The sequence below is a fragment of the Melospiza georgiana genome, chromosome 27, assembly GCF_028018845.1.
Source record: "Melospiza georgiana isolate bMelGeo1 chromosome 27, bMelGeo1.pri, whole genome shotgun sequence".
Classification (NCBI taxonomy): Eukaryota; Metazoa; Chordata; class Aves; order Passeriformes; family Passerellidae; genus Melospiza; species Melospiza georgiana.
In genome coordinates, this window is record NC_080456.1 from 3,263,390 (window position 1) to 3,500,484 (window position 237,095).

Here is a 237,095-nt window from a genome sequence, read left to right on the forward strand (position 1 = left end):
AAATTAGAGGATAGAATTCTATTTTCTATATTTCTATTTCCTATTTTCTATTTTCTATTTTCTATTTTCTATTTATTTTCTATTTTCTCTATTTCCTATTTTCTGTTTTCTTTCCTACTTTCCTATTTTTTATTTTTATTTTCCTCATTTCCATCCATTATCATCACAGTGGAATTCTGTTGGCTGCCACCAAGGAAAGGAAGGAAAACATTCTCTCATACCTTCTGAGAAGGTATTTTAGGCAATCTACATTTTATTTTTCGTTTGTATTTCCTCCTGAAATTCCACCCTCTAGAAATTCTATCCTCTAGAAATTCCATTGTCACTGCAATGGTCACGTTTGTGCTCTTGAGCAAAATTCAGAGAAGGCTCCTGGGGTCGGAGAAAATGGCCCTGAAGCAGTTCAAGGTGTTGCACAAGCGGGCTGTGATGTGAGCCTGCAAACAGCATTTTCCCTGCGGAATTTGAGGATCACATGGGTTTGTTGCACAGCCCACAGTGAAATCCTGCCTGCACTTGCACTTGGCCTGCTGCAGAAAATACTTGGGGTCAAGAAAAACTTGTTTTGTGTTTGTGAGAGCCAGGGCATCCAGAGGTGCCACACTCTGGGGTGGGACATCAGCAGCTGAAGGTAAAATGAGGATGTGGAGAAAGAGCTGGTGCCGTGAGAGGGAGAAATTCACAGGGAAAATCCTCCTCTGCTTCTGAAGAACAAACATTTTCACCATGGAACAGCTCCCTGGAGGTTTTGGGGGCTGTGGGTCCCAAGGCAGAGCTGAAGGGATCCAGGCTGCCATTCCCTTGGAGTGCCATGTCCTTGGAATGCCATGTCCTTGGAGTGCCATGTCCTTGGAGTGCCATTCCCATGGAGTGCCATTCCCTTGGAGTGCCATGTCCTTGGAGTGCCATTCCCTTGGAGTGCCATGTCCTTGGAATGCCATGTCCTTGGAGTGCCATTCCCTTGGAGTGCCATGTCCTTGGAATGCCATTCCCTTGGAGTGCCATGTCCTTGGAATGCCATGTCCTTGGAGTGCCATGTCCTTGGGATGCCATGTCCTTGGAGTGCCATGTCCTTGGAGTGCCATTCCCTTGGAGTGCCATTCCCTTGGAGTGCCATGTCCTTGGAGTGCCATTCCCTTGGAGTGCCATGTCCTTGGAGTGCCATGTCCTTGGAGTGCCATGTCCTTGGGATGCCATTCCCTTGGAGTGCCATGTCCTTGGAGTGCCATGTCCTTGGGATGCCATGTCCTTGGGAGTGTCATGTCCTTGGAGTGCCAATTCCTTGGAGTGCCATTCCCTTGGAATGCCATGTCCTTGGAGTGCCATGTCCTTGGAGTGCCATGTCCTTGGAGTGCCATGTCCTTGGGAGTGCCATGTCCTTGGAGTGCCATGTCCTTGGAGTTCCATGTCCTTGGAGAGCCATGTCCTTGGAGTGCCATGTCCTTGGAGTGCCATTCCCTTGGAGTGCCATTCCCATGGAGTGCCATGTCCTTGGAGTGCCATGTCCTTGGAGTGCCATTCCCTTGGAGTGCCATTCCCTTGGAGTGCCATGTTCTTGGAGTGCCATGTCCTTGGAGTGCCATTCCCTTGGAGTGCCATGTCCTTGGAGTGCCATGTCCTTGGAGTGCCAGCTCCCTGCCATGCCTTTGGAGTGCCATCCCCTTGTAGTGCCATCCCCTTGGAATACCATTCCCTTGGAGTGCCATGTCCTTGGAGTGCCGTTCCCTTGGAGTGCCATGTCCTTGGAGTGCCATGTCCTTGGAGTACCATTCCCTTGGAGTGCCATTCCCTTGGAGTGCCATGTCCTTGGAGTGCCAGCTCCCTGCCATCCCTTTGGAGTGCCATCCCCTTGTAGTGCCATCCCCTTGGAATACCATTCCCTTGGGATGCCATGTCCCTGGAGTGCCAGCTCCCTGCCATCCCCTTGGAGTGCCATGTCCTTGGTGTGCCATTCCTTTGGCGTGTCAGCTCCCTGCCATTCCCTTTGAGTGCCATTCCCTTGGGATGCCATTCCCTTGGAGTTCCAGCTCCTTCCCAGTGCCCTGGGAGGTGGCAGAGGTGCCCCAGCCACGTGTTTGCCATGGCTGGGTGTCAGAACTCAGCACTTCCCTCTGGGTGTCCAGAGCTGCCAGGACCCTGCCAGGGGGCTCAGAGACCCTGGCACACAGCCCAGAACCTGTGGGTTTGACTTTAACCCGTGGAGCAAATTACCAGCTTTGTATGAGGACCTGAAAGCCAGAGAAGTTTAGGTGATGTAATAATAAAATTATCACAGGGTGAAAATGTAGATTTTGGGGTTTTTAGAATAGGGGTTTTGGGGACAAGATGGAGAGACTTGGGCGCGCCCAGCCTTCTTCTTCTTCTCTACCTCCATCTTCTGCAGTGATGGTGGCACTTTGGGATTGGTTTAGAGTAGAAATTCACTGTTTAACGTAAGTGATAAGTATTGGAAAGTAATTGTAAACATGTTATATGTAGTTTGTAGTATAAAGAGATAAAAACGCCCCGGGAGCAGTCAGGGTCTGTCCTGCTGGATGGACCTCGGCAGGGCAGGAGAAAAATTTTTATAGATAAGAAACAATAAAGAACCTTGAGACAGAGAACTGAAGAGCTCTGACTCATTCTTCGAACACACGGGCCAAAACAGAGACTGTTCACATGTCTCAGGGCTGCAATAAACTGCAACCATATCCGAGAGCTGGGAAGAGAGGAAGAGCCTCCAGCTGTGCCCAGCTGTGCCAACCTGAACTGGCCCCATCCCTGGGCAGTTTTCCCCTCCCATTTTCAATCTTGGCCCCATCCCTGGGCAGTTTTCCCCTCCCATTTTCAATCTCGAGGCCCCTGGTGCTGCAGGAACATCCAAGCTCACCTTTCCCCTCCTTTCCCCCTGGGAAAATGGCCTGGGCTGTGATTTCCAGCAGGCATTCTTTGAGAGAACCAGTCCAACCACCTGCCCCATGCACTCTGGAATAAAGTCACTTCAGTAAGAAATGCATGAAGCTGCAGGCTGGGGGCTTGCCTAGCAATGAATTCCCTGATTTTCAGCCTGCCTGGCTTTGGAAGTGGCTCAGGATATTGTGGATAATTTTGTAAAGCTCTTCTACCCACAAAGAGTGCAAAATTTTAGCTGCAGTATGTGCCTCAGTGTTTCCTAGCCTTGTTCTAGTGAAGCATTTTGTGTTGTGAAATGTTAAATGTTAAAGGTTAGCTGGGTTTAGATTTTCTCCCTGCAGCTCTTTGTTTTATATGTCACATCTGTGGGATCTGTTTTTACTGTGCTCAGCTGGGGAAGGTCACAAGTTTTTATTATAATGGTTAAAAAAAAAGCATTTTAATATGGCCATGGTGAGTGAGAAGTAACATCTGTGTTAGGATTGGGGCTCTTTTCATCAGTAAATCAAAGAGGAATTGGCAGAGGAGGTTGTGAGCATCATCTCCACTCTGCAGACAGGGAAAGGGCTCCTGGAGAGGCAGTGAAATCAGGCTGGGAATTGGGTCCTGTCCCTGTGTGACCCTCAGCCAAGGTCCCAGTGAAAGAATGAGCCCTGAGCCCTCCCTGCCTGATTTCTGTCTCCTTTTGCCAGCTTAGTTGTAGGAAAGACATTCTGTGCTGTTCTGGTGAGCCAGCAAAGGCCTCCTGATGATAAGGAAAGCCCCGGATCTCTCCTGAGGAAGACACCAAGGTTGTCACCATGGAGATGTGATGAAGGATGGAAAGTTGGAAGATACAGACTCCAGAATGATGTGGCTCCTTGGTCACCCACTGAGAGCTTTTTTGTAACCAATGGGCAGTGATTGTGTACGTTGAGTGAATGTAAATATCTTGAAAAAGCACAAAAGCAACATGTTGCTGTAATAAATCTCTCTTGCACCCTTCGGATGGAGTCGTGGTACTTTGTGCTGTGTTGGGCTTTCTAACAACACTTAATTTGCTAAAGAGCAAATTTAATGTTAATCTGCTAAAGAGCAAAACAACATTTAATTTGCAGGACAGGGGTGCAGAACTGCCTGGGATGGGGTGCAGCTCATCTAATTTAACTCTGCCCTCATCACTCAGGTTGTCTTTGTAGCCAAGAGGAGGAAAGCAGCCCCTCCAGGCAGCAGCTCCTCACAGAGAGGATGTGATAACCACCCCTGGAGCATCCTGTCCATCCAGAGCACTGCAGAGCACACAGCTGCTCTGGGGAAGGCAGACAAATCCTGTCCTGAGGAGCAAATGCATAGGGATGAGCCCAGATGACACAATTTAAATATTAAAACGAGCTTTGATTTGGTTTTTGTGTTCAGACACGTCTGAGTCAGCCCCAGACAGGAGCAGGAGCCTTCCTGTGAACACATTTTATCTGGGAATTACCTCGTGCTGGTCACTCTGCTTTGCTGCAGGAATACTTGCAGTTAATGCTGGCTTTTACTGGAAGAGGATCTGGCAAATCCCATCAAGTTTTGCTCCAAGAGTCAAATATTTTGAGTTTATCTGGGGTGAGATGATTTGTGGAAGAGCTAAGGATGTATGAAAGGATCCCTGTGTGTCACCAAATCCGAAGTTTTGTGATGAGTAAGTGGCTCTGCTGGGAGCTGCGAGCCAAAATAGAATCCCAGGCTGGTTTGGGATGAAAGGGACCTTAAAAATAATCTCATCCCACCCCCTTCCACTATCCCAGGCTGCTCCAGCCTGGCCTTGGATGCTTCCAGGGATGGGGCAGCCACACCACCCTCACAGGGAGGAATTTCTTCTGAATATCCAATCTAAATCTGCTCTCTTTTGCCAAGAGGGAAAACAAACTGAGTCCTTTTGGTGCTGGGTCTGACCTGAGTTGTTCCCAGTGTGAAGGAGGCTGTTCCTCCCTGGGATAAATGCTCCATGGATTTGGAGGTGGAAGAGAGGAGTCAAAAGAGAAGCAAATTACAGGAGATGCTCTGAGCTTAATAAGGCGAAGGACTGTGAGGTGCAAAAGATGTTTATGTTCCTGATAACCCTCGGAAAATAGGGAAAAAGCAGGAGGTAACTGAGTTATCCTGTCAAATGAGCTTTGTGGTGTTTCCTTGCTGCTGCTTTGCAGCCTGCCCTGCAGAGCTCCACGCAGCATCAGGGTCCAAGCTGGCTGAATTCTGGGTGCCAATCTGGATGATTATTGAGAGGCTCTGCATGCAGACTCTTCCCAGGGCAGTGTGAGGGTTCTGGGGGTCACAGGGCAGGGATGGAGCTGCAGCTGTTTGGGGTTAATCAGTCACAGGGCAGGGATGGAGCTGCAGCTCTTTGGGGTTAATCAGTCACAGGGCAGGGATGGAGCTGCAGCAATTTGGGGATCTGGGTCCCAGGGTCCCAGCAGCCACGCCGGGGTTAATCAGCCCCGCTGCCTCCCAGCAGTAATTGCTGTTTGCACAGCACTCTGCAAATATGAAAGCGGTGCTGAAATGCAAATGAGAAATGGGCAGGCTCCCAGGCTGCCTCGGGAGCCTGCCCTCTCTGCTAATGAGGCAGGCTGGCATTTGGGGTGAGTGGAAAATACGGTGATGGGTCAAATGTGTGACAGTGGGGTCTGTCTGGATGGGCTCATCCCCTCAAAGGCAGCTGAGCTCCCAAAACCCCCAAAACTCATCCCCTCAAAGGCAGCTGAGCTCCCAAAACCCCCAAAACTCATCCCCTCTAAGGCAGCTGAGCTCCCAAAACCCCCAAAACTCATCCCCTCAAAGGCAGCTGAGCTCAGAAAGCTCAGAGGGGAGGAACATGCAGCACTCTGCGATCCTGATTCACAGAGGGCCCTAAAAGCCCTGCAAACAGTGGTTAATTCATGTGAGCTCTTGTGCCATGAGGTTTTTGTTTTTTCACCCTTGGTGCCGACATCCATTTAATTTTGGGGACGTGCACAGCTCAGTCACTGAGCCAGGGATTTACTGGGCATGCCCTTCTCAGCAATAATAAACTCCATCCTTAGCTCCTTGGGATTGTTTGAAATTGCAGAGCAGCACAGACAGTGCAAGAGGATGACTAAAAAAGATCCAAATTTGTATATTATTATTATCATTCCTTTCTCCTATGAAAATTGTAATCACAGCAAATCAAAATTTGCTTAATCCCTGTGAGTTCTTGTGCCATGAGGGTTGCACAGTTTGGGTTTTCACCCTTGGTGCCAACATTCATTTAATTCTGGGACGTGCACAGCTCAGTCACTGACCCAGAGATTTACTGGACATGAACCATGTGCTTTTCAGAAATAATAAACTCCATCTTCAGCTCCTTGGGATTGTTTGAAATTGCACAGAGAGTGCAAGAGGATGACTAAAAAAGATCCAAAATTTGTATATTATTATCATTATTCCTTTCTCCTATGAAAACTGTAATCGCAGCAAATTAAAATACATGAGGTAGTGTTCTCTTCCTTGGAAAAGAAGATAGCTGCTTTCATATTTCATGTGCACAGAATAATATTTTTAATTTAGCTGTTGCAGAACCCTGAAAATTTACCCTGCTTGGCACTGGCTTCCTAACATGCAGGAGTTTAGGCTGCTGCATCATTTGGAAGCAGATTACTCTTTAACACAATGCATTTTAAGATTAATAATTTCAGAAGTTTCTGGGCATCCATTCAAGAGAACAGCTCCTTGGAACAATGTCTGGTTTTGTTAGGTTATTGCACAAAATCAGCATTGCATGCAGATATTGCTGTCTCTCAGTGTCACCCTGAAGGATTTTATTCAGCTCCTGAAGTGATACTACAAAATGAGCATAATTTCACCATGTGAAACCAACCAGCAGGAAGGAGGAATTATATGCAATGCTAGCAGGAAACAAAGGCTGGAACATGGTGGTAAAATAACTTTTTGAAAGTTCAGAAAAGGAAAATTGCATCATAAAGAAAATCGAGCTTAATAAATTACCAGTCCTGTGGGAATTGTCTTGTACTCTGGGAAGTAATTCTGGGTATTTCATCTCATCAGGATGATGGATGGGCTGGCTCTGCCTGAGGGAGCGTGTTTAAGCACAAGGTAAGCACTAAAGATGAAAGCTCTGTGTTTCTGCAGCTGCCCTGTGTGAAATTGGCTTCTCTGAGGAAGGAGCAGAAATCAGGGTGGTTCCAAAGGAAGCTGGGCCAGTGAAACAGAGCAGCTTCATTTTGTTCCATCAGAGAGCGAGATTATCCCTGGAGAAGTCCTTGCCTTGTGCCAAACCAGCTCAGCTACCTCAGGCACTTGATTGTGGCTTCAAATTGGGATCCAGGAGCTCCCCAGCTCTCCAGAGCTGCCAGCAGCCTTTGGGTCCACATAAAACCCCCAGCCATGGAGAAGGAGCTTTTTTATTTTATTTTATTTTTGATTTTTGATTGCTGAGTCCCTTTCCTGCAGCACCAGGCGGCTCTGGAAGGTCATTCAGGCCCAGGGCTCAGGATGAGCAGGTGATTTACACCTGCCTGCCTTCCTCTGGGGGTGACTCACAGGCTGGAGAGTTTCAGCCCAGTTTCTATTTTAAGTTGCTCCACCTTGTTGGTTCCTCCTGAGAGGGGCTGGATCTCGTAGCTGATATCACTGACATCTCCAGAGATAATCTGTGGCTGTCAGCAGGGTAAAAAACCCCAAACCTGGGCTGCAGCAAATGGATAAAGGCTGAGCAGGGCCCAGTTCCTGGGGGACAGCAACTCCATTTCCCCAATTCCCATCTTTTTTGGGGGTGTTCTCATGATGCACTCCTGATTTATTGTCTCTTTTCAATTTTAAAGAGTCAAAATGTTTCAATTTTAATTAGATTCTTATGACTTTTCAGCCAGAAGAGGAATCACATGCAGGTGCTGTGACCCTACAAATGCTGCTGTGGGTTCAGAGATAAATTTGCAGCCACAGCAAGCCTGAATATGGATTTAATTTTGTACATTTTCCCTGGATTTTTGCACTGGCACTGGGTGTGCTGTGCAGGAGAGGGAGCTTTCACTTGTGGACGTCACATCCCTGGTTGTGATGGATTCCTTTGGTTTTGTGAGTGTGTGGGGTTTGTTGCATTACAGAGCTTGTTTGGGGAGATAATCCACTTATCAGGCCAAGAACACCTTCTCTCCCTAGCAAACAACAAATTAGTTCTTCCCTTTCTGAGAGAGATAAAAAGGGATATCCCAACCCAGGGGAGCAGGGCCATGGCATGGGGCTGGCAGGATCAGAAACAAAAGGAGAGGAAGGAAAAAGAAAAACACATTTGTTGAGGAATGGCTGCAAAATCTGAGCGATTTACTGCAGCAACTCATTCATCAGGGGAATTTGGCCTTGCCTCACTCTAATCTAAATTGAATCTAATTTAGATTCCAAGCAAGGGATGGGAATCCTTTCCTGAACCAAAACAAGCCTTGCCACCTCCTACCTATTCATTACTCATTCCTTAATTTGTTTGGGTTTGTTATGTAGGACACTCGGGAAGAATAGCTTAAAGCTGTGAGTGTTGCTGGATCTGGTGCTATAATCTCTGCTTTGCTGCACATGGGGTTGGTTTTTGGTGCAGTTTTGATGCTGGGTTGGTTCCATACCCCTGCTTGGGGCCCCCAGGAAGTGGGGTGTGAAAATTTTCCTTTTATTCCTGAACTGCATGGGAGAGAGCACTGCGGCTTGAACAGTTTCTGGTTTTTCATGAAAAATGAAGAACCATCCATGCAGAACCACCCAGCAGAGCCATCAGGCAGAGCCTTTCTGGAAGGAGGGGCTGTTGGATGGTTCTCCCCACCTTTGGGGTGTCCTGCCTTGTGACCTACTTTCAGCTCTTGCTTTATAAGTCAATAAACACAAATCTTGGCCTCCCAGTCTGTGCATGTCTGGGAATGGCATCATCCCTTCCTCGGGGCCTGCCAGGGCTGCCAGCACCTGCACTGGGGCTCAGCGCAGTGAATAATCCTCATTCAGGACTCTTACTGCTTAAAATATGTGCCACAGTTTGTTGTGAGCCTGTTTTCTGGGGAAATATGAGATTTAGGCATTTTTGGGCATTGATCCCAACAGCTTCTGCAACCTGGAGCAAGTGAGGCCTGCCTTGGAGCACAAACCAGACCATGGTGCTGCCTCCTAATTTTTGAATTCCATCCCTGATTCTTTGCATCTCTGTGTCTTCCCTCCCTCCCTCCTGGAAATCCATCTCAGTTCTGAGGTGTTTGTCCCCCTGGGAATGCTCAGCTGCCTGCAGGGATCTCTGTGGCCCCGTGGGGATGTGCTCCATGGTCTGGTCACTGTCTGGGTGCCATAAATCCTGTCACACCCACAGACATCATTCCCATCAGACTAATTTGTCTGCTGCTGACTCCGGGCAGAACCTTGGGCTGTGCAGGTTGTTAAACCCCAAGGATAAAGGTGTGGATTGCAAATTCAAGACTTGGGGAAAACCCTGCCTGCAAGCAGTGAGGGAGGAATGGGAGTGGGGAAAACGAGCAGCGCAACAGGGGTGTGAGAGTGGCTTGGATTTGGGGGTATCTGGAGAAGTTGCTGGGAAAAAAAAAAAGCAAATTATCAATTTCCCTGCAGAAACTGAGGGGAAATGTTGATCATCCCCACTGATAATGTTGAACATCCCCCCATTTGCTGGAAAAAAAGCAAATTATCAATTTCCCTGACAGAAAATGCTGAACACCCCAGCTGGAGTAGGTTGTGTGTGTGCAATGGGGTTTGTGCCATCTCTGCCCTGCTGCTCCTCTCTGTGCCCTCTTCCAGAGCTGTTTGCCAGCTCCCTCCTCACAGACAGCATTCCCAGAGAGGCAGATGGGTGATGCAGCTCTGGCAGCTGGTGATGGGGCAGGATTTGGGGATTGCTGCTTCCTCCCCACTTCCTCCAGCTCCCAAACAAGAACCTCCAGCACGTGTGAGCAAAGCTGGTTTGACCTCATTAGAGGCAACCAAACACCTCCTGTCCCAAAAAGCTTTTCTTGTTGCCCAGGTGATGTTGAGGTCTGCTGTTCCAGCCTCCAGGCACTTCTCCTGAGCAGGAATTCTGTCTTCTCCCACAGCCTGCTTTAGTCACATCTCTCCCTCCTGTTTCTCCCTTCTGGAGTTTCCTCCCAGCTCTTGGATGAAGTTTGGCACATTCAATCTGGTGGCACTGCGGTTGGGAGCTGAAAGGAATTTGCATTTTGGTTTTCAGGGAGATTTTTCAGGCGTGCAGAGCCACCCCATGAAATATGAGTTGGTGGAATCAAAACTGAATTATATTTTTAATAATTACATTCAAGGAATCAGCATAAATTATTAATTTTTTTAAGAAGGTGGTTTTAATTAGCTCTAAAGCAGCTGGAGATAATGAATTGTGAGCTAGCAATGTTATCCTGCATTTCCATGGTTCAATCTGAGATCTGCTGGGCCAGGCAGGGCTGGGGTTTGGGTCGGACCCTTCCAAGTGAGCTGAGCTCTGCTTTTATTTCTGGGACAGAGTTTCCATGGGGTCAGGAAATGCTGCCAGAGTGAGCAGATCCCTTTGGTGGCAATGTCAATATTTGGAGCAAAACCAGGACAGGACAAGGAGGCAGCTTCTGAGGCAGCATTTTGGCTTTGAGACTAAAATAACCCACAGGAGGATCTATATTCTGCTGTAAATGCTCCTGGCTGCTGTAGGTCTTCCTGAAAAACCTCAGCCTGTGTTTGGAGTCATGCCATGGATTCCCCGATTTACTGAAAAACCTCAGCCTGTGTTTGGAATTGTGCCATCAGTTCCCAGATTTCTCTGAAAAACCTCAGCCTGTCATAGGAATCATGCCACGGATTCCCAGGTTTCCCTGAAAAACCTCAGCCTGCGTTTGGAGTCCTGCCATGGATTCCCAGATTTGGGGTCGTTCTTGCTCCATTCCGTGCTGAGTCTGAGCCATGGGAGGTTTTTCAAGCTTCCTGATGAGCACTTTTTTGCTGGAAAACACTAAATTAGCAGGTCGTGGAGCCAGTTTATAGGGAATTGTGGCTATTTGCATATTTAATAACCTGCAGATCATGAAGTGCAGGTGATTTGATGCCTCAAGAAGGAAAAATGCTTGGGAAGAGGACAAAAAACACAATGAAACATGCTGCCAAAGGAAAGCTGATTTTAGTGCTGGAACCCAGTGGGTCAAAGACTCTCTGAAGTTAAAAAACACAAAAGTTTCAGTGCTCTAAAGCACTGAAGTGTTTATAGAGCCAGTTTATAGAGAATTGCAGCTATTTTCATATTTAATAACTTGCAGATCATGAAATGCAGGTGATTTGATGCCTCAAGAAGGAAAAATGCTTGGGAAGAGGGGGAAAAAAAATACTGCCAAAGGAAAGCTGATTTTAGTGCTGAAACCCAGTGGGTCACAGGCTCTCTGAAGTTAAAAACACACAAGTTTTCAGCGCTCTAAAGCACTGGAATGCTCCCTGCTCTGTGCTGGCTCCTGTCTGCCCCAGGAGGGTGTTATGAGGTGGGGAAGAGCCCATAAAGCTCTGCCTAGAAAGGGAAATGAGGTGAGGAGGTTTTGCTGAGCAAGGGGAAGGAGGGAAGGAGAAAGACTGGCATTGCCAAAGCAGCCCTGGCGTGCTCATGGGGCAGCAATGAAGGAATGGGGGTCACTGTGGGGGCGGAGGTGCCATAAACTGGTCATTACAGCAGGAAACGGGAAGTGCAGGGCCCTCACCCCTGGGTTTAATGCGTGGCCTTGAGCAAATCACCTCACCTGGGTTTACCCCTGCTCCTGGCAGGGAGGGTTTGACACTCTGTGGGTTCAGGAGATCAAGGATTTTATTATTTTATGGGTAGATGTACATCCTGTGCCCACAGAAGCCAGAAGGAGGTGCAGCACTGACCCTCCTTGTCTGCGTTGTCTTCATAGCTCAAATTCAATATTTATAGACCCTGGAGTAGCTGGGAAAGGAAAATCATCCTTAATACTCTTAATACTTAATACTCTTTATCCCAGCTGAGGAGCTCTCTGGCGTTTTAGAGGAAGCACATTCCTCTGTAAATTGAGATGAGCTTCCAGCTTTTCTGGAGGATGTGTGAAGTTTTATTGCTGCTGCCTCATCCAGAAATGGCTCCATCCTTGTGCCTTCAGAGCGTGCACTAATGTGCTTTATTGCCTGAGCTCTCAGACAAACAGAAATATTTATTTGTGAGCTGCTGCCCTGAGGTGCTGGGAAAGGGTGGTGATGCCTGTGGTGCGGAAGAAAATAAAGCTTCTTTTAGAACACCTCGTTTCTTGGAAAGTGATGTGTCCGTTCCTGGTCTGATTTGCATCAGGATGGGAGGGAGGAGGAAGAGGAAGGGTTTTTGTGCAGGGGCAGGGAGTTGCCCTGTGTGGTGGAGCAGATGGACAAGGTTTCATGCAGGAGATGAGAACCAGATCCTTGCCAGACAAACAGATCTCGCTCAGAGCAGCTGGCTGAGCACTCCTCTTTGGGCTCTCTTTATGGTTCATTGCTTGCCTCTTTTTGGAATGAAATTCCTGGCATAAAGCCGATGTATTTTATAGAAAAAGGAGGGTTTTTTTCTCTCCCTTCCAAAGGCTTTGCTCAAAACACATTTGTGACAAAAAGTGACACCCCCCTGCTGCAGACATCTTTTATGGAAAATCCTTTCCTTAGGATTTTTCCTCCTGAGAGGCTGAGAAGCCTCAGGAACAAAATGCAAACAATGGTTATCTGCTGCTGTGGAATGCAACAGGTGCATCTGGGATTGGTCTCATGGGGTTGTTTCTAATTAATGGCCAATCACAGTCAGCTGCCTCAGACAGAGAGCCCGAGCCACAAACCTTTGTTATCATTCTTTGCTATACTATTCTTAGCCAGCCTTCTGATGAAATCCTTTCTTCTATCCTTTTAGTATAGTTTTAATATAATATATATCATAAAATAATAAATCAGCCTTCTGAAACATGGAGTGAGATCCTCATCTCTTCCCTCATCCTCAGACCCCTGTGAGCACCGTCACACCACACCCCTGAGGGTTCTGGGCTCTGCATCCCTGTGCAGAAAAGCCTGATAACAGAAAATATTATATTTTATGGGGTTTTCCAATGAAAACTGTTCTTCCAGCCACCTTTGTAATTGAGGATTGCTTGCACAGAGTGAAGAAAGGTGAATTAGGTGCCGTGGATGGGCTGCGAGCATCCTGAGTGCAGGGATGGCCAGAATTCAATAATTCCTGTCCTGCTGTGTGCAAGAGGTTATACAGAAACTTCTATGAGCAGAGAGGAGTTTAGGAGGATCCACGTTTACCCCTGAAAGAATTTCCTACAAAGGTCATTGACACAGAAACCAAGAAAGAAAGAAAGATAAATAAGAAAAACCTGAACTTAAAAAGTCTGTCTATTCCATAAGCACTTTGTTTGTCTTGCCTGACCAATGAGTAAACGAAAGAATTTTTTAAGAATGTATAAAAAGCATCCTTGCTGTAATAAAAACAGGTTTGAAACCATCTGAAAATGGAGTGTAGCTTTGTGTTGTCCCCATCTCAACTGTGACACTGCTGGGCTGTGTGTGTAGTGCCATTGGAATGGGAATGGCTGTGCTTAGTGGGTCACACCAGTGATCTCTCACCTCCTTCTCGTGATCTTTCACCTCCTTCTCCTGGGTTTTTGTGGCCCAGGATGCTCCCAAGTCACCCACTTGGGTATAAAAGCTTTTATCAGCGTGAAGGGATTTCATTGTGCTCTGACACCGTCAGTGTGGCTCCCTACAGAAATAAGGAAATAGGGAAATAATTTGAATAAAACAAATAAGGAAGAAAAAGAGATTAGAGCCCAAATGGTTTCCATTCTGATAATTCACAGAATCAAAGAATCACTAGGTTGGAAGAGACCTTTAAGATTCAAATGTATTCATTAGAATAAAGAAAATAGGAAAGCAGCAGATAAAATTTCACTGCTCTCTCAGGACAGCAAAAACAAAACCTGTTTTTATCCCTATTAGTAGGAATTTTTTCTCATAATAAAATCCTTCTGGGAGTATGGTGCTGATATTCTGCATTTCTCTCTGTGTGTGAGGGTGAGCAGGACTGACCCTCCTAGTGTCCCTTTGTCCTGGAGCACCTCCATCACCAGAAGGAAACCCTGTTTTTCCAAAGTCCCACCCAAAAAGGCATTTTTGGTGTTAGTTTTGGGGCAGGGCAGACAATCACAGCACCACGAGGGTCAGGAACTCTCCTGGATCCCTTAACTCATCCCCCACACATTGGCACCAATTCTTAGTCCTGGCCTAAAGAGCAGCTGGAGCTGCTGCCCTGGTTTCAGCTGCTCTTGGAGCAGCAGCTTTGGTTGTAAGAGCCTAAATGAGAGATGCAGGACTCCAGGGGCTCTCCAAAATGCAGTTTATTGCATCCAAAATGCAGTTTATTCCATCCAAGAGGTTACAGCAGTCCAGAGTTGTGGGTGACAGAGCTGTGCCCGCAGCTGTCAACTCCAGCTGCAGGCAGGCCTGGAGACCCTTTGGTTTTGGTTACAATGCATTCTATACTTTTCTTTTGGTTACAAATGCATTATATACTTTCCTTTGGTTACAATGCATTCTATACTTTTCTTTGCTGAGCATCTCAATACAGCAGAACCAATCTATACCTTAACTATTATCTCTAGCCCATCATAACTGCTGTAATTACCATATTCATGTTACTGTTCTCCAATCACTAAAAGTCAGTACATTACAGTTTAAGCTAAAAATTTTTTTTCAGTTTTCTTGCAGTGGAAAATTCTGAGACCTTTTTTCTACTTGCAACTTTGCTGCCATGTTTGCCTGTGCTCTCTTTCTGCTTGGTAAAAACATCTTCTTGTTCGAGGTAGGTTTATCCTTTACTCTAAATCATAAAAACACCTTCTAACTAACATACCCTTTGCCTCCTTGGTTATCCAGTAAGACTGGCTCAGCAATTCTTTTCTTCTATATCAAAACTTGCTTCCATCTCTATTCCTTCATCAGACTCTGCATTTAAAAATCTTTCTGCTAAGCACACAAATCTGTGAGACTTTCTTGTCAAACCTTCATGCTTCCCAACACTCGGTGACCTGCAGAGAATTCCCTGTGAGCTGCCTCTGCTCTGGGGATGCTCTGCTGGAGGATTTGAGTTATTCCTGAGAAAACCATTCCTGCAGGAGGCAGAGGAGGAGCCCGGAGCGAGGCAAGCACGTGGAGAGGGGCAGGGCTGGTGTTGGATGCCAGGGTTCAGCTGGAGAGCAATTTCTGCATCCCTCCTGCTTTTATTGTGCCGTGGAAATGCAATCCTGGAGGTTGCTCAGAGATGATGATGATGATGATGATGATGATGATGATGATGATGATGATGATGATGATGATGCATCACTCAAGCCCTTTATGGCCAGATGCTTTCAGGATGTGTCAGAGCTGCTCTGTTGAAGACATTTCTTGGCTTTGCTAAACCAAGAACTCAAATCTTTGGCTTGAAAGGGGAGAATTTGCATTTGCTCGCCACATATTAATTACTGCAGCTGATTAGGTGCCGTGTGACACTTTAATGTAGATTTGCATCCCAAATTTGGTTGTTTAAAAAAAAAATTATGCATTTCTGTAGCATTTCACAGCAGGTGTGATGCAGACACCTCAGCTGCTTGTAGATAAACTGAAGAGAGTTTTCCTAGAGAAGTAATTTCCAGCTGAGGATCTCACTCACTGAATCCTGGATTTAGAAAGGCTGCGGTGCGCGTTTAGCCGGGGGTTTAGGAAGGTTTTGTGGGTGCTGGGACTCTCTGAGGTGAATAACGAGCGCAGTGCCCGCGGGAGGAGGCAGGGACAGCCCGGGCTGGGTCCGGCCCCGGGGGCACAGCGCTATCTGCCGGGAACGGGGAGCGCTGCTGCAGCATCACACCCCGCCGGGTCGGGTCCTCTTCTGACCCAGACATGGGGCAGTGAGAGATTTCTAAATAAAAAAAATTAAATATTTTTATTCCATTTCCAGTGTCATGTGAAGGGTGAGACAGTACAGATGTTATAATTCACTCCATCGCAATCAGAAATCAACTGTTTTCTAATTACAATATACAATAATGTGTGATGCTCTCCAGCATCACACACTGCCATATTAGGTCCTTTTCTGACCCAGACATGGGCCAATTGAGAGATTTTTAAATTTAAATTTAAAGAGATTTTTAAAAAATTAAATTTTTTTATTCCATTTTCAGTGTCATCGTAAGGGTGAGACAATACAGATGTTATCATTCACTCCATCACAACCAGAAACCAAGTATTTCCAATATTTCCAAACCAACTAATTATAAAATACAGTATTGTATTTTAATTACACTATAGGTGGGTTTTGGCCTATCAGCTTTTTGCTACAGTATTCTGTAAGTTCCTTAAAGCCAATCTTCTAAAATTACCCCTTGTGGGACTTACTACAGTACATCTTTTATTCTACAGTACCTATTCCATCCTATTCTATTCTATTCTATTCTATTCTATTCTATTCTATTCTATTCTATTCTATTCTATTCTATTCTATTCCATTCCATTCCATTCCATTCCCTTCTATTCCATTCCATTCTATTCCATTCTATTTTATTCAATTCTATTATTCTATTCTATTATTCTATTCTATTCTATTCTATTCTATTCTATTCTATTCTATTCTATTCTATTCTAATCCATCCTATTTCATTCCCTTCTATTCCATTCCATCCTATTCCATTCTATTCTATTCCATTCCATCCTATTCCATTTTATTCCATTTTATTCCATTCCATTCCATTCCATTCCATTCCATTCCATTCCATTCCATTCCACTACAGTTCATCTTCTACCTAGTTCTATTTCTCTAAAGTATCCAGTCTTATTTGCAAGGCCACCCTTTGAAACTTTTTTCCTATCTCCATTTCTCTCTGAACAATATTGTGGAAACCACTAAAATAAGAAAAAGTTCTAGCAGAACAGCCAGCCAGGAGGAGGTGCCTGCTTGGACATTGAAGCGCCAGCAAGGAATCTCCTTTGGAAAATTGGTGTTTTGGGGAAAGAAAATGAAATTTTACAGATTCAAAGCTTTCAGCAGCTTTGAGTATGACCAGGGAGATGTTCTTCACTGGCACAAAACAAAAGACCTTTCAATTCTGTTGTATTTAAGCTGGAAAACTGTTTCCTCCTTCCTCCTCCTTTCTCCTCCTTCCTCCTCCTTCTCTTGTCCATTTATTACAAATGTGTTTGTTGTTTTAGGTGAAAGAGGCTGACTGTATGCTTACGAGAAGGACAAAGCTGGGAACCCCCAGATGGAGGGTGCAAAACACAGCCAAAATCCCCAAAAGTTTCTGTTTCACAATGGGGAACTTGATTGTGCGAAGCAATCAAATGGACATTAGGCCAAAAATCTCCATTGCAGAGTCTCCTGGTGCTTTAAGGGATGTGAGGACGATTTATGTCCATGTTTGCTGACAGCTGGGAGCAGATTCAGCTTTATTTCCTTTATTCATGTTCAAGGAAAAAGCAGCAGCCAAGGTAAGGGAGCAACAATTGCTGAACAAGCTTTCCTCCACAAAAAACACAACCCTCACCCAGAGCTGAAATAATTGATGCACTTGTGTGTTTTACAAGCAGTGAGAATCCCCAAATTAAAAGAGCAGATGGCAATGAATACGCGTGGCAACCTGACACACTAATGGGTTCCATCCAGGGCTGAGGAGAGGCCTAAAAGCAAACCTGAAAGTGCCACCTCATTAGGCTGGGATGGCTGGAGCAGCACACACAAAGCCTTCCCTCTGTGCCTGATTTTCTTGGCATCCACTCCCAGAAATCGATGCCCAAAAGCACCTGGAGCCACACCAGGACTTTGAATTTCCAGGACGTATACAGTCACACCCCTCTAAATATAGCCTGGGTTAAAGGTCTGGGGTGGGGGTAAAAAAAAATAAATTGTTGATTGAATTGCTGACCACAACGTGCCAGGAAGGGGCAGGAATGTGCTCTGTGGTTGTGGACACAGAAAGGGGAATTTTCAGCCTTTAGAATGTGGCTGCTGCTCCAAGGAATCCCTGACCCTGCCAGGCCCCCGTGCATGTGCAGCTCTGCCTGGGTGAGGCTGCTCCTTGTTTCAGAAAGCATTTCCCTGGCTCTGGAAGGCTGGGAATGCTCTGGGAATGCCTGGGAGTGCTCTGGGAATGCTCTCAGACAGGGCAGGCTGAAATCCTGCCCCTCTGGCTCTGAGTCCTTCTGGAATAGCAGCCCCAGAGCCAAGGATAAATAGAGGAGGCTGAGGAGGGGAGGATGGCACAGGAGCTGTGACCTGTGGGAGAGCAGTAAATCAAGCACAAGCTCGATCTGTGTCTCACAGAGAGAGGTCCTGCAGGGTGTGTGTGACAGAAATCACAGATTTGCTCGGGATGGAGCAGAGCTTTGGGGAATTGTGGGGGTGTTCACACTCTGTTACACTCCACGGGGAGGTAGATGGGCAAAAAAATCTCCAAAAAAACCAGTACAATGCTGCTTTTTTTCCTGCCTCTGCCAAGGTTGGGAATCGAAGTGTTGGAAATGGAATTTCATGTTCAGACTGAGATGTTTATTATTTCTTTTCTATATCACAGGCTTACAAGTCCTGAATTCTACAGCATTCTCCCAACAAGCTGCAAAATGGCTCTCTATCTTTCTCTACAAGGCTTTTTAAGGCCAAACTATCCAATTAAGAAATGGCACCCAAATTATTTCCCCTTTTAACCCAAAGCTCTCAGCATCCAGGGCTCCAATGAACAACACAAATGCAGGTGTGATTTTTGTGTGGAGAGCAGGTTGAGCAGCAGAGGCACTCTGGGGACCTGCAAATAAAGGCATTAATGAGGATCTAATGGGAAGGGGCTGGGTGCACCTGGAAACTGCAGATCAATCCTCAGCATCAGCTGGGGATGAAGGCACAGAGGTGCGTGAAGAGCAAAGCTGGAGCTGCCTCCAGTTTGGAACATTCAGAGGATCCAGGTGCCGGCAGGAACACGGGGAGCTCATTTTAAACCTCGAGTGTGAACAGAGAAAACTGAATGAGCCTTTCTAACCCCCCCCAGGCACCCTGGGGAAGGAACAGAGAGAGAGAGAGCAGCCCTGCCTTGCTGGGATTTGTGCAGCACGGATGTTGGAGCGCGTGGGAAGGGCGCCTACATCCATTACATCCACCATCTCTAAACTGGCACTCGTTATCCTGCAGGCTCCTCTGCACAGCCCTGCTCTTCCATCCTGGCTGGGTGAGGAGCACCAAGGAGCTCCTTCTTCCCCAGTTTGAGCCTCGGGGGTGGCAGGGCTGGCTGTGGGAGCCCTGCAGGGCTCTGGGAGCAGCTGCCGCCGTGCTGGCTCTGCTGTGTGCCCCAGGCTGGTGTGCTGGGGATGGCAGAGCAGCCCAGACACGCAGGGCTCGTTCCCACTGCCCTGTCCCAGCCCCAGGGACCGCGACAGTGAGGGATTAGTGGGGGCAGGGTGCTGGAATTATTTTTATCTCCTCGCCTTGTTGTGCCTGTGCACAAGTGCCAGCCTTTTCAGCCTTTTTCTTTTTTTTTTTTCTCTCTTTTTTTTTTTTTTTTTCTCCTGTGAAGCATTAACTGGGTGGGTTGCCATAGCAACCCCTGCATGATAAGTTGGGCTGCTTCTTGCAGAGATTCCTCCCTCAACAGTCGAGATTTCTCTTTCTCTGAGCGTTGCATCCCCTTATCCGTGTCCCCTAGAGTGGCAGTGCCCTCTGTGGTGCCCCAAGGGCCACCCCTGACCCCCAGGGATGGAGACAGGGCAGGAGGGAGCAGCTTGTGCATCATCCTGGTGTGGGAGAGGTTTGGGAGGATCTCTGCTCTCCATCCCTTGTGCAGGGCTCAAAATTGAAACAGCTTTGAGTGTGAAATCCTGATTATTTACAAGTTTTCCTGAAGAGGGCAGGGAGGTGTTTGCTGCTTGTCCCAAGCAGGCACAGGGTGGCACTGGAGTGGTTCCAGATTGTAGCAAGAGTGAAATGATCTTATCCTTTCATTCAGACAGAACCCAGAGAGGTTTGCTTTGAACACAAAACCAGCACAGCTTGTGGCAGGTTAAGAATCTGGGTGGATTTAGTGCAAATCACCTTGGGTCTTGTCTGTGGTAGGTTTGAGGTGAAGAATAAACTTCTCCAGAGCTGGGGAAGAGGGTGTGACCTCCCTGACCTGTGACTTTTCATTTCAAAATCCACCCAAACCCAAGGCCAGTTTCACCAGAGGTTTTCCCCACCTCAGGGCCCCGTTTCCCTCCTTTAAACAGCAGCTACAAGGCTGGTCTGGGATGGAGTCATTGAGGTTGGTACATGAGTGATTCTGAGGGAAAGCTCATGACTTTTTCAGGATGTTTGTTTGCCAATGTCATTGGATTGTTTGGCAGGCAGGCTCTGGGGTTAGAGGAGCAAAGGTTTCTGCTTCTACCTGAGGAGCAGCAGGGGCTGGGGGTCAGTCAGAGGCTCTGACTGAGTCAGTGTGGTCGAGCTGCTGCTTCCTCTTAATCCTCTTGGCCCCTGAGTCTCCTCGCTGGCAGGATTGTCTGTAATAGATGTAATTGGAGCGGCAGCAGCACAAACAGTGCAGCCCTGCTGATCCCTGCTCTGCGTCCTGCCAGGGCACCTGGTGCCTGGGAATAGCTCTGATTTCCATGGAGCTCTGTGGAGCAGGTGGCTGCCAGAGGACAGGCAGAGCCAGGGATGTTCTCCAGCAGCTCCTGGGGCTATAAAAAACCCGTCCCCATCACTCATCTGCTGTGCATGGCATGGATTGTTCCAGAAGGGGTAGGAGCAAATCCTTGTGGCTCAACCTGCCCTTCCCTTTGTGCTGTTGTGGTGATAACAGGGGGCAATGGGACAAAAGAAATGGCTCGGTGTCCTTCATGCAGCTCTGGGTATCACGTTTGCTGTGATGCCTTAAAATCAGATTTTAAGGTTAAAATCAGATTTTAAGGTTTCTGTATCCATGATGGATGATTTCTAAGGGGGGGATGGAACGCTGGCATCAGCACCCTGCGAGCTGTAGGTCTCCCTGGCCACACCTCGTTACATTAAATAGATTTATTTTCTTCTGCTGGGCTGCTGGAAGAGTGCACAGGAGCCCAAAGAAGCCTGTGAGCATCAGGGACGGTGAGAACAACCTGACAGCCAGCATGTGGCTTTGGCCGGTCCCTGCTGGGATACCTCAGGCTGCAAAGATTTGGGGAATCCCATCGGGGGTGGGCTGGAGCAGGGCACAGCAGCCTGTGCAGGCAGCAGGAGCAGCAGGAGCAGCAGGAGGGTGTCCCTGGCTGGGAATGGCTCAGAGCAGCCACTGGAGCCTCTCTCTGGGCAGGGTGACGTGCAGGCAGCTGCTCTGCGTGGCCGCTGGCAGCTGATGAATGCAGCCTGCTGACACAAACACAATTAGGTGATGTCTAGGAAAAGCCTTGGCTCTGTTCTGTGCCTGCTCCGCTCCAGCAGTGCAGGGAGCTGATCTCACGTGTGTGCCCCGCACCAGAGGGGTGTGCCCAGCTGAGAGCCCCAGCACAGCTGGAGCTGATGTTTCTGCTGCCTGCAAACACCTCTGGGTGGCTCTGGCCACCTGCACGCTGAGTTTTGGCACCGCCAGCCACTCCTGTGCCGTCCTCAGGTTTAACTCAATCAATTGTGCTGTGTGTGGAGCTGCAGGTGCTTTAAAAGGAGCACGTGCAACAAAAGCTTCATTTCCTCCTCTCTGCCCACTGTGACCTTCAAAGCTGGAGCAGCCCTCCAGGGCACGGTGGCCCTTGTCCAAGGAGAGAAAGCCCAGCCTGCTGCAGGCATTAAATTCCCTGGAATCAGGCAGGAACATGAGGCAAGAGGATTTCCCAGTATTTCCAACTGTGACCTTCAGAGCTGTGCAAATGTTAGTATTAAACTTATTAGCAGCAGAGGCCTTTCTGTGACCCCGCAGGGACAACTCCCCCCATTCCCCCCCGCCCCTTGGCTTTTTTTGGAGGCAGGACAGTGATGCTGATCTGTAGAGACAGGACAAGGAGCGAGGGGTACAAATGGAAAGAGGGGAAATTCAGATTTTGGGAAGAAATGCTTTGCTGTGACACGGTGACAGGGCATCCAGGGAGGTCGTGGACGTGCTCCAAGGTTGGATGTGGCTTGGTGGGAGTTGTCCCCACACATGGCAGGGGGTGGGACTGAGCTTTGAGCTCCATTCCAAAGCCTTAACGCTCCGTGCTGATGTGATATCCTCTGTGCGATGCCTCCAGCCGAGCTGGGCGCTGCGACCACCGGAGCCCGGGGCTGCTTGCGCTGAGCCGGGAGGGGCCGGGGGAGGCGGCCGCGCATGTGCCGGCCGTGCCCCCCGCCCGGGCTGCTCCAGCGTCCTCGGCATCCTCCCAGGCATCCTCCTAAGCATCCTCCCAGGCATCCTCCCCGCCGGGCGCTGCGCTCCGCAGCCCGCGCAACAAAAGCGCCGCGGCCGCGCCCCGCGGAGCCGCTCCCGGCGCGGGGCACCTGCTGCTGCTGCTGCTGCTGCTGCTGCTGCTGCTGCTGCTGCTGGTGATGATGATGATGATGATGATCCAACGCTGCTGCTGATCCAGCGCTGCTCCCGCTCCGCTCCGCCCGCGCCCTGCGCAGCGCCGGCCGCGCCCGCGGAGCCGCGGAGCTGTCCGGGCTCGGGCTCCGTGCAAGCTCCGGGCTCGGGCTCTGTTCAGGCTCCGGGCCAGGGCTCGGGCTCTGTCCGTGGTGCTGCCGCCCCCGCGGCCGAGCGCAGCCCCCGGACCGCGCCCGCCCGGCCGCTCCCCGCCCGGCATCCTGTTGCTCCGGGAGCGCGGCGAGCGGGGGAAGAGCATCCGAGAGCATCAGAGAACATCCGAGAGCATCTAAGAGCATCCAAGAGCATCTGAGAGGACCCTACCGAGGAGCCTGAGCGCCGGCCCCGCGCCGAACAATGGCTGCGCTGCCGCGGCTGCTCTGCGCGGCCGCGCTCGCCCTGCTGCTCTGGGGTAGGTGCTGCCGCTCCCTCTCCCACCCAGCGCCGCTGGAAAGAAGGGAGGATGCTCGCTCCCAGCCTGCCCTCCGAGCGCGGCTTTTGTTGTCGGGAGAAGGGGATTAGGCTCGTGCGGAGTTGCTGTGGGTGTGAGGGAGTGAAAACACCTCCGTGTCGAGCACAAAGCATGTGCTGGTCCCTCGCTGCTTGCTGTCTGTCCGGGGTTTGCAGCGCGATTTGACATCGGGTTGCCTCGGGGAGGGCGTGCAGCCCATTAAGAGGTGCTTTAGTGCCGTTTCCCGTGCAGTCTGTGTAAACTGGAGTTAATCAATCGATTGCAGTCGCAGTTTGATTCCTGCCGCGAGAAGGGGTTGGGTGGTTTTGCCACATTCGATGTGCGTGTGCCTCCAGCCCTGTGTGTGGGTGCCTGTCTGTGTGCACAGATCTCGTTTCTCAGAGCAAAGCAGGATCCAGGAGCTTTTCCTTATTTCTCCCTGGAAGCTGCTGCTGTGCGTGGAGCTGGTAGTACGGGGGAATTGGAACCAGGCTGCTTCCAGGAATAGTCCCGGGATAGATAATATGCTGCTTGAGAGAGTGGGTTAATGGTGCCTCAGAGGCTGGGGAGGAGGGAGCAGCCAGCAAAGTCAGCGTCTGGGCTCTGGAGACAGCCTTGGACAGACAGAGCCCGGGATTGTTTAGCCCGGGGGACAAATGTCAGCAGGGATTTGCTCGGAGATGCGGTGCTGAAACGATCCCTTCCTGCTCCAGCGTGTGGCTTCACATGCAACCATTTCTGTCCTCTTTGCAAGAGCAGCACTCGAGAGTTGCCAGCCTTAGCACAGCTCTGATTGGAAGCGTTTTGAGCAGGAATGAATGCCTGGGAAATCAATAACTCCTCCTGCTGCCAAATTCACTCCTGTCCAAGCCCCTTGGTTCCCAGTGGTGCCCATGAACAGGAAGGGTGCTGGACCCTCCCAGTTTGGCTGAATTAAAGCCTCCAGACCTCCCAACTTAGCACAAAGAGCGAGCTGTTCCTCCACTCTGGAATTCTGGGCTCCCCCTCATCCCAGACTGTAATTGCTGCTCTAACAGGGGCATGCCCAGCATGCATGGGAGGCAATGAACAATGCCTTTAAAGTGGCATTAATTACCAGGGAAAGATGAAAGTTGTGGCAAAGCAGATGCTGGAGAGGTGAATCTGTCTGAAGTGATCACCCTCTGTTAATTATTATGAATTATTGATATCTCAGGAGAAGGAAGCTTGGTAAAATTTAACATTTGAAACTTAATCTGTTATCAGACAGCGCTAGCAATAAATCAAGCCATTTTCCATTAGGGACATTAATGCCAAGATGTGAATAACTGATGCTTCTCTAATTCTGTCCTGACGCCTCTTTCTCTGCTGCTCCTCTCCCCCAGCTGGATTTTGCTCCTCGGTGTGTGTGGAAGTCCCATCTGAGACTGAGGCTGTCCAAGGCACGGACATGAAGCTGCTCTGCATCTCCTGCATGAAGAGGGAAGAGGTGACAGCCAGCACGGTGGTGGAATGGTACTACAGGCCCAACGGGGGGAAGGATGAGCCTGTATGTGTGACTGGAGTGCTTTCTCTTTCTTTCCTTGCTTATCCCATTTCCACACCTGGGCACAGCACAAACTCCTGGCAGGAAAAGCTGCAATCAGTTGTTGAGGTCAAATATTTGGGTTGTAGATTAATCAGTGCCCATTCCCTCAATACCTCAAGCCCAGTACCTGAGGATGTCAAATATGACTGACCCTTGGCACCCTTGTCTGAATCTGTTCTGAATCTCAAAGCTGTTTTCTTGGAGGTGAAGTTAATTAAAATAAATCTGCAGGGCAGGATTTACTTATTTTTCGCCTCAGAGAAAGCAGTGTTATCCCAACTGTGGGAGGATCTCCGGGAGCTGCTTTGGATCCCTGTCAGGAAAAGGTAAAATTGATTTTCAGAGTGAATCAAAATGGAAATTGGACAGATGAGAAGCAGCTGGAATTCAAGAGAGAATGGTGAAATGGAGAACTAGATAAAGGCTGAGTGCACATTTCTTTCTAGCTATTTTATCTGAGTCTGAAGCATTAAATCAGTGGCTGTGGTTGAGCAGGATGACAATATTCTCCTTCTGTCTGAGAACTAAAGGGACCAGGCTAAGGAATGAGGTGGGAATTCACTCCCAGTGCCCCAGGGGATCCATTTGCCAGTGGCAACCCAAAGAACACCAACCACAGGTCATGGTGGGACTGTGGTCAGCCAGAATGTCACACTGCCACATCGGTCCTGCAGCACTTCCATTTCAGCTGGATACCCCAGGACTTCCCAAAAAGAGCTGCTGGTGTTCGCTGTGGGTGCTCTGTGGCTCTTTCCTCAGGGGATCTGACATGCAGTGACTCTCAGACACATTGCTGGGCATGAAGAATCCCAGTGTTCTGTCCCATTGCTGATTTTTTTTGTCCATGTGCATCTGTGTTTTGCTGTGACTTCGTTTTTCTCCCTCTCTGATGGGGATATTGAATTCCTGATCACTCGTTTTCCTGTCTTTTGTAAAGTCACCTGATACTTTGAGGCAAAGGATGATGGAATATGAATAGCTGCTGTTACCAAGGGAGCTCAGAACATCCCTGAGTGTAGCTGGAGGGGGATGCTGCCCCTGGCTTGTGGTGTGATGCTGTCCAAGGCAGAGATTAACCAGCAGAGCCCTTTATTTCCTTACAGATCTATCTATATTTATATATGTATATATTCCTCACAGATCTATCTATCTATCTATCTATCTATCTATCTATCTATCTATCTATCTATCTATCTATCTTCCTCACAGATCTATATATCTCTTTATATTTATTCCCTCATAGATTTTGAGGAATATATACATATATTTATATGTATATATTCCTCATAGATCTATATATCTCTTTATATTTATTTCCTCACAGATCTATCTATCTATCTATCTATCTATCTATCTATCTATCTATCTATCTATTCCTCACATACATATATATAATATATAATATATAATATATAATATATAATATATAATATATAATATATAATATATAATATATAATATATAATATATAATATATAATATATAATATATAATATATAATATAAAATATATAATATAAAATATATAATATAAAATATATAATATATTATATATTATATATATAACATATATATTATATATAATATATATTTTATATATTATATATATTATATACATTATATACATTATATATATATTATATATATTCCTCAAACATCTATATATCCATTTAAATTCCTTTCCTCACAGATATGTATATATATATTCCTCACATATCTATATATCAATTTATTTCCTATTTCCTCATAGATCTATCTATATTTATATATATATATTCCTCACAGATCTATAAATCCGTTTATTCCCTCATAGATCTATCTATATTTATCTATCTATGTTCCTCACATATCTATATGTCCCTTTATGTTTATTCCCTCACAGATCTACGAGTACAGGAAAACCAACCACGAGTTCCCGAGCCGCTTCAGCGGGCGGATCCAGTGGAACGGCAGCAAAGACATGCAGGACGTGTCCATCACCGTGGTGAACGTCACCCTCAACGACTCGGGCATCTACACCTGCAACATCACCCGCGAGTTCGAGTTCGAGATCCACCGGCCGCTCTTCCAGAGCTCCAGGGTCATCCACCTCACTGTGGTGGAGGAGGGTAGGAGGCTGTTTTGTGCTCTTACTGACCAAGGTGATCCACCTCGCCGTGGTGGGAGTGGGTAGGAGGGTGTTTTGTGCTGTCTCTGGTCAGGGTCATCCACCTCACCATGGTGGAGGAGAGTAGGAGGGTGTTTTGGGCAGTCTTGGTCAGTGTGACCCACCTCACCATGGTGCAGGAGGGTAGGAAGGTGTTTTGTGCTCTTACTGACCAAGGTGATCCACCTCACTGTGGTGCAGGAGAGTGTTTTGTGCTCTTACTGGTCAGGGTGATCCCCCTCACCGTGGTGGAAGTGGGTAGGAAGGTGTTTTGTGCTGTCCCTGGTCAGGATGATCTACTCACCATGGTGGAGAAGGGTAAGAGGCTGTTTTGTGCAGTCACTGACCAAGGTGATCCACCTCACCGTGGTGTAGGAGGGTGTTTTGTGCTTTTACGGACCAAGGTGATCCACCTAACCATGGTGGAAGAGAGTAGGAAGCGGTTTTGTGCTCTTACTGACCAAGGTGATCCACCTCACCGTGGTGGAGGAGGGTAGGAGGCTGTTTTGTGTTGTTCCTGGTCAGGGTGATCCACCTCACCGTGGTGGAGAAGGATAGGAGGGTGTTTTATGTTTTGTTCTCCCCTGGCCAAGATGATCTATTGGAATAATTACCAATATTGTAGACAGGGCGTGCCTGAGCTTGTCTGGCCCTGCTGCTGAACCAAACAGCGGCACTGCGGTGTTTCACCCCACAGACACTTTTGGCTGTGGGATGTGTGGTGTTTCACCCCACAGACACTTTGGGCCGTCTGGGTGTGTGGTGTTTCACCCCACAGACACTTTGGGCTGGCTGGGTGTGTGGTGTTTCACCCCACAGACACTTTGGGCTGGCTGGGTGTGTGGTGTTTCACCCCACAGACACTTTGGGCTGTGGGTGTGTGGTGTTTCACCCCACAGACACTTTTGGCTGGCTGGGTGCTGCAGCTGGGCCCATGGGGACAAGTCCAGGCCTGCAGGAGCTCTGGTGGTGCTGGGATGGAGCTGCCCCCCATAACAGGGGCTGCTCCTCAGGTTTCCCTCTGTGGAGAAGCTTTGAGGGGATGGTGAAGGAAAGGAGTCGGTTCTGATGGAGGGTTTGGATGCAGAGCTTTATTCTGGCCCACAGGCCTTTGAATGCAGCACCAGCTCCAACAGAACTCCCTGAACCGTGTGGTTGCTGTTCCCGTCCAGGATGACCCACCTCACCATGGTGGATGAGGGTAGGAGGGTGTTTTGTGCTCTCAGTGGCCAGGATGACCCACCTCACCGTGGTGGATGAGGGTAGGAGTGTGTTTCGTGTTGTCACTGGCCGTGGGTGTTGTCACCATGGTGGATAGAGTTTGTCACTGCGCCGCAGGAGAGGACTCTGAGTTTGGCATTGACAAACGCAGCTCAGGAGGAAAAACCTGTGCCTTGTTTGCTGGCTGGAGGCTGTTTGTGGGCACAGGCTGGTTGTGTGTGAGCGTCAGAAGGCACGGTGGGCCTGGCACAGTGGGCACAGCTGGGCACAGCTGAGCAGGCTCCAGCAGAGGTTTCCAGCTCCTCTGATGGCAGCTCTGGATGTTACAGCGATGCCTTTCCCAGGGAGCTGCAGCGATTCCTTGCTGCCGCCCCCTCCCTCCTGGAACAGCAACTGGCTCTCCATTTTGATGCCAGTCTCCTCCTTCTCCTCCTTCCCTCTGTGGTGCTCCTGAGTCTCTCTGCTCCTCTGGGTGTTGCTGGGTTCAGTGCTGCATGTTACAGACAGTACAGGGGCTTCTGCTGCTCTCTCCAGAGAGGGCCGGGAGCTTTCAGCCCTTTTGTCTGCCCTTTCCCCTCCCTTTCCCCCTGAAGCACCTCGGTGCTTTGATCCTTTACAAATCACTGGTGGCACAACAGAGCCGAGTAACACCAGTGAGGAACAGAGCGTGAGGATGAGATAGGTGAGCAATCCCTGAGGATGAGATAGGTGAGCAATCCCTGAGGATGTGGGGGTGGCACAGGCAGGGCTGTGCATGTTGGATCCCTCTGCCATCCCTGCCTCTTGCAGGTCCCTCCCTTTTGCCCCCTCACAGCACCTGGAGATTCTGGCAAGGAGGGTCAGGAAGGATGGCAGAAAGGTGGGAAATGTCCATGGAACTGCATGGCAATGATCAGGGGTTATTTCATTTTATTCACAGCTGGAGAAGACTTCACCTCTGTCATCTCAGAAATCATGATGTATATTCTGCTGGTGTTCCTCACGCTGTGGCTGCTGATTGAGATGATCTATTGCTACAGGAAGGTGTCCAAGGCAGAGGAGGCTGCCCAGGAAAACGCGTAAGTGTGGAACCCCTGGAGGTGAGATCAGCTCTGCAGGAGCTCCTCACACGTCCCAGAGCTCTCAGATGTGCATAGACCGGTGCTAGCACAGGACAATCAGATCTAAAATTGGTGATTTTTTCTTCCTGATGAATGAATAAATTGTGTAATACTAATTCCTTCTGCCTCACCTCCTCTACTGTAAAACTCCAAGGAGCTGGTTCTGTACCAGCAGGAACCTGGGCCTGTAGTGTGTCCACAACATGGGACAGGCCCTGTGTAGTTTGCCAGAAATCCTCAATAAGGTCTGTGGCAATATGACATGAAATGAATGACACTTGCACTCTGAGATGTCCAAGGCAAAACAGGGGATAGTTTATTTGCAACTATAGAATTTTTGCAACTATAGAACTATATTTATAGAATTCCAAAAGTGACCATGGATTAGAGGATGAAATTGCCACCTCTCCAACCTCACTGGTCAAACCAGCAATCAATTCTCTCCTCCTCCAGAAAAGAATGCAAAGCAATCATTTACATAAAAAGTGCGTGAGAAACTCCATTACAAAAATGTAAACATCAGAAGGCTTAGAAGAACTTTAGAAGAACAGGGCAACAAAGGTCAAAGGAGTGAGTAGTGATTCAAACATGCTGGAAGGCTGCAGGAAGATGAACTTTGCTGTGCCATGGGCTGGTTGGTGTTTGCTCTGCCCAAAGCCCTTGCAGTGTTTAGGAGCACCAGCACTGTGCCCCTTGCACCACACACCTGGCAGGGAGTGAGCACTATTCCAGGTTTGGGCCATGTGGAGATGCTCTCCTGGAAGGTCTGGTTTCATCCTGGCCCATTCCCATCTTTCCACACACTTGGCTGGGATTGGAGCACTCTTTGTACCAAGGAAGGCAGGCTGTGTAGGATTTTGGAGCAGGGAAGACTCAGTGTTTGCTCCTGCCTGTGCCCAGGAGTTTCCCTCTGTGAGCATCCACAGGTGATGTTGTTACCTCAGAGATGCTTCCAGGCACTCAGCAAAGGTGAGTTTACCCAAGCTGGCCTTTACACTGTGTGCTTTCCTCCTTCCCCCCACCTACAGGACAGACTACCTTGCAATTCCATCGGAAAACAAGGAGAACTGTGCTGTGCCTGTGGAGGAGTAGCAGAGGGGAGGCAGCGCAGTGAGCGGCACCAAGGTGGGTCATGGACAAGCGGTCACTCCCTGTGTCTGTCCACCCCTCAGCTTCCTTGTGGTGGGGCTGGAGGCTCCTGGAGCGTGGCTGTGCTCCCCTGGAGCCTCCCCAGAAACCTCAGAAGCCACACAGGTGTCTTTAGGTGTGCTTGTATTGCTTGAAACCCAAACCAGCACAGGCCACGATGTATTTATGCCTCCTTTATCTTTTGCTGTGGAGTTGGGAATCTTCACTTCACTTTCCCCTGCACAAGGGCAGCTGTAAGGGCTCTGTCTCCAAAGAAAACACGTGCTAGGAAGGAATTTTGTTGGGATCTTTAGCTGGTCAGAGTGACCCTGAGAAAAGCTCGAAAGTCTCTTTTCCCAGCCTGGTGCTTGAAGAAGGAGTCAGGGCTCTTCAGTTCTCGGTCTCAGAGTTGTTTATTGTTCCTTATCTATAAAAAACTTTCTCCTGCCCTGCCGAGGTCCATCCAGCAGGACAGTTCCAGGTACTCTGCCTGCCCCCAGGGCAGTGTTATGTCTTTATGCTAAAAACTACCTGTACAATGTTTACAATCACTTCCCAATACCTATCACCTATGTTAGACAGTGAGCTTCTTCTCTAAACCAATCCAAAAGTGCCACCATCACAGCAGAAGATGGAGGCCAAGAAGAAGAAGGAGAAAGGCTGGACACACCCAGATTCCTTCATCTTGCCTCCTGAACTCCATACCAAAAACCCCAAAAAATCAATTTTTCACCCATGATAACTTCACTAATATTCTATCTAAATTGTTGTGGCTTGCTGATCTTCCTACAACGTTGGTAATTTGCTCCATGAGTCATAATCAAGCCCACGGGAGCATTTTGGGCTCTGTGCCGGGGTCTCTGAGCCCCCTGGCAGGGTCTGGGCTGCTCAGGACAGCCAGAGGGATGTCCTGGGTCCTGACAGAATTTGTGTGCTACAGATTAAAATCTGGATCTTTTACCCTCTCGTTCGCCTCCGGTCAGCTCCTGTGCTAACTCCACCCTCACCCCTGTGAGCTCCAAGAGGAATTGTCTCCCTTGCAGGGGCTCTGAAGGCAGAAGGACCACGCCACACCAGCCAGCTTTGAGGGGAGCTCTGCGCTGTCAAAGGAGGAGCAGGGGGAAGTGTAAATTCTCTCCCATTTGGACTCTGTACAGCCTTGACTTTGGTCCTGTGACCCACCTGAGCTGCCAGCCCACTGCTGAAGGACTCCTCTGTGGAAGCATGCTGAGCAAATGGGCGTGGGCAGCACGGCTCCTCCCCGACTCTCAGTCCCCCCATCACCTCAATGGCTTTGTAAATGTCACCTGTCACTCCTTAGCTGCTCTCACCACCACCTTTATTTGCTAAATGTGCTACTTCTCCACTGCAGAGGTTAAGGGTATGTACGGCACGCTGCTCTGAGCTGCAGGAGTGTGAACAAGGATCTCTTAGGGGGTTATTCCACCACACACTGTGGCCCAAGCGGTTTTCTTGGTGTTAAAACAGGGAGAATTTAATGAATTAATGGAGTCACTCTGAATTTAGAATTTAGGCTGTCCATGCACAAGCAGAGTAGGGTGAGGACTGTAACGCACTAAACTTGGAAATGTATAATAGGGAGAACAGGTCTCTGTCATGTTCACACTTTGGAGGAAATTGAGAATACAGAGCACGAAGTATTCCTGCTTTGGGAAGCAGGATGGTGTAAATATAAGAAACCCCTGTGTCCCTGTCATTTATCAAAGTGTCAAAGCCCTCATTCCACCTGCCCGGCACAGCAGGAGGAACCTGACACACCTGGCAAGGCAGCAGGACAAGGTACTGATCCACCTTTTCCCGGGAAACCCCAAAAAGGAAGGCAGCCCCATGCTGGTAGGCAGGAGAAATAAATAGGATGCAAAGCCCTCACAGCTGAGTAAAATGGTTGTAGTTTTGTAACTGTGATGGTTCTCTGGTGCTGTAGCAGCACCGTCTAGAGGGATAGACAGAAAACAGCGACTTTTCCCACTAATCCTAATTCCCTCTTGAGGTAATTAATCACCAGTATAAATAGTCTGGATTAATCCTAAATGATCTTCTGGTGCCCAGGCATCACCCTGCAAATTCCATCTTTCCTATGTAAACTTACCTTTTCTGAGGGTTAAGCAGAATAAAAATTGTTTTCTGCCCTTCAGTGCAGCTCAGTCGAGCTCAACAGCTGGGATTGGAAGGGAGGAAAAGGCAGAACCATTGGCCAGGGTGGAATGGTGCTGTAAAACCAGGTGGGGAAGGTTTGGGTTTGTTGCATGGCAGAGCTGTGACATCCCTGCTGCAGTGGAGCCTGTGCTGCTTTGTTGACAACCGAGTTGACAAATTCTGCTCCATTTGTGAAGTGGCTCCAAGTGCTCGTGACTCCAGGCATGCTCCCCACCCACCCACGGGATCCCCTCTGCTTTGCCCTGCTGCTTTTTATGTGCTGGCTAAAAATCACAGGAGTTACCCCATTTGTAAGGCAGGCTCGGGCCAATTTCCAACTGGAACTTGTTCAAAACCCTTTTATTAGAGTGGGTGTCAACTTTAGCCAACTACTCCAGTGCAATCTTGGTAGTAGGATTGCTCCCAAACCCGGAGCCAAGCCTGGCAAGGGGAGCACATTTTTTAGATGAAGCACAATCACAGCCTGGGCACCAGTTCCAAAATCCTGATATCCAAAAGGAACATCCAAAAGGGATATCCAAAAAGGACATCCAAAAGGAACACCCAAAAGGGATATCCAAAAAGGACATCCAAAAGGAACACCCAAAAGGGATATCCAGGAATATTCAGCTAGATGCCATCTTTTTCCCTATCCCAGTTTGCCTGGCAGAACCCTGAACTCAACAGAGGAGGGACTGAGTTGTAACTCTGGGGTTTCCAGCACTGCCCATGGCTCTGAGCCCATTTTAGGTGAATTTCAGGACACAACTCCAGCTCTGCTCCTCAGTCCCTGTGAGCCACAGACAACCCTCTGGTGTCATACTGTTAAATCAAAGCAGGAGTGAACCCAAGAACTTCTTGAGAGCTACCTCAGGTGGTAAAGAAGGGCCGTCCCTTTGTCCTGCACCTCCCTGAGTCCCACAGGCATCTTCTGGATGCTTTTTTTTTGGACAAATCTTTCACTTTTCCAGTTCCTGCAGACAGAGGTGACATTGCCACGTGGTGTTCCAAGCAGGAGGAAACGGGGTGCAAAGTTCTGCGCAAGAATCTCGCAGGGAAAAAGGAATAATAATTTTAAAATTGGTGATTCTTCAAGACCTGGAAGAGATGGTCCTGACAAAGACTTTGTGTGTGATGGAATGAGCAAGGAGACTCTGGAACAGGCAGGACAATAAAAAGAACCAAGAGCCACGCTGGTTGTTGGATAGATTTTTTAATTGATACCGTACTTCCATGGTACTAACTACTTACACAGAGTTTGGCTGCAGAGCCTGTACAATTCCTACATTCCAGCATGTTCCAGTATCGCTTTGAACCGCGGGTTGGTTTTTGTTTTCGTTTCTTTTTATGGTTTTTTTTTTTTGTTTTTGTTTTGCGCACAGCGCAAAGTTTCTGACAGTCGGGACAAGTCCTAAAACAAACCCACAGTCCTTCCCCCACCCACCCCAGAGTCACCTCAGCCAGCAGCCCCCTGCTTCTGGAGGGCATTCCAGCAGGGATGCAGTGCCTGTGGTGGTTGTAGGAGCTGCTCCTGTGCTGTGCTGAGGAGAGCAGAGCCTCGTTCATCATCCCAGGAACTACAGGAGCAGGGTGGGAGGACAAAACCCAGGTGGGGGGAACAAAACCCAGGTAGGGAGAACAAAACCCAGGAGGGGAGAACGCGCCCCAGGGTTTTAGCAGCTTTCTCCAGCCCTGGAGCACTGGTGGGAGATGAAATCCCACAGGAATGGTGACGTCCCAGGCTGCCCCTGGGAGGTTGTGGTGCTGCCACTGCTCTGCTGCTCTTCCCTCCCTCCACATCCAGCCCAGAGCCAGGTTGGTGCCTCCATCCCTGCTCTCCCAGGGCCATTTCCCAGGAGGTGGGGATGTGGAGATGGGGATGGCGTGCATGGCACGGGCTCCACCTCCCTGCTGGATGGAGCTGTATCAGCTGCTCCCCCAAATCCCAATTCCACTGGGCAGCTCCACATCGGGGTTCATTCCCTACCTACTCTCAGGGTTTGGGGTCAGGGAAGGTGGCCTTGAACGTTAGCAATGGAATTGGCCTAAATGAGTGAGGTAACAGAAACGGCCAGAGGAGGAACCTCCCCGAGCCATGTGCAAATATAACTCCTTCAGCAGAAGGAAGTCCTTTTCCCTACTGAAAAAAAAATAATTAAAATAAAATAAAATAAAACACATTCACTTGAAGAGCATACAGACTGCAGGAGGGGAAGGCAGGCAGGGACAGCACCAGGTCAGACCATCTATGACACAGGTAATGATTGTCCAGCAGCAGAGGTGGGAGGGGACAGGGAGAAGCCAGAGCAAGCACTGCAAAACGTGTGGGAGAGGAGGAGGGCATGGCATGCCATGGATCCATGCTAAGAGAAGCCCATGCTGGCTGCCAAGATCAGGGAATGGCCTCGATCACAGTCACCCAAGACACGAGAGTGTTTGGCCAGTGTGCACATGTGGGAAAAGAGAGGATTTATGGCACAGAGAGACTCGTGCTGGAGAGACTGCAGAGCACAGAGATCACAGCGTGTCTGGTGGGGAACAGACTGAAAATCAGCACAGGAGCCACCCTGCCAGTGTTCTGTGAGCCACAGTGCTCAGAGAGCACAGGAACCACTCTGGCAGTGTTCTGTGAGCCACTGTGATTCTGTGAATCACCCTGGCACAGGTGTTCTGTGAGCCACAGAGCTCAGGGAGCACAGGAATCACCCTGGTACAGATGTTCTGTGAGCCACAGAACATATCCAGTGGGGAACAGACTGAAAATCAGCACAGGAGCCACCCTGGCACAGATGTTTTGTGAGCTCAGAGAGCACAGGAACCACTCTGGCAGTGTTCTGTGAACTCAGAGAGCACAGGAACCACCCTGGTACAGCATTCAGTGAGCCACAGAGCTCCAACCATGTCCAGTGGAGAACAGGCTGAAAATCAGCACAGGAACCACCCTGCCATAGGTGTTTTGTGAGCCACAGAGATCAAAGCATGTCCAGTGGAGAAATGGCTGGAAAATCAGCACAGGAATCACCCTGGTACAAGTGTTGTGTGAGCCACAGAAACCAGAGAACACAGGAGCTACCCTGGCACAGGTGCCCTGTGAGCCACAGAGCTCCAACCATGTCCAGTGGGGGAATAGACAGAAAATCAGCACAGGAACCACCCTGGCACAGGTGCCCTGTGAGCCATTTCCCTCAGGAGCTTTTGTCCCAGAGTCTCTGTACTGAGCTGTGTTTTAAGCAAGCCCCTGCCAGGTATTTTAAGTGGTGCTGAGGCTGAAAGGACAAATCCAGAGCCCAGGGGGCTGTGCCATGGGCTGTGTCGGTGAGATCCGTGGGCAGAGCCCCTTGGAGCTGAGCAGGCAGTGCACAAAGCACTCATCTGCCAAGAGCTGGGGGTGGCAGCAGCTGCCTGGGCACACAGGACAGAGCTGCCCCCCTGAGCCAGGCACTGCTGCTTTCAACAGTGATTTTAAGATTGATTTTCTGTGGAATGTGGAAGCAGACAGTTCCAGCTGTACATCAGGAGTTTGTTTCTGTGCTCCCGGGGAGAACAGCTGCTGCAGCACACCAGAGCAAACACCAAAGGTCTCCAGTACCCTGAGGCAAAGCGTCTCCAGCCACTTGCTGGAGAAGAAATTTCCACCTTGTTTCATAAAGGTAAGAACAGACTCTTATGTCACTGCCAGGACAGTGCTGAGGAGCCAAGGAGGCTGAAAATCTGTCCTTATCTACACCCAGGTGAGCTGCTGAAGCTGTCTGATAAGGACAAGGATTAGCATTCCAGGATTAGCATTCCTAGAGGGGAATACATGCCCTGTTATCTCAGCGGCAGCTTTGTGCCTTCAGGGCTCCAAACCCAGCAAAGCCTTGTGCTCTGAGACCTTTCCTCTGCCAGCCCAGGGTCACACAGCACTGGAGACATTTCCTGCGCCTAAAGTTTCTGGTTTAGAACTATCCAGCAGCCAGAGGTGTAAATGCAGCCTCTGTGTCACACGGGCAGCTCAGGGGACAGCAAAGGCTTGTGTCTCTCCTCTCCTCTCCCAAAGGACTCCAGCGAGGCAGGGAGGGCTCAGACACAAGCCAGGATCAGTCAGTTTGAGCTCACAGCACAGTTTGGTGACTGAGGAGTGCCTGGAGTGCAGAGCACCCAAAACCTCATTATCCTGTCAACCCGCAGCAACTCCTTCCACTGCAAATGCCTCTCTGCCTTTTATTTTCCCATACTCACTCTCTGCCCCTGCCTTGGGCAGCTCCACCTGGAATCACCTGGTGTTTGGTCCCTCAGAGGCTGCACAGGCAGAAACCTCTGGTATCCGCTCAGGAAATGCCTGGTTGCACTGATCCAGGGCTCAAATCCAGCTGCCAGAGCTCTAAGATAAGCTGAGATAAGGTGTGTATTTATCAGGGGTGAGGCTGTGCCAAGGTTTGTGTCACAAACTGGTGGATCAGAGCCTCCTTCTCCCCCTTCTCCCAACAGGAAGAATCTTCCTTAGCAGGAATTAGGCTACAAGCTGTTGGCATTGCTTGTGATGCTTGGCTGGGGAAATGCCTTTTGAAAAATGAAAATAATTTAAAAATTCCCTGTTTTGGTGGTTGTTCAGCTCCTGCAAATCAAACCGAAAGCATCTTCCTTAGCAGGAATTAGCCTACAAGCTGTTGGCATTGCTTGTGCATGCCTGGCTGGGGAAATGCCTTTTAAAAAATGAAAATAATTTAAAAATTCCCTGTTTTGGTGGTTGTTCAGCTCCTGCAAACCAAACCCAACAGCTGTGCAGGTGGAAGGGTCAGGCTGGGAGGGGAAATGCACCTGGAAAGAATGCAGGGGGGTTTGTGGTGGGTGAGCAGGGGGAGAAGCCAAACCCTGCCTGGTGTGAGAGCTGGGGCAGCAGCACCCTCTGTAACATCACCCAGGCCTCTCACTCCTAGAAAGTGTCACTGATCCCTCCAGGAAACGGAATCCAGAATTGGCTCCAGCAGGAATGGACCTGGGAGTTAATGTCAGCTGGGACTGCTCAGGGGCAGCTGATTCCTGTCCCAGCTCTCCAGAGGAACTGAAAACTCCAAGGTTTTCTCTAAACCCTCACCCTCAGTGCTTTAAGACCTTGCTTTTCCCCTTTTATCACTACTGTGAGAGACTAAGAGGCAAAACAAGATTGTGAATCCCATCCAACTCCAAGGCGGCCAAGTGGGAAAAAGAAATAACTGGAAAAAAACTAAAATCCCTAAAGCCCCAAAGAGAAACCTCCCTCAGTGTGAAGGGCAGGTTCTGCTTGGTGCCCTTGTGCTCCCACTGAAGGATTTCACATTGCTGAGTGCCAGGATAGGTGACAAACAATTTTAAAAAAAAACATTTTAATGTGCAAGTAGGACAAATATCAGTGTTGGGATTGCTACAGCTGCCTGGCCTGATTAACAGAGCTTTAAACAGTGATTTTAAACAGTGATTTTAAACAGTGATTTTAATTAGTTCTGTCTCTGGGGCCCAGCCTGAGGGGTCATCCTGAGCCTGCAGTGGAAATCTGCACAGGAGGAAGGATTTAGGGTGAGAAAAAGGATTCCTTGCCTCCCTAACAGAGAGAATGTGAGCAGCAAACACTGATCAGCAGCATCTATCTCTGATTTCTCTGTCTCCAGGTGGAGGAGACCCCCCATTCCAGGTTCCCCTTTCAGTGTGCTCTCTCCTGGATCCCAGGGCTTCCTCTGTGCCTCCTGCTTGGGGCTTGGAATTCAATTCCAGCAGAGGGAAATCGCAGCAGCAGGGGGATCCTGTGTGCTTGGTAATTGTGGGAGTGGGGAAAGGGGAAAGGGGGACTCTGGGGCAGTCTGGCAAGTCACAGTGGGGAAAGTGAGCCCCAGGAATCCCTCCCCAGGCCCTAGCACCTCAATTCCATGGTACAGCAGCCATTTCAGCAGCCTCCCTGGGAGAGAAGCCAGAGAGCAGTACAGTAGTCAGCAGCATTAAATTAAATAAATAGTCATAAATAGCCATTACTGTCTGGTTTTCCCCAGCTGGAGCTTGCTGTCACAATGTCTGAAATGTCCTTTTGATGGGCTGGCTCCATCCATGCTCCTGCACATGGGATCTGGTGTGGGGCATGGGGAGGAATCAGCAGGTTACTCCTGCATCCATTGGGAAGGGGGAGCTTGGAGGGTTTTCCTCAGGCTGCACTGAGGATATTCTGTGCTACAGAAGGGTGTGAGACCAATTATTCATCCTGGAGGAGTCACACCTGCACCATCTCCACACTGGGGATGTGCAGCTGCCTCCCTCCTGCCACTCAGAAGGTGGAAAAATCACATTCCCCTCATCCACTTGGCTGGGGAAGAGGCCAAATGCTTTACGAAACCCTCCAAGAAGCAGCCTCACCCCCACTGCAGTCCCTGTGGAGTTTGTGCATTGCACACACAGCCAAGCTGCCCCTCTTCCCCACCTGGCTGCTAATGGAGTCTGGAATTCTCCCCCAGAAGAGCACAAAATGAACATTTGGCTGGCTTCGAGTGCAGCTCCAGCACCTGGCTGCCCTCCAGGGCTGGTGTGTGTGCCTCACAGCCAGCTCTGCCCTGCCACCCTCTGATGGACCCTTTTTCCTGCCCTCCCTTGCTCCCTGTGGCCCTTCCTGACCTCTCCTGGGTTTTTGGAAGCCTTGTTGCTCCACAGATGCAGCCACATAAATGTGCACAGTGATGGCTGTTGCTGCATAGATACAATTATGTGAATTTATCCCAGGCAAGGAAAGGAAGCTGTTGTTTTTTCCCCCTTTTTTCCAGATTTAACAAGATTTAACAAGACAAGGGCTGGGTGAACAAACAGGAGAGAGATTTGCTGAGCTGGGTGGTGGGAGTGTGTGCAAATCCATCCTAATTTTGGTTTTGTGTTTAAATCTGGGTGGTGATTCCAGCGCCGATGCAGACCTGCAGCACAGGGGTGGCAGAGCACAGGTAAAGGGGACACTGTCACACTGTCACACTCACCTGGGGGGCAGGAGCAGCACAGGGGGGTTGTGGAAGGGATTGCAGCTCTGTGCTCTGCTCTCTGAGCCAGCCTGACAGCAAATTCCAAAATCCTGCCGGGGGGATCTGCCCTCCAGAGAGCCACAGCAGCTCCCCATGCTCTCCAAAGCAGCTTTGCCAGCACTGGCAGCAGTGCCAACCCTGTGTGCCAGCAGGTGAGGGGGTGACAGTGTCCCCTTGGGGGACAGCAGAGCAAAGCAGGGAGCTCCATGCACAGGGAGGGGATGGGGGGCACTCACACTGATGCTTCCCTTTGAGACAACAGAAACAGAACAGACAGACAGACAGACAGACAGCAATATTACAGAGGAGCAGTGCACGGGCTCAGGGAGCAGAGCTGGGCACTGCCCTAAGCACACCCCAGTGCTGGGAGAGCACAGCCCTCCCTCACACACACACCCCACACTCCCAGAGCCCCTCCAGTTCAGCCAGTGTTGGAGGTCACTCCTTCCCCTCTTTAGGCTTTTTTTTTTTCTTGGTTTTTTTTCTTTTTTTGTTTTTCTCTTAAAATCTGTATATAATATATATATTTATATCTGTATATATATATATATATTTATATATATATTTATATATCCTATTTACACATATTGCACACCGTCCTCTGGCCTCCTGCATTCCTGCCTGTCAATGGAAACGTTTCCTTTTCTCCTCTGGATCTGACCCGAAGTCCCTGGACCCGATTCCATTCTGGAGGTTTATTAGAGAATCCTTCATCTGCAAAAGAAGAGATTTCTCCACTGTGGTGCCACCCTGGAGGAGACAACTCCTTGTTTTCCTTTTTTTTTCCTTTTTTTCCAAGTATTGATACCATAATTGTGATTTTGAGAGTGGGAGTCAGGCCCATTTAAAACCCCAAACTGAGGGGAGAGAATCAGGGGCTGGAACTGAGAATATGGAGCACCATTTTCCAGAAGGGGTGAGCAGAACTAAGAGGTTAAGAATAAACTCCTGTGTGACCACCAAGACAGTGCTGAGGAGCCAAAGAGGCTCAAATTTGTCCTTATCTACATCCAGGTGAGCTGCTGGAACTGTCTGATAAGGACATGGATCAGCATTCCCTAAATTCTCTCTCAGGGGAAAGCAGCTCAGATTTAGGGACTTGTGAGGGAACAGCTCTCATTTCTGGCCTGTGTTTTCAGCAGCCCTGTGTGCTTTTTAGGGAGCACACCCTGATATTCCTGGGCTTATGAGGAAGCAGCTCTCAGCAGCCCTGTGTGCTTTTTAGGAAGCAAACCCTGAAATTCCTGGATTTATAACAAAGCTGCTCTCAGCAGCCCTGTATGCTTTTTAGGGAAGACACCCAAAAATTTCCAGAATTATGAGGGAGCAGCTCTCATTTCTGGCTGTGTTTTCAGCAGCCCTGTGTGTTTTTTAGGGATCATACCCTGAAATTCCTGGATTTATAAGGAAGATGCTCTCAGCAGCCCTGTGTGCTTTTTAGGGAGCACACCCTGAAATTCCTGGACTCACGCTATGAAATTTTTGTCCCCTTCCTCCCTGAAAGCTGCATGCAAATACAGGGTTCAGCTCAAACCAGTTTGTTCTCCAAACTGGGATGACAGATTAGATACCAGAAGTGCCCACGTGAGGTTTTTGGCCCTGTAGGGTTCTCACCCTGGTGTGCATGGACCTCTCTGATGGGACAGAGCAGCCCCTGACAGCCCTGTGGCACCCACCAGCAGCAGGAGATGGGTCTAAAGGAGCTGGCACACCTGAGGGGCTGTGGGGGAAGCAGGAGGTGCTGAAGGATGGCGAGCAGCACTGGGAGGACACAGGGACACCCTGGGCACAGCCCTGCCTGCAGCTGGGCAGTCTCACCTGGTCCAGGAGCATCACGGAGGATTTGATGATCTCGCGCCATTTCTGCAGCTCGGAGTCGTGGTACTTCTGCTGGGACTCCAGCAACTGGGCCCACTCTGTCTGAGACTGGGGTAACCTGCCACAGAAACACAGGCAAGGCTCAGAAAATCACACTTTGTACAGAGATTTGTCTTTCACACAATCACAGAATCACCAGGTTGGAAGAGACCTTCAAGATCATCGAGTCCAACCCAGCCCCAACCCCTCAACTAAACCCTGGCACCCAGTGCCACATCCAGGCTTGTTTTATACTTTTGAATTTATCTTTTTTGGTTTTATCTTTCTCTGTTGCTCTTGATGCTTTTTAGACTACTACAATGTAAGTACAGAATTTACACCCAGGGATGGGGACTCCACCACCTCCCCGGGCAGAACATTCCAGAACTTTATCACCCTTTTTATAAAAAACTTTTTCCTGATATCCAGCCTGTATTTCCCTTGGTGCAGCTCGAGGCTGTGTGCTCTGGTTGTGTCAGTGCTGCTGCAGACAGAGCCCAGCCCCAGCTGAGCACAGGCACCTTTCAGGAGCTGTGAGAGTGATGGGGGCAGCCCTGAGTCTCCTTTTCTCCAGGCTGAGCACCCCCAGCTCCCTCAGGGGTTCCTCACAGGGTTTGTGTTCCCAGCCCCTCTGGATGTGCAGGTATAGATATAACATATAGATATGGATATATAAGATAACTTGAATGCAGCTCTTCCATCAGTCTCAAATTTATCTACCAGACAACATCACTGTCCAGCTCCTCCTGGGTCCATTCAGGGCTTGCAGAGGGACAATGAACTCAAAGTGTGACCCAATACAGCCCTTGCACATCTCACTGTGCAACCAGGATGTAATACTATTAAATACCTAAATACTAATACTAATACTTAAATACTAATAAATACTAAACTACTGTAGTAGTCTAAAAATCACCAAGAGCACCAGAGAAAGATAAAATCAAAAAAGATAAAATCAAAAGCATCTATAAAGTATCTGTGTGGAAATAGCAGGGTTGCTATGGGGAAGATAGTAATTCCCTTTCCTAAGGAGGAGAAATGGCACAAATAGGGCAAGAAATTCCAACACGGGAAAATGCACATGGTGGGAATGCACACAGGGGAAATGCACATGGTGGGAATGCACACAGGGGAAATGCACATGGTGGGAATGCACACAGGGGAATGCACACAGGGAAATGCACACAGGGGAAATGCACATGGTGGGAATGCACACAGGGGAAATGCACACAGGGGGAATGCACACAGGGGGAATGCACACAGGGGGAATGCACACAGGGGAAATGCACACAGGGATGGAAATGCACACAGGGGGAATGCACACAGGGGAAATGCACACAGGGGAAATGCACACAGGGGAAATGCACACAGGGATGGAAATGCACACAGGGGAAATGCACACAGGGGAAATGCACACGGGGAATGCACACAGGGGGAATGCACACAGGGGGAATGCACACAGGGGGAATGCACACAGGGGGAAATGCACACAGGGGAAATGCACACAGGGGAAATGCACACAGGGATGGAAATGCACACAGGGATGGAAATGCACACAGGGGAAATGCACACAGGGGAATGCACATGGTGGGAATGCACACGGGGAAATGCACACAGGGGAAATGCACACAGGGAAATGCACACAGGGGGAATGCACACAGGGAAATGCACACAGGGGGAATTGCACACAGGGGAATGCACGCAGGGGAAATTGCACACAGGGAAATGCACACAGGGATGGGAATGCACACAGGGGGAATGCACACAGGGGAATGCACACAGGGGGAAATGCACACAGGGGAATGCACACAGGGGAATGCACACGGGGGGAAAGCACACTTCAGCTTCACCTGTTTCGCACAAAAGTGAGAGCCCAGAGCTCTGGTGTGACAGCAAAGCCTCTGACACCCCCAAACCCCAAGGGGAGCCCCAGCAGGGGTGGCTGTACCTCTCCTGCAGCCTCAGGCCCTGCCACGCCGTCAGCGTCTGCGTGGTGTACTCCAACATCCAGAGCTTGTAGAACAGCATCATGTTGAGAATGACCAGCAGCACCAGACTGCAAAAAAAGCAAGGAAAAAGGCACTTCAGGAGCATCTCACAGCCCACTGCCTGCCAGGAGCACCTGGGACAGACACCCAGCCCTGAGGAAGGTGTCTGAGCTCAGTCCATGCTGTGGGTGGGGATTTAATCTGAGTGAGCAGCCCAAACTTCACCTTGTGGAAGAAATGTGTGAGCCAGGAGGACAGACAGACAGACAGAACAGGCTGGGTGAGTGGATGTGCTGAATGCAGAGAAAGGGAGGGAGATGGGAGAGTAAAGAGGTAAAAAAAGAGAGAGACAGTACCTGAAACAGATCCTAATGGGAGCAGGGAAGAGAAAAGACGGAGCAGCTGCAGGTTAGAAACAGAGAGACACAAACTGGGCTGGGAGGGGGAGGCTCAGACAGCGCAGGGGGAAGGAGCAGAGGGGAGAGAAGGAAGGACAGACAGGGATCCGTGAGCCTGCACTGGCTGGTGAAGCTCCCTCAGCACAGCTGAGCTCCTGGGGACAGCAGGTGGCTGTGCAGGCACTGACACACTCACAGTGCTCACATCCAGCATTCCCAGTGAGGCACTGACACACTCACAGTGCTCACATCCAGCATTCCTCATTGCAGTGAGGCACTGACACACGCACAGTGCTCACATCCAGCATTCCCCATCCTCAGTGAGGCACTGACACACTCACACTGCTCACATCCAGCATTCCTCATTGCAGTGAGGCACTGACACACGCACAGTGCTCACATCCAGCATTCCCCATCCTCAGTGAGGCACTGACACACTCACAGTGCTCACATCCAGCATTCCCCATCCTCAGTACGGCACTGACACACTCACACTGCTCACATCCAGCCTTCCCCATCCTCAGTACGGCACTGACACACTCACACTGCTCACATCCAGCCTTCCCCATCCTCAGTGAGGCACTGGCACACTCACAGTGCTCACATCCAGCATTCCCCATTGCAGTGAGGCACTGACACACTCACAGTGCTCACATCCAGCATTCCCCATTGCAGTGAGGCACTGACACACTCACAGTGCTCACATCCAGCCTTCCCCATCCTCAGTGAGGCACTGACACACTCACAGTGCTCACATCCAGCCTTCCCCATCCCCAGAGCAGGCACTGACACTCACAGTGCTCACATCCAGCCTTCCTCACTCCCAGTGAGGCACTGGCACACACGTAGTTTTCACATCCTCCCTTCCCCATTCCTAGTGCAGGCACTGACACACACACAGTGCTCACATCCAGCATTCCCCATTCCACTGACACGCACACACTGTCCCCATCACATTTTCTGAAAAATCCCTTTGCCAAGATTTTTCTCCTGAGAAGAAAAAGCTTTCTTTTAGTTTTGTTTAAGGCATTTTTGATATAAGATATATTTTATAAATATAATATTTTAAAATATAATATTTTATATCCCAGTCAGGCACTGACACACACACAGTGCCCATATCCAGCCTTCCCAGAGCAGGCACTGACACACACACACACACAGTCGAAAATCCCTTTGCCAGGACTTTTCTCCTGAGAAGGAAAAGCTTTCTTTTAATTTTATTTAAAGCATTTTCTTTTAATATATTTTATAAATATAGTATTTTAAAATATAATATTTTATATAATGAAATAATAAATCAGCCTTCTGAAACATGGAGTCAAGATTCTCATCTCTTCCCTCATCCTGGGACTCCTGCAAACTCCACCACAACACACAGAATGTTCACATCCAGACTTCTCCCTTCCCAGTGCAGGCACTGACAGACACACACACTGTTGCCCTGATATTTTCTGAAAAATCCCTTTGCTAAGATTTTTCTCCTGAGAAGCTGAGAAGCCTCAGAGGAAAAGAAAAACAATGATTATCTGCTGCTGTGGAATGCAACAGGTGCATCTGGGATTTGTCTCATGTGGTTGTTTTTAATTAATGGCCAATCACAGTTCAAGTCGCTTGGATTCTCTGAGAGTCAGGAGCTTTTGTTATCATTCTTTTTCTTTTCTATTCCTTGCTAGCCTTCTGATGAAATCCTTTATTCTGTTATTTTAGTATAGTTTTAATATATCATTTTCTTTTAATATAATATATATCACAAAATAATAAACCAGCCTTCTGAAACATGGAGTCAAAATTCTCATCTCTTCCCTCGTCCTGGGACCCCTGCAAACTCCACCACAACACACAGAGTGTTCACATCCTCCCTTCCCCATTCCCACCCCAGCACTGGGAGCACCCCCAGCCATGCCCTGCCCAGCTCCTCTCACCCCATTTCTGCTCCTGCCCAGGAAGAGATTCCCAAATGCCAGCCCGGTGCCTGGCTCTGCATAGTGCAGTTATTTTGCTGGAAGAATGGCCCACTATGACCAGTCCAGTCAGGAGGATGGCAGTGGGCCAGAGGAATATTCTGGAAACACCACAGAGGGCTCTGTGACCCAAGTGAAGCTGGCAGGAGCCTGGCACAAAGCCTGGGTACCTCTGTGCTGTGTTCTCATCATGGCAGCACCTTACCCCACCTCATTTACCACTGGCTGCAAACCTCTGCATCTGTGTCCCCTCTGGGAGCAGGGAACACAGAAAGGAGCTCAACTTGAGCTCCATTTCAGCCCTGAATTCCCAGCTTCTCCCACCTCTCTGAAAGGCAGGTGGAGTTTAAGGAAAAGCTGAGCCCAAGTCAGGAAAGCTGAGCCCAAGTCAGAAAAGCCTGGATCACTGCTTTAGGCCCCACAGCACCTGCCCAGGGAGCACTGCAGCACCAAATGAAGCCTGCTGTGAGCCCGAGGGCAAAGGAACAATAAAAACAGTTAGTTTGGGTATTAAATTGAGTTACAGGGACGTGAGGAGCCCATTCCCAGCTCACTTGGAGAGCACATCCCAGTCCAAGCCCACCAACCCTGAAAGGTGCGGCAGGAAAGACCCAAAGCAAACAATTCCTGCTGCTGAGCTGATGAAATCACTCCACTCCCTCGTACTTCAGCTGCTTCTTTACTTATTGTGCAGAAATCATCTCTCAAGGGTCCAGCTGCTTTCTGGCTGTGCTTCTCATCAAAATCACTGCCCAGCACCAGACATGAAAAGGTTTTACCTGACCAGATGTGACAGAATCCTCACAGACACTGAGCCCAGTGACTCCCAGAGAGCTCTGCACAATGTCCCTCATAGCAGCTGGTGTGTCAGCAATTAAATCACTTGTTTTAAATTACCCACACACACACACACACACAGAGTTTCTATGTGTCAGTAAAAATCATCCCTGATGTAAAAATAAATAAATAAAATGTAAAAGATGTAATAATAAATAAGATGTAAAAATAAATAAATAATAAGATGTAAAAATAATAATAATGAGATAATAATAATAATAATAATAATAATAATAATAATAATAATAATAATAATAATAATAATAATAATAAGTAAAAATAATAATAATAAGATGTAAAAATAAATAAATAAAATGCTTATACTTGTTGGGTTTCTTCTCTTGTAGGTATTGATTTCTCTCCTTGCACAGCTGCCTCTGTCCCAGACAGGTCCCAGCCCTGCCTTTAGGACTCCCAGATCAGAGTTTGGCTAAAACAAGGGCAAAACTCAGGGGAAAGGAGAGGAGGGAGCACAGAACTCCAGGAGCACAGATAAACAAAAGCTGTTTAATGTTGGCTGGGGAGGAGAGCAGAAAAAAATCCTCACTTACACAAAGCTGATGACAAGGAGCAGCTTGGAGACACTCTGCAGGTGGAAGCCACTGGGGCTCTCCTCAGGGATGTGCCGCGTCTGAGTGGAACCTGAGGAGACGGGGATGCATTTGGGATGGGAAACAGGCAAGGGAACCCCTGATCCTCTACCCACCCCAACAACCCCAACACTCCCCTCTGTGAGCAAACCCCTGCCTGTGCCCTGCTCACCTGCCACGTGCTTGATTCGATGGGCGACCTCCTCATCCGTGGGGGTGGTCACGGGGCTGAGCACCTCCTCCAGGTGTGGCACCCTCAGGTGGGCGTGGGCGCGTTTCCGCCGCCGCACCGTGGATTGCTTGCTCACCTTCTCTTTGGGGGATTGTCTGTGCACCTCAGCCAGGTACGTGCTCTCTGTTTTGGTCAGCTCGCTCTCTGCAGCACCAGGGGGAGCATTTGGGAGAGAGAGAAAGGGTTAACCCATCTGCTGTGATGCCCTAGGATTTTAGATTTATATTTTTCACATATTTGCAGTTCTTTAGTGTGTAACTCCACAACCAGTGTGAGCTGGCTCTCCCATTCAGGGCAGACACAAGAATTCCTCTCCAGGCCTGGCAATCAAGGACACTTGATCTGTTTTGGTCAGCTCGCTCTCTGCAGCACCAAGAGGGAGAATTTGGGAGAGAGAGAAAGGGTTTAACCCCTCTGCTGTGATGCCTTAGAATTTCAGCTTTCAGAATTTTCACATATTTGTAATCCTGCAGTTCTTTAGTGTGTAACTCCACATCCAGTATGAGTTGCTGCTCTCCCATTCAGGGCAGACACAACAATTCCTCTCCAGGCCTGGCAATCAAGGACGCTTGATCTGTTTTGGTCAGCTCACTCTCTGCAGCATCAACGGGGAGCATTTCATAGAGAGAGAAAGGTTTAACCCATCTGCTGAGATGCCTTAGGAGTTTAGCTTTAATATTTTCCATCTATTTGTAACTCTGTAGTTCTTTAGTGTGGAACTCCACACACAGTGGGAGCTGCTGCTCTCCCATTTTGGGCAGACACAAAAATTCCTCTCCTGCCAATGAAGGACACTTGATCTGTTTTGGTCAGCTCGCTCTCTGCAGCACCAGGGGGAGCATTTGGATGAGAGAGAAAGGTTTAACCCCTCTGCTGTGATGCCTTATAATTTTAGATTTAATATTTTCCATCTATTTGTAATCCTGCAGTTCTTTAGTGTTTAACTCTAAACTCCACACACCGTGGGAGCTGCTGCTTCCCCATTCTGGGCAGACACAACAATTCCTCTCCAGGCCTGGCAATCAAGGACACCTCACTGCCTCAGGGCCCAGAGATGGAAACAAAAGGGAGTTGGGGGCAGCAAACTTGGGGTAAATGGCTTCATCAGCTGAAGCTGGAATTGGCAGATTCACCCCCAAAATGCAAATGGACCAAACTTATAAAAGTGTGAAACCCATGACCCATTGTCCATTTTTGGGTGGGTTTTGTCTGCCCTAGATGTACCTGAAGGCCCTTCAATAAATAGAACTGCTTTTCAGTCTCTTAATTTTGCTTGGCCACTGTTTTTAAGTACCCCCAAAAAAGGCATCAGCTGGGCCAAAGCAGCTGGCAGAGCCTGCGAGATTTGTGCTCCACATTCCTCGCACCTTTTACCAACATCTGCCCCCAAACTGCCTGCCAGGGATCAGGATTTGCTGCCTTGATTAATTCCAGCAGGTCATTTATTCCAAGCTGTGGTAGCCCTTTTTGTAAACCACCCCAAGGCTGGCTCAGGCTGCCCACTCCCAGGGAAACCTGAGTGCCACTGTCAGCGCCACTCTTACCCAAGTGACGGAAATAATCCTCCAGGCCGCTCCAAAAGTTCTTCTCAATGAAGGATTTCACCAGCCCCCACGGCTGCTTCCTGTAGCGCAATTCTGTGGAAACCCTGTGAGGAGGAGCAGGAACAGGTCACTCATTCCCCTGGTGCTGATGTCAATTCCCAATCTTTGTCAGTGTAAATCCAGGAAATAATCATGCACACTGTTATCTCTGGAATGCTCTCAGCCCTTCATGCTTCCAGAGGAGAAGCACTGCTGGAAAAATCCTTCCAAAGGCAGGAAGAGCCTCTCCCAAGAGCACTCCAGGGCCATTTGGCAGACATTTGGATTATAATTAGTGAAATCACAGGGATATAGCTTTGCCCAGTACCCAGTTCCTCTGTTTGGTCCCTGGAAGTTCATCCTGTGCTTATCACAGTCTGAAAATGATAACAGGCTCTGCAAACCTCTGCATCCAAGAGAGAGGCAAGAAAAATCTGTAAATCCTCTCCCTGATGCAGCTGTAACTCCTCTGCACTGATGTCAACCCAGCAGGTGAAAATCCTGCCCCTTCTCTTGGTGACAGGAATGTCCCAACAACAGGACAAGGAGGATGTGACAAAATCCTCACAGAAACTGAGCCCAGTGACTCTCAGAGAGCTCTGCACATTGTCCCTCACAGCAGCTGGTGTGTCAGCAATTAAATCACTTGTTTTAAATTAGCCACACACAGAGTTTCTATGTGTCATTAAAAATCTGTAAACTGTAAAAAAAATCACCCCTGAAGTGAAAAAATAAAAATAAAAAAAAAAAAATTAAAAATAAAAAAAATAAAACACTTGTTGGGTTTCTTCTCTTGTAGGTATTGAGTCCTCTCTTCTTGCACAGCTGCCTCTGTCCTGATTGTCACTGTCCCATACAGGTTCCAGACATGCCTTTAGGATTCCCAAATCAGAGTTTGGCTAAGCAAGGGCAAAACCCAGGGGAAAGGAGAGAAGGGAGCACAGAACTCCAGGAGATAAACCAAAGGTGTTTAAGGCTGGCTGGGAAAGACAGCATTAAAAAATTAAAAAAAAAAAAAGAAGAAACAAACAAAGAAATTTTGTTTATTTTAATCTCTCTAACACCCAAACCCCCTCCCACAGGCGCTTTTTGCTCATCATTCCCTCCCAGGAGAGGTACCTGAGCCGGCTTTTGTTTCTGGCGACGCGAGTCAAGGTGTAGCGGTTGATGGTGTAGAAATAATCGTGGTAGGGGACGTCGTGGGTCAGCACCTCGGCATCGATGACATAGCACTCGCTCTCCTGGCTGGCCTTGTACATCGTCTGCAGGGAAAGAGCAGGGAACGTGCTGGGTGCCCAGGCTGGGGGAGCTCTCAGAAGGCTAAGCTATTTTTTTTATTTATTTATATATTTATTTATAATATATAAATCATATATATATATATATATAAAAAATAAAATAATATATTTATTATTTTATTACCATATTGTATTAGAGAATTATTTTAAGATACTATATTATATTGAAGAAGGCTAACTTATTATTTTAAGATACTATATTAAAGAATTACTATATTATATTGAAGAAGGCTAATTTATTATTTTAAGTTACTCTATTATATTAAGGAATTATTTTAAGATACCATATTATATTAAAGAAGGCTAATTTAGGATTTTAAGATACTCTATTATATTAAAGAATTATTTTAAGATACTATATTAAAGAAGGGTAATCTATTATTTTAAGACACTATATTAAAGAATTACTATATTCATTAAAGAAGGCTAATTTATTATTTTAAGATGCTATATTATATTATATTATATTATATTATATTATATTATGCTAATTTATTATTTTAAGATACTATATCATATTAAAGAATTATTTTAAGATATCATATTATATTGTAGAAAGCTAATTTATTATTTTAAGATACTATATTATATTAAAGATGGTTAATTTATTATTCTAAGATACTATATTAAAGAATTAATATATTATATTAAAGAAGGCTAATTTATTATTTTAAGATACTATATTATATTAAAGAATTATTCTAAGATACTATATTATATTTTAGAAGGATAATTTATTATTTTAAGATACTATATTAAATAATTACTATATTATATTAAAGACTATTTTATTCTTTTACGATACTCTATTATATTAAGGAATTATTCTAAGTTACTATATTATATTTTAGAAGGCTAATTTATTATTTTAAGATACTATACTAAAGAATTACTATATTATATTTTAGAAGGCTAATTTATTATTTTAAGATACTATATTATATTAGAGAATTCTTTTAAGATACTATATTAAATTGAAGAAGGCTAATTTATTATTTTAAGATACTCTATTATATTAAGGAATTATTTTAAGTTACCATTTTATATTAAAGAAGGTTAATTTAGTATTTTAAGATACTCTATTATATTAAAGAATTATTCTAAGATACTATATTATATTTTAGAAGGCTAATTTATTATTTTAAGATACTATATTAAAGAATTACTATATTATATTTTAGAAGGCTAATTTATTATTTTAAGATACTATACTATATTAAAGAATTATTTTAAGATACTATATTATATTAAAGATGGCAAATTTATTATTTTAAGACACAGCTGGACTGTGATTGGCCATTAAGTCAAAACAATTCACATGAAACCAACCAAACAATGACCAGCTGGTAAACAATGTCCAAACCACATTCCAAAGCAGCAAAACACAGGAGAAGCAAATCAGATATTGTTGTTTTCATTTCTCTCTGAGAGTTCTCAGCTTCCCAGGAGAACAATCCTGGGCAAGGGGATTTTTCCAGACAATGTGACAGTGACACGCAGGGCAGCTCTGCTCCAGTGTCTCTCACCTGAGTCTCAGTGACTGTGGCAGTTTTGGGGGCCAGAGGGTTGGTGAGGGTGATGGTGTACAGGATCACTCTGGTCTGATTGCCGTTTTCCTCCTTCTTCCAGGGGTGAAAGATGATGTCTGAGAGGAGAAAACAACATTCCAGTCAAGGGGTTGGGGAGGGATCTCTGGTCAGTCCCTGGGGAAAGGCACAGCCATATAACCAAGCTGGGGATGGGATTTCCTTCCCCTTGGGGAGCCTGGCTGCTCTAGAGCTCAGCTGAGTGTGAAACCAAGGGCTCCTGTGCTAAATGTGAGTATTTTCCCTTCTTTCAAGTGCAGGGAAAGGGGAGAGGCTGGGGATTTATCTCCTTCAGCAAACCTACAGTTACAGGGAAAGGACTATGACATGCCAAGGGATTCTCTGCAGTTTTGCCATGTCAGGTGTGCAGCTATTCCCTCACACTGTTAAGCTTTGAACAGAAGATCAGGCCTTAGGTGATGGTAAAAAACAAGAAAATCAGCTTTTTCCATAAAAAAACTGTTCCAGCTGTTAGAAAATGAAACCAGGTGGGCACACAGGTCCTGCCTGCCCTTGGTTACCACCAACATGGGACAGCGTGGCCAATTGGACAAAATCTGCTCAGAATGTCACCCAAGCAGACAAAACTGTAGCTCCAGGGCAGAGCCCTTCCCCTGCAGCCCCTTGGCAGGTCCAGCAGCAGCAGCTCCCCAGTGTTTTGCAGAAGCAAACAAACTCCACAATTTTGTGAAAGTTGTAAAACCGGTGTGTTTATTACAGCGCTGGACACATGTGGAGATTCCTCTCTCCAAAAGACATGGGTGCCTCTGGGAACTCCAGATCCTTTTTTATCCCCCTCTCAAATACACACGCATGCAATTTCACAATTGGGTTCATATCTGTATTTCACATAGGTTCATACATATTCATTTTACAAATTTTGTATGACATTTGCCTTTGCCACTAATTCTTCTTTATCAGAAAGAATTCCTAGGTCAGGTTGACCTGATCTCTGTTTCCCCTCCTTATCTCTCTCCTTCACTGAAGCAGTTTCTCTGAGCAAAAGCTTTTTACCAAGAACAGGCAGACTAAACAGCTGTGCTCTCAAGCTACAGACTTAACTCAAAGATGTACATTTCACCTAAATCAAAATGGAAAATTCTGGAAAAAATTTCCAAAACTCTGGAAAATTTCCGCTCTGTCTCACCAGAGAAGCGGCGCTGCTCCATGAAGTCCCTCTGGAACTGGGAGTCAGTGAAGAGCAGGTCGTAGAGCTTGTCCACGCTGAAGTTGAACACCTCGTTCACGTACTGGCGGCCGTTCAGGTCCTCATAAAAGGCTTGGACCTCCCCTGTGGGCAAAAAGAGCTTCAAGGTCCAGCCATGACCCTCCAGGGTGATGGAAACTGTGTTTCCACAGCACCAGGAGCTCAGTGTTTCAGAAGGAACCTAAAGGAGGGACCTCAACTGCTGCCTCAGGTTTTTGGATTTTCTATTTTTCACATTCTGTGCTGCTTTAGTGTGTGGGTCTGGGTTCACATCAGGGGATGCTGAGCTCTGTGCACAGAGCAGGGAGACAAAACAATTCCTGCTCCAGCTGGGCACCAAGGACAAATGATCCAAATCTCAGCCCAGGAGCACAAACACCGTGGGCTGGAGAGAGAAAAACAAGCAGGGTGGGACTGCCTGGGCTAAAGCTGGAATGGGACAATGAACTGCAAGGTGCAAATGGAGCAGAACTGATCCCAGGGAGAGACCCCGGGAGCGCTCGTGCATTTTGGGACCATTTTGGTTCATCTTGGGTTCATTTTGGGACCATTTTGGGTCATCTTGGGTTCATTTTGGGACCATTTTGGTTCATCCTGGGTTCATTTTGGGACCATTTTGGTTCACCTTGGGTGCAGCCCTGGCTGGGCTCTTGTGCTGCCCAAGGTGCATCAATGGAGGCCTTTTAATAAATCCCTGCTTTATTCTTTAACTGTCCAGCCCCTATTCTAGGCCAGCCTTCACAAGCAACACAACCATTTTCCTGTACTGATCCCAGGGCAAGAAGTTGGGACACGAAAAGGGATCATTAATTACATAGGGAAGGGATAATTCATCATTTTAGGCACATCCTAAAATTTTTAGGCTCATCCTGAAATTTTTAGGCACATTCACTTTCTGCAGCCCACAATGGGAATTCTTTGCATCTCCAGGGTCCAGGAAAAGATTTCAGCAGTCACCACTCCATTCCCTCACAGGAGGGATGGGATAAGGCTGGGAGGAGCCCTGGTGGAGTGGCCTTTCCCCATTACCTTCATCATGGGTGTCTGAGGAGTCACTGAGCTCTGTGGGAATGTCCTCGTTGTCATTGAAGTCCAGGGAGGGGGAGTTCACAGGGCCAATGATGTCGATTTTCTCTCCCATGATGTTGGCAATGCCAAGGTCCTTCTCCACAGGACTCTCTGCCACTGCCTCCTCCTCCTCTGGGAGCACTCCATCGAACTGCAGCAAGGACAGGGCACAACAAGGCAAGATCAGCACCTGGAAATGGGCTTTGTTTCAAAAAACCTCACATCTGCGAGCCAATCTCTGAATATTTGCCCTTGACATATCTGTAAATTAAATAGAGAGAGGAGGACAATTGCTATACAGTGTTTGTAAAACCTCCTCTCAAAAAATCAGTGTTCAAGGTTTGAGCACCACCAGGATTTTTGTTCAGACAAGCACAATATTGTCCAACACTGGTTTTGGCTAAAAGAACCTAAAAGAAGTAATATCTAAACAAGGTCTGCTCTGCCATAATTCCAGGAGGGTACACACTATTTACTGAAGGCAGGGAAGAAATTATAACCCTTTTACGCCCAAAACTTTTCATCCAGAAGTATAGAAAGAAAAATGCTCTTGCTGCTGAGAGTCCCAGTGACAAAATCACTGCCCAAGGACTGAAATCAGCAGCAGTGCAAGAGCTGGAGGATGAAAAAACCTCATATGACCCACGGGGTGCTGAATTTCAGGGAAAACAAATCCCTGCTGCCAGGGGAGGGAGAACACTCACCGAGGCTGGGGCTTCACTGCTGCCCGTGGAGGTCAGGGTGCTGGCAGTGACAGATTTCTTTGGCAGCTGAGGGCTGGCTTCGGGCTTGGCCTCCATGCTGCTCTTGGAGGAGCTGTCGTTGACTTCATTCTCCTCCACGGGGATTTCTTCGCAGTAGCTGGGACGCCACAGAGAACACAGGTTTTTATGGTTACCCCTCTCACAACAGCTACAGCTGCACACACAGAGCAAGTGAGAATGTTTCTATGAGGTCTCCAGGCTGTCCAGAGGCAGGAATGGCTCAGTGCAGGGGAGAGCAAGCCCCAGTTTTTTTGGGTGTTTATACAGGGATTGACAAGCATCAGCATTTTCTGGCCATGCAACACTGCCTGGCCTTGTGACCAGGGTGCTTTGGAATTTCTAGAATTGCTCAGCTGGCCCAGCAGGCATTGCACTCCCTCCCAGTGGTGCCTTAAGTTTTAGCTTTTCTATTTTTCAGATTCTTAATGTGCAGTTCTGAGCTTCATATTAAGTGTTGGTGAGCTCTCTGCACAGAGCAGGGAGACAAAACAATTCCAATTCCTTCTCTAGGAATTGAGAAGCAATTGTTGACAATTGACCAATTGTCCTTGGTTCCCTTGTCCTTGGGGACCAAGAACAATCAATACAAGGCCCAGGAGCACAAACAACACGGACTGAAGAGAGAAAAACAAGGAGGAGACTTGATAACCTAAAGCTGGAATGGGACAATGAACTGCAAGATGCAAATGGAGCAGAACTTAGAGAAGTGAGAGACCCCGTGAGCGCTCGTGCATTTTGGGATCATTTGGGCTCATCCTGGGTTCATTTTGGGGCCATTTTGGGTTCATCTTGGGTTCATTGTGTGATCATTTTGGGTTCACCTTGTGTTCATTTTGGCACCGTTTTGGTTCATTTTGTGACCATTTTGGTTCATCTTGGGTTCATTTTGTGACCATTTGGGTTCATCTTGGGTTCATTTTGGGACAATTTTGGTCCATCTTGGGTTCATTTTGTGACCATTTCGGTTCATCTTGGGTTCATTTTGGGACCATTTTGGTCCATCTTGGGTTCATTTTGGGACCATTTTGGTCCATCTTGGGTGCAGCCCTGGCTGGGCTCTTGTGCTGCCCAAGGTGCATCCATTGAGGAGATCCTTTTAATAAATCCCTGCTTTATTCTTTAACTCTGTTCTAGGCCATCCTTCAGAAGGCATCACCAGCTTCCATGAGGAACCCTCCACCTCCAGGTTTTTAGGCTTCACACATTCCAGAGCCACAGCTTGGCCAGGTCCCAGATGTGGCAGCACAGGCAGCTTTTGGGGCATGCAGCACCCCCTGCTCCCCTGGGACCCCCCGTGCTCCCCCCAGAGCGCTCAGCCCTCCCCTCTCACCCCATGGTGTTGAAGTCATCATCAGGAGGCACGTAGTCTTCGTCGTCGCTGGTCAGCCCCAGCTCGTTGCCGTAGCACTGGTGGACAAAGTGCCAGAGCTCCTTGGGGCACAGGGGCTGCAACAGGGACACAAAAATATCACCAATGTGCAGCCAAAAATGCCAAAACACACAGAAATTATCTGGAATTGTCACTGCCAGGAGGACAGTGAGAGATTCTGAGCCTTTAGGTGAGAGCCTTTCTGTGGGCTCAGCTCTGTGAAATTCCATTTTATGGAGTTTATTATTATTAATATTTAATTTATATTAGTTAATTTTATATATACTTGCATATTTATATTCATACTTTGTATATTTATATTTATATTTATATTTTTATTTATAGCTGCATTTTATCTATATTTATATTTAATTTCCATATTTATATATAATTCTATATGTATATAAATATATGAATATGCAAAATATAAATATGATAACAACGGTATTGACATATTTATAAATATGTAATTTTCATATATTACAGTAATAATTTTAAATATCAATTACTTATTTGTTTATATTTAAATGTTACTTTTAAAAGAATGTATTCTTAATATGTTATATAAATATATGTAATTATGATTTTGTTATAAATATAATATCCCATAATAAATATTATAAATATCCCATCATAAATATATATTATTATAAATATTATAAATATTTTAAATTATACAGTTATAGATAATGTTACATATAATTTTACATAGTATATGTAATGTATAAAATATATGTAGAATATATTTTATATACAATATATATAATATATAATCTTATATATATACTATTCAAAAATAAATATGCAATTATATATGTATATCTGTGTAATATATATGTAATATATGCAATATTCAATGTTTGATTATGTTATTATTAAAATATGGATGAGATTTCCCAATAACAGGGCTGGAATGTCCTAAAGGAAGCTCTAACCCTGCATTTCCCTCCACTGATCCTTTCCCATCTCTTCTGCTGTGCCTCCATTCAATGTCTGCTGCTCCATCAAACCCCAAGATTTTATGAGGTTTTTTTCCCCCCTCTCTTCAACTTTTTGTTAAATTAAAGCTGCCTGAAGAATCCCAGCTGCAGGGAAAATTATCTAAAACAATCTATTAAAAAATAACCCAAATTATCTACGGCAACGAAGAAAAACATTTCCTGCTGCAGTTTGGAATCAAAAGGAGTTGGTGTCACCAGACACTCCTGTAAAAAGTTAAAAAAAAAAAAAAAAAAAGTAAAAAAAAGAAAATAATTATCCTGACCATTGAAAAAAGCCCAGCTTTTAGGGATGCAGGTCAGTGATCAGCATGACTGTGACACGAGGCTCTGAAAAATGGGGCTTGTGATTTAAACTTGTGATTTAAAGACGTGCTACAGGGATGAAAGGGGATTTTTACCCCTAAAAACTTATGACCAACAACAAAGATTTCTTGGTAATGAGGGGAAACAAACCCAGTGAACTTTTTCTGAGTTGCTGGCTTGAATTTTTTCCCATAGTAACTGCACGGGATAAGGCAGGAATTTTTTAATCTAGTTCCTCACAGCAGCAACCAAAAATATGGAGGGGGAAAAAAAACCTCTAATGAGGAATTTTCATCCAGAGAAATCTGCCTGCTTCTCCTCCTTCCCACACACAATAACTCACACCCATGTCTTATCAGGAAAACTGCACTCAGCTTTTTCTCCCCTTTTCCTGCATCCCACATTTGGAAAAAAGAGCTCTGGAAGTGTTTCCTGTGTTTATCAGCCCCTCTCTCAGTTCCCTGTTGCCTTGACCTCGACAGCAAGGGCACTGAATTCCATTTGGAGCTCCAAAAGCTGCTCAGGTTACAACCACAGGCAAGGTGATCCTTTCTGCCCCTAAATCCTACTCTGAATTTTGGGACAGGGTATTCCTGGTGCCTCCTTCCTCCAGCAGGGCCTGAATTCCAGCCAGGACACCCCAAAATGCTGGAAATCAGGGCCAGAAATCCCCTCCACGCTGTGGAACAGATATTCAAATTAAATCAAGGATTTGCAGGGTCTCTGGCACAGCAGGAACAGATTTATTTTAAAATCCAACCCACTGAGCCCTCACCCAGTGCACCCTGCACCCACACCTGCTCTCACTTGGATTTGGGATGCCCTGAACACTCATTTTCTGTCCTGCTTTCTTGAGGGCTGCTCCACTGTGGAATTACAAACTTTAAAAAAAAATAAAATTCCTTCTGGAGACCCTGATTCCTCAGCAGAGGCAGAGTGGAACCTACTGTGTGATTTACCCCAGAAAATGGGTGATTTCCCCCAGAAAATAGGTGGTTTATTCCAGAAAATGGGTGTTTAACCCCAGAAAAAAAAATTCCCTGCACAAAGGAGCCTGCTCTGACTAAACAATTGCCCTCACTTGGATTTGGGAAGCCCTGAACACTCATTTTATGTCCTATCTGGACCTCCACAATCTTGGAGCACAGATTTACTGAGAGCTCTGCCTGCACACTGAGTTATTCCTGCTGCTTTCTTGAGGGCTGCTCCACTGTGGAATTACAGACTTCCAAAAAAAACCCAAAATTCCCTCCCGAGACCCTGAGTCCTCAGCAGAGGCAGAGTGGCACCTACTGTGTGATTCACCCACCCCAGAAAATCAGTGATTTATCCCAGAAAATGGGTAATTAACATTAGAAAACAGGTGATTTACCTCAGAAAATGGGTGATTTCCCCCAGAAAATTGGTGATTTACCTCAGAAAATGGGTGATTAACCCCAGAAAAAAATTCCCTGCAAAAAGAGGGAATTGCCTCTGCAGTTATGAGCCTGCTCTGCCTAAACATTTGTGTTTAATGTCCCTACTGCCCAAAACCACTTGTGTTTAATGTCCTTACTGCCCAAAACCGCTTTTATTTGCTGTCCCTTCTGCCCAAACACTTGTGTTTGCTGTCTCTGGGTGTTTTTTCTGCCAGAAGTGATGCTCCTGCCCACATCCATCCCCACCCTTCCATCCATCCCTCTGTACCTTGTCAAGCAGAGCGTTCTGCCAGAGTCTGAACATCATCATGTACGTCCTGTCCCGGGCCCCAAAGGAGGTAAAAAAGTGCTGGATGGGGAGAGAGAGAGAGAAAACTCAGCTCAGAAAAAGCCAAAAAACAGGTGAAGAACACAATAAAGCTGTTTGGGGTCACTTTCCAGCTGGAGTGAGCTCGTGGAGAGGCTCTCACCAGGGAGTGAGCACTGAAACAGCTCTGTGAGAGATGTGCTGCTGTAAAACTTGGATATTTCACCTGGCCCCACACCTGAGCTCCAGCTCAGCACAATCCCTGCTCCCAATCCTTTTCCCAGCTTGGAAAAACCCCCGACACACCCTTCTAAGTGCCCTGCCAGCCTCATCCATGTGGGATTTACCTTTTCAGTGTCAGTGCAAACTTGGATGGCATTGGGAATGAGCCGGGCTGTCTTCTCCTTGGTCATGGAGCAGATGTCCTTCAAGCGAACTGTCAGCTGCAGCAGGCAGGGAACAACACCAGGAAAGGGAGAAAATCATGAGAAAAGCAGCAGAAAAACCCTTCCAAAGTCAGTGTGAGCAGATCCCCGGGGTTAACAGCAGTGGGAGAGCATCGCCAGGGAGGGAAAAAGAGCAGGAAAGGGGGAAATTCAAGAGAAAGGTAGAAGAAAAACCTCACCAGTGTCTCCCAGGCAGGGAAAAACACCAGGAAAGGGAAATTCAAGAGAAAGGCAGAAGAAAAACCTCACCAGTGTCTCCCAGGCAGGGAAAAACACCAGGAAATGAAGAGAATAATGAGAAAGGCAGAAGAAAAGCCAATGTGGGCACAGCCCCAAGGCTGCCAGCAGCGGGAAAGCTTCACCAGGCATGGAAAACCACCAGGAAAGGGGGAAATTCAAGAGACAGGCAGCAGAAAAGCCTCACCAGTGTCTCCCAGGCAGGGCAAAACACCAGGAAAGGGAGAAATTAATGAGAAAGGCAGCAAAAAAGCCTTTCCAAGGCCAATGTGGGCACAACCCCATGGTTGGCAGCACTAGGAGAGCCTCACAAGTGTCTCCCAGTGTCCTGGTTTGAAAAGGAAGTGAGGTTTTGGGAGCTGTGGTCAAACCAATGGGTGCTCAGATTTGAATATGGGCACCTGGTGTGATCACTGAGGACATGGATACATCTCTGAGAACACAGGGGGTTAAAAGCAGAGAAAAACAGGCAGGGAAAAACACCAGGAAAGGGAGAAAATCATGAGAAAAGCAGCAGGAGAGCCCTTCCAAAGCCAATCTGAGCCCTGGGATTGGCAGCAGTGGGAGAGCCTCATCAGGGAGGGAAAAACACCAGGAAAGGGAGAAAATCATGAGAATGGCTTTGGAAGGGCTGTTCCTGCTGCCTATGGAGCAGAACCCCAGGGTTGGCAGCAGTGGGAGAACCTCAACAACACAAGGAAAGGGGGAAATTCATGAGAAAGGCAGCAGAAGAGCCCTTCCAAAGCCAATGTGAGCCCAAGGGTTGGCAGCAGTGGGAGAGCCTCACCAGGCAGGGAACAACACCAGGAGAGGGAGAAATTCAAGACAAAGGCAGCAGGAACGACCCTTCCAAAGCCAATGTGAGCACAGCCCCGGGGTTAACAGCAGTGGGACAATCTCACCAGTGTCTCCCAGGCAGGGAAAAACACCAGGAAAGGGAGAAATTTATGAATAAGGCAGCAGAAGAGCCCTTCCAAAGCCAATGTGAGCCCGAGGGTTGGCAGCAGTGGGAGAGCCTCACCAGGCATGGAAAAACACGAGGAAAGGGGGAAATTTGTGAGAAAAGCAGCAAGAACAGCCCTTCCAAAGCAACTGGGGGCACAGCCCACAGTGGGAGAGCCTCACCAGGCAGGAAACAACACCAGGAAAGGGGGAAAGTGATGAGCAAGCAGCAGAGGAGCCTCACCAGTGTCTCCCAGCGGAAGATGTTGCTGTAGAAGCAGATCCAGTTCTCGGAGAGGTAGAGGCGGCCCTGCAGGAGAATGTCCCTCTGGAGGGCACATGAGTAATCTGGGGGAGGACAGCACGTGGTCAGAGAGGAGCAGAAAACCACAAGATGCCACTGATACCTTAGGATTTTTGTCTTTGTGTTTTTCAGATCATGAGCTGCATCAGTGCATGAGTCTAAACCACATATAAATTCCATATAAACTCCATATAAATTCCATATAAACTCCATATAAACTCCATATAAATTCCATATAAACTCCATATAAATTTTCACATTTTGGTCAGAAAAAATAATTCCTCTGGGCATGAAATTCAAGGACACCCAACAGCCTCAGGCCCCAAAAAGCACAAATAAAAGTGAACTGGGGAGGAGAGAAAACTGGGGGAATATGATCTCATTACATGAAGCTCTAATTGGACAATTAACCCCTGATATGCAAATAGACCAAACTTGTAATTGTGTGAAAAACTCATGACCATACCTGAAGGCCCTTCATTAAATAAAACCACTTCATTGATATATTTAATATGTTTATGGATATATATATTAACATATATAAATATATATGATATATATAAAAATGTATATATATTTTATAAAACATAATTATATATATATTATATATTATATATTATATATTATATATTATATATTATATATTATATATTATATATTATATATCAATTATAAATCCATGTTTTCATATATCATATCCATGTTTATATATAATACATGAATACATATGATATATTATATTTCATTTATTTATTTAATCCATGTAGACATGGAAATGAAGTTCCAGGACCGCTCTGTCTCCTTTTTGGACATCAACCCCTGGTGTTTGTGGATGAATTTAAGAATGAAAACCTATATCATGAAATATATGAATATATGAAAATATATATTAACAAATCGAAATATATATGTTATATATAAAAATATATATTCATGTTTTCATATATAATATCCATGTTTATTTATATATTATATATTATATATTACATATTACATATAATATATAATATATAATATATAATATATAATATATAATATATAATATATAATATATAATATATAATATATAATATATAATATATTATATATTATATATTATGTATTATATATTATATAGTATATATTATATAGTATATAGTATATAGTATATAGTATATAGTATATAGTATATAGTATATGGTATATAGTATATGGTATATAGTATATATTATATTATATAGTATATATTATATAGTATTTATTTAATCCATATAGACATGGAAATAAAGTTACAGGACTGCTCTGTCACCTTTTTGGACATAAACCCCAGGTGATTGTGGATGAATTTAAGAATGAAAACCTGGCTGGGTTTTTGCTGTTCCCCTCCCCAGAGCCCCCTGGGGCTGCCCTTACCCACGATGAGGCGCTCGGTGTCCGGGAGCTGCTTGAAGAGTTTCCTGAAATCCTCATTGCGCTGCTTGTACGTGGGGCTCAGCACCTGCAGGGAAAAAGGGGCTGTGAGGACAAAGGGCAGCTGGGACATGGGCTGGGGACAACAGGGACACCTCAGGGACAGCAGGAGAAGGGGGGCAGAGGCACCGAGGAGCTCCCATCACAGCCCAGAGATGGGAGGGCTCGGGCTTTATGCAGGGAGGGAGAGGAAGAGGAGAACGTGGCTTGGGAGAGCAATCCGGGCTGGAAAGGGAAAAATCCTGGAAAGGCTGCAGCCCTGCCTGGAGAGGAATTCTGTGTGCCTGCAGAGTTCTCTGTGCCTGTACAGGAGTTCTCTGTGCCTGCAGAGTTCTCTGTCCCTGCACAGAGTTCCCTGTCCCTGCATGCTGTCCAAGGTAGGGCGTGTGCTCTGCTTGCAGCACTCACCTGCCAAACACCAGCAATGGGGCAGCTACCCCAGGAAAATGGGGATTTGCCCCAGAAAATGGGGGATTCAGAACATAAAATGAGGAATTCAGCACAGAAAAGAGGTGATTTACCCCCAAAAATGAGGGATTCCGCACAGAAAATGGGGGATTAACTCCAGAAAACAGGGGATTCACCACGGAAAACAGGGCAGTCACCACAGAAAACAGGGCATTCACCACAGAAAACAGGATTCAGCACAGAAAATAGATTTACCCCAGAAAATGGCTGATTTAGCACGGAAAATGGAGGATTTACCCCAGAAAAGGCGTGATTCAACCCAGAAAATGGGGGTTTCGCCCTAGAAAATGAGGGTTTGCCTCAGAAAATGGGTTATTCAGCCCTGCCAGGTTATTCAGAGGAGCTTGAGCAAGCACTGGCACCAAGAGCTCAGGATTCCCACCCCTCTCCCCACCAAACACAGCCACGTGCTGGGACAGTGAGAACACTTCACTCCAAAAGGGCTCTCTCAAATATCCCAGGCACTGAACCCTGCCCTGCCCCTGCTCTGTGTCCTGGCCTCAGGGAGGGCTCAGGGACCACAGGGCTGGAGGGACATCAGGGTTTATGGTGTGACAGCCCACAGCTCCTCCACCCTGTGCCAGCTGCTCCCCACAGCCACAACCCCTTCAAATCCACATCTCCAGAGGATCTGCAACGCTCCTTTTCCCACAAATGCAGAGAAGGAGCCACATTTTCCTTCTTTATCCAACAATCCAGAGGCACTGATCTACCAGGGCAGAAATGTGGGAGTGTTCCAGCACTGAAGGGCCCCAAAATTCTGAGATTAGAGAAGGCAATTTCTGCTTAAGGATGGTGGTGGAGCCACAGGGGTGGGAGGAATACAGAGTTTATTTAGAATCAGCCTCACAGCTCTGCCAAAAGCTGTCAGATTGCAGCAGATTTGATGTTGGTTGTCAAATCACAGACAACCCCTCGCCCCCAAAAGCGTTCCCTGTTCCTCACAGCAGCTCAAAACTAGAAACAGAATATTCCAACAGGAGCAGAGGGCCCAGAGGAAGGGATCTCACTCTGAGCAAAACCTGCCAACCAGCTGATGACAGAAACATCAATTGTACTTCCCAAACTCCCAGTCTGAACATCTGGAAAAGATCTTGGTGTGAGATGGGCTCCAGCAAGAGCCCAAGGCCAAGATTTCCAGGAACAAGCAGAGAGGATGGGGATGGAGTGGGGAAAGGGGATTGAAATCCCTGCAGGGCTGAGCCTGGGGCTCAGCAGGAGCTCAAATCTGTCCTGGGAGAGGCTCTGCTCTGCCAGGGCACAGCCAGCTCAGTCCAGACACTCACAGCTGGGATTCCATCAGGTCCAGGGCTGGCATTTCCTCCAGAGAAGTCCACAAGTCCCTCCAGGTCCCACCAGGGCAGCTCTTGGTCCAGGCAAAGATCCCAGAGGGAGCCACACTCCAGCAGGGAATCCATCAGCTCCTTCCCCCAGCCCTGCTCAGCTGCCCAGCTCCACTGCAACTCTGCTCTTCCTGCTCCCTCTGCTCCTTCTTTATGTCCAAAGCTCAGAGAGGTGCAGCCTGGCAGGAGTCCAGGTGGGTTTAGGTGCCTTTCTCTGCTCTCCTGCCCACATCCAGCTTGTCCAAAGCCCAGAGAGGTGCAGCCTGAGGAGTCCAAGTGGGTTTAGGCACCCTCCCCTGCTCTCCTGCCCACATCCAGCTCTTCCAAACACAGAGAGGTGCAGCCTGGCAGGAGTTTAGGTCAATTTAGGTGCCTTTCTCTGCTCTCCTGCCCACATCCAAAGCTCAGAAATGCAGCCTGGCAGGAGTTCAGGTCAGTTTAGGTGCTTTCCCTTGCTCTCCTGCCCACATACAGCTCATCCAAAGCCCAGAGGAGCAGTCTGGCAGGAGTTCAGGTGGGTTTAGGTGCCTTCCCCTGCTCTCCTGCCCACATCCAGGTAATCCAAAGCCCAGAGGAGCAGTCTGGCAGGAGTCCAGGTGGGTTTAGGTGCCTTCCCTTGCTCTCCTGCCCACATCCAGCTTGTCCGAAGCCCAGAAGTGCAGCCTGGAAGGAGTTCAGGTGGAGTTCAGGTGGGTTTAGGTGCCTTCACCTGCTCTCCTGCTCATATCCAGGTAATCCAAAGCACAGAGAGGTGCAGCCTGGCAGGAGTCCAGGTAGGTTTAGGTGCCTTCCCCTGCTCTCCTGCCCACATCCAAAGCCCAGAAGTGCAGCTTGGTAGGAGTCCAGGTGGGTTTAGGTGCCTTCCCCTGCTCTCCTGCCCACATCCAGCTCATCCCAGGCGGCCCCTGATGATCCCAGCCAGGATTTCCCCTCCAGAGCACTTTTCCCAAAGAGGCTCATGGGGGTGATTGTGCTGCTGGGCACTCGCTGTGCTCTCCTGCTGCAGCCTCAGCAGTTCCTCGCTATGGGCATCCCCTGCAGGAGCCCTGGCAGGTGTGAGCAGGGCAGCACAAGCCCCCAAATGTCCAGCGGTGCCAGACCCGACCCCACACAGCTCCGGCCCCGACTCACGCGGCTCCAACAGCTCCAGCTCAGCTCTCCCCTCTGTGCAGCAGAAAAAGCAGCAATTCTGCCTCCTCAGTGCCTCAGGCTCTGCTCTCAAAGGCAGCCTCAGTCTCTGTGCTTCTCATGGAAGGGGCGGGCAGGGAAGATCCCAAAATGCCTCCCCATGGCTGCAGTGAGTGGAGCTGGGAACGCCGGCGGCCAATGCCCGGCAGTAACCCGGCCCTGCCTCCCAGCAGATGTTTCCTGTCATGGAAAGTTGCTGGACAGAGTGTGCTGGAGGCTGAGGGGAGCCTGGGACGTGGGCTGCTGTCCCACTCCCTGCACATGGGCCCCTGTCCCTCTCCCTGCAGGTCTCAGTGCCCTCCCAAACACAGGGGGGCTCCTGAGATCTGCCCACGCTGGCTGGGACAGCAAATACCCCTGATATTCTCAGATTTAGAAAAAGAAATAAACTCTGTATTCCTGAAAAAGACAATTGGCTGGGGAAGCGTTTGGAACACAAACCCTGTGAGGAACAACTGAGGGAGAAAAGGAGACTCAGGAGACTCGGCCTTGTTGAGCCTGCAGACACCCCTGGGTGATGAGTGCTGTTCACAGGGCTGAGATGGATGGATGGATGGATGGATGGATGGATGGATGGATGGATGGATGGATGGATGGATGGATGGATGGATGGATGGGGCACCTGAGCTGCTCTCCACATGTGAGGAGCAATATTTGTGTTTCCTGGGCCCCACTGAGCTCAGTGGTAAGGGCACAGCTTGAGTGCTGTGCCCAGCTCTGGGCCCTCAGCTTGGGAAGGGCCTTGGGACACTGAGCACATCCAGAGGGGCTGGGAACACAAACCCTGTGAGGAACCCCTGAGGGAGCTGGGGGTGCTCAGCCTGGAGAAAAGGAGACTCAGGGCTGCCCTCATCACTCTCACAGCTCCTGAAAGGTGCCTGTGCTCAGCTGGGGCTGGGCTCTGTCTGCAGCAGCACTGACACAACCAGAGCACACAGCCTCCAGCTGAGCCAGGGGAAATACAGGCTGGATAGCAGGGAAAAGTGTTTTACAGAAAGGGTGATAAAGTTCTGGAATGTTCTGCCCGGGGAGGTGGTGGAGTCCCCATCCCTGGGTGTGTTTAACAAAGCCTGGATCCAGGGTTTGGTTGAGGGTTTGGGGCTGGGTTGGACTCAATGATCTTTAGGGTCTCTTCCAACCTGGTGATTCTGTGACTTTTCTGAATTCTGTAGTTCCGTGGTTCTGTGTCTGTTCACTGCTCAGGTCAGTTACAGGAAGAAGAAAAATATTCAGGCATGTGATAGATAAAAATAAAGGATGTGGCTGGGAGGAAGCAGCCATGGGAGGCCCACAGAGGCAGAATCTGAGGGGCTGCACCACTCCTGGGTGCATCTCTGAACCCACTCCTCTCCCCAAAAATGGGACTTTCTAGGATTCATTAATAAGTCAGGTCAGTTTGGAAATGAAGGGCTGAGTGAAGTCCCTGCAGGCCCAAAAAAGCCCCATTCTGTAGCCAGTGAATGACAAAGAATTTGCAGCCACCTGCACTGCTTTACTGGATGCTTTACTGAGTTTCATTTGGCTGGAAACTCCAAAAGGAACTGAATAAAATAAAATAAAAATCCACCCCCAGCCCTCTGTCTGTGCAGAGATGTGCCAGCAGTGATGGGAAGAACTGAGCTGGAGCTGGAGGCAGCAAACATTAAAACATTAACTGCACTGCAAACACAGAGATGGGACAGGATGGCACTGCCCAGGTGAGGGAACTGCTCCCTGAGGAACGGGGACACAAGGGTCACTCCCTGTGGTGACATCTCCCTGTGGTGACATCTCCTCATTCCACACAAACAAATCCTCCATGGAAACTTCCAGCAAACACTGCTGGGGAAATGGACAGGGCAGAGAACACAAAACCTGAGGAATGTTGAGTCTTGGACAGCACAGAAAATAGAGAGATGGCACAAGGGACAGAAAAGAGGGAGCAGAGGTGGCACAAAAATCAGGGAGTAGAGATGGCACAAGGGACAGAAAATGGAGCAGAAATGGCACAATGAACAGAAAACAGGGAGAGAGATGGCACAAGGGACAGAGGAAAGGGAGCAGAGATGGCACAAGGCACAGAAAAGAGAGAGCAGAGATGGCACAGGAACAGAAATTGGAGCAGAGATGGCACAAGGAACAGAAAACAGAGAGAGATGGCACAAGGAACAGAAAACAGAGCAGAGGTAGCACAAGGAACAGAGGAGAAGGGGAAGGAAAAGCTCATCCAATTCTCATGACTGATGGGCTTTCTGTGGTTTACATTGCTTCTGGAAAACTGCTGGAATAAACAGAACAGGGTCTGGGAGAGTTTAGACCCCACTGACAGCAGGGCTGGTGTGAAAAACCAGCAAAGAAAGTCCAACAGCATCTCCTCTGAACCCATTCTCAGATTTTCCATCTTTTTCTCCTTTTAAAAGTGATTGAAAAGCAGAGGAAGATGCTTCAAAGTAATCACTGGGATCTGGGCTGGAAAACAGATCTGCGTTCATCATCACAGGAGCTGGCACTAAATGTTTACTGCTAATTTAGTGCCTCTACAAGCCAGCAACTGGTAATCCACACATTGAAAGTGATGGAAAACCTGACAGGATAAAAAGCACCTAAAAGGCAGGGAGTTAACACTGCTCCAGAAATACTCTGATGAAATGGTTACTGGGAGAGTTAACCATCATGAAATGGTTACTGGGAATTCAAAGATGATTGTGTTGATTTACAGAGAAAAGGGCTCTTCAACACTCTGCTCACACATCAGGCCTGGATTTCTGCATTAAACTCCATTCCCATGATTGCTGCTGCTCACCTGCCACCCCTGGAAAGGTTTTCCTGATGTTCTCCCCAAAATGAGGCAGAATTCCCCGTTGCCTTTACAAGAATTTTTTTTTTGTTTTGTTTTACTCTTTCCAGCAGCTGAGTCTCCCCTGTGGCACCCACGAGGTCTCCAAGAACAGACAGAGCCCTGTGAGCCCAGCCAGGGCTGATTCCTTATCAGCCTTGTGATGCCTGGGTACTCTCCAGAAGCTCAAGAGCTGCTCAGAGTTCCCCACAAAGGCCCTTTAGAGCCTCACAATCCACGTCAGATCCTCCCAGCTCCTCCTGCACAGGCTCTCCCTGCATTCCCCTAAAGGAAAACTCTGCCCCCTCCCCTTTACCTGTCTCCTCAAGGGCATTTTGAGGTTATTTTTGAGGCACTGAGCTCCTGCCAGGCTGAGGGCTGCCTGGCAAATTTGTGTGCTGAATTTATGTGCAGAAATTTGTTGGCGGAGCTGCAGGATCAGGGCTCCTGTCCCACTCCCTGCAATCCTCAGGGCAGACTTTGCTCCCCCAAACACAGGTGGGAAGGGCTGGGCTCTATTCATCTGCCCACACTGGCTGGGACAGCAAATATTCCTGATACTCCAATATTTAGGAACACCTAAAAGAGACAATTGGTGTCTTTTCACTGCTCAGTTAAAGGAAGAAGAAAAATATTCAGGCAATCCTCAGTGCAGACTTTGCTCTCCCAAAGACAGGGGGGAAAGTGTGGGCTCTATTCAGTGTGGGATCTATTGACCTGTCCACACTGACTGGAACAGCAAATATTCCTGATATTCTAATATTTAGGAACACCTAAAAGAGTCAATTGGTGTCTTTTCACTGCTCAGTTAAAGGAAGAAGAAAAATATTCAGGCATGTGAGAGATAAAAGAATTCAGAGCAAGGCAGACCTTGGGATGTAAATGCCAAAGTGAAAACTTCATGGGTTTAAATCTCACCTCTTCCCTGCTGTCAGCTGAGTTTTCTCTAACTTTTCAAGTTCACCTTATTCATTCTCTTTTCCAGAGCATCCTCTGGATTCTCCTGGTGCTAAATTAAAATCAAACCTTGCTGTGGAGCAGCAGAAATGCTGCAGGATATTCAGACACAAACTCCAGTTTGGGAACAGGGAGTAGAAGGGCTCACAGCCCAAGTGAGGCAGAATGAGGCAGGAAAACCAAGGCAGAATTGCCAGGCTCAGAATATCAGGCTCAGTGACACCAAAATGGGGCCCTTTGCCCAAAACCCAGAGAAAATATGGAGAGAAGGAGAGAGATTTTATCCCTGGCAGCAAAATATCCCCAGTTTGTCTCTCATTTTAATGGCATTTGCTGGGTGACGAGTGGCTTCTCCCAAATGTGGAGTTACTGACACCCCCCAGACAGAGCAGCTCCTCCTTGGGCTCCTCAGGGAAGCCAAACACAAATTTCCACCTCTCAGAGCCCCTCAGGGGTACAGGGTAAGCACATCTCTGTTTCAGCAAACAAAACCACAAAGGAAAATTAGCGTTAAGGCCTGAGGTCTATTTTATGAATTATTTTTAAAATAATAAATGAATTAACAATAATTCAGCATGCAGACACTACAATGGTTAAACCACAACTGACCAACAGATTTTCCCCCCTAAAAACCACAATATTTCCAAACCAAAATCTCCATGTACACAATTCCTCACTAAAGGCTTGAGAATCACCTCAGGGATTTTTCCTTTCTCCTGAGCTTCTGTTCTTCCACCACAAGGACAAGAACACAAAGCAACCCCCAAAACTCTGAGTGCATTTATTCCCAAACAATAAATATTCTCACTCTCACAGAGCACCTGCACCAGTTTTTATGTGTCCTCTGCAAAGCCAAGCAGAGAAAGCACAACCAGAGAGAGGGGCAGCTCTGCCAGACCAACCCATGAGCTCATTTCAGCCCTTCCCTCCCACTTCTCCACAGGGCAGGGATGGCAATCCCAAAAAAAGCACTGCTGGGATCCACAGAACACACAAGGCAGGAGAAGTTGGTGGCATTTAAGGAAAAAAAAACCACAAAAAAAATAGAGAAAAAGGAATCCAGGAGAGGGGAAAGGGAAGGTTCCAACTGGCAAAGAGGAATGCAGTGTTCCAGAGACAAAAAGACCAGTTAAAAGCAGCAAAAAAAAATGAAGAAAACTGGTGGTGCCCTGCAGATCTTTGAGGTCCATTTGTTCTTTTTGGGATTGTTTTTTGGGTTGGGTTTGCACAGTGCCTGGCACACAGAACAGTGTGGAGGGGTTTGTGTAAAATAAGAGTGGGGCAAAGGAAATTGTGAGATTTCATGAAGAGGGAGATTCCACTGGTTCATTGCTAGAGCTGCCCTCAGAAGGGAGAGAAATGGAGGAACCAGAACGGTCCAAATGGCAGAAAAATCCTGCCTGGAAGGAGCTGCCAAACTCTATCAAGGAGATGCATTAGCAAATTTTTAACAGAAATAACACTGCCAAGTAGGACTGACTGACTCCCTGCACTCTGTGCCTCATCCATATTTTCACACTGCTGCTTTTATCTGGCCAGAATGTCTCTGCTAACTAGAAAATGGGTTTGTTTTGTTTTGTTTACAAAGGAAAATAACGGGGTGGGGTGGGGAAAACCACAAAAAAACGCAGCCAGTGCTTACTCTCCGGATGTACTGTCTCTCATGCTGAAAATATATGGAGGAAAAACAAGAGAACAGAAAGATAAGATAGAGAGGACATGAAAAACACAAGAGACCCACAGAAGCAGAGCACAGCAAAGCATCATGCAGCAGGGAGTGGAGCTCAGCAGCTACAGGCAGAAGCAGTAAGAGCCAAAATCACCTCCAGCCTGGTGACAGAGCCAGGGTTTGGCAGCAGCCAGCTCAGACTGAGGCATCTGCTCACAGCCCTTATCTGCCACTCCTCCGCCTCTTCTTGGTTTGTATTTTATTCTTTAAATAAAATCTTTTTATTCTTTTCTTCGCTGCCTCTGTCCCTCTCTGCCTCTGGGGTCTCCTCCTGCGATGCTGCTCAGGATCCTGACTCTGCCTCTCCACCTTGCCCAAATCCCACATTCTGCTGGCCCCATCCTGCTCTGGAGGCTGCAGCAGGGCAGGAACTGTGGCTGGCCATGGGTGGCTGCTGCATTTACCTATGGTTACTGCAGAGGGTACTTCTCCAGCAGTTTGGCCTACCCCAGTTTGTATTCTATTCTTAAAATAAAATCTTATTCTTTTATTCACTGCCTCTGTCCCTCTCACATTTGCCTATGGCTACTGCAGAGGGTACTTCTCCACCAGTTTGGCCCACCCTGGTTTGTATTTCATTCTTAAAATAAAATCTTTTTATTCTTTTCTTCGCTGCCTCTGTCCCTCTCTGCCTCTGGGGTCTCCTCCTGCGATGCTGCTCACACCCAGCAGGATCCTGACTCTGCCTCTCCACCTTGCCCAAATTCAGCCCAAATCCCACATTCTGCTGCCCCCATCCTGCTCTGGAGGCTGCAGCAGGGCAGGAATTGTGGCTGGCCATGGGTGGCTGCTGCATTTACCTATGGCTACTGCAGAGGGTACTTCTCCACCAGTTTGGCCCACCCTGGTTTGTATTCTATTCTTAAAATAAAATCTTATTCTTTTATTCACTGCCTCTGTCCCTCTCACATTTGCCTATGGCTACTTCAGAGGGTACTTCTCCACCAGTTTGGCCCACCTTGCTTGGTTTGTATTTTATCCTTAAAATAAAATCTTTTTATTCCTTTATTCACTGCCTCTGTCCCTCTCTCACATTTGCCTACGGCTACTGCAGAGGGTACTTCTCCACCAGTTTGGCCCACCCTGGTTTGTATTTCATTCTTAAAATAAAATCTTTTTATTCTTTTCTTCGCTGCCTCTGTCCCTCTCTGCCTCTGGGGTCTCCTCCTGCAATGCTGCTCAGGATCCTGACTCTGCCTCTCCACCTTGCCCAAATTCAGCCCAAATCCCACATTCTGCTGCCCCCATCCTGCTCTGGAGGCTGCAGCAGGGCAGGAACTGTGGCTGCCCATGGGTGGCTGCTGCATTTGCCCATGGTTACTGCAGAGGGTGGGGGCCCCACCGTGCAAAGGTGACACCGGCTTTGTGCCCCTCGTGCTGGCAGAAGGAAAAAACACCAAGGCAGAAGCAAAGGGTGGTTGGTGTTTCTCTGGGGTTGGTAGAAAATAATTCCTCTGTGGCCTCCAGACCACCCTGAGAGATGCAAAGGGTTTGCAGGGTGGCAGCTGTGATGGTGTTCACAGGGGTCTGAGGATGAGGGAAGAGATGAGGATCTGACTCCATGTTTCAGAAGGCTGATTTATTATTTTATGATATATATTATATTAAAACTATACTAAAAGAATAGAAGAAAGGATTTAATAAGAAGGCTGGCTAAGAATAGAAAAAGAAGAATGATAACAAAGGTTTGTGGCTCGGCTCTCTGTTCGAGCCAGCTAACTGTGACTGGCCATTAATTAGAAACAACCACACGAGACCAATCCCAGATGCACCTGTTGCATTCCACAGCAGCAGATAATCAATGTTTACATTTTGTTCCTGAGGCCTGTCAGCCTCTCAGGAGGAAAAATCCTAAGGAAAAAATTTTTTCATAAAATGTGTCTGTGACAGCAGCTCTGTTTGTCACCACGTGTCACCACACCCTGCACTGGGACACCAGAGCTGCAGGATGTGGGGAGCATCACCAGAGTGACCAAAAGAACAAAGCTTCTGCTCTCTGTCTCTGGCATCCCTTCCCTGAGGATGCCAGCCCTCCTTTGCCAGTGCTGAGCCATTTCCAGCTCCTCCCTCTGGAAATGGTCAGGGTGCCCCAGTGCCACTGCAAAGCCCCTTTGCACCTTCCCCCCTCCCACCCAGAGCCACCCAGGGACAAGAGAAACAGGAGTACTTACATTATACCAACTCTGGCTTTTCTGTAAGGACAAAATAAAAGAGAAGCATTAGTTAGCACAGAGATCTTAGGATCAAAAAGAAAGAGGGACAGAGAAAGCAGGTCCAATCTGGTTTGGATCATTAGTGAAGTGAAAGTGGGATTAAACAGAAGATTTCAATGGGTTTCACAGTGTGGTGTGACACAGTTATCCCCAGTTACAGGAGCAAGGGACAAGTCCAGCAGCAGGAGTCTGGAACAGGAGACAGTTCAGGCCAAGGTGTGCATGTCCACATGCACACACACACAGACATGCTGTCACCTTGTCTGCAACCTGCAGCGCCAGCCAGCAACAGAGGAGCTCATCATCATCATCATCACATCATCACCATCATCATTATCACCATCACAACACCATCATCATTATCATCATCACATCACCATCATCATTGTCATCATCACATCATCACCATCATCATTATCACCATCACCACATCATCATCATCATCATCATTATCATCACCACATCACCATCATCATCATCTCTTTAGGGTTTTCATTCTTCCATTGGCCCGCTGGTCAAACGCACATTGAGCCCTCCAAGCAGTGCCAAGGGCAAGGACACAGCTTTGCCCACAAAAGGCAAATGTCCCAAGGGTATTTTGAATTTTAAAAGGGACACACACACACACACACACAGAGCCAGGAAAAGTGCTGTAGAAAATCGCTAGAGAAGCTAGGCAAGGAAAAAAAAAAGATAGATTTTTTTTTTCAGCATTTCAGCCACAGTGTTTTGCATCATCTGCACATGGGATTTTTAAATTTTTTTTCCCCCATCCTTATCATGGCGTTTCAGATGGTTGGAGAGGACAGGCCACACAGTCACATTGGAGCACATAAAAGAGCTGGCTCAGCTTGGAAAGCCACGCTTGGCAATTTCCAGCTGGAGGTGAGATTTATCTGCACTGGGAGAAGAAGGAATGAGCTTCCCACTGCAGCCAGGCTGGCTTTCCAAGGGCAGGACACTGAGCTCCTTCAGGACACAGGAATCCCCCTTTTTTGGGGGGATTTCCCTCATGGCAGTGAATCCTGGGGGCACCAGAGCCTTCCCCATGAGGGTGGGCAGCTCCAGCTGTGCTGTCCCCTCTCCCAAACCCTTCAGTGGACAACACACAAGGACAGCAGCAATATTTCACTGCCTTTCCTCCTCTGGAGCCACCTTGCTGCTGACCTTGGAGAATTTTCCAGGCTGGAATAGGAGGGGAAACGTTCTGTGCTGTGCCTGGCCACAGAGAAACCTCACTGAGAATTCCCTGGAATATTCATTCACAGGGACAGAGGCACTGCCTGCCCACCAAGGACACACAGGGTGTTCTGCCACAGGGAAGAAGCGTTGATGAAATCAGAGTGGAACAGATTTCTGTGAAGAGACAAGGGCAGCTCTGTTCCCACCCTGGATCTGCCTGCTCCAAGCTCCCTGTGTGCCACAGAACCTCACTGCATCCCATTTCTGAAGCACCCATTGCAGAGCTCTCTCGTGAAAAGCCCCACAGTCACACAGCACACAAGCTAAAATACAAAAATCTGACATTAAAAAGAGGAACACGCTCTTTTTTTCCCCCAAAATCCTGCAGAAAGGAGATGAGCTGAGGGGCTGAACACAGAGCATGGCTCATATCCCATTCCAAGCAGAGGAATTTCCTCCTGCTTCCCACTCTTCTCCATACTTGGCCACACCTGATCCATTCATAAAGGACTGGGTTGAAGTCATCCCTCTCTGCAAGTAGGACGTGGAAAAAAAAAAAAAAAAAGCCTTATGCAACCCAGTCTGGACTAAAAACAGCAGCAGGGTAATTAATCTGAGCCATGCACACAGCACCTTGTCCTCAGGAGCACAGCCCCTGAGGTGGAGTTGATTTTCCTGCAGATTTGTTTTGCCATCTGTCTGCATTAACGAGCAAAAGGCAGTAACTCAGAAATTCCTGGGAAAAAAAAAAAACTCATAATCGAACCATAATTGGCACACACAGAGCAGAGGCACTGCTGCCACTCTGCCTGCTAAATCAGGGTGCCCATGCTGTGGTGTCAGCACAGCCCAACAGGATTTCAGTCCTCTCTGCTGCATTCATTGCGGGAACTATTTTATTTTTCTTTTCCCTCCTCAAATTTGAATTCCATTTTCCCTCAATCAAGGGTCTTCTATAAAGGAGCTCTGCAGGTTCTTCTTTAAGCTCTTCCACACAAAAAAATTATACTGAGATCCATAATTATGGATGATTGCTGATTATACTGATACTCCATTATACTGATGTCCATAATTTTACCAACATCCTTAAATATACCAACACTCAAACCTCAGCTTTTCCTCCACCAAGACTTGTCCAAAATCCAAACAACCTCAGCCCTTAAATCTCTCCTTAAATCTCTCTTCTAATTTATCTTTTGTTTTTAAAGCTCACTGAGAGGGAGATGCAAACTGTGAAAATCAACAGACAGTAAAATGGAGAGGGGGAGAGGAAAAAAGAAAGAAAAAGGAAAAACATATTCTTACTTTGAGCAGGTTAAGTCTGTCATACTGGAAAAAGAAACCATAAGCATTAGAACTGAAAAGAGAAAATAAATCAGTAACAGGAGGAGGGGGCTGCACACAGAACAGACAGGGAGAAGATGGGACAGGTTTGCAGAGATGATGCTACAGGAGCACAGAGCAGAGCTCGTGGTTACAGGGGGGCTGTAACCAGGAAGAGCTTGGGAGGAATGTGAAAAATGGGCTATTTTCTCTAAGCCTTTAATTACTGCCTCGAAATAGTCGCGATTTAGTGACCTGACACCTGCATGCAGTGCTAGGGAAGGTCACAGCTCTGCAGGGCACACAGGGCACACACCAAACTGCACCCTGAGCACCTCACACAGAGCTCCTGCCTCTCAGCAGCACTGGCACACCAGCGGAGCACTCCAGGGCTTAAAACCTCCTGTAGAGCACTCCCTCTGACAATCCCAGGGCTCAAAATCTCCTGTAGAGCACTCCCTCTGACAATCCCAGTGCTCAAAATTCCTGGTGGAGCACGCCTTGTAACAATTCCAGAGTTCAAAACTCCTGGTGGAGAACCCCCTGTGACAATTCCAGTGTTTAAAATCCCTGACGGAGCATCTCTTCTGACAATTCCAGTGCTCAAAACTCCTGCTGGAGCACTCCCTGTGAGAAATCCAGTGCTAAAAATCTCCTGTAGAGCACTCCCTGTGACAATTCCAGGGTTTAAAACCCCTGCAGGAGCACTCCCTGGGACAATTCCAGTGCTTAAAACTGGTGGAGAACTGCAGTGCTCAAATCCCCCTGCTGGAGAACTCCCTGTGACAATTCCAGTGCTCAAAAACTCCTGCTGGAGCACTCCCTGTGACAATTTCAGTGTTTAAAACCCCTGATGGAGCATCTCCTCTGCAAATTCCAGTGTTTAAATCTTCTGGTGGAGCACTGCAGTGTTTAAATCTCCTGTTGGAGCACTCCCTGTGACAATTCCAGCGTTTAAAACCCCTGCTGGAGCACTTCCTCTGACTATTCCATCATTTAAATCTCCTGGTGGAGCACTCCCTGTGACAAATCCAATGTTTAAAACCCTTGATGGAGCACTGCCTTTCACTATCCCAACATTTAAATCTCCTGCTGGAGCACTCCCTGTGACAATTCCAGCATTTGAATCTCCTGCTGGAGCACTCCCTGTGACAATTTCAGTGTTTAAAACCCCTGATGGAGCATCTCCTCTGCAAATTCCAGTGTTTAAAACTCCTGGTGGATCATTCTCTGTGACAATTCCAGTGCTCAATACCCTTGGTGGAGCACTCCTTGTGATAATTCCAGTGTTTAAAACTCCTGGTGGATCACTCTGTGACAATTCTCGTGCTTTAAACTCCTGATGGAGCACTCAAGTGCTTAAAACTCCTGATGGAGCATCTCCTCTACAAATTCCAGTGTTTAAAACTCCTGGTGGAGCACTGCAGTGTTTAAATCTCCTGGTGGAGCACTCCCTGTGACAAATGCAGTGTTTAAAACCCTTGATGGAGCACTGCCTTTCACTATTCCAACATTTAAATCTCCTGGTGGAGCACTCCCTGTGACAATTCCAGTGCTCAAAACTCCTGCTGGAGCACTCCAGCATTTAAATCTCCTGCTGGAGCACTCCCTGTGACAATTCCAGCGTTTGAATCTCCTGCTGGAGCACTCCCTGCGACAATTCCAGCGTTTGAATCTCCTGCTGGAGCACTCCCTCTGACGGCAGCGCTGCAGCACGACAGAACAGCACACACAAAAGAGGGCAGGGAGCTCAAGCAGCGATTGTACCAACACAGCAGCAAACTCATGGGCTCGAGCTGCTCCACCTCATTAGGCAGACAGGCTGGGAAAGCAAACCATCCTTCCCGCAGGAGATGGGTGGGGAGAGGAGAAGAGGCCGAGAAAGGAGAGTTTGGAATCTTCGCCCTCTCTTTTTTTTGTTCCTAACCTCTCCCTGTGTGAGCAGACAACAGAATTGTCTGTGTGGGGTGGAGCAGGGGGTTAATGCCTGAAAATTCTTCATTTGTGCCAGAGGAAGCACACAACAGGCTGCACACTCGATGATGCTCGTGGCTCCAACTCAGAATATTCTGTGTGAGCAGGGCAGGAGGCTTTGGTGGGCTGCTGACGGTCCTGCCTGGGATCCCCTTCCCCTCCAAACTCATCTGGGCTGCACTTCCCTCACTTTCTCCATCTGCCTCACACTGGTTGGGTTTTTCCCTCTCAGAAAAGCAGGGGCTGGCTGCTGGCACCTCAGAGCACACACATTTTATAAACATCTCTCTGTCCAAGTTTGTTCCCACCAATCCCTGTCCCCAAACCTCTGCACCTGCAGCTCAGCACAGCCTGTCCTGCCCACACTCACCTGCCAGGATTCTGCCACTCCACACCTTGCACACCTCACCTTGAGGCTTTAGCCCCCCAGTGCTCCCCTGCACTTATCCCAGCTACAGAGACCAAGCACAAGACAATCTGTCTAAAATAAAACACACCAAGAAGCTCCCAGCAGGCAGCAGCAAGTCATGCAAGGTCAGGCTGGTCACAAGGACCATGACCAAGGGATGACAGTGAGCCAGCACTGCTCTCTGAGAACTTGCCTAGAAGGAAACCTGAGGCATCCACTGGGGAAAGGCCAAGACAAGGATTCTGAGGATTTTTGTGAAGCCATTCTGTGGATTTTTGTGAAGCCATCCAAGCCATTCTGCTGCCACAAAGTGGAAATGCCACTTTCTCCAACAACACCCCACCTGTGCTTCTGATTTTTCCACTCTTCTGAGGGCAGCACAGAGGTGTGAGATCAAATCCCAAACGATCTTATCTCCAATTCAAGCACCCACAGGGGGATCTTCCACTTCTCACCTCTCAGAGCGAGCCCATGAATTCTCACAATTCATTTGGGACAGGTTCTGCTCTACCAGGTTCAAGCTGGGTTCACCTGAAATCACTGATCTTTAATATTCACATCACACAGCAGAGCTTGCCAGGGCAGTAAGCTGAGATCACTGGCCACAAAAATGCAATTTATCATGGAAAGCAGGGAAGAAGTCACGGAGAACAACTCTGGTTTCTGAAAGCACGGAACAACTCTTGTTTCTGAAATCATGGAAGGAGAAGGGAAGAGAAGGGAAGGTGGCTCTGTTCAGCTCCAGAGGATTTCTCCCTGGCAAAAACAGCAGCTCACTTCAAGGGAGAGGGGAAAGCAGAACTGAAAGGTTGAAATGGTTTGGGATGTGATAATGTTCATCACAGGGATGTGATGAAGAGGCCAGTTCTCAGTCTGTGTGAGCAAACACAGAGATGCCAGTGATGCCAGTGAACCCAGCTTCCAGCTACAGGCACGGGGCTGAGCTCTTGCTGGCATTCTCCCAGGCACAGCAGGAGAATGCCTGGCTGGGGTCAGCACTCAGCACCACAGGGAGGGTTCCTGAGTGGTGAGACAGCTCTACAGTGGGGGGGACAGGAGAGAAAAAAGAAGGCTTACTTTGGAGAGGCGCTTGTGTGACTTAATCGGAGAGAAAGCATGCAGGAATGAAAAGAGAGAAATTAGGGAGAAAAGAAAAAATTACCTGGCAGATCAAGAGAAGGAAAACCCACACACCCAACAGAGAGCACGGCACCCTCTTGGAAAACACCAGGAATGAATTAAAGTTCAGCTTAGCAGTCACTGTGTTGGTAAAATTCTCACTCCCATGATTTTAATTTTGAGGGCCAGGGTGACACGACTCCTCTCTGTGGTTCCCTGTCATTAAGATTTTCTAAGCTTTTTAACGTAGACATTCCTGTAGTGAACTTTCTCACACACTTTCTGTAAATAATTCATGGTTTTGCATTCTTTTATAGAAGAAGAGAAAGTTGATGGACTGTTAGTTTGACCAGCGTCATTGCAGAGGTGGCACTGTCACCCTCCCATCTACTGTCACTGTTAGAAAACTATAAATGTTAGAGTTGGAAAATAAACTTCTTTTTTCCTTCACCTTGAGAACAGCGGTGTGAGTTTGTGTTTTCTCGTGTCCTGTAGCGACAGCTCCCCTTCCCAAGGATCCCATTTCCCTGTGAGCACCCCCAGTGTGGCTCCAGGGTGCCCTGCATCCTCCTGCCTCCCACCCATGGCTTCCTTTGGGAACTCAGTGCTGGCAACCCCGTGCTGAGGGTGTCACCAGCCCTGGGACGGGGTTTGTAGGTCACTGCGTGCACAGGAAGCCAGGCTGACCTCAAGGGCAACCTCAGAACGCCAATGATTCAGCTTGAAAAACCCTTTTCCCCCCTCTTTTGAACTCACAGACTGCCCCAGAGTGGTGAGAGATGAGAATGTGGGCCACTGAGTGCTGTTCCCTCTGCTGAGTGGCCACGAAGGGGAGGGGATGAGGATTTCTGGTCTGTGACACAGTCCAGCAATAAATCAGGCAAAGATCAAACAATTCACTTTATACAAACCATCAGAGTTCTGCCTGGGAAATTATTCAGGCTGAAACATCTCCCTTCAAAAATCTGGGCAAACACAAGTGCTCCTGACAGCTGACACATCACTGATCTTGGGTCATAATCAAAGGTTTATTTGGCACCCCAGGCTCTTGTGTGTGTTTTACCAGGTCCCACTGCTCACACAAAAACCTAGAGCCAAACCTGAAACACTCTTTCCCTACACAGTAAAGACAAAGCTGTTTCTAACACCATCCAAAGACACAAAACCTTCCTGGGGAAAATATCAGCGACCCTGGGCAAGCCAGCCATAACACTGCAGCCATGGGAGGGATGGGCAGAGGGTGGGAAAAGTGATTCTGTGCAATTTGAACTGATCTCAGAGGGCTTGGATAGGACTGGGAAAATGCACAGGCCCTTCACAGGGGAAACCTGATTGATTTCATGATCCAGGTGAAAAAAAAAAGCAATTGCAACAGCTGATTTTCAAGGTGTGCTGAAAACCCCTGGTGGAGGAGTATTCCCACAGAACCTCCCAAGGAACAGGACCTCAAGAGAAAGGACCTAGAGAAAGGACCTTTCCTGGAGAGAAAGCTCCTAGAGAAAACAGGACCTAGAGAAAACAGGACCTAGAGAAAACAGGACGTAGGGAAAGGACCATTCCTAGAGAAAGGACCTACAGAAAGGACTTAGAGAAAACAGGACTTGGAGAGAAAGGACCTGGAGAAAGGACCTTTCCTGGAGAGAAAGGACTTAGAGAAAACAAGACCTAGAGAAAACAGGACCTAGAGAAAGGATCTTTTCTCAAGAGAAAGGACCTAGAGAAAGGACCTTTCCTCGAGAGAAAGGACCCAGAGAAAACAGGACCTAGAGAAAAGACCATTCCTAGAGAAAGGACCTAGAGAAAGCACCTTTCCTTTCTCAGCTTGAGAGAAAGGACCTAGAGAAAGGACCTTTCCTTGAGAGAAAGGACCTAGAGCAAACAGGACCTAGAGAACGCTGTAGCCTCACAGCTGTGCTCAGCCTGACCCAGGTGAAGGACTCTGAGTTAGCAGAACCCTCAGAAACCCCACGTGTGAAGAGGGAGGCAACCAGCCAGAGAAGAAGGCGGCAGAGGACAAAGCCAGCGCGGCTGATCCCGGCACCGCGTCCCCGCGCCCAGGCTCACCTTGGAGTTCTTGGCCCCGCTGCGGCCTGACTGTGAGGAGCAGCTCCTCTGGACGCCCTGCTCCGGCGTGGACGGCGACTTGTCCGAGGAGTGGTCGGAGCCCTTCTCCACCATGGCGTCCCCCTGGGCGTCCTGCGGCGTGGGCGAGCGCGAGCGTTTGCGCAGGATCGGGGAGCAGGCGGGCGTGCTGCGGTTGGAGTTACTGGCGGTGCTGTGGGGAACAGGGAGGGCAAGGAGCACGGTTAGAGCATGGCCACGCTGAAACAGCCCGGGCTGGGCAGCAGCCACAGCGCAGAGCTGCTTCCTGAGCTGCCAGAGCAGCACTCCCCGCGCCCCCCGTGGGTTTGGGCACTTCTCCTTTAGCAGAGGAACTGCTGGCAGTGCCTTTGTCCGACCACCCTCCAACCCCTCAGAGCACAGAGCAGTGCCCACCAGAAGGAACGCGTTGGCTCCTGGAGTTTCTAACGATCTGAGCTTAGAGAAATCAAATGTGCACTGAAGAACGAGAGAAGTGTCAGCGTGTGCTCAAATACAGCCCCGCTCTGCCCCTCCTTTGTTAGCGCAGCTCTTCTCAACAGGATGCACGAAAATGGGGTCACACCTTTCACAAAACACCCCATCAAAGAGCATCACAAACCCCTGGGCTCTGGGAGGGGAGTTGTGATGACATTCAATGCAGCATTTCCTGTGCAGAGCCATCCTTTCCCACACCAGTTAGAGCTGGGCATGGAAACGGTTTGCTGTGACCCAAAAGCGTTTGTGATTACAAAATAATTAAAAATTAAGTTCCTTTTTCACAATGGGAAAAGCAAGGCCTTTCAGGGTTTTACAGAAATTATGAGGGGAATGGAACTTCTCATTCTCTTTCCTCAGCAAATGTCCCAGTAATGTACAAACTAACACAGAACAGGAAAACTCAGATTTCCTCACTGCTCCTTCTCTTTTGATGCCTCTCCTTCCTGCCAGACTCTTCAGAATCCCACACACTACTCCCATTTTTCCCTCCGTCACTCATTTCCTTCAGGAGCCAAATCTATTTCTGACCAGGCCAGACATCCTCGAGGCTTTTCCAGCTGTGCTGCCCCAGCCAGCAGGTCACAGAGGAGCCTGGTGCGGGGATTGCATCTGTACAAACTTCTTCAGGAGCCTGATTTCTCATGGGCAACACCAAACACCTGACAGCACAGGCAGCAGGGAAAGGATGGAGGAATTACAGCTGCGAGGGACTGAATTAAAGAAGTTGTTAGACTCTTAAGGGCTATGATTAAAGCCAAACTGCACACAGCAATCACAATAATGCACAGCAACGTGCTCCAAATGGATCATTTCCTCCCTGAAAACCTAGAGGAGCTGAACACATGCCTGAGGTTTCATTAATTGCCAGATAAAAACCATATCCATCTCTCCTTACCTCTGAAGATGCCAAAACCATTTTACAAGCATTAGTTAGATACAAGCAGCCGGTGTAACACACTCCCCGGGTTTGGCTTGGTTTGGTTTTGGATGAACTGCGCTTGTAAATTCTCCTTTATTTGCTCACTGCTTGTGTCAATGCACAAGTGATGAAATTTTCCCTGAGCAGCCTGCAGGAAGCACCCAGCCAAGCTGCTTATGCAAACAGGGCCAGAATCAGATTTCCTGGGAGCTGGCACGGGGCAGGAACAGCAGCATGGAGCGTCCCAGGAGCCCCTGGGAAGATGTTTTCATCCCTACAAAGTGTGGAATTTCATTTCAGGCTTGAAATGAAAAAGGGTGTGCAAAATGTTCTGTGGGCAGGAAGGTGGATTAAGTTAAACTCTGCTCTGTTACCTATTTCTACTCAGTAGGATGAGAAATACAGAGCAATGAAAACCTGCTCAAATATCACCCAAACCCCAAGGCAGCTCCAGTGCAAAACAATCCCCTTTGGCTTGGGGCTCTTCACCAGGAGCAACTGAACATTCTCAAGGGAAATATTGTCACATCCTCTTGTCCTGTGCCGTCCCTTTCCCTGGACAAGGCACAGGAATATTGAATGCTAAACCAGTGCAGCAATAACAATATTCAAGATATATATAAATACACACACACACACACATATATATATGTGTATATATATATACATATATATATATATACACATATATATATATACACACACACATATATATAAAATAGCAATATTCAAGATTTAATCCCCCCCCCAAATAATAACTGCAGGAAAACACAAATCAAAAAATGATCTGGACCATTCTCCCAGCAGCTCTGCCTGCCACATTTCAGGTATAACATGAAGTAAAATTATCAGGGATTTCTTATTTTACTGAAGTACTAAAAAGCATCAGGTTCCTTCACAGATTTTCAGCTGATCCAGTCAAAGTGATGTTTCACCTGGTCTGTGCTCCTGCTCAACTCAATTTTAGCAGCCCAGCAGAGCTAGATTGGTGGCTCCAAGTTCATCAGCAGCAGTCCCAGGGATGGAATTGGTTCTGAACTGATGGAACTGGTTCTGAATTGCCATTTTTACAGACTGCAGAAAAGGTAGATTTCTAATTGAAACCTCTGAATTCTGAAGCTGTGTTGGTCCTGCTTGTTATTGAGGCGACACTGGTTGTGTGAGAGGTCCCCAAAAACACAAGACAAGAATCTGAAGCCACTGTCCCCATCACTGGCTAAACCTGTGTGAACACATGGGCTATTTTTTCCTCTACAAAACCTGAGTTTACCACACACAACCCCTTTCTCATTTTCACTTCGTGCAAGTTCAGTTTCACTTTGAGCCTGAGTTTAGAGCAGCTCTGTCAAGACCAAAAAAAAGCCAAACTCAGTCTCCAGCCTCTGTTTGCTTTCAGTTTGCACTTGGGAGATTTTGCTGCTGCTCAATGCTGCTCAGAATGAGCAGCTCAAAACCAGGGTACAGCTGCCATAGCGTGCAGGTGAAACTCAAAAAATGCTGCAAAGTTTGGTGCTATTTTTGTCTTTTTTTTGGTCTTGCAAAGCTCCTCAAGGTGGGTTTTTGGTCACAGCCCAGCGCTACAGCTGCACAGGAGCAGCACCAGCTCAGATGTTTTAGATCATTCAGATGCATTCAGATCATTGCTTAGAGCTGGCAATTTTATTTTTGCCCAGCTCGCACACTGCCATAGCCACAATTTTTGGTGCCAGCTCTGCCAAGCACAACCTTGGGCAGATTCTGTCTTTCAAGCTCATTTAAAAAGTTAAATCCATCCACAAATATCATGTTAGGTGTGTGTGGATTCTCACCTTTGCAGAAATAGGAGGGAAAAATAACATCAAGGGCTCCTTCTTTGGCTCTCCCCGCAGTCAGTGGCACAAATATCAAACCCAGGAGGGCTGAATTTCCCTCCTGCTTTCTGATAACTGGGAAAAGCTGAATATTTCTCACATTAAGGACTCGTTTCAAGCTCATTTTTTAGTTTAAAAAATTAAATCCATCCACAAACATTATGTTAGGTGTGTGTGGATTCTCACTTCTGTAGAAATAGGGTGGGGGGGGAAATAGCACCAAGGGCTCCTTCTCTGGCTCTCCTTGCACAAATATCAAGCCCAGGAGGGCAGAATTTCCTGATAATTCAGGATATTCTGATAAAAAGCTGAATATTTCTCACATGAAGGACTGCACAGACAGAGAAAATGATAACTCTGTTAGCTGATGCCAGCGAGGATGGGCATGGAGAGCACAGGGCTGCCCCTGCCCTGAGCCCCTCAGAGCTGTCCCTGCTCCTGCTCCCTCCCTGCAGTTTGAATTCCCCTCCTATTTTCTGATAACTGGGAAAAGCTGAATATTTCTGACATGAAGGACTCGTTTCAAGCTCATTTTTTAGTTTAAAAAATTAAATCCATCCACATCTATTGTGCTCGGTGTGTGTGGATTCTCACCTCTGCCAAAATAGGGGGGATAATAACACCAAGGGCTCATTCTTCGGCTCTCCCTGCAGTCAGTGGCACAAATATCAAACCCAGGAGGGCTCCTATATTCTGATAACTGGGAAAAGCTGAATATTTCTCACATGAGGGGCTGCACAGACAGAGAAAATGATGGGTCTTTTGGCTGATGCCAGCGAGGATGGGCACGGAGAGCATGGGGCTGCCCCTGCCCCGAGCCCCACAGGGCTCTCCGTGCTCCTTCCCTGGAGTTTGAATTTCCCTCCTATTTTCCGATAACTGAGAAAAGCTGAATATTTCTCACACGAAGGACTCATTTCAAACTCATTTTTTAGTTTAAAAAATTAAATCCATCCACAAATATCATCTTGTGTGTGTGTGGATTCTCACTTCTGTAGAAATAGGAGGAGGGAAAAAACACCAAGGGCTCCTTCTTTGGCTCTCCCTGCAGTCAGTGGCACAAATACCAAAGCCAGGAGGGCTGAATTTCCCGGTAATTGGGAAAAGCTGAATATTTCTGACATGAGGGACTGCACAAACAGATAAAATGATGAATCTATTGGCTGATGCCAGCGAGGACGGGCACGGAGAGCACAGGGCTGCCCCTGCCCCGAGCCCCACAGGGCTCTCCGTGCTCCTGCTCCTTCCAGTTTGAATCCAGCCCAAGCCCAGCCATGACGAACGCTTTCTGCAGTTGCCATGGCGACCGAGGCCTGCAATTGAACCAGCAATCCACGCCTGAAATGCCAAAACGGCCCTGACCCACTTTGAAATAAAAATAATTGTAATAAATAACGCTTTAGAGACCTAATTGCCCAGAGTGCATTCAGGGCCTCACGTCCCCCTGCAGAGTGGCCTTCAGTGGGTGAGACAGATTAAGTGAGGGACAGAACACAAACAAGCCCACCTAAGCAGCAGCCCCTTTGCTCTGAGGTGAAAACCTCTGCACAGAGCATTGGAAAGCACAGGAGGCTGGGTTTGTCTCCTTGCTTTATGTCCTTGCTGTCCCTAAAGGAAAAACCTCACCAAAATACCATCAGCAAGCGTGGGGCGGGTGGGAAGGGGCCAAACTCTGCTCAGATGTTGAGGAAAAGCATCAATATCTGCAGCCTGCCAGTATCTTGGAACTGGAGAGGGGGTTTTAGCAGAAATTGTAGTGGTAGGACAAGGAGTAATAAAGTCAGACTGAAAGAGGGGAAATTTAGGTTGGATAAATGAAGAAATTGTTCCCTGTGAAGGTGGGGAGGCCCTGGCAGAGGTGCCCAGAGAAGCTGGGGCTGCTCCATCCCTGGAATTCCAAGGCTTTGTCTCCTTGCTTTATGTCCTTGCTGTCCCTAAAGGAAAAACCTCACCAAAATACCATCAGCAAGCGTGGAGTGGGTGGGAAGGGGCCAAACTCTGCTCAGATGTTGAGGAAAAGCATCAATATCTGCAGCCTGCCAGCATCTTGGAGCTGGAGAGCAGAAATTGTAGTGGTGGGACAAGGAGTAACAGATTAAGACTGAAAGAGGGGAAATTTAGGTTGAAATTGTTCCCTGTGAGGGTGGGGAGGCCCTGGAAGAGGTGCCCACAGAAGCTGGGGCTGCTCCATCCCTGGAATTCCAAGATGAAGCTTGGAACACCCTGGGACAGTGGAAGGCGTCCCTGCCCATGGGACAGATGATGTTTAAGGGCCTTTCCAACCCAAACCATTCTGGGATTCTACAAGTTTTCCTTTAGCTGATGGAAAAGAACATTTGGCAATGCATGGACCAGCTCCTGAGACACCAGGGGAGGCACAGAAAGGCCAAATTTCTCCTCCAACAGAATATTCCCTGTAAGGGGCTGAACCAGCTGATGAACAGAGCTTCACCAAGCAGTCACTTTTGGAAAGGTATTCCACAAGTTAAGCCTGGTGTTCTTAAAATCATAAAGGAACTCTTTATAATGTTTTCATTGAGAACTCCACGAGAAACCTGCCTTTGCTGCAGCCTGGTAAATGAATCCTGCATGAATGACACCCAAGCATCCTGGAGTGACACCAAAGTCTGAAATCTCAGCCGTCCCTGGGACTGACACAAGCAGTTCCTTCCCAAATGTGCCCCCAGAGCCAGCAGCCAGCTCCAGAGGGCATTGTCACACACCTGTGACACAGCTCAGCACAGCAAATCCCTCTGCCTCTGCCACTTGCAGGATGTGAACCAGAATTCAGCCACAAGTAGGAGAAGGACCAAAGAGTTTTGCAACTAGAGAAGCTGAGCTAAAGAAGCCTCAGGTACTCCTTTGGCCCTGCCACTTGCAGGATGTGAATTAGAATTCAGACAGAAGTAGGAAAAACACCCAAAGAATTTTGCAACTAGAGCAGCTCAGCTAAAGAAGCCTCAGGTACTCAGCTGTGGCCACCAGCAGCTTCTCAGGGGCAGAAGAACACCACCCACACCATTCCCTGCAGTGCATTTCTCAGCCCCTTGGATTTCCTCAAGCAAGTCCTGATCTGGAAAGCTTAAAGGCCTCCAAGTCTTCTTCCCTCAGCTCTCCCAAGCATTTGCTTTCCAAGAGTCATCCTGCAATTACTCACTTTTCCCTGCAGAACCGACCTGGTAAGGAGCTCTGCCAGGCCCAGAATTGGGGTTTGTGCTGCAATTTGAGCTCAGCTCTGCAAGCGCTGAGCAATATGTCCCCAACCCAGCAGAAATGCACAGATTGAAGCACATATTGAACTCTCTGTGTCTGAAATCCACGGGCTGTGCAAAGCCAAGCCTGTGCCTGCACTTTCCTCAGCGAGACCAGAGGAGATCCTTGAGGGCAGCACAGAATTGTGCTGGTAGTCTGGAAAAGAGCAGAAAGGTCAAGAAGGCACCTCAGGCCTGGCTGTGGCACTGAAAAGAGTTAATTCTCCTCAGAAAGAACTATTAGAGGGGTTAATTAGACGCCTACAGAGATACTTTTCTGCCATCCAGTCTGATATCAGTGGAAAACGAGGAGATTCAGCAGCTCATTATGCAGTCTCCCAAACAGCAAGCAGATGGTAACAACTTTTGATCACCAACCTACACTCCCTTCAAATTGATCATCCAAGAATGAAAACCTGCACAGATCCTGGAGCAATTCCCTGGGCCCGCCACTGCTCTACAAGCAATAACAAAATGTTATATTTCTATTACATCTCCCAGCAAGAGAGACAAAAGAGAAAGCAATAAGTCAAAAAAGCAATGACACCTGCAGGGCTGTGCAGAAACAGGAGTGTTTCATGACAAGTGCTTTGAAAAGAATATAAAAATAGTCTGCCTTCTGCGTGTTTTTGAGCAGGAAAGTCCAGCTTTGTTTAAGATTTATTCCGTCTGTTTTGCCATTTCACAGAATGCTGTCCTCCCGTGACATCCAATCACATGTTTACATATTCATGAAATAAAATTAATGCAATTATTATGCCTCAGAGGATTAGCAAATCACTGCAAGCATTAGGGAGGAATTTGCCTTCTGCCCAGAGCCAGCAGTGCGAGGATGGGCAGATGCATTATTAACCACGGCATTGTCCCTGTGGATCACCCGATCCTGGTTACCACTGGAGACAGACAGACCCACGGACAAACGGCCTCATCTCTCACAGAAACCCCCCCTCAGCCAGCTTGGAAGAAACCTCTCCCTTCCTGCTTGGGGTGGCTGCAAAAATCCCGAGGAAAAGTTGGAAAATGTTCCTGAAATGCAACAAGAGAGGTCTGAATAATAAATCCAATAATGCACCAGTCACAGCTTGGAAAGGGTCATTAATGAGCAGGGTTACAAATCACACCCTAAACCCTCCCTCAGTCCCAAATTATTGTAATTCCACTTGCTCCAAAGCCACATCAAACAAAGTGTGATGGATAATACAAATCTGGGAGGCAGTGAAGGAGAAACAGCACAAAGTAAGAATTTCACATCCCTCTGAAGGTGACAGACACAGCCCCAGCACTGTCACCTGCAGGTCACCCACTCACTTCCCAAGGAGGAACAGATCCAGGCTTTGTTTTCCTCCCCTCCCCACCACAGAGTCAGCAGCTCCTGTAATTAACAGCAAGAACTCCAGTGTCTGATGCTTCCATCAACATCTCCAAGGCTGGAACTTGGGGCAGAACAGAGCTCGCAAGCCTTGTTTAAGAAATAAACAAAACATCAACAGACACTGTTCAACCATCTTTGATGTGAGGAAAGTTTTGAAAACCTGACAGCTCAAAGGATAAAAATAAAAATTAAAACAAATCCAAACTGGTTATTTTAATCCTTGTCGTTTCCAAGCTAACATCAGAATCTTTCAGCGCTTTGGGGATATGCAATGCTGCTGTCATCTGTGCTTTATTCCCCGGGAGAGTGAGATAAAGCAACAGAGCTGGGGCTGAGCACCCAGGCCCACTTTGGGGTGGGGATGTAGGTGTGATACAACTCCCAGAAGAGCTCAGGTGCTTTTTTTCCCTGCTGTAACTCCAGCAAGGCTTGATGGGCTTTATCCCCAGCCCAGCCTTGTGCAGGGCTCACAAAGCCCCGAGGAAGGCTCTGAGGAAGGCTGGCAGCGGGGGCGGCAGGGACATTGTGCAGCAGGAGACAAAGCTGCAGCTCTGCATCGTCCCACTCACTCCCACGGCTCGTCAGCACAGCCCTCACAAGTTAATGGATGGGAGACGTTGTGATCTTCAAAGCCGCTTCCCTTTGTTCAGCCCTTGATGTTTCCTCCCGTTACCTTTCTGAAAATAACAAAACAACAACTTCCGATTGATCCCTCTTGTGCAGCGTCCCCCCTGCTCTGCTCCAGCCCTGAGGCACAACCAGAGAGGGCCAGAGCCCCTCGGTGCAAGAGCCACAGAGTGCCCTTTGTCCTGAGGACCTGGCTCAACCTGGTGCCCTCCCTTTAACAGATCCTCTCCAGCTTCATCCAGGTGTTTATTAGTTGGGGATTCCATCCAGCTCCTTATCACATGGGGGTTTCACCCAGCTCCTTATCACATGGGGGTTTCACCCAGCTCTTTATCACATGGGGGTTCCATACATTTGTTTATCACATCGGGGTTTTACCCAGCTCTTTATCACATGGGGGTGTCACCCAGCTCTTTATCAGATGGGGGCTCCATCCAGCTCTTTATCACATGGGGGTTTCATCCAGCTCCTTATCAGATGGGGGTTTCTCCCAGTTCTTTATCAGTTGGGGATTTCATCCAGCCTCTTATCTCATGGGGGGTTCATTCAGCTCTTTATCGCATGGGGGTTTCACCCAGCTCTTTATCAGATGGGGGCTCCATCCACCTGTTTATCAGATAGGGGTTCTATCCAGCTCTTTATCACATGGGGGCTTCTCCAAGAGAATGTTGGGGGTTCCAAGTTATGGCGGCTCCATCCAGCTCCTTATCACAGGGGGGTCTCACCCAGCTCCTTATCACATGGGGATCTCACCCAGCTCCTTATCACATGGGGGTCTCACCCAGCTCTTTATCACACAGGGTTTCACTCAGCTCTTTATGAGCTAGAGGCTTCTCCAAGAGAATGTTGGGGGTTCTGAGTTATTGCGCTGCTGTAAATGTAAATACATCCCCAAGATTTGAAGTTCCCATCCTACTGAGTCAAAATCACAAGCTGCATCCTAAATCTATCTAATCTAGCCTCTCCTGCAGATGCATGTGATTTAATGGAGCAAGGGAACAGGAATAGATTCTCTTTTCTGAAGCAGCATTTCCATGATGCACAGGACAATGCCAGCCACCAGCAGTCTAAGGAAAAGCTATTTTTTCAGGGCTTTCAGCAGATTCTCCCTGTCCATGAACACACACAGTGCAATGAATCCTCGCTTCCTACTCTTCTCCCTTGCCAAAAAAATATTAAAAAAAAAAACAAAGCCACCTGTATAGACTCTGGAGCAGAGCCTGAAAAAGCGGCACAAACCAAACCCTGCCTCTCCCCATCAGTGCAAACACACAAACACGGCGAGAGGAAGGCAGAGCGGAACCACGAGCCCTTGTAGAGGCAGGAGAGAGCACATGGGCAAACAAACCCAACCATGTTCCCGCAGCAGCAGCAGCAGCTCCGTGACGCACCCAGCCCCGACCCCTCCTGCCTCCCCCTTTCCCGGACCCAGATGTTACGGCAGGAATGAGTGTCCCTATGGGAATGGGGGATGGGGACAGTGGGAATGGGGGATGGGGGGGACACAGCAGGGGAAATGAGGAGGGGCGAGGGGAATGAAAGCTGGGGGGGAAAATAATAAAGAAGAAAGAAAAGAAAAGGAAAAAAAAATAGAACCCAAACAATCAGATTTGCCCATTGTTCGGAACAATCGAAAAGGCTGTTTTAGCAATTCCGCCCTGCAGGAGAGGCAGGGCACGTGCGTGGGGGGCACAGAACAAGGAGAGGGAGAATAAAATAAAATAAAATGAAAACTAAAAAGGGATCGGCCCGCGGAAAGGAAGAGAAACGAAGCATCTCTGCACCATGATGTCACGCCGCCTGCTCTCCAGCCCCCCGAACGCAGAGGAGCAGCAGCAGCAGCAGCAGCAGCAACCAACATGGACTCCGGCTTTAATCTGCCCGGAGAGCGCCTGTGTGCGATGGAGGAGCCGCCAGCGCCGAGCCCTGCGTGTGACACACGTGTGACAGCGACAGCACTGACCTGGCAGCCATTGGGGAGCGTGGAGCGGCTCGGCAGCAGCGGCGGCAGCGGCAGCAGCGGCAGCTAGGCGGAATTCAGTGGGGATCGCCCGGCACTCATGGGGTTCATTCATTCATTCATGCACTGTGCGGCCGGCCGGGAGGGTACTCACCTCCTGCAGCATGGCACGGCCCTGCCCGGGCTCTCAGGGGCCCCGCGGCGCTGCCCCGGCCCCGGCCGTGCCCATGCCCGTCCCCCCGCTGATGCTGCCCGGTGCGGCCGCACACGCTCCGCGCACACGCCTGCGCAGCGCTTTACATAATGCGCCCACCCCTGCCCGCCCCGAGCGCATCAGCCCGGCAAAGGGACCCCCAAAGGGTGGGGAAAACGGTACGAGTTACAGATCCGACAGGTTGGAGATGTTGTGTTTGTCTTCATTTTACATAATGCCCCCACCCCTGCCCGCCCCGAGCGCATCAGCCCGGCAAAGGGACCCCCAAAGGCTGGAAAAACGGTACGAGTTACAGATCCGACAGGTTAGAAATGTTGTGTTTGTCCTCCCAGTTTTACAGAATGTGCCCACCCCAGTCTGCCCCGCTCGCATCACCCCGGCAAAGAGACCCCCAAAGGGTGGGGAAAACGCTACGAGTTAAAGATCCGACAGGTTGTGTTTGGCCTCCTCGTTTGACATAATGAGTCCACGTCTGCCTGCCCCAATCGCATCACCCCGGCAGAGACCCCCCAAACACTTTTCGAGGATTTAAACAAAGCTACGAGTTAAAATCCGGCAGGTTGGAAATGTGTTTGTCCTCCTCGTTTTACACAGTGTGTCTACCCCTGCCTGCCCCACTCGCATCATCTCAGCAAAGAGACCCCCAAAGGCTTTAAAAAGGCTGGAAAAAAACTCTACGAGTTAAAGATCCGACAGGCTGGAAATGTTGTGTTTGTCCTTATTTTACAGAATGCGCCCACTCCTGCCCGCCCCACTCGCATCTCCCCTGCCAAAGAGATCCTCAAAGGCTTTTTGAGGTTTTAAACACTACGAGTTAAAATCTGACAGGTTGGAAATGTCTGTCCTCCCTCATTTTACAGAATGTGCACACCCCGATTGCATCACCCCCTCCAAAGAGACCCCCAAAAGCTTTTCAAGGATTTAAACAAGGAGTTAAAGATCTGACAGGTTGGAAATGTTGTGTTTGTCCTCCTCTTTTACAGAATGTGCCCATCTCGTTTACATCGCCCGCGCCACAGAGACCCCAAAACGCTTTTCGAGGATTTAAACACTACGAGTTAAAAATCGGTTGGAAATGTTGTGTTTGTCCTCATTTTCCATAGTGTGCCTACCCAGTTTACATCTCCCCCTTCAAAGAGACCCCCAAACGCTTTACAAAGGCTTGAAAAAACACTAGGAGTTAAAAATCCGACGGGTTGAAAATGCTGTATTTGTCCTCCCCGCTTTACATATTCTGCTCACCCCACTCACATCACCCCCTCTAAAGACACCCCCAAAAGCTTTTCAAGGATTTAAACACTATGAGTTAAAGATCTGACAGGTTGGAAATGTATTTATCCTCCCCACCTCTCTCCCTGCACACTCCACTCCTATCTCCCCCGATGAACCCCAAAAAAGCCCGACCCTAAACGCTTTCCAAAACCCCGGGAGTTCAAATCCCACAGGTTGGAAACATTGTGTTTTGTCCTCCCTGCCTCACACGCGCTGCTGGGAGAAAGTTTCAAAGCGTGTAAGCAAGAACAGGCAGGAAAATTAAACCCTAATTAAGCGGCCACGTGGATTATCTGAGCTGAATTAAACAACGCTCATTCAGAGTTAAGGTGACCTCAACTCAATTTAGCCGGCTCCGTCTAGGAAGCTAATTTGGTTTCTTGGTTTTTTTTTTTTTTTTGTTTCTTTTGCAGTGCTTATCCATGTGTAAACAGGCCTGGGATTTTTAAAGCAACATAATCCAGCAAAGTTTACAGTTTTTTTTAGCATTAGGACGCTGTATCCCTCCAAACCTGCTTGGGGACACCTTTATTTCAGAATTTGGAGATGGACTTTAATACAATACAATAAATAAGGGACAATAAGTCCCTCTTAGTACAATAAAAATTAAGATTATGGATTATGAGTGCAAAGCAATCACCCAGCTTGCATTTGCCTCCCAGGCCTTGTGTGTGCAAGGAAATAGAGTAGAACAGAGCTGGAGCTGCACTGACACCCCTGATTTGAGCACAAGTGTCCTTGTGTAGAATTACACTGAATTATTGGACTCAGGGTGCTGTGAATGACCCTCACTGCCAGCACAAGGAGCTGTTCCTTCAATGCTGTCAATACTGATTACTCTGCCCTTTGCTGCTCTTGTTGTATTTTGCTCTTTCCATACCCAGGGTTGAGCATTTTCTCTTTTCCTGACAGTCAGTCCCAGCTTTTGGGTGCTAATTCCCAGAAGGAATGATGGATAATCAACCCCCAAAGGCTGATTATCCATCCTTCCACTGTCATCAACAGCAGTGGGAGCAGGAGCTGCTCCAGCAGCCTCAGATCAGTGCCATTCAAAGGCTACACAGGATTTTAAACTGAAAACAGCACCACCATCCACGCCTCTGTCTGGATACCACAACACTACCATCACCTTCATATTACTCACAGATTACACCTAGGTGCACATGAATCCACTGTTCTAATAACTTTGTTGCATCCATCAGCCTGAGGTCAGTTTTGTTGTTCCCAATGCTTCCAAAAGTTTGCCAGCTGGAGAATTAGTAATTTATTTCAAGGAAATGATGTTTTAAATTGAAATTTTCCCACTCCCTGTGCCCAAGGATGTGACTCCCACTGACACACCGTGTGGAGGATTGTATCCAGGGTCAGGGAGTGGATAATCTGGATAAACCCAGACAAGAGCAACCAGCACTAAAGGCACTGAATCCTTCCAGCACAGCCTGGAGGCCAAGGAATGGCTGAAATTTAAATGCTCACCTGGAATCCAGGTTTGATCCCACTGGGTACCAGCTGGAAATGCTGAAAATTGGAGCTGGATGAATCCTGACCAGACAAGAGAAACCTATTTTGGGAAGCAAACAGAACTAACCACTGTAACTAATTCAAGGCTCAATTACCCATCTGTGGTGAGCATTATTATGCAAGGGTTTGTGTTCTCCCAAACACTGTTCTGTACCTCCAACCAGAATCAATTCAAGCCTCACACTTTGCATTTGACAGCACTTGGAATGAGATATCTGAATGGTATATCCAAAAATGGAATTTTGTTTTACAGCCTATGGATCTTTCAGTGTTTTTTTTTTTTTTTCTCTTCCAGAAAGTGAGAAAATAATTAAAAACATAATTCTTAGCCTCCACAAATCTTGATACGTTTAGTCTGGATGAATTTTAAGGTTTGAACAGATGCTATTTTTCAATAGCATGTAACATGAGTTACACTGACCCAAATGCTGAGATAAATTCAATATAATGGCTGCTTCAGATCTGGAGCACACAAAGGTTTAAAGCAGGTCCTGGAGTGGCAGGACAGACATGAGGTGAAGCCTCACCCTCCCTTCAGACTGTCAGGAGAGAAATGATCCAAACAAAAGTCCTGCTCCCAAAAGAACTGTAAGAGCAGTGGTAAAACTGCAAGATTTATTTAGAGAAAAGCTTCTTAGGCTTATCTGGTATGGTGTGCAAGGGGCAAAGTTATGGGGAATTTGGAAAACCACAGAGCACCTCGAAAGCTTTACAAACTTGGTCAGATGTGCAAAGCTTCGCCCCAAACTCTTGGAAGGACAAGGAGTTTTTACATTTCTGCACTGAAGACAGCTCATGTCATGGTGATAAAAGTTGGATGAAACTGCACTGAGAGAGGAGCTTTAGGAGCCTTTAAGGAAGCTCGGGGCTGTGACCATGTCATGCTCAGCAGGCAGATGCTCACATTGTCCTTCACACATGAAATAAAGTCCTTGTCCTGAGTCTTGAACAGCAGGCTTGTGCAAGCGAGCCCAGCTGGCATAAAATGCATTCTTGCAGCTCTTGAACAAGACAGGAATTTGCAGTTTCATGTCCAGAAGAGTTTCCTTAGAGGCTCCTAAAGCTCCTCTCTCAGTGCAGTTTCATCCAGCTTTTGTCACCATGAAAATGAGCTGTCTTCAGTGCCAGGGATGGTGCTGCAGAAATGTAAAAGCTCTTTGTCCTTCCAAGAGTTCGGGGTGAAACTTTAGCTTGTAAAGCTTTCGAGGTGCTGTGTGGTTTTCCAAATTCCAAATTCCCCATAACTTTGCCCCTTGCACACCACAGCTCTGCCAAGCCCTGCAGGAGCACCAGAGCCACATCTGGGCATCCCTGCCTCCGCTTTCCTGGGTCGGGCTGTTCAGTGGCCAGGCAGGCAGCACCTTCTCCTTGCCCACACTGGGCCTGCACGCCTGCAGGGCTGCTGTGCTGCTGTAACACAAGCACTCTCATGCATATTGCATCTCCCAGCCGAGGAAATGAGGCACTGGCTGGGTAATTAAAGCCCAGGGCTGGTGACAGATCCACAGCAGGGCCGGGATGTCCAGGCCTGCAGAGCATCAGGTGGGGCTGGGATCAGCTCTCCAGAGCAATCCTACCCTCCCTGTAAGGCACACCAGCAGCCAAGGACAAAAAGAGGCCTTGAAAATCTGTCTGCGGAACAATGAGCACCTGGGTGGGTAAACACGCAGGGTTTCTCATTTCCACCCGTGTAATTCTTTGCCCACCTTTAATATGATCTGGTTTGAAAAGTTAAAGCCACTGGGAGAGCTCTTCCCCAGCATTCTCTGCTGGTCAGCTGAGTTCAGAACAGAACCAGGGGCACACACTTGTGTTTTATTTCCAGCCCTGCCTTTGAAAAAGACGCAACAAAAATGTCAAGAAACATTGAAGGAAAACCTGTCCTGAAGGAAAACTCAGTGCAATAACCTCGAGATGTGCAAACAGGATTAGCACTGGTGGGAAACTGGGTGGTAATTGGCATTTTGCACGTTTAATTTGCTGGTTTGTTATTCTCCCTCTTCAGGAATGAATGAGTGGACTCTTGATGGTAATTCTTTGCCCACCTTTAATATGATCTGGTTTGAAAAGTTAAAGCCACTGGGAGAGCTCTTCCCCAACATCTCTGCTCATCAGCTGAGCTCAGAACAGAACCAGGGGGACACACCTGCATTGTGTCTCCAGCCTTGTCTTCGAAAAAAAAAACCAGCAGAAATGTCAAGAAACATTGAGGGAAAACATGCCCTGAGGGCAACAACCTCAGATGTGCAAGCAGGATTAGCACTGGTGGGAAACTGCGTAATTAGCGTTTTGCACACGTTTAATTTGCTGGTTTGCTATTCACCCTCTTCAGGAATGAATGGGGGGACTCCCGACGGCACCGCTCGGGACAGGGGGGATTCTCTGGCTGGGGTTTTGCTCCTGTTTGACAATTCCTGCTCAGCCCACGGGTGCTGCTCCTCAAACCCCACAGGATTCCCAGCCTGTGACCGTGTTCACAGGGGCCTGGGGATGAGGGAAGAGACAAGGAGCTGACTCCATGTTTCAGAAGGCTGATTTATTATTTTATGATATATATTACATTAAAACTATACTAAAAGAATAGAAGAAAGGATTTCATCACAAGGCTGGCTAAGAATAGAATAAGAAGGAATGATAACAAAGGCTTGTGGCTTGGACTCTCTGTCTGAGCCAGCTGACTGTGATTGGCCATTAATTAGAAACAACCAACATGGGCCAATCAAAGATCTACTTGTTGCATTCCACAGCAGCAGATAATCAACGTGGACATTTTGATCCTGAGGCCTCTCAGCTTCTCAGGAGGAAAAATCCTAAAGGAAAGATTTTTCCTAAAAGATGTCTGTGACACCACCCTGCCAAACAACAGGAAGCACTCTCCCTTTCTCCTTGTGGAAAATGGGCTCCTAGACAGGTGCCAGACCAAGCAAAGCTCTTTCTGAGCTGGCAGTAGCATTTTCACAGAGTCCATGGATTCCTGGAGCAGTGGGGGCTGGAGGAGGCAGGGAATCATGTGCTCACAGGCATGGGGAGGAAGAGGGGGAGGAGGAGAACAAGGGGAGAGAGAGAACAAAGTGTCAACATCTTAACTGGGACACACAAAGAGCCAGTTCTTAGTAAGAACTTAATCCAGGATTAACAAGAGGTCAGCTACCTCTGCAAGGAGACTGCACTAAGAGGAGCTAATTAGCTCTCCTTAATTGCACAAAAGGAACCACGCAGAATTAAAGGTACTCACCAGCGGCAGGTCCCACCTCACCCAGGACACACAGCCCTGCCTGCTGTCCCCAACACCGGGCTCAGGGAATCGGCACAACCAGAACATGGATCAGCACACGGAGAGGTGCAGGGATGGATGGGAGGGGAAAGGCTGTGGGGAGGTTCAGCTCCAACAAGGGCTGGAGTGAGAGCTGGACAAGCCTTTGTAGCACGGCCAGAGTCTGTTCCTCATCAGCCAAGTGTGACCGCGCTCACAGGGGTCTGAGGATGAGGGAAGGGACAAGGATCTGACTCCATGTTTCAGAAGGCTGATTTATTATTTTATGATATATATTATACTAAAACTACACTAAAAGAATAGAAGAAAGGATTTCATCAGAAGGCTGGCTAAGAATAGAAAAAGAAAGAATGATAACAAAGGTTTGTGGCTTGGACAGAGAGTCTGAACCAGCTGACTGTGATTGGCCATTAATTAGAAACAACCCCATGAGACCAATCACAGATGCATCTGTTGCATTCCACAGCAGCAGATAACCATTGTTTACATTTTGTTCCTGAGGCCTCCCAGCTTCTCAGGAGGAAAAATCTTAAGGAAAGGATTTTTCATAAAATGTGTCTGTGACAGCCAAGGGCTGCCCCAAATCCCCGAGGAATCACAGCCATCAGCTCACAAACAGGAGGATGCTCAATGCAGTTCTGGCCTTCCTTAAATCAGTGTCATCTCTGAAAATGAGGAGGAAGAGGAGCACAAGGCAAACCAGTTTTTCCCTGTGGGTTGAGGCCAAGATAATCCCATCCCAGCACAGAGAGGCGCTGCAGGGTAGATGTGAGGGGAAATGGAGAGCACCCAGCACCAGGGACAGGCAGCACATCCCACCCGGGAGCCGCCAGTTTGGAATGATGCGCTGGGAAAGGCTGGCTGAGCTTCTCACCCCCAGATCCCCTCTCTGGGGTTTCTAACCATGCACCGCTGACACACCTGGAGCTCCTCTGCTTGGCACTAAATCCATCTGGTTTTTCCCGGGGAGCCATTGCATGTTCTGTCCTCCTGCATCTTTCACCCCCGCAGCCCTTGCTCTGCTCTGACAGATAATGGACCCAGCAGTGCGCTGGAAAATGAAGATTACCAGGCACATCAATAACCCAGCAGATGTCTCTGAGAAGGAGCACTAATAAAAGGAACTCCTGTATTTATTTGGGTGACAGCACTGTGCTGAGGGCTGGGGAGATCAGGCAGGCAGGGCCTGAGTGCACCCCAGCAGGAGCAGCTCCCCTTTTCAGGCAGGATGAAGGGAAAAGCAAAACAGCTTTTCAGAGAAGGCTGCCCTAAACACAAGGAAAAATAACAGAAACAGGAGCTCAGCCTAATTACAGGTCCCTGTGAAATCATCACAGTAGTGCCTCTGTTATCTATCTTTTTTTCTTCCCTCAGGACAGAGTCAAATGTTTTGCCACTGTACTTCCAGTGTTCCACTGATTTCCTTAACTCTGCTGGGCCCTTTCTTCCAGATTCCTGAAATCTGCTGGGCTCACCCCAAAACTGACCAAAAACCCTGCAAAGCTGCTCAGTGCAGCCCCTGCCCCCATGACCACAGAATAAATAAGGTGGAGAATAAGGCTGTCCTACCCACAGAGAAAAAGGCCAGAAACAGGAGCTCAGCCTAATTATAGGTCTCTGTGAAATCATCACAGTACTGCCTCCATTATTTATCTTTCTTTTGTTTCATTAGTAAAGAGTTAAATGTTCTGCCACTCTGCTTCCAATGTCACTGCAGCCAGGAGGGACCAGCAGCACCAAAATTTCACCTCAAACCCAACCCAAGCAAACGATTTCTTGGGATGCCACTGGGAATATTCTCCACCTTAAGTTCTTCCCCAGCTTTTTCCTCCAAATCCCTTCCACCCTGACATTCTCTCATCAGCCCATCTCCATTCCATCCCTGCTTCCTTTTTCCCTTTTACCGAGGAGCTGCCTGCCCTCCCAGCACATACACACACACAAAGGAAGGATTCCCCCCCTGCCTGGGAGGTGAAAAACAAAAATAATCACAGTACTCCCTCCATTACTTATCCTCCTTTCCTTCCATTACCACAGAGTTAAATCTTTTGCCACTGTGCTCCCGGTGTCACTGCAGCGAGAATGGAGCAGCAGCACCAAAATTTCACCTCAAACCCAACACAAACAAAAGAGTTCTTGGGATGCCACAGGGAATGTGAGACAGCCACCCCCTGTGTGCTCCCAGGAACTGAGCAGCAGCCCCAGTCGTGCTGCTCCTGTGCAGGCTCAGCTTTCCCTGACATCTGCTAAAGCTTCAATAGCTGCCGTTGGGGAGAGCAGAATGAGCATCCACAGAGCTGTGCCAGGGGCTGGCCTGCAGCAGCCTCCTGGTACAGGCAGGCCCCATCCAGCACCCAGCACCCCTCTGCTCCCTCTTCCCTGTTGGACTCAGCTGGAAGAGCTCACAGCTCGTTCAGAAAGAGAAGGGAAATTGTCCCAGTTGTCCTGAAATGGTCCATGGGCCAATCTCTTTCTCCAGCGCTGGCTGGTGCAGTGAGTGCTCCTGCATTGTGATGTTCTGTTGCGGATATTCCAGCTTCTCCATCCCTCCCAGCTGTTCCAGTCTGGTTATCCAGACAGATCCCAGCCTCCTGCAGCCTCCTGCCTCAGTCTCTGCCTTCAGACCTGCCCTGTGCCGCCTCTGATTTCCAACCCCAATCCAACTGGATTCACCCCTGCTCCTACTGACTGCCTTAACTTCTCTTGGCCCTTTCTTCCAGATTCCTGAAATCTGCTGGGCTCACCCCAAAACTGACCAAAAACCCTGCAGAGCTGCTCAGTGCAGGCCCTGCCCCCAGAATAAATAATGTGGAGAATAAGGCTGCCCGACCCACAGAGAAAAAGGCCAGAAACCGGAGCTCAGCCTAATTACAGATCCTGTGAAATCATCACAGTACTGCCTCCATTATTTATCTTTTCTTCCCTCAGCACAGACTTAAATATTTTGCCACTGGACTTCCAGTGTCACCGCAGGGGCAGCCAGGAGGGACCAGCAGCACCAAACCTTCAAATTTCACCTCAAATTTCACCTCAAACACAAACATGTTCTTGAGATGCTACTGGGAATATTCTCCACCTTAAGTTCTTCCCCAGCTTTTTCCCCCAAATCCCTTCCTCCCAGACTGACATTCATCCATCAGCCCATCTCCATCCCAGCCCCGCATCCTTTTCCCCAAAGAGCTGCCTGCCCTCCCTGCACACACACACACACATAAAGGAAGGATTCCCCGCCTGCCTGGAGGTGAAACCCGAGGATTTCAGGGATTCCAGGGCCACCTGTCAGCGCATGGCCCTTGCCGGGAGGCACCCTCGGTTCTTCCCCGCTGCCCTGCGAGCTCCCCGGGGGCAGCCGCACGGAACCGCCCGGGCACCTCGCTGCTGCTGCTGCTGCTGCTGCTGCTGCTGCTCCGGGGCATCTCAGGGCCGCCAAAGGAGTCGACAAAAAGATTCCCCGCTCTGATAAGGGCTCGGCATGGCTGGAACAAAGCCGCCTTTGCAGGGCGCTGCCCGGCTCTGGCATCCCAGCCTGGCGCTGCCCGCTGGGGGGAAAAGCTCCCGCTGCGGCTTTAAGGATGTCCCGCATCAGCCGGTTAACCCTGGCTGCGCCTCGCTGCCTTCACCGCGGAGAAAATGCAAATTTCTGCTCAGATTTCTGCTCTTCTCGTGCCCTTCCCCATCGGTGCTGCCGCCCTGGTACCGCAGCCCTGGCACCCCGAGCAGAGCTTTAGTAAATGCTCTACTATATATATATATATATATATATATATATATATATATATATCTATATCTATATCTATATATATATATATATATATATATATATATATATATATATATGTATGTATATATATATATGTATATATATATATATAAAATTAATATATTAATATATATTAATATATTAAAATATTTAATTAATATAAATTAATTATTATATGTGCTGCTGTCCAGCCCTGGCACCCCGAGCAGAGCTTTATTAAATGCTCTATTTTATATATATATATATTTAAAATATATATGTAATTTTAATATATATAATTAATATATTAATCAATATATTAATATATAATAGTATATTCATTAATAGATATTAATATTTAATTCGTATATATTAATTATTATATGTGCTGCTGTCCAGCCCTGGCACCCCAAGCAGAGCTTTATTAAATGCTCTAAATATATATAGATTTTATATATATATATATATATATATAAAAATCTATCTATATATATATATTTAGATTAATATATATTAAATATTAATATATTTTACATTAATATATATTTATATATATTATATATAATATAATATAATATAATATAATATAACATATAATATAACATTATATAATATAATTAATATATTATATATTATATATTATATAATATATATGATATATAGTATATAATATATAGTATATAATATATAACATATAATATATAACATATATAACATATAATATATAACATATAATATATATTATTTATATTCTATATAAAATTTATTATTATATACTAAATATATATAATTTAATTTATATATATTTTTTTTTAAAAAATATATATAATATTAAATATGTAACGCCCTGCAAACCACCAGGGAGCATTTCTGTGACAACAAAGGAGCACAGCAGTCAGCGTGGACATAACATCCCAATTACCTCGAAATTCCACTTCCCCACTCCCACAAAGCTCTGGCTTTTCACCCCCAGGGGCTGCACACCCTCCTAAAGCTCATCAGGCAACACAAAGCATCGATTTCCCTGCTAGAGCAGCAGGCAGCAACAGGAAATGTTTAGAATAAATAGAAATATTTGCCTTCAACACCGGGCATTTCCAAATACAAGCTCTGGGAAAGGCCATTTCTGCACGGAGGTTCTACAATGCAGAAGGTAACAATGTGACTCATCTTGAAAGTGTGTATAAACACACTTAAAAAACCTGTCTGGGGAAAAATAAACAGAGGCTGTGCCTGATTCCCGGCTGGGAAAAGCAGGAAAGCAGCCCTGCTGCTGTCCTTGGCTTTGTACCTACTCCAGGCAGGTGCAGCAGAGGAAACAAAACCACAGCCAGCAATTTAAAGAATTTAGAAAGCAAGAAAGCAGCACAGATGGACAGGGAAAGAGCAGAAAGCAAATGAAAAATGTTGCTGCAACATGATGGAGGAGCAGGGAGGACGGATGTGACTGGGAGCTGATCAATCAGCCCTCATGGAATGATGAAATATTTGCTCTGTGTGATCAGTTAATCCCAAGCAGGAACACGTTTGGAAGGGCGGCATAGAACCAGAGAGATTTTCTTACAGAGCAAAGAGTTCAAAGGAAAGCAACAAAAACATCCCGGCACTCATGAGGCTCGCTTGTGAAAACAAACTTGAAGGGTAAACAAAGTGGAGTGGTCAACAAATATTTGAAGAATGTAAATATTGGAGAGAAAGAGAAGCTGTATTAAAAGGTTTGGGGTTGTTTTTTTTTTCTTTTGAACAATGAGCAAAGGAATGACATGAAACTGTGGGAAAGAATCAAGGCTGAAGTCAAATCCTCACAGCCGGGAGCAGGAGAGGAGTGGAATAAACCCGTTCACTTGTCACAGTTATAAACAGCAATAGGTAACAGTTAATAAACACAAACCAGGCCCACAGATACACAGAATATCCTGAGCTGGAAGGAACCCACAAGGATTATTGAAGATTGGCAGGAGCATGGATCAATACCTCAATAATATCACACTTCTTTCAGTCTCTAGCTCTGCTTTCCATTATTTCCATTTTTTTAAAGAGGCAGCAGCCCAGTTTGCAGCAATGCAGGACTCCAAATTGCAAAATTAGGACTGGTTCAGTGTTACAGTTTCAAGGATTGCTTTATCTTGCTGCATTTTTCTGCCCAAAACTTCCAAGACACACTCAAACATCCTTGGGATTTGGAGTACCATGTAGGAAACCTTGCAAAGTAAAATCTAAATAATCCTAATCTGGGCTGTGATACTTGAAAGAACAGATGCCCTCAGGATAACTGTGGTATCTCCAAATATGAGCAAGGCACAGGTTGGTTTGGGACAATGATAAAGATTCAGGTTGGTTTGGAACAACTATAAGGATTCAGAATGTTTTTGGACAATTACATGGATTCAGCTTGTTTTGGAACAATTATAAGGATTCAGGTTGTTTTGGGACAATTATAAGGGTTCAGGTTGTTTTGGGACAATGATAAGGATTCAGGTTGTTTTGGGACAATTGCAAGGATCCAGGTTGTTTTGGGACAATTATAAGGGTTCAGGTTGTTTTGGGACAATTATAAGGGTTCAGGTTGTTTTGGGACAATTGCAAGGATCCAGGTTGTTTTGGGACAATTATAAGTGTTATCATTTCAAGGATTGCTTTAACTTGCTGCATTTTTGTGCCCAAAACTTCCAAGACACACACAGATCTCCTTGGGATTTGGAGTTCCATGTGGGAAATCTTACAAAGTGACATCCAAATCACCCTGACTTCCTAATCTGTCCTTGAAAGAACAGATGCCCTCAGGATAACTGTGGTATCTTCAAATATGAGCAATGCACAGGTTGTTTTGGGACAATGATAAAGATTCAGGTTGGTTTGGGACAATTACAAGGATTCAGATTGGTTTGGGACAATTAAAAGGATTCAGGTTAGTTTGGAACAATTACAAGGATTCAGGTTGGTTTGGAACAATTACAAGGATTCAGGTGGTTTTGGGACAATTATAAGGAGTCAGATTGTTTTGGGACAATTATAAGGGTTCAGTTTGTGGCTCTGGCAAGTCCCCTGTGAGAGGTGCAGGGTACAGGGATGGATGTTTGCATTCCTCATCCTGCTCTTCCTTCAGCAGAGTTTGCTCTCTTTAGACAATTGTTTGAGCTATAATATTTTTTTGCTCTCCTAAGCTAAGCTTCCTGTAGGGAATTAATACACAGCTATTAATAAACAATTAAAAGAAAAAACACCTTTCATCTCTGTATGCCTGATCTGCAAACCAGGACTAATTCCACTTCCTTTCTTCTACCCTTTGTCCATCTTGATTATTTAGGATGGAATCTCTTCCTCCAAACTGGAGGTGGAGCATGAAAATCTCCCAGCACAGTAAATCTCTGTTTTCAAGAGCCTCTTTTGCTGTAAAACAACACAATTTTAGAAACAGCTCTATTTCCCAGACCAGTTGTGCTATCAGCTGCCTTTAAAACAGAAAAGAATCCGCGGGGAACTTGTTCTTCCTGCTGGAAAAATAATACAGCAGGCATTTGAAGCAGTGCTGCAGCTTTAGTGCCCTGGAGCAGGCACTGAATATTGCTCAGTTCTGCGAGCCCTGGCCTCCAGACACATCCTTCTTTCATGGCCTACAGCTAAGCTTGGCTTTGCCTCCCAAACCTCATTCCCAAAATGTGCATCAGGTTGTGCATCACATTCCTCCAGCAGCTGACAGCTCTGAAAAAACCCAAATTCCAGCTCTGAGGGCTGCACGGCCTCACAAGCACAGGGCGCTCCTTCCACATCCCCACAGCTGATTTATTTCTGGTGCTGTGGGGTCAGAAACGCACCAAAATTACAGCTCTGCCTCTCTCTGAAACTCCTCTGTTCCATGCAAACCTTCAACTCACAGCACCTCCCGTGTCCTCACTGCATTGGGGCTGAGGCTTTGCCAATGATCTCTGCAGTGCTCAGGCCTGGCCACCTCCCTCTGCCCTTCAAACACAGCCTGATTTGCTCAGCATCTCATTAAGGGAATGACTCTAATTAGAGGGAGCTGTTCTTCAACGAAGCAAGTTGTGTGTTCCCCCTCCAGCTAATTTGTTCTAATTTTATGTGCATAGCTGGACATTTCTTCTGTTACCAAATCCTTGCTGCTCCTCAAAATACACCTAATTTCCCCCCAAAGTCCTTTTCATTCCACTCATTTTCTCCTCCGTTTTTCTCCTTGCAATTCCAAGGGCTGAAATTAGCTGTGGTCCAAAACCACTTTCTGCCAAACCGGGTATTCTGAGTGGTTTGAAAATTATTCAAAATATATATATCCCCAAATATATGAATCTCCAAAAAAAAAAATATCCCCAAATTCCTTTTTCTCTGCTGCTCTCCCACACGCATGGAGTGGCTGTGACATTGTCAAAGGACAGTGACAGCATTTTGCATCTTTTTTTAGTTGGGAAAAAAGCAGAGCATCTGCCCTCAGATCACTTGGCTGTGACCACAGAGATCATTCCATCCTGGAAAAATGGTTACAGGGGAATAAACCACGGCAAAATGTAAAATATAATCAAGAGCACAGGCCTAAATCTGGCCAAAAGGGAAACTTTAGGAAAGGAGAAGCTCAGAGAACATTCCAGCATCTTGTATTCAGCACATGGCTCTGCAAGGGCACCCAGAAGGGAAAGGAATTCTGTGCAGCATTTTGGGTTTGGTGTCTCCATTTCCTGAGATTGGATATTCCATCCTCGGGTATATTATATCAACTTCTACAATTTACTTCAAACAGGCTCAAAATCCTGAAATTAGCAGTTACCAGTCATAATAAGAATCAATTAAAATAATAATAATGGCATTAAGATGCATTTTCTAACCAGGGCCTAAACACAGAGGAGTTCTGGGCAAGGTTCAAGCAAAAACACAGCAGCTCCTCAAACAGCCAAAGTTTAAACTGTTTAAAATAGAGAGAAATCTGGAATTTCAGCTGGAAAAAGCAGAAGAGGCCTTAACCAGGACACACTGATTTGTCAGGGAAGCGCCACAAGGGTTTTGATGGCAATTTTTGCCTCTTCCAGGCCTTGCCCCTGCCCACTTGCTGAGCAGAAATGCAGCAGAAATTCCAGCAATGCGAGTGCTTCTCATCAGTCCAGCACAACTATCAACACACAGGGGGTGAATCAGACACTTAAAAACGTGGGACACTGTCCAGCAGCTCCTTCCAGCTCTTGTCCCATGAAAATCTCTGCTCCAGGCAAAAGAAGAGGAAGAGGATTCTGATTTCTGTTCAATAGCTTCTTCTACCACTTGTCCCTTGAAAATCTCTGCTCAGGCAAAGGGAAAAGGAAGAGGAGATTGATTTTTGTCCAACAGCTCCTTCTCAAAATGTGGGAATAAAAAAAATCTCTGCTCCAGGAAGGGGGAGAAGGAAAGGGAGACTGATTTCTGTCCAGTATCTTCTTCCAGCACTTGTCCCATGAAAATCTCTGCTCAGGCAAAGGGAGAAGCAAGGGGAGGTTGATTTCTGTCCAACAGCTCCTTCCAGAACTTATCCCATGAAAATCTCTGCTCCAGGAAGGGGGAGAAGGAAGAGGACACTGATTTCTGTTCACCAGCTTCTTCCCAAAATGTGGGAATGAAAATCTCTGCTCAGGCAAAGGGAGAAGGAAGAGGAGAACTGGTATCTGTCCAACATCTTCTTCCAGCACTTGTCCCATGAAAATCTCTGCTCCAGGCAAAAGGAAAAGGAAGAGGAGACTGATTTCTCCCCAACAGCTCTTTCCAGAACTTATCCCATGATTATCTCTGTTCCAGGCACAGGGAGAAGGAAAGGGAGACTGATTCCTGTCCAACATCTTCTCCTAGCACTTGTCCCATGATAATCTCTGTTCCAGGCACAGGGAGAAGGAAAGGGAGACTGATTCCTGTCCAACATCTTCTCCTAGCACTTGTCCCATGATAATCTCTGTTCCAGGCACAGGGAGAAGGAAGGAGAGGCTGATTTCCCTCATTTTGCAAGCAGGGAAAGTGGGGTAGAGGCACCATGAGGATGAAAATGGTCAATGACAGATCCAGGCACAATCTTGTGACCCCCAGCTCCCACAGGCAGCACCTTCCTTCCCTTTGGAAGGGACTGAGCTCACACACAGCACCCAGCAGCCCCAGCTCCATGTTTTATCTCTTCCTGACTGAATTTTACACATTTTCAGGCTTTTCAGTGAGGAAAAGAGCCCCTGGAACAGCCACACTGCTGCCTCACTCCTTCAGCTGCAGGCCCTGAGTGAGCAAAGGCTCAGAACTGCAGAGCCACTCCAGTTTGCCCTTCACTTGACATTTCTGAGGGCTGGAGACACAGAGCAAGGTGATCCTGCCATCTGATAAGAGGGGAAGGCAATTTCCCAGCAAAACAAACGATTGGGATTCAATTAGCCAAAATAATCTGCAGCCCAAGGAGAGATGTGGGGGAGAGATTCTGGGTGCTGCAGCAAACTCTGCAAAGTGCAGCTTCCTCATGGCCCCAGTCAGAACCGCTCTGTCTGCCTGTCCTCAGAGAGGTCCCAATCTGCACATATATATTAAAAGACAAAATTACCCATGTTTATCCAAATTTAAATCAGAACTTGATGCCAAGAACCGACCACATAAGAAACAAAAATATTAAAGGGATGCTTTTGCCAGTGTATCATCACACAGCAAACCCAGCCTGAGATCAGGGGTTTGAAAATGCCTTGGTTGTATTTCAAATGGTTTTCTTCCACGGTAATTTCAGACTTTTGCTAAAATAAAAGTTGTGTTTCACAGCCTGTTGCCACTGCAGGTATTAATCCAGCGTGGACAAAAACTGGTGCTGGGCTGATCCTGCTTCTATTTCTGCCCCACGAGCACAGCCTGGCCAAGGGAATTGTGTGCAAAGTTTTTCCTTGGCTTTACTGCACTCGGATTAGGCTCCTCACTGCTTCCTAGGGCTTCCCACCATGGAAAAGGGCAGAAAAAATAACACCAAATCTGGATAAATTAACACAAAGCCTGTTAATTACCCCTCAGTTACCGCATGCCACAGAGCCATCTACAGAATAAACCTGCCAAGGCTGCTCCAAGCTGTCCTTCCAGGCACCTGGCATGACATCTTGCTGGAAAAGGATAAAAAACCTTAATTTATGGCCAGCCAGAAGGTTCAGGACGTGTGGCCAGGCCAGAATGTTCTGGATGCAGGGGAAGATGAGCGCCCTGTTAATGAGGTTTGCTCTTCCTGCCGCAGCCAAGGGGAACATCCCGATTCCTCAGATCCATTTGCAGAATTCATAAGGAGCTAAGGCCTCTCCTTTTCCCAAAAAACCATATTTATATGTATGTGGGTCAGCTCTGGTGGTTTTTACTGAGGGATTATCAGCATCTATTTCTTCCCCCTGAATAAAAGGCACAAAGGGTGATGTAGGAGCAGAAGAATCGATGAAGACAGGAAAGACTGAAAACGCAACATTTGGACCTGTAAAGTGAAGGTCAAACAGCACAATGGGCACAGCAGCACAATTATGTAACTTTCACAGAACTATTTCGTGAAGCTTCTCCAGAAATTGAGGAAGAATTGATTTGGAAATCCAATTTCATTTGGGATCATTTGCGGTGCCACAGGACCAAGCTCACCGCACACAGCAGCTCCGCAGCTTCAGCACCAAACTGGGAGTGATTTAAGCAGCTTCATCATTTCCTGGGTAATCACGGAGCCACGAATCCCAGACACCCACGTTTGTCACCCCTGTGTGTCACAGCGCCGTGAGGACAGAACCTTCCCTGCCGCTCATTTACATCTCAAAGGAGCGGAGCTGGGTGGGATGAGTGTGACAGCTCAGGAACCCCTCCCTCCCCTCTCCCACACCCTGAGACACGGATTTCCAGATTTCCAGAGGATGGGAAGGGCAGGGGCAGCCTGCTGGAGGTACCAAGGGGCTCCTGCAGCCTGCAGAAGGCAGAACTGAAACTGCCTGAAGTGACTCTTCACTGCTCCCTGACATCAAACTGCTCATGGGACGAGTGTGACAGCTCAGGAACCCCTCCTTCTCCTTTTGCACACCCTGAGACACTGATTTCCAGATTTCCAGATTTCCAGAGGATGGGAAGGGCAGGGGCAGCCTGGTGGGGTCACCAAGGGGCTCCTGCAGCCGCAGCATCCACAAGGCAGAACTGAAACTGCCTCAAGTCAATCTTCACTGCTCCCTGACATCAAACAATTTCTAATTTTAGCTCTGCTGTTCTGTAACCCTACCTAGTTCCCATCCCACCCCCACAACTACATAATAGATCCTTCCCTCAGATAAGGAGGGTGTTGGAACATTGAGAGTTTTGTTGGGTTTTTTTTTTTTTTTTCCCTCACCCACAGGCACTAGCAGGAAAATGAATTACAGATTTATTTTTAGTGGAGCCTTTGGCCCTTCCTTCTTTTCTCTGTAGGTTCCAGATTGCAGGTTCTGCAGCTCAGGACTATTCCAAGCAGCACAGCAGCACAAGCAATGCAGAGGGAACCACAAAAGAAGGAAAATCAGACGAGCAGAGTTTTACTCAGTATCCCATTTATGGGACATCAATTCAGCTACCAGCTTGTTTTTGTCCCTGCAACGCTCTTCTGGCATTAGATTTCCATTTTTCATCAAAGATCTAAATTAGTTTCCATCTCTGCTGGATCATGAACTCCCCAAGAAGGAAGAGCAGGGCAGGCAGCACAGCCTGGGATGGAAGGGGAGGGAAAGGCTGCTGTGGATTTTTGGCTTTCTGAGGTTGAAAGCTCCAGGCCTGGCTGATTCCAGTCCCCGAGGAGCTGTGAGATAACACTGATGTCAGCCCGGAGGCAAAAGCTCTCTCTCGCAACACCAGGTCACAATATAAAGATGAAAACAGCATTAAAACACAAAAAAATGACCAATTAAACCACGACAGCAGGCTGTGATGAGGCAAATCGCTGCTGTCATCTGTCCTGCCAGCATCCTCGGGGGCTGCAGCATCACTGCTGCCACCGGGGCGCTGTGACAGCACCAATGGTGCCACTGCCACTCTGTGATGTCACCCGGCCCCCCTGGCTGTCCCCAGCTGTGCTGCAGAGCCCCGGGGCCACCAGATGGCCATGAGATCATTGGGGCAGGGTGAGGTGGCTGCTGCAGGAAATGCAGGGGGTGCTGAGAGAGAGGAGCAGTGCAGGAAATGCAGGGTGTGCTGAGAGAGAGGAGCAGTGCAGGAAATGCAGGGTGTGCTGTGGGAGCAGCAGTGCAGGAAATGCAGGGTATAGTGAGAGGGAGCAGCAGTGCAGGAAATGCAGGGTGTGGTGAGAGGGAGCAGCAGTGCAGGAAATGCAGGGTGTGCTGAGAGGGAGCAGCAGTGCAGGAAATGCAGGGCATGCTGTGAGGGAGCAGCAGTGCAGGAAATGAAGGAGCAGCAGTGCAAGAAATGCAGGGTGTGCTGTGGGAGCAGCAGTGCAGGAAATGCAGGGCATGGTGAGAGGGAGCAGCAGTGCAGGAAATGAGGGATCAGCAGTGCAGGAAATGCAGGCCATGCAGTGAGGGAGCAGCATGGGGACATGCAGGGGATGCAGCGGGGCCGTGGCACTGCAGAGCTGCTCCATCCCAGCGTTCCCAGCAGCATCTCCAGCACATGCTTTGCTCTCCTGCCACTGCACTGAGCCATTATGCAACTCCAGGACAGCCCCAGGGTCCCCTGCTGTCCCCGCAGTGGGATTTGGGGTGACCCCACAGCACGGGAGGGATGCAGGGCCTGAAATCCGGGAAAGGCTGCGCTGTTCCTGAGGGTCAGGGCAGGCTGTGCCGCTGGCAGCCTTCTGTCCCTCCCTGGTACAGACAGACAGACAGACAGACATCATGTGTCTCTCTGAGGAAATCTGGGTTAACCCCAGCACTGCTGCTCCTGCACCAAGGACCTGAGGGTTTGTTTGCAGCCCGTGCACTGGATGGCCTGCAAACAAGTATTTGCTTTATATAAATACAAACCCTATAAGCTCATTTTTAAATGCATTTGCTTTATATAAATCTCAACTCCATAAGCTCATTTTGTATCAAGGCTGTCCAGCCCACATTGAACACCCCAAGCAGGTTCAGAGAGCCCTGCATTCATTCTGTGCTCCTCCAATGCATCCAGCAGGGACAAACACACAGATCTAGGCAAAGCAGGGCCTGAAACAACACCCCTAACTCACCCTCCTGTGCTGGATATTCCAGCACAACCAAATAAACAGAATATCCTAGGGGGAACGGAGTGACAGCTGCAGAAATCCAGAATGCTGTATAATTAAATAAGGGAAACAATCAGAATATTGAATTTTGGGACTGAGATAGAGGAGGACTCAGGGCTTGCGTAGCACCTGCCAGGTGATTCGTCCAATCCATCCAGCAGGGACAAACACACAGATTTGGGCAAAGCAGGGCCTGAAATACCATCCCTAACTCACCCTCGTGCACTGGACATTGCAGCACAACCAAATAAACAGAATATCCTAAGGGGAACGGAGTGACAGCTGCAGAGATGCAGAACGCTGTATAATTAAATGAGGGAAACAATCAGAATATTGAATTTTGGGACTGAGATAGAGGAGGATGCAGGGCTTGGGTAGCACCTATCAGGTGATTCCTCCAATCCATCCAGCAGGGACAAACACCCAGATTTGGGCAAAGCAGGGCCTGAAATACCATCCCTAACTCACTCTCGTGCATTGGACATTGCAGCACAACCAAATAAACAGAATATCCTAAGGGGAATGGAGTGACAGCTGCAGAGATGCAGAATGCTGTATAATTAAATGAGGGAAACAATCAGAATATTGAATTTTGGGACTGGATGCTGAGGAGGCAAGGCTTGGGCAGCACCTGCCAGGTGATTCCTCCAATCCATCCAGCAGGGACAAACACCCAGATCTGGGCAAAGCAGGGCCTGAAATACCATCCCTAACTCACAATCCTTTGCTGGATATTGCAGCACAACCAAATAATATCCTAGGGGGAACAGTGACAGCTGCAGAGATGCAGAATGCTGTATAATTAAATAAGGGAAACCATCAGAATATTGAATTTCGGGACTGGATGCTGAGGAGGCAGGGCTTGGGCAGCACCTGCCAGGTGACTCCAGGAGAGCTGGGGGGCCCTGCTCGGGATCTTTATGGAGAACAGAGGGGCCCAGGAGCGCCCAGAGCCCCCGAGGAGCGCAGAGGGAAGAGCGGCACGTCCTGCAGCCCGGCCAGCACTCCCCAGCGCTGTGAGCTGCTCACGGCCCCGGCAGGGCTCCGGAGCCTCCCCCCGGCCCGCAGCCCGCACAGCACCGGGATGCTCCGGCGGGAGCTGCCGGGACGAACTGGGACGGACTGGGATGAACTGGGACGAACTGGGATGAACTGGGATGAACTGGGAGCGACACCGCGATGCCGCTGCCGGGTGTGCGGGGGTGCAGCGGGGCCGTGGCACTGCAGAGCCGCTCCATCGCAGCGCTCCCAGCATCTCCAGCACATGCTTTGCTCTCCTGCCGCTCCGCCGAGCTATTATGCAACTCCTCAGCCCAACTGCACAGCGCACAAGGCAGCGGATCGCTGCGAGAAAGGGACTTGTTTTTTCATCCAAAAAAAACCCCCCCAACCGTATAATGTTTTCAAATGTTAATATCTGTATCATTTGTTCAGCATGTGCGACACACAGCCATGTACACACAGGGAAAATTCAAAGGCTCTCAGGGTAATTAAATAAAAGACAGAATTAGAGAAATTAGGAAAAGAGATGACCTATTGAGTCATGCCTGGCTCGGGTCTGTCCCCTGGGGCCCAGTACAAGATGCTTCCTAGTGCTATACTGTGGTGCTTTTATTTTTTATACAGAAAAAAAAAAAAAAAAAAAAGAAAAGAGAGATAAAATTAAAATAGCAACAATAAGTAAAATAACATGCAAAATAACTTTGCTGTTTTCTCACACTTTACAGGCGAGGATCTCAAAGCACAACATTCATCCTGATGCAAACTAGCACACTTGAGAAGGAGGCTGTTATTCTATGATTACTTCCTTTTTCATTACAGAAAAAAAAAAAAAAAAGGATTAAGGAAAAGAACCAGGCCTTCCCATTGCCCTTGTCATCCAATTCAACCCAAATTACGAAGTCACATTCCTCTGTTCACCATGGAACCGTTCCCATCTGATAAAGTTCTGCTTAAATCAATTTCATCATCATAATTCAAAGCCTATTTATTCCAACTAAGTGGTTTTGACATACTGGAAATTTAAAATAGTTTTGATATTCTCGGGATCCTATGGTGGTAAGCCTTTGGTGGTCAAGTTTATATTATATTTTATATAGAGATATATATTGTATCCTCTATTTTATATATATATATATATAGAGAGAGAGAGAGAGAGAGACAGAGTGAGTAGAGGATACAATTTTTTATATATTATATATATAAAATTGTGTATATATATATATATATAATTTATACATAATAAATATTTGTAAAATTTATATAATAGACATTTATATATATATATAATTATATATGTATAAAAAATTGTGTCCTCTACTACATATACATACATATATATTTATATATATATATAAATAGATATGTATGTAATAGAGGATACAATTATATATTATATATATATATAATTGTAGGTATATACATAATTATATATTTTATATATATACATATATACATACATATACACTTATATTTTTTTTTCTACCTACCCCTGAAAAATACAAACTTGACCAACAAAATATCTTCCTGGGAACGTTTCAGACACACACACACACACACACACACACACAGAGATTTGTCAATTGCCTTTCACCCACACAATGTTTTCTTTCACTGCCCACTTAGCCAAACCTGGTGAGTTTCTCCCCAAAACACCCAGGAATGATGAAAGAATTATGGAGCCCTCGGGTACCTTGCCGGCAGCTCCGGGCTGCCTGGAACTCTGCTATCGATGTCCTCACAGCACCACGGCAGCGAGGAGCATCCCCAAAATCCGCTGCTTAGAGGACAAGCCGAGCAGGAGCCATTCCACGCACGCAGCATCCAAAACACTTTTTTATCCCCCCACCTTCCTTCGGCACGATGTCCCCTTGGTTATTTCCCTGCGTGAGCCGGGTGAGGCGGCTCGGCCAGCGGAGCAGCGATGGGGACGCGGCCGGAGCGCTCCGGGCATGGCAGCGGATGCGGAGCTGCCGGACAGCAGCGGCCCAGCGCCGCATCCATCAGCGGAGCCTCCGCCGTGCCTCCTCCCCGCAGCCAGATCCCCCCGGCCTTGCCGCAGCGGAACTTGGCCGATCTCATCCCTTTTTCCCCCATTTCGGGGAGAAAAGGGGAGACCACAGCGCGGGGACCACAGCGCGGGGGACCGCAGCATCCCTCCCCAGCCCTTCTCCGCACCGCGCGCTTACCAGGCGAGCTTGAACCCTTTCATTAGTACAGCCACGATAATCCGCTGCCCGCGTCCTTGTGTGCCCACTGAGAGCTCCAGAGGTGCCAGCACATATTGGAGCAGCCCCGGGCGGCGAGCGTCCCGCGGGGAGCGCCGAGCGCCATGCGCCGAGCCGGGGCACGGCCGCCCCCCGCGCCCCCGGAGCCGCGGCGAGGCGCGCACGGCTCCCGCAGCAGCGGCGGCAGCGCCGGGGGCTGGGGCTGAGCCGGCCCGCGCCGCGCTGAGCATGTGCAGCAGCCGCGGGACCGCAGCATGCCACGGCACGGCCCGGCCCCCGGAGCCCGCACACGGCCCGCAGCCCCGCCCGGCACCGGGGGTCCGCTGGGGACAGCCCCCAGGCACGGCAGGGACAGTGAGGGGCCGATGGGGACAGCCCCCAGGCACGGCAGGGACAGTGAGGGGATGCTGGGGACAGCCCCCAGGCACGGCAGGGACAGTGAGGGGCCGATGGGGACAGCCCCCAGGCACGGCAGGGACAGTGAGGGGATGCTGGGGACAGCCCCCAGGCACGGCAGGGACAGTGAGGGGCCGATGGGGACAGCCCCCAGGCACGGCAGGGACAGCGGGGCCCGATAGGGACAGCCCCCAGGCACGGCAGGGACAGTGAGGGGCCGATGGGGACAGCCCCCAGGCACGGCAGGGACAGTGAGGGGATGCTGGGGACAGCCCCCAGGCACGGCAGGGACAGCGGGGGTCTGATGGGGACAGCCCCCAGGCACGGCAGGGACAGCGCCTGCCACAGCGCTTTGGACAGCCTTGCACGCCGGCAGGGATGGGGCATCTGCAGCTTCTCTCTTCTGGGGTCTCATGCCCCTCGCAGTAAAGAATATTTCTGATTATCTAACCTAAACCTCCTCTCCATCAGTGCAAAGCCATCCCTCCTGCACTCCATGCCCTTCACAGTAAATATTTCCTATTATCTAACCCTATCTACCCCTCCTCTCCATCCCACGCCCCTCACAGTAAATATTTCCTATTATCTAACCCTCCTCTCAGTGCGAACCCATCCCTTCTGTTACTCCATACCCCTCACAGTAAAGAACATTTCTGATTATCCAATCTACCCCTCCTCTGTGTCAGTGTGAAGCCATCCCATGCCCCTCACAGTAAATATTTCCTAAAATCTAAACCTCCTCTCTGTCAGTGCAAATCCATTCCCCCTGCACTCCATGCCCCTCACAGTAAAGAACATTTCTGATTATCCAATCTACCCCTCCTCTGTGTCAGTGTGAAGCCATTCCCCTTGCCCTATCATTCCATGCTCCTCCTAATAAAGAATATTTCTGATTATCCAATCTAACCCTACTCTCCATCACTGTGAAGCCATCTCCCACTTCACTCCATGCCCCTCACAGTAAATATTTCCTAATATCTAAACCTCCGCTCCATCAGTGCAAACCCATGCCCCCTGCACTCCATGCCCCTCACAGTAAAGAATATTTCTGATTATCCAATCTACCCCCCCCGTCAGTGTGAAGCCATCCCCCCTTGCGTTGTCACTCCAAGCCCCTCACTGTAAAGAATATTTCCTCTTATCTAACCTAAACCTCCTCTCCATCAGAGCAAAGCCAACCCCCTTGCCCTGTCACTCCATGCCCCTCACAGTAAAGAACATTTCTGATTATCCAATCTACCCCTCCTCTGTGTCACTCAGAAGCCATCCCCCTGTCACTCCATGCTCTCACAAAGCCCCTCTCCCTCTCCCTTGCAGCCTCCCCTCAGCCCTGCCCATGCTCCCCGTTTGTGAAATCAGTTTCTGGGGCCAGCAAGCCCAGGAGGGAGTTCTGAAGGCTGCTCACACACATGGGCTGCGCTCCCTTGGCCTTTTTCTGCAGCAAGGGCTTGATTTGCTTTTCCCTTCCAGCACAAGGTGTTCTCCATGCAGGGGAGCTGCAGGAAGAGCCCCAGGGCTCTCCCCGCTCTGCCAGAGCTGCAATATTTGGTCATTGATGCTCCTGGGGGGATTTGCCAAACCCCCACTGCAATTCCTGACTATCCCAGAGCAGGGGTGAGCTCATTGCTCAGGCCAAAAAAGAGAAATCCAGCCCTGCTGGGACACGTCACCTGAATTTCAATTTGTACCCATTTCTCCTTGTCCTGTCACCACAAAGATCCCCTGACAAAGATCCCCTCTGCATCTTCCTCAAGGGAAGAGAGTCAGTCCTACCCCTGAGGCTCACCTGAGGGCTGTGGAAACTAAAGGGAAACTGAATTTACTAATGGAAAACTGAATTTCCAAATGGAAAACTGAATTTCTTAATGGAAAAGCAAAATTTCTAATGGAGAACTGAATTTCCTGAAGAAGAACGGAATTTCCTGATGAAGAACTGAATTTCCTAATGGAAAACTGAACTTCCTAATGTAAAACTGAATTTCCTAATGGAGAACTGAATTTTCTAATGGAAGACTGAATTTCATAATGGAAATCCAAACTTCCTAATGGAAGACTGAATTTCCAAATGGAAACCTGAATTTCCTGATGGAGAACTGAATTTCTTAATGGAAAACTGAATTTCTTAATAGAGAACTGAATTTCCTAATGGAAAACCAAACTTTCTAATGGAAAACCAAAATTCCTAATGGAGAACTGAATTTCCTAATGCAAAACTGAATTTCCAAATGGAAGACTGAATTTACTAATGCAAATCCAAACTTCCTAATGGAAAACCAAAATTCCTAAAGGAAAACCAAGCTTCCTAATGGAAAGCCAAATATGCTAATGGAAAACTGAACTTCCTAATGGAAAACTGAACTTCCTAATGGAAAACCAAATTTCCTAATGGAAAACCAAACTCTTCACTGAGGCAGGGGCCAAGTGGCTGCTCTGGAGCTGATCCAGGGGATCCCACCTGGCAGCTGTGGCACAGCAGAGCCTTTGTTGCACCCTCTGTTATCAGGGCAGAGGCAGAGCCCCTGCACCCCATACCCACAGGGCAAGGCCTGAAGGGAAAAATGCCAAAAATTCCATTTCCACCCCCATTTCCTGCAATGCACGTTGATTTTCCCTGGAATTCTTGTTTATCTCACAGGATGCAAGCACACTGCACGCAGCAGGAGGTGGGGAGTGGGGCAGTGTATCTCAAATAATTTATAATTTCATTATTTATCCATAAATTTCTGTAAAAAGTGAAGCCTGGGATGGCCATCCACGCTTTTATTCCACACAGCTCTGAAGGGGTTTGGTCCTGAGATAGGAACAATCTGGATTATAAATCCTGCAGGAATTCAGCAGGTTTAGGGGTGGCAGAGGAAAGAGAGCAGGCAGCTGTGCGTAAATAAATATTCTGCTGTCTTGAAGGGCTTTAAATGATATTTTGTCCTTTTTTTTGCACTCACAGCCCCATCCCCATGGATGCAGGTAATTATGAGTGGACTGGCATGAAAACCTTGATGTGTAAAATCACCACTCTTGTTCTGTTCACTGCTCAGGGGGTGCTTGGGGCAGTTCCGGAGCTCTGTCCTGGCTTGCAAATCTTTCTTTTGACATTTTATGAGGAAATTCTGGGATTCTGATGCCCACATCCCCTTTGTAAAGGGACAAACGTGGTTCTTTGCTCTCCTACTGTACCTGATAACAACAAAGAGATTTTTATTTTCTGGTCCTCCCAAACCCTGAAGAGATGAAGAACAGCAAAATTCCAGATCTGAATTCAGCAGAAAACCACTTTTTGAGGGCTTGGATCATTCCAGGATGGGTGAAATGAAACTTCAGCATCTTGGGCTGAAGTCTGAGAAATTGGGGGAGTAACCCTGAAATGGGGAGAGCCCCAGGGCAGGTGGGGACACCCCAAATCCCTGCTTTGGGAATTTGCTCCAACAACAACTTCGCAATACATTTTTGTGCATATTTCTAGACAAAAAGCATAAAGTCAGGCACAGTCCTTTCCTCATGACAAACAGCATGGAAAAATACCTTCAAATCTCATCCTACATAATCCCAGACCCAGCCCCACTTAGGTCACACCTAGAGCAGCCTGGGCCCTGCATTGGGCCGGGCTTTGGCCTTTGGCCTTGGCTTTGGGCCAGGCTTTGGCCTTTGGGCTCAGCTTTGGGCCAGGCTCTGGGCCGGGCTCTGGCCCTGCATTGGGCTGGGCTTTGGCCTTTGGGCTCGGCTTTGGGTCGGGCTCTGGGCCCTGCATTGGGCCGAGCTTTGGGCTGGGCTTTGGCCTTTGGGCTCGGCTTTGGGCCGGGCTCTGGGCCCTGCATTGGGCCGGGCTTTGGCCTTTGGGCTCAGCTTTGGGCCGGGCTCTGGGCCCTGCATTGGGCCAGGCTTTGGCCTTGGGCTCAGCTTTGGGCCGGGCTCTGGGCCGGGCTTTGGCCTTTGGGCTCAGCTTTGGGCCGGGCTCTGGGCCCTGCATTGGGCCGGGCTTTGGGCTCTGGACTCGGCTTTGGGCCGGGCTCTGGGCCCTGCATTGGGCCGGACTCTGGGCTGGGCTTTGGCATTTGGGCTCGGCTTTGGGCCCATGCTCTGGGCCCTGCATTGGGCCGGACTCTGGGCTGGGCTTTGGGCTCTGGGCCGGCCTTTGCTCCGGGAGCAGCTTTGCAGCTGTGGCCTGCAGGTTGCCAAGGAGGGAGGCGAATCACAAACGCTGTAAAATGGGTCAGGAGACCTGCAAGGCTGGCAAATCTAGGACAGCCTAGTGCTGCAGAGTCACATGTTTGCAAATCAAAGCTCAGGCAAGAAAGGTATTAAGAGATAAGCAGTCATGCACTTTTTTTCTTTCTTTTTTTTTTTTTTTTTTTTTAATCCAAATAATGTGAGGGGTGGGGAATTGATCAAAGGAAGGAGATGGCTGGGGAGGTGTTTGTTTAAATGTCTGGCTGGCCAAAAAATCCTCCCAGCAGAGGGACTGGGGTCAGGTATTCCCAACCCCAATCCCAAATTCTGCCAGAATGGACAAATCCTTCACTTTCCCCCTAATCCTCTGCATTTAACTATTCTAATGGGGAAAAATAAAATTAAAAAAGTATTAAAATTGAAATAAGGCAAGGCAAAGGCAGCTGTAGGTATGAGGAGGGATAGGTTATGCACAGCCACCTCCTCAGAGCTAAGAATACCTATCAGTCACATGAAAAATGAATTCCAGATTAATTATCTACCTACTGCATCCCACTAAAGGGGAAAAGGAAAAAAAAAAATCAGTCAGAGATGTGGCTGGAGGGGTCCAAATTCATTTCTGGCCCCTGTTTTGGAAAGGGAAGCCCTAAAAATCCCTTTTTCTCACTGCTCTGTGCAACTGCAGGTTGTAATTCTGGAAATGGTTGTAAAAAGCATCATTGGTATATTGTCCTCATCTGTGTAAATGTCAATTTAAGTGGCAAATATCTTTCATGATCATGTTTTGCATTTAAAAGAGCTTTCCCAAGCTCTTTGGTATTTGGGGAAAAATTCTTTTTCCATAGGAAAAATTAAAAATAGGCATAAAAGGGTAAACACCGGGTTTCCTTAGAGTTTGTTTTGATGTTTTTTGTAAATAAACATAATAGCTGAGCTCAACAGCAGCTCTGAAGGATGTGCAGGTGCCCTCACAGAGCCAAAACCACAAATTTTCACCATTTTCACCCTTCCTGCAGGATGTTAGACCAAAAGCTCATTTTCCCCTCCAGCCCTAAAGCTGTAAATCCAATAATTTTATCAGAATGCTATTTGGATTATTGGGGGTGGGAATCTCATTTTTAAAATTTATTATTATTTTTATTTTTATTTATAATTATTTATTATATATTTATATATATAAATATATAATATATTTTATATGTGTATATATTATTTCTTTATATTATATTATATTATATTATATTATATTATATTATATTATATTATATTATATTATATTATATTATATTATATTATATTATATTATATTATATTATATTATATTATATTATATTATATATTAATTATTTATTATTTATTATATTTCCTCAGCACAAATAATAAATAATAATAAGACAAGTTCATGTGGTTTTGTTGTCCTGCCTCATCCCTGTCCTTTCTCCCAGGAACAAAATTCTCACAAACTTCAAAAAGAATTAAGATAATTTAGATCCTGGCCTGGTGCCAGTAACATTTTGAGTATTCCTGGTCCAGATGAAGAATTCCATGAATAAAACCTCCCTTGGGGTTCCAGCCCCAGTGAGGAGGGGGAAGTCAAGCAGCAGAACACACACACACAAACACTAAAAACAGCAACAAAGCCCAAACCAGGCAGAACTTTCTCAAAACTGAAGGAAAACTCGGGAGATCAGGAGCAGAAGAAAAAAATAATAAAAAGAGGGTTGGATAAAACGACAGGATGTTTTCCTGACCTGTGAGCACAAACTATCATTGATTTGAAAAGTTAGGTCTGGAATACACAAAACCAGAGTTAATTTTTGTTTTCCTGGCCTCCTACTTGGATGAAAGAAATACTGATGGTGCTGTCAGGATAAACAGGGCTGGACCAAGGGACAGGTAGGCAGAAAAAAAAAAAAGGCAATTTTTGCACAGGATATTGCCCAGGCAGGGCCTGGGAGGAAGCTGGAAGCACAGAGGCAACCACAGAAAGTAAAAGTTGAATATTTAGCACTGGTTTATTCACACACAGCTGGTTTGTCCTTCTCTGAGCAACCCCAGCCAAGGGCTGCCTGCTGAAAGCCAAGGAAATCAGCTCTGAAAACCTCTGAGATGCTGCAAAAAGGAAATCATCGCTAGAAACCTCTGAGATGCTACAAAAAGGAAATCAGCTCTAGAAACCTCTGAGATGCTGCAAAAAGGAAATCAGCTCTGAAAACCTCTGAGAGGCTGCAAAAAGGAAATCAGCTCTAGAAACCTCTGAGATGCTGCAAAAAGGAAATCAGCTCTGAAAACCTCTGAGAGGCTGCAAAAAGGAAATCAGCTCTAGAAACCTCTGAGATGCTGCAAAAAGGAAATCAGCTCTAGAAACCTCTGAGATGCTGCAAAAAGGAAATCAGCTCTGAAAACCTCTGAGACGCTGCAAAAAGGAAATCAGCTCTAGAAACCTCTGAGATTTTGCAAAAAGGCACCTTAGATGCCTTCACTCAGCACCCCCTTCCAGCTCAGGACAGGACACATTTCACCCAGAATGGAACGAGCAAATCTGCTGAAAAATCTCTCACAACCTCCTAAAATCCAGAGGATTTTCCAATCTCCATTTCACTGGGACGTGACCTCTTCTTTCTCAACAAGCTCCACATTCACCTGCTATTTTTTCTCTTCCTTCTCCAAGAGTTTAATTTGCTTTTCCCAGGCACTCAGCAAGGAGCAGGGATGGAGCAATGCAGGGGTTTCACTTTTGGGAGGACAAGCACAGCTGGAGATGACACAGCCCCGTGTCCCTGTCCCACAGCAGCTTTCCAAGCCACCAACAGCTCTGAGAAGCCTCAAAATGAAGATGAATAATGGATTAAAACTGAATTTCTCCCTTTTTTGGGGGGGAGGAACACACCATTCTGTGGCATGGCAGGAAATGCCAGTTCTTGAGCCAGACTGTGTGGTATTTCCTTCCTTCCTCAGGATGAAGGAGGAATTGAGAATCTCACTTCACGTTCTTAGAAGGCTAAAATATATTATATTATATTATATTATATTATATTATATTATATTATATTATATTATATTATATTATATTATATTATATTATATTATATTACATTATATTACATTATATTACATTATATTACATTATATTACATTACATTACATTACATTACATTACATTATATTAATGCTGTACTAAAACTATATTAAAGAAAAGAGAAAGGATACAGACAGAAAGTTACAAAGAATGAGAATGAAAATTCCTGACTCTTCCAGAGCTCTGACACAGCTTGGCTGTGATTGGTCATTAAGTAAAAACAATTCACATGAAACCAATCAAACAAGCGCCTGTAGATAAACCACATTCTAAACCACATTCCAAAACAACAAAGCACAGGAGAAGCAATCAGATAATTGTTGTTTTCATTTTTCTCTGAGGCTTCTCAGCTTCCCAGGAGAAAAAATCCTGGCAAAGGGATTTTTCAGAAAATGTGACGGTGACAAGCCGGGAAGGTGCCTCAGCAGAAAAGGAAGGACACAATGGAGAGGTGGGTGACACCAAAGGTGACACAATGGAAGGGTGACACCAATGGAAGGGTGACACAATGGAGAGGTGGGTGACACTAATGGAAGGGTGACATCAAATGAAGGGTGACACCAATGGAATGGTGACATCAGTGGAGAGGTGGGTGACACCAATGAAATGGTGACACAATGGAGAGGTGGGTGACATCAATGGAAGGGTGACACCAATGGAAGGGTGACACAATGGAAGGGTGACACAATGGAGAGGTGGTGACATCAATGAAATGGTGACATGAATGGAAGGGTGACACAATGGAGAGATGGGTGACACCAATGGAAGGGTGACATCAAATGAAGGGTGACACCAATGGAATGGTGACACAATGGAAGGGTGACACAATGGAGAGGTGGGTGACATCAATATAGGGTGACACCAATGGAAGGGTGACATAATGGAGAGGTGGGTGACACCAATGGAAGGGTGACACAATGGAGAGGTGGGTGACATCAAAGGAATGGTGACACAATGGAGAGGTGGGTGACATCAATGGAAGGGTGACACCAATGGAAGGGTGACATCAATGAAAAGGTGACACCAACGGAGAGGTGGGTGACACCAAGGGAAGGGTGACACCAATGGAAGGGTGACATCAATGGAGAGGTGGGTGACACCAATGAAAAGGTGACACAATGGAGAGGTGGATGACATCAGTGGAAGGGTGACACCAATGGAAGGGTGGCATCAATGGAGAGGTGGGTGACACCAATGAAAAGGTGACACAGTGGAGAGGTGGGTGACACCAATGGAAGGGTGACACAATGGAGAGGTGGGTGACACCAATGGAAGGGTGACATCAAATGAAGGGTGACATCAATGGAAGGGTGACACCAATGGAATGGTGACACAATGGAATGGTGACACAATGGAGAGGTGGGTGACACCAATGGAAGGGTGACACAGTGAAGAGGAGGGTGACACCAATGGAAGGGTGACACCAATGGAAAGGTGGCATCAATGGAGAAGTGGGTGACACCAATGGAATGGTGACACAATGGAGAGGTGGGTGACATCAATGGAAGGGTGACACCAATGGAAGGGTGACACAATGGAGAAGTAGGTGACACCAATGGAAGGGTGACACCAACAGAATGGTGACACAATGGAACGGTGACACAATGGAGAGGTGGGTGACACCAATGGAAGGGTGACACAGTGAAGAGGAGGGTGACAGCAGTGGAAGGGTGACACCAATGGAAAGGTGGCATCAATGGAGAAGTGGGTGACACCAATGGAAGGGTGACACAGTGAAGAGGTGGGTGACACCAACAGAATGGTGACACAATGGAGAGGTGGGTGACACAATGGAAGGATGACATCAATGGGGAGGTGGGTGACACAATGGAATGGTGACACAATGGAATGGTGACACAGTGGAGAGATGGTGACACAGTGGAATGGTGACACAGTGGGCAGCAGCTGTGACAGAACATCCCAGCCCGTGGCCACTGCTGGAGCATTCCAGCAGGAGGAAACAAATCTCTTCAACCTCCCCAGAAACTCCTCCAGACCGAGCTCAGTAGAAATTAAACAAAATTAACAACATCCCTGCAATGCTCCAAACTGCTCACAGGGTTAGCTGGCTCAAAGTCAGCAAAGAAAATGGAATTTGGGGGTTTTAAATAAAGAATTGGGGACTAAATATCAGCACTTGCCAAGGTTAAGTTCAAATAAACCTGTGCACATTCCAGGAATGTCTACATAACTAATTCCCAATTGCATCTGTTTTAGAAAGTTCAAACCCATTCAGTTTTCCATTTCTCCAAAAAGATAATTAGATTTTTTTCAGTACATTCATGCTAAGATGGTGCTGTAACACTCTAGGTCACATTTCCCTTTCATTAAAACCAAAATCTCCCAAAAACAGGTACAGAGAAAAGCAATTTTCAAATGATTCTGTTGTTCCTGTCATGGAAAATGTCTGTTTTTCAAGCCAGAGATAAAACTGAGTTCCCCAAAACGCCACCACAACTCTAACTGAAATGCCACACACCCTTCAGCACCCTCAATGATTTTTTTTTTTTCAGCTTGAAGAGGGTTTGCAGCAGTTGAGGTTTCAGCAAATATGAGAATGAGGACGAGTTCCCCTTTCTAAAGCAACATTTATCCAGAAGCACATCACACAATTTATTGCTAAACACTTCAAAAAACTCAAAAGCTGCATCAAGGAGCAACCCAGTCCTGAGGTACAACCTTCCTCAGCATCATAGGGAAGGGGAATTGGAAAGGATGGGGAGTTACAGCTGGAATAAATGTGACAGGGAAAGCTCAGCCGGGATTCCAGCTGAGACATGAGCCCTGCAATGTGTGAGCAGCACCCCTGAGATCAGTGAGGGCTTTAACAGGGAATTCTGCACCCAGGAAGGAGCTTCTCCCTGGAATACAGCCATGCTGGAGGAGCCAGAGCAGCCTCAAAAGCAGATTTTGAACTATTAATGCCCTTCCCCACTCCCTGCAAGCCAAGGCTCCCTCCAGCCATGCTGAACTTCATTCCTCTGTCAGATAAAACCTCAAACACGTTTGGCAGACACATCTCCTGCACTTTAACCCTGGTCCTTTTGGTGGCCAGGAGGACAAACCTTGGCTCTAAATGTACCCAGTGATGCCAGCCTGGTGCTCCCACCTCAAACCCATCTGCATCCACCCAGTTCCACCCTTAGATTGCCAGCCCATGCTGAATTTCATCCTTTTGTGAGATAAAACCTCAAACACATTTAGCAGACACATCCCTGCACTTTAACCCTGCTCTGATCCCAAGGAGGGTCCTTTTGGTGGCCAGGAGAACAAATCTTGGCTCAAAGGCACCCAGTGGTGCCAGCCTGGTGCTCCCAACAATTCCAACCTCCCAAACCCAGCTGGATCCACCCAGTTCCACTCCCAGATTGCCAGCCAGGCTGAATTTCATCTTTTTGTGAGATAAAGCCTCAAGCACATTTAGCAAACACAGCCCCTGCACTTTAACCCTAAGGAGGGTTCTTTTTGGTGGCCAGCAGAACAAACCTTGCCTCTAAAGGCACCCAGTGGTGCCAGCCTGGTGCTCCCAGCCATTCCCACCTTAAACCGATCTGGATCCACCCATTTCCACTCCCAGACTGCCAGCCCACAGGGAAGCAGAACCCGCAGAACCATGTGAAAGGCACAGGCAACAGAGAAGCCTCACAGAAAAGGGTGGATGCATCCACACGCTCGAATTACTGTCTCGCTTTTGACACTCCCCCGACATCCTTTCCAAAAAGAAAATTGAAGAGGCTGCCAGAAGGAATTTCTCCTCACACAGCCGTCCCCGGGAGTGGAAAGCTGCCCCTAAAGCACCATCTAGTGTCACTCCCTCATCCAGCAGCATCCCTGCTCCCACCGCAGATGCCACGGAGGGACCACGAGCCCCCAAATCCCCTCCCTCCCACCCCGAGCTCTGCGTCCAGCACCAGCCCTGCAGCCTTTCCTCCAACCTCACGACTGTAAGGGCTCCAACCCCATCCCAGGGTGATTCCCTGCAGCAGGGAGGGTGGGCAGGGGGCAGGACAAGGTGCAGAGACAGAGTAAGAAGGTGCCAAGCGAAACCACTTACGCACAGTGAGGCCGGCAGCATTTCCATCCTACCTTTGCTGTCGCCATATCAGACGTCTCCATGCTTTCTGCTTGGCCTAGCAGCGAACAGGGGCATCAGGGGAGCAGGGAGGGAGGGGAGAGAAAGGGAAAGTCAAAAGAGGATGAAGAACAACAGGCAAACAACCTGGCAGGAGGATGAGAACAACGGAAGTCGCTGAGGGGTTAGTGCGGAGATTCTGCCCCACCAGAGAAGGGCAGGAAAAGATTCTCAAGGGGTGACCCCGGGTTAGGAACTCGTTTGGAGCCTGGCACAAGGACTGAGTCACTGCCATGCCCTCAACTCCTTCCCCATGCCACCACCCAAGGGTCCAGCAGGAGGGACAGAGGGGATCCTGCTGCTCCTCCTCCTGCTGCTCCCAGCTTCCCTTCCAGGCTGAGCTCCTGCAGGGAGCTGGGGAAAATCCAGCTTTTAGTGAGCAGGGAACAACCCAGGCTGCACTGAGCTGGGGAACAACGCAGCCTGCAGGGAGAAGGGAACAACCCAGGCTGCAGTGAGCAGGGGAAGAACCCAGCCTGCAGGGAGAAGGGGATAACTCAGCTTTCAGTGAGCTGGGGAAGAATCCAGCACCCAGGGAGCCAGGGAACAACCCAACTTGCAGGGAGAAGGGAATAACCCAGCTTCCAGGGAGAAAGGGAACAACCCAGCCTGCACTGAGCTGGGGCACCACCGAGTCTGCACTGAGCCAGGGAACAACCCAGCTTGCAGGGAGAAGGGAATAACCCGGCTCCCAGTGAGCAGAAACAACCCAGCCTCCGGCCAGCTGAGAAACAACCCAGCTCCCAGTGAGCAGGGGAAGAACCCAGCCTGCACTGAGCAGGGAACAACCCAGTCTGCAAGGAGAAGGGAATAACCCAGCTTGCAGTGAGCAGGGAATAACCCAGTCTGCAGTGAGCAGGGAACAACCCAGTCTGCAGTGAGCAGGGAATAACCCAGCTTGCAGTGAGCTATAGCCCAGCCTGCAGTGAGCCAGGGGAACAACCCAGCCTGCAGTGAGCAGGGAATAACCCAGCTTGCAGCCAGCTGGGGAGTAACCCAGCTTCCAGTGAGCAGGGAATAACCCAGCTTCTATCCAGCTGGGGAAGAACCCAGCCTGCAGTGAGCCAGGGGCACAGCCCAGCTGCAGCAGCTGCTCATCCTCCCTCTCTGCAAGAAGGGAGAGTCACCCAGCCCAGCCCAGCCACCCCGAGTGGGCATTCCAGGAGTCAGGAGGACAGGAGGGAAGCAGGTGGGTTCTGGGCAGTGCACAGGTACAGCAGGAGTGCTCAGACACGAGGGGGATGATGTGGGCAGGGAAGAGAAGAGTGAGGGGGGGGCAGGCAGGCAGGTGAAGCAGCGATGGTGCGGAGCAGCCGTACCAGAGAGCACAGTGCAGGACGCGGGGTGCAGGCTGCTCACTGCACCCCCCGAGCTCACTCACCTCACACAACACCCCCACACGAGCGGGCCTGACCCAGTAACCCTTTGGTGCACGCTGAGCTGGGGCTGGAGGCACCAAAGCCCCGGGAAAGCTGCGCTGGGTGCCAGCATCGGGAGGCATCCGTAGCTGCGTGTGCCCGCCCGGATTGGCGGAGCACGCTGACTTCACGCCACCCCAGCCATCCCCCTGCTTCTCCTCCTGGCCTACTTTGCTCCAGGAAACCAGCCTGGGGCCTGTGAGGCAGCCCAGCAGCTCCCAGAGCAGAGCAGCGGGCAGGCAGAGCCGAGGGAGGCAGGGAAACGCTGCAGAGCTCAGGCACATCAAAGCCCCTGAGAGCATCACTGCTCAAAGCGCTGCCTGACAGCGCTGCCTCAAAGTGCTTATTCATCCCCCGGTGCTCAGGCACGCAGCAGGAGCACGCAGAGACCCACAAACGGATTTATGGCAGGGTTTGGGCACGCTGAGGGCTTGAACGCACCAAGGGGCAGCTCAGCCTCTGCAAAACCAGCACTGAGCATTGCTGCTGCCCTGGGCGCAGGCACTGTCACACCCAGGGAGTTTGGTATGTTCAGTATCTGACAGCCCTGGCAGGCCCACGGGGGTTTGTATATTCAATATTTAACTTACAGCCATGGCAGACCCACGGGGATTTCATATATTCAGTATTTTACAGCTGTGGCAGATCCGTGGGGGTTTGGTATATTCAATATTTAACTTACAGCCCTGGCAGACCCACAAGGGTTTATTATATTCTATATTTTACAGCCCTGGTAGACCCATAGGGGTTTAATATATTCAATATATTACAACTGTGGCAGACCCATGGGGGTTTATTATATTCAGTATTTTACAGCCACAGCAGACCCACGCAGGTTTAGTATATTCAATATTTAATTTACAGCCCTAGCAGACCCAGGGGGGTTTAGTACATTCAATATTTAACCTACAGCCTTGGCATACCCACGAGTGTTTAGTATATTCAATGTTTTCCAGCTAGGGCAGACCCATGGGGGTTTAATAAATTCACTGTTTTACAGCCCTGGTAAACCCATGGGGGTTTATTATATTCTATATTTTACAGCCCTGGTAGACCCATAGGGGTTTAATATACTCAATATCTGACAGCCCTGGCAGACCCCTGGGAGTTTAATATATTCAATATTTTACAGCCCTGGCAAACCCATGGGGGTTTATTATATTCAATATTTTAAGCCATGGCAGACCCACGAGGGTTTGTTATATTCCATATTTTACAGCCCTGGCAGACCCCTGGGAGTTGAGTATATTCAATATTTCACAGCTGTAGCAGACTCATGGGGATTTAGTATATTCCATATCTACAGCCATGGCAGACCCACAGGGGTTTGGTATATTCAACAGTTAACTTACAGCCCTGGCAGACCCACGACTGTTTAGTATATTCAATATTTTACAGCTGTGGCAGACTCATGGGTGTTTAGTATAATCTATATTTTACAGCTGTATCAGACCCATGGGGGTTTATTATATTCAGTATTTTACAGCCCTGACAGACCGACGATTGTTTAGTATATTCAATATTTTTCAGCCCTGGTAGACCCATGGGGGTTTAATATATTCAATATTTTACTTACAGTCATGGCAGATCCACAGGGATTTGGTATATTCAATAGTTTACAGCTGTGGCAGACTCATGGGTGTTTAGTATAATCTATATCTTACAGCTGTGGCAGACCCATGGGGGTTTATTATATTCAGTATTTTACAGCCCTGGCAGACCCACAGGGGATTTGGTATATTCAATATTTTACAGCTGTGGCAGACCCATGGGGGTTCATTATATTTACAGCCCTGGCAGACTGAGGGGGGTTTGGAATATTCAATATTTAACTTACAGCCCTGGCAGACCCACAAGGGTTTATTATATTCCATATTTGCCAGCCCTGGCAGACCCGCAGGATTTTAGTGCATTCAGTATTCGACAGCCCTGGCACCAGCCTGTGCTGGAGGACAATGGCACAGATGTCACCCTCCTGCAGAGGGTGCAGCAGGCTGGGGACAGGCAGGAGCCCTCAGCACCAAGGCACCCCCAGGAAGGGCCATGAGCACAGAGAGGGCTCCTCTCGGAGCCTGGGCACTCACAAAATGTGGGTTTTGCCCTGTGTTTGTGCTGCCATGCGTTCATGCATGCCTGCACAGACCCACGCTGGCACACTGCTCCTTTGTGCTCAGAACACACAAAAGCTCCGGGAGAGAGGAGCCCTGGATGGGAACTGGGAAGGAATTCATCCCTGGCAGTGCCCAAGGCTGGGCTGGATGGGGCTTGGAGCACCCTGGCATGGTGGGAGGGGTCCCTGCCATGGGACTGGGTGGGTGGAAGGTCCCTTCCATCCCAAACCATTCCGCGATTCCATGGAATACTGTCGCAGACATCTTTTATGAAAAATCCTTTTCTTAAGATTTTTCCTCCTGAGAAGCTGAGAGGCCTCAGGAACAAAATGCAAACAATGGTTATCTGCTGCTGTGGAATGCAACAGGTGCATCTGTGATTGGTCTCATGTGGTTGTTTCTAATTAATGGCCAATCACAGTCAGCTGGCTTGGACTCTCTGTCCCAGTCACAAACCTTTGTTATCATTCCTTTCTATTCTTAGCTTAGCTACCCTTCTGATGAAATCCTTTATTCTATTCTTTTATTATAGTTTTAATATAATATATATCATAAAGTAATAAATCAGCCTTCTGAAACATGGAGTCAGATCCTCATCTCTTCCCTCATCCTCAGACCCCTGTGAACGCTGTCCCAAAATTCAGCCTGGTCAGGGACACAAAGCCCCTCCTCTGAACGCTGATTTCAGCCTCCTAAAGCCTCCAGTGCAGACACAGAGATCCACAAACAGCAAATCCACACCCCCTGCTCCCCAACCCCTCCTTCATGAAGCCACAGACGCCCCTCAATGACATTTCTCTTTCTGTGATTTTCTCCAATGACATTTCTCTTTCTGTGATTTTCTCCAAGTTCACAACAGCGTGGGAAGGGGTAAAAAAAGCACTACAGCTTCATGAAGGGCTTTCAGCAAATCCTGAGGTAAAGAATCGTAATTTTGCAATTCAGAAAAAGCTGAATTTCCACATTTCAGCCTCTCTACAGCAGAGGCTCCCTGTGGCTGCAGCAGCTCCTGAACTTAAAGCAAACAGGAAACATCTCCTGAGGAAGTGCAGCCTTAGGAAGGGAACTGCCCACTGTGAAATGCCTGAGCTCCGGGGAGGAATTCCAGGCTCCATAAATATCCACAGCCACGGCCCGTTAGCCCGGGGTTCCTAATTGCCTCCAAAAGGATTCCTTAGCAATTAGAGAACGTTGCTTTTTGTCAGCATTACCCTTCCCACAGGCACAGCCCACAGCCAGCAGGGCATCCTCTGTATGGCTCCAGAGCAGCCTCGCCTCTCAAAGACTCCCAGGGACTAAAAAATTCCCTTTTTCTATTTACAGAATTCCAGGCTCCATAAATATCCACAGCCACGGTCCTGTTAGCCCGGGCTTCCAGCTCCTCCAAAAGGATTCCTTAGCAATTAGAGAACATTGCTTTTTGTCAGCATTACCCTTCCCACAGCCACAGCTGGGCATCCTCTGTATGGCTCCACATTCCCCAGAGCAGCCTCACCTCTCAAAGACTCCCAGAGACTAAAAAATTCCATTTTTCTATTTACAGAATTCCAGGCTCCATAAATATCCACAGCCGCGGCCCTGTTAGCCCGGGCTTCCAGCACCTCCAAAAGGATTCCTTAAAAATTAGAGAACACTGCTTTTTGTCAGCATTACCCTTCCCACAGCCACAGCTGGGCATCCTCTGTGTGGCTCCACATCCCTCAAAGACTCCCAGGGACTAAAAAATTCCCTTTTTCTATTTATAGAATAAGAGCCTCACCTCTCAAAGACTCCTAGGGACTAAAAAAACTCCCTTTTTCAAGTGCCCAGCAGTGCAAACAAAGGGCTGAGCAGGCTCAGATTAATTTGCCAGGAAAGGTGCGTGAGCTGCAGGCATGAATTCAATGTGCTGCCAGTGAGGCACCACTCCAGCCACGCTGTGATTCTCCCATATGGCAAAAAAAAAACAGAAAAAAAGAAAAGAAAAGGAGTTAGGGAAGCACCAAAAAAAACCCCTGTTTGGGTCTGTGAAATGCATGCAAACAAAACCTGTTAGCGACAGAACCAGTGGGAGGGGAAATTAGAAACTAATCAGGAAATGTTACGGGGAGAGAGGAAGGACTGCTAGAGAAAACGTAAGGAGGAGAGAGTTTAATTGGAGTGCCAAGGAGGAGAGAGTTTAATTGGCGTATGCACCTTGGTTACAGGTGTACAGATCCCCAGGAAAATGAGGCAGGTGGGCACAGTCCCGAGTCCTCCCCGAAGGCAGCGGCGACGGGCAGCGATGCGCAGATGCCATCACAGCATCTGCCAGCCAGGGCACTCCTCCATTTCCCTGGGAAAAAGCCCTGCAGGGACTCCCTCAGTGCTGCAGCAGCTGGGAAGTCACATGAGGCTTCATTTCCAGCAAAAAAAAAAAAAAAAAAAAAAAAAATGCATTTCTCTCTCTGCAGGCATGACGGGAGCTGTAGTTCGTGGCCAGGGCAGGGAGAGCCCGAGAGCCATTTCTGAGCCTCTGCCCCTGAGCTGGGCTCCTGGAGGGCACAGAAAGGTGGAACAGCACCACAGCACCTTGGTGATTCCTACTTGCAATATTCCTACCTTTTTTCCTGATTCCTACTTGGAATATTCCTACCTTTTTCTGATCCCTACCTTTTTCTGATCCCTACCTTTTTCTGATCCTTACTCGGAATATTCCCACCTTTTTCTGATTCCTACCTTTTTCTGATTCCTACTTGGATTATTCCTACCTTTATCTGATTCCTACCTTTTCCAGATTCCTACTTGGATTATTCCTACCTTTATCTGATTCCTACTTGCAATATCCCCAGCTTTTTTCTGATTGATACTTGGAATATTCCCACCTTTTTCTGATTCCTATTTGGAATATTTCTACCTTTTTCTGATTCCTACCTTTTCCTGATTCCTACTTGCAGTATTCCCATATTTTTCTGATTCCTGCTTGGAATATTCCCACATTTTTCTGATTCCTTATTGGAATATTCCTACTTTTTTTTCTGATTCCTATTTGGAATATTTCCACCGTTTTCTGACTCCTACTTTTTTTCTGATTCCTACTTGGAATCAGAGAATGGAGAAAACTAGCCCTCCATCAAAAGGAGAAAAATAATTCCCTTATTTTTTTTTAAATAATTTAAAACATATAATGTTAGATATATTATTTAAAATAATAAAAGAGAGACTTGGGGACAGGAAGAATATTTGTATCAGGAGAAAGAGGGGCAGCACCAGGAAGGCGGAGAGGCTGGGATGATTCAGGTTGTAACTGCTGCTTTCTTGAGCAATATTAGAATTTTTAAATCCTGCTTTCACGCTGTGCTTTGGCTCTTTGCCTCCCCTCATTGTCCTGCCTGTTTGAACTCAGCCTTCCTTTTGCCTGGGGTGGTGCAAGAACCTCTCCCAGGCTGGGAAAGGCTCAGTCACTGCAAATCTGGGTAACAGAGAACTCTGACTCATGGCACACCACAGAGAGAAATCCCCATTCTCCTTTTCTGGGCAATTCAAAGGAAAGGCATTTCTTAATTTCCTAATTTTTGTCTCCATTGCCAAGAACGTGCAGCCACTGTGAGCAGGCAGCAAGAGGTCACTGCATTGAGCAGAAATCTTGGTTGGTTTTGTTCTCTGAGACAAAGAGATCCTGAATTATGTCGTGGTCTGAATTAATTCCCATCACACCACAGCCCAACACCTGAACACGAGGAGATTTCCACTCAGCATCATGTTAAACATGCAGACTCCCCAGATCAGAGTGCTTTTAAATGCCTAAATAAAACCTTCAGACCTGTTGGAACCAAAGCCTTTCCAAGCTAAATCTTTATATTCAGTCCAACAACCTGGATGGGCTGGCCCTGCCTGAGGATCATCCATGGAGACCCTGGAGAAACCAAACCTCCTGTTCCCCTCTGGATCTGTGGGGTAGCTCCTGCAATATCCTATAAACAAATAACCTCCAGTTACAGATAAACTGGTGAAGAATGCACATTATGATATTTTTTTGGCTTTAGGAATAAAAGCCATTAGAGGGATGACTGCAGAGGAGGGGAAAGATCCTGAACCCTTCATTTCTGAAACCTGAGACAGGAGAAATCAGCTAAAGAACACAACCTGAGGCTGCAGGGAGGCATTTCAGAGCAGCACTGAAAGCCTTCCCCTGCAGGTCCAGGGGCTCTCCCAGTGCCAGTGGCATCAACAACAGGGCAGAACCAAGGCTGGCAGCAGGAACAGAGGGCAGAGGATGCCCCGGACCCACAGAGCCACCCAGCATCACCCCTGGTTCCTCAGGATGGGCGGCAGGTGCTGCACAAAGCCTGAACTCACATACAGAACCCTAAACCTGGAGCAAAGAGTAAAGAAATCACCAACTCCTACAGAGCTGGAAGCTTTGCCAGACCCCCAAACAGGCCCCTAATCCCACAGGAATGGCACTGAAAGAGCAGGAAGGGGGTCAGCAGAGCCAGCACTCAGCAGCCAAAGGTTTGGGGCAGGGCTCACTGGGGGAATGGAAAGCAGGGAGAAGAAAAGTATGAGGTTAAATATTAGGGTGAGGTATTGGGGGGAAAGAATTGGGGGGAAAGTATTGGGGGGAAAGTATTGGGGGGAAAGAATTGGGGGGAAAGAATTGGGGGGAAAGAATTGGGGGGAAAGAATTGGGGGGAAAGTATTGGGGGGAAAGTATTTATTAGGGGAAAGTATTGGGGGAAAGTATTGGGGGAAAGAATTGGGGGGAAAGAATTGGGGGGAAGTATTGGGGGGAAGTATTGGGGGGAAAGTATTGGGGGGAAAGTATTGGGGGAAAGTATTAGGGGAAAGTATTGGGGGAAAGTATTGGGGGAAAGTATTGGGGGAAAGTATTAGGGGAAAAGAATTGGGGGAAAGTATTGGGGGAAAGTATTAGGGGAGAGTATTGGGGGAAAGTATTGGGGGAAAGTATTGGAGGAGAGTATTAGGGGAGAGTATTAGGGGAGAGTATTAGGGGAGAGTATTAGGGGAGAGTATTAGGGGAGAGTATTAGGGGAGAGTATTAGGGGAGAGTATTGGGGGAAAGTTGGAGGAGAAGAGGGGAAGAAGCAGAGGGGCTGGTGCCATCCCAGCCTGACCTTGCTGCACACACCAAGATGCACAACACGAACACTCAGCACAGGCCAGGGGAGCGGAGGGGCAGGCAGAGAAGCAGAAGAAGAAAAGGCAGAGGTCAGCGAGCACTCACACGGTTACAGTCATCGGCAGCAGGGGGGGATCTGTCCCAGGCCAGTCCCAGCAGCCTGAGGGAGCCTCCCTGCAGCAGCAGGGCAGGAAAACACGGCTGCAGCCAAAGAGGATAAAACCCCAGCTGGGTTACACACGCACAGTGGGGCAGGGGGAAAAGCAGCACAGGGCCGTGACCTCCGAGTCCAGCGTGGAAGGAAGGATGCAGGGCTGCAGGGGACAGCCCTGGGGTGGCTCTGGGGCTTGCTGTGCCCGCTGCAGCCTGGCCCAGAGGAAGCAGCAGTGACGAGGCTGATGAGAGGGCAGAGCTGAGCAGGGAGCTGCTGGAGCTGCTCTGCTCTCAGATTTCTCCCATCACAGGCAATTCCATTTTAAAGGAGCAGCTGCCCGGGAGACTTTTTTGCCAGATGCAAGATGCTGCTGTGGGGTAAGGTGCAGAAAGCTGAGAGAATGAATTCTCTGTTCAGCTGAGAGTTTGATGATGATGGTTACTGGAATTAAATCCTCAAGGGCAGAACTGACCCAGCAGACTGCCCACTACCACTATCCCACATTTTCCCCAAATCTCCTGTAACAGGGCAGAAGATACCTGAAAGATGTGTGAAAAGTGTGGATGTTCAGCTCAGAATGAAGCTAGGGGATGCCTTATAGATATAAAATGCATAAAATGATATTCCAAGCCCCTCTGGGATAGTTGGTACCTCTCCTCTTTGCTGACTATGAAATGTGAAGATGCGCTCATTTCCTTTTGCCAGATGCAGTGCTGCTGTGGGGTGAGGTGCAGAAAGCTGAGAGAATGAATTCTATGTTGAAACAAGGAGAGTTTGATGATAATGGTTACTGGAGAGAGTTTGATGATAATGGTTACTGGAATTAATTCTCAAGGGCAGAATTTACCTGCCCACTATCAGTGTCCCAGCTTTCCCCAAATCTCCTGAAATGGGAAAAAACACCTGGTGAAAAGTGTCCATGTTCAGCTCAGAAGGAAGCCAGGAGATGCCTTGGAGAGGTAAAATCCACAAAAGGATGTTCCACACTCCACTCATTTCCCTGTGCCAGATGCAAGATGCTGCTGTGGGGTGAGGTGCAGGAAGCTGAGAGAATGAATTCTATGTTGAAACAAGGAGAGTTTGATGATAATGGTTACTGGAATTAAATCCTCAAGGGCAGAACTGACCCAGCAGACTGCCCACTACCACTATCCCACATTTTCCCCAAATCTCCTGTAACAGGGCAGAAGACACCTGAAAGATGTGTGAGAAGTGTGGATGTTCAGCTCAGAATGAAGCTAGGGGATGCCTCATAGATATAAAATGCATAAAAGGATGTTCCAAGCCCCTCTGGGATGGTTGGTACCTCTCCTCTTTGCTGACTATGAAATTTGAAGATGCACTCATTTCCTTTTGCCAGATGCAGTGCTGCTGTGGGGTGAGGTGCAGAAAGCTGAGAGAATGAATTCTATGTTGAAACAAGGAGAGTTTGATGATAATGGTTACTGGAGAGAGTTTGATGATAATGGTTACTGGAATTAATTCTCAAGGGCAGAATTTACCCGCCCACTATCAGTGTCCCAGCTTTCCCCAAATCTCCTGAAATGGGAAAAAACACCTGGTGAAAAGTGTCCATGTTCAGCTCAGAAGGAAGCCAGGAGATGCCTTGGAGAGGTAAAATCCACAAAAGGATGTTCCACACTCCACTCATTTCCTTTTGCCAGATGCGGTGCTGCTGTGGGGTGAGGTGCAGAAAGCTGAGAGAATGAATTCTATGTTGAAACAAGGAGAGTTTGATGATAATGGTTACTGGAATTAAATTCTCAAGGGCAGAACTGACCCAGCAGACTGCCCACTACCACTGTCCCAGCTTTCCCCAAATCTCCTGAAATGGGAAAACACCTGGTGAAAAGTGTGGATGTTCAGCTTAGGAGGAAGCCAAGGGACACCTTGCAGAGGTAAAATCCATAAAAGGGTACTCCAAGCTCTCAAATAGTTGGTACCTCTCCTTTTTGATTGCTGATTATGAAATGTGAGGACGCGCTCATTTCCTTGTGCCAGATGCAGTGCTGCTGTGGGATGAGGTGCAGAAAGTGGAGAGAATGAATTCTATGTTGAAACAAAGAAAGTTGGACTGTAATGGTTACTGGAATGACATTCTCAAGGGCAGAATTAACCCAGCAGAGTGCCCACTACCACTATCCCACATTTTCCCCAAATCTCCTGAAATGGCAGAAAACAACTGGTGAAAAGTGTGGATGCTCAGCTCAGAAGGAAGGCAGGGGGCACCTTGCAGAGATAAATTCCATAAAAGGACGTTCCACACTCCTCTGGAATCGTTGGTACCTCTCCTTTTTCACTGCTGACTATGAAATGTGAAGATCCGCTCATTTCCCAAGGTAACCATTGCAAATCTTTTCATTTTCCAAAGATTTACAGCGCTGAGAGCACAGAACAGGCCATGACGAGGGATGTGTGTGCGCTGACTGCAAAGCCAGGAGAGAATTGCTTTGTTCAGCTCTCCTTCACCAAACCACTGCAAAACACCTCAAATTCCCAGCTCAGACCAGTGGAATTTTTCCGTCCCTACAGAGAATGAAGAAGAAATGCCCTGCAGTGAGCAGCTGCCTTCAGAAAGAGCTGATGGCTGTGAGATGCGAAGGGCTCTGTGAGGACAGCAGCATTCCAGCTGGAGGAAGCAATTCCCACCGATCCTGTGAGGACAGCAGCATTCCAGCTGGAGGAAGCAATTCCCGCTCATCCTGTGAGGACAGCAGCATTCCAGCTGAAAGAAGCAATTCCCACCGATCCTGTGAGGACAGCAGCATTCCAGCTGGAGGAAGCAATTCCCAAATCCCCTCCCAGCACTCACACCCTGCCCCATCCCCAAGGAAGCTGAGGCAGCACCACTGAGCCTCAAGAGCAATTTCTCCTCCAGCTGCCAAGGCAGGAGGATCAGCATCCCCTGTGCCTTCAGGCAGGGCTGTGACCAGCCAAAATCCAGATTATTGTGGGCCCAGATCCTCCAAAAATTCAAGAGGGAAGAACAAAAGGAAATATTTGTAAAAGATTTAGAGATTTGTAAAAAACAAATCTTTTTTGTCGCTATAGGACACCAAAGAACACAAGCTCACACTGCTGCTCTCAAGGTGAAGGAAAAAAGGGAAGTTTATTTTCTGACTCCAACATTTATAGTTTTCCAAAAGTGACAGCGGATTGGAGGGTGACAGTGCCACCTCTCCAATGACACTGGACAAACCAACTGCCCATCAACTTTATCCTCTTCCATAAAGGAATGCAAAACAATCAGTTATTTACAGGAAGTGTGTGAAAAAGTTCACTACAAGAATGTCAGCATCAGAAGGCTTAGAAAAATCTTTAAAAACCAGGGTGACACCTTTTTCTGCTCTCCAATTTATTTTTGTGGGTTTTGTCTCACTTATCCCTGCAGTATTTCTCCTCACCTGTGCATTCATCCTTTCCCTGCCCACTGCACATCAAAGGAGTCACTACAAACTCAGAGTCTTGCCCCATCTCATCCCCAAGATTAAGAGAAGCTTGAAATCTCTGAGATTTCATTAAAAACAGAAGCAGGTTAAAGCTGTAGCAACCCAAGGGGCTCCTACCTTGAGACACCCTTTCCACTCCACTGCTCTGAGCTAAAAAATCTCTGTAGAAAGGGAAAAGATGGCACTGACTCCTCACAGACAGCAGCTCCATCTGCTAACTCAACTCTCCAGCACAAGAAGGGACATTGGGGTCCAGCTGGGATGTCTGACATCACATTTTAGAGTTTTATTAAGTAGATACACATTTTAACCTCCCAGGAAGTTTTCTGAAATGGGAAATTCCCCTTTTAAACTGGATTTTGGCTGCAAATAAGCCAAGGGATGTGTTCTATCATGTGCATTCTCACATTTTATTTGTCTTCTCTGTTGGTCAGACCCACAGATGCAGCTCTGTTTGTGTAAGATCACTTTTCACTTCCCCTTAAGCAGCTCCCCGAACATCCCCTGGGAAATTCTACACCCAAATAATATCAACAGCAAATGATTCACAAGGGGAAAATGTTAGAAAATAAAAAGGGTTCCTGGAGAGCTGCACCCCATTTTAACTGAACATCACCTTTGTGGCACTGCAGCCACCCCACACAGGCGGAACAAGGGACAAATTCACTTTTTTTTTGTGCAGAGGAACACTCATGGCATGAGTCACATCTTGCTTTGTGATGCCAGCCCTGCTGCAATGTTCCCAGCCTGAAGGAAGGTGGGTTTGTGTGACAGGCACACAAAGAGGGGCTGCCCACACTCTGCTTTGTCTCAGGGAACCCCGCACTCCTTTCCAGCGTCATTCACCCTGCTATCATCACTAATACAGCAAAATTCCCAAATCCTTTGGGTTTGGGCACATGCTGTAAGATTGGAAGGACAGTTCTGAGCCCCTGAAGACATCCCACGGAGGGATTTGATCCTGGAGTTAATCCAGTTTAACAAGGCATCCCTGCGAGATGAGGTGGGCAGCTCTGACCTCAATTTACAGCCAAATCTGCAATGCAAACCCTTCCCTGCAGAAACAGAATTAGAAGATCTTAAAAAATCTTTAAAAAACCAGGGTGACACCTTTTTGTGCTCTCCAATTTATTGGCTCCACAAGCGGGGGTTTGCCTCACTTATCCCTGCACTGTTTCTCCTCACCTGTGCATTTATCCTTTCCCTGCACACTGCACATCAAACCCGCCCTTCTAGTTCAAAAAAACCCAAAACCCTCCCTTCTATGCCCAAACACCCCAAAACCCTCCCTTCTATGCCCAAAAACCCCTCCCTTCTATGCCCAGCAAAGCCAATAACCCTCCCTTCTATGCCCAACAAACCCAAAACCCCTCCCTTCTGTGCCCAACAAACCCCCAAATCCTCTGTGCCCAACAAACCCCAAAATCCTCTGTGCCCAACAAACCCTCCCTTCTGTGCCCAACAAACCCCCAAATCCTCTGTGCCCAACAAACCCTCCCTTCTGTGCCCAACAAACCCAAAACCCTCCCTTCTGTGCCCAACAAACCCCAAAATCCTCTGTGCCCAACAAACCCCAAAATCCTCTGTGCCCAGCAAACCCTCCCTTCTGTGCATCCCTGACAGGCTGGGACCAGTTAAGTTCTGTGAGACTCCCCCGATGTTCAGTTTTCCAGCAGAACTGCAGTTTCGGTGCTGCAAAAGGAGCCCACAAAGGCTTTGTCTCCCTTTGCTGGCGCTGCCCTCGGTCAGGCCAACAATTGGAGCATTTTCAGGCCATCTCGGGGAGCCCCAGAACGGGCTCCTTCTCTCTGCTCCAAGGATCCAGGCATCCCTGGTGGGTCTGCCAGGCCTCCCCTGCACCCAGAGACAGGCACAGCACAGCAGGTCTGAGCCCAGCTGGGCTAAACCAGCCCACAAGAGTCAGAACCTGTCCAGAAAAAAATCAGAAATTTCAATAAAAACACCCAAAAAAGAACAGCGGTGGCATCTGAGGAGCAGAGTGGTGTTTTCATTCACTGACTTTGCCAGGTTCACAAAGCGAGGGGAGCAGAGCTGACCTTAAGCTGCTCCTGTCAGCCAGAGGTGAGAGGGGCTAAAAAGGGACATAATCTAAATATTAACCATCTTTCTTACAATTAAAAAACCTTCCAGCAGTCTGGTTGAACTCTCTATTTAATATTAAGTCAAACTGGCTCAGAGTTTGGAGCTGGATTCAAATCCCAGTGATTGAATTCCATTCAATTCCAAGGGATTGCAAAAGCACCAGGGCTCAGATCAAGGAGCTGTGGGAGCTCCAAGTCCTGGCCAGGAGAGTTTTAAAAACCTCCCTGAGGATGAAGATCCATCAGTGAGGGGTAAGTCAGGGATCTGAGTGGATCAGGATCATTCCTGCCAAGGATCTTTGCAGGAAAAGGGCTCAGAATGCTGTGACAGAGGGAGAAAGATGCAGAATAAATAAACCCTAGCAACATTAACAATATTAAATTTATCCACTTTCAAACTTTGCCCTCCTTTCTGCACTCCCCACAACTTCCTGGGAAAATTCAAGCAGCCAACAGAATTTCTTCAACTTCTCTCTGTGGCAAACTTTCCCCTGATTCCCTTGAAAGCTGCCTGGTGAATTTTGATCCATTATTGGAGAAATCTTTATGAGATTGCTCAGAGCAGCAGCAAGCCCTGCAGCCCTGGAACTGCAGAACTGGGAGCTGCACAGATTAGGGAACTAAAATGAGATGCAGGATATGTCAGAGATCTTTGTTAAAGTTAACTTCTCCATTTCCTCCTTGAGATATGATCTCTGTGTAAATCATCTGGATTTACAGCAGTGTAAATGTAAACAATTTTGATTTATTTGGGGTTTTTTTGTGCAAATAGTTTTTTTATTATCTCTTATAAACTGCCACTCAGTTCCCTCTCCTCCATTTCCAGCCTTGCTTTCCATGCTCTCCCCTCTTTAACAGTTTCTCTCCTCTTTAGGCTCAGTCTAAAGATTATTTTTTCCTCTGGTTCAGTAGGTTAATTTTTAATTAAAACACACTTTGCCTCCTTAAACCTGATGGGTGCCTCAGACAAAGAACAAGTCCTTGGTTCAAGCAGAGACAGGCTCATGAATTTGGGGTTAATTTGGTGGAAATTCAAGGTAATTTATGCACAATTTTGTCTCCTTTCAGTGATTCTGGGGTCGCTTATGTGCACACATCTCACCCAAATCTGTGCCTCAATCCCAGCCTTACCCACCCTGGAATTATTTTAACTCAAGCACAATTATTTGAACCCTCTGCCTGAATTTGAACTTTTTTTTTTTGAGAAGCGTTTCAGCATGCGAGCAGCTCAGACTTAATTCCCCACCTCTGTTTTCCTGGGAGGTAAAAGAGGAATTCTCCTCTTTTATTTCATAAATAGTGATAAATAATTTTCATAAATAGCGACACAAGTGACTCACTCAGGCAATCAGCAAAGAACCGAGCCCTAAATTCACCCCAAACCTCTTTCCAGCACATCCCACTAAATTCTTCCAGCTAAAAACACCCATAAAGGACATTATTAGCCCAAAATCAATGACATTATTAGCCCAAAATCAAGGACATTATTAGCCCAATAAAGGAGATTATTACGCCAAAATTAAGGACACTATTATCACAATAAAGGACATTATTACCCCAAAATTAAGGACATTATTATCCCAATAAATGACATTATTACCCCAAAATCAAGGACATTACTATCCCAATAAAGGAGATTATTACCCCAAAATTAAGGACATTATTACCCCAAAATAAAGGACATTTTTATCCCAATAAAGGACATTATTACCCCAAAATCAAGGACATTACTATCCCAATAAAGGAGATTATTACCCCAAAAATCAAGGATATTATTATCCCAATAAATGACATTATTACCCCAAAATTAAGGACATTACTATCCCAATAAAGGAGATTATTACCCCAAAAATCAAGGACATTATTATCCCAATAAACTACATTATTACCCCAAAATCAAGGACATTATTAACCCAATAAATGACGTTATTACTCCAAAATAAAGGACATTTTTATCCCAATAAAGGACATTATTACCCCAAAATCAAGGACATTATTACCCCAAAGTAAAGGACATTTTTATCCCAATAAAGGAGATTATTAGCCCAAAATAAAGAACATTACTAGCCCAAAATAAAGAACATTATTAGCCCCAAAAATGAAGTGTGGCTCCCTGTCAGCAGGCAGAGCCAGCACTCACACGGATTTGCAGAGGGACAGTTTTTTCCTCAGGGAGGAGACGCAGGGGTGGCACACGTGCCTGGCCGCCGTGCCGCAGGACGCTGTGCCAGGGCAGGGCTGCTGCACCATGGCAGCCTGTGCCAGCCCCGCAGGCAGCAGCAGCAGCACAGCACCCACGGCTCCGAGGAAGGGTGGCAGAGAGCCCCAGGCGCAGCCAGAGCAGGGCAGGAGGTTCCACCTGCTCCTCACAGCTCCAGGAGCTGCCGTGGGGATCCCTGGCTGAGGGGGGAGCTGCTGCCTGGGAGGGTTCCGGCCATGCTCAGCTGCGTGTCCTTCCTTCCTTCATCTCACAACCAGCTCAGCAGCTCTTTGCTTCAGGCTGGGGCTGCTCCTTTCAGCAGGTGCAGCTCGTTCCCTGCTCGGAGCACCCCGGGCTCCTCCTGCTCCTGCCCATCGCTCTCTGGGATGCCAGGGCAGCGTGCCAAGGCAAGGGGCACCTTCCAGGGCACAGCACCTGCTCCCTGGCCTCCCTTCTGCTCACATCCTCCAGCTCTGGTGAAATCCTGGGTGGGGGAACCCCAAACATCCCCAGAACACCTGTGGGTTTGATTATGAGCAAATTACCAACCTTAGATGAAGATCAGCAAGGCACAACAGTTTAGGCAGAATGATAGTGAAGTTATCACAGGGTGGAAAAGTAGATTTTGGGGTTTTTAGAATGGGGGTTCAGGAGGTAAGATGGAGGGATCTGGGTGTGTCCAGACATCTTGTATGTAAATCCTTTCCTTGGGATTTTTCCTCCTGAGAAGCTGGGAGGCCTCAGGAACAAAATGCAAACAATGGTTATCTGCTGCTGTGGAATGCAACAGGTGCATCTGGGATTGGTCTCATGTGGTTGTTTCTAATTAATGGCCAATCACAGTCAGCTGTGGACAGAGAGCCGAGTCACAAACCTTTGTTATCATTCCTTCTTTCTCTATTCTTAGCCAGCCTTCTGATGAAATCCTTTCTTCTATTCTTTTAGTATAGTTTTAATATATATCGTAATAAATCAAGCCTTCTGAAACATGGAGTGAGATCCTCATCTCTTCCCTCATCCTCAGACCCCTGTGAGCACAGTCACATCCACCCTTTTTCCTTCTTCTTCTTGGCCTCCATCTTCTGCTGTGATGGTGGCACTTTGGGATTGGTTTAGAGTAGAAGCTCACTGTCTAACACAGGTGATGGGTTTGGGAAGTTATGGTAAATATTGTACAGGGAGTTTTTAGTATAAAGACATAACACTGCCCCGGGGGCAGGCAGAGTGCCTGGACGGACCTCAGCAGGACAAGAGAAACATTTTTATAGATAAGGAACAATAAACAACCTTGAGATCGAGAAATGAAGAGCCCTGACTCCTCCTTCAAGCGCCAGGCTGGGAAAAGAGACTTTAAACATCTCTTGGGGTCACTCTGACAAGCTGTGGGATTCCAGCTGAAATGGAATTTCAGACGCCCTCAGAACCCCCTGCTCTGCTGTCCCACTCCATTTCCTGGCTGGAAGCACTCACCTGTCAGTCAATTAGGGATGTTTTGTTAATTAGTCCAGGCCCCACAGCCATGGGGAAGATGGATAATTGGAGGAGGAGGTGAGCTACAACTCCCAAGTGCTGATTCTGAGCGAAAACCCCTCGTGGGATGTGGAATTTTAATATGGGATATTAATTGGCTCCTTAGGGTCAAGTGAGTCAACTCCTGCTGTTTCAGGGGCTGGATGCATTTTCCCACTTTCAAGCTGATGAAAAATGCAGCTTTTTAAACACTTCTAAACCAAAATAAATCACATTTCGTCTTAGATAACTCTGAGAAGTGCAAGGAAAATAAATCAGTGATAACTCATGGCTCAGCACAAGAAAACTCAGCAGATTCAGGCTCAAAACTTGACCTAGAAGATGCAGCAAAACTCCTCATCATGTGGCTCTGAGCAAAGCAACACCCATAAATCACGCACCCAAAGAAACACCAAAAATCAGTTTTCAACAGCTTTTGTGCCAATGCTGCAATTTGAAAGTGTCATTAATCAACCCAAATTAAAGTTTCTCCTGGAACTTCGCTGCAGTTCTTGCCCAGGTGCTGCACACAAGTTAACCCAGCTTAAACGTGAAATTCAGGATTGCCACAATTTAACAAAAGTGAGCAAATCAACCAAGCTCAGAGGTGTCTTTGCTGAGCAAAGGATCCACCCAGGAAACTCCATTTGTGGGTTTTTAAGGCTCAGAGGTGCTCACTGCCAGCACACAGCACCTCTAATGAAGCTGCTACAACAGCTGGAGTTTGGGGAATGAGCCCCAAAAGAAAATTGTGGTTATTTCAGGGGCTGCATGCATTGTGCCATGTTCAAGGGGACGAAAAATGCAGCTTTTTAGACAGAAATTCTGGCTGGATGCATTCCCCCATGTTCAAAGTGATGAAAAATGCAGCTCTTTGGACAGAAATTCTGGTTGGATGCATTGCCCCACATTGAAGGCGATGAAAAATCATCAGCTTTTTAGACAAAAATTCTGTCTGGATTCATTGTCCTGTGTTCAAGGTGATGAAAAATCAGCTTTTTAGATAGAAATTCTTGCTGGATTCATTGTCCCACATTGAAGGTGATGAAAAATACACCTTTTTAGACATTGATAAGACCAATTTAAGCCCCATTTTTTGCTAACCAGCTGTGAGAAACACAAGGACACACAGGTGAGGTTTCAGGGGGTGCTCTGGCACGGACTCACCTGTCCTCGCGCACGGAGGGGCTCAGGAACCGCGCGGAGTCATCGTCGTGGCTGCTCTGCTGGCTGCTCTGCTGGCTGCTGCAACACAAACGGGCTCCGTCAGGGCTGGGCAGGCTCCGGGGACACCCAGAGCCCATCCTGGTGTCACCGAGCTCCTAGGGACACCCAGATCCCATCCTGGAACACCTGGGGACACCCAGATCCCATCCTGGAACACCTGGGGACACCCAGAGCCCATCCTGGTGCCACCGAGCTCCTGGGGACACCCAGAGCCCATCCTGGAACACCTGGGGACACCCAGAGCCCATCCTGGTGCCACCGAGCTCCTGGGGACACCCAGAGCCCATCCTGGAACACCTGGGGACACCCAGAGCCCATCCTGGTGTCACTGAGCTCCTGGGACACCCAGCTCCAATCCTGGTGTCACAGAATTCTTGGGGACACCCAGCTTCCATCCTGGTGTCACCAAACACCTGGGGACACCCAGAGCCCATCCTGGTGTCACCAACCTCCTGGGGACTCCCAGAGCCCATCCTGGAACACCTGGGGACACCCAGCTCCCATCCTGGTGTCACCAAACACTTGGGGACACCCAGCTCCCATCCTGGTGTCACAGAGCTCCTGGGGACAACCAGATCCCATCCTGGTGCCACCGAGCTCCTGGGGACACCCAGCTCCCATCCAGATTGAGCAAAACAGATCTGTGTGACCTAGTCTGGAACACTCAGCTTCAATCCAGATCACAGAAAACAGATCTGTCTGACCTCCTTTGGAACACTCAGTTTAAATGCAGATTGAGTAAAATACAGAAAGAACTGGGTAACCTCTTCTAAAACAGCCTAAATTCAGATGGAGGAAAACAGATATGACCTCCTCTGGAACACTCAGTTTCCATCCAGATCTCAAAAAACAGCTTTGGGAGCTCTGGAACACTCAGTTTAAATCCAGATCATAGAAAACAGATCTCTCTGACCTCCTTTGGAATACTCAATTTAAATTCAGATCAAGGAAAACACAGACAGAGCTGGGTAACCTCCTGGAAAACACAGTTTAAATCCAGATTGAGGAAAATATCTTTGTGACCTCTGGAACACTCAGTTTAAATCCAGATTGAGGAAAACAGATCTGTCTGACCTCCTTTGGAACATTCAACTTCAATCCAGATCAAAAAATACATCTTCGTGACCTCTGGAACACTCAGCTGTAAATCCAGATCTCACAAAACAGCTTTGGGACCTTTGGAACACTAAACTTAAATCCAGATCATAGAAAACAGATCTGTCTGACCTCCTTTGGAACACTAATCTTAAATTCAGATTGAGGAGAACATCTTTGTGACCTCTGGAACACTCAGCTTTGATCCAGATCACAAAAAACAGCTTTGAGACCTCTGGAACACTCAGTTTTAAATCCAGATTGAGGAAAACATCCAGCTTTGAGACCTCTGGAACACAAATTCAGATAGAGGAAAGCACAGACAGAGCTGTTCCACCTCCTTTGGAACACTCAGCTGTAAACCAAGATTACAGAAAACATCTTTATAACCTCTGGAACGCTCAGCTGTAAATCCAGATTACAGAAAACATCTGGGATGTTTTCTGAAAACCTGTGGCCTCTGGAACACTCAATTTTAAATCTACATCAAGGAAAACACAGACAGAGCTGGGTAACTCCTCTGCAACACTCAGCTGTAAACCCAATTTACAGAAAACATCTTTGTGACCTCTGGAGCACTGAGCTGTAAATCCAGATCCCAGAAAACGTCTTTGTGACCTCTGGAACACTCAATCTTAAATCCAGATTGATGAAAACACAAACAGAGCAGGGTAACTCCCCTGAAACACTCAGCTGTAAACCCAGATCCCAGGAAACATCTTTATAACCTCTGGAACACTCCATCTTAAATCCAGATCCCAGAAAACATCTTTGTGACCTCTGGAGCACTCAATTTTAAATCCAGGTCCCAGAAAACATCCTTGAGACCTCTGGAACACTCAGTGCAAACCCAGATCCCAGAAAACACAAGGTTCACGCTCCGCATTTGGGGTTGAAAGGAGGAACCAACAGGAAGATTTGAGTTTAAATCTGATTCACAACCAGTACAACCCCAATAACTCCCAATAAATCTCAATAAATCCCCCAAAAAAAAAATTCACAAAACTCCCAACAAATCCCAATAAATCTTAATAAATCCCAACAAATTCCCAAAAACCCCAATGAATCTCAATAAATCTCTGAGGGTTTGGAGTCTCAATCCCACTGCGTGACACTTCCCTGAAATATAAAAATGACCTTGCACATCACCTGGACAGCATTTCCTATAGCCAAACTCTCCAACACCAAGCTGCTGGGCGTTCATACCCTCCCCAGTCCCAGGTAGAAGTAGAAAAGATCAGTAAAAAAAACCAACTTTTGACTGAATTTCTGGCCAGCCTTGCAAGCCGAGCCCACAAGATGTCACTGTCCCCCCTGGAACGGGCGTTTTGTGGGCGATAATTGAATTTCCTGCACAATTTGTGCAGCTGGGTAAGAACAGTGCATCCCTAAAAGCAAATAAAGCTTTTTCTTGCGTTTCTGAGCTGTAGATCAATAGCTGGGTAAGAACAAGACATTCCTAAAAGCAAATAATTTTTATTTTTTTTTTTTACATTTCTGAGTTTCATTGTGGCCCAGTGGGCTGGGGAAGAGCAGAGGGGGAACCACATTTACCTTCCTCTGCCAAAGAATTCCCCTGTTTGATCAGAGGAAGCATTGCAGGGATTATTTCTATTTTTAAATTTCTTCTTTCTGCATAGAAAATCCTCTCACCAAAATTTCCCATTTCAGTTCAGGTGGAGCAGATGGACCCAAAGCAGAATTCACCCAAGGAGAATTCCCAGACTGTCCCAGGCCAGCAGTGCTGGGAGCAGCTAATAAAGCAAATAAAGCAAATAAAGCTTTTTCTTGCATTTCTGAGCTGTAGATCAACAGCTGGGTAAGAACAAGACATTCCTAAAAGCAAATAAAGCTTTTTCTTGAATTTCTCAGCTTCACTGTGGCCCAGAGGACTGAGGAAGAGCAGAGAGGGAACCACATTTAAATTTTTCTCTCAAAGAATTTCCCTTTTTGATCAGAGGAAGCAGTGCAGAGATAATTTCTCTGATTTCTTCTTTCTGCACAGGAAAACCTCCCCAGCAAAATTTCCCATTTCAGTTCAGGTGGACCCGAACTCACCCAAGGAGAATTCCCAGACTGTCCCAGGCCAGCAGTGCTGGGAGCAGCAAATAAAGCAAATAAAGCAAATAAAGCTTTTTCTTGCACTTCTGAGCTGTAAATCAACAGCTGGGTAAGAAAAATGCATTTCTAAAAGCAAATAATTATTTTTTTTGCATTTTTGAGTGTCATTATGGAGAGCAGAGAGGGAACCACATTTACCTTCCTCTGCCTGAGGAATTCCCCCTTTTTTTTGATCAGAGGAAGCGTTGCAGAGATTATTTCTCTAATTTTTTCTTTCTGCACAGAAAATCTGCGCAGAAAAATCTCCAATTTCAGTTCAGATGGAGCCAAACTCACCCGGAGAGAATTCTCAGACTGTCCCCAGCCAGCACCACGTGCAAACTCCCTTTGGGACAGCTCAACTGAACCTTAGACCTCTCCTCCTCCTCCTCATCCACCCCACAAAGTTCACATTCCAAATGAAGGTTTAAAATTTAACAGAAGCCAGGCATTGCAGCTCATTGAAATTCAACACCTCAGCTCCAGATTGTGAGCAATTAAAAACTCAACAGAAAAAAAACCAAAAAAAAACCAAAAAAAACCCCCCACTTTTTACCCACCTGTCCCTTTCAGCATTATCTGTGCCTTGCAGAAAGCTTTGGGATTTTTTTAACACAACATAAAATTATTTCAACTTTCTGGTTATTAGGCAGTGAAGCTGTTAAATTCACTAAAATGCTCAGAGCCTGTTGTTTTGTGATGTTTTTCAGTCCACTGGAGGATAACCTGCTATTAAGTGTTCCTTTGGAAGCGTGTGATGACAATTTAAAATACGGGATAATGACAGGAGACGAAAGGAAGGTGGGATTTGTTCTGAGGAATAGCAAGGAAAGAAGTGCTCAGACAGAATTTTGTATCCACGGAGAAAGTAAAAAAAGCTGGATAAAACTGTCAGGAAATCAGCAAAACTGATCCTCTCATTCCTAAGCTCAGCAGTGATAAACCTGAATTTGGAAAATATTTAAGCTTAAATTTGGAAAAGGTTTAAACTTGAGTTTGGAGAAGGTTTAAACCTGAATTTGGAAAAGCTTTAAACCTGAATTTGGACAAGGTTTAAACCTGAATTTGGAAAAGGTTTAAACCTGAATTTGGAAAAGGTTTAAATCTTCATTCCTAAGCTCAGCAGTGATAAAACTGAATTTGGACAAGGTTTAAACTTGAATTTGGAGAAGGTTTAAACTTGAACTTGATAAAGGTTTAAACCTGAATTTGGACAAGGTTTAAAGTTGAATTTGGAAAAGGTTTAAATCTTCATTCCTAAGCTCAGCAGTGATAAACTTGAATTTGGAAAAGGAGCTCAGGGTGTTCCTTTTGTTCCTATAATTTCTAAGACAATAAAAATACCTTCAGCTTTGTGCCCTGTGGTTTTTCCTTAATTCTCATGCCAACTCGTTAATTATTAGTTTAGAAAATGAAGAAAAATCCTCCACACAGATTAACCAGGCCTTCTAACAGTTAAATCTTTGAAGGTTCTGCTTCCAGCACTCCTCCACCAAGCAATTTACCCAGTACAAAAATCCCATTTTTCTACTGACTAAACCCAGGTGTTCCGATCCCACACACTTTGTTTGAAGCAAATTCGAATTTTGCTGCTGTTGCCTTAAATATTTCAATATTTCTCTCGCACTTGGGAAGTTCTGAGCCATACACCAGATTTTGTACTATTAATATTCACTTTAAAAGGCAGAAAAGTCTCATTTTGTTCCGAGATTTCAGTCTCTGAAGGATGAGGCAGAGCCAGGATCTCTGATTTTATGCATGAACAGCAGAAGATATTTATCAGGATTTCACAAGGTTCAGTCACTCGGGTCGATGTCTGCACACCAAGAACCTTCTGGAACTCCTGTGCCCTCCAGGTGTGGGTGAGGAACCCACTGTGCTTTTCTGCCTCCAGGGTTTTTTTGGTAGAATTTTAATCCAAGGATTTTTTATTTATTTTTCCACAGTGAAGGATGAGTGGGATAAGGGAAGAAATAGGATAGAAAGAGCTGGAAAATGGGATCAGTGAAAGAGTTTGGGGCATTATCCAAAAAAAAAAAAAAAAAAAGTCCCAGCTTTTAGTGAGAATTCCAGGTCTGAACCCGGCTGAGAATTTTATATTATATTTATATTTAAATTTTATATTTGTTTAATTAACCCGTTTATTTGTAAGGCTTTGGGTATTATGTATAGATAAAAGGGCTCTGTAATCACCTGTAAATTGCGGTGTGCATTTGGGAGCTATCCCACAATAAACAAACACTTTGTAACTTTAAACTTTTAGTTAGAGAGTTTTGGGATATTGGTACCAGATCAATATCCATGTTGGGAATGGGATGTACCAAAGTTAGGAACATGTATTTGTATTTTGGGTATTCAATACTTGTGTAGATAAAAGGGCTCTGTAATCACCTGTAAATTGCGGTGTGCATTTGGGAGCTATCCCACAATAAACACACAATTTCTAACTCCAAACTGTTAAAGAGTTTTTGGATATTGGTACTAGATCAATATCCATATTGGGAATGGGATGTACCAAAGTGATGAATATTTGTATTTTGGGTATTCAGTACCTGTATGGATAAAAGGACTCTGTAATCACCTGTGAATTGTGGTGTGCATTTGGGAGCTATCCCACAATAAACAAACAATTTCTAACTCCAAACTATTAAAGAGTTTTTATCCCTCACAGTTGGGTATCAGTACTAGATCAATATCCATGTTTTTAATAAATCACTCGCTGATTTTAATAAACCACTAGATCAATATCCGTATTTCTGATAAATCACTTGCAAAGGGTTACAAGGGGCAGCGTGGCCGAGTCCTCTCCACTCCCCTCATTCATTTCACAAAGAAAAACATCAACACATCAACCCCAACCTCCCAGCGGGCCCGACGAGCCCTTTCACCAACATCTTATTTACACACCAACAGCAGAGTGTTCTTCTGTTTCCTCCAGCTGGAAACAGAACCACGGAGATAAGGAAAATGGGAATTAATTGTTAAATTCCGCAGGCAGGGCAGGATCTGGATGGCCCAATGGCAAATATTTGCTGACCAGATAAGATCAACAGCATTTCAGTCCCGGGCTGTTTGTAAATCATTCCTATTTAATGCTATTGGGTGACTGGTCACCCTAAAGCACACAAATACTGGAAGGCAAATATTTGGAAATAAAACCACAAAGTGCCACGCAAAGGCAGTGAGGTTCAGCCAAAAAAAAAAAAGAAAAAAACACCCAAAACAAACAAACAAACAAACACCCTCTCCCCCCCCCAAAAAAAAACACAAAAAAAAAAACCCCAAACAAAACAAAAAAACACCCCAAAACTAAAAACAAAACAAAACTTCCCCCCCCAAAATTAAAATAAATTAATAAAACAGGGCTGGTGGAATTCTGGCACAGACTACCAGAAACAAATGGCAGAAAATCTGCAGTCCCAACAAAAAGCACATCAGCACCCTCAGGAGACCGGGAGGCAGCAGATAAGAAAGAAAAAAAAAATAAAAAAAATCACTTTTTTGGGAGCACTTTAGGCCTCATTTGAACCTGCAGGTTCAAAAAGGAAAAAGTTCCATTAATGCTGAGTTGCTACCAAGCCATCATTTGTGTGTTTGTCATTTGAATTTCAGATTCAAAGAGTCACCACATAGATACTCCTAAAGAACCCCATAGATATCCCTGGATCATTTTTCCATAATGGAAGAGGATCTAAAACCATCATTTTACAGGTTTTTTTTGGTTTTTTTGCTTATCACAATCAGCAGTTTCTTAGGGAAAAATAAAATCACATCACTCAGGATTTTTCCTCTAGAAGATACCACAATATTTTCCACACACGTTGAAGCGAGAAAAAGGGGAATGACCATTAAAAATGAATGGAATGACCAAAAAAAAAAAAAAAAATTAAAATCACATCACTCAGGTTTGTGCTCATGGGTTTTCCAGAGCCACCAAAAGCAGGGAAAAGCAGCTGAGACCATGAACCACTTGTCTTCCCAAAATCCTCAGTTAACAGCTCCAGCTACAAGCAAAAATGGGGGGGGAAAAGGCATTTTCCACTTCCACGACGAAATCCCGGTGCAGCCATCAGTTCTGCACACAAATGAGATTTTTTTTACGGGAATTTCAGCAGAAATGAGCGAGCCCAGAGCACGCCCACTTCCCAATTCTCAGAGAGGAGCAGCCCCAGTTCCCCCCCTCCTAAGCAGGGCTGGAAAGGGGAAGTTCAGCAAAAACCGAGAAGTGCCAAATTTGGAGCTGCTCATTCTGCAGCTTCTCGGAACAGAGTGACCAAAACCACCCAGGGCTGCCCAGAGCTCCCCAAACACCCCAGAAATCTCCTCCATGATGTTCCCAAATACTTCTCCATGATATTCCCAAAGACTTGGATCACTTTTCCATAATTGAAGGGGATCTATAACCTTAATCTTGCATTTATTTTGTTTTTTTTTTTTTTTACTTTTCACCATCAGCAGTTCCTTAGGGGAAAAAAGAATAAATCACATCACTCAGGATTTTTCCTCTAGAAAATACCACAATGTTTCCCACACGTGCTGAAGTCAGAAAAATGGGGAATGACCATTAATTTATTCCCAGAAATCCTCAGAGTGAATTTCAGTTTAATTAAGGAAGGGCTACTTGAAATGAAAGGCTCGTTTACCTTTATAAGCCAATTCAAAATATCCAAGCCACCAATTTGTAAATAACTTTAGCTCAAGTTCCAACAAATCAATTCACTGTTAACTAATTGATATCACTAGAGGGGTTAAGAAAAAGTTTTTTTTTAAGGAAAAAAGGGGAATTTTTTACCTCAGAACGTGAAGGGAAGCAGCCTCAGAGCCCGGTGCTGAGCAGTGCTGGAGCCTCCCCTCATTTGTTCCACGCTTTGAGATAAGTTATCAGGATTTCATCTGAAAAACCTCCACATTTGCGTAGTTGGCAGCTCCAGAAACCTCCAGCTCCTCAGCACAGACACTTTGCTGAGCTGGGATGCAATTCTTCTCATAACACACTTCATTTTTAATGGGTTAGAGGCACTTTAGGACTTGGACAAGCCTTTCCTTTTGGGTGAATCCACAGTCAGAGTTTCCAGCAAAAACCAAACCTGAGGAAATTCACCTACACAAGTGTCAAGAACTGCCGCACCACAAAATCCACAAGTTTTGCATTTTCTGCAGCACCAACATTTCACCCTTAACCAGCCCCGCTCTTAGGCCAAAGGGAGAGCTGCCCTTAAATCGAAGCCTCAATGATCAACTCAGCAATTCTTGCCCCAAAAATCACGTGCAGGTCCTGAAATTACAGGCAAGGCCGGCTTGGAGAGGTAAATAATAAATTCTAGCTGATCCACTGCCTTATGGCCACATCAATAATGCATGCAGGCTGCATGCACAGCAAAATGCCACCAGATTGAAGAGAGAAACATCAGCATGTCCTGATAAATAATAAAAATAAAAAATATTGTGCAGCTGCGTGCAGGGTTTGTGGTTTATAAAGGTAAATAACTTCATTACCTGGCTGGGAAATGATGGGAGGGGAGGCGCTGTCTGCATCCCTCATAAAAAAAAAAAAAATCTTATTTATCATCTGTAGAGCAACCTTGAGGTTTGGGCCATCATTCTTTGAGCAAGGACAGGTTCCAGGGACAGCCCTGCCCCCAGGAATTGCCTTCCTGCTCTCTCACCCTGAACACCAGGGGCAGGAAAGGCTCCCCCAGCCCTCCCTGGGGTTGTGTGGAAGGAAAAGAACATTCTCCCTCCTGCTCTGGCAGCTCTAGGAGACCCTGCAGGGAAACAAAGCGAAATTAATTATCCAGGCTGTTAAAAACTAAGCAGCACGTGGGAGTCTCTAGGTGAGAAAAACAGATTTGGCCTGTCACTGTCACATTTTCTAAAAAACCCCTGTGCCAGGACTGAAAAGCCTGAAAAAGAAAAGAAATGTAAACAGAAATGTAAACAATAATTATCTGAGCGTTTGGAATGTGGTCTGGAGGTTGCTCACCAACAGCTGCATCTTTGATTGGTTCCATGTGAATTATTTTTAATTAATGACCAATCCCAGCCCAGCTGTGTCATGACTCTGGTCAGTCGCGACATTTTATTATCCTTCTGGATGTTTCCTTTCTCTTTTTTTTAGTAGAACAAAGCTCACAGTTACCTAGGCTGTTAAAAACTAACCAGCACATGTCTCTTTCTGTTTCTTTATTAAAACCGAGCTCACAGTTACCTAGGCTGTTAAAAACTAACCAGAACGTGGGAGTTTCCGGGTGAGAAAAGCAGACCTGGAGCACTGGAGATCTGAAATGGTTTGTTTATTCGCTGCATGCTAATGGTCACAGAGCTCTTGCAGAGCAAGGAGCAGCTTGGCTGCAGCACAGCCTGATCCCTGCCAGATTTGCTGGGAAAACCCTGCCACCAACCAGGCACCTGCCCAGGGGACAGAAATAAAAGTACCAGGCTCCAAAAATGAAATTCCAGCAGTGTTGAATTTGCTGGGTCCCCAGGACGAGGGGGGAAATGAGTGAATCTGACTCCATGTTCTTAAAAGGATATTGTTATATTAATTATATTATATTATATTATATTATATTATATTATATTATATTATATTATATTATATTATATTATATTATATTATATTATATTATATTATATTATATTATATTGTATTATATTACATTGTATTATATTACATTGTATTATATTACATTGTATTACACTATATTATATTACATTGTATTGTATTACATTGTACTGTATTGTATTACATCATATTACATAGTATTATATTGTATTATATTGTATTATATTGTATTATATTGTATTATATTGTATTATATTGTATTATATTATATTATATTATATTATATTATATTATATTATATTACATTGTATTATATTACATTGTATTATATTACATTGTATTATATTATATTACACTGTATTATATTACACTGTATTATATTACATTGTATTACATTGTATTATATTAGATTGTATTACATTATATTGTATTATATTATATTACATTACATTGTATTGTATTATGCTATACTAAAACTATACTAAAGAATAGAGAAAGGATACAGACAGAAGGTTTAACAAGATTGATAATAAAAACTCGTGACTGCTTCCAGAGTCCCAACACAGTTTGGCTGTGATTGGTCATTAAATCAAAACAATTCACGTGAAACCAATCAAACAAGCAGCTGTTGGATAAACAATGTCCAAACACATTCCAAAGCAGCAAAACACAGGAGAAGCAAATCAGATAATTGTTGTTTTCATTTTTCTCTGGGGTTTCTCAGCTTCCCAGGAGAAGAAATCCTGGTGAAGGGATTTTTCAGAAAATGTGACCCAGCAGCTTGATGGCAACTCAGCCAGAGAAATGGAGCGACTGGGAGCAAACTGTGTTTATTTCTGTTTGTCTCTCCAGCGGGGGGCACAGCCCGATGGCTGCTGCCTTCACCAGGTGAGATTTGGGGATTTGCACACTCACGGGGTGCCTGCACTCCCAGCACACACTGGGGACACCTGGGACACCGGGCAGGCCAAGCTCTGTCACTGAGCAGCAGGTGAACGATGACATGAAAGCTTGGGGAGTGATCTGCTGCACAAACCCCTCAGCTGCTGCCATAGGACACAAAATAAAACAATGCAGACACTGGAGCTTTAAGGGAAGAAGAAGGGACAGTTTATTTTCTTACTCTAATATTTATAAACTCTTAAAAGTGATAGTGGATTGGAGGATGAAAATGCTACTTCCTCAATGACACTGGGCAAACTAACAGTCTAATAATTTTTTCTTCTTCCAGAAAAGAGTGTAAAACAATAATTATTTACATAAAAGTGTGTGAGAAGCTTCATTACCAGACTGTAAACATCAGAAGGCTTGGAAGAGCTCAGAAGAACGGGGTGACACAGCACAGCTGTCCCTGCTGCCCTCAAACATCAGACGGCACAAAGGTGACACTGGGAGCATCTGTCACCAGCAGCAGGGGCACAGCAGGACAGAGCAGGTGCTCTGTGTGACCCTGATAAAGCAGCAAACAGGCAATTTCTGTTTTGTAGCAAAACAGCTTCTTGTCCTGCAAAAGTTACATTTTACTCAGGGCACAGCAAAGTTTACCCCAGGTCTGTCAAATGAATGCCAGAAACCCCTCAAGGTTTATCACCTTTTCCATGGCCAGCTCCCCACAGGTTCTGCTTCTAAAAAATGTGTATTTTATGATTGGCTTTTTGCAAATATTCAAATGAATGTTATATGTGTTATGTTAGAAAGCGATGCTGTGTTAATTTTCTTAAGTAGTGTGTTAAATATGGTTTTAGGTTATAACATAATGTTAAAATAGAAACTATTAAATAAGATACGTTTTTTAAAAGAGAGGAATGAGGTACTTGAAGTGAGATAGCAGCCACAGGACACCTAAATCTTTCAGAAAAAGAGAATTTGTTGCTCCATTATGAGAAGGAATGAACTTCTTCCTGCCTTGCCCAGCCCTGAAGAGCTGTCAGGATTCTTAGGAAGAAGCTGACACTGCCCAGACAGAATCCTGTGTTTGAATGGAATTTATACATCATGGATGAGGTGTATGAATATGCAATAGGTTGTTGCTTTTAAGGGTTAATCCTCTGTTAAGGTGGGTCCTTTTTTGGGCTTATTTTGCCCAGAAGGAGGTACCTGGCCTGTCCATAACTCTTTGTTTTTATTGTCTCATATTGCCCTAATCATAATTGCCCAAATTATTATTATTACTCTAATTATATTTCTATTTTTATAACCATTTCATTACTATTAAATCTCTAAAATCCCCAAACCGAGTGATCGGCGTTTTCCCCACGCTCCCCTGTGCTGTTGGCTCTGCTGTGGTGGGAGAGCCCAGGGCTCATCCCTGCACTCTGCCAGCTCAAGGCTCAGCCCTGTGACCAAACCTGGGCTAGGGAGGGAAAATTCCATTTGCAAACGCCCTGTTTGCCGTGGCAGAAAGGATGGATCCGGAGCCTGCTGCAGGTGAAGAAAGGAGGTGCCAGGCTGGTTTTGTTGTGCTAATGCCACCTAAGCCGTCCCCCACTCCGCCTCCCTTCCAGTCACTGCTTGGGAAACGTCACCCAAAAATCCCTTGGGGATGAATAAGCAGGAAATTGTCAGCGTGGCAACATTTGTAAACGAGAAATCTACAAGGAAACTTAGCTCTTTCTTCCACCTTCACACCAAAATAAACAGCTTGGCCTGCCTGAAACTCATTCACAATGAAAAAATTCAAATTAAGTCCTTCAGCTGGAGGATTGGATCCTTCATCGTCTGAACCTGTGACCATAACTTCAATATTCTGACACTTCAGCACGTGCCTCGTGCATTATCTTTCACATTTTGTGCGCTGTGCCTGAATCTCTGCTTGCACCACAGAAATATTTCCTAAATCAGAAGCATTTCCCAAATCAGAAATATTTTCTAAATCAGAAATGTTTCCCAAATCAAAAGTATTTCCTAAATCAGAAATATTTCCTAAATCAGAAATGTTTCCCAAATCAAAAGTATTTCCCAAATCAGAAATATTTCCTAAACCAAGAGATGGTTTTCAATGTTAACTTGCTGAGAGGGATTATCAGCTCCTCAATGGCATGAATTCATTGATGAAAGTTCTTTAAAAATTAATAAGCTGGCAGACTGACCTTGCTAAAGGGACCTGATGAAAGAAGAATTTATCAGATGATCAGAGTGGATATTCAAAGCTCTGCCCTGAGAACACTCAACACCACAGCAGTGAGTCAGTGTGGTTCGGTGGGTGCAGAAATGCCAAAGTTTTCTCTTTTTCTGGAAGTTCAGCACACCCTTTAAAAACAACCCCACAGATCAGCTGCACAGGAGCTGCAAACAGTGGGAGAAAACTTGGCCCACACCAAGCCTGATTTATAAATTTATATAAATTTCTTGGAGAAAACTTTAAAGTGTCTTGTGGGTTTGGGGCCTTCAGGAAAGGCAGATTGTTAAAGGAGGAGTTATGTAGTTAGAGGAAGAGTTAATTCCAGTGGATGTAGATTGTAAAGAGTTAATTCCAGTGCATGCAATTGTTAAAGAAGAGTTAATTCCAGTGCATGTAGATTGTTAAAGAAGAGTTAATTCCAGTGCATGCAGATTGTAAAGAAAGAGTTCATTGCAGTGCAGGTAGGTGTTAAAGAAGTTAATTCCAGCGCATGTAGATGTTAAAGAAGAGTTAATTCCAGTGGATGTAGATTGTTAAAGAAGAGTTAATTCCAGTTCATGCAGATTGTTAAAGAAGAGTTAATTCCAGTGGATGTAGAATGTGAAGAGTTAATTTCAGTGGATGTAGATGTTAAAGAAGAGTTAATTCCAGAGCATGTAGACTGTTAAAGAAGAGTTAATTCCCCAGCATGTGGGGTGCCCTGCAGAGGGTTGCATAAGGCGCAGCTTTATCTCCTGTGGCCACACAATTACAATGCCTGGGCACTCATTCCCGGTGCTGACAGGCTCCTGGAGGCCTTTGGGAGTGATTTGTGTCCTTTCCAGCCAAAGGACTGTGTGACTTTCAGGTCAGGAGAGCTGCCAGGGGCTGAGCCCAGCCACCCTGACACACAGACCCACTGGGCTGCTGGTGTGTCCCTCCTGTGCCCCCTTTGTACTGAGCTGAGGATGGCAAGGGAAGTCTCAATGGCAGGAATGAGCATCACCCAAAAACACTGGCAGGGCTTGGCAGCATCACTGCCACACCTGTGAAAATCGGAAATATTTCCTAAACCAAGAGATGGTTTTCAATGTTAACTTGCTGAGAGGGTGTCACAGTTTGGCGTGAAAATATATGATCCCTGGTGTGAGGTGTGACCAGGAATAGAGCAAAGCAATCCCAAAAAACTCACTTCCTTTTCAAACCAGGACACTGGGATTATCAGCTCCTCAATGGCATGCACTCATTGATGAAAGTCCTTTAAAAATTAATAAGTTACACCAGAGAGGTCACTCCTGTCTTTCAGGTCTCCTCAGGACACCTCAGTGAGGTTAAAACTTCTCACCCACTGGCTCTGTGTCACCTGGAGCAAGGACAGAGCCTTGTCCTGCCATTCCCAAACATCTCCCAGGCCTTTTCCTCCCACACCTGTGAAAATCAGAGATATTTCCTAAACCAAGGGATGGTTTTCAACGTTAACCTGCTGAGAGGGATTATCAGCTCCTCAATGGCACGCACTCATTGATGAAAGTCCTTTAAAAATTAATAAGCAGAGAGGTCACTCCTCTCTCTCAGGTCTCCTCAGGACACCTCAGTGGGGTTAAATCTTCTCACCCACCGGCTCAGTGTCACCTGGAGCAAGGACAGAGCCTTGTCCTGCCATTCCCAAACAGCTCCCAGGCCTTTTCCTATTTTCCTCCCACACCTGTGAAAATCATAAATACTTCCTAAACCAAGAGGAACTTGCTGAGATGGATTATCAGCTCCTCAATGGCACACATTCATTGATGAAAAGTCCTTTAAAAACTAATAAGCTACAGCATGGAGGTCACTCCTCTCAGGTCTCCTCAGGACACCTCAGTGGGGTTAAATAGGACACCTCAGTGGGGTTAAATCTTCTCACCCACTGGCTCAGTGTCACCTGGAGCAAGGACAGAGCCTTGTCCTGCCATTCCCAAACAGCTCCCAGTCCTTTTCCTCTGGCACCAGCGCATCCAACCAACACCACGCCACGCTGCAGCCAACAGGCGAGGACAAAGCGCGGGGAGGAGCCGCATCCAGGGCACCGCCAGACCCTTCCAGGCTATTTTGGGCAGCATCCCCTGGGCCTGAGAGGGAGGGGAGCGGGCACAGGACCTACCTGCTCTCACTGCACTCCTTCTTCTCTCGGACGCGCAGCCACTTCCGAAGGAGGAAGCGCTTGCGGCGCGGGGAGGCGCTGGGAGTGGAGCAGTTGGACCAGGGGGTGTCCTCGTCACTGGACGGGGTGATCTCAATGGAGGGGAGCTGCAGGTATTCCTTGCTGGAGGAAGGCGACTCCGGGCACCTGCCGGCCTCCAGGCTCTGCTCCTGCACGTTCTTCATCCTCCTCATCTTGAAGCGCCTCCTGCGCAGGGTCGGGGTGGACGAGCTGGACCAGGCGCAGCCGCCCTCCAGCACCTGCTGCTGCTCGGGGACCCGCAGCGCCGGGAGCTGCAGCGTCTCTGTCATGTTGGCAGCTGGCATCGGGCGCCCTTTCCTCCTTCTGCTCCCACCCCCAGGCGCTCGGAGCTGTGATCTCGGCGTAAACCACACCGCAAAGCCACAAACTCGCCTTCCTCCTTCCTCCTCCTCCTCCTCCTGCTGCTGCTGCCCTCCCTCTCAAGCAGGAAACCTCATGTTCTTCACGTGCTCTCGCCGCGCACCCAGCGCGCTGGCCGGGGCGCACTCATGTCACAAGTTTCGAGTTTCTTTTCTCCTTCTCCGCTCTACAAAAAGTCCCTCCCTTGCCCTGCCCGCTCTCCCTCTCTCCGAGCAGGCCCGGCCCTGCCACAAGGCTTGGCCGGCTTCCAGCGCCCTCCCCGGCCCCCTTTCGCCTTGGAGGAAAAATCTCGGGGGAAACTCGGCTGCGGTTTCTTCTCGAGAGACGAGGCAAGCATGGAGAGGAGCGGCGTGGAGCTGTGGGGAGGGCAGAGAGAGAGAAACAGAGGGGAGGGGAGGAACAAGGCTCGATAAAAATCCGGGAAGAAGGAGCGGCAGGAGCAGCTTGCGCTGTGTGAGCAGCGGCTGAGACGGGCAGCGGAGCCCGCTCCCGATCCCGGCACACCCGGGGTTTGTGTTACCGAGGGCCGCAAACCCTCGGGGGAAAAGGGGAAGGAGAGGGAAGAGCCTCCCGGAGGAGCCAACTGGGCTGGGTTGTCCCTTTTTGTCCCCTTTTTGTCCCCTTTTTGTCCCCTTTTTGTCCCACCTTCCTGCTCAGCCAGCCCACCCCGAGAGGGGTCAGCGAGCGAGCTTGGACTTTCAGCCTCCTTTCACAATAATTTCTGTTTTTTTTCTTTTTTTCTTTCCTCTCTTTGTTTTGTTTGTTTTAGGGTTTTTTTTATTTTTGTTATTTATTTGGAGTTTTTTGTTGTTTTGAGGGGTTTTGTTTTGCTTTTGGTGGGTTTTTGGTTTTTTTGGGGTTTTTTGTCATTTTGGTTTGGTTTTGGTTTGGTTTCTTTTTTTGAGTTTGTTTGTTTGGGTTTTTGATTTTTTGAATATTTTGTTTGTTTGAGTTTTTGATTTTTTTTTTTTGGTTTTGATTTTTTTGATTTTTTTTTTTGTTTGCTTGGATTTTTAATTTGTTTGTTTGTTTGGGTTTTTGATTTTTTGGGAGGGTTTGAATTTTTGTTTGTTTGTTTTGATTTTTTGATAATTTTTTTGTTTGTTTGTTTGGGTTTTTGATTTTTTTTTTTTTTTTTTTTGTCCCCATTGACTGCTCACAGAGAAGCCGAAGAAGGAGGAGGAGGGGGATTGAGGAACAGCCAAAAAAGCAGCAGCACAGCAGCAGCAGGTGGCAGCAAAACTGGTCGGGATTTCAGCTCAGTTTCACACGAGTGGAAACTGATTTAAAAGAGTTTTTGGGGTGATGCTGCTTCCAAAATGCCCTTTGGGGATGGAGGGGACGAGGTGCAGGACAGCACACAGGCCACACACGCCGAGCAGCAGCCAAAGGACACGGCTTGCAAAATTCCGGTGACGAAATCAAATCAGGGAAAATGTTGTGACACGATTCTCCATCAGTATCCTCTGAATTTCCCTGTCTGAGGCTCTATTTCCATGTTAAAAAATAAGATATAAATTAAATCCTCTAAGGCAGTGACTAAAACTCAGCTGCGTGAATTTCGAGCGTGTTCTCTCTCAAAAAAAAAACCCCACAAAAACATCTCTAAATCAACCTGACACAGCTTCAGCTTTCATTGTTCCAACAGCCTGAACCTTTAAAAATATTAGCTTCAGGTTAGAAAATATTTGTCAACCCAAATGAAAATAGTTATTCTTGCCTTGGTTTTGTTTGAAAATAAACTTCACAGGAACCCTGAACATCAGAAAGTGCCATCTAGGACAGAGCCAATGTGTCAGGAAAGGAAAATTTAGAGCAGCAGGAACAAGGGGAAGGAACCATTTCAATCAAATGACAGAGCGGTTTAAATGCTCAAGTGCTAAATTTAATTTCTGCTCTGTCCTTTTTGCTCCGCTCATTCTGTAAGTTAATAGCCTGACAGCTCTTCAGATGGATTTCTGGAGAATCTGTCACCTTGGTATCCATGCACCAGGTGCACACACACAAACAGAATGCCTTCACAAGCACCCACTCAAAAAGGGAAACTCAGATAAAAGTGGTTTCTTGTTTTCTTTTGAAGTCCAAGAAACAAAAAATCTACAGTTCAGACAAAATGCCAGCATTACAAATATTGCCATTTTGTCTGGATGGGCAGCTTTGCATCTTCCCTGATCCCTTTTCTCCCACGCCTTGCCACGATTTCTACCTCGTCACCAGAGTCTGAAGCATTCCTGGCTACCCCGTAATTCCAAAAATTACATTTCAGCTTCATCCCATGGCCTCTGGCCACCAAACCCCCGCAGCATCACTGCTGAATTTCAACAGGAGAATGTGAACATTGCCAGAGGGTGAAGGGGAGGGCAGGAGCAGCCCTTTGGAGGTTGCCATGAGGGTTTGATCCGGGCATTAATGAGTTTGACCTCCCGTGGGATCTCTCATCAAGAGCCTCGTTTAATTGCAGCAACGAGAACAAACGGGGGCCAGAGCTCGAGCTCCGGAGTGATCCTTCACACAGTGGGCATTGCAAACCCCCAGAGTGCTCACAGCAATTGTCTAATTAATCCACAGGAGACTCATCCTGGCCCAGAGCAGCTTTGGGAACTGTGGAGAGCCTGGTTCAAGCATGGCTTAAAGAAAGAGGCCATGAAGGTATACAGCTGATGGGAAAGTAAAGGGCAGCTGTAAAGCAGCAGTTCCCAGGCTTGATTTTGTAATTAACTAGGTTCTCAGGCACCTTTTCTATAAACAGCAGGATTCTCAGACAGTCTTCTCATAACAGTCCTTGGCTGCTCTGGGAACAGATATGAAGGTTTTGAGAACAGATATGAAGGTTTTGAGAACTTTTCATATCACAGTGAGAACACTAATTTTGGTTTCAATAAACAAGCACGGGTATTGTAAACAAAAGGAGGGGTTAGAGTTTTCTCTGTAACCTATCGTGAGCTCGGATTTTGCAATATGCATGAAGTTAATTAACACTATTATAAAGGGTGACTGATTTGATCAATAAATCGGAGTCGATGCTGATCAACAACAAGATGGGTCGTCTCCCTTCGCTTTCAACAGGGAACCACGTTGTTACCTGAGCAAAAGCTGCTGCTGTCACCAGGCTGATTTTCCACCTGATCCCCACCAAACTCCAGTGCAGCTCACTTGGACTAAATTCCTTTTCTCATCATCTTTGCACATGAAATCATTCTGTACCCAGGGAGTTCCTCTCACCAGCGCTGCCCCTTTAACTCCGAGCCCTGCAGGGATTAATGCCCAGCCCTCCTTTGCATTCCCAGCACAATTTTATCCCAGAGGAGATGCCGGGCACCTGCCTGATGCCATGGGAAAAGAGAGAAGCTTTGCCATGGAGCCAGCTCCAACACCTGACCCAGAGTGAGAGATTCCAGCCTATTTCTGTCCCGGCACCCTCTCCCCGGCCTCGCTTCGTGGCTATTCCTGCAGTTCAATGTTGGGTTTATTCCAGAAATAATGGAGTGTTTGGAATAAATGCTTGTCGATGCTCCAGGTTGATCAACAGATATTTCTCCTCCTCAGATACTCTGGGTGCTGCAGGGCCCTCAGGAAAGGGCTTGCAAATGAAGCAATTAGGAAAGAAAAATGCTGTAAAAATATTGAAATCCCCTCCCTGAAGGAGGAACACGAGCCCAGGTTCTTTGCAGGCCTTTCCATGAGGGATTTCCCTTGGGTTCAAGGGATGCAGAATGGGAGATGAATACAGAGGAGCAGCTTGCACTGAGAGTATGCGGTAAAAAACCAATTTTATTAATTAAAAACAGATATTTTCAAGCACAGGAAATACATTTCAGCTTCTTCAGAAGTTGAACTGAGTCAGTCAGACCACATCTGGCTGCAGAGGCTCTGCCAGGCCAGGCAGGGACAGTGGAGCCCTCCCAGCCTGGGAAGAACTCAAGCAGAATTCCCCTTTTTTCCCATAGTTAAACACCATCTTTAAATTATTTCCTTCTCTGTCACACAGCTGGGAGTGGCAGGTTCAGCATGAGGAACCTGCAGCTCAGGCATGACCCTGCTCAGCCAAAATTCTGATTTTCCAAAGTTCGAAAACATACAGAGAATTTTTTTTTATTGGTTTGTTGGGTTTAGGTATTTGTTTGGGGTTTGTTGGTTTGGTTTTTTGTGGAGTTTTTTCTGTGTTTTTTGTTTGTTTGTTTGTTTGTTTGGGTTTTTGTGGAGCTTTCTGTTTTTGTTTGTTTGTTTGGGGTTTTGTGGGGTTTTTCTGGTTTTTGTTTGTTTGGGTTTTTAGTGGTGGTGGTGGTTGGGGGATGTTTTTGTGAAAATTCTGGAGTGATTTTGTGATTTTTAAATGAAAGCCCGATACATTTACCCACATTTACTTTCACATTCTAACCCCCTTCTGCAAGAACACGTGCTATATTTGGAGCTGGATCTCACTTCAGCCCCATTTTGCTCTTTGCACATTAAATTAGATGAGTTCTGTTATAGTTTGAGAACCTGCTGCAAGCAGCTCATGTTGAATAAATTCTGATTTCAGTTCCCTCCAGCTCTGCCACTCAGAGGGTGCCTCCCCTGCCAGCAGTTGCTGTCCTGTCACAGACATCTTTTATGAAAAATCCTTTTCTTAAGATTTTTCCTCCCGAGAAGCTGGGAGGCCTCAGGAACAAAATGCAAACAATGGTTATCTGCTGCTGTGGAATGCAACAGGTGCATCTGGGATTGGTCTCGTGTGGTTGCTTCTAATTAATGGCCAATCACAGGCAGCTGGCTTGGACAGAGAGTCCAAGCCAAAAACCTTTGTTATCATTCTTTATTATTCTATTCTTATCTAGCCTTCTGATGAAACCTTTCCTTCTATTCTTTTAGTATAGTTTAAATGTAATATATATAATAAAATAATAAATGAAGCCTTCTGAAGCATGGAGTCAGATCCTCATCCCTTCCCTCAGTGTGAGACCCCAGTGAACACGGTCACACTGTCCCCTGAGCAGGCGCAGCCCTTTGCTTTGGGCTGGTGACACCTGAGCCCTGCTCTGTTCCCAGGCTGATGGCACAAAATTCCCAGGCAGGAAATGCCAACAACAAGAGAGGTTCTCACATTCCTCTTCCCCATTCCTCCATTCCAGCTGGGGCTCATGCTTGCCTCAGTTTTTCCCTCTTTGCTGCAATATTTCACTTAAAACTCCAGTCAGTGGGAAAATCAGCTTTGGATAAATTCTATCAATGCTTTCTCATATAGAACTTGAATTTATCTGGCTTTTGGCCTCTGAATTAAAAGCAGGTGTGCACATCACAGTGCCCACAAGTGCCAAGTGTATCATAGGAGGGCAGCCATGCCAAAAAATTGGGAGCAGCAGCTCTGAGCTCCTGCTGGGATCACAGCCCTGCCACCCCCAACCTTGTGGGTGTCCATCTGTGTCCGATCTCTGCTCTGAGAGCCACAACTTGATGAACATTTATTCCACCACATATTGGCCCCTGCCCGTTTTAACAATACTTGAAAAGATGGAATTAAGGCCTTTCTCAGGGGTTAATTTCTAGAGATATTCTGTATTTATAAGGCATTAATTAGAGATTGGTATCTCTTTGTGCCTTCCCTTTCACAAGACACAATTCCCACGTCAGCCACAGCCACTGAAGGCTCCCAGCCATGAATTTTTTGCTACCAGAGCAGCACCTCGAGCAGGCACCTCAGCTCTGCCCCTCACACACAGCAGCAGCCCCCAGGTGCTCCAGACACCCCCAAATCCCAGGAGCTGTCAGATGTGATTCCAGCAGCTCGGCACACGCAGCATTTCCCCAGCATTAGGGCAGAGCTCTCACAGCTCATTCCTGTTCTCTCTCCAAATTCAAGGGGACAGCGGAGCCAAAGATAGCAAACCATCCAAATTAAATCAATGCCGTGGCTTGGCAGTGATAATCCATCAGCAGGGCGCAGGTTTCAGAACCTGCTTGACAGTCTGAGGTCTCTTTATATTTTAGGAGTGCAGGGAATGATTTGGCACTGCCTGATCGCTCTGATCAAGGGATTCTGAGCAGGGAAAGCTCATTTCTCCTCCTAGACCTAATGAGGGGATCAGGGATTAATTAAACTCAGTCCATCACAGGTTTAATTAAGCTCAGTCCATCACAGGACAGAGGGTGATCCCTCAGAGTGAATTTCCATTGGAGCCTGGGATGTGGTGTGTGCTGTGTGAAGGAATTCCATGGAATTCCTCTCCCTGGCCTGATGATCACAGCACACCACTGAGCACAAAAGGACAAGCCTGGGAGTGCAAAAGGCTCTGAACATTGAATTTCCCCTCTGCAGACAAAATCCCTGCTCCTCCAGCCCAGCCTAGCCCAGACAGGAATAGCCAGCTCAGGGTGTTTGCTGCCATTCAGCACCTGGACCAAACAAATACTTCCCAAATTTAAAAAAATGGAAGATTTTGTTACTGAACACCCTCCAGGCCAGGGATTGAGGCTCTCACAAGATCAGTAATTTCTCATTCAGGGGAGATTCAGGGAATTATTTGTACAAAGCAGCCAGCCTGGAAAAGCTCGCCCTGATCAGCACAGCTGAGAGTGGAATTTCAATCCCTGCAGGCCATAAAGAGCATGGGATAATCTGCTCCCCATCCCAGCCCTGGAAAAGCTCAGAACAAAAGCCTTTGGGATTGTCCCTTTGGGATGGCCTGGCTCCAATTCACATCCTTGTCAGGCCAGGGCTGGGCCTTGTTCCTGGCTGTGCCTGCCCTGCTGCTGCCCTGGCTAGTGCAGGAAATGCAGATCCTGGAAATGGAGATCCTGGAAACCCCAGATCCAGGAAATTCAGATCCTGGAAATGCAGATCCAGAAAATTCAGATCCAGGAAATTCAGATCCAGGAAATTCAGATCCAGGGAACCCAGATCCTGGAAATGCAGATCCAGGAAATTCAGATCCAAGGAACCCAGATCCAGGAAATTCAGATCCAGGAAATTCAGATCCAGGAAATTCAGATCCAAGGAACCCAGATCCAGGAAATTCAGATCCTGGAAATGCAGATCCAGGAAATTCAGATCCAGGAAACACAGGGCTAAGAAATTCAGATCCAGGAAATGCAGATCCAAGGAACCCAGATCCAGGAAATGCAAATCCAGGAAACTGAGATCTAGGAAATTCAGATCCTGGAAACCCAGGTCCAGGAAATGCAGATTTAGGAAACCCAGATCCAGGAAACCCAGAGCAAGGAAATGCAGCTCTAGGAAATTCAGATCCAAGGAACCCGAATCCAGGAAATTCAGATCCAGGAAATTCAAATCTAGGAAATGCAGATCCAGAAAATCTAGATCTAAGAAATTCAGATCCCAGAGACTCAGATCCAGGAAATCTAGATCTAGGAAACGCAGAGTCAGGAGATCCAGATCCAGGAAATTCAGATCCAGGAAATTCAGATTCAGGAAACCCAGGGCCCGACAGCTGAGCTGAAGAGAACAAATCACTGCTGCCTCTGCGTCATGGTTTTCTACCAACAGCATGGTTGGAAGTGTTCCGGAGTGTTTCTGTTTTCTGTCTTATGTTTAAGACAAAAAAAAAAAATCCTGAAAGGAGTGGCATCATCTTCCTTAGTGGAATTTCAAGAGAAGAACACACCTTTGTTCAAAAATATCAAAAAATTTCAAGAACTCATCTTTGTCCTGCAGAGATATCAGGGAAGGGAATGTCTGCCAGGGAAAGATTTCAGTTTCATTCTGCAAGAGGCCAAATGGAAACATCAGAATTATCTCTGAACTCCTCAGACAGACAGAAAAGGTTCTTTCCTATGATAAGGAAACTCATTTCATAGTAAATATATGTGGATTTATAAATACAATAAATACAATTCCTGTCCATCACCTCAAATGCAGCACAGCCTGTGCCTCCAGTCGGGCAAATGCCTGAGGACAGCTGTCAGTGCTCCTCTCCATCTCCTAAAATCCATTAAAAAATTCCTTGTGGACAACTGGAAACCCTTCTCCTCCAGCTGCCCGTGCCATTCACAGCCCTAATCCTGCACTCGTGGTGTGCCATGGAGCCATCCCAGGGCAGCTGCCTCCCCAGCAGCCGCTCAGTGCTCACATCTCTGAAAAATCACAGCAGAATTCTCTCTCTCAGTGCGTGTGACATGCCCCAAAACGTGCTTGATGCATGAAATATGAAAATATAAAAAATTATAAAAATATAAAAATTATGAAAAATTAAATTATATAATATATAATATAATATTACGTGGAAAGATGAAATGTGAAATTATGAAAATATGAAAAAATTAGTATATGAAATTATGAAACGATGAAAATATATTATGAAATTATGAAATTATGGAAAATGAAATATGAAATTACAAAACTGTGACATTATGAAATTATGAAATTATGAAATTATGAAAATATGATACTATGAAACGATGGAAATATGGAAAATGATATATGAAATTATTAAATTGTGACATTATGAAATATGAATATATGGCATTATGAAAATATGAGACTATGAAATTATGAAAATATGGAGAATGAAATATGAATATGCGAAATTATGACAATATGAAAATATGAGAAAATGAAATTATGAATTTATGAAAATATGGAAAATGAAATAAGAAATTACAAAATTTTGACATTATGAAATTATGAAAATACGACTATACGAAATTATGAAACTACGAGACTATGAAATGATGAAAATTTGGAGAATGAAGTATGAAATTACAAAATTGTGACATTATGAAATTATGAAATATGAAAAATGACAATACGAAACTATGAAACTATGAAACTATGAGACTATGAAAATATGAAAATATGAAAATGTGATATTATGAAATATGAGAATATGAGAATCTGAAACTATGAAAATATGACAATATGAAAAAATTAGGTATGATGAGAAAATTCATCCCCATGGTTCTGGTTTGTATATAAATGATTTATAAAAATATAAAATATTTTTATAACATTTTATGTTATAAAATTTACCAGTCTATATAAGGCATTCCCCCACCTGCAGCATCTATTTAGGGATAATGAATAACAATCCCCAGCCAGGCTGAGGTTACCCTAAATGAGCATGGGAAAGCTCTGCCACAAAATAAATCCCACATTTATTCTGTGCAGTCAGAACTCACTGAACTGAATTCCTGGGGCAGGGATTTCAACCTGCAGGTGTGAAACACCAGAAAAACACAGTAAATATTCAGAATATCTTAAAAAACAAGCACAAAACCATCACCTCCCTCTGGCTGCGTCTCCCAGCAGAGATTTCCCTTTGTTTTGCTTTGCCAAGGGTGCCCGGGGTGGGTTCCCCTGCTGGCACAGGGTGTGAATAATTTTAATAAACACACAGAGCTTCAGTGCTGGAGCTGCTCTCAGATCCCAGAACTGCTGGGGATGGTGGTTAACAGGATGGAATAGCACAGGTTGTGAATAATTTCAAAAAATTTCAGAACTTCAGTGCTGGAGCCTCTCTCACCCAGATCCCAGAACTGCTGGGGATGGTGGTTAACAGGATGGAATAGCACAGGTTGTGAATAATCTCAATAAACACACACAGAGCTTCAGTGCTGGAGCTGCTCTCAGATCCCAGAACTGCTGGTGTCGCAGACATTTTTTCCACAGAAATCCTTTTTTTCAGATTTCTGTGTCTTCTGGAAGGCAGAGGCCTCAGAAGAGAATGTAAACAATTATTATCAGCTGCTGTGGGATGCAACAGGGGCACCTTGATTGGTTCATGTTCCCATGTTTATAATTAAGGGCCAATCACAAGTGCAAGCCAGGCACCGAGTCCCTGGACACAACTTTGTTATGGATTCTTTCTTTCTATTCTTAGCCTAGCAGCAGCTCTGCAAACTTCTCTCTCTTTATTCTATTTAGTATAGTTATAATGTATTATATATTATATATCAATAAATCCAGCCTTCTGATCTAGAAGCAAGATTCTCGTCTCTCTCTCACCACCAGCGACCCGCTCAGGACGCTGTAATATGCTGGGGATGGTGGTTAACAGGATGGAATAGCACAGGTTGTGAATAATCTCAATAAACACACAAAGAACTTCAGTGCCGGAGCTGCTCTCAGATCCCAGAACTGCTGGGGATGGTGGTTAACAGGATGGAATAGCACAGGTTGGGAATAATTTCAATAAATTTCAGAACTTCAGTGCTGGAGCCTCTCTCATCCAGATCCCAGAACTGCTGGGGATGGTGGTTAACAGAATAAAATAGCTTGGAGATGTCAGGTTGTGTCACCAGAAATCTGCTTTTATTTCCCAAAAAAATTATCATTTTATGTGTGGGGAAAACAAGGTCAAACTCTGCAGGGAATCTTGAACAAGGCCAGAGTCAGGAGCTCTGGAATTCCAAATATACAAACTCCACTAATAACCATCACCCCAAAGGATTTTCTTTTCCCCTCTTCTTCCCTTTTAACACACAAGTAGCAACAGAAGCCAACCGGTGATGCTTCTCCAGCTGTTTGGGGTTTTAAATCACACTAAAAAAATCACAATTCCTGTTTTTATACACCAAGATTTGTGCCCAGGAATGATGTTTTGTTTGAGCAGCACCAAGAGGTTTTGCCTGTCAGGGAACACCACACATCATCTGCAAATGACCTCAGCAATTCAGGTTTGTAACCAGTGCCATTTCTGAGGTGAACTACCCCAAAATATCTTTATTTTTCCTTAAAGCCAGGCAGATGAGGCTTGGTTATACTCTAGCTGAGAGCCTGGATATCAGAGTTCCTGCATTTTACTCTTTTGTCCTTCAGAGAAAGCCATTTCTCATTTTATCTCAATTTCCTTCCAGCTAACACTGAGATTAAGCACTGCCTGATGTACTGGAACTGTGCAAGTTTAATTTAAGAAAGAACAAAAAGCACGTGGTGATCTCAAAGCCTCTCAAAATGTTCAGTCCAGGAGACTTCCAGAGTTTGGGAGCTGAACATTCCATGTCCTGTCTCCAAATTCAGAGCAAAGCCAGCACCCATTTCAAGGTGGAAAACAGAAAATAGAGAATTCCATTTCACCATGGAAAACAAAAAATAAAGAATTAAATTTCAAGGTGGAAACCAGAAAATAGAGAATTCCTTTTCAAGGTGGAAAACAGAAAATAGAGAATTCCATTTCACCATGGAAAACAAAAAATAAAGAATTAAATTTCAAGGTGGAAACCAGAAAATAGAGAATTCTTTTTCAAGGTGGAAAACAGAAAATAGAGAATTCCATTTCAAGGTGGAAAACAGAAAACAAAGAATTCCTTATTGCTTCTCCTCCCTGCTCAGAGCTCAGGCAGACTCTGGGATCCAGCTGCCTGTGAGCTGGAAAATCTCTTTTGCTGGAAATGAATAATTCATGTGTCTGACAATCTCCCTGCCCTTTTTTTTTTCCTTTATCAAATTTGGGTGGGGAGTGCCACCAGTGTTTGCTGAGCTTTAATTCTCAGAATTCTCCAGTTCCGTCGTGCACACCATGGCAGTTTCTCTCCTGCCCTGTCTGAACCGTAACTCAATTTGCAGGGAACAGGAAAATATTCTCAAGTTCAACACCAATCTGGTTACTTCAATATTGCACCTCTGCTGCTTTTGTCTCTGTTTTGGTTTTTTTTACTTATAGCTCCTACCAAATTTCATGGCACTGCTCTGTGTTTGCTGTGATTTCCAGGCATGGGAAAGTTCCCAGAAAACCACAAATTTCTGCTCAAATTTCATCTTAAACCAAGAGCCATGACGAAGGCCATGTGGTGCAATTTTGTGTGACACTGTGTGAAGAGAGGAGAAGCTGATAATCTCAGAAATAATCCAAATTAATAATCCATTTGAACTTGTTTTATTTAAGAGTTTATTGTGTTGGGGGTTTTATTTTTGAACTTCTACATAAATAGAATTTATATATATTATATTATATTATATTATATTATATTATATTATATTATATTATATTATATTATATTATATTATATTATATTATATTATATTATATCATATCATATCATATCATATAAAATATAATATAATATAATATAATATAATATAATATAATATAATATAATATAATATAATATAATATAATATAATATAATATAATATAATATAATATAATATAATATAATGTAATGTAGTGTAGTGTAACGTAATAGAATAGAATAGAATAGAATAGAATAGAATAGAATAGAATAGAATAGAATAGAATATATAAAATAGAATTTATATATATTTATAAAACATGTAATATTATGTTTATATTTATATCTTTTCGGGTTTCAACTAATAATTCACAAGGAGAGGATATCCCAGGTTCAAATTCCAGCTCCAGCCAGGGCAGGTGTAGGAGAAAAACCCAATTCCAAAATTGAGAGTTGGAAGGCAGGCAGGGTTGAAATCTCTGAACCACAAATTGAGGTTTTTTTGAAGTTCTGGCTCCAAGTTACAAAATTATTCAAAATTATCTGAGTGAATAACCTGAGCAGGGATGAATACCGAGCTCCTTGCAGGATCTTTTCATTAGTTATAAATAAATCTGCCGTTTTCATTTTTTGCCTCTCTGCTCTCTCACTCCCACTTCTTCCCAGGCAGCCACTCTGAGATCTGAGCCAACAATGACATTTACAGGATTATTCTCTCAAACATCATCTTCCTCTGCCTCTCGTGGCTTTGCCTGGGGCTGAGCTGCACAATGAGACCTTGGCAAGGTTGTGATGGAAAAGCAGAAATGAAACAGAAAGAAAAGCCCCATAAGTGGAAGCTCAGTGAAGCATCAGATAAACGTCTTTTTTTTTTCTTTTTTACACATTGGAATCTGGCAATTACCTGGCACATCAGTGTGAATAGCATCCAGTAATTAAATCTGATCACAGAGCTGATCTGAGCGCCTGATTTGGGTCTGAAATAACCAAAGGGATTTATAATTAGGCGTAGTTACAGCGCTGCTGAGAGCAGGGTGACTCCCAACTGCTTCAAGGTAAAACTTCCGTCTTTAAATATTAATTTTTGTACCAAGAAAGCAGCAGATCTGTTCACTTTGGGGGGAATCTGTTGATTTTCTTTCTCTTCCGCTTCCAAGAGAATAATCCAAAATTTCATCCCTAAAAGGCTGGACCTGTTGCATCTTTGATCTTCACAAAAAATGTGAAATTATCTCTGCAATCACCTCTGGGAGTTATCCCTGGGTTTACCCATGCTGAAATCACCTCAGGACCTTCAAGCATTTCCTTGGACCATACAAAGAATTTTTATCAGAATCCAGGGAGAGTTTTCAGATGGTGAATTAAGCTTCCCCCTCCATTACAGCACAGCTAATTAATAATTCATTAAATGGTAAAAGAAATGAATAATTTCACCAGTTTTTACCTAAACTGGGGCGTGGAGGGGAAAGATTTGTGTGTGCTCACAGACTTGGCTCCTGCACACTCAGATAATCCCCGAATTTTACAGAACTTTCACCAAATTTCAGTGAAATTTCCACTTCTAGGTTTTTCCACGCCAAGTTTTTGGTGTTAGGACAGAACTCCCTGAATTTTACAGAACTTTCACCAAATTTCAGTGAAATTTCCACTTCCACACCAAGTTTTGGGGATTGTCCTGGTGTTAGGACAGAATTCCCTGAATTTCACAGAACTTTCACCAAATTTCAGTGAAATTTCCACTTCCACACCAAGTCTGTGGGATTGTCCTGGTGTTAGGACAGAACTCCCTGAATTTCACAGAATTTTCACCAAATTTCAGTGAAATTTCCACTTCCACACCAAGTCTGTGGGATTATCCTAGTTTTAGGACAGAATTTGATCCCAGCTGGAACCAAACCAGCGATCAAACCAATTCCTAATTGCTCTTACAAGGTCCTTGTGCTCAGGGCAGTTGTTATAAGATTTTTCCAAGCTTAGCAATGGGCAGATAAATTAAATATACAACGAGCTGCGTGCCTGAGACACGAAAATGCATCCCCAGGCAGCTTAGATGCCAACAATCTGTGTGTTTATCCCAAATTGAGAGCACCTAATGAGGAGGCAGATGGAGGAGCAGGCTGAGCCTCTCCCCCTGGAGAAGTGAGGATTCAGCAGCATCTGCTGCAGGCATGCAGAAGGTTCCTGTCACACAAATAAAAACAATCAGCATCTGTCAGCCCCGAATCTCTGCAGCTCAGGGAGCTGAGGGTCTCAGCTCCAGCAGATCCAGATGTTCTCTGAGGGAGGGAAACGCACCCAGCACTGCCTGGCATGGGGAATCTGCAGAAATCAGGGAATCCCCAGGCCAATTTTATCACATCAAACTCAGAGGCAGCTGCAGGGATTGGGTATTTATTGTAGATATTGGATATTTATTACAGAGATTGGATATTTATTGCAGGGATGGAATATTTATTGTAGGAGTTGGGTAATTGTTGTAAGAATTGAGTCTTTCTGGCAGAAATTTTGTATTTATTGCAGGGATTGGGTATTTATTGTAGGTATTGGATATTTATTGCAGGAATTATGTGTTTATTGCAGGACTTGGATATTTATTGCAGGGATTGGGTATTTATTGCAGGAATTGGATGTTTACTGAGGACAGCCTGGCAGGAACACAATTCCTCAGGAGGTGCATCCACAAATCCTTTTCTCTAATGGACCTACACCAAAGATTAAGGCCAGAAGAACAGAAAACCACAAATTCCTCGAAGGACAATTCCCTTCCCAGCACCACCCCAGGAGCGCTGTCAGAGGCAGCAGACAAAAAATTTCACATTTTGCGACTTAAAAAATTCACATTTATAACAACCCTGGGCCTGATCTGCTGGAATTTCAGGGGTTTGCTCTGGAGTTTCAGCGAGCTCAGAAAGCAACTGCAGCACCAGCTGCAGGAACAGCTGCAGGAACAGCTGCAGCACCAATTGCAGCACCAATTGCAGCACCAGCTGCTCCTCCACCAGGGCAGCCTGGCAGGAACACAATTCCCCAGCAGCTGCTTCCACAAATCATTTTCTCTCACCAACCTACACCGAATATTAAGACCAGAAGAATAGAAAACCATGAATTGCTTGTCTCAAAGGACGTTTAAAAAAAAAAAAAAAACACCAGAACACTCTTAAGTAAGGGCATCAGCAGAGGGAGGAAATAAATGGAGAGGTGAAATTAGAGCACAGCCCTGCAGTGTTCCCTCTCAGTGTGGCACAAAATGCCTGGAAATGCCTGACCTGCCCCATTCCCTTGGATATCTCAAATTCTCAAATTCAGGTTTGTTTTTTTGGCTAGGCAGTTTGGATATCTCAAATTCAGGTTTGATTTTTGGCCAGGCACAGTTTGGAAATCTCAAATTCCGGTTTTATTTCAGCTGGGCACAGTTTGGATATCTCAATTTCAGGTTTTCTTTCAGTGGGAAGAAGGAGCTCATGTGACACAGGGAAGATTGCAGACAGGGTTTTGGGGGAGCAAACAGGAATTCCACACATCCTTTCTCACTAGAGTGACTAGGTGTGTAAAAATTGAAGGGGTTTCTTCCCACCTCCCTGGAGTTATCAGTGGGGCTGCAGCAGAAATTTGGCTTCCACATGAAAGGAATGAGAGATTTGTCTGTACAAACTGTGGGTCTGCTGATAAATAAATTTGGGTACTGAGAGATGAAAGGAGCAATGGGAAGAATCATGAACTCCATAGGAATTTCACAGATTGACACAAGGAAAAGAAAAACGAGGGTGCACATTGGAATATAATATATAATATATAATATATAATATATAATATATAATATATAATATATAATATATAATATATAATATATAATATATAATATATAATATAGTATATAGTATATAGTATATAGTATATAGTATATAGTATATAGTATATACTATATACTATATACTATATACTATATACTATATACTATATACTATATACTATATACTATATATAATATATGATATATAATATATTATATATCATATCTTAGATATATAATATATAATATATATTATATATAATATATAATATATAATATATAATATATAATATATTATATATTATATATTATATATTATATATTATATATTATATATTATATATTATATATTATATATTATATATTACATTGTATATTAGATTATGTATATTATATAATATAATGTATTATTATATATTTTATGTTATATGACATATTAGATAAATATATATTATATATGATTATATATATGATATATGATATATGATATATGATATGTGATATATTATATATTATATATTATATATATTGTATATATTATATATTATATTATGTATATTATATATATATATGTCCTCCTAGAATATTCACTGCCACTAAATGAAGTTTATGCCACCATCTCAAAGATCTTTATGGCAACACACATGGCACAGCTAAAATCTTGAATTTTATTTTTTTCCCCTTTTTTGAGCTGTGACTTTCAGAGTTTGAGCTTTATTAATCCAGGCAGTCCCTCGGGATTTTTTTTCCCCCACCACAATTCCAGATTAATAGGGCAGGGAACTGTTCCATCATGTGTGCCAGCCACACTTGGGGGTACCAGGCATCACTCCAGCCTTGCTGGAAAACATCACAGCCCATCCCTCCCGAGATGTTGCCATAGAAACCTCAAATTATAATTATGTCTATAGGGGAACAGGGGAAAAAAAAAGGTTTTTTAAAGGTATGGATGAAGCAGCTCCATGGAAACCAGCGCTGGCTGTCAGAGGAGATGAACGAGGGGGCTGCTGTGGGAAGAGGAGCATCAGCTCAGTCTGCAAAGTGCCAGCCCTGCCAGCCAGGAGAGCTGGCACTGCCTGCCCTGGGCTGGCACGGGGGCTGGTGGTACAGGAGATCCTGGAATGCAGGTTTGGCCAGTGATGGCAGTGGCCACATGGCTAAAATACCCTACAAACCAAAATACCATAGCCAAAATACCCCATAAATACCTGTACATGACTAAAATACCCCCCAAACCAAAATACCATAGCCAAAATTCCCCATAAATACCTGTACATGGCTAAAATACCCCCAAACCAAAATACCATGGCCAAAATACCCCATAAATACCTGCACATGGCTAAAATACCCCGTAAACACATGTCCAAGTGGCCAAAATACCCCACAAACCAAAATATAATAATAATAATAATAATAATAATAATAATAATAATAATAATAATAATAATAATAATAATAGTAGTAACAACAATAATTCTTTTTATTGTATTGTATATTGCATATAATGTATATGATATATAATGTGCAATATATATTTGTATGTTATATAATATAACATATCATATTGTATTATATTTATATAATATACTTATGTATTATATATTATTAAATATTATATATATATTATATATAACTTTATATGTTTATATATAATATAATGTAATATTTATATATTATATAAATGAAATATTTATACATTAGTGTTTATTGTTATAGTATTATATTTCTATATACATGTTATATATTAATATAGAACAATATATACATTAATATATATTAATATAGAATATTTATATTATACATTATGATTATTATTTATTATTATTGTATTCTATTTCTATAAATTTATTTATATCCATTATTTATTATTTATCATCCCTCCTTTAAAGTGACATTACAAATACAGGCTCTGGAACAGAAACCTTCTGGAAATTCCCATTTGCTGCACAAAGCAGAAGATTAAACCCCAACCCTGTATTTTTTTTTTAATTTTATTATTCTATTATTTTATTTTGTATTTTAATTTTATTTTTATTTGTATTTTAATTTTTATTTTTGAATTGTGCCAAGATTCAGCCACCCTCACCACCCCAGGCTGGTGCTGCTGCCCCAGCTGGCTCAGCGCACTCTGAGGTGAACATATGCTGCTCTCTCATGGTGAAATAAGCATTTAAACACATCAGGAGCCTCCAGCAAATGAGTCAAATCCAATCCTTAATCAGCACTTGCTACACCACTAACCCCAGACAAATTATTTAATGTTGTTTATTGGAATTATCACAGCAGCTGGTGTCTGCAGCTCCCTCCCAGCCAGGGCCTGCTGCATCCTTTATTATTATAATTATTATTAATAATAATAATATTTAATTATTCATGAAGCTTTGATGAGGGTCAGGAAAGCACAGAAAGCACTCAAACAGATATGGGAGTGCCTGAAAATCCTTCCAGAAACAAAGAAATAGAGATATTTTACAGCATTTGTCTGCTTTGTCACTAAGGAATATTTTGTGTGGTTATAAAAGGTACTGAGTTACAGACATGTTATAATTCCAGTTTTTCTTCCCATTCTTTTTCTACTTTTCACTCTTTTCTCCCCATTCTTTTTCCCTTTTTCACTCTTTTCCGTCTTTTATATTTCCCTGTAAAGAGTTCTGTGTCCAAACACTGATTTGGGGATTCACACCACCCAGCCAGTCCCAGCTTCACTCATGAGGATTTGATGAGGGTCAGGAAATCATAGAAAACAAGCAAACAGATACGGGAGTGCCTGGAAATCCTTCAAGGGGCAAAATAAATTAAAAAAAAAAAAAAAAAAAAAAGAAAGAAAAAAAAAAGGAGACCTTTTACAGCATTTATCACTAAGGAACATTTTCTATGGTTATAAAAGGTACTGAGTTAGACATGTTATAATTCAAGTTTTTCTCCCCATTCTTTTTCTATTTTCCACTCTTTCCTCCCCATGCTTTTCCCCTTTTCCACTCTTTTCTCTCTTTTATATTCTCCTGGAAAGAGTTCTGTGTTCAAACACTGATTGGGGGATTCACACCAGTCCTGCAGCTCCCCACAAACAAACCTTGCTTTTCTTGGCCTGGGATTTTTGGCCAAACAGCCAGGAGGGGTTTCAGAGCAAAGCTGGCAAACATTCCCAGCTCTTGGGCCGTTGTGCTTCTCTCCTTGACCCCACTACAGGAGTTAAAGAAACATTTTCCCTGCTGGGATGTTTCACATTCTCCAACTCTGCTGAACTTTGCTCACCAAGCCCTTTTCCCGTTTTCCTTGTAAAACTCAAAGCCATGAAACTTTAAACAGAGAAGAATTCAAACAGATTTAAACAGAGAAGAATTTAAGACAATTAAAGCATTTCTTTCTCTCCCCCAATCCTCAGCAGGATATTCCTTTCCCAAGCATTTACACTCATCTACTCCTAAAAAATTTATTTTGTCAACATAAATGTAAATCTTCACGAAGATAAAATTCAGTGTGTGGGACAAAGCTGAGCGCTGGAGGGGACCTGACACAAAGTGCTGTTCCAATATTCCTTTGGAAGGAAATACGGATACAAAATCCATTTTTCCTCCCCCTCTCAAAAGCGCAGGGTTCGTATTCCACAGCTTCATCTCCCAGCCAGTGCTTTGACAGCTCAGACACCCAATTCCATCAGGAAATCCCCTCTTTTATTGCAAATGTATCAGTTTGTTACCCATGTTCCTTGGGCTAGCACTGCAATTCCAAATATTTGATAATTTATTTGCACAATTACAATTAAATGGCATTTTCATCACGGAGGTGGCAGCTCAGAGCCAGAAATAGGGGATATTGTCCTCAGGTTTGCAGTGACAATGAGAATCCCAGCCCAGGCAGAGCAGCCACCCCTCAGGGCTGCGTTTCCAGCCCTGAATGACCCTGACAGACTGTGGAGTGTTTATTTGTTCTGCTCCAAATCCATCTTCCCCGCACTGCCACGTTGTGTTAGCTCCTCATTTCCCTCCTTCAATCACTTCATTATTCCCATTTCTCTCTGCTGCTGATACATGAACTTGCATCTTCTGTAAAACCTGAGCTCTCCCCTTTTAATGAGAACCTTTGCCTTTTTTTACTTTTCCTACTCTACTCTTTTTATTTTAGTTCATTCCATAATCATTAATTCCTTTTTTTACTTTATTTTTTTTTTATTGCCTCATTCCTTAATCCAAAACACTCAGGGAGGTGTAGGAGTTCCTGACTTCATTTTCTCCTCACATCAGAGGAAGCTGATCTACACTTTTCCAGTAAAACACAACAATCAGCTGAATTAACCCCTCGAAGAAAAAAAAATAAATAAATATAAATCATCTCAGAACTCAGCCTGGGGGCCAAGGGTGCTGGAGAAAGGAACAACACACAATAATGATCAGCAAGCTTTGCACAGCTCTCCCAGCAAACACACAGATGGCACACAGACACTCAAATGCTGCACACACATTTCATGACATTTTGGAAGCAGCACATTTGGGTTTGAATATCCCAAGCTGTTACTCAGAGCAGCTTCTTTCTTTTTTTTTCTTTTTTCTTTTTTCTTTTTTTTTTTTTTTTTTTTGTCACCAACAAAATTCTGCCTCGTTTATTTCCATATTCCAACGCACCCACAGCGCAGATCTTTGAGCATGCTTGTAGTAAAACTATTAACATGGATTTGGATGTTGCTGTGATCACTTTGCTTCTCCCTCTTAAGCTGGAGGGAGCCTGAAGCCAATGGAAAAAGAAAAGCAATGTGTAAACCCATTAGGAGGAAACCTAAAGGATCAGACCCCTTCAGAAACTCTTCTTATTCCTGGAAATTCTCTCTAAAGTGACTTTGAGGTGCCTCTGCCAGGTTGTTAAAGCTCTGTAGGAACAGCCCCAGCAGCCCTGAGCTTTCTCTGCCCACCTGTCCTGGATTGCCAAGCACATTGTGTTCTATTTGTCATCTGCATGGCAGCTGTCTGCTGTTCAGTGGGCAGTTTTCCTTATCTCTTCCACATCCACTCCTCCCTCTGATAACAGCTATTGAATGTCCCTGCATGGCTGATAAGAACTGCAGTATCCCATTGGGAGATGTGAGCCCAGAGGGAGGAGCCAAGCATTCCTGCCTGGATATAATCTGGAGGTTCTGGAACACCAGCCAAGCATTCCTGCCTGGATATAATCTGGAGATTCTGGAACACCAGCCAAGCATTCCTGCCTGGATATAATCTGGAGGTTCTGAAAGACCAGCCAAGCATTCCTACCTGGATATAATCTGGAGATTCTGAAACACCAGCCAAGCATTCCTGCCTGGATATAATCTGGAGATTCTGGAACACCAGCACGGCTTCTCCACAGGATTCCCCAGAGGAACAGCAGCTGCCTCTGCCCCTGGATCTTCAGAGGCAGAGACTGCACCTTTCTCCAGGATCCCTGCTCCAGCAGAACCAGCCCTGACACTGCAGGAGGGCTGAGCCACAATTCCAATGGCACTGCTGCCAACACCCTGACCCACAGGGTGTCAGGTTGGGTTCTGACTCTGTCAATGCTGTTCTAATTTACTGCATTGTTTATTTTATGCTTTTATTTTCTTCCCTATTAAAGAACTGTTATTTCCTGCTCCCATTTTTGTTGCCTGAGAGCCCCTTAATTTAAAATTTATAGCAATTTGAGGGGGATGTTTCACATTTTCCATTTCAAGGGAGACTCCTGCCTTCCTTAGCAGGCACCTGGCTTTCCAAACCAAGACACCACCACAGAGAGGATTTTTGCCATCCTCATTCTTCCCAGCCCCTACAGAAATGAAGATGCCCCAATTCCCCTCCTAAAATCAGATTCAAACCGTCCCTGGCAGTTCTGCAGCCAGCACAATCCCACTCCATGGCACTCATACATCAGATTTATGACTGCTGAAATATGCTAATTAAATAAAAGCCATCTCTCAGGTTTTATATTCAGTGGGGTTTTACTGAGGAAGCAGAGCTGGCCGTCCACCAGCTGCCACAGCAGCAACGGATAGGACACAGAGATGTGAATTTCTGGGTTTTATCAACCAATTTTATTCCAAAAAGAGCCCAGCAGCACCTGCTCTAAGCCCAGAGCTGTGCAAAATCATCCATTCAGTCACCAACACTCATTTTGTGAAGGGAATAACCCAGGAGATGCTGGACCCCAAAATGCAGCTGTAAACTCCAGCTGGGCCCTCCTGCAGAGTTTGTGCCAGAAATCAGAGACTCGGTGCTGCCACACCCCAAACAGCCCCTTTAGCCACAAATCCCACAGTTTATATAAAGTTTTGTAAAAAAAAAAAAAAAAAAAAGAAAAGAAAAGAAAACACTCCCTTGTAGGCAGGGAGTGCCAAGAATCAGACACTCAGTTACTGCCATACCCCAAAGAGTCCCTTCAGCCACAAGTCACATTTATTTAAAGTTTTATCACATCTCAAAAAAGCAGAAGGAACCATTCCCTCGTGGGCAGGGTTTACAGGTTTTGGCCTCCAGCAAATCTCACCCTTCAGGAAGGGGGGATGTCTCCAGAGAGAGCAGAGCATTAGTAAGCAGAACATCTCAGCTCTAATTACACTTGGCATTCAAACAATATTTTAAACCCAGAATAATTTTGTTTAGGCCTTCACTGATTAATAGGGGAAATAAAAGACATCAATGCTGTGCCCAGCTCTGGGCCCTCAGTTTGGGAAGGACCTTGGGACACTGAGCACATCCAGAGGGGCTGGGAACACAAACCCTGAGAGGAACCCCTGAGGGAGCTGGGGGTGCTCAGCCTGGAGAAAAGGAGACTCAGGGCTGCCCCCATCACTCTCACAGCTCCTGAAAGGTGCCTGTGCTCAGCTGGGGCTGGGCTCTGTCTGCAGCAGCACTGACACAGCCAGAGCACACAGCCTCGAGCTGTGCCAAGGGAAATACAGGCTGGATAGCAGGAAAAAGTTCTTTACAGAAAGAGTGATAAAGTTCTGGAATGTTCTGCCTGGGGAGGTGGTGGAGTCCCCATCCCTGGGTGTGTTTAACAAAGCCTGGATGTGGCACTGGGTGCCAGGGTTTGGGTGAGGTGTTGGGGCTGGGTTGGACTCAATGATCTTGAGGGTCTCTTCCAACCTGGTCATTCCATGATTCTGTGATTCTGTAAATTCTGTGATAAACATCACAGAAGGATGACAGGCTGGCATCAGAGCAGAGCTGAACTCCTTCCATCCCTGCTCTCCAGGAATTCCTCATAAATGGGGCAAGGGAAGCTGCAAAAGCCCAGCCTGGAGAGCTCGGCTGCCTCTGGAGCACAACCAACCTCAACAGCCCCTGCAGGGGCTCTCAGAAAGAAACCAAAGATGAAAACCAAGGTGCATTCAGAAATAAACACAGCAGCTCTGGGTCAGGAATGGGTTTCAGGGGCCTGGAATTTGAGCCATGGTACTGAACAACACCAGCTTTGGCAAAAGCCTCTCCAATTTTGTGTTTTAATCATCCAGTAGGTTTCTTGCCTTGTCCTTACAGTGCCAGTCAAAATCTTTCTGTGTTTAAACTGAGTGCTCAGTGTTTAAACAGACCTTGATCCATCTCCCCTTTCACATCCCAACTGAAGATTTGAATGCTGGTAGTTGCCATTTCAACAAGTCTGAGATACAATCAGCTTAGGAACAGCACTTTGAACTATTTTTAAATTATTTCTGCCTTCAGTTGCAATGCCTGCAGGAAGCAATAAGCCATATAAAGATATCCCTTATCTTAAAAAGATCCAGATAGCCCAACGTATAGGATATAGGATATAGGATATAGGATATAGGGTATAGGATATCCCTTATCTGGCTCCCACACTTTGCTCTTCACACCCCATAAAGCACTGCTGGGAATCCACCTGGCTGCTGGGTTCACTTTCAATTTTGGGCACTGCCAGGAATCCACCAGGCTGCTGGGGTCACTCTGGATTTCTCGAATTGCCAGGAATTCACCTTGATGCTGGGCTCACTCAATTTCAGGAATTGCCAGGAATTTACCTGGCTGCTGGGTTTCCTCTGGAATTCAGGAATTGCCAGGAATTCTCCTGGCTGCTGGGCTTATTCTGGATTTCAGGAATTGCCAGGAATCCACCTGGCTGCTGGATTCACTCTCAATTTTGGGAATTGCCAGGAATCCCCTTGGCTGCTGAGTTCATTCTGGATTTCAGGAATTGCCAGGAATCCACCTATCTGTTCAGCTCACTCTGGATTTCAGGCACTGCCAGGAATTCACCTTGATGCTGGGTTCACTTTCAACTTTGGGAATTGCCAGGAATTCACCTGGCTGCTGGGTTCACTCTGGATTTTGGGATTTGCCAGGATTCCTCCTGGCTGCTGGGTTCATTTTCAATTTTGGGCACTGCCAGGAATCCACCTTGATGCTGGGCTCACTCTGGGTTTCAGGAATTGCCAGGAATCCACCTGGTTGTTCAGTTCACTCTCAATTTCAGGAGCTGCCAGCCACAGGGACAATGAATGGCAGGATTTGGCCACATGAAAGCACAGCCTGGCAGAGGCAGAGGAGCCCTGCCGGGAGCACATTAAAAACAAATCACTGCAGGAGCAGCTCCATTGATTCCTGCAGAGATGCTCAGAGCTGGGGGAGCTGGGCTTTGTGTCCCCCAGCTGCACTCCAGATAAGCTGTGCTCTGCCACGAGTGTGCTCCCCTGGAGAAACACCACAGCCTGCCGTGTAAACTGCTAACGAGATCAAAAAGCCCATTTTTATCTCAGATGGGCTGCTCCACGGGGAATTCCTCATGTTCATCCTCCCCATCACGCATCCAGGGGTGTCACCAGCACCAGGACGGCGCCAGGTGTGTGACAAGGAGCTCCTGTCCAGGACAGGGGGTGACATTTCAAATATTGGCTGCTCCTGAGAGCAAAGACACATTAGGAGATAAAAGGCTTATCTACACAAATAGTAAACATCCAGCTGGCCTGAGCTGCTTACCCCAGCCCCGGGGTTGGCAGGGCTTGGAGAGGGAGCACAAAGGGCCCTGAGATCTCTGAGGGTTTGGACAGGGAGCATAAAGTCACTCCTGAGATCTCTGAGGGCTTGGAAAAGGAGCAAAAAGACCCCTGAGCCCTGTAAGGATTTGGAAAAGGAGCACAAATCGCCCTGGGATTGCTGAGAGTTTGGACAAGGAAAACAAAGTCACCCTGAACTCTGTGAGAGTTTGGCAAAGGAGCACAAAGTGCCCTGAACTCTCTGAGGGTTTGGACAGGGAGCATAAAGTCACTCCTAGACTCTCTGAGGGTTTGGAGAGGGAGCACAAAGATCCCTGAACTCTGTGAGGGTTTGGAAAAGGAGCACAAATTGCCCTGGGATCTCTGAGGGCTTGGAGAGGGAGCATAAAGTGCCCTGGGATTGCTGAGAGTTTGGAAAAGGAGCACAAAGACCCCTGAGCCCTGTGAGGGTTTGGAAAAGGAGAATCAAGTCAGCCTGAGATCTCTGAGGGTTTGGAAAGGAGCACAAAGTCACCCTGAACTCTCTGAGTTTTAAAAGGAGCACAAAGTCACTCCTGAGATCTCTGAGAGTTTGGAAAGGAGCACAAAGACCCCTGAGCTCTCTGAGGGCTCCTTGGCTCAGGGGCTGCACTGGGTGCAGAGCATTTCCAGATCTGAGGTGCCACAGACGGCTCAAAGTCAGACAAAAACCATGATGGAAGGTGATCTGCCAGGGCAGAGGCTGGAACATCCCCAGAACATTCCCAGCCCAGAGCAGCAATGCCTTTGGAGCTCAGAGCTTCGGGGACACGGCCTTGTGCTGCTCCCGCCCAGAGCTGAGGAGTGGGACATCAGCTCCACTCCCTCTGCACCCCAAGGTCTCATTAAAATAAAATTACAGCTCCTGCCAGACTGCCAGGGCAGCCCAGAGCCTCTGTCTTTAACCTTCCCTTCCTTGTGGCACAGGGGAGAGTTCTTTCAACACTTAGGCTGCTCTAAAAGTAAATAATTAAGATTTTCCCCTTCTCTATCCAGCCTAGATCCCCAAAGCTTTCCCTGGCAAAGGCAAGGAAGAGCAGATGCTCAGGTCAGGTGAGATTAAAGGCAAATGTCCCATATTGGCACATTTGTGGTTCCCCTATACTGTACAAGAAGAGGTAGAGACTGAAATAAAAGTTAAGGAAAAAGGATCTCAGATTTGATAACTGGTTCTGCTGCTAAAAGTGACAAGAAATTGGCCAAAACGTGGCAGGACCAAAGAACTTGGCTTCAAAAATTACCTTGGTCTGAGGAATGGGTTCCACTCTATTGCCAGCCATTCATAAGGCTCAGAAACCAAAATGTGAAATCCTAATTATTCATTGGGCACCCCAGAGGCAGGAAAAGTTAAATATTAAATGGGAAAGAATAATGGGGAAGGGAAAAGAATAATGAGAAAGGAAAGGAAAGGAAAGGAAAGGAAAGGAAAGGAAAGGAAAGGAAAGGAAAGGAAAGGAAAGGAAAGGAAAGGAAAGGAAAGGAAAGGAAAGGAAAGGAAAGGAAAGGAAAGGAAAGGAAAGGAAAGGAAAGGAAAGGAAAGGAAAGGAAAGGAAAGGAAAGGAAAGGAAAGGAAAGGAAAGGAAAGGAAAGGAAAGGAAAGGAAAAGGAAAGGGCCAAGGAGAAATTGATAAATTAGGTTAGAATAAAAAGTTCCTTTGTGTGCATCTGAGCTGGGTGACTCATGAGATAAAACATCACCCAGCCAATGGAGCTGTTTGAAGAGGTCTCCAGGGAGGAAAGCAAGGGAAATGGAATAAAAATGAACCAAGGCAATGATGTGGATGTTTCTTTCAGTCACAACACAGCCCAAGTGGAGGGTGGGGAGTGGGTGAGGTGTGTGGGTTGAGACACAAACAAGCATTAAAGACATTTTGTTCAACCTGGATCCTGATAAAAGTTTGCAATTCCCAGCCTGGTGATCTGAAACAGATTATTCTGTGAGCATTTCCCAGCACAAAGGGTGGGACTGGCTGTGGAAAGGAGCAATTATTCCCTGATTTTCATCAGGGCTGCACCAGCCCCAGCACAGCCATGGAAAACAGCAAACACTCACATGGGTGGGACGAAGGAGCTGCTGATTTTCTCCATCCTGCTTTCCCAAGTTTTCCAGCTGTCCTGTTTCCTGCAGAGCTTTTTCTAGCCCAGGGTCCTGCAGTCCTAAGTGTGATCACAGACCTGCCTTGGCCATGAAACCAGGTCCTGACGGCTTCTCTCCTGCCTGCTTTGGCTCAGGGGTTTGGAGCACGCTGCTGTCACCAAGCTTTTCATTTTTATCTCTGCTAATCCCACTAATCTCCCGCTCTTCAGTTAAATTAGGCCCTCAGCAGTTACCAGTATTTCTGCCCTGAAGATTCAGAATGGGGTTACAGCAAATCCAATTTCTGTTCCCTCTTAAGTGAAATGTCAGAACTTTCACTAAAGCAGGTAACAATTACTAAATTAGTTTTTTTGTGAAGCACCCCACAAGAAAAATCCCATGAGAATCCACAAAAAGAAGGGCAAATACCCCAAAGAGAGCAGACTCTGGACACCTTAACATGAAATTACCCAAATTAAATGCTCTCTCCACCGATTTCCTCACCTGTAAAAGGAGGAAAGCATCAAAAATCATCAGGACTGGAAGTTCTAGGACAAAGCAGCACCACCGAAAGGCAATGCTGATCCAGGCCTAGCAGAGCTGTCATTTCCCTCCCCAGAATTTCAGGTTTCAGGACTAAAACTGGTAACAAAAAGTGGGTTTGCACCTGGCAGGTAAATGCAGAACAAGCAGGTTCCAAGGGTGAGGAAAGGTGTGAGGAAAGGTTTCAGAGGAAGGACAGTGAGGGGACAGGAGCTAAAACTGAGCAGAGGAAGGGAACAGGCAGCAGAGCAGGGAGTAAAAATAGCCTGGGTGAGTTTCTCATTTTGTTTGCCATTAACACATTACTGAAGAAGAAATCACCTTGGATAAATGTGTTTCTTATTCTCACAGAGCTGCATCCAACAAAAGGAGTTTCCAGAGCAGCCCACGGCTCCAGCCTGATTCTTCCTCTGCCTGGAGTATTTACTGGGTATAAAGTTCCTATTTTGTATTTACTGGGCATGAAGTTGCTATTTTGTATTTACTGAGCATAAAGTTCCTATTTTTGGCTTCACAAGAGCCCTGAGCATCTAATTTCCAGCCCTGAGAGTCTGCCTGAATTCTAACAAAACCACATTTTCAATTCTCCCAGTCATAGCTCCAAGGCCACAATCCCTGACACAAATTCTCACAAAGATTTTGTGTCACAAAATCAGACTTTGTGTGACTGTTTCAGGTTGCAAGACAAGATGTATTCTATTACCATCTGTATGGCAGTTATCTTTTGTCAAGTGGGCAGTTCTCCTTATCTCTTCTGCACCCACTTTTCCCTCTGGGGGACACCTGCTGATAACAGCTATTGAATGTCCCTGCATGGCTGATAAGAAATACAGCATCCCATTGGGAGATGTGAGCCCAGAGGGAGGAGCCAAGCATTGCTACCTGGATGTAATCTGGAGGTTCTGGAACACCAGCCAAGCATTCCTGCCTGGATATAATCTGGAGATTCTGGAACACCAGCCAAGCATTCCTGCCTGGATATAATCTGGAGGTTCTGGAACACCAGCCAAGCATTCCTGCCTGGATATAATCTGGAGATTCTGGAACACCAGCACGGCTTCTCCACAGGATCCCCAGAGGAACAGCAGCTGCCTCTTCTTCCACTGGATCTTCAGAGGAGAGACTGCACCTTTCTCCAGGATCCCTGCTCCAGCAGAACCAGCCCTGACACTGCAGGAGGGCTGAGCTACAATTCCAATGGCACTGCTGCCAACACCCTGACCCACAGGGTGTCAGGTTGGGCTCTGACTCTGGCAGTGTTGGTTTAATTTACTGCATTGTTTATTTTATCCTTTTATTTTCTTCCCTATTAAAGAACTGTTATTTCCTGCTCCCATATTTTTGCCTGAGAGGTCCTTAATTTAAAATTTATAGCAATTAAAGAAAGAGTCACGAATTTTCATTATTATCTTTTTAACCTTCTGTAAGTATCCTTTCTGTATTCTTTAGTATAGTATAGCATTCTTTAATATAATATAGTATCATCAAATAGTAAATTAGCCTTCTAAGAACATGGAGTCAGATTCACCATTCTTTCTTTTGTCAGGGCATTCCCAGCAAATACAATAACCCATCACTTAATTGAACTGGAGCCCTCCCTTGCAATAATTAATTGTGCCAGGGAAGTTTCTGGAAAGTGCAATCCAAGCCCCCAGCTGGTGCCTTGCAGGTGGGTGCAATAACCATTCCTCAGCCAGCTCCCTCCCTTCCTGGTGCTTGCAAATGCCCTGCCAGCAAATCCTGGAGCTGAGAGCTCATTAATCACTGGGGTACAAAAGGAATATTAACCCAGCCTGCTCCCTCCTGGGACTGAGCCTCGGGCAAGCTCTCAGTCATTAGCTGGGCTCTGCAGCTCCACCTCACCCACAGCAGCACACAGAGCGGCTCCTTGATTAATCTTTTATTTCAACACAGATTATCTGGTAATGTTTGAGGCTATTTGTCCATTTTCCCTGCCAGGGAGTTAATTAAAATTGTAACAAAGAGCAGCACGCAGTTCCTGGAGTGAGTTTTTCCTGTGGTGTCATCGCAGAACCTAAGGCATCGATGATGCCAAGTCCCTCCTTCCTGACCCTCCAGATTCTCACTAGAACGACTTCAAATTTTTTTAATTCAAGTATTTTATTTTGTTTTATTACTCTCTCTTGTGAGAGAGTAATAAAATAAAAGTAGTTCTTTATCCAAGTCCCTCCTTCCTGACCCCTCAGATTCTTACAAGAGCTATTTTAAATTTTCTATTTGAAGTATTTTATTTATTTTATTTTATTTCTCTCTCTTGTGAGAGCAGTCCTTATTCAAGTCCTTCCTTCCTAACCCCTCAGATTCTCACAAGAGCTACTTCAAATTTTCTATTTGAAGTATTTTATTTTATTTTACTTATTTTCTTACTCTCTTGTGAGAGTAGCTCTTTATCCAAGTCCCTCCTTCATGACTCCCAGACTCTCACGGGCTATTTCAAATTTTCTATTTGAAGTATTTTATTTTATTTTATTTTATTTTATTTTATTTTATTTTATTTTATTTTATTTTATTTTATTTTATTTCCCTTGTGAGAGCAGCTCTTTATCCAAGTCCCTCCTTCCTGACCCTCCAGATTCTCACAAGGAAATTCAAATTTTATTTTATTTCTCTCTCTTGTGAGAGTAGCTCCATGACCCCCCAGATTCTCACAAGAGATACTCCAAATTTTCTATTTGAACTGTTTTATTTTATTTTATTGCTCTCTCCTGTGAGAGCAGCTCTTTATTCCTGGACAGAGGATTGGGCTGGAGCAACCTGTAGACCCAAGCTGGCAGGGTCTGCGCTGACCCCTGGACCTGTCTGCAAGCAGAGGGTGTTGTTCCATCAAAAGGGGATCACCTTCAGCCAGCCACACCATTGTTTTCCAGTTGTTCAGTAACTGAGGGATCTCAAAGCTTGCTTTCATTTCAATCTCACTTATAGTTTCCATATTCTCAAAATCTTTTGCCAGGCAATGATATTGATAAGGCTTTCCTGTTTCATCTCCCCAACATCCCCCCCCTCATTGCTGCCTTCCCCATCCTGTGCAATTACTGTCACAGCTCAGAGCGGACCTGAGAGAAGAGAGGGGTGGAGAGGATGAGAGGGTGAGAGAGTAAAGGGGTAAGAGAGCAAGGTTCCCATTCCAATACAATAAATTATCTTCTGTGTTGAATATTCTGATTCTCACTAACCAATCTAGTACAAGATACAAATGCTACAGCATTTACATACAGCCCATAAGAATCATTACATTACCATCCTGTGTTACATTTTAAACCCTAAAATCTCCTCTTTGGGCCCCTTCTGCCAAGCTGCAGGGTCTGCTCTGACCCTTGGGCCTGTCTGCAAGCAGAGGGTGTTGTTCCATCAAAAGGGGATCACCTTCAGCCAGCCACACCATTGTTTTCCAGTTGTTCAGTGACTGAGGGATCTCAAAGCTTGCTTTCATTTCAACCTCACAGTTTCCATATTCTCAAAATCTTTTACCAGGCAATCATATTGATAAGGCTTTCCTGTTTCATCTTCCCTAACACTCCCCCCCTCATTGCTGCCTTCCCCATCCCGTGCAATTACTGGGAGCCGAGGCTGTCACATCAGCTGAGCCTTTCCTGGCTGGATTGGCTCCCTGCTTGCTGCAGGGCCAGGAGGGCAGCGAGGCTCTGCAGCCCCGGGCTCCCTGCCCTTTCCACTGTGCCATGTGTCACAGCGATGAGTGTCACAGCACAGCAGCCTGCCCTCCCTCATTAGCGTCTCCCGGCAGACACGAGGGCTGGGGGTTGTCGTCGTTATCTCCAAACAGAAATTCCAGCCCTTCCTCCTCCTCTGGTGGGTGAGGAATGCCGTGTTTGGCTCTCACAATTATAAGGTAAATATTATGGATATGTTAAAAAATGTTTTATACGTTTGTAGTTATGTTTCACCCCTCCTTGTGTTGTTATCAGTTAGGACATCAAAGACACTGGGCAGCAAAGAAGGAGTCAATTACCAGACTCTGAGAGAGGCTAAAGGGTTAAAAGGCAAAATATCCATTGTGTGGGTGAGCACAGTGTGGAAAAAATCCTTTGCTCCCGGCGCTGTAATATTTTCTCTGTTCAGAATAGTCTCCTGTTGTATTTTTTGATCAGGTTTATTAAAAACCTTTTTAAATGTTTTGAAAGTGAGCAGCATTTATCACACTCCCAAAATAGCAGGCGCAGGACACGACCACAGCAGGTTTGCTTCACAAGGAGGAGGTGGTGGAAAAACTCAGGGCAACAGCTCAGAATTGGGGGGGGTGGGTCATGGAAAAGCCTAAAACACCAGAGCACAAATGTAAATCCCAGCATGGGCAGCCCCATCTATCCCTCCTGCCTCTTCTGGGAGCAGATCTGAGACTTCAGCTCCTCCAGCCTCGAGTTTCCAGGACATTTCCCATCCTTACAATTGTCACTGTGTTTTCACCCGGTTTAGACACCCAGGTGTCACCAGTCTAGACTAAAGCAGGACATTTCCAGTCCCTGACAATTGTCACTCCATCTTCACCTGGTTTAGACACCCAGGTGTCACCAGCCTGGCCCAAAGCAGGACATTTCCCATCCTCACAATTGTCACTCTGTTTTCATCTGGTTTAGACAGCCAAGTGTCACCAGCCTGGCTCAAAGCAGGACATTTCCATCACTTACAATTGTCACTCCCTTTTCACCTGGCCAGGTGTCACCAGCCTGGCCCAAAGCAGGACATTTCCATCCCTTACAATTGTCACTCTGTTTTTATCTGTTTTAGACAGCCACATATCACCAGCCTGGCCCTAAGCAGGACATTTCCCATCCTGACAATTGTCACTCCCTTTTCACCTGGTTTGGACACCCAGGTGTCACCAGGCTGAGCCAAAGCAGGACATTTCCATCCCTGACAATTGTCACTCTGTTTTTATCTGGTTTAGACAGCCAGGTGTCACCATCCTTTCTAAAATCCCAATTCCTTTGTGCCCACGTTGCCAAGCAGACAGGGGAGGAAGGAAGGCTGGAAGAGGATGAAGAAAGGCCCAGGGATGGAGAGGAGGCTGGAAAGAGGATGCAGAGAGGCCCAGGGGAGGAAGGGAGGATGGGAGGGGGATGCAGAGAGGTGAAGGGATGGAGAGGAGGCTGGAAAGAAGATGCAGAAAGGCCCAGGAATGGAGAAGAGGCTGGAAAGAAGATGCAGAAAGGCCCAGGGGAGGAGGGGAGGCTGGCAGGAGGATGCAGGCAGGCGTGGGCAGGTGTGAGAAGTGCTGGGAGCAGCACAAAGCTGCTAACAGAAATAAACCTGTGCCTCCACAGGAGCTGACAAACACAACAGCCCTGCTGGGTTTGCAGACAGGAGACACCACGTGGGACACACCACCCCCGGCTCTGGGGCTGGAACTGCAGAGCTGGATCAGCCAGCACCTCAGGAGAACCCTCAGACTTGTCTGAACCCTCAGACTTGTTTGAACCCACAGAATTATTTGTGTAATTGCAATTAAACACATCAGGGCAGACCCCACAGCAGGGAGATACCCACACACCCAGAAGCTGGGACAGAATAATTCCCTGAGCAGCAGCAGCAGCAGGCTCTGGCATGGGATTTAGGACCGCTGTGGGGTTTCCCTTTGAGGTTTCAAGCCAAATCCCACAACCAGACATGGGGATGGCCCACAAGAGGTCTCAGATTACCCAAAATTAAGGAAAAGGGTTTAGGATTTAGCTCTCACAGGCTGTCATTGGTTTGGCTGCAAGTAAGAGAGGAGAATGGACCTAAACCAGGGAAATTTGGGAAGCTGGAGGAGAGCAGGAGAAAGGAGAAGCTGTAGTGCCAGTCTGGTTCCCACTACAACTGCAGAACATTTTTTGTGTTTATCATTCCAGCATCCTCCAGGACGGGGCTGGCAGCCCAGGCACAGCTCTGAGGGAGCCCCAAAATCACAGCCAGCAATGCCTGACCCTAAATGGAGCCCCAAAATCACAGCCAGCAATGCCTGACCCTAAATGAAACCCCAAAATCACAGCCAGCAATGCCTGACCCTAAATGGAGCCCCAAAATCACAGCCAGCAATGCCTGACCCAAAATGAAACTCCAAAATCACAACCAGCAATGCCTGACCCTAAATGGAGCCCCCAAATCACAGCCAGCAATGCCTGACCCTAAATGAAACCCCAAAATCACAGCCATCAATGCTTGACCTTAATGAAACCCCAAAATCACAACCAGCAATGGCTGACCATAAATAAAACCCCAAAATCACAACCAGCAATGCCTGACCATAAATGAAACCCCAAAATCACAACCAGCAATGCCTGACCCTAAATGGAGCCCCAAAATCACAGCCAGCAATGCCTGACCCAAAATGAAACCCCAAAATCACAGCCAGCAATGCCTGACCCTAAATGGAGCCCCAAAATCACAGCCAGCAATGCCTGACCCTAAATGAAACCCCAAAATCACAGCCAGCAATGCCTGACCCTAAATGGAGCCCCAAAATCACAGCCAGCAATGCCTGACCATAAATAAAGCCCCAAAATCATCACTAGTACAACCATCAATGTCTGACCCTAAATGGAGCCCCAAAATCAACACCAGTACAATCAACAAGTGCCTGACCCCAAATGAATCTCCAAAATCATCACTAGTACAATCATCAGGTTCTGACCCTAAATGAAGCCCCAAAATCAGCCCCAGCACAGCCAGCAATGCCTGACCCTAAATGAAACCCCAAAATCACAGCCAGCAATGCCTGACCCTAAATGGAGCCCCAAAATCAGCCCCAGCACAGTCATCAATGCCTGACCCTAAATCATCACCAGTAAAATCATCAATGCCTGACCCTAAATGAAACCCCAAAATCATCACCAGCACAATAATCACGTTTTGATGCTAAATGAAGCCCCAAAATCAGCCCCAGCACAATCATCAATGCCTGACCCTAAATGGAGCCCCAAAATCAGCACAATCATCAATGCCTGACCCTAAATGAAACCCCAAAATCACAGTCAGCAATGCCTGACCATAAATAAAGCCCCAAAATCATCACTAGTACAACCATCAATGTCCGACTCTAAATGAAACCCCAAAATCAGCACAATCATCAATGCCTGACCCTAAATGAAACCCCAAAATCATCACCAGAACAACCACCAGTGCCTGACCCTACCTGAGCCATTTCCCGGCCCTACAGGAGCCTGGTGGAGCAGGGGCAGAGCTCCAGCTCCTTTTTGCCTCTATAATATTTAATTTTATATTTAAATTAAAGTTTAAAACACAGATCTCAGCCTCTAGCAGGGAGGATCCTGCTGCTCACGGAGGGACAAACCCCAGACTTTTGGGATCCAGGCCAGAATTTCAAACAGATTTCCAAACCAACTGTTCAATTAATTCCAAATAAACATTTGAAGGTGTGAGAGAGAGAATTCCCCAGTGAGAGCACACCTGACCCACTCAAAATTTGCAAGAAAATCATTTATTTCAAAGACTCCAGCGCTAAACCCAAATATTTTTAACTCCGCTCTGCACCTGCATGCCCAATGAAGATTTATCAGAGCATGGAAACACAGGAGCGCTCCTGATTTGCATCTCATTTGCATAGATGTTTATTGCACTCTGCAGCTCCAGATCTGATTCCAGGGCAGAATTGGGATAAATTTGTGCCCCACAACCCTTTGGGACAGGCAAGGTGTGCACAGGGCAGCTGAGCTCCAAAATGCAGGAAGAGGAAGATAAAAATGGAAAATTGGAAGAAAAAATTGAATAAAAAATTGAAAAATGTGGTGTTATAATCCGGAATTTTACTTTTGGGCTCCAAAAAATAAAACATGCCATAAAATCACTGAAAATGTGACAATTTCAGCGCACAGGGCAGCTGAGCTCCAAAATGCAGGAAGAGGAAGATTGGAAAATTGGGAAAAAATTGAATAAAAAATTGAAAAATGTGGTGTTATAATCTGGAATTTTACTTTTGGGCTCAAAAAAATAAAATATGCCATAAAACCACTGAAAATGTGACAATTCCTTGTGGGATTGCTGAGCTTTCTCACTCTTTTTTTCCTGTTGCGTTTTTTACTTTTTGGTTCATATTTCTCCTCATCCCAAACCAACTGAAGATTTTTTTACTTAACCAAGAGCTCGCAACTCCAGCAACCTCAGCCCTTATCAAATGTGTTGCATGAGAAATCTTGCATAAATCAAATTTAGTGCAAGAGAAAAGCTTGAAGATCTGGAAGTATGGAATTAAAAAATTGGAATAAAAAAATCCTGAAGAAAACACCCCAAAAGCCTCATGAGTGTGAATATTTCTAGTTATGATAAATAAGATTATTTATAAGTTATTCATTTTATTAAAGAGCAACAGGTGCTTTGAGTTCTCTGTAAAATAAATAAAACTCATGGCTTAAATTCCCCTAAAATCCACATTATTCGCAGGCAATTCCAAGTTATTTGTCTTTTGTAAATGGAATTTTTGCAGAAATTTTAACAAAACCACACCAGGATTTTTCCCTCTCAGGTGCTGCCCTGTGTTTCCTTCTCCTCCTCTGGGTCTCCTTCAAGACTCAGAATTTTTTGGAGACATCAGGGAATCACTCCTGGGTTTGCTGCTTTTCAAAATACCTCATATTATTCTATTGTTAAAAATTAAATTAATTATTAAATTAAATTTAGAATTAAATATTATTCTGTTATTCACTTGTTAGTTATCGTGGCCTTGGTCAGGGGCCCAAAATTTAAAAAATTTAATTATTCACTTGTTAGTTCTCCTGGTCTTGGGGTCCAAAATTTAGAATTAAATATTATTTTATTATTCACTTGTTAGTTATCCTGGTCTTGGGGTCCAAAATTTAGAATTAAATATTATTTTATTATTCACTTGTTAGTTATCCTGGTCTTGATCAAAGGTCCAAAATTTAGAATTAAATATTATTCAATTATTCACTTGGTGGAGAAAAGTCAACAGGAGCTTCAAGGCTCAAACTTTTGGTTTTCCAAGATCAAAAGTTTAAATTTATTTATGTTTATATTCACAAAATATAGGTTGGAAAAGGAAAAACAAGAATTATCCAGATAAAGCAAGATGCTGATCAGGGTCGTTCATAAATAAATGAAACTCTGTCAAAAGAATTTACATAAATGAAATAAATCTATTTTACTAAATGAATGTATTTTAATAAATGATTTTACTAAATAAATAATTTTACTAAAAAGATGTATTTTAATAAATGAAATAAATGGGGGTTTTTTTGTATTTTAAACAAATAAATGTTATTTATTTAACATTTACCCAATAGTTTCAGGCTTCTTGTGTGGAAAAGGTCAAAAGCAGATGATGGTAGCAGCACCTGATATCTCCATATTGGCCTTAAATTTCTTTTTTCCCTCTTTGCCTCAGCGTGTTCTCATTGAAAATGCACAGAAGCAAAATGGATCAGACATGAAATTAGACAGAATTTTGGTTTAAGATAAAGTTCTGGTCACCAATCAATGCTCTTGCATGGAAATTCCATTTACATCCTTGCAATTGCTCTGAGCAACAGGACATGAAGCTGTGGAGAAGATTAAAAAGGAAAAAAAAGGGAATTTTCCCTGGATTTCAAGTGATGATTTTTGCTTTCAGTGTGACATTTCTGTCCAGATTAAAAAGGAAAAAAAGGGAATTTTTCCTGGATCTCAAGTGATGATTTTTGCTTTCAGTGTGACATTTCTATCCAGATTTTAAAAGAAAGGGAATTTTTCCTGGATCTCAAGTGATGATTTTTGCTTTCAGTGTGACATTTCTATCCAGATTTTAAAAGAAAGGGAATTTTTCCTGGATCTCAAGTGATGATTTTTGCTTTCAGAGTGACATCTCCACCCAGATCCCAGCAGTGTGGGAAGTCTGCAATCCCTGCATCCCCTGCACACAGTGACAGCACGCTGCTCAAATTTCTCAAAGGTTTTCTGTCAAGCATCCAGAGAATCCCAGCTGGCACAAACCCCAAGATTAACGGTGTCATCTTTTATTCAGGGCCTGCCGCTGCTCCTGAGATTAATGACTATTAATAAGATTAGCTGGGTGTGCTCACAGAATAATCAAATCCCGGCCAAAATCCTGGGCTAGGCTCAGCCCAAACTCCAGCCAAGGAATTTTTGGCAGTGTTTATCACTCTAAGTAATGCCTCCTGTCAATTTTTGCGTGAATTATAGAATATATTTGGGTTCATCCTGAAAGCGCACAAACAACTGGCTGTAAAAAGTGTGGTACCACTGATATTCATTACAAAAGCTGTTCTGAGAACTCAAATGAGAGGTCTGGACCAACTTAAACCTGATAACTCCTATCTAAATGCTATTTCAGGGCAATCACCTCAGAAGGGAAGCTAGGAATACTGGTTGGCAGGCAGAAAAGCTGCTCAAGAAAAGAAAAAATCAGAGGAAAACCGCCACAGAATGAAGATATGAGAGCAGAGCGAAAGGTTCAGTTTTAAAACTGAGTAGGTGCACAAGTGGTTTGGAATATCCCGGAAAATCAAAAATATCCAAAAAATATTCAAAAAATATCCAAAAAATACTCAGTTATCAGAGATGTCTGAACATCCCATCCTTCCTGTGCCAGCCCTTGGTTTGGAGGTTTTTGATGCTCCAAGACACTGAAATCTTGTGGGATGAGCAAAGCCAAAAGTGCCTGAATTTCCAATCCCCTCCCAGCCCATCACAGCCTGGGTCCATGTTAATAACTCCAGTCCATATTGACAACTCCAGTCCATATTAATAACTCCAGTCCATATTAATAACTCCAGTCCACGTTAATAACTCCAGTCCGCGTTAATAATTCCAATCCCTCCCAAACCCATCACAGCCTGGGTCCATGTTAATAACTCCAGTCCATGTTAATAACTCCAGTCCATGTTAATAACTCCAGTCCATATTAATAACTTCAGTCCATGTTAATAATTCCAATCCCTCCCAAGCCCATCACAGCCAGTTCCTCAGTCCATGTTAATAATTCCAATCCCTCCCAAGCCCATCACAGCCAGTTCCTCAGTCCATGTTAATAATTCCAATCCCTCCCAAACCCATCACAGCCAGTTCCTCAGTCCATGTTAATAGCTTTACCAGCAGCACGGCTGGGTTCTCACTGCACCCTCCAGAGTTTTGTACTTTTCATTCCCTCATTTGTCCGCCTGGCTCCGCACCAGCGCCAGTCCTGCTGCTGTGGCAGTGCCTCAGGTGAGGACAGAGCAGGAACTCGGTTCTTACCTGGATCCTGATGCTTTGGCAGTGCCTCAGGTGAGGATGGAGCAGGAACAGGGTTCTTACCTGGATGCAGGTGCTATGGAAGAGCCTCCCATGAGGATGGAGCAGGAACACGGCTCTCACCTCGTTCCCGATGCTGTGGCAGCGCCTCAGGTGAGGATGGAGCAGGAACTCGGTTCTTACCTGGCTCCCGGTGCTTTGGCACGCCATGAGGATAGAGCAGCAGCTTGGTTCTCACCTGCTGCTGGGCAGTGCTCCCAATGAGGATGGAGCAGCAGGAACTCGGTCCTTACCTGGTTCCCGATGCTGTGGCAGTGTCCCCAGTGAGGATGGAGCAGGAACACGACCCTCACCTCGTTCCCGGTGCCGTGGAGTGCTTCCAGTGAGGGTGGAGCAGCAGCTCGGCTCTCACCTGGTTCCCGATGCTGTGGCAGTGCTTCCAGTGAGGATGGAGCAGCAGCTCGGCTCTCACCTGGTTCCCGGTGCTGTGGCAGTGTCCCCAGTGAGGATGGAGCAGGAACACGGCTCTCACCTGGTTCCCGATGCTGTGGCAGTGTCCCCGTGAGGATGGAGCAGGAACACAGCTCTCACCCCGTTCCCGGTGCTGTGGCAGTGTCCCCAGTGAGGATGGAGCAGGAACACAGCTCTCACCCCGTTCCCGGTGCTGTGGCAGTGTCCCCAGTGAGGATGGAGCAGGAACGCGGCTCTCACCCCGTTCCCGGTGCTGTGGCAGTGTCCCCAGTGAGGATGGAGCAGGAGCTCGGCTCTCACCCCGTTCCCGGTGCTGTGGCAGTGAGGATGGAGCAGCAGCTCGGCTCTCACCTGGCTCTCATTCACTCAGCAGCCGCGGCCAGCGGGATATCCCATCGCAGGGAGCAGGATGCGCTCCGGGCTGCGGGGACGCTCCGGGGGAACCAGAGGCGGCCCGGGCAGCGCAGCCCCCGTGCCGGAGCTCATCCCGGCGCCGAGGACACGCAGAGCGCCCGCACGGCGGCTCGGAGCCTGGGAAAGCCTGTTAACCCTTGCCTGGCTGCGGCGGCGCTCCCGCGTCTCCGGGGATGCTCCCTCCGCGCCGCCAATCCCGGCGCTCGCAGCCGCCTCTCCCACAGCCGGTGGGATTTGGAGGCTGAAAAGGTGTCAAAATCCCTGCTTTAAAAACCCCAAAAAACCCTGATGGAGGAGGTACAAAAACCCTCATTTTCAGCAGAACGAGGGGGTGTGTGACCGTGTTCACAGGGGTCTGAGGATCTGACTCCATGTTTCAGAAGGCTGATTTATTATTTTATGATATATATTATATTAAAACTATACTAAAAGAATAGAAGAAAGGATTTCCTCAGAAGGCTGGCTAAGAATAGAAAAAGAAAGAATGATAACGAAGGTTTGTGGCTGGAACAGAGTCCGAGCCAGCTGACTGTGACTGGCCATTAATTAGGAACAACCACATGAGACCAATCACAGATGCACCTGTTGCATTCCACAGCAGCAGATAATCAATGTTTACATTTTGTTCCCGAGGCCTGTCAGCTTCTCAGAAGGAAAAATCCTAAGGAAAGGATCTTTCATAAAAGATGTCTGTGACAGGGGTGTCTGGACTGACTGAATCCCAAACCCACAGGACTGGAGGTGGAAGAGTGGCTTGGACCTTACAGAGGAGGTGTCTGGATGTTCATATTTCCTCCTTTCACAGCAGTATTGGAGAAGTTTGGAGCACCTGTACCCACCAAGATTACTGATCTTGGGGAATTTAAGGATTTCTTTGTTCCCAGAATCAGAGGGGTGAGGGCAACACCTGAGAAACACCTGGCAGAAAAGTCACAGAGGAGACACAGAAACAGATCAGGTTAATGGGAAATCAGGTCCATTTTTAATGGGAAATCAGGTCCATTCCAGCATCCAAGCCCTTGCACTGGGGCACGCCAGCCCTGCTGCCAACACAAGCTCAGAGCTCTGATTGATCCTCTCTCCCTCACTGTGATCGCTTTCCCTTTGCACATTGCCTTAATTCAATAACAAGGCCTATCCATTTCTCTCTCAACAACGTTTATCCTATTCTATAACATTTCTAAATCAACATTTCTTATCTCAAAGTTAAGAAATTTGTTAAGAAATTTGTATACACATACAGACCATGTAAACCTTCTGCCAGCTTTAAAAATTCTCTACAGATCTCCTTCCCACAAAGACCAAATATTCCTTCCCTAAGAACACACCCTGGGGGCTCGGATGCCAAGCTGTCATTGACTGTAATGAATCAAAATCCACTGCGGGGGCTGAGGTTCCGCTGCCTGGTGCTGCTTTAAGCACAGCTCAATACAAAACCCGAGACTTCCAGCCCTGGCAGGAAAACCATCTCCCACCCTGGGCTTGCCAAGTCCCAGGGGACAGCCTGGCTTGTACAATGTCAGAGCAATCAGACTGGTTTGGCGAAAGAAAAAATCAAAATTACAAAGCACATTTCCTCAAAGGCTCCTGCTCAGGACCAAACTCACACCACCAATGCACCAGGGTCAGGGAAATATTTTTTTGGGGATGGCAAAAAAACCTTCACAAAGCAAACCCCAACCATCACATCCTTCCCCTCCAGGACTGGTGAATTCAGGGCTTCCTCCTCCTGTTTGTTCCCAAAGCGAACCTCAGCCTTCTCCAAGTTTCAAGGCAAACATTGGCAAACTCCAGTGTTTGTGTTATATTATATAATGTTATATTATATTATACTATATAATATTATATAATGTTTTATTATATTATATAGTGTTATATATTATAATATATTATAATATAGTATAATATAGTATAATATAATATTATATCATATCATATCACATCATATCACACTACATTATATAATATTACGTTATATTACATTACATTATATTACATTAAATTATATTGTGTTACATTACATTATATTACATTATATCATATCATATTATATCATATCATATCATATCATATCATATCATATCATATCACATTACATTCCATTATATTATATTACATTATATTGTATCACATTATATTACATTATACTATATCATATCATCACATCATATTATATTATATTATATTATATTATATTATATTATATTATATTATATTACATTATATTATATTATATTATATTATATTACATTATATTATATTATATTATATTACATTATATTACATTACATTATATTATATTGCATTACATTATATTGCATTATATCATATCATATCATATCACATCATATCATATCACATTCCATTCCATTCCATTATATTACATTATATTATATCACATTATATTACATTATACTATATCATATCATCACATCATAGCATATTATATTATATTACATTATATTATATAACATTATTATCATAAAATAAGAAATTAGCCTTCTAGGAACACAGACTCGGATTCACCGTTCCTCCCTGCCACAGGGGACCCCGAAAATCCCACAGTAACCAGCAGCACGCCCATCCCAAAAACCTCGCTCAGGTTGTTCTCTTTGATGTCAATGCAGAAAATTTGCTTAATTAACTTTTTGCTGTGAGTTTGTCTCCTCAGGAGCTCACCCAGCATGAAGCCCATCACAGCATCCAGTACAAATAATAAAAGCAGCACAGCTCCATCCCTTGGTGTCTCACTGAGGAAATTCCTGGCCTGGGATTTAAAAAATTTAAAAGCTTAAAGAAGCCCAGAACGGGCTGGGGGTGGGGAGCATTTCTCACTCTCTTCTGCAGGCAAAACAATCAGTCTGCGAGAAACCACCCTGAAATTCCAACATTTCAATCAGAGTTTTGGGTTATTCTGCCCAGACTTGAATAAAAAATGGTGCTGAAGAGGCAGAATTTATCAGGGAAGCGCAGCCATAATTCAAGCACAGCCCTCACTCCTTGCTCTGCTGCCTCCATCCCTCCTGCTCTGATGCTCCTCTATAAAAAGCAAAGCTGACCCTTGGCAGGAGCCAAGCCCTTCGTGCATCACCTGCCAGCTCGGAAAAACATCCTGGAAGGGAGCTGTCAGTGCAGAGCTTAAAATACCCCGAGGATGGCAGAGTTGCACAGGGATTTCCATGGGAGGCAACAACCACAGCACCAGCACCAAAAATCGCATTTCTTGCGCTCCCAGCCAGCCAGCTGGAAATCGGACATCAGGTTTCCACCTGCCTGTTTTCAGATTAAACCTCTTCCCTTGGAAAAAGGAAACAAAATTTGCCCTGGTTTGCCTCCCCCAGGCTCTGATCTGTGTTCTGCAAAGCAGGGAGTCAACACAAAGCCCCAACCCAGGGCTTCTGAGAAAGGAATTTGACCTCACAGACTCATGTGGATGCTGATAAGCTGCAAAAGAAAAACAGTTTCACAAACAGGATAAAAAAATCCCCCCAAACCTCAAACATTTAACTGAGCCCACCTAGACATGGGATTAAGTCTGTCTGCACAACAGGTTTGTGTTTATTCCCCTCAAATATTGAATTTCCTGCTAAGACGCAGCTCTTAAAACCCAAATATGTGGGTTTTAACAAAGGAAAAAACAATAATGGTGAAAAAACCAGTCAAAAGCTGCCTTATCACCACACAACCAGAGTATTCTTTATTTTCTGAGCAGAATTAACACCTAAATTGTCTCAAAATGCTGCAGTTTCAGCCCTTCAAGGCAGGAGTGCAGCATCCCATAAAGGCAGAAGCCAAACTGGCAGAGCTGGGATCAGAATTTAGGAGCAGCCCCTGCCCAGGCTGGAGGATTCCCAATTTCCCATTGCTTTGCTCTCCACACATCATTTTTAGGGCCACACGTTTGGTTCTGTCCTGGAGCAAGCAGAGAACGCAGCTGGGAGCTCAGCCCTGCAAGAACAACTCCTAAATTATAAATTATAAATGGTCCTAAATTCCAGCCAGCCAGGAACTGCTGCTGGGATCCACTCCTGCTTTTCCCGCCCCCAATTAGAGGGAAAAGCCAAAATAAATAAAAAGGTCTCATTCTTCACTTGTGAGTTCTTCAGGGAGACCTGAGGGAAAGTGAAATTTGGTCCTCTGATTCCAGCTGCAGAGAGAGCTCTGGGGGTTTTGGAAGTTTTGAATGAGTTAGAGATGGAATTTCTGAGGTTTTATGTGATGTGGTTTATTTTCCTTATTTTTTATATAGGTAAGAAGGTTGAGTTTGGGTTGACATCTTCACTATATGGTTTAGAAGGTCACAGGTCTTCTACTATAAGATTTTTTTAAGGATTTATTGATTAATAAAACATTGTTAACAAGGTATGGTTTTGACTTCATTTTTAAATATTTCATTTTTAAATATTTCATTTTTAAATATTTCATTTTAGGACTTACAGTGTAAAGTCTTTTTGCCTAATCATATTATGACACACAAACTCACAGTATTGCATTTTAAACTTCTTGCTCATTTTTGTAAATACTTCTATTTTTTTAATATCTTCAACTCTAAAACTCTAAACTCTCTTCTACTTAACACATTTCTGCTTTAAATTATAAATTTGCATTCTCGCTTTTAACACCTAAGTTTAGAAATCTTTTCTAAGATCTCAAATTAAGCGTTGTGTTTAAGCTTTACCTTACAGACCCAGTTCTGAGAGTTCCCTTTATTTCATATTCTAACAGAGAGCAGAGGGATTTATCTCCCCTCCCACCACCCATAAATTGGAATTTGAGGATTGGAGCAGGGAGAAAGGAAACTCAAGAAGAAATTGAGCAGCTCCTGATGGTTGGGATGGGAACCAAGAGATTTTATAGGATTTAAGAGGTCGTTGGGCATCAACTAAATCCCCTTGGGCAGAATTCTGAATTCTTGGGCAGAATCCTCTGAAAAGGATTTTTTCTCTTCCATGGAATAGTAACACAGATTTTTAGGTGAATTACCTCATCCCTGCTGGGGATGGGTGGAAAATGCAATTCCAGTGTCCAGGAGAGTCTGGCTGTGCCCTCTCACACCAAAAATGGATTTATCTGCTCTCCTGGGAACCCACATTGCACCCACGCCCTGCTCATGGAAAATGTTACCCCAAAAACTTTATTGTTTGCTGGCCCCTATGGTACAAGTTAAACTGCCCAAACAGCTGCACAGGAAAATAAAAAGCTGCTTCAGCTGGTCACAAAGTTGAACTCACAATCTGTCAGCTCATAATTGCTGCACAAACATAAAAGGAGTTCCTCAGAAATGGGATTTTTTTCTGAGACCCAGTGCTTCTATTAAAAATGCAGGTCCCAGGCTTTGTTCCCATTTCCTTCTGTATCTATTTTTTTTTTTTTTTTTTTTTTGCCACTTGACCAAATTTAGTTTCAAATAAATCAGAAGACAAAATCTGTCCCAGTACCTGCGAGTGTGAAGCAGAGAAATTGAAGCACAATTAGGCTGTGGAGAACTTGACCACACAAACATTAATTTTCCCTCTGAACCATTTCCATGCAGCATTCTTGGGTTAGATAGTTTCAGATTTTTGGTTTAACATTTTCCACAGAAGAAATGAACATTCCTCAGGTCGTGGAGGTCAGGACAGATTTGAAGAAAAGTTTTAACAGATTTCTATTTTCTCCAGTTCAAAACTCTTTGCAGAAGCATTCAGAATTTGTCCACTGAACCATTCCACCCTGCTCTGAACTCATTTTTACTACAGGCTGCCCACTTAAAACAAGGGGGAAAAAACAAATAATGGGTAATTGGAGGTAAAAAAAAAACCCAAGAAAAGCCCTGACAACAGGCTGGGCAAAACAGGCTTGGCAGCACAAGGCAGTGAAAGCTTTGAGGTTTTATTTTTCAGGAAATAAACCCATTATCTAAACCCTGCATGCTGGAAATACCTCTATCTTCACTTGGCAGGCTCAGAGAAACTTCTGAGCATCAGCTCCCCTTGCAACCCTCAACACTTCCACAAGGAGAATAAACAGAGATATGAAGGCAATCCATGCTGACACATCTCTTTTTGATATGATAACATTCTTTATTTCCCTGTTTTCAACCTCTGACACCGTTCCTGGATGGTGAAAAACCTGAAATCGCGTTTTCAAATTCCGGTCTGATGTGGTGGCCCCAAAAATTCAGGTCCCATAAATTCAGGTTTGGCCTCAGCTCCTTGGGGTGACCAAATCAAATATTTTCCATCAATTTACCTCTGAAAAGAATTTTTTCTCTCCCTATTAATAGTAGCACTCAGATTTTTAGGTGAATTACCTCATGCATTGTTGAGGAACTTTTTCACTCTCCCATTTCCTGAGCTCAGTATTGAAGATTAGGCCTGCTTTATAACCCGGCCAAGGCCTTCCAAGATTTCCAGCAATAAAAAGATTTAGAAATAACCTGAGGAAAAAGGGCCCCATCTCCCTTTTGAGCTGTCTGGATTCATCCAAGAGGATGACAAAAATCTGCTCTCTAATTTTCAATCACACCTGAGAATTTGGCAGCTCTAGGGCTGCACTTCCAACCCTTCATCCTCAAATTTTACATTTTTCCATTCGTCCTCAAATTTTACCTTTTTTGTGCGAGAAAAGGCAGAGCTTTGTGCACCAGTAAAGGCCTGGTGAGGCTCCAGATTTAAACTCAGTGCACAAAAAGTTGATTTTGCTTAGTTGTGCATTGGGGAGGGAAAATAAATCCCAGCTCAGGGCAGAATTAGGAGCTGCCCTCTTGAGCCAGAATTCAAGTTATTTTTCAATGTAATGGCCTGAAGAGAAGGGGCCCCATCTCCCTTTTGAGTTTGAGCTGTTTGGATTTATCCAAGAGGATGACAACAGTCTGCTCTCCAGCTTTCAATCACACCTCAGCATTTGGCAGCTCTAGGCCTCCAACCCTTCATTCTCAAATTTCACCTTTTTGTGGTCAGAAAAGGCTGAACTTTGCGCCAAGTTCTGCACCAATAAAAACCTGGTGAAACTCCAGATTTAACCTTGGTCCACAAAAAGTTGATTCTGCTTAGCTGTGCATTAAGGGGGGAAAATAAATCCCAGCTCAGGGCAGAATTAGGAGCTGCCCTCTCGAGCCAGAATTCAAGTTATTTTTCAGAGCAATGGCCAAAATTGAGGACTTTTGCTCTAAAGTCAGGCAGAGAAAAGAATCTCAAGATCTCCACTGTGTCCCTGTGGTCATTGCCACCGAGGCCAGGAAAAGCAGAAATCTTAAATTCTTCAATTACATCCGACCCAGGCAGGCAGCAGTAAACAATAAATACCAGAGATGGAAAAGTTCACCAGGCCTCAAGGCTTCTCCTTCCATCAAGGGCTGGGGTGTTAAATAATAAATGGGAGATTAATCCAGCTCTCCATCAGCGGGGCAGGCCCTGGGGGAGAGCTCAGGATGGAGGCTGATTTTATTAGAGCCATTTAGAATATTCCCAGTGTCTGCTCCATCCCAAACCCGCCCCACACGGATAAATACAGCGTCCAAATTCAGCTCTCTGATTTCCCCCCTCTTCCCAGCACTCCCACAAACAAAACACTGGTTAAAAATAAAAGATTTTTGCGGCAGCAAAGAGAACAAAGAGAGCGAAAAACCGGCAGGGTATCAAGGGTGTTGCTCCTGCTAAGCAGCAAAAGTTCTCTTCAAAATGAGGTGAGGAAATTCCAGTGTGAGAGGGGGAATTGCATGGGGCACGTGGGGAGAGCAGCTCTCGTTTTGTTTTGGTGTTTTTTTTTTTTAACTTTTTCTGCCACATTTCTGCCCTAACTCCCCTTGAGCACCACCAGCCTACCCAGGGCTGCTTTACCCCATCTCCCCTCCAAGCACATTCCCAAACCCTTCTGAGCCCCTGCAGGATTAGCAAACAGAGATATTCCCATTTTTAAGCAGAGATATTGTCATTATCAAACCCAGATATTCCCATTATCAAACACAGAAATTCCCATTATCAAGCACAAAAAAATTCCCTTTATCAAACACAGATATTCGCACAGTTATCTAACTCAGATATTCCTATTGTCAAACACAGAAATTCCCATTATTAAGCAGAGATATTGCCATTATCAAACACAGATAATGCCATTATCAAACACAGAAATTGCCATTGTCAAACACAGATATTCCCATTGTGCAACACAGAAATTCCCATTATCAAACACATAAATTTCCCTTTATCCAACACAGATAGTCCCATTATTAAGTACAGAAATTCCCACTATCAAACACAGATATTCCAATTATCCAACACAGTAATTCCCATTACCAAACACAGGAATTCCCATTATCAAACACAGAAATTCCAAACAAAACTTTTAAACCTAATAACTGATAAAAAATAAATAATGAGAAGGGCATGCCAGGCTTGGTTATGGCAAGCTAAAGGAATCCATTCCTTAACACAATACACCTGGCACAAATAATCCAGTGCAGCAGCAAATTTGCTTCTTCTGGAGATAAAGATTGGATTACTTCAGTGGGAGGCAGAGAAAACTTGATGTGAAATCTGAGGATTGTGCTAATCCAATGCAAGAGACAAGCCCTTACATGGCAGAATTGAGAGAGAAAAGCACTTGCCTGTCTCAATATAAAAAGCTGGAGAAGCCTGGCAGGAAAAATCCCCTTCAGTTCCTTCAGGATGAAGTGCAGGATTTGAATTTTAAGCTTTCCAGTACAAGAGATTTCCATGCAAATTCTTTATTCTGTTGTCGAGATCCAGACTAGCTGAGGCTGGGATTATTTATTCGTTGTTCAGCCAATGGAAAGTGTTAATGTTGCACAGATTCCTGGGGCAACGGCATTTCAGTCTGTTGATCAGCAAAGTAAAATATTCACAGCAATCACTCTTGATCTATCAGTAAAATAAAATATTCTCAGCAATCACTCTTGATCTATCAGCAAAATAAAATATTCTCAGCAATCAGTCTGGGAGGATCTATCAGCAAAGTAAAATATTCACAGCAATCACTCTGGATCTATCAGCAAAATAAAATATTCACAGCATCACTCTGGGAGGATTTATCAGCAAAATAAGATATTCACAGCAAACAATCTGGGAGGATCTATCAGCAAAATAAAATATTCGCAGCAAACAATCTGGATCTATCACAAAGTAAAATATTCACAGCAATCAATCTGTGATGATCTATCAGCAAAATAAAATATTCACAGCAATCAATCTGTGAGGATCTATCAGCAAAATAAGATATTCACAGCAAACAACCTGGGAGGATCTATCAGCAAAATAAAATATTCACAGCAAACAATCTGGATCTATCACAAAGTAAAATATTCACAGCAATCAGTCTGTGATGATCTATCAGCAAAATAAAATATTCACAGCAATCAATCTGTGAGGATCTATCAGCAAAGTAAAATATTCACAGCAATCACTCTGGGGAGATCTACCAGAAAAGTAAAATATTCACAGCAATCACTCTGGGGAGATCTACCAGAAAAGTAAAATATTCAGAGCAATCTCTCTGTGATGATCTATCAGCAAAATTAAATATTCAGAGCAATCAATCTGGGAAGATCTATCAGCAAACAGCCTCAGGGGGGAAGAAAGATGTGGTGGCATTTGCCAATATTCCCCTTCAGTGTGACAAATTCAAAATAAAACCTAACCTAAGAAACCACAGAGGCCTTGCCACAAGTTTTTATTCACCCCCTGCTCTCTGTTGTGTTTTTAGGCTGCATTGCCACGATTTTGTGCACACTCAGATCGCACTGATCTCTCCCCAAGGGCATTTTCTGGGTGAAATTCTCCAAGGAACAGGAGTGTGAGCTGTCTGTAGGGACAGAGTTGAAACCTCCCCCTGATGGGGAGAACCCTAAAATGTTCTGTGCCAGGAATGAGAGACAGGCGGGATTTTGGGTTTTTTGGCCTTCAGGTTGTTTAATTTTCTCTTATTAAAGTTCAGCACTCTGCCTACATCTCAGACAGTGTAAAAAGAGAAGGCACCAAAAGTCACCAGACACACAGATTGAAGGTGTTTTAAAGCTGTTTTGTCCAATTAACTCTTAGAATGTACTTTATTTCTACCAATAACTAATTACTTGGCTGTCAACACAACCTCTTTCTAACCAATCACCCTGCGCCCCAACAGTGCAGAAAATGGAGCAGATGAAGAGCAAGAAGGAGCTCAGACAATGCCCAAAATCCTTCATTTTGTCTCAGATCCACGTCTGTGGAAACCCAGGACACCACAGGGAATATTTCTGTGTCTGCTGGGAATACTGGGAATATTTCTGTGTCTGCTCTGCGGTGCCCTGACCCCCAGGGCAGCACTGACTCTGACCCTCATCCATGGAGAGAGTTTCCTAAAGACTCCAGGATAGACTGGAACCCACAAAAGTGTGGAATAGATTATAGAGAGCAGTGTAGGGGTGTCACTGGGTGAGAAATTGAGGTTTGGGGATTTTTAGTGTGGTGTGGATGGCAGCAAGATGGAGGGCACAGGGTGCTGTCCTGGGTTTCTTCTTCGTGATTCTTCTTGGGTTTGGGTGGCATTTTGTAATGGGGCAGAAAAGTCCATATTGCAGATCTTTGGGATCAGTTATTGGGTTAAAAGGGAAAATAACCCAGGTGTCAGTTCATAATTGGATGGTTTAGTCTTAAAAGACCTTGGAACAAGAGATTGTTGCCATTTTGTGCCTTGCTGCAGAACTCATGGCTGTGAGACTGTTTCACTGATAAGAAATAATAAACACCTGAGTGTGAACGTGAGCTACTGTCCCAAGTGCCTTCAATCCAGGCCCAGAGAAATGGATACAACCGCCATACTAAAAACCCAAAACTCTAGTTTTTCACCCTGTGACAAACTCCATCTATTTCACACACTCACAGATCCCAATTCACCCCAAAGCCATGGCAGCTTTCCCCATGGATGAAGGTTAAAAGCAGTGTTCTCCTGGGGGTCAGGACACCTCGGGACAGGCAGAGCAATATTCCCTGTGCCCCGGGTTCCAACAAGGCAGAGTCACCCTGAGGTTTCTGCCATAATCCCCTTTTTTACCATCCTTCCCTTGGGATTTGGGAGATCCAGAGCAGCCTCTTGGCTGACGGGAGTTTGGGTGGCAAGAAGCATAAAGACGTGTCTGCTGCAATCAGAAAGCGCTCAGCCAGTCTCCAGAGAGCAGAAGGGAAATTAGGATGAGGTTGGGAGCCCTGAGGGGCAGAATTGTGGCGGGCAGGGCCAGCAGCTCATCCCTTGCTTTGACTGCTAAAGGTTGTGGCAGCAGCAGGTCTGCCAGCCTGCAACAATCCCAATTATTTCCAGTGCTGTGGCAAATTATGGCCCTTCCAAGGCAGGATCCGTGCCAAACCATCTTTTCATAGCTACAGGGGGTGCAGCAAATGTGGAAGGATGAAATTCTTGTCGCTGGTATTACCCAGACTTGTGTTCCTGCTGCAGCTGTGCCCTGCTAGGCTCTGTTACATAAGCACAGCCAGTGCTTTCCCAGAGGCTGAATTTCTCTTTTTATAGGAAAAAAAAAAAAAAAAAAAAGGTTGAATTTCCCTTTTTATAGAAAAAAAAAAAAAACCAGGCAGATGCACTCCCCAGGTTGAGCAGGAGGGAAATGAAGCTCTATCACATCAGAGTAGGGAGAATCTGCTTTACCTTGACAATTTTCTGTCACAGGCTCCAGCCCCTCCAGCCTCCTTCAGCAGATCTGAGTTTGTTTATCTGAACTGGAAAAGGGAATGAGCTTTGCTACATTTTGCTCTGCAAAAAAACTGGGGGGGGGGGGGGGGGCAGGAGAGAAATTTTGAATAAAAAAACCATGGGGCCTGACCCAGCCACTGAAAAATAAGGAGGAATTTAGAGGCGGGTGATGTTAAATTTGGATTCATAGAGATCTTGTCCCCCAAAATGCTTTGTAGGAGCATCTTGATTTTTAATCAGCTTCTGAAGGCAGGGTTGTGTTGATGCCTTGTGCAGGCTGGCCTGGAACAGAGGCTGGACAGAGTTACAGAATAAAGCAGGGATTTATTAAAAGGATCTCCTCCATGGATGCACCTTGGGCACCACAAGAGCCCAGCCAGGGCTGCACCCAAGGTGAACCAAAATGGTCCCAAAATGAACCCAAGATGGACAAAAATGGTCCCAAAATGAACCCAAGATGAACCAAAATGGTCTCAAAATGAACCCAAGATGACCCAAAATGGCCCCAAAATGAACCCAAGATGAACCAAAAATGAACCCCAGATGAACGAAAATGGTCCCAAAACAAACCCAAGATGGATCCAAATGGTCACAAAATGAACCCAAGATGGACTCAAAATGGTCCCAAAACAAACTCAAGATGAACCAAAATAGTCCCAAAATGAACTCAAGGTGAACCAAAATGGCCCCAAAATGAACCCAAGATGAACCCAAAATGAACACAAGATGAACAAAAATGGTCCCAAAACAAACCCAAGATGAAATCAAGATGACTCAAAATGGCCCCAAAATGAACCCAAGATGAACCAAAATGGCCCCAAAATGAACCCAAGATGACCTAAAATGGCCCCAAAATGAACCCAAGGTGACCCAAAATGCCCCCAAAATGCACGAGCGCTCCCGGGGTCTGTCCCTGGGATCAGTTCTGCTCCATTTGCACCTTGCAGTTCATTGTCCCATCCCAGCTTTACCCCAGGCAGTCCCACCCTGCTTGTTTTTCTCTCTCCAGCCCACGGTGTTTGTGCTCCTGGGCTGAGATTTGGATCATTTGTCCTTGGTGCCCAGCTGGAGCAGGAATTGCTTTGTGTCCCTGCTCTGTGCACAGAGCTCAGCATCCCCTGATGTGAACCCAGACCCACACACTAAAGCCAGCACAGAATGTGAAACATAGAAAAGCCAAAACCTGAGGTAGCAGGGTGACACCTGGCAGCTCAGGGTGGAAAATTCCGTGTCCCCCTGGGAAAGTCCTGGTGGGGATCTCTGGCTCAGGCACAGCTTTAATGTTCAGATTTTGGGGTGCAGATTTCAGCTCTTCCTCCATTTTTTACTCACACCCACAGCAGCTCCTCATCACCACCTTCCAGCTCAAATTTCCTTTTCTCTCATGCTCGCACCCTTCCCAGCCAGTCAGAAGTGCCACCAACACCAACCATCAGGACCTTGTTCCTCCACACCACAAACGCATCTCACGCTCACCCAAAGCCACGGAGAAGAAATCCAACATGAATAATCTATCCTCAGACTTTCTGGGGCCCGTTTAAAAGTCTTTATTCACTTGTTAACCCAGCCTGGCCTTGCTTAACTTCCACTTCCAGATAAAAATCATGACCTAGAAAAAATTTTTTGCTGTGGGAAGCAGCAACGTTGGTAATTGAAGCGCAGGGGAAGGAAAGATAAAAGCACTGGGGAAAGGCATGAAGTTTCTTTGGAGGCCTGGGGAGAAACATATTTCAGCTTTAATGTGGGATGACATGTGCAGACTTAATAACGAGATGTTAGATCATGATCCAGCTCCCTGAATTCCAGGCATGAAGCACCAGGCTCTGGTCAGAAACACTTCTGCTTTCTCTTTAGGGCCACTGGGTTTGTTTGCCAGGATATTTTGGGTTTTTAAATCTCTGTTCGTCCCGTGCAGCACTTCCTTTATCTCCTGGTTCAGCTCCTGCAATGAAATGAGCTGCAATTCCTCCTTGGCCCTTGTGAAAAATGTGTATTTTATGATTGGTTTTTCGCAAATATTCAAATGATTATTATATATGTTATGTAGAAAGTGCTGCTGTATTAATTTTCTAAAGTACTGTGTTAAATATAGTTTTAGGTTATAACAAAATGTTAAAGTAGAAACTACGCTATGTAGGATATTTTTTTTTTAAAGAAAGGACTCACAGTGAGATAGCAGCCACAGGACACCTGAATCTTTCAGAGAAAGAGAATTTATTGCCCCATTATCAGGAGAAATGAACTTCTTCCTGCTCGCTCAGCCCTGAAGATGCTGTCAGGATTCAGAGGAAGAAGCTGACACTGCCCAGCCAGAATCCTGTGTTTGAATGGAATTTATGCATCATGGATGAGGTGTATGAATATGCAACAGGCTGTTGCTTTTAAGGGTTAATCCTCTGTTAATGTGGAGCCTTTTTTGGGCTTATTTTGGGCTTATTTTACCTAGGCTGTCTGTAACTCTTTGGTATATATTGTCTCATATTGTCCTAATCCAAATTGTCCGAATTATTATTACTCTAACTATATTGCTATTTTTATAACCATTTTATTACTATTAAACTTTTAAAATTTTAAAAACAAACGATTGGCATTTTTCACAGCCCTTCCCAGACTTTTTCCCTCAAACCCTTCCCAGATTTTTTGCTTGCAGGACTGGAAATGTAACCTGCTACATTTCAGAGTTCATTATCAGAGAATTGAACCACTCCGGGAAAACACCACATTTCCTTGGTGCCTTTCATTTCATTTCCTTGGTGCCTTTCATTTCATTTCCTTGGTGTCTTTCTGTGACCGTGTTCACAGGGGTCTGAGGATGAGGGAAGAGACGAGGATCTGACTCCATGTTTCAGAAGGCTTGATTTATTATTTTATTATATATATTATATTGAAACTAAACTAAAAGAATAGAAAAAAGGATTTCATCAGAAGGCTGGCTAAGAATAGAAAAAGAAAAAATGATAACAAAGGTTTGTGGCTCAGACAGAGTCCGGACAGCTGACTGTGATTGGCCATTAATTAGAAACAACCACATGAGACCAATCCCAGATGCACCTGTTGCATTCCACAGCAGCAGATAACCATTGTTTACATTTTGTTCCTGAGGCCTCCCAGCTTCTCAGGAGGAAAAATCCTAAGCAAAGGATTTTTCATAAAATGTGTTTGTGACATCTTTCCTTTCATTTCCTTGGTGGTTTTGCTTGCTTTTCTCTGGAGCTTTCAGAAGCAGCCAGATGGAAACAGCGTTAAAGCCAAGTGTCTGTTGTGTGTAAAAGAAAAAAATAAAAGTTTTGAATTAATGTTTTTATTATTTGGGGTTAGGGTGAGCTGTAAGTTCCACTTTGCCGGAGGTGCAGAGGTTCCAGCTCGGCAGGGGCTCCACCTGCTGGGACAGGGGACAGCCTCGGGCTGCTGGACGAGAATGAAAAATATACAATGAAAAATTATTGCAATTTTGAGAGGAATGAGGGATTTGTCTTTCCAAACAAGCTGTGGGGCTGCTGGGAGATAAAACCAGCACTGGGAGAGAAAAGAAACAATGGGAAGGATTCCACTGATTGATGAATGGAAAAAGAGATTTGCTTTTACAAATTAAACTTTAGGTTTGTTGATAAATGAAATTGAAAGATGAAAGAAACAATGGGAGAGACCCCTAAATTCCATAAGAATTAAAAATTAAAAGGCAGGGTTATACATTAGAGGGAAATCTTTGGGATCAGGTGTTCTGGGAAGTCTGAACCTCTCAAGTCCCACAGAAATGGGGAAAGAGAGAAGGGAAATGTGGCTGGAAATTGGGATTAAAAGGAGGCTGCATCCTCCAAAAATTGGGGAGACCCCAGGGGATGCCCCATGGCCTCTGCCTTGATTGGAATAAAGTTCCAGGACTGCTCTGTCTCCTTTTTGGACATCAGCCTCTGGTGTTTGTGGATGGATTTTCCTAACAATTTTCACAAGGATGAAGAAATATTTATTCATTCTTGTCACGATTTTTTTTTTAAAACAACAGCACAGAAAAATCAAATTATTTCATTTTTCAAAGGCATCTCATCAATCCTGAGGAGTGGAAGCGTTTCAGGACAGACCCAGACGTTGGAATATCAAGGAGCTCCTTCTCCATGCCTTGTTTTTCATCCATTTTTGAACCATGTTGATTAAAGTAGTTAAAAAATGCTTTGAAATCTTCAGCACAGCCCCAGCGCCCAGTGCGTGTGTGTGTGATTAAAATTTCCAACTAACGAGCTGCACTCGGCGCCGCTCTCCTTTGATATGGATTTGCTGGAATTGCCCAGAAACTCCTTTGAAAAATGCAAATTAAAATCCACCAATGTGGGATCTCAGCACCTCAGGATGGAGGTGCAGAGTGGCCGAGATGAGCCTTGGGGGGCTTGGGAGTCCTGGGATGTTGCCAGCAGTGTCTGGTGGCTGGACTTTGATCCTACACAGGAGACGACACCTGTATGAGGATGGGAGGATCTCACTGGGATAAATGGTGAAGGGATAGGTTAATCAGAGTGTGAGACACAGGGTTTAGGATTTCTGTACAGGGGGGTCTAAAGAAGTAAGATGGAGGAATTGGGGCGTGTCCTGTCCTTCTTCTTCTTCTTCTTCTTCTTCTTGGCCTCCATCTTCTGTGGTGATGGTGGCACTTTGGGATTGGTTATTACTAAAAGTGCACTGGTCAATAAGGGTGAAAGGTATTGGGGAAAAATGATAAATATTGTATACATAATTTTGAGTATAAAGATAGGTGACCGCCCCGGGGGCTCTCAGTGTGCTCATGGCTGGCTGCTGTGCAGACCTCTGTCGGGCCGAGAGAAAATCTTTTAGATAAACAATTAATAAACACCGAGACCGAGAAAAGATCAGAAGTCTCTTCTCGTCCTTTGAAGCGCTGGGCTGTCCAAGGCCACCCTGGGCCTTTCCAGGCCATTAAAACAGCCGAGAAACCGACACACCAAAGAACTCTCGTCTGGCTACAGCAGACAGAGGAGTGAAAAATTAATTGTTAACGAGAAAATTGTTGGAAGGTGAGGCTGGGAAATGGGAATTTAAGGGTTGGGAGCATCCCCTGCTCGCTGGATTTCAGCCCTTCCTGCCGGCCGAGCCCACGAGGTGGCACCGTTACTAAAAGAATAAAACCGGGAATTAATTATTTCATAATCCATTAACAACTCCCGAGTTTGGAGAAGTTGGGAGCTGGGTTTTCACTTAAAAAATAAAGCTCTAAATTCCAATTTTTCCTTTAGACCGATGCTGAGACAGAAATAAAAAGTCGGATTTTTTTTTAATATAAAATATAAATAAATAAATAAATAAATAAATAAACAAATAAATAAAATATAATAAATAAATAAAAGTATTATGAAGAAATTAAAATAATAAAATTATAAAAAGTAAAATAATAAAAATTAAAGTAATAAATTTATAAAATAAAAATAAAAATAAAAATAAAAATTTTAATGAAATAAAAATAAACAGTAAAAGAAAGAAATATATAATAAAAATAAATAAATAAATATATAAAATATAATAAATAAATAAAAGTATTATGAAGAAATCAAAATAATAAAAATAAATAAATAAATATATAAAATATAATAAATAAATAAAAGTATTATGAAGAAATCAAAATAATAAAGTTATAAAAATTAAAATAATAAAAATTAAAATAATAAAAATTAAAATAATAAATTTATAAAATAAAAATAAAAATAAAAATTTTAATGAAATAAAAATAAAAATTAAAAGGAAGGAATATATAATAAAAATAAATAAATATATAAAATATAATAAATAAATTAAAAAATAAAAATAAAAATAAAAATAAAAATAAATATTTTAATGAAATGAAAATAAAGTAAAAGAAAGAAATATATAAAAATATTGTAAAGAAATGAAAATTATAAATGAGAAAAAATTAAAAATTATAAAATAAAAAAATAAATATTTTCATGAAATAAAAATAAAATAAAGCAAAAGAAAGAAATAAATAAAAATATTATAAAGAAATGAAAATTATGAATGAGAAAAATTAAAATGATAAAATGATAAAATAAAAATAAATATTTTAATGAAATAAAAATGAAAAAAAAGGAAAATAAAAAAGAAATAAAAATATTATAAAGAAATTAAAATTATAAATGAGAAAAATTAAAAGAATAAAATTATAAAATAAAAATTTTAAAATAAATATTTTTATAAAATAAAAATAAAGAAATAAAATTTTATGAAGAAATAAAAATTATAAATGAGAAAAAATTTAAAATTATAAAATTATAAAGAAATAAAAATACTATTCTGCATTTCAACTCCCCTAGAACATCCCCAGAACATCCCCAATTAACATCCTCAATTAACAAATCTAATAATAAAAATGAATAAATAAAATAACAATAAATCGTTATTTGTAATAACAATAAATTAATTTTTTAAAATTGTTATTTAAAATAATAATAAATTTAAATAATAATAAATTTAAATAATAATAAATTTAAATAATAATGAAAATAAATAAATAAAAGTAATAAAGAATAGTTAATATTAGAGAATTATAAATTAAATTAATAATAAATTGAAGTAATAATAAAATAAATAATAGTAAATAAAATAATAATAATGAATCAAATGAATAATAAAATAATGAAAGAAATAAAAATAAAATAATAAGTAATAATATAAACAAAAGTAATAATAAATTAAAATAATAATGGAGTAAATAAATAAAAATAATAATAAATAGAATTAATTATAATAAATAATGATGTATTGAATTAATAATAAATTTTTAAAAATAAAATAAAATAAAATAAAAATGAAATTATAATAATTAATAAAAAATAGAAATTTTTTATAAAATAAATACTGAGTGGTCTTGTTTTACTTCAGCTCCACTGGATATTCCCAGCCAGGCTGAAGAATCCCAAGGGTTTCCTGCAGAGCATGAAAGCTGCAGGAACCCTGAGCTTGTGCTGCTGAAGATCACCCTGCCCTTCTCCAGGCCGCCTGTAATCGATGTGACAGAGGAGAAGCTGAAACAAGGTGACATTTTCTACCTCACTGTGCAAAACACCAGCCAGGAGAGGGTTTGCATTCCCAAAGCACCACGAGCACCTTCTCAGCCCCGGGGAAACATCTCCAGAACTCCCCTCAGAACATCCCCAGAGCTCCCCCGAGAACATCCTCAGAACACCCCCAGAACATCCCCAGAACTCCCCCAGAACATCCCCCAGAACATCCTCAGAACACCCCCAGAACATCCCCAGAACATCCCCCAGAACATCCCCAGAACTCCCCCCAGAGCTCCACCCAGAACATCCCCAGAACATCCCCAGAACTCCCTCAGAACATCCCCAGAACATCCCCAGAACATCTCCAGAACATCCCCAGAACATCCCTAGAACTCCCCCCAGAACATCCTCAGAACATCCCCAGAACACCCCCAGAAATCCCCTCAGAACATCCCCCAGATCATCCCCCAGATCATCCCCAGAACACCCCCAAAACACCCCCAGAAATCCCCTCAGAACATCCCCAGAGCTCCCCCGAGAACATCCCCAGAACATCCCCAGAACTCCCCCAGAACATCCCCAAAACACCCCCAGAAATCCCCTCAGAACATCCCCAGAACTCCCCCAGAAATCCCCTCAGAACATCCCCAGAGCTCCCTCGAGAACATCCCCCAGATCATCCCCAGATCATCCCCAGAACTCCCCCCAGAACTCCCCCAGATCATCCCCAGAACTCCCCCCAGAACATCCCCCAACTCCCCTCAGAACATCCCCAGAACATCCCCAGAACTCCCCCCAGAGCTCCCCCAGAACATCCCCCAGAACATCCCCAGAGCTCCCCCCAGAACATCCCCAAAATATCCCCAGAACTCCCCCAGAACATCCCCAGAACATCCCCAGAACTCCTCCCAGAACATCCCCAAAACACCCCCAGAAATCCCCTCAGAACATCCCCAGAACATCCCCAGAACATCCCCAAAACTCCCCCAGAACATCCCCCAGAACATCCCCAGAACTCCCCCAGAACTCCCCCAGAACATCCCCAGAACATGCCCAGAACTCTCCCGGCTGCTGGGGCACACTCAGGGATGGCAGAGCCCTGCAAAGCTGCAGGCTGAGGTTCCCTCCAGAGCAAGGACAAAACCCGGCCCAAAACCTGCTCAGATTTTCCCCATTTCTGCCAAATTCCTGTTTTCAACCACTAAAATCTTCCCTCACCTCACGCCCTTCCCCTGACAGCCAGGCAGGCTGTGGGCATCTCCTCATTTCTCCTCCCCATCATTTTCCAGTCGCTTTTCCCTGAGCTCCTGTGGAAAGGAGTCCCCAGACAGGCCAAAAAAATGTCTGGCTATACCTTCTCCCAAAAATTCCCTTTCCTTTCCAACAGAGAGCCATCCCATTTCCCAAAATTCCCTGTCCTTTCCAAGAGAGGGCCATCCCATCTCCCAATATTCCCTGTCCTTTCCAAGAGAGGGCCATCCCATCTCCCAATATTCCCCGTCCTTTCCAAAGTCCATCCCTTCTCCCAGATTTCCCTGTCCTTTCTCCTCAGCAGAATGAGTTAATTACCCAGCTGGTTAAAGCAGCTTGGAGCTCTGTTCTCATGCCAGACTGAGGGCAGTGAAATAAAACAGGAGAAGACTTTTCCCTTTGGTCAGAATTGGAGGATTAAGTTGTAAAAACTGGGAGCTCTAATTTACACAAGGAGCAGAACCTAACAGTGCTCACAGAATCACAGGATCAGAGATTCGCAATCACAGAATTACAGGATCACAGAATCACAAGATCACAGGATCAGAGAATCACAGAATCAGAGAATTACAGGATCACAGAATCACAGAATCAATCATAGAATCACAAGATCACAGGATCAGAGAATAACAGGATCAGAGAATCACAGAATCAGAGAATTACAGGATCACAGAATCATAGGATGAAAGGATCAGAGAATAACAGGACCACAAAATCAGAGAATCAGAGAATCAGAGAATCATAGAATCAAAGGATCACAGAATCACAGGATCACAGAATCATAGGATGAGAGGATCAGAGAATAACAGCACCACAGAATCATAGAATCACAGAATCAGAGAATCACAGAATCACAGAATCAGAGAATCACAGAATCATAGGATGAGGATCAGAGAATAACAGGACCACAAAATCAGAGAATCAGAGAATCATAGAATCAAAGGATCACAGAATCACAGGATCACAGAATCACAGGATCACTCATAGAATCACAGAATCACAGGATAACATAATTACAGGATCAATCAAAAAAATCACAGGATCAATCACAGAATCACAAAATTGCAGGATCACAGAATCACAGAATCAGAGAATCAGAGAATCAGAGAATCACAGAATCAGAGAATCACAGAATCACAGAATCACAGCATCACAGCATCACAGAATCACAGAATCACAGCATCACAGAATGAACTAGCTCAGAAGAGATCTTTGAGATCACCAAGTCAAATCCATTTTCAGGTGTTACAGCACTGAGCTGATGCTGCTCTAATGGGTGGTTTCCATGCAATTCTCAAATCCATGATGTGCTCATCAGAAGTTCTGGAAGATAAAGGAATTTCCTCTCCATATGAACTCAGTTGCTTCAGAGCTGTTTGGTTCCTGACTGTTCTTGCACTTCTCCTCCATCTGACCCTGAAACTTATAAAAATTAACATCCAGGAGCCACGATTGCAACAGAGGAAACAGCAATGCTGACACTCAGTTAGGGGCACGAATCCCAACGGAGCACAAGCTGTGAATTATTCACCAAGCCACATTTTCCTCTCCTTTTTGTGGCCAGGCTCTGAAAAAGGATGTGGCAAATGGTCTGTAACAATCTCCACGTCTGGCTGGAACACTTTTTCCTTTTTAACAGGCTTTTACTTATGTTCAGTGGAGTGAGGAGCTTTATTCAGACACCAGGGGACAGCTCCCAAAAAGTCCAAATGTCCCACAGAGAAACCAAATTTTTAATGTGCACATCCAGCTTTAAATTCATGTTCAGCAGAGGGAGGAGCTTTATTCAGACACCAAGGGACAGCTCCCAGAAAAAGCAGCTTTGAGTTCTGTTCTCATGCCCATTTATGAGGGCAATGAAATAAAATGGAGGAAGACTGTTCCAAGTCCAAAAGTCCCACCAAGCATGGAGAAACCCAAATTTTGAGATGCACATTCAGCTTTAAATTCATGTTCAGTAGAGGGAGGAGCTTCATTCAGACACCAAGGGACAGCTCCCCCAAAAAAAAGCAGCTTTGAGTTCTGTTCTCATGCCCATTTATGATGGAAATGAAATGAAATGAAATGAAATGAAATGAAATGAAATGAAATGAAATGAAATGAAATGAAATGGGAGAAGATTGTTCCAAATCCAAAAGTCTCACCAAACACGGAGAAACCCAATTTTTGATGTGCACATCCAGCTTTAAATTCATGCTCAGCAGAAGGAGAAGCTTTATTCAGACACCAAGGGACAGCTCCCAGAAAAAGCCTCTTTGAGTTCTGTTCTCATGCCCGTTTCATGAGGGCAATGAAATGAAATGGGAGAAGATTGTTCCAAGTCCAGAAGTGCCACTAAACATGGAGAAACCCGAATTTTGAGAATTTGAATTTAAAGCACATCCAGCTTTAAATTCGTGTTCAGCAGAGGGAGGAGCTTTATTCAGACACCAAGGGACAGCTCTCAAAAAAAACAGCTTTGAGTTCGGTTCTCATGCCCATTTATGAGGGCAATGAAATAAAATGGGACAAGACTGTTCCAAGTCTAGAAATCCCACCAAACATGGAGAAACCCAAATTTTTGAGGTGCACATTTTTAAATTCCCATTGGCATCACAGTTCTGACCAGCCCAGGAGCCACTGGAGTCATTCCCCTCCTGCCCCCTCCATCGCACAACTCCAGCCCCTTGCTGCCTCTCAGGCATCCCCAGCTCCTGTCAGATCTGCTGCCAAATTCTTGCCAGGAAGGGCTGAATCTGTCAGTGCAGAGCTTGGGGTGAGCAGCCATGAACAGAGAAAACCACAAACCACCTCACCCAGAGCAGGGCTGGTCTCTGTGTCAGAGCTCTCTTGGATTCCCAAGGATGTTTGGGACATTTGCTGCTCCATCCTCAGCCCTTCAACAGCAGCAAAGCTTTCGCTTGGACGTGACTGAACACAGTAGAGGAGAGGGGAAGGAGGAGTGAGCTGTGCAAAGGAGATTTTAGCACATTTCTGATCTCCTGGACAGGTGAAGGTTGCCTCAGCAGAAGGCCCCACCACACACTGTATCTCCTAGTAGGAAGCACAGCTGCTTTTTGCAACATTTCTCTGGGTGGAATTCAAAATAAACTCTGGCCCTCCTTCCCTCCTGAAATTCAGAGGATTCACAACTCCAGTTATTCAGTGAAGAGACCAAACTCAGCTGCCAAATACGGGTGGTGACTCAGGAAAAGCTTGGAAAAGACCCCAAGGATTATTAAATTCGTTCTCTGACCAAGCAGCCTCTGATGAACCAGAGCAGAGCACCCAGTGCCACATCCATCCTGAGGACTCAGAACAGCCAAGGAGATGTGATAGAAAAGCTGGAGTTAATTTCCTTTTATTCTGAGAGGCTCAAATCAATTTAAACTCCAGGCCAATACAGGCAAAGGCCAGACCATGGTCTGGCCCCTGTGTCAGCAAAACCCCTTCAGGCGTGCACAGTGTCCCAGTGTCACAGACATCTTTTAGGAAAAATCCTTTTTTTAGGATTTTTCCTCCTGAGAAGCTGGGAGGCCTCAGGAACAAAATGTAAACAATGGTTATCTGCTGCTGTGGAATGCAACAGGTGCATCTGGGATTGGTCTCATGGGGTTGTTTCTAATTAATGGCCAATCACAGTCAGCTGGCTTGGACAGAGATTCCGAGCCACAACCCTTTGTTATCATTCTTTCTTTTTCTATTCTTAGCCAGCCTTCTGATGAAATCCTTTCTTCTATTCTTTCAGTATAGTTTTAATGTAATATATATCAAAAAATAATAAATCAAGCCTTCTGAAACATGGAGTCAGCTCCTCGTCTCTTCCCTCATCCTCAGACCCCTGTGAACACGGTCACAATCCTGTGTCCCCCTGTCCCAGAAAATGAGTTTCTGGTGAGTTTTCTGTCCCAGAAAATGAACTTTGCTGGGTTTTCTGTCCCAGAAAATGAACTTTGCTGAGTTTTCTCCCCGTTTCCCTCTCCCTGTCAGGGCTGGGAGGCAGCAGCAGGGCAAGGCTCCTCCATCTGCACACTCTGCAGCGCCAGATCCCCGCCCAGCCTCCCCCTGCTCACACACAGCAGGGCACAACTTCCTACAATTTATCTCCCCAGGAGCTTTTCTGCTTCATCATCGCCCAGACATGTTATTTTGTCTTCAGCTCCAAAGGGACACACGATGTTCTAGGGAAGGATATTTGCATTTTGAAAGCATTTCCATTAACTGGCTTTTCCTCCTTTTTATTTTTTTTATTTATTTATTATTTTTTTTCCCTTTGCTTTTTGAAGGTCACATAAATAATTCAGAGCTACACGCTGCAAGAACATGCAAAGCTCAACTTTGGACACGGACTGGAGCTAAAGGAGAGATTTCCATGAGCACAGGATCACAGCTCATCTGAGAGCTGCTCCACTCAGCATGGAAAGCTGTGAAAAACGCCAATCACTTGGTTTTTAAAATTTTAAAAGTTTAATAGTAATAAAATGGTTGTAAAAATAGAAATATAATTAGAGTAATAGTAATTTGGACAGTTTGGATTAGGACAATATGAGACAATAAAAACAAAGAGTTACGGACAGTCCAGGTGGGAGATAAAAAATGAAGCTGTGAATAGAGCAGATCAAAATAATTTGGTTTATCTTTCATTCCCCCACCTCTGTTGAGTGAAAATTGTTTGGTTTTTTGTCCAATCTCTTAAGGCAGTGTACAGAAATTAGCTGTAAACTCTGCTGGTTATTAAACAAAGCAGCTTCCTCAAAAAAATCATTACACAGGAGCCCTCCAAAAAAATCAATACACAGGAGTTCTCCAAAGATATCAATACACAGGAGTGCTCCAAAAAATAAAATACACAGGAGTCCTCAAAAAAATATCAATACACAGGAGTTCTCCAAAGATATCAATACACACGAGTGCAAAAAATATCAATACACAGGAGTGCTCAAAAAAAATCAATACATAGGAGTTCTCCAAAAAATATCAATACATAGGAGTTCTCCTTCATCTGGAGCCAGAAAAATTCCAGGTTGAATTTACACTCTCCTTGTAGGAATTCACACACTCCTAGCAGGAATTTACACACTCCTTGTAGGAATTTACACACTCCTAGCAGGAATTTACACACTCCTAGCAGGAACTTACACACTCCTTGCATGAATTTACACACTCCTTGCATGAATTCACCGACTCCTTGTAGGAATTTACACACTCCTTGTAGGAATTTACACACTCCTTGCATGAATTTACACACTCCTAGCCAGAATTTACACACTCCTTGTAGGAATTTACACACTCCTAGCATGAATTTACACACTCCTAGCAGGAATTTACACACTTCTTGCATGAATTTACACACTCCTAGCAGGAACTTACACACTCCTTGCATGAATTTACACACTCCTAGCAGGAATTTACACACTCCTTGTAGGAATTTACACACTCCTTGCAAGTGACTGCCTGAAAGCAGCTGATGGGGAGATTCCCCTGGGCCTGGGGCTCCCATTTGTGGGATTTTCAGGTAATCCCAACGAGGGAAGAGATGAGAATCTTGACTCCACGTTTCAGAAGGCTGATTTATTATTTTATTATATATATTATATTAAAAAGGCTCCACTAAAACTATGCTGAAAGGATAGAAGAAAGGATTTCGTCAGAATGCCAGCAAAGAAAGGAATCAATAATAAAATCTTGTGACTGCTCACAACTTCAATACAGCTGGACTCTGATTGGTCATTAATTAGAAACAACCACACGAGACCAATCAAAGATTCACATTGTTGCATTCCACAGCAGCAGATAACCATTGTTTGCATTTTGTTCCTGAGGCCTCCCAGCTTCTCAGGAGGAAAAATCCTAAGGAAAGGATTTTCATAAAATGCGTCTGTGGCACCCATTCACACCCCAAACCCTGCAGCCGCAGCGCAGTCACTCAGCCCATGGTTCAGCACAGCCTCAAGCCCTAAAAGGCTCCATCTCACCACAGCCATGCTTCGCAGCTCGATTAATTCCCTGAAACTCATTGCCACGACAAAAGACACGAGCGCTGCCCAGGCCAGACCTGCCAGGTTTCTGTCGGAAATGAGTCTCCAAAGCTGGGATCCGCTTTGCTGCAGCATCTGCTCCTCGTGCGGGGGCAGAGCGGTGACACCGAGCATCGCCTCGCGCTCGGGATACACGGGCTGGATGCAGCGAACACGGCAGGTGCAGCTGGTACCCCGGGGGGTGAGCCAAGGGCTGCTGCTGAGCCGCTTGCTCCGGTGCCAGCAGAAGGAAAATCCTGCTCCGGTGCCAGCAGAATGAAGATCCCGCTCCTGGAGAAGGAAATTCCCTGCTCCGGCCAAAGGCAGTGTGTTCTGAGTGAGAGGAATGGGATGAGGATGAAGGAAAGGAGATTTTTTTCATGTACAACTTCCCTTTCCACCCTCCACACCCCAGCCCTGTGGGATGTGAATTTATTTTTCTAGAGGAAACCCCCTTAGAGGAATGAGGGATTTGTCTTTCCAAACAAGGTGTGGGGCTGCTGGGGGATAAAACCAGCACTGGGAGAGAAAAGAAACAATGGGAAGGATTCCACTGATTGATGAATGGAAAAAGAGATTTGCTTTTACAAATAAACTTTAGGTTTGCTGAAGAATGCAATTAGACATTGAAAGGTGAAAGAAACAATGGGGGAAACACCTAAATTCTGTAAGAATTAGGAATTAAAAGGGAGGGTTATACATTAGAGGGGAATCTTTGGGATCAGGTGTTCTGAACTTCTCAAGTTCCTCAGAAATGGGGAAAGAGAGAAGGGAAATGTGGCTGGAAATTGGGATAAAAAGGAGGCTGCATCCTCCAAAAATTGGGGAGACCCCAGGGGAGGGGGTCAAAAATTGGGGAGACCCCTCTGCCTTGATTGGAATAAAGTTCCAGGACTGCTCTGTCTCCTTTTTGGACATCAGCCTCTGGTGTTTGGGGATGGATTTTCCTAACATGAGTGACTGTGCTGCAGTGTACAAAGCACATTTCTCCCCCACACTGAGCCATTTCCATTCCTGACCTCTCTGTCCTTTCCCCTCCCCTCCACCTTTTAAAAATATTTTGCATTTTAAGTCGCTGGCGACAAAAATGTTTGCGTTTGGAGCTTTTCCAGGTTGGAGCCTTCACGTCCCTGTCAGCAGAAGCCTCTGAGTTAAGAGAAAGAAATTTGCAAAAATCTGACACCTGCCACTTTCCATTGAGCTCTGGGTGGAAAATGTCCCTGGCCTCTTCCATTTTTAATGTCAGAGCCAGCCTGGCGGAAAAGATTACCTCAGGTAAAGTCATTGGGAACGGGAGCTGCTGCCAAAGCCCTCCCCGCACACAGCTCCTCCTTCTGCAGGGATGATCCTGCACCCTGGGGAGCTGCACACAGCCCCCACTGCCAGGGCTTCTGCTCTCAGGGGGGATTTGTGAGGCCAGGACCCAATCCTGGTGGGATTCTCCTCACCAGGAATGGGGCAGGGTGTCCTCTTTGAAATCCTTCACAAGAAAAACCAGCTCGTGTCAGGAGCTGGAAGAGAACGGAAGAGGATTTCTGCTCTCCTGGTGTGTTTGGGAGCACAGGACCCAATCCTGGTGGGATTCTCTTGAGCTTTCTGCAATTCCTTCACAAGAACAACCAGCCCATTTCAGGAGCTGGAAGGGAATACAACAGAATTTCTTTCCTCTCCTGGTGTATTTGGGAGCCAATTGGGAACCAATCCTGGTGGGATTCTTCTCACCAGGAATGGGGCAGGGTCTTTTTGAAATTCCTTCACAAAAAAAAACAACAACCCAACCAATTTCAGGAGTTGGATGAGAACAGAACAGGATTTCTGCCCTCAGTTGGTGTTTGTGAGCCCAGAACCCAATCCTGATGGGTTTCTCCTCACTAGGAACATGGCAGAGTGTCTTTGAAACTCCTTCACAAGATAAAACAGCCCATTTCAGGATCTGGAAGAGAACAGAACAGGATTTCTGGTCTCAGCGGGTATTTGGGAGCCCAGGAATGAATCCCTATAGGATTCTCTTCACCAGGAATGGGGCAGGGTGTCCTCTTTGAAATGCCTTCAGAAGAAAAACCATCTCATTTCTGGAGCTGGAACAGAACATAGGAGGATTTGTGCTCTCCTGGTGTATTTGGGAGCCCAGGACCCAATCCTGATGGGATTTTCCTGTGTCCTCTGCAATTCCTTCACAAGAAAAAACAGCCTATTTCAGGAGTTAGAAGAGAACAGAACAGGATTTCTGCTCTTAAGGGGTATTTGGGAGTCTAGGACCCAACCCTGGTGGGATTCTCCTTACCAGGAATGGGCCAGAGTGTCTTTGAAATACCTTCACAAAAAAAAAAAAAAAAAGCAGCCAATTTCAGGATCTGGATGAGAACAGAACAGGATTTGTGCTCTCCTGGTGTGTTTGGGGGCCCAGAACCCAACCCTGATGGGATTCTGCTGGGCAGAAATGGGGCAGAGTGTCTTTGAAATTCCTTCACAAGAAAAAACCATCTCATTTCAGGATCTGGAAGAGAACAGAACACGATTTCTGCTCTCAGCAGGTACTTGGGAGCCCAGGACCCAACCCTGATGGGATTCTCCTCACCAGGAATGGGGCAGGGTGTCCTCTTTGAAATTCCTTCACAAGAAAAAACAAGCTCGTTTCAGGAGCAGGAAGAGAACAGAACAGGATTTCTGCTCTCCTGGTGTGTTTGGGAGCCCAGCGCCCAATCCTGGTGGGATTCTCCTGGGCAAGAATGGGCCACCTTTGAAATTCCTTCAGAATTGAAACCAGCTCATTTCAGGAGCTAGAAGAGAACAGAAGAGGATTTCTGCTCTCCTGGTGTATTTATGAGGCCAGCACTCAATCCTGGCAGGATTCTCCTCTCCAGGAATGGGGCAGGATCTGTGCCCTCCCTGAAATTCCTCCCAGCTCATTTCAGGAGCTGGAAGAGATGCCAATGCAGGAACCTCCACTTCACAGATATTTAACAGCTCTCAAATGCCCTTTTTAGTCTTCAAGGGGAGAATCTCCTTAGGAAAAAGTTTGGTTTGATCCCAAATCTGTAGGATTGAGTATTTTAGCCCTCCCCAGCCCAGTAATAACTAATGAACAGCCTCCTGCTCTTCTACATATCAGCACTTCCAGAGCTTTTTCTGATGCTCAAACTGGGGAGAAAAAAAAACATCTAAGGATCTATCAGAGCTTCCTAGAGCCGTAAAATGATTTGGTGTGTTCCACATTTGTACAGAGGCTGCTCAGGTTCAGGTTCAAATCCATTTGGATTAGAAGTGAATCCCATGGAAACTCTTGGATTCCTCCTCAGTTCCCTGGAGAGACCAAGATCTGCATCCCAGCAGAGACTGGAGACCTGGCAGGGCAGAATTCCTCCTCAGGAAGGAGCTCCGGAATCACCAGGGCTGTGCCACCACGCTACAGGGAAAACAGAGAAATCCAAATTAAAATCATGCTGCCTTGGAGGGGATGCATTTATGATCAGGGCTCAGCCCAAAGCCTGAAGGATGCCTAAATCTTACCAGACAACAACCAGGTCACTCAGACATGGAAACCTGGAAGGAGCAAGGAATTCCTGAAGGAAACTCAGTAACAGAATAACTGAAAAATGCTTCCCTTGTTATCTGTACGAGATAGAAGAGTTGTGGCAGGACTAGAGGAAGATTTTACCAGGTAGCACAGTAAATACAGCTCATCTAATTAGTACTGGACTAATTACTTTTAAAAATACCTTGATACTTCTGGAAAAAACAGGATTTCAGTTCTGCCACTCAGACATGGAAACCTGGAAGGAGCAAGGAATTTTTGAAGGAAACTCAGTAACAGAATAACTGAAAAATGCTTCCCTTGTTATCTGTACAAGATAGAAGAGTTGTGGCAGGACTAGAGGAAGATTTTACCAGGTAGCACAGTAAATACAGCTCATCTAATTAGTACTGGACTAATTACTTTTAAAAATACCTTGATACTTCTGGAAAAAATAAGATTTCAGTTCTGCCAGAGCTCCCATCCCTGCCAGCACATGGAGAATCCAGCTCTGCTGTCACAGACATCTTTTATGAAAAATCCTTTCCTTAGGGTTTTTTTCTCCTGAGAAGCTGAGAAGCCTCAGGAACAAAATGCAAACATTGGTTATCTGCTGCTGTGGAATGCAACAGGTGCATCTGGGATTGGTCTCGTGTGGTTGTTTCTAATTAATGGCCAATCACAGTCAGCTGGCTTGAACTCTGGTGAGACACAAGATTTTATTATCATTCCTTTCTACTCCTTTCAAACCTTCTGATGAAATCCTTTCTTCTATTCTTTTAGTATAGTTTTAATGTAATATATATCATAAAATAATAAATCAGCCTTCTGAAACACGGAGTCGGGTCCTTGTCTCTCCCCTCATCCTCACACCCCCGTGAACCCCACCATACTCTGCTCCCTTCCCTGCATGGGCTCTTTGGCTGCTCCTGCATTCCCTGCTCCCCCCAGGACCCTCCAGCCTGGACTGAGCTCCTGGCAGGGCTGGGTGCCCGGGCTCAGGCAGGAGGAGCCCATGGAGAGGGCTCAGGGCAGGCTCACACAGCCCCCTCTCAGCTTAATGGATTCCTTTAGCACAACGCAAATTCCCTTTTTTAATCCAGCCCTCAGAAGCGTGCTCCGAGTGCCACTTGGAGCTGAATATTATAACTTGAATGCTCCAAAATAGAAGGAAATAAAAGCAAAAGAGATGTCATTCTTTCCTCTCTAATGCCAAGAGATACCGATGCTCTTTATTTATTGATGGAGCGCTCTCACTCCTGCCTAGCAATCTCAACATCCTCATGAATATTTCTGTGCACAGGGGAAGGAGATCCTTCTGCTTCTTGCCTTTCTGCTGGGACCATGACAAAAAAAAATAAATTGGTTTTCCTTTGAGATGCTGGGCTATTGTCATTTGGCTGCCAAGGAACAGGAGCAAACTCTGAGGCAGCACTCTTGGTTATCTGCTCTGGTTATCTTGGTTATCTTGGTTATCTGCTCTGCCTAAACTCCTTGTAATCCACAGAAATCCAAGTGCAAATAGCCAGGAAGATCTTGGAGAAATATTAATTTAATATTTATTCATTCCCAGCATGGCAAGGGCTGTTCCAAACCCTTGAACCAGGAATGGTGACAGGAGGTGGGAGGAGGAGAGGAACAGAACAGGAACATCCTGAGGGTGGTTTAACAGGAACATCCTGAGGGTGGTTTATCAGCCCTATATGAAGGAAAAAAGGGGGAATGGGATTCCCTCGTGAATGGCACTGGATGGGTCAGTCCAACACACTGATCTAAAATAAGAATTCCAGCAGGAGCCTGGGTCCAGAGCCTCAGAGAGGAGGAGAGAAATAGATCTGCTGTCAGAAGAGATGTTCCTGTGAAACCAGAGCAGACAGGAGCAGCTCCTGCTCAGCTCCTCCCTCCTGGGAGGAAAGAGCAGCTCCTGCTGCCTGGCCTGAGCAGCTATCCCAATATTCCCAATATTCCAAATATTCCCATTGTTCCCTGTAGTGTTTTCTGGGTCGCCCATGGCAGGAAGGAAAGATGAATCTGACTCCATGTTCTTAGAAGGCTAATTTATTATTTTATGATATTATATTAAAGAACACTATACTAAACTGTACTAAAGCATACAGAAGGATGCAGACAGAAGGCTAAAAAATAATAATGAAAAATTTGTGACTCTCTCCTCAGAATCTGACACAGCTTGAGAGTGATTTGTCATTAAGTAAAAATAATTCACATGAAACCAATCAAACAATGACCAGTTGGTAAACAATCTCCAGACCACATTCCAAAGCAGCAAAACACAGGAGAGGCAATCAGATAATTATTGTTTTCATATTTCTCTGAGGCTTCTCAGCTTCCCAGGAGAAGAAGTTCTGGCAAGGGGATTTTTCAGAAAATATCACAGTGACAATTCCCATTATTCCCGCTCCTGCCTCTTCCAAGCTGCCTCAATGCCCGACCAATTTGCTCAGAGAGGAACAGGGGAGTGTGAGGGAAGAGATGAGACATTTCCTGCTGTGTTCCTGCCTTTTTATTCCACCGCTCCAGCTCTTTGAGGGCTGAATTTCATCCACTCCAAACACAGACAGGGAAACCTCTAAGAGCAGAGCTCATTCAAGATTTCATCTCTCCAGTGTCCTCTGGGTTTAAATGGCTTCGATTGGTGCACCTGGGACTGTCAGGGGAGGTTCAGGGAACAAAACGATAATTTATATCATTATTAGTGAGCAGGAAAGTTCCCAGGTGTCCTTCAGTCAGTGCCACCACCGCAGTGACCACGCTGGAGTCCTGATGGGAGCTGAGGGAGCGGCTCTGGGAGCCCTCACTGCTGGCACTTCACATTAAATTAGTAATACCCGTTAAATGGTGATCTTAGCTGGCATTATTTAAACATAACCTCGCAGGACATTGGCCTGGAGCAGCTGCAGCACGGAGCTGGGGGATGATGCAGCTCAGCTATGCATGAGTGTGCAGCAGCTCCTCTGCACGTGGGGCTGGGGCCAGGAGCTCCAGCAGGTTCTCAGGGAAAAATGAAAATCAGGATTTTGTAGTGGATAAAGTAATTTTTTAACAGAATTGGAGTTTTATTTGCGTTACCCCCAGACGAAGGAAGGAATGATGAATCTGACTCCATGTTCTCAGAAGGCTAATTTATTGTTATATTATATTATATTATATTATATTATATTATATTATATTATATTATATTATATTATATTATATTATATTATATTATATTATATTATATTATAATATATATATTATATATTATATATATTATATTATATTATATTATATTATATTATATTATATTATATTATATTATATTATATTATATTATATTATATTATATTATATTATATTACATTATATTACATTATATTACATTATATTACATTATATTACATTATATTACATTATATTACATTATATTATATTATATTATATTATATTATATTATATTATATTATATTATATTATATTATATTATATTATATTATATTATATTATATTATATTTATTATATTATAATATATTATATTATATTATATTATATTATATTATATTATATTATATTATATTATATTATATTATATTATATTATATTATATTACTAAACTATACTAAAAGATACAGAAAGGATACAGACAGAAGGCTGAAAAGATAATTATGAAAACTCAAGACTCTGGAAAGAGTCCTGACACAGCTTGGCTGTAATTGGCCAAAGAGTGAAAACAATTGACATGAAACCAATGGAACAATCACGTGTTGGATAAACAATCTCCAAACACATCCCAGCTGTGCAGGAGTGTGCAACAGTGCTGGGGCCAGGCCCTGCAGGAGCTCCAGCAGGTTCTCAAGCATATGGACACCCAAACTCATTAAAAACAGGCTGAAAATCAGGATTTTGTAATGGATAAAGTAATTTTTTAACAGATTTGATATTATATTTACATTGTCCCCAGACAAAGGAAGGAATGATGAATCTGACTCCATGTTTTCAGAAGGCTGATTTATTATTTTGTGATACTATATTATATTAAAGAATGCTATACTACATTGAAGAATACAGAAAGAATACTTACAGACTATATTATATTAAAGATATACTAAACTACACTAGAGGATGCAGAAAGGATACTTATAGAATGTTAAAGGGATAATAATGAAAACTCGTGACTCTTTCCAGAATCCTGACGCAACTTGTCACTAATTGACCAAAGAGTCAAAATAATTCACACTAGAAACCAATAAAACAATCTCCAAACACATTCCACATGAGCACAACACAGGAGAAGCAAATCAGATAAGAATTGTTTTCCTTTTTCTCTGAGGCTTCTCAGATTCCCAGGAGAAAAATCCTGGGTGAAGGGATTTTTCAGAAAATGTAAATGTGGCAATGTGAGGCTTTCCATTTGTAGGTACCTTCCTTAAATGCCAAGAATCCGAGTTTAGGCACACAAAAATCGTGGGGGTTTCAGGGAATCTTATATTAAATAGAAGGAATATGGAATGAAATAAAATGAATATGGAAGGGAATAGAAGGAATAGGGAAGGAAATAGAAGGAATAGAGAAGAAATTAGAAGGAATAGGGAAGGAAGTAGAAGGAATAGAAAAGGAAATAGAAGGAATAGAGAAGGAAATAGAAGGAATAGAGAAGGAAATAGAAGGAATTTGGAATGAAATAAAAGGAATATGGAAGGAAATGGAAGGAAAAAGAAGGAATGGAGAAGGAAATCGAAGGAATAGGGAAAGAAATAGTGAGTGCTGAGCCTCATTGAAGGGATATTTTCCCGCTGATACCAAATGACTAATTGTGCTTTTATGATCAATTATTGAAGCCTGGATGAGAGAGGAGAGTTCCTTCAACAGCCACTGCTTTCCAAAGCAGGCTCTGGCTGCCACAAAACACAAATCAGCCTTTCCTCCAGTGGCTGGTTGTGAAAAGAAATCTGTGTGAAGGGTTTTATTTGTCCCCTAACATTTTTTGTTGCTTGTTTGTGTCATTTGGGGTTTTTTTCCCCCACGTGTTCTTGGCGTTTTATTTCAGTTGCAACCCCAAAAAATGGAACAGAAATGGGTTTTTGCTCAAGAGATTCAAAGTGATGAATGAATTTTGTTCTTTTAGTGATTAGATTTAGTGATAAAATTAGTGATTTTATCAAGAAGCTGCTCAGATCATTTAAACTGAGTGAGGGAATATAGAAGGAAATAGAAGGAAATCTTGAAATATTGGGGAAATAGAAGGGAATCTTGGAGAAGGGACAAAAAGAAATCAGCACCGGGGGAGTCAGCAGCAATAGAGGGAGTTTTGGGGAAAATGCAGGTTTTTGATAAGTTTTGGGTGGTGGGGACATTAAAACACCACTGAAAAGAGAATTAATAGCTCTGCAGCACTGGGGGACAGCTCAGGCTCAAGGAGGTGTTTCCTTGCAGGAGGAAGAGCAAAGTGAAAGGAATAAATTGACAGGGGGGCAAACAAACCTTTATTTTAAAATAAAGTTTAAAAATTTAAACCTTATTTACAAATGAAGTTTCGTTTGGGGGAGGTGCCAGCACTCCTCTGCCTCTCCCCAGGGAGGAATTGATCCCATTAAATCCATCAGGGAATTCACAGCAGAGCCAGGGACATCTTCTGTCACACCCCTAATGCACAGAGACAGGCTCAGTGCTGCCTGGCCTGCAGAAAAAATGAATTTTTCTCCATTGGTTCGTGTCCTGCTCTGAGAATCAAGGGGGGTTTAGGTGCATTCGTTAAGGAAATCAGGTTTGGTCAAGCATGTGGGGGAAAGTTCTGGAGGAACCTTGGGATTTGGGTCTGTGGGAACTGTGACATCCACCGAATCTAGACTGGATTTGGATAATCAGTCTAGATTAGATAAAAATGCTGTTTAAAATGTTGTGATACAGGGAGAAAATCAGTTCTGGAGAGGAGGAGCCAAATGCTGCTCCTGTGTCCATCTGAGGCTGGGAGGGGCAAACAAAACTTGGATGAAACTGGGTGCACAAAGATGATTTTTATTCCTTTTATTCTCTCTGGATCCATCGAGATTTTGTTTCCAGGATTCAAAGATCCAGGTTTTGATCTTTGTTGCCTTCCCATAAATACCTGCAGAGCTCAGTCATCAACACCAAAGGCACCAAATTCCTTCAGAGCTTCCAAGAGTTGTGCCCCTCACTGAGGGTTCCATAAATACTTCTGCATTTCATAAAAAATACAATATCCTGAACTGAAGGTGACCAAAAGAATCACCAAGCCCAGCTCCTGGCTTTGCACAGGGTTTGCTTGTAAAATCAGCATTTTATCCCTGATTTTTTTTTTGGTGAGGGGGGGGAGAAAGTATAGAGAAATAGTGTGCGGGTGGAGTAACACAGGGAAAGGAGAGAAAGCTTGGAAAAGTGGAGTGTGATGTCCCAAACCACAGGCTGGCAGCCTTGCCCATGCTTTGCTGCCTTCCTCCAGGCTTTACAAACACTTTCATAACTGTGCTGAGGGGAGGAATTTCTGCTCTGCACTCCAAGGCACCGAGGTGGGTGAATCTGCTTTGTTCCCTTTCTGCTGTGCGGGCTGGGTGTTTCTTTATGGGGTACCTGAGGTAATTTTGAAAATTTGCTCCTCTGCATGAGGGTGAAGCTGAAGCTGGGCTGTAAAGGTGTCTCTGTGTGCCTTAAAATGCCCTTTGGGAGGGAGTTCAAGCTCAC

The 237,095-nt window shown here is 45.6% G+C and overlaps 2 protein-coding genes across 6 annotated transcripts; one reads left to right on the top strand and one right to left on the bottom strand.

Moving 5' to 3' along the window:
- Positions 1-22,637: 22,637 nt before the first annotated feature.
- SCN3B (sodium voltage-gated channel beta subunit 3) lies at positions 22,638-33,415 on the top strand. Of its 2 annotated transcripts, none has more exons than XM_058041233.1 (6): positions 22,638-22,866; positions 24,270-24,433; positions 26,354-26,579; positions 28,758-28,896; positions 29,967-30,063; positions 31,050-33,415. In XM_058041233.1, exons 1-5 carry the CDS (start codon positions 22,812-22,814, stop codon positions 30,028-30,030), a joined length of 648 nt encoding a protein of 215 aa, XP_057897216.1. In that variant the 5' UTR covers positions 22,638-22,811; the 3' UTR covers positions 30,031-30,063; positions 31,050-33,415. The 2 variants fall into 2 exon arrangements, with proteins under 2 accessions (XP_057897216.1, XP_057897215.1); XM_058041232.1 differs by having other exon boundaries at positions 22,639-22,866; positions 31,110-33,415.
- Positions 33,416-35,096: 1,681 nt separating this feature from the next.
- On the bottom strand, positions 35,097-161,596 carry GRAMD1B (GRAM domain containing 1B). Of its 4 annotated transcripts, none has more exons than XM_058041228.1 (20): positions 161,139-161,596; positions 146,079-146,156; positions 81,163-81,373; positions 73,050-73,070; positions 62,322-62,406; positions 60,870-60,973; positions 59,348-59,443; positions 58,962-59,042; positions 55,933-56,048; positions 54,543-54,699; positions 53,800-53,989; positions 52,711-52,854; positions 51,504-51,622; positions 49,799-49,941; positions 48,641-48,744; positions 47,037-47,240; positions 46,826-46,916; positions 43,036-43,143; positions 41,049-41,166; positions 35,097-39,944 (listed from the first exon to the last, which is right to left on the bottom strand). In XM_058041228.1, the coding sequence occupies exons 1-20, from the start codon at positions 161,501-161,503 to the stop codon at positions 39,855-39,857; spliced, it is 2,625 nt and encodes an 874-aa protein (XP_057897211.1). In that variant the 5' UTR covers positions 161,504-161,596; the 3' UTR covers positions 35,097-39,854. The 4 variants fall into 4 exon arrangements, with proteins under 4 accessions (XP_057897211.1, XP_057897214.1, XP_057897212.1 ...); XM_058041231.1 differs by lacking the exons at positions 146,079-146,156; positions 161,139-161,596 and adding exons at positions 126,822-126,865; positions 128,249-128,300; XM_058041229.1 differs by lacking the exons at positions 146,079-146,156; positions 161,139-161,596 and adding an exon at positions 115,058-115,227.
- Positions 161,597-237,095: the final 75,499 nt, after the last annotated feature.

Bases quoted from the DNA above. Each gene is read 5' to 3' on its own strand.
- SCN3B (XM_058041233.1), top strand. From the start codon at position 22,812: ATGGCTGCGCTGCCGCGGCTGCTCTGCGCGGCCGCGCTCGCCCTGCTG. The intron at 22,867-24,269 runs GTAGGTGCTGCC...CCTCTCCCCCAG, and splicing joins GCTCGCCCTGCTGCTCTGGG to CTGGATTTTGCTCCTCGGTG. The intron at 26,580-28,757 runs GTAGGAGGCTGT...TTTTATTCACAG, and splicing joins CCTCACTGTGGTGGAGGAGG to CTGGAGAAGACTTCACCTCT.
- GRAMD1B (XM_058041228.1), bottom strand. From the start codon at position 161,503: ATGCCAGCTGCCAACATGACAGAGACGCTGCAGCTCCCGGCGCTGCGG. The intron at 60,974-62,321 runs GTAAGGGCAGCC...GTCCTCCCCCAG, and splicing joins CACCGAGCGCCTCATCGTGG to ATTACTCATGTGCCCTCCAG. The intron at 43,144-46,825 runs GTAAGTGAGGAT...CTTTTTTTGCAG, and splicing joins CTCCTTGTCATCAGCTTTGT to TCTGGTGCTGCTGGTCATTC.